The 288,358-nt window shown below is 44.2% G+C and overlaps 1 protein-coding gene and 2 long non-coding RNA genes across 3 annotated transcripts; all 3 read left to right on the top strand.

Annotated features, from left to right (window-relative positions):
- Nucleotides 1–56,731: 56,731 nt before the first annotated feature.
- Nucleotides 56,732–201,143, top strand: GAB3 (GRB2 associated binding protein 3). Its single transcript, XM_069747157.1, has 10 exons — nt 56,732–56,938; nt 137,041–137,344; nt 156,266–156,479; nt 162,822–163,267; nt 165,865–165,920; nt 167,242–167,494; nt 170,501–170,582; nt 175,395–175,497; nt 199,888–200,001; nt 200,895–201,143. The coding sequence occupies exons 1-10, from the start codon at nt 56,864–56,866 to the stop codon at nt 201,009–201,011; spliced, it is 1,764 nt and encodes a 587-aa protein (XP_069603258.1). The 5' UTR covers nt 56,732–56,863; the 3' UTR covers nt 201,012–201,143.
- A 34,013-nt stretch (nt 201,144–235,156) lies between these two features.
- On the top strand, nt 235,157–257,496 carry LOC138667225 (uncharacterized). Its single transcript, XR_011318658.1, has 4 exons — nt 235,157–235,244; nt 239,126–239,249; nt 255,664–255,819; nt 256,392–257,496. It is a non-coding gene; the product is annotated as an uncharacterized lncRNA (long non-coding RNA).
- A 13,454-nt stretch (nt 257,497–270,950) lies between these two features.
- On the top strand, nt 270,951–276,970 carry LOC138667226 (uncharacterized). The gene is made up of 2 exons (XR_011318659.1): nt 270,951–271,064; nt 276,697–276,970. It is a non-coding gene; the product is annotated as an uncharacterized lncRNA (long non-coding RNA).
- The last annotated feature ends 11,388 nt before the right edge of the window (nt 276,971–288,358 follow it).

Below are 288,358 nucleotides of genomic sequence, written 5' to 3'. Positions count from 1 at the left end.
GGAGGCTTCTTAAAGAAAAACTAACAAGTATCAGAGAGCCAGAATTCTTGCTGGTTGGAAGCTGATCAAATACTTATTTCATGCAACAAATGCAATTTAATTATCGTATGTAAAAATCATCTAATGTGATTTTCTGGTTTTTATTTTTAGATTCTGTCTCTCACAGTTGATGTGTACTTACGATAAATATTACAGGACCTCTCCATTCGTTGTAGGTGGGAAAACTTGCAAAATCGGCAAAGTATAAAATACTTATTTTCCCACTGTGTATTATTTATTGCATTATTACTTGGTGTTTTTTCCTTACAGATGTTCGGCCATCCCAAGAAATAGAGAGAGTATCAGATCAGGAGATCTGACAAATGTCTCTTTCATTTGTTCTCAGCTACGTTTCATTAATTGTGTCTGTTATTAATATTTTTAGTTTATTGTACTTTCTAATTAATAAAGTGTTTCTTTCTCAATGTTGTGTGTCAGGTTTATTCTTGGAATATTGCACAACTTAGCTGGAAAGAAAACATTCTGCTTTATGACAATACCTTTTTAGTTCAGCCCAAAAAATAACTGGTATTTAGAGACTCTTTAATAAAGAAGTTCTAATTAAAATCAGCAGAAATTGTTTTAATGCTAACCTTTAATATTTCCTTTTAAAGGGAACCTGTCAGCTGATACACGTTGCCCACAATTTAGGACCATGTATCAGCTGACGGGTTCCCTGTAAACTAGCTCTTATATTAAAATTGCCCTTATTAAAGAAATAGCTATCTAACCTGTAAAGTTTAGGCTGGAGCTATACATAGAGTTTGGCCATGAGGAACAGTCGCCACAAGGAGAGCGCCCATCGGACCGGACCAGCATGGGACCCAATCAACATATAATACAAGCAAAAAAAAAGTCAGAATTTATTTTTTCACCCCCTCCCCTCCTCTCCCCCCCACGTAGAATTAAAGGAATATAAAAAAAATATGACTTATCCTGCAAAAAAAAATAAGCCCTCTTATGGCCGGATCAACAAAGAAACAATAAGGTGATGTCTTCCTGGAATGAAGTGATTTGCTATAATGGTGTAAAAGTAGTAAATGACTATATCCTCTTGCAGGTACGTTGATGGGAAAAAAAGGAAAGTTGAAAAATTATCGCTATTATTCATGAAGCAATTACAAAAAATATCCAGCAGGCTAGATAGTTGAGGGATTAAATTGGTGTCCACTAATTTCCTATCTGTAGGGTAAGTAATCAATACCAGACCAGTGGGGTCCAACACCTGGCAACTTTTTAACCCCTTTATGACCTAGGGGTATAGCTATGTCATAAGTCGCACGCCATGTGTGCTCTGGCGCTGAGTCCGCATGTTTTCCTGCATGTGACAGCTGATCTGATCAGCTATCATGTGCCTCTAACAGCCGCAGGTGGAATCGTGATCCACCCGTGGCTGTTAACATGTTAAATGCCTCTGTCAATCTCCGACAGCGGCATTTAACATGGCTGCGCCAAAATTGCGTCACTAATCCTGCTTATCAGCGCCCATGTCACATGACCGCAGGTCGCCGATGGGTTGGCATGACAACCCAGGTTCTGCAGAAGACCCCTGTAGTTGTCATTGACTGGATGCCATTAGCGCCGACTGGAGGGCTAAAGCCCCACTGAGTGTAGCTCAGACTATTGAATGATCACAGCTTCTAGTCTTCCATAGAGACTATTGTAGCATGTGAAAAGTAAAAAAAAAAATGTTTTTCAAATTTAAAAACATAAAAGTTCAAATCACCGCCCTTTTGTCCCTTTCAAAGTAATACAATAAGGATGACCTTGGAGAAGCAATGGAACAAAACTTTCGTTGGCACACACAGACTTCCATTGGCTTGCAAAGCTTAAGAAAAAAAATTACAAAATCATAACTAGGTGGTATCGTTGCCCAGCAGATCTTCAGAAGATATTTCCCTCTGTCTCCAGTAAATGCTGGAGATGTGAAGATGCTGAAGGCGCTATGCTTCATATCTGGTGGGAATGCCCTCAAATGAGTGGCCTCTGGAGCAAAGTCTTTGATGTTCACAAACACATTACAGGGGAATCATCATCTAGAACTCCCCAGATCGGACTTCTTTCTATGATACCAGGGTCTTTTAAATCTACCAAAAGAGGATTGCTGAGACAGTGTTTATCCACCACTAGAACAGTCATTACCAGACACTGGCATTCTAGAATTACTCCATCTATCAAAGAATGGTCTCTTGAAATGGATTCTCTGTGTAGAATGGAAAGACTCTGCTCATAATAAAATTAGCTCAGACAACTTTTTCCATACTTGGCAGGGATAGATTTTATTCAGAGATCCCCGAAGTACTCCTCAATCCTTCTGTCGTGATGAAGACACCATATCTTCGCGGGCAGGGTCCTCTCTCCTCCTTAAGATTATTGTACTTGTTTTTATTATGTATACCCCTCCTCACATGTAAAGCGCCATGGAATAAATGGTGCTATAACAATAAATAATAATAATATTGCACTTGTACATACCTGAATCTGGGTGGTTGATAACCCTTGCTCATCTCTTCCTCTCCCCTTAGGATCTCTTCTTGACTTTTCTATTTTGTTACAATTTTCTGCTAAAATTTATTTTCTTTCCTTTGTCAGGCTTTGCCCAACTTCATAGCAAGAGGATAATGAACAATTTGCTAATTTGTCATACTTTTCTTTAAAAAAAAAAAAAAAGGGGGGGGGGGGCATTCTGATGTGAGTTAACGTTAACATATTATCTTGATATTTTTGAAAACTTTTGAGAGTATCACTATGGTCTGCACCACTATAATGAAAACTACCTCTTTGGTTCTATTTATAAATGTTGTAACTATATGCTGCTCTCAATTAATAAACTGGCTTAAAAAAAATACAATAATAAAAAAATACACATATTTGTCATTGGCGTGTTCAGCAACGCCCGTTCTATCAATATATAAAGAGAATTAATCCGATTGGTAAAGGACGTCACAAGAAAAAAAATCAAAACACAAGAATTACGTTTTTTTGGTTGCTGCAACATTGCAATAACAGGCGAGAAAAATATCCAAAATGGTATCAATAAAAACGTCAGATCATCGCACAAAAAATAAGCCCTCATCCATCTCCAGATCCTGAAGGATGGAGATGCTATGGATCTCGGAAAATGGCGACTTTTTTTTTCCAAACTTTGGAATTTTTTTCCCATTTAAATAGATGTTTGGTGTCTGCGAACTCATAGTGCCCTGAGGAATCATGATAATTTATCATTTAGTGAACATGGTAAAAAAAAAATTGTGAAATTGAACTTTTTTTGCACTTTTTCCTGTTTCCAGTTCATGATATGGTAAAACCAATGGTTTCATTCAAAAGTACAACTTGTCACACAAAAAAACAATCCTTCACAAGGCCATATTGACAGAAAAATAAAAAAGTTATGGCTTTGATAAGACAGGAAGCAAAAAACGGAAACGCAAAAAAACAGAAAACCTCAATGTCATGAAGGGGTTAAAGATAGTGGTATGTAAACAGGGTTTGCAGTAGAACATCACAGCTCCAGTACATTACATTGTTTTATCACGTGCCAACAATGCTGGAATTGTGCCGGCACCAGGGGTGAGTATAGGCTGATAATATGATGGGGGAGGGGTTGTCCAAGTAGTGGTCAACCCCTTTTAAATAGCTGCTCTTGGCTAAGAACACTAAACTGTTTATGATAGCTGTCCATCACTCTAGCTCAGGGGTGGGCAATTAATTTACCCAAGGGGCCACATGGGAGACCGTGATTGTTGTGGACGGTCGAACCAATAGGCTGAAATTAAGTCTGCTCAATATTAATATTAACATATTAATTATAATTATTTTATATTAATATTAATTGTACAACTTAATATTGAGCAAAATTAAGTATGCTGAAATCCCCCTATATACCGTATGAGCCTACACACAGCCCCTATATACCATAACAGCCTGCACACAGCCCCTCTATATAACTTATGAGTCCCCACATAGCCTCCTATATACAGTATAGGCCCCCACATAGCCTCCAATATACAGTATAGGCCCCCACATAGCCTCCTATATACAGTATGGGCCCCCACATAGCCTCCTATATATAATATGAGCCTCCATTTAGCCTCCTATATACAGTATAGGCCCCCACATAGCCTCCTATATACAGTATAAGCCCCCACATAGCCTCCTATATACAGTATAGGCCCCCACATAGCCTCCTATATATAATATGAGCCTCCTATATACAGTATGGGCCCCCACATAGCCTCCGATATACAGCATGAGCCTCCATATAGCCTCCTATATACAGCATGAGCACCACATAGCCTCCCTGTATACAGCGTGAGCCCCACATAGCCTCCCATATACATTGTGTGGGTGTGTTCAGTTGTGGTGTGGGCGGGGCTAGCTTTCTTAGCTCTGTTTCATGCTACATCTAAAAACTGATTATGTCAGAACCGTTGCACCCAGTAAACTGAGTGATACATCATTGGATTCAGCTTCTCTTTGCCTACATTATGCTGCTTTCAGATGAGGTAGCAAGAACCGTCTGTCAGATTCCTTTTTGGACTCGAGTCTCCATAAACGTTCATCCATATTCTAAAAAAATCACAGAAAAAAAGCTATATTTACCAATACTTGGTGACAATACTGCGTGTGAGTGATTGCTCATCAGTATTTTGCACCTGCACCACCTCCTATAACCATGGGGGTCTGCTGCATCCTGTAGTGCATCAGTAAGGTGACCAGATAATGGTAAATACGGCTGTTTTTTCTGTGATTTTTGGGGAGGATTTATGTTCATTTGCCGTGATTGTCATCTATACCCTAATGTCACCCTTGTAACTTTTTATATAATTGTCTCCTTTATGGTTTTCTTCTCTTTAGAAGTTTATGTAGAAGACGGGCGGAGATTTTTATTTTGATTCATTAACACATTTCTACGTAAATCGGAGTCAGCGTACAAGACCATCGTCCCTTACCTCTGCACAGAGCTGACATTTCAGTGTGGTCAGTGGGATTTTGTAAGCGCTTCCTCTTTTTATTTTTGTAGAAGAAAGTATAAATATACTGTACTGACCTTCGCCCCTTACTTCTGACATTGTTCTGTAACCGCACCGTGCTGCAAGGATCAACTTCAGAAATGATGATGCCCTTACATTTTATGCCTGGCTCACAGTTACATCATGAGGCTATTTGTACAGAGGGAACAGCGTCCATGCGCCATCGTAGTGAAATCAATCTTAGATTTGTACTTTTTTTATAGTATACCATTATAAATAAGACACATGTTACATGAAGATGTGCCATAGAAGGGAGGAGTGAAATAATCATTACCAAATACACTTAGTAAAAAAATGTACCGCTCTGTCCAGATTGATGGAGCCAGGTCTGATTTATTTAGCACAAAATAGATTTATGGGAGTTTTTTTTTTTTTTAATTTTTTTTTTTTTACTATGGGCTGATTCATTAAACTGTCAGAGGCAGCAGAGGGAAGAATGACTCCAAAATGCCCAAATGGAGAAAATGGTGAGATCCATGGTTTAGAATCCCACATAGTATACGCTTTCACAAATTGCTCTCTCCAAGGGCTTGTGCAGACGACCATAGTTTCGGAGCAATGTTATTCAATAAAGCAGTGCACATGTCTGATTTATTCCTCGGTCCCATTGGTCAGATGTAAAAAAAAAAAAAAAAAATTGCCGCATTCATGATTTGCCTCTGATAATTGGATCTCACTCCCCATGACATGAGACATGAGGTCTATGGGTCCATGGAAAACATCTCATGACATTGAATCATTTCCAAGTGCGGTCCGATTTTCACGGCTTTACAGAATAGAGAAGACGGAGAAGCTTTTTTTTTGTTTAATTCTCCACATCCAAGAAAATGTATCCCACTCTGATCAAACTCCAATCAGGGTCTGTTCAGAATAATTGGACCATTTTTCATGGAAGGAGAACATCCTGCCATCTGCATGTTTTTTTTTTAAATAAATTTGCACACACTTCTACAAGTCCAATTTTGCTGTTCTATAATGGTGGGTTGACATGTAGGTAGTAGTCAGTGCATAGGTAGAAATTCATGCAAATCATTTACTTAATATTACATGAATGTTCTTATGTTCTTTTCTTCAAGAGCACACCGCTCCCCTGCCTCCCAGCATCCTGCTTACCGGATCCGGTGCGCTGCGCTCCTGAATATTGACAGTTCGGCCATGACTGTGCCACTGGTCTGAGCTGTGCATTCTCCCACACCGTGATGTGAGACCACCCCTTTAATGGCTGCGTGGTTGCGCAACACACATTTCTCTATTATCTACTAAAAACTGATCCAACAGAATACTACCACATCGAGGCCATAAAACACCAACCGCTACTTATGAATCTACCCTTATGGGAGATTGACCAGATTAATAATGCTACTTGGCCTATTAACCCTTTTAACTAGTTGGTATAACCAGTGATCTCTAGAGCTGATGCAATTATTAGTTACCGTATTTGATCCATACTTTGCATCCAGTTTTATACTACTACAAAATCTAAAACGTTCTCTTATCCCTTTATCTGTTATCTTGTTTCTATATATCATATTACTAGCTTCTTTGTCAAAATGACGTCAAGCATGAGGATAGAACAGTTTCTGAATATTACACATACAATCCCTAATGACAAAGTCTATGTGATTAGTGCACCAGATGTGTTTCACAGGCCTTTCCTAAGAGCTAAAGGGCGTCTCCTCAAATACCATGATTTACAATATGTAAGCAAACAAGAGCTCATTAACATTAGTAATTATCACTCATTAACTCATTCATGCCTCTAATGTCAAGGGCGGATCATTATACATCTAACCTTAGGTAAGAACACTGCCTTTACATACTATCAAATATATCTCTGGTTGTTAAGAACCAGGGCTGCCACCAGGAATTTCAGGGCCCCATACTGTCAAAAATGTTTGGCTCCCTTCGAATGCCACCCATGCACCACTCCAGCTCCGCCTCCACCCCTTTAACAGTCCCAACACCAACTCTTGGAAGAACTCCACTTCTGCCCAACGTCCTCACCAATCACACATTAACAGTTCCCATCGAACACTATATCTCATACATAGCCAGCAGCTTTTGTTTTGGCCAAAAGAGTCTTAAAGCCGCCACCACGACAAGATTGACTCTTTTGGATCTACTCTACTCTAACCTATTAAATATTTGTTAGAATATCATTACTCTTTTTAGGTATTTTTTTATTTATTTTTCTTTAAGGGAATGTGTCACATATGTTTTTTTTAAATGACCGATAATACCGGATTCATGGGACAAATACCATCACACCATGGCCAGACCACATATTACCACCACATAGCGATAGAATAATACCACATACAAGGATCAAATACCATCACACCATGACAAGACCACATATTACCACCACATAGTAACTGAATAATACCATGTACAAGAGAGAAATACCGCATCACCGTGACCAGACTGCATATTACCAACACATAGTGACCGAATACTATGGAACTGATCATTATTAAAAAACTGCAATATTAATAGTGCCATTATACAAAGAAGCTCTGTATGTAGTGTATAGGTAATACAGGGATCACCAGTGACATCATACACAGTAGCTCTGTATATATTGTATAGTATACAGGTAATACTGGGATTACCAGTGACATTATACACAGGAGCTCTATACAGTATATAGTGTCCATGTACAGGTAAAACAGTGATCACCAGTGACATTATATACAGGAGCTCTGTATATAGTGTTAGTGTACAGGTAATACAGTGATCACCAGTGACATTATTCAAAGGAGTTTTGTGTATAGTGTCAATGTACAGGTAAAACAGTGATCACCAGTGAAAGTATACACAGGAGCTCTGTATATAGTGTCAGTGTACAGGTAATACAGTGATCACCAGTGACATTATACACAGGAGCTCTGTATATAGTGTTAGTGTACAGGTGAAACAGTGATCAACAGTGACAGTATACACATGAGCTCTGTATATAGTGTCAGTGTACAGGTAATACAGTGATCATCAGTGATATTAGACACAGGAGCTCTGTATACAGTGTCAGTGTACATGTAATTCAGGGATCACCAGTGACATTATACACAGGAGCTCTGTATACAGTGTCAGTGTACAGGTAATACAGTTAACACCAGTGACATTATACTCAGGAGCTCTGTATATAGTGTCAGTTGTAAGATTGCTCTCACTAAGTGTATTGGGGGACACTCGCTTGGCACGGGATTAATGTAGTCAGGCATGATTTTTTAACACAAAACAGTCCATGCGGTTTATTAAAGTGTCATAAACCGGGTTATGCACAGTCCATATTATACTTTCATCAAACACAATAGGCACCAACTAGTGATATTAACTTGCAGCTTTGACTTAACACTTAATTTACGGCTTTAACTCACGTTTACGGCTTTGTCTCACAGACACTAAACATGCTTGACCTCTCACTTCGCCCAGTTACCATGGGTGTCTGTACGCCGTACTCTTCACCAATGTCCCAAGTCTCATACAGCGCATATGACACTGGGTCGCGGTCTCTAAACACGCCGAACCTCACTCCGTTCAGTCATCATGGGAGACCACACTGTTCATGGAACATCACAAGCACCAACAGTCAATGGTACCTTATGGGAGCTCCTGCTCCACCTGCTGACTCCTCGTCAGTCCACTCCTCCGGGAAAGCTGCCTCACAGGGATCACCAACTTGCCTGGGCGGCATATCTTAGTCAGTCCAGACCCACCAAAGGACAGTAGCTTCCATACATGAACCGCACATGTGACCTGTCCAGGTGCTATTCAGGACCTCGTCCAACACCCCAGGCCACCCGCAAGTCCAAAGCCCCACCATGTGCTCTTCAGAACTCCTACTCCCAGGAAATTCAACACAGGTTGTTCAGTGTGCTATTCAGGACTCCTACTCCCAGGAAATCCAACACACCCGGCTCACCAGGTCCAAAGCCCCACCATGTGCTATTCAGGACTCCTACTCCCAGGAAATCCAACACAGGTGGTTCAGTGTGCTATTCAGGGATCCGGTCCTACTCCCAGGATCTCCCAACACACAGGCTCTCCATGACCCTCCACTAGAACCACACTGGAACCACACGGGAACCACACGGGAAAATGTGACCCACACCCTGGTCACATTATATACCCTTAACCACTCCCCTGGGTGGGAGTGTGGATGTGTGGCTAGTTTGTCCCACCCATCTCACACAACTAGCCTAGTTTTGTCTCCCTTACAGCTACACCATACATATACACACTTGAGGGACTACAGGTCCCAGAACAACAACATTGCATCAGACTTACTACGCAGACTCCCTCTGCGACACATATCGGCCATTCACAACACAGCCAGTCACTGTTTCACCACCATTATCACAATAGATATGCCTCCATGCACATCCCAAAGAGCACTCACAGCGCCCCCTAGCTGTCACAGGGGTCACTGCATCACATACCCCCCCTCTGTTCAAACTTGTGGAGTTGAACACCTGTCATACACCTGGGGTCTCAGGACAGGTCACACACGTCACCTTGCCCTACCAGTCGAGAGAACCGTCTCAGTCGGTTTTGAGCACCACACATAATCAAACCCTTGTTGGGTTTACCCCGCCCCCAGTGGTCAACACGTAGACCTTGAGCTTTGGCCCTTTTGTCACAGTCTGTCTGTGTCACCAAACCTTTAGTCACCACACTTTCCAAGTGCCCCCCATTACCCGGCCTTTCTCTCCATGGCTGCCACCCACGGATGGTGCAGTCATGAGTCCCACTTACAGTCGAGGCTACTGTCTGGTCAGAGTTTGCCCCTTTGGCACCACTTCGGCTACAAGGTTTCCCACCTATGTCACTCAGTCCTGATCTATCTGAGGAGACACTGCATCTTTCACCCAACTGGGTACTCCCACCCCTTTGTTTGTCCACATTTCGGGTGGAAAATGGCCACCATCTTCCATCAAATCGGCGCAGCAGTCCTGTAAGGCGCCGTCCTTCAACCCTTAACTGCTCCATTTCCTTCAGATATACCATGCGATATTCCAGCAGAGTCCGCATTTTGCTAAGACTCTCCACTGTTCCTACAATGAAGAAGGGAACCATACCCTTTTCCCAGGGTAACTGGTCTTCGTGGACACCAGGTATTCTCAACCTCACCACCACTCCAGATTTGTCCACCATCTCTTACATGGCTTGACCACTCCTTCCAATGACCTTCTTCACCATAAAGATGGGTACCTGTATTACCCCTTCCTGCAGATTTCGAGCTTTCCTCATAAGCTCCAGCCGCCTAGCAGCGTCTTCATTCCTACATTGGGCCATCCACTTTGTGCGCACATATCTTAAGTGCATGTCACTGAGGGTGGCTACTCTCTTCTCTGTGACCTCAGTTGTGAACAGTATCACTAACTGACCTGTTTCCGGGGTCCAGTTCACCTTACACGCCCCCACAGCTCTCTTAAACCCTTCAGGCATAGACTCCCTGACACATGCCTCTCTCAGGTCTTCAGGTACATCTATCATGCACTTGAACAAGGAAGTCTGCTTCTTTTCTGCTGTCAGACACCCATCTTGTTCCGCTTCCAGAGCTAACTTCTTCTGAATGTCACCAGCTTTCAGATGTTTGGACAGGATTGAAACCTGCCACTCCATCTTCTCCCAGGCTGCTTTATTCATTGACTGGCTTTCTGCCAGGCGATCTCTGAGCCCCGCCACCTCTTTCTCTAAGGCCCCCACACGGCGCTCAGCAGCCCGTCTCCAAAGCTTCTCTTGCTTCAACCGGGTATCCACTTTAGGCCCCACTCCTTTGTTGGCCTCCTCCAATTCTGTACCCCCAGTCTTTGCACTTTCAGCGTCAGTCCTCTCTTGGGTCTCAGCAGTGACATCTTTAGGATCGCCCCTTTCCCCTGGGACTTTAAAGTGCTCCAGACACTTCAAGTCCTCAGCACCAGATTTTCTGGAGCCTTCACCCTCTTCCGTCACATCTTCACAAGGTGCAACTGGTTCAGCCCCTTTGCCTTTTTTACATCTCCGGCGATGGAAGACTTGCCAGCTGTACCTGAGTGAGCTTTACTACACTCTTTCCCACTGGCGTCATCATCTGAATGGGAGTCACCATCACCGTCTGTCTCACACCCCACAACACGGTGACCCCTCAAGTCACTCTTTAACCGGGTATCAGCTTCATAGGCTTTAGTAACCACGTCACCTAAAATCAAATTGGGGTACCCATCAGGTGACATGTCCATAAGTTGGGCAGATGCACCTTCCCCACTGGTCAACCCGTCGTCTGACCCACCAACTTTGGGAGATATAAATGCTTTAAGGTATGCAACCCCACCAGCTGAGAGCCCTCCATTCTCGTGTTGTAAAGAAGCTCCCTTCTCCCACAAGTCTGTGAACAACCTAGAGTCCTGGCCAATTATCACTGGGCAGGGTAAGGTTCAGACTATGGCCACATCATGGATTGCACTGTCCCTGGCCGTCTCGAGGACCACCCTGGCTACTGGATAGCCCTCAGTGTGCCCATGGATGCAGGTTACACTGACTCTCCTATCAGGCATTTCAAAACACTCGGGTGCAACCCTCACTAGAGACACGGGGCTCCTAGAATCGACCAGTCCGCACATTTCCATCTCATGCATCCGCAGGGCACACCCCCGTAAACTTTCACCAGGTGGATAGTTCACACCACATACCGGACATATATAACTTACTCGCCCTGGGCACCAATTTGTCTGCGGTACCTCTTTGGGACGCTCCGCCCCCTTTTGGGAAATCACCATTTCCCGAGATTCCACCTCTTTTTGGGCTCCTGCCCCTCTTCGGGTTACTGCCCCTTTTTGGGACTCCGCCCCCTTTTGGACAACCATCCCCGTTTGGATCACCGCCCACTTTTATGGGCACCACCCCTTTTAGGGACACCACCCTGTTATGAAAGGTAATTCAGTACCACAATGGACATAGAGGTCAGCGCACATACAGTGACCTGGCAATAACCCAAAAAACAAGAACGAGCTCTGAGACGTGGGAACTCTGTTGACCGCAATCCCTAATCCTCTCCAACCACACTAAAGGCAGCCGTGGATTGCGCCTAACGCTGCCTATGCAACTCGGCACGGCCTGAGAAACTAGCTAGCCTGAAGATAGAAAATAAGCCTACCTTGCCTCAGAGAAATACCCCAAAGGAAAAGGCAGCCCCCACATATAATGACTGTGAGTTAAGATGAAAAGACAAACGTAGAGATGAAATAGATTTAGCAAAGTGAGGCCCAACTTTCTGAACAGAGCGAGGATCGGAAAGGTAACTTTGCGGTCAACACAAAACCCTACAAAAACCACGCAAAGGGGGGAAAAAGACCCTCCGTACCGAACTAACGGCACGGAGGTACACCCTCTGCGTCCCAGAGCTTCCAGCAAGCAGAAAAAAACAAATTGACAAGCTGGACAGAAAAAAACAGCAAACAAATAGCAAAGAGGAACTTAGCTATGCAGAGCAGCAGGCCACAGGAACGATCCAGGAGGAAACAGGTCCAATACTAGAACATTGACTGGAGGCCAGGATCAAAGCACTAGGTGGAGTTAAATAGAGAAGAACCTAACGACTTCACCACATCACCTGAAGAAGGAAACTCAGAAGCCGCAGTACCACGATTTCCTCCACCAACAGAAGCACACAGAGAGAACCAGCCGAAGTACCACTTGTGACCACAGGAGGGAGCTCTGCCACAGAATTCACAACACCACCCCTTTCCTGGGGTACACTCCGTGGACTCCCCCACGGCACTCAGGCCCCAGTTCGCACAGTACACACACAATGTCTCTGGGCTTGTACTGGCCCTTTAAGAGTCTGCACGATCTGGGAGGAAAGAGGAAAAAAAAATATGTGGTACTGCCACAGCTCCCGCTGCAGACACATATAACCGGCACCTCCGGCTGCCAACGACAAGCCACTGCAGCTCCGGCTGCTGCGCAACCTCTTGCTGCAACTGCAGCTACACTCCACAAGGCTCTGAACAGCTCCACCGCAAGCTTCGTGGACCCGCCGATCCACAGCAAGCCACTTGTCACCTTAGTGGACCCGCCGATCCACAGCAAGCCGCTTGTCACCTTCGTAAGCCCGCCGAGTTACAGGCTAGACGCCATCTTCGTGGCCCCGCCGAGCCACAGCAATTAACTCTGAACGTGCCACCTGGAAGGTTGCCTGCATTCGAACGCCATATGTAAGATTGCTCTCACTAAGTGTATTAGGGGACACTCGTTTGGCACGGGATTAACGTAGTCAGGCATGATTTTTAAACACAAAACAGTCCATGCGGTTTATTAAAGTGTCATAAACACAATAGGCACCAACTTGTGATATTAACTTGCAGCTTTGACTTAACACTTAATTTACGGCTTTAACTCACGTTTACGGCTTTGTCTCACAGACACTAAACATGCTGGACCTCTCACTTCGCCCAGTTACCATGGGTGTCTGTACGCCGTACTCTTCACCAATGTCCCAAGTCTCATACAGAGCATATGACACTGGGTCGCGGTCTCTAAACACGCCGAACCTCACTCCGTTGAGTCATCGTGGGAGACCACACTGTTCATGGAAAATCACAAGCACCAACAGTCAATGGTACCTTATGGGAGCTCCTGCTCCACCTGCTGACTCCTCGTCAGTCCACTCCTCCGGGAAAGCTGCCTCACAGGGATCACCAACTTGCCTGGGCGGCATATCTTAGTCAGTCCAGACCCACCGAAGGACGGTAGCTTCCCCACATGAACCGCACATGTGACCTGTCCAGGTGCTATTCAGGACCTCGTCCAACACCCCAGGCCACCCGCAAGTCCAAAGCCCCACCATGTGCTCTTCAGAACTCCTACTCCCAGGAAATTCAACACAGGTTGTTCAGTGTGCTATTCAGGACTCCTACTCCCAGGAAATCCAACACACCTGGCTCACCAGGTCCAAAGCCCCACCATGTGCTATTCAGGACTCCTACTCCCAGGAAATCCAACACAGGTGGTTCAGTGTGCTATTCAGGGATCCGGTCCTACTCCCAGGACCTCCCAACACACAGGTTCTCCAGGACCCTCCACTGGAACCACACAGGAACCACACGGGAAAATGTGACCCACACCCTGGTCACATTATATACCCTTAACCACTCCCCTGGGTGGGAGTGTGGATGTGTGGCTAGTTTGTCCCACCCATCTCACACAACTAGCCTAGTAAGTCTCCCTTACAGCTACACCATACATATACACACTTGAGGGACTACAGGTCCCAGAACAACAACATTGCATCAGACTTACTACGCAGACTCCCTCTGCGACACATATCGGCCATTCGCAACACAGCCAGTCACTGTTTCACCACCATTGTCACAATAGATATGCCTCCATGCACATCCCAAAGAGCACTCACAGCGCCCCCTAGCTGTCACGGGGGTCACTGCATCACACAGTGTACAGGTAATACATGGATCATCAGTTAGATTATGCACAGGAGGTCTGTATATAGCATATAGTGTACATGTTGCCTCTCATTTCTAGCCCCATGTCTCTCATCTTGTCCTTGTGCCTCTCCATTCTGCCCAGGCTTGGACTGGCCCATAGGGGAACAGAGGAATCCCCTGGAGGGCCCCTGTGCAGATCTGGGCTCCCAACCCCACTGTTTTTGCAGTACATAGAATAATTCACTTGATTTTCCCTGTACAGAAAAAAGCAGCATTTAATTATTCAGTTACCAAAGTACCCAGTTTATTATTATAAGGAGATATAAGTAAATTTGTGAGTAAGGGTAGTGTAATATTTGTATAAAGGTGAAAAGTGCCCCCCCAAGTCAATGTTACTGGTGGACCCTTGGCACCCCAGTCCGACACTGATTCTGCCCCATATCTCCATTCTGCCTCATTTCTCCATTCTGCCCCATGTGTCTCCATTCTGCCCCATGTGTCTCCATTCTGCCCCATGTGTCTCCATTCTGCCCACATGTGTCTCCATTCTTTTCCCGAGTATCTCCATTCTGCCGCATATCTTCATTCTGTGCTATGTCTTCATTCTGCCTCATGTCTCTATTCTACCTCATGTCGTCTCCATTCTACCCCCGTGTATCTCCATATTACCCCATATGATCTCCCATCCTGCCTCCATAGTCTGAATTTACAAAACAAAAGTAAAAAAAGAAAAGTTTCTCCTTACCTGGCCATGGTCAAGAAACGTCCTCTCCTTCATCCATCTGAGGTGCGCCAGCACATGTCACTGACATCATATGCCTGCATTGTGCGCCCTGACATCAGCTGCTGGCCTGTGATTGGCTGGCGGCCAATAACTATTGCATGGCAATAGATAATAATAATCTTAATTTTTATATAGCACTAACATATTCCGCAGCACTTTACAGTTTGCACAGATTTTAATTGAATGTGAATGTTAGTCCAAGGGCACACGTTAAGTTACTGAACTGGCAGAATCCTGCCCCTGGGGCCCGGAGAGCAGAAGAGGGGGGCGTACCGGGTCTTCCTCTGCTGACTGGGCCACGTATGCCAGTAGGGGCAGATGTGCCCTGATGGCGTCCCTGTTAAGAACATCATTTTTTTTTTTTAAAGAAGATCCTTTCCCTGAAACTTTTCCCCAGTTCCTGAAGGCTGTCAGTAAATTAATCTTTAGATAAAGTTCTCACAGATTGTATTCACTGCACTAATTGCACACTAGAAAATCCAAGAAAAATTAACAGCGGCAAAATCCATAATGAAAAAAGCTTCAGATTTGCCACACATTTCATTCTTGTCAGCTAACGATCCAATAAAGATCCTGACCTTTATCTGATATCTTTTATATAACATAAAGTTCCTTACACAATGCGGACGCCGCTGCCGCTCTGTATAACACCACAATAGCTGCAGCTCTTCAATCGGTTGCCCCTCTCACACATACCAAAGCTCCCAAAATCAACAGACAACCCTGGCACACCAGCCTGACCAAAGAACTGAGGTGGGCTTCCAGGGTTGCTGAGTGAAGATAGATAAGATCACACTCCAACGAGGACTTCACCGCATTCAAACAGTCCCTCACTAATTTCAAGACCACACTCGCTGTAGCAAAACAAACCGACTTCTCATCTATCATATCTTCCCTGTTTCACAACCCTAAACAGCTATCCAACACTTTCAATTCTCTCCTCTGTCCCCCAGCACCTTCTCCCTCTCCACTCATCTCAGCTGAAGACTTTGCTTCATTCTTCAAACAGAAGATTGATGACATCAGAGAAAGCTTTGGCCTACAACCCCCACAACCCCTATTCCTAACTATTCAGGCCTACTCCACCAAAACCAGCTTCTCCACCATTATAGAAGACCAACTTTCCACCCTACTCTCAAGATCACATCTCACCACCTGTGCACTTGACCCGATTTCATCCCAAACCTCACTACAATCTTCATCCCTACTCTAACCCATCTCTTCAACCTATCAATAACAACTGGTGTTTTTCCCTCATGCTTCAAACATGCCTCAATCACACCTATCCTCAAAAAGTCCTTTCTTGACCCATCCTCTGTATCTAGCTATCGCCCATTATCACTTCTCTGCTTTGCCTCAAAACTACTGGAACAACATGTCCATTTAGAACTCTCCTCCCACCTCTCTTCCTGCTCCCTCTTCGACTGATTACAATCTGGCTTTCGACCCCATCACTCTACTGAAACTCCCCTAACTAAAGTCACCAATGACCTGCTGACTGCCAAAGAAAAGCGACACTACTCTGTCCTCCTTCTCCTGGACCTGTTCTCTGCCTTTGACACAGTGGACCACTCCCTATTACTACAGACCCTCTCATCTCCTGACATCACAGACTTGGCCCTATTCTGGATTGCATCATACCTAAAATACTGGACACTCAGTGTCTCCCATTCACACACCACCTCCTTACCTCACCCCCTATCTGTCAGAGCCCCGCAAGGTTCAGTCCTAGGGCCCCTGCTCTTCTCCATTTACACCTTTGGACTAAGACAGCTCATAGAATCTCGCAGCTTGCAGTATCACCTCTATGCTGATAACGCACGAATCAAACTCTCTGGACCAGAAATCACCTCCCTACTAACCAAAATCCCACAATGTATCTCCGCTATTTCATCCTTCTCTGCTAGATTTCTAAAGGTACCATCACACATAACGATATCATTAACGATATCGTTGCTTTTTGTGACGTAGCAATGACATCATTAATGAAATCATTATGCGTGACAGCGACCAACGATCAGGCCCCTGCTGGGAGATCGTTGGTCGCTGGGGAAAGTCCAGGACTTTATTTAGTCGCTGGATCACCCGCTGACATCGCTGAATCGGCGTGTGTGACGCCGATTCAGCGATGTCTTCACTGGTAACCAGGGTAAACATCGGGTTACTAAGCGCAGGGCCGCACTTAGTAACCCGATGTTTACCCTGGTTACCATTGTAAAAGTAAAAAAAAACACTACATACTTACATTCCTGTCATGTTCCTCAGCGTCAGCTTCTCTGCGTCCCCCAGTGTCAGCACCGGCCGGCCGTAAAGCAAAGCACAGCTTTGACGTCACCGCTCTGCTTTCCGGCCAGCGCTTACACAGTGCAGGGAAGCTGAGGCCGGGGGACGCGACAGGAATGTAAGTATGTAGTGTTTTTTTTTTTACTTTTACAATGGTAACCAGGGTAAACATCGGGTTACTAAGCGCGGTCCCCTGGTTACCTGGGGACTTCAGGATCGTTGGTCGCTGGAGAGCTGTCTGTGTGACAGCTCTCCAGCAACCAAACAGTAACGCTGCAGCGATCGGCATCGTTGTCTAGATCGCTGCAGCGTCGCTTAATGTGACGGTACCTTTAAGCTTAACATGGACAAAACAGAATTCATTTTCTTTCCCCCATCTCACTCGACTCTCCCAACAAACCTATCCATTAAAGTAAATGGCTGCTCACTCTCCCCAGTCCCACAACCTCGCTGCCTCGGTGTAAATCCTTGACTCTAATCTCTCCTTCAAACCGCATATCCATGCCCTTTCCACCTCCTGCTAACTTCAACTCAAAAACATCTCCTGGATCCGTACATTCCTCAACCTAGAATCTGCAAAAACTATAGTGCATGCCCTCATCATCTCCCGTCTTGAGTACTGCAACCTCCTACTGTGTGGCCTCCCCTCTAAAGGTACCGTTACACTAAGCGACGCTCCAGCGATATAGACAACGATCCGACCTAAACTAGATCGCTGGAGCGACGCTGTTAGGTCGCTGTAGAGACGTCAAACACAGCTACTCCAGAACGATGCAGGAGCGATCCAGTGACGTACTTATCGTTCTCGCTGGTTGTTAGCTCCAAGTAAAAACATTGCAGGCATCATTGCTTTTGCTGTCAAACACGACGAATCACGCCGACCTGACGACCAAATAAAGTTCTGACCTTCTAGCTCCGACCAGCGATGTCACAGCAGGATCCTGATCGCTGCTGCGTGTCAAACACAACGAAATTACTATCCAGGACGCTGCAACGTCACGGATCGTTGTCATTCTCGTTGTAAAGTTGCTCAGTGTGAAGGTACCTTAACACTCTCATGCCCCTCCAATCTATCTTAAACTCTGCTGTCGTCCTAATCCACCTATCCCCCCACTATTCCCCGGCTTCTCTTCTCTGTCAATCCCTTCACTGGCTTCCCATTACCCAGAGACTCCAGTTCAAAACCCTAACCATGGCATACAAAGCCATCCACAACCTCTCTCCTCCATACATCTGTGACCTCGTCTCCCGGTACCTACCAGCACGCAACCTCCGATCCTTACAAGATCTCCTTCTCGACTCCCCATCTCTTATTCTCACAATCGCATACAAGATTTCTCCTGCTCATCCCCCCTCCTCTGGAACTTTCTATCCCAACATATCAGACTCCTGCCTACTATGGAAACCTTCAAAAGGAACCTACCTCTTCTGGCAAGCCTACAACCTGCAGTAACCACCGATCCACCAAACCACTATACGACCAGCTCTATCCTCACCTATTGTATCCTCACCCATCCCTTGTAGATTGTGAGCCCTCACAGGCAGGGTCCTCTCTCTTCCTGTACCAGTCATGACTTGTATTGATTAAGATTATTGTACCTGTTTTTTATTATGTATACCCCTCCTCACATGTAAAGCGTCATGGAATAAATGGCGCTATAATAATAAATAATAATAATATCTTATCCATTACAATCCTGGGTAACTCCTTTAAACGTGGGCATAATTAATTCTTCAAATTTTGTAGGGGATTATTCTCTAAAAATATTGTTTTCCCAATTTATGGCTTACTATTAGGGCTCATTCAGACGTCCATGTAAATCGGTCTGATCTCAGACCGCAAAGCATGGACTGGCCGCTGGTCTCCCGACATGAGTGAAGTGTTAATAAATCTTTAGGGTACGTTCCCACATCTTGTATCCACTGCGTAATCTCAAAAACAGAAAATCCACAGTGGCAAAAGCCTATTATGGATTTCATTAGGGAAAAAACTGCAGATTTGTCCTACATTTCATTCTTTGCAACTAACAATGTAATAAAGGTCCTGTTCTAGGGAGACCCGTGGCCAGTCCATGCATTGCGGTGCATGCTATGACTTTTGCTAATACTCCGTAATAATCGAGTTAGCAAATGGAAAACAGGGAGCAAATATTTTGTTATTGCAAAGGGTCTATTGTACATTTTTTCCTAGTTTTGTACTTTTACATACAGTGGAAAAATGGAAATCAATTTATTATGGATCCCAACAAGGTTGCCAAAAATCCAGAAATTCCAGACCAGTCCATAAATATTTTGTACTTTTTTTTTCCCTGTCCGTAAAAAACAATATAAGGCATCTGTGATTTTTTTGAGGCCGATGACGTTTTGTTTTTAATTATCATCATTTTACAGCTTACAGTGAATGCAGCTGATGTCTTCATATCAGAATTATGGGCTGTAGATCACTTATAATCATAATGATTTATTATGGTTTTCCAATGTGTCCATAGAAAAATATTGTCTGGCTGTGATTTTTTTTATAAGTTATCCAGGAAAAATAAAAAGTCAAGTTGGCAACCCTGGATCCCAATGAAGTGTGAAGATGATCCCTAACACTATGTATTTATTCCACTTACTTATATAGTGCCATCATATTCCGCAGCGCTGTACAGACATTATCAGCAAGGTAAAGTTTGAGTTAGGTAGAAGATATAACAACCTAAAGGCCTTTAATTGCTGAGGGTTAAGTAAGGGGTGATCAGGTGGTGTGCCCTATAGAGAAAACTTATCATAATACATTGCATTACGGAAAGTGTAAAACATACTGTATAAATGACAAACTACTTGTCATGGCAGCGTCTCATGGAGAGAAGAACCATAAAACGACCATACTCCAGTCCTACCGCATTATCTAGTCTTTTTCTATAGTAAATAAGGTCCAGCCATGGCTACTACATTTTCGCCCAAGTGCCATGTCACAATATTTATTTATGTCTTATTTTTTCTGTTGATATATTTTACAGTTATATATTATGCTACTTCTGTTTTTTATATATTTCGTAATTATGTATATATCAATTTAGGAATTAATTATAGGGAGGGATTGGTTCACTATGAAGCTAAAGTTATAAACTTATCTTATATCTTAAGCTGGATTTACTTTAGGTGCTCCACATCCAAGACTTTGTCGAAAAATGGATCCAGAAAGAACAATCATTGAGTATAGTGAGACAAACGGAGTAAAAAGTCTGCAACTTTAATCTCATATTGTCCTTTTTTACACGGGTGATTGTTTTTTTTAGCCGGTCACAATATCGTAGACTTCTCCAAGCGCCGCACTCGCTATGTTACACGTTTAGTGCTGTGCAGAGGGTGTTCCTACTCATCGGCGCACAAGTGACTTGCTATTCAGCACAACACCATACGGAAGCAGCTGATCCCATCCTCAAGTAGAAGGATTTACTGAAAGAGAGCAATCGTATGTGCTGGAAGTCCCAGCAAAGCTACAAAAGATGTATCTGTGTACCATAAATGTCCCAGATGACCCTAAGTGTTCTACAATGCACTTAAGAATGCAACCATGATCAGCTGATGGCCGATAACTATCTGCCGTGCCTACTACTACCACCGTGGAAAAGTGTACAGACTTCCAATAATCCAATATATCCAGCTTTGTAAATATTGATAGGCAAATCAAAAAGTACATAGGAGTCGCCTGGGTTTATTGAAAATAGATGATGGCACACTTACCGCAAGTCGTCTTTATGCGATTATTATCACCTAACCATACGTTTCCATTGCTGCAGCCACTGTAGTGTAAATAGTAGTAGATGCCTTCTAATACATAGTTGAGAGTAGGAATCTCTCTTTGTGACCACCTCTCCCCTCCTGCTATCAGAATCCTCTCTATAATGTGTATACAGTTGAAACTAGAAGTTTACATACACTATATAAAAAGACACATCTGCATGTTTCTCTCAATATCTGACATGAAATCAGGATAAACCTTTCACGTTTTAGGTCAATTAGGATTACCAGAATTATTATTAAAGAAAATGAACAAAAAACACACTGGCGCTCACAGGTTAGATTAATGCTGGAGCTGCTGGCAACTTGACAGGCTCCATATGCAAACCTGTCCATGTTACTGAATAAGGCTACTTTCACAAATCAGGTTTTTCGCGCCATGCCGATTCCAGCGTCGCGCCGCAAAGCTGGATCCGGTGTAATTTGCGAAAACCGGATGGAACGGATCCGGTTTACCGCCGAATCCGATACCCGGATCTGGCGGTAAACTGGATCCGTTCCATCCAGTTTGCATCCGTTTCTTCCACTTTTTAATCCAGTTTTTGACGGATCCGGTTTTTAACAACACCCCTGGAAGGCTCCAAAATATGATTGGCCCCCTGAAAACTATATATACAGTGTTCCTACAGCCCATCTGTGACAGGTTGTAGAGGAGCAAGTGTTTTGAGCAAGATGGATGAAGTTATTGCGAATATTCTGAAGATCAATGTGGATTTCACTGTGGAGGTGAATCGCTTGAAAACTATTGTTCTGGAGAAGGAGCGAGAGAGACAGCGAATTCTGCGTCTGCGCCGAAGGCGTTTGTGGATCCACCCCATCACTGCACAGAGAATGATGCGGGGAGTCTTTTCTACTTTATACATGGAGCTACGAGGAGACCCAGAGAAGTATTTCAGCTATGTGTGGATGAAAGCGGAGAATTTCGACGTGTTGGTGGACCGAATTGGACATCTCATCCGAAGGAATGGTACGTATTGCCGATTCTCCATTTCACCGGCGGAGTGTCTGATGGTCACTCTTCGGTAAGCCATTTTCATTGTATCTCATCCTGTAAAGCACACTTTAATGTTGTTGCTGGTATTTTTTTTTTTAATAGTTTTTAGTGATCTTTTTTATCGTATCTCCTACTGTTAAAGCTGACTTATAACTGTAATGTTATTGCTGGTATTTTGTCATAATTTTTGCCTTTCTTTTATTCACAGATTTCTTGCAACTTGAGAATCCCTTTCGTCACTACATTTCCAGTTCAGACTTGGAATTTCCACCATCTCCGGAATTGTCAAGCACACTGCTGTGCATTGTGGGACTCTTTGCACGGCGAATTTATACCACATCCCACAATGGAGAGTTGGTTGGAAGTAGCCGAGAAATTCCAGCAAGTGTGTCAGTTTCCCAATTGCTTGGGTGCAGTGAACGGGAAACATCCGCATCGTGAAACCAGCTGGTTCTGGCTCAGAATATTTCAACTATAAAAAATACTTCTCCATTGTGCTGATGGCCATCGCCGATGCGGAATACAAATATATAGCGGTGGATATTGGGGCGTATGGCCGCTCCAATGATTCCCAAGTTTTCAAATTGTCTGCAATGGGGTGTCATCTGTATGGAAACAGACAGATCCCCCCTTCCCCCCAAGACCACTGCCTCAAACCTCTGGGCCACCAATGCCTTTTGTTTGTGTTGAAGCATTCCAACTATCGGAACACCTACTGAAACCCTACTCCAGTAGTGGATTAACGCAAACTAAAAGAATTTTTAACTACCGCCTCACACGAGCACGGAGAATGGTGGAGTGCGCTTTTGGGATTTTGACCACCAAATGGCGAGTTCTATTGACAGCTATAAACTTGAAGACTGAGACTGTTGACGAGGTGGTGAAAGCGTGTGTTGTCCTGCACAATTATGTGATATGCAAGGAACATATTTCCATTGAAGACCACTCAGAAGAAACCACCGTGGCTGATTATCACAACATTACGTATAGACGTTCTGTGTCAGTTTCCCGAATGAGGGACCAATATGCAGAATAGTTAATTTCACCTGAAGGAAGAATAGACTGGTAGAATGAGAGAGTTTGAACAATTTGATTTGGACCTTGTAACCCTTAGTATTTTACCTTTTTGTACCCAGGTTATGTACCTATTTGTGTTGTCTCAAAGTATTTAACCTTTAACCTTCTTTTACCCAAGTTATGTACCTGTTTGGGTTCTACCCAAAGTATTTAACCTTCTTTTACCCAAGTTATGTACCTGTTTGGGTTGTACCCAAAGTATTTAACCTATAACCACATTATTAAACCTTGTTTTACCCAACGTATTTAACCTTATACCTTATAAATAAAAGACAAATTTTGTAAAAAACTGTTTTATTAAACTAAATTTGGTAACAAATATAACTTTATAAGTTAAAAAATTTCGGGGTGGAGATATTGCTGGAGGGGCTGTCAGATTGGGACACTTCGACAGTGGGAGTGTGGAGAGAGGAATGTGGTGGTGGTGGTGAAGGATCAGTAGGTAGCGGTGAAGGGGTGGAGAAGGAAAGAGAACGGGTGGACATGAAACTGGGAGTCGAATTTGGAAGATTGGAGCGGTGTAGTTGATGGATTGGGAGGCAGAAGACGTGATGGGTGGAGAGGAGGGTTGGGATAGTGACGTGATGGGTGAAGGAGATTGGAGGTAATGGGCAGGGAGAGGAGGAGCAGAAGATGTTGGTGGGAACTAGTAGTATGGGGGTGGGATGTTGGTACGGGTCAGTATGCTGGGATGGGGCATGAGCAGGATGCTGGTACAGGTCAGGATGCTAGGACCGGGCACGGGTAGGATGCTGGTATGGGTCAGGATGCTGGGACTTGGCACGGGCAGGATGCTGGTACGGGGCAGGATGCTGGTAGTGGCTGGAGGGAGGGACAGTGGCTGGAGGGGGGGCAGGTGGAGGGGCAGATGTGCTGGCTTGAGAGGTAACAAGCGCTAGAGTAGACTGGCATGATTGCATTACTTGCATCTGCTGATCAGGAGATCACCGACTGGAAAAAAGTGTGGTTCGGTGATTGACTTGCATCTGAATGCATCTGTAGCAGAAGTGTATGCAACTCGAGAATGCTTTTATTTATCAAATTGAAACCGGCGGCCATTTGCTCCGACAAAGTTTCAGACAGTACTGGAAGGATGCATTCAGGTGCAAGAACTCGGGCGCATAGCTCTGTACCTGAACCCTCTGACGCTGGCGCCCCGAAGCCACAAGTGTACTAGAGGTGGCAGCACCAGAGGGGTGGGGTAAAGGAAAAGCTATATCCTCACCAGCAGATTTACGCAATGCAGCCGGCCAGGATGCTCCAGCGCTGGTGGATGGGACCGAGGGATCAGATGTGAGGGAAGACTGGGAAGGTGCAGAGCGGCTGGGACTGTTGAAGTGTCCCACGGTGGCGGACTCCTGAGGGATCGCCTCAGAAGTGTTCAACTGCTGCAGGCTCCCGAGTGCTGCCGAAGGTGCTGTGGAACAAAGCGAAAAAATATATATAATTAATATATTGATATTGTATGGCCCTGGCTGAAACAGCAAAAGAGGGTTAAACATGTAAACATTGGTTATTAAATGTGGTGGGTAATTTATCTTCGGCTCCCCATCGTTGACCTGAGGAACGACAGGGCTTGGGCATATTTATATCTGCTGCTGCATCCTCCAGATCCACTCGGGGCCTGCATCTCTTTGTTGAACTCCTTCTTGAAGCGATCCCTGATAGACCGCCACCGCTTGACAATCCTCTCACCTGAAAAAAATGAAAGCACAAATTGGTTAATATTAGTGTTGAGCTATACCGTCCGATACTTGAAAGTATCGGTATCGGATAGTATCGGCCGATACCCGAAAAATATCGGATATCGCCGATACCGATATCCGATACCAATACAAGTCAATGGGACATCAAGTATCGGAATGTATCCTCATGGATCCCAGGGTCTGAAGGAGAGGAAACTCTCCTTCAGGCCCTGGGATCCATATTAAAGTGTAAAATAAAGAATTAAAATAAAAAATATTGTTATATTCACCTCTCCGGCGGCCCCTGGACATCAGCGGGAGGATCCGGCGTCCGGCACGGCTTCTTTCTTCAAAATGCGCGCCTTTAGGACCTGTGGAATGACGTCCCGGCTTCTGATTGGTCGCGTGCCGCCCATGTGACCGCCACGCGACCAATCAGAAGCCGCGACGTCATTCCTCAGGTCCTAAAAGGCGCTCATTCTAGGACTTTAGCTGAGGAATGACGTCGCGGCTTCTGATTGGTCGCGTGGCGGTCACATGGGCGGCACGCGACCAATCAGAAGCCGGGACGTCATACCACAGGTCCTAAAGGCGCGCATTTTGAAGAAAGAAGCCGTGCCGGACGCCGGTTCCTCGCGCAGATGTCCAGGGGCCGCCGGAGTGGTGAATATAACAATATTTTTTATTTTAATTCTTTATTTTACACTTCCGATACCGATACCCGATATCACAAAAATATCGGATCTCGGTATCGGAATTCCGATACCGCAAGTATCGGCCGATACCCGATACTTGCGGTATCGGAATGCTCAACACTAGTTAATATACAACACTTTAAATCCAGCAACATAACTGAACTGTGTGTACTTACGTGCTTGATTCTGGGCCAGGACATCAAGGTCCTCGCAGTTGTCTACAAGCTGTTGGCAGACTTGCTCCCAGAGCTGACGGGTCACAATTACATCAGCATGGCGGCGGTCACCCATGTTCCACAGCGGCTCCCTCTCTCGGATCAGATAGATGAGGAGGTTGATATTTAAAATGATGTGCTTTTATGTTGCCTTTTTATGTGTTGTGTGCAGTGTGATGCACTGCAGTGTGATATAATGATCATTTTGTATGTGTTGTATGTTGTGTGATGTCTGTAATGATCATTTTGTATGTGTTGTGTGCAGTGTTCTTTCAGTAATGAACTTTGGTTTTTATGTGTTAGGTGTAGTGTGAGGCTATGGTTCTGCGATGCATGCAAGAAACATACCAATTGCGATCCCACTCCAGGTCTCTCTCCACCCCTTCGGTCTTCTTCTGGAAGCACCTCTTCTGCTGCAGCTTCCCTGTTGTGAATTCTGTGGCAGAGTTCACTCCTGTGGTCACAGGTGGTACTTCGGCTGATTCTCTCTGGGATCTTCCGTTTGTGGAGGAAAGTGGTACTGCAGCTTCTGAGTTTCCTCCCTCAGGTGATCCGGTGAGCTCGTTAGCTTCTTCTCTACTTAACTCCACCTGATGCTTTGATCCATGCTTCCTGTCAATGTTCCAGTGTAGGACTTGTTTTTCCCCTGGATCATTCCTGTGGCCTGCTGCTCTGCAAAGCTAAGTTTTGCTTATGTTATTTTGTTGCTATTTTTCAGTCCAGCTTGCTTTATTGGTTTTTCTCGCCTGCTGGAAGCTCTGAGACGCAGAGGGACCACCTCCGTACCGTTAGTCGGTGCGGAGGGTCTTTTTGTCCCCTCTGTGTGGTTATTTATAGGTTTTTGTGCTGACCGCAAAGTTATCTTCCCTATCCTCGTTCTGTTCAGCTAGTCGGGCCTCACTTTGCTAAATCTGTTTCATCTCTATGTTTGTGTTTTCATCTTACTCACAGTCATTATATGTGGGGGGCTGCCTTTTCCTTTGGGGAATTTCTCTGAGGCAAGGTAGGCTTATTTTTCTATCTTCAGGACTAGCTAGTTTCTCAGGCTGTGACGAGGCACCTAGGTTCTGGTCAGGAGCGCTCCACGGCTACCTTTAGTGTGGTTTGATAGGATTAGGGATTGCGGTCTGCAGAGTTCCCACGTCTCAGAGCTCGTTCTATTATTTTGGGTTATTGTCAGATCACTGTATGTGCTCTGACCTCCATGTCCATTGTGATTCTGAATTGCCTTTCATAACAGTACAGGAAGCCAAAAGTGCTAATGATTCTCAATAGAGGGAAAAAAGACGTTCTGAGACCATTTTTTTTTCTTTGCACTGTGTTTTGTCTTTTTTTTTTCCCCTAGACATTTGGGTGGTTCAGGACACAGGTGTAGCAATGGACATTAAAGGTCTGTCTTCATGTGTGGATCAGCTCACGGCAAGAGTTCAAAATATTCAAGATTTTGTGGTTCAGAATTCTTTGCTAGAACCGAGAATTCCTATTCCAGATTTGTTTTTTGGAGATAGAACTAAATTTCTGAGTTTCAAAAATAATTGTAAACTATTTCTGGCTTTGAAACCTCGCTCTTCTGGTGACCCAATTCAACAGGTTAGGATCGTCATTTCTTTTTTGCGCGGCGACCCTCAGGACTGGGCGTTTTCTCTTGCGTCAGGAGATCCTGCATTGAGTAATATCGATGCTTTTTTCCTGGCGCTTGGGTTGCTGTACGATGAGCCTATTTCAGTGGATCAGGCAGAAAAAAATTTGCTGGCTCTTTGTCAGGCTCAGGATGAGATAGAGGTATATTGTCAGAAATTTAGAAAGTGGTCAGTGCTCACTCAATGGAATGAATCTGCGCTGGCAGCAATATTCAGAAAGGGTCTCTCTGAAGCCCTTAAGGATGTCATGGTGGGATTTCCTATGCCTGCTGGTTTGAATGAGTCTATGTCTTTGGCCATTCAGATCGGTCGACGCTTGCGTGAGCGTAAATCTGTGCACCATTTGGCGGTATTACCTGAGCTTAAACCTGAGCCTATGCAGTGTGATAGGACCTTGACCAGAGTTGAACGGCAAGAACATAGACGTCTGAATGGTCTGTGTTTCTACTGTGGTGATTCCACTCATTTTATCTCTGATTGTCCAAAGCGCACTAAGCGGTTCGCTAGGTCTGCCACCATTGGTACTGTACAGTCAAAATTTCTTCTGTCCGTTACCTTGATCTGCTCTTTGTCATCGTATTCTGTCATGGCATTTGTGGATTCAGGCGCTGCCCTGAATTTGATGGACTTGGAATATGCTAAGCGTTGTGGGTTTTTCTTGGAGCCCTTGCAGTGTCCTATTCCATTGAGAGGAATTGATGCTACGCCTTTGGCCAAGAATAAGCCTCAATACTGGACCCAGCTGACCATGTGCATGGCTCCTGCACATCAGGAGGTTATTCGCTTTCTGGTGTTGCATAATCTGCATGATGTAGTCGTGTTGGGGTTGCCATGGCTACAAGCCCATAATCCAGTATTAGATTGGAAATCCATGTCGGTGTCCAGCTGGGGTTGTCAGGGGGTACATGGTGAGGTTCCATTTCTGTCAATTTCGTCATCCACCCCTTCTGAGGTCCCAGAGTTCTTGTCTGATTACCGGAATGTATTTGATGAGCCCAAGTCCAATACCCTACCTCCGCATAGGGATTGTGATTGTGCTATCAATTTGATTCCTGGTAGTAAATTCCCAAAAGGTCGATTGTTTAAGTTGTCCGTGCCTGAGCACACCGCTATGCGCAGTTATGTGAAGAAATCCCTGGAGAAGGGGCATATTCGCCCGTCATCGTCACCATTAGGAGCAGGGTTCTTTTTTGTAGCCAAGAAGGATGGTTCGCTGAGACCTTGTATAGATTACCGCCTTCTTAATAAGATCACGGTTAAATTTCAGTACCCCTTGCCATTGTTATCTGATCTGTTTGCTCGGATTAAGGGGGCTAGTTGGTTCACAAAGATAGATCTTCGTGGTGCGTATAATCTGGTGCGAATTAAGCAAGGCGATGAATGGAAAACTGCATTTAATATGCCCGAGGGTCATTATGAGTATCTCGTGATGCCATTCGGACTTGCCAATGCTCCATCAGTGTTTCAGTCCTTTATGCATGACATCTTCCGAGAGTACCTGGATAAATTCCTGATTGTGTACTTGGATGACATTTTGATCTTCTCGGATGATTGGGAGTCTCATGTGAAGCAGGTCAGAACGGTTTTTCAGGTCCTGCATGCTAATTCTTTGTTTGTGAAGGGATCAAAGTGTCTCTTTGGTGTGCAGAAGGTTTCATTTTTGGGGTTCATCTTTTCCCCTTCTACTATCGAGATGGATCCTGTTAAGGTCCAAGCCATCCATGATTGGACTCAGCCGACATCTCTGAAAAGTCTGCAAAAGTTCCTGGGCTTTGCTAATTTTTATCGTCGCTTCATCTGCAATTTTTCTAGTATTGCTAAACCATTGACCGATTTGACCAAGAAGGGTGCTGATGTGGTCAATTGGTCTTCTGCTGCTGTGGAAGCTTTTCAAGAGTTGAAGCGTCGTTTTTCTTCTGCCCCTGTGTTGTGTCAACCAGATGTTTCTCTTCCGTTCCAGGTCGAGGTTGATGCTTCTGAGATTGGAGCAGGGGCTGTTTTGTCACAGAGAGGTTCTGGTTGCTCAGTGATGAAACCATGCGCTTTCTTTTCCAGGAAGCTTTCGCCTGCTGAGCGAAATTATGATGTGGGCAACCGAGAGTTGCTGGCCATGAAGTGGGCATTCGAGGAGTGGCGTCATTGGCTTGAAGGAGCTAAGCATCGCGTGGTGGTATTGACTGATCATAAGAACTTGACTTATCTCGAGTCTGCCAAGCGCTTGAATCCTAGACAAGCTCGTTGGTCGTTGTTTTTTGCCCGTTTTGACTTTGTGATTTCGTACCTTCCGGGCTCTAAAAATGTGAAGGCGGATGCTCTGTCTAGGAGTTTTGTAACCGACTCTCCGGGTTTGTCTGAGCCGGCGGGTATCCTCAAGGAGGGAGTAATTGTGTCTGCCATCTCCCCTGATTTGCGGCGGGTGCTGCAAAAATTTCAGGCTAATAAACCTGATCGTTGCCCAGCGGAGAGACTGTTTGTCCCTGATAGGTGGACGAATAGAGTTATCTCTGAACTTCATTGTTCGGTGTTGGCTGGTCATCCTGGAATCTTTGGTACCAGAGAGTTAGTGGCTAGATCCTTTTGGTGGCCCTCTCTATCGCGGGATGTGCGTACTTTTGTGCAGTCCTGTGGGATTTGTGCTCAGGCTAAGCCCTGCTGTTCTCGTGCCAGTGGGTTGCTTTTGCCCTTGCCGGTCCCGAAGAGGCCTTGGACACATATCTCTATGGATTTTATTTCTGACCTTCCCGTTTCTCAAAAGATGTCAGTCATTTGGGTGGTCTGTGATCGCTTTTCTAAGATGGTCCATCTGGTACCCTTGTCTAAATTGCCTTCCTCCTCTGATTTGGTGCCTTTGTTCTTCCAGCATGTGGTTCGTTTGCATGGCATTCCAGAGAATATTGTTTCTGACAGAGGTTCCCAGTTTGTTTCGAGGTTTTAGCGAGCCTTTTGTGGTAGGATGGGCATTGACTTGTCTTTTTCCTCGGCTTTCCATCCTCAGACTAATGGCCAGACCGAGCAAACCAATCAGACCTTGGAAACATATCTGAGGTGCTTTGTTTCTGCTGATCAGGATGACTGGGTGTCCTTTTTGCCTTTGGCTGAGTTCGCCCTTAATAATCGGGCCAGCTCGGCTACCTTGGTTTCACCGTTTTTCTGCAATTCTGGGTTCCATCCTCGTTTCTCTTCTGGACAGGTTGAGTCTTCGGACTGTCCTGGTGTGGATACTGTGGTGGACAGGTTGCAGCAGATTTGGACTCAGGTAGTGGACAATTTGACCTTGTCCCAGGAGAAGGCTCAACTTTTCGCTAATCGCAGACGCCGTGTGGGTCCCCGACTTCGTGTTGGGGATCTGGTTTGGTTATCTTCTCGTCATATTCCTATGAAGGTTTCCTCTCCTAAGTTTAAACCTCGTTTTATTGGTCCGTATAGGATTTCTGAGGTTCTTAATCCTGTGTCTTTTCGTCTGACCCTTCCAGATTCTTTTTCCATACATAACGTATTCCATAGTTCATTGTTGCGGAGATACGTGGCACCTATGGTTCCATTTGTTGAGCCTCCTGCCCCGGTTTTGGTGGAGGGGGAATTGGAGTATATTGTGGAGAAGATTTTGGATTCTCGTGTTTCAAGACGGAAACTCCAGTATCTGGTTAAATGGAAGGGTTATGCTCAGGAAGATAATTCCTGGGTTTTTGCCTCTGATGTCCATGCTCCCGATCTTGTTCGTGCCTTTCATGTGGCTCATCCTGGTCGGCCTGGGGGCTCTGGTGAGGGTTCGGTGACCCCTCCTCAAGGGGGGGTACTGTTGTGAATTCTGTGGCAGAGTTCACTCCTGTGGTCACAGGTGGTACTTCGGCTGATTCTCTCTGGGATCTTCCGTTTGTGGAGGAAAGTGGTACTGCAGCTTCTGAGTTTCCTCCCTCAGGTGATCCGGTGAGCTCGTTAGCTTCTTCTCTACTTAACTCCACCTGATGCTTTGATCCATGCTTCCTGTCAATGTTCCAGTGTAGGACTTGTTTTTCCCCTGGATCATTCCTGTGGCCTGCTGCTCTGCAAAGCTAAGTTTTGCTTATGTTATTTTGTTGCTATTTTTCAGTCCAGCTTGCTTTATTGGTTTTTCTCGCCTGCTGGAAGCTCTGAGACGCAGAGGGACCACCTCCGTACCGTTAGTCGGTGCGGAGGGTCTTTTTGTCCCCTCTGCGTGGTTATTTATAGGTTTTTGTGCTGACCGCAAAGTTATCTTCCCTATCCTCGTTCTGTTCAGCTAGTCGGGCCTCACTTTGCTAAATCTGTTTCATCTCTATGTTTGTGTTTTCATCTTACTCACAGTCATTATATGTGGGGGGCTGCCTTTTCCTTTGGGGAATTTCTCTGAGGCAAGGTAGGCTTATTTTTCTATCTTCAGGACTAGCTAGTTTCTCAGGCTGTGACGAGGCGCCTAGGTTCTGGTCAGGAGCGCTCCACGGCTACCTTTAGTGTGGTTTGATAGGATTAGGGATTGCGGTCTGCAGAGTTCCCACGTCTCAGAGCTCGTTCTATTATTTTGGGTTATTGTCAGATCACTGTATGTGCTCTGACCTCCATGTCCATTGTGATTCTGAATTGCCTTTCATAACACTTCCCGTTATACAAAAATGATAGATTGATAAATCCATTAATTAAGAAAATATCTATATAAATAGATATGGGATAGATAGATTAATATGGGACAGGTAGATTGATATGGGACAGATAGATAGATATGGGACAGAGAGATAGATATGGGACAGATAGATAGATAGATAGATAGATAGATAGATAGATAGATAGATAGATAGATAGATAGATATGGGACAGATAGACATGGAAAAAAAAAGTCAATAAAAACAAAACATATATTTACCTCAATGTGCTTCCGACGCAGGGGAGGGCGCCCTGAAGAAGACATGGATGAGGCTCTCTTGCTGGCAGGCAGGTAGGCTCTCCTTGCTGTCAGGCAGGCTCTTTGCTGGCAGGCAGGCTCTCCTTGCTGTCAGGCAGGCTCTCCTTGCTGTCAGGCAGGCTCTTCTTGCTGGCAGGCAGGCTCTCTTGATGGCAGGCAGGCTCTCTTGATGGCTGGTATGAGTGAGGGCCTCACTGGCATTGTTTATATATGTGTCCTGGAGGCAGGCCAATTGGTTCTGAGCATGCTCACATTAAAAACCGGATCAGGCATCCATAGACATGCATTGTAGCAAAAAGCCGGAAGCGCCGGATCCGGCCTTACTGGCTTTGTGGCCGCAGTCAAAAAACTTTACTGTAGACATTTTTTCCAGACACCGGAATGGAAATTTTCGCCGGATCCGAAAAAAAAAAACGTAAATGGGAAAGGTCTTTTAAGGGAATAAAGTTTGTGTTCGTGACGCCACCTGTGGTATTCGGTCAGTGGGGACCGACGCTGCTTTAAGGGGTCCTCTGGGGTGATGTTATGGCAGCTAGATGGTATAACTTCCCACAGGCAAAGTGTATCCCCAGGGCTCCCGGTGTGTAGATGGAAGATGGTGAGTGGCACAGTAAAGAGTGAGGACACAGGTTTGCAGTCTCTTTACCTGGTTTGCTTAAGACTTCAGCATCCACAGTCCAGAGCACCAGATCACAGGGCAGGCAGGGTCCAGCCGGCTTGGAAGCGAATCCAGAGTCCCCTTTACCAGGTGGAGTTAAACGCCTTCCTCTAGCGCGGTGGTGTTGTAGTCCCTTACTGCCTATGGCTTCAGATAAGGACCTCACAGTTCTTCTCTCTGTCCCCATTATAGGATAGGACAATACCTGCATGACAGGTAACTCGAGCTTTTTTACAGGGACTCTAGCACGCCTCGGGCTCTATGTGTTACTGTGTCTCAGGTGTGTGTGGTGGACAGGTAACTTGCAGTTCAGCTGTCCTGCCTGTCTCTGCTGTAAATCGTAGAGTTCCTTACAACCTCGGTGGTCCGACTACCAGTTATCTGCACCTCAGAGGGAGGCAGCCTGCTCTTTGCTGGTCTCCCCTGATGTTTCTCTCCTGTGCTTCGCTCTCATGCACGCTCACTGAACAATGTTCGGCTTTCTCTATATCTCTTTCCAGGAGCTGTAGTACTTCAGACTACACAGCCCCTTTAGACCTTCTGACACTCTATGTCGGTCTGCTCTCTTCTCTGTCTCTCAGACAGGAACTACCTGGAATTTTCCCTCCAAAACAACAATATATATGCATATGCAGGAGGGTCACCTAGAAATAGGATAAAAAGATCCCCCTTGTGGCCTGGAGTGTGAACATGTTGTGTGTGGTGGTTACCTGAAAAAAGCTATCCTTCATCGCTTCCAAACGTAACATCACTCTCCCCGTGAGGAAAGCAATGCTACTGTGATGACCAGGACCCAGGGGCACCACAAATGCATGTTACTGATTGTGAAGATAATATACGCTCAGTGTACCCAATACGAGGAGGTACAGTGCTGATCAGGGTGGACGAAGCAGTCTATAAGCATCTCAGTCTTCACCTCTCATCTGATTGTAGGCCATGCTTTTTCTCCCTTAAGTTACCCAAGACCATTACTGAATGTTTTCAATGCCGCTACTTCAAAAGTTTGCTGTACAACCCAGATAAACTCCAATGTCCTGCGCAGTCACACACTAAGCCCCCATTATACCAAATCAGAACTGAAATTAGTAAAAGAAATTCTACACATCTCAGTGTTTCTTCTCCTTCTTCAACTAAGAGGAAGTTACATGTGAGCAAATGATATGCATCCTCTACACATAACGCCTTTCTTACTGATTGTAGATACAACCAGTTGCAATATCACATTTTATCCTGATGAGGGCGTAGTGGCTATTAAATAGAGTTGTGATCATCCACCTAGAAGTAAGGACCTAGTGAATGCCACTGGTGTCCTGGCGTATTTAGCGCAAGTGATGATGTCCCAATGTGTAAAACATCTACTGTAGAGTACACAGATGCACAAACTGTGACTGCAATACAAAAACACAATGCGACAGCGCCAGGGATGTCAATGTACTATTCAATTATTTCTAGACAACTGGACCAAAATTCACAAAAAGACCAAAAAATATTTGCAGACATTTGCAAGGCCGCTTAACAATCATCAAACTCCCCCCTGTCACCCAAGTATAGAGGGCAACAAAAGTGGTACAGTGAAGTATATATATACTGTGTATATATATAGAGAGAATACTACAGACAATGAGAATTACACCCAGTATACAGGACAAGAGAAGTGGTACTGTGCAATGTATAAACACGGAACAATACTGATACTGAGAATTACATCCAGTGTACAGGACAGGAGAAGTGGTACTGTGCAGTGTATATATACAGAATAATACAGATACTGAGAATTACATCCAGTATACAGGACAGGAGAAGTGGTACTGTGCAGTGTATATATATATAGAGAGAGAGAGAGCGAGGGAGAGAATACTACAGACAATGAGAATTACACCCAGTATACAGGACAGGAGAAGTGGTACTGTGCAGTGTATATATACAGAATAATACAGATACTGAGAATTACATCCAGTATACAGGACAGGAGAAGTGGTACTGTGCAGTGTATATATATATATAGAGAGAGAGAGAGCGAGGGAGAGAATACTACAGACAATGAGAATTACACCCAGTATACAGGACAGGAGAAGTGGTACTGTGCAGTGTATATATACAGAATAATACAGATACTGATAATTACACCCAGTGTACAGGACAGGAGAAGTGGTACTGTGCAGTGTATATATACATAATAGTACAGATACTGTGAATTATACCCAGTGTACAGGACAGAAGTGCAGTGTAAATATATATAGAGAGAGAGCGAGGGAGAGAATACTACATTGAGAATTACACCCAGTATACAGGACAGGAGAAGTGGTACTGTGCAGTGTATATATACAGAATAGTACAGATACTGCGAATTACACCCAGTGTACAGGACAGGAGAAGTGGTACTGTGCAGTGTATATACAGAATAATAGAGATACTGCGAATTACACCCAGTATACAGGACAGGAGAAGTGGTACTGTGCAATGTATAAACACAGAACAATACTGATACTGAGAATTACATCCAGTGTACAGGACAGGAGAAGTGGTACTGTGCAGTGTATATATACAGAATAATACAGATACTGAGAATTACATCCAGTATACAGGACAGGAGAAGTGGTACTGTGCAGAGTATATATACAGAATAATACAGATACTGAGAATTACATCCAGTATACAGGACAGGAGAAGTGGTACTGTGCAGTGTATATATATAGAGAGAGAGAGAGCGAGGGAGAGAATACTACAGACAATGAGAATTACATCCAGTATACAGGACAGGAGAAGTGGTACTGTGCAATGTATAAACACAGAACAATACTGATACTGAGAATTACATCCAGTGTACAGGACAGGAGAAGTGGTACTGTGCAGAGTATATATACAGAATAATACAGATACTGAGAATTACATCCAGTATACAGGACAGGAGAAGTGGTACTGTGCAGTGTATATATATAGAGAGAGAGAGAGAGCGAGGGAGAGAATACTACAGACAATGAGAATTACACCCAGTATACAGGACAGGAGAAGTGGTACTGTGCAGTGTATATATACAGAATAATACAGATACTGATAATTACACCCAGTGTACAGGACAGGAGAAGTGGTACTGTGCAGTGTATATATACATAATAGTACAGATACTGCGAATTACACCCAGTGTACAGGACAGAAGTGCAGTGTAAATATATATAGAGAGAGAGAGAGAGCGAGGGAGAGAATACTACATTGAGAATTACACCCAGTATACAGGACAGGAGAAGTGGTACTGTGCAGTGTATATATACAGAATAGTACAGATACTGCGAATTACACCCAGTGTACAGGACAGGAGAAGTGGTACTGTGCAGTGTATATACAGAATAATAGAGATACTGAGAATTACACCCAGTATACAGGACGGGAGAAGTGGTACTGTGCAGTGTATATATACAGAATAATAGAGATACTGAGAATTACACCCAGTATACAGGACAGGAGAAGTGGTACTGTGCAGTGTATATACAGAATAATAGAGATACTGAGAATTACACCCAGTATACAGGACGGGAGAAGTGGTACTGTGCAGTGTATATATACAGAATAATAGAGATACTGAGAATTACACCCAGTATACAGGACAGGAGAAGTGGTACTGTTCAGTGTATAAATACAGAATAATAGAGATAATGAGAATTACACCCAATATACAGGACAAGAGAAGTGGTACTGTGCAGTGTATATACAAAATAATAGAGATAATGAGAATTACACCCAGTATACAGGACAGGAGAAGTGGTACTGTGCAGTGTATATATACAGAATAATAGAGATGCTGAGACTTACACCCAGTATACAAGACAGGAGAAGTGGTACTGTGCAGTGTGTATACAGAATAATACAAATACTGAGAATTACACCCAATATACAGGACAGGAGAAGTGGTACTGTTCAGTGTATAAATACAGAATAATAGAGATATTGAGAATTACACCCAATATACAGGACAAGAGAAGTGGTACTGTGCAGTGTATATACAGAATAATAGAGATGCTGAGACTTACAGCCAGTATACAGGACAGGAGAAGTGGTACTGTTCAGTGTGTATACAGCATAATACAAATACTGAGAATTACACCCAGTATACAGGACAGCAGAAGTGGTACTGTGCAGAGTGTATACAGAATAATACAGATACTGAGAATTACACCCAATATACAGGACAGAAGAAGTGGTACTGTGCAGAGTGTATACAGAATAATACAGATACTGAGAATTACACCCAATATACAGGACAGAAGAAGTGGTACTGTGCAGAGTGTATACAGAATAATACAGATACTGAGAATTACACCCAATATACAGGACAGAAGAAGTGGTACTGTGCAGTGTTTATATACAGAATAAAAAAGATACTGATAATTACACCCAGTATACAGGACAGGAGAAGTGGTACTGTGCAGTGTATATATACAGAATAGTACAGATACTGCGAATTACACCCAGTGTACAGGACAGGAGAAGTGGTACTATGCAGTGTATATATACAGAATAATAGATACTGATAATTACACCCAGTGTACAGGACAGGAGAAGTGGTACTGTGCAGTGTATATATACAGAATAATACAGATACTGATAATTACACCCAGTGTACAGGACAGGAGAAGTGGTACTGTGCAGTGTATATATACAGAATAATACAGATACTGATAATTACACCCAGTGTACAGGACAGGAGAAGTGGTACTGTGCAGTGTATATATACAGAATATTACAGATACTGCGATTTACACCCAGTATACAGGACAGGAGAAGTGGTACTGTGCAGTGTTTATATCTACTATATAATTGTCTAAGGGTCACTTCCGTCTTTCTGTCTGTCTTTCTGTCTGTCTGTCACGGATATTCATTGGTTGCGGCCTCTGTCTGTCACGGAAATCCAACTTGCTGATTGGTCGCGGCAAAACAGCCACGACCAATCAGCGACGCGCACAGTCCGGAAGAAAATGGCCGCTCCTTACTCCCCGCAGTCAGTGCCCGACGCCCGCATACTCCACTCCGGTCACCGCTCAAACAGGGTTAATGCCGGCGGTAACGGACCGCGTTATGCCGCGGGTAACTCACTCCGTTACTGCCGCTATTAACCCTGTGTGACCAAGTTTTTACTATTGATGCTGCCTATGCAGCGTCAATAGTAAAAGGATCTAATGTTAAAAATAATAAAAAAAATAAAAAATCATTATATACTCACCTTCCGCTGCCTTTCCTGCTCCTCGCCACGCTCCGGTAACCGCTCTATGCAAGCGGCAGGTTCCGGTGGCAAGGATGGTATGCCACAAGGACCTGCCATGACATCACGGTCATGTGACCGCGACCTCATCACAGGTCCTGCGCGCCTGCGCAAGAAGGACCTGCCATGACGTCACGGTCATGTGACCGCAACATCATTACGGGTCCTGCGTTACCAACCCTGGGACCGGAAGCTGCCGAGTGCACCGCACACAGGCGACATGACTACAAGGGCTCCCTCGGAAGGTGAGTATATGTTTATTTTTTATTTTTTAACCTGTGACATACGTGGATGGGCAATATACTACGTAGCTGGGCAATATACTACGTGACTGGCCAATATACTATGTGGCTGGGCAATATACTACGTGGCTCTGTGCTGTATACTATGCCGCTGTGCAATATACTACGTGGCTCTGTGCTGTATACTATGTCACTGGGCAATATACTACGTAACTGGGCAATATACTACGTGGCTGGGCAATATACTACGTGGCTTGGCAATATTCTACGTGACTGGGCAATATACTACGTGACTGGGCAATATACTACGTGGCTGGGCAATATAGTACGTGGCTGGGCAATATAGTACGTGGCTGGGCAATATACTACGTGGCTGGGCAATATAGTACGTGACTGGGCAATATACTACGCGACTGGGCAATATGCTACGTGACTGGGCAATACACTACGTGGCTGGGCAATATACTACGTGGCTGGGCAATATAGTACGTGACTGGGCAATAAAGTACGTGACTGGGCAATATACTACTTGGCTGGGCAATATACTACGTGGCTGGGCAATATACTTCGTGGCTGGGCAATATACTACGTGACTGGGCAATATACTTCGTGGCTGGGCAATATACTACGTGGCTGGGCAATATACTACGTGACTGGGCAATATACTGCGTGACTGGGCAATATACTACGTGGCTGGGCAATATAGTAGGTGACTGGGCAATATAGTAGGTGACTGGGCAATATACTACGTGACTGGGCGATATACTACGTGGCTGGGCAATATACTACGTGGCTGGGCAATATACTACGTGACTGGGCAATATACTACGTGACTGGGCAATATACTATGTGGCTGGCCAATATACTATGTCACTGGGCAATATAGTACATGGCTGGGCAATATACTACGTGACTGGGCAATATACTATGTGGCTGGGCAATATACTACGTGGCTGGGCAATATACTACATGGACATGCATATTCTAGAATACCTGATGCGTTAGAATCGGGCCACCATCTAGTACAGAATAATACAGATAGTGAGAATTACACCCATTTTACAGAAGAGTTGGTATTGTGTCATGTTAAAATAACACTGAGGCTATGTGCACATGTAGCAGATTTACTGCGGGTACGCACCATTTTTTTCCGCGCAGAAATGCTGCAGATCCGCAAGTGATTTACAGTACAATGTAAACCAATGGGGAAAAAAATCCTGTGCTAATGGTGGGGAAAAATCAGCAGAGAAAATGCAGCAGTTTAAAAAAAGGACCATGTCAATTCTTTTTGCGGATCTGCAGTGTTTCTGTACCAATTGAATTCCATTGTGTCAAGTCAATCCGCAGCAAACCCGCAGATGTAAAAAATATCTGATGAAACAAAGTCCAGCTCACCATAGTCGACATCCTGTGGAACTCGGAGCACGGAACCGCTGTGTCAGGGCGGGGCGTAGAAGAACCAAGGAAATGATGAGGAATCCAGCTCAACGAGGTAGTGAAAAAAAAAAACCCTTCCTTTATTCACTTCAAATCATATTCAGTGGAGGATAAAACATCAGCAATAACATGAATTAAAATGCGATATCAATGCGTTTAATTTCATGGATAGGTCCATTGGGGGGGTCGCGTGAGATGGGGAAAAATGATGAATTCTGGTTTGTCCATGTTAAGTTTTAGAAATCTAGCGGAGAAGAAGGATGAAATAGTGGACAGACATTGAGGGATTCTGGTTAGTAGGGAGGTGATATCTGGTCCAGAGATGTAGATCTGTGTGTCGTCAGCATGGAGGTGATACTGAAAGCCGTGAGACTCTATGAGCTGTCCCAGGCCAATGGTGTAAATGGAGAAGAGCAGTGGCCCTAGGACTGAACCTTGCGGGACTCCAACAGATAGGGGGCGAGGTGAGGAGGTGGTGTGTGAGTGGGAGACGCTGAATTTCCGGTCTGATAGATCCAGGATAGGGCCAAGTCTGTGATGCCAAGGGATGAGAGGGTCTGTAATAATAGGGAATGGTCCACTGTGTCAAAGGCAGAGGACAGGTCCAGGAGGAGGAGGATAGAGTAGTGTCACTTGCTCTTGGTGGTTAATAGGTCATTGGTGACCTTAGTTAGCGCTGTTTCAGTGGAGTTGTGTGACCGGAAGCAAGATTGTAAGCGGTCAAAGAGAGAGCAGGAAGAGAGATGGGAGGACAGTTCAAGATGGACGTGTTGTTCCAGTAGTTTTGAGGCATAAGGGAGAAGTGATATAGGGCGATAGCTAGATACAGAGGATGGGTCAAGAGAGGGCTTTTTGAGGATAGGCGTGATTGAGGCATGCTTAAAGCTTGAGGGGAAAACACCAGTTGTTAGTGATAGGTTGAAGAGATGGGTTAGGGTTGGGATGAAGACCGTGGCGAGGTTTGGAATGAAGTGGGATATGATCGGGTCAAGTACACAGGTGGTGAGATGCGATCTGGAGAGTAGAGTGGAGAGTCGATCTTCTGTAATGGTGGAGAAGTTGGTTTTGGAGATTGAGGGCTGGGCAGTTTGTTTTTTTAAGGGCTCTGGGGCTTGTCGACCAAAACTGTCTCTGATGTTATCATTCTTCTGCTTGAAAAATGAGGCAAAGTCTTCAGCTGAGATGAGTGGAGAGGGAGGAGATGCTGGGGGACGGAGGAGAGCATTGAAGGTGTTGAATAACTGTTTAGTATTGTGAGACAGGGAGGATATGAAAGATGAAAAGTAGGTTTGTTTAGCTGTGGCAAGTGTGGTCTTGAAAGTAGTGAGGGACTGTTTGAATGCGATGAAGTGCTCGTTGGAGTGGGATCTTTTCCATCTCCACTCAGCAGCCCTGGAAGCTCGACTCAGTTCTTTGGTCAGGCTGGTGTGCCAGGGCTGTCTGTTGATTTTGTGAGCTTTGGTATGTGTGAGAGGGGCAACAGATTCCAAAGCTACAGCTATTGTGGTGTTATATAGAGCGGCAGCGGCATCCGCATTGTGTAGGGAACTTATGTCTGTGAGAGGGAGGAGGGATTCAGAGATTGAGTGTAGATCAAGGTGTTTAAGATTTCTGCGAGGGTGTGCAAGTTTGTGGGTTGGGGATTGTAGACAAGGAGTGGAGAGGGAAGACAATGTTATAAGGTTGTGGTTAGAAAGAGGATGAGGTGAGTTAGAGAGGTTAGATAGGGAGCAGAGGCGGGTGAAGATGAGGTCTAGTGTGTGGCCATCTTTGTAGATGGCTGCAGAAGACCATTGAGTGAGGTCGAAGGAGAAAGTGAGGGAGAGAAGTTTAGTGGCAGCTGAGAGCAAAGTGTCAATGGGGATGTTGAAGTCACCCAAGATGATAGTGGGGATGTCAGCGGAGAGGAAGTGAAGTAGCCAGGTGGTGAAGTGGTCAAAGAAGGTGGTGGATGGCCCTGGGGTGCAGTAAATGACAGCCAGTTGAAGGTTGAAGGGGGAGTAGATGCACACAGAGTGCACCTCAAAGGAAGGGAGGGTAACAGAGGGTGGTATTTGGATTGGGGTGAAGGAGCAGTTATCTGACAGGAGAAAACCAACTCCTCCACCATGCTTGCTGCTGGGGCAGCGTGTGTGGGAAAGGTGGAATCCACCATACGAAAGTGCAGCAGAGGAGGCTGTGTCAGAAGGGGTGAGCCAGGTTTAGGTGATGGCGAGGAAGGAAAGTTTGTGAGTAATGAAAAGATCATGGATGTAGAAAAGCTTGTTGCAGACAGAGCGAGAGTTCCACAGAGCTCCTGTTAGTGGGACTGGGGAAGTGGGGGCTGGGCAAACGGGTATAAGGTTAGAGAGGTTACGGAAATTTGTGATAGAGCGTGGATGGGAGGTAGAAATGACTGTGGGGATGTGGTGAGGAGGACCAAGATTTGGAGAGATATCACCAGCAGTGAGAAGGAGCAGAGAAAGTGTTAGCAGGTGGGAGCAGGAGAGGGCTTGAGGTAGCGGTCTGTGTTTGGAGACAGAGGATTGTATGTTGAGGAACAGTTCAGAGGAGGAGGTGAGATGGATGGGGAGGATTGAAGAAGAGATCAACAGTTCCTTACTAGGTGTAGGGATTAGGGGGGTTATTAGAAAGTGAAGTATTATAGGGGGTTAGAGTGAAAACAAACAGAAACATTGTTTACTGTAACTGTATCCAGTTGCTATTAGTTCCCTTCTGGTTCAATTCTGGTTTTAATTCTGATCTTCACACTTATAGGATACACGCTGCAGACTAAAGTTTTGGCAGACTTGTGCTATGCAATATATGTGCTACAAAGTGCATTCAGGTGTGAAGCAGAGAGGAGTGGTCTCTGTTCATCTTGGTCAGATAATTAAGATGCATATAAACAAGCCAAAGTAAACAAGGTCACAAATAACACTGGGGTAATGCAGGGGTTAGTTGAAAGACATACCATGTTAATACTAGGAGCAGAGGTAAGAGTCTGTGTGGAAAGTTGGGTGACCTACCAGGTGGGGATGATATGCACTTCATATAGACAGACAAAGCAGGAAAGCTGGGTGGATAAGCATACCAGGTGGGGATTATATGCACTTCATATAGACAGTCAATTGCAGGAAGCTGGGTGGGTGAGCTGTTATGATCAGGTGACCTTGGAGCAGCATGAAATGACCTTTGCTGGAGCAGTGGTAACTTTACTGACCGCAAACCCTGATCCTATCACCGCAACTAGAAGTAGCCGTGGGGTGTGCCTAACCAGACCTAGACACCTCGACACAGCCGGAGAACTAAATATCCCTAAAGATGGAAATAGGAAAACTCTTGCCTCAGAGTAGACCCACAAAGGATAGGTAGCCCCCCACAAATAATGACTGTGAGTAGGAAAGGAAAAGACACACGCAGACAGAAAACAGGGATAAGCAAAGGAGGCCACTTCTACCTAGATAGGAAAGGATAGTACAGGATACTATGCGGTCAGCATAAAACACTACAAAATATCCACAGCAGGAAAATACAAAAACTCCACCACCTAACTAAAGATGTGGAGAGTATATCTGCGACTCCAGCGAGTCCAACTAGACTGAGAAAAACATCAGGCACAGTCTAGCAGGAACAAAATAGAAACAAGATCAGCACAGAAAATAAACACACAGCAGTGTGTCTAAAAAAATGAAGCAAACACTTATCTTTGCTGACTTGGCAGCAAGCAGGAGGCCAGGCAGAGGACCAACACTTCCAAAGGAACATTGACTACTGGCAAGGACTAATGAGTCCTGCACAGCTAAATACCCCAGTCAGAATTGCAATTAGCAGAAACACCTGTCCAAGACTGCTGCTCAGGAATAACTGCATTACCATCCACAACCACCGGAGGGAGCCCAAGAGCAGAATTCACAACAGTGAGCATACCAGGTGGGGATTAGATGCACTTCCTATAGACAGATGCATCGCCCCAGAGTCCTGGTCATTGCAGTAATGTCATTTTCCTCTAGGGGGAGCGATATTACGTTTGGAGGCAAAGAAGGACAACTGTATCAAGGTATCACAAACATGCAACACATTTCGCACTCCAGGCCACCAGGGGGAGCTCTGCTCCTATTTATTAGGGCACTCCTCACACTTAGGTAAAACTTGTTGTCTGGGGAGGAAGTTAGTTGCTGGCTGAGCTTGGCTCAGGTAGTTGGTCCCTGACAGGGGTGGGTGTTATAACCTGGTGGTTAGGACAAGAATGGATCTGATGGTCAAGAGCACCCGGAAAGACCTGATAGCTACAAAAATACAGGACAAGCTCTGGGAAGTGGAAACTCTGCTGACCACAATCCCTAATCCTATCACACATACTAGAAATAGCCGTGGATTGCTCCTAACGCTCCCTATGCAACTCGTCACAGCCTCAGAACTAGCTAGCCCTAAAGATAGGAAAATAAAGCCTACCTTGCCTCAGAGAAATTCCCCAAAGGAAAAGGCAGCCCCCACATATATTGACTGTGAGTAAGATGAAATCACAAACACAGAGATTAAATAGATTTAGCAAAGAGAGGCCCGACTTACTGAACAGACAGAGGATAGGAAAAGTAACTTTGCGGTCAGCACAAAAACCTACAAAAAGCCACGCAGAGTGAGCAGGGAAAAAAAACCTTCTGCACCGACTCACGGTGCGGAGGCGCCCCTCTGCGTCCCAGAGATTCCAGCAAGCAAGGCAATATTCACAAAAGCAAGCTGGACAGAAAAAATAGCAAACAAGAAAATAGCAAAGAGGAACTTAGCTTCTGCTGGAATAAAAAGGTAACCAGAACGATCCAGGAGCGAACTAGACCAATAGTACAACATTGACAGCTGGCATGGGGCAAAGATCTAGGTGGAGTTAAATAGAGCAGCCCACTAACGACTTAGCCTCGTCACCTGTGGAAGGAAACTCAGAAACACCCACAGCCACCAGAGGAAGTCCATGGACAGAACCAGCCGAAGTACCATTCATGACCACAGGAGGGAGCCCGACAACAGAATTCACAACAGTACCCCTCCCTTGAGGAGGGGTCACCGAACCCTCACCAGAGCCCCCAGGCCAACCATGATGAGCCAAATGAAAGGCACGAACCAGATCGGCAGCATGAACATCAGAGGCAAAAACCCAGGAATTATCTTCCTGACCATAACCCTTCCACTTGACCAGGTACTGGAGTTTCCGTCTCGAAATACGAGAATCCAAAATCTTCTCCACCACATACTCCAACTCCCCCTCAACCAACACCGGGGCAGGAGGATCAACGGATGGAACCACAGGCGCCACGTATCTCCGCAACAACGACCTATGGAACACATTATGGATGGCAAAAGAAGCTGGAAGGGCCAAACGAAATGACACAGGATTGATAACCTCATAAATCTTATACGGACCAATGAAACGAGGCTTAAACTTAGGAGAGGAAACCTTCATAGGAACATAACGAGACGACAACCAAACCAAATCCCCAACACGAAGTCGGGGACCCACACAGCGCCGGCGGTTAGCGAAACGTTGAGCCTTCTCCTGGGACAATGTCATATTGTCCACCACATGAGTCCAAATCTGCTGCAACCTATCCACCACAGTATCTACACCAGGACAGTCCGAAGACTCAACCTGCCCTGAAGAGAAACGAGGATGGAAACCAGAATTGCAGAAAAACGGCGAAACCAAAGTAGCCGAGCTGGCCCGATTATTAAGGGCGAACTCAGCCAACGGCAAAAAGGACACCCAATCATCCTGATCAGCAGAAACAAAGCATCTCAGATATGTTTCCAAAGTCTGATTAGTTCGTTCGGTTTGGCCATTTGTCTGAGGATGGAAAGCCGAGGAAAAAGACAAATCAATGCCCATCCTAGCACAAAAGGATCGCCAAAACCTCGAAACAAACTGGGAACCTCTGTCCGAAACGATGTTCTCCGGGATACCATGTAAACAAACCACATGCTGGAAAAATAATGGCACCAAATCAAAGGAGGAAGGCAATTTAGACAAGGGTACCAAATGGACCATCTTAGAAAAGCGATCACAAACCACCCAAATGACCGACAACTTTTGAGAGACGGGGAGATCCGAAATAAAATCCATAGAAATATGCGTCCAGGGCCTCTTCGGGACCGGCAAGGGCATAAGCAACCCACTGGCACGAGAACAGCAGGGCTTAGCCCGAGCACAAGTCCCACAGGACTGCACAAAAGAACGCACATCCCGTGACAAAGACGGCCACCAAAAGGATCTAGCCACCAAATCTCTGGTACCAAAGATTCCAGGATGCCCAGCCAACACTGAACAATGAATCTCAGAGATAACTCTACTAGTCCATCTATCAGGACAAACAGTTTCTCCGCTGGGCAACGGTCAGGTCTATCAGCCTGAAATTTTTGCAGCACCCGCCACAAATCAGGGGAGATGGCAGACAAAATTACCCCCTCTTTGAGAATACCCGCCGGCTCAGGAACACCCGGAGAGTCAGGCACAAAACTCCTTGACAGGGCATCAGCCTTCACATTCTTAGAGCCCGGAAGGTACGAAACCACAAAATCAAAACGGGAGAAAAATAACGACCATCGAGCCTGTCTCGGATTCAACCGTTTGGCAGACTCAAGATAAGTCAAATTCTTGTGATCTGTCAAGACCACCACGCGATGCTTGGCTCCTTCAAGCCAATGACGCCACTCCTCGAATGCCCACTTCATGGCCAACAACTCACGATTACCAACATCATAATTACGCTCAGCAGGCGAAAACTTTCTAGAAAAGAAAGCACATGGCTTTATCACCGAGCCATCAGAACTTCTTTGCGACAAAACAGCCCCTGCTCCAATCTCAGAAGCATCAACCTCAACTTGAAACGGGAGCGAAACATCTGGCTGGCACAACACAGGGGCAGAAGAAAAACGACGCTTCAACTCCTGAAAAGCCTCTACAGCTGCAGAAGACCAATTGACCACATCAGCACCCTTCTTGGTCAAATCAGTCAACGGTTTAGCAACAGTAGAAAAATTAGCGATGAAGCGCCGATAAAAATTAGCAAAGCCCAGGAACTTTTGCAGGCTCTTCACAGATGTCGGCTGAGTCCAATCGTAAATGGCCTGGACTTTAACAGGGTCCATCTCGATAGTAGAAGGGGAAAAAATGAACCCCAAAAATGAAACCTTCTGAACTCCAAAGAGACACTTTGACCCCTTTACAAACAAGGAATTCGCACGAAGGACCTGGAACACCATTCTGACCTGCTTCACATGAGACTCCCAATCATCCGAAAAGACCAAAATATCATCCAAATACACAATCAGGAATTTATCCAGGTACTCTCGGAAGATGTCATGCATAAAGGACTGAAATACTGATGGAGCATTGGAAAGCCCGAATGGCATAACCAGGTACTCAAAATGGCCCTCAGGCGTATTAAATGCTGTTTTCCATTCATCGCCTTGTTTAATACACACAAGATTATACGCCCCTCGAAGATCTATCTTGGTGAACCAACTAGCCCCTTTAATACGAGCAAACAAATCAGACAGCAACGGCAAAGGATACTGAAATTTGACTGTAATTTTATTAAGAAGGCGGTAATCAATACAAGGTCTCAAAGAACCATCCTTCTTGGCCACAAAAAAGAACCCTGCTCCTAACGGTGATGACGACGGGCGAATATGGCCTTTCTCCAAGGATTCCTTTATATAACTCCGCATAGCGGCGTGTTCTGGCACAGATAAATTGAACAATCAGCCCTTAGGAAACTTACTAACAGGAATCAAATTAATTGCACAATCGCAATCCCTATGAGGAGGTAGGGCACTGGCTTTGGGCTCATCAAATACATCCCGATAATCCGACAAAAACTCTGGAACTTCAGAAGGAGTGGAAGACGAAATAGACAAAAATGGAACATGACCATGTACCCCCTGGCAACCCCAGCTGGACACAGACATAGATTTCCAGTCCAATACTGGATTATGAACCTGTAGCCATGGCAACCCCAAATCGACCACATCATGCAGATTATGCAACACCAGAAAGCGGATATCCTCCTGATGTGCAGGAGCCATGCACATGGTCAATTGGGTCCAGTACTGAGGCTTATTCTTGGCCAAAGGCGTAGCATCAATTCCTCTCAATGGAATAGGATACTGCAAGGGCTCCAAGAAAAAACCACAGCGCCTAGCATACTCCAAGTCCATCAAATTCAGGGCAGCGCCTGAATCCACAAATGCCATAACAGAATAGGATGACAAAGAACAAATCAGAGTAACAGACAATAGAAATTTAGACTATACCGTACCAATGGTGGCAGACCTAGCGAACCGCTTAGTGCGCTTAGGACAATCGGAGATAGCATGAGTGGAATCACCACAGTAAAAACATAGCCCATTCCGACGTCTGTGTTCTTGCCGTTCAGCTCTGGTCAAAGTCCTATCACATTGCATAGGCTCAGGCCCATGCTCAGATAGTACCACCAAATGGTGCACAGCTTTACGCTCACGCAAGCGTCGATCGATCTGAATGGCCAAGGACATAGACTCATTCAGACCAGCAGGCATGGGAAATCCCACCATGACATCCTTAAGGGCTTCAGAGAGACCCTTTCTGAAGATTGCTGCCAGGTCACATTCATTCCACTGAGTGAGCACAGACCACTTTCTAAACTTCTGACAATATATCTCCGCTTCATCCTGACCCTGACACAGAGCCAGCAAGATTTTCTCTGCCTGATCCACTGAATTAGGTTCGTCATAAAGCAATCCAAGCGCCAGGAAAAACGCATCAACATCACGCAATGCCGGATCTCCTGGCGCAAGGGAAAATGCCCAGTCTTGAGGGTCACCACGTAACAAAGAAATAATGATCTTTACTTGTTGAACAGGGCCACCTGAGGAGCGAGGTTTCAAGGCAAGAAACAATTTACAATTATTTTTGAAATTCAAGAACTTAGATCTATTACCAAAAAACAAATCAGGAATTGGAATCCTAGGCTCTGACATCGGATTCTGAACCACAAAATCTTGTATGTTTTGTACCCTTGTAGTGAGATTATCCATCCAAGAGGACAGACCTTGAATGTCCATGTCTACACCTGTGTCCTGAACCACCCAGAGGTAAAGGGGAAAAGAGAGACAAAACACAGTGCAAAGAAAAAAAAATGGTCTCAGAACTTCTCTTATCCCTCTATTGAGATGCATTAGTACTTCGGGCCACCTGTACTGTTATGAACTGGTAGTCAGGACAATAATGGACCTGGTGGTTAAGAGCATACGGAATGACCTGATAGTTACTGATAATAAAGGACGAGCTCTGGGACGTGGGAACTCTGCTTACCGCAATCCCTAATCCTATCAAACACACTAGAAATAGCCGTGGATTGCGCCTAACGCTCCCTATGCAACTCGGCACAGCCTAAGGAACTAGCTAGCCCTGAAGATAGAAAAATAAAGCCTACCTTGCCTCAGAGAAATTCCCCAAAGGAAAAGGCAGCCCCCCACATATAATGACTGTGAGTAAAGATGAAAATACAAACACAGAGATGAAATAGATTTAGCAAAGTGAGGCCCGACTTACTGAACAGACCAAGGATAGGAAAGGTTACTTTGCGGTCAGCACAAAAACCTACAAAAAGACCACGCAGAGGGCGCAAAAAGACCCTCCGCACCGACTCACGGTGCGGAGGCGCTCCCTCTGCGTCCCAGAGCTTCCAGCAAGCAAGAAAACAATAAAAATAGCACGCTGGACAGAAAAATAGCAAACCAAAGAAATACAAGCTGGAACTTAGCTTCTGCTGGGAAGACAGGTCACAAGAACGATCCAGGAGTGAACTAGACCAATACTGGAACATTGACAGGTGGCATGGAGCAAAGATCTAAGTGGAGTTAAATAGAGCAGCAAGCTAACGAATTAACCTTGTCACCTGTGGAAGGAAACTCAGAAACACCCACCAGAGGAAGTCCATGGACAGAACCAGCCGAAGTACCATTCATGACCACAGGAGGGAGCCTGACAACAGAATTCACAACAGCGTGCCCTACGTGCGGCAGCTTCTAGAAAGAGACACTGAAGGAGAACTCGTAGCAAAGGAGTGGATACCAGGAGGAGTTCTGCCCTACACCAGCTGCCTCCTTCTAAGTCGCAGTATCCCAGTAGCCGGAACCCCAAGGGAGCAATGATCCTTTATGCCTAGCTCCAGAGACCGGCAGGACAGCTAATTTCACATTACCTGTCCGCCCCTACACCCAGGAGGCAAGGTGGCACCCCTTAGAGGCTGGGGCATGATAGAGTCCTTGTAAACCGCCTCAAACCACTGGTCATACGGGTTCTCTCAGAGAGAGAGAGACATAACATCTACAACATCTGTGAGGACCTTATGAGAAGCTTAGCAGTAAGGGAATACAACGCCACAGCGCTAGAGGAAGGCTACTGATTTCTACCTGGACAAGGGGACTCTGGATTTGCCTCCAAACCGGCCACACTCTGCCTGCCCTGTGGTCTGGTGCTCTGGACTGTGGATGCTGAAGCCTTCAGTAAAGGTAAAGAGACTGCAACCTTGTGTCTTCGTTCTTCACTGCGCCTCTCACCATTCACCATCTAAACACCGGGAAGCCCTGGGGACATACTTCACCTGTGGGAAGGTATACCATCTAGCTGCTATAACATCACCCCAGCGGACCCCTTAAAGCAGAGTCGGCCGAATACCACAGGTGTCGTCACGAACATTTTCCCGTTAAAGACTTTTCCCTTTTACACGGACGTCCCAAGGGCCACGGACCGGGTCAGCCACCGTGACATCCCCCTGTGATCCGCAGGACCCGGTACCGAGTACTCCATGGGGGCGCTCCACAGACAAAGCAGGAAAGCTGGGTGGATGAGCATACCAGGTGAGGATTAGATGCTCTTCCTATAGACAGACAAAGCAGGAAAGCTGGGTGGGTGAGCATACCAGGTGGGGATTATATGCACTTCATATAGACAGACAAAACAGGAAAGCTGGGTAGATGAGCATACCAGGTGGAGATTATATGCACTTCATATAGACAGACAAAGCAGGAAAGCTGGGTGGATGAGCATACCAGATGGGGATTATATGCACTTCATATAGACAGACAAAGCAGGAAAGCTGGGTGGATGAGCATACCAGGTGGGGATTATATGCACTTCATATAGACAGACAAAGCAGGAAAGCTGGGTGGATGAGCATACCAAGTGGAGATTATATGCACTTTACATAGACAAAGCAGGAAAGCTGGGTAGATGAGCATACCTGTAGGGAGAATAGACATGCTGGTTAGAGTGCGATGGTAGCAGATAGCAGAGCAGTCTGTATACATCCTTCTGGTTTTAATTCTCATCTTCACACTTGTATGATGCACACTTATAGGATACACACTGTAGACGTTTGAGCCGAAACGTTGCCACAGCATGTGGGTTTGAAAAAAAAAATTATTTTTTTTCACCTTTAAGCTATGGAGTGCTGCCTGCATTTTTTGCTATGTCTTCATTGAGGCAAGTCTTGAATGTTTTGTCTGGGAGGCGTGCACCCGCCTGTTGGTAAAAGTGCTGTTCCATTTTTTTGTTTATAGATGTTTCTATTTATCTATCTATCTATCTATCTATAGATCTATGTATCTATCTATCTATCTATTGTAACAACCTGCCGGCATCACTGCATGACCTTCCATCTCCCACCTGCCTGATACATCAACTCACTCACCCTGTGGCATGCTGTGAAATCTGTCTGCTGCTCTTGGCTCTGTCTCCTGCGATTCTGCCTCTTGGTTCCGCCTCCAGCATTTTAGCTCTTGGCTCTGCCTCCAGCATCTCCGCTCTTGGCTCCGCCTCCAGTGTCTCTGCTCTTGGCTCCACCTCCAGCGTCTCTGCTTTTGGCTCTGCCTCCAGCGGCTCCGTCCTAAGCTCCACCTTCCACTTCTCTGCTCTTAGCTGTGTTTCTGTTGTTTGCTCTGCCTCCTGCTCTTGGCTCCGCCTCCTGCGTTTCTGTTCTTGGCTCCACCTCCTGCTCTTAACTCCGCCTCCTGTAGTTCTGCTTTGCATCCGCTCTTGCGGTCTTGCTCTATTCCGGTTCTGTAACTTGCCGCACAGGTCTCTACCTCTTTCTTTATATTCACCAGTCCGAACAGGTCCCTACCTGTTCCCATATACCCTCCAGTCTGAATAGGTTCTTACCTGTTTCCATACACCCGCCTGTGTACCAGTTCCTACAAGAGTATCAGCCCTGTCCGTCGGACCTGCCAGTGTGCCAGCTGTGCCCACCTGCCTACCAGTGTCTCCGTCAAGCCAGTCTGCCCGTCAGGGCCTCTGCCGTACCCGTCCATCAGCCAGTGTCACAGCCATGTCTGCCTACCTGTGTCCTGTCCCCGGTGGGATCAGCATCCACAGTCAGACTCCACCCTGGAGTGGTACCTGGTAGCTTCCTATTGCACAAGTCTGACCTCACCATCAGAGGCTCCAGCAAACACCTAGGAAGCTACTTAGTTACGCCCCTTCTAGGGTTGTCTGGTCAGTGGTCCAGTGGGGCCACCCCCCCAGACGCCTGCGCCAACCAGTCTCGGCGCGAGCGTTACATCTATCTGTCTGTGTGTGTAAACATTATTCTTCAATGGAGTATGTAAATGAAGAGGTTGGACAAGAAATGACATTACAATTCTTTTTTTTTTTCAATAATAGATCTTTATGTAGCTTTCAAAAATGCATACAAATCCACATGAAAAAATTGCATCAAAAACGCACCTGCATTTTCTGACAAGAGAGGGAAGAATCTGCACAGAAAATTCCACAGGCAAATCTGCAACATGTGCACATACCCTGACACCTACTGATGGTGATACACACTGACACTGACACATACTTACAATAATGCTGATACACACAGACAAACGCTGATACAAACTGACGCTGATACACACTGACACTGACACATGACTGTGACAAATATTGAAACTGACATACACAGACACATGCTAACACACTTACACACAGACACTTGGTGACACACACAAACACATGCTACATACACTGACTGTGATACGTGCACCGATATGGACACACCGACTGACACATGCTGACGCTGATATACGCTTGACACAGACACACAGTGATTCTGATGCACACTGACATTGACACATACTAATGCTGACACACGTACACACATTGAAACTGACATACACAGACACATGCTGACACACACTGATGCTGAAATACACAGACTCACTGAACATTGACGGTGATACACAGACACATCCTGGCACACAATGACCATGACACACAAACACTGACACACAATGGCACATACTGATGCTGACACACACTGACGCTTACATGCATACAGACACATGCTGATACATACTGATGCTGACACACATATACACGCTGATGCACACCGATAATGACACACAGTAACGCTGACACAGGCACAGTGTGACACATGCTGACACACAAAGACACATGCATAGACACACTGGTGCGGACAAATATTGACACACTAACCCTGACATACACACAGAGCCAGCATTAGGGTCACACAGACCGGCCAGTTGCCTAGGGCTCCAGCTACTCCAGGGGCCCCCAGCTGAGTCAGTGGTATGACACTAATAGCTGCACTATAGTGTGTGCTGGGGGGTAGCTGAACTGTACTGTGTGGTGTTGGGAGCTGCACTATACTGTGTGCTGGGGGGAGCTGCACTGTACTGTTTGTTGGGGGGAGCTGCACTATACTGTGTGCTGGGGGAGCTGCACTGTACTATGTGTTGGGGGAGCTGCACTATAATGTGTGTGGAGGGGGGATGCATTATACTGTGTGTGTAGCTGCAGTATGCTCTGAGATGGGCTGCAGTATGCTCTGAGGGTGGCTGCAGTATGCTCTGAGGGGAGCTGCAGTATACTCTGAGGGCGGCTGCAGTATACTCTGAGGGGGGCTGTAGTATACTCTGAGGGGGGCCACAGTATACACTGAGGGCAGCTGCAGTATACTCTGAGGGCAGCTGCAGTATACTCTGAGGGCGGCTGCAGTATACTCTGAGGGCGGCTGCAGTATACTCTGAGGGGGGCTGCAGTATACTATGAGGGTGGTTGCAGTATACTCTGAGGGCGACTGTAGTATACTCTGAAGGGGGGCTGCAGTATACTCTGAGGGCAGCTGCAGAATACTCTGAGGGGGTTGCAGTATACTCAGAGGGGGGTTGCAGTATACTCTGAGGGAGGCTACAGTATACTCTGAGTGGGGCTGCAATAGACTCTGAGGGGTGTTGCAGTATACTCTGAGGGGGGCTGCAGTATACTCTGAGGGAGGTGCAGTATGTTCTGAGGGGAGCTGCAGAATACTCTGAGGGGGCTGCAGTATACTCTGAGGGAGGCTGCAGTATACTCTGAGGGGGGCTGCAGTATACTCTGAGGGAGGCTGCAGCATACTCTGAGGGGGGCTGCAGTATACACTGAGGGGGGCTGCAGTATACTCTGAGGGAACTGCAGTATACTGTGTGTATGTGGGGCTGCAGTACAGCCTGAGAGGGGCTGCAGTACACTGTGAGGGGGCTGCATTATACTCTATCAAGGACCATAGGGAGTGCACTATACTGTATGGGAGCTGCATTATACTGTATCAATGACAATCTGTCCCCGTCATTGTTCCTCAGTCAGTGTAAAAAAACTCGGCAACAGGTGTCTAACAACTTCAATGCCGTCGATCACACTTGTTTAATGGCCTGAACTCTGCACCTGTAAATACAGCCGAAATGTTTGTGTGATGTGGAATATGTGAGCATTTGTGGCCCCATGTTAAGCTTTTGCCCAGGGCCCCACTTTCTCTAAAACCGGCCCTTCATACAGAGTCATGTGCTGACACACACAGTCACACGCTGACTCACAAGTTCAGCAATGCTTACACACAGACAAATGCTGACACACACAAACAGACGCTGACATACACTAACAGGCACACACTGACACAGACATGCTGGTTTTCGTGGACTGTCCCTAAATTTACAAATGGATGGCCACAAAGAACAGTCCTCCGACATGCAATGTACCCGATGCCATCTGCTGGTGGATGAGAGCAGGGATATGATGGACAGCTGTCTTCCTTCAGCGTTCTGCAGCAGCTGAGCTGGACCAGGTGTCTGTAAACTTGCTGGGAGAATTATTGCTTTAACTGGTGGAAGGAGTTGGGCGCTATGTAATTACTACTTCGTGCTATAGGAAAGATATATATCTTGGTACCGTGTTAGCCAGCGGATAGGAAAAAAATATTTAGAATTGAGAGTCCTCAGTGGTTCAACCACTTTGTATGGCATTGGCCACTTATATTGTGATCATGCAATGGCAGTCTTGATTTATTTCCTATTTTTTATTAAAAATATTTGCATTAAATTTCTGACATCTTTATAAAGGACATCATGGCTAGGTACAATTATCTACATAAGGCAGACATAGCTTTAAATTGTTACTGCATTTCATTATACTTTTTACAAATTGATATTACTAGATGTAAGAAATTATTTAAAATATTCTTATCAAGGAAATCTGCTTCTTTCTCCACTTTTCAGCCACTTTTTCTATTCCCCGTCACCTCCTGGAGTCATCATCCACTCTGAACCGCAGCTCAAATCCATCATGGGCAAAGCAAGACTGACTGCCATTGCCTGTTCACTGAAATATGAAGTTAGAGTTTTTCTTAAAAAGAGCATTTTCTCTTACCCAAGCGCTGGATTCACATCTACACTGCTCAGTTTTGTTGTATATTCTCCTACATACTGTCGCTGCTTCAGTCTGCGTGCTACTAAGAAAAAAAATCAAGAATCACTCTGTGTGTACTGTGTGTGGGAGACATTACAGTTGCTCGTCTACTCCCACTAGCTCAGAGACAACTAAAAAATTAGAGACAGTACCTGCTGAGGGAAGAACTGCACAATACAAGTCATACAATGGTAAAAAATAATGTTCTTCCTCATGTACACACACGACAGCTTATTCTGTTCTTATTTTGTGCGTTTCGGCACTGGACTGGCACCTTTTTTGAGGTAAAAATATTTTTTACCTTGAAAAAGAAGCTAGTCTGGGACCGAAACGCGTTGATGTAACAAAAGAACCTTCATGTTATACCATCGAGGATTCTTCATTTCCGCGAGCGCAGTTCAGGTACTGTGACATCTCCACTATCTCTGGTATAGAAGGTTATATATTTATCATCATACTATTTCGTCCTGATGAAATGTAAAGTTCTGAGCTCCCACAGCTACTAGCGTTATGACATGCCGAGGAATATGGCGGTCAGGCCGACAGCGAACGCGACGGTTTTAAACAATGCTCCAATTTGTCCGAGTGACAGAATTGACCCATTCTATGGTGGCGGAGTGTTTTAGGAAGTCCTCTGTGATGGGCCTCATTTGTATTCCACCCCCTTGCCTCCTCCACCGCTGGCACTGACAATAGGCCTCATTCTTGGGTTGTAAACAAGCGAGTGTTAATGGTGCACGTGTTTGGTTTGTATTTATGAGGCAGCTCGTCCAGAATGACGTGTGGGGAGGAGGCAGGGAGGGAAGGAGGGAGCTGCCTGTTCTAGTGATGTCTCCTCCACTTCCTTCTTGTGATAGAGCAGCACAGGAGCCCAGCTGAAGGAAGCTGATAGCTCTCAGTTTGAAATTCACAGGAACAGGCAGCCACACACTGGGTCCTGAGTGTCCTGCCAGGGGGGCAACATGAGCGCAGCAGGGGATGTGGTGTGCACTGGCTGGCTCATCAAGTCACCCCCAGAGAAGAAGCTCAAGAGATATGTGAGTCCTCCTCTATATGATAATCTCAATATATAACGCATGCATGCAGTATAATGTGTAGAGAGCGGCGACCGTGCTACGGCAAGACGTCCATCCCATCCATCATCGCTGGCGCCTTCTTCACCATCCAGATCTCTTCTACGGAGGATGCACGCTGGGATGCATTTGTCTGACATTTGGCATCCCTACGTATGACGTCATAACGGTTGGACTATGACTTAAATGATTGCATTATTTTAAGTTGCCCCAATAAGGATTAAATGGCAAATTCCGCGTGGATAAATCTGACGCTTCGTGTTGTCAGGACACATAGTCGTCGTGTCTTGACGTATGTTGTCATCACAAGTATGTATGTACATAGAGTCGTAGAGTAGTGTTCATTGCTGGCCAGGACGTAAATGCGAGTAGAGGATGTGAGCGGACGTGCACTTTGCCCAGATACCCTCATTTTTCTCACTGGATCAGCCTGTCTTTTTGTCTGGGAAAATAACAGGGTGTGTGTCTCACAAAGCATAGGAAACTCTATCAATGCTGGCCTGCCGGCAGACATTCCACGCACAAATAACCCAGGGACTTTCTATTCGGCCAATTAGATGAGAACGATGGACAGTGGCGTTCACTAGTGACACCGCTAACGGATAGAAGGCGCTGAAATGGGACCGCTTTACAAGCTGATTAGTGATCGGAATTGGGATTGTCGCAAATATTTACAAATAAGAATCAATATCTACAAATAACATCACAAATCGTCTTCTGCAGCGACCGGTGCTGATCTTTGACTTTTCCAATAGTGAACAATCAGTTGCATTCTTGCTATTCTGCTTTTTAGCCACAATTTTGTGTCATCTGTAGAAATGGTTACTTCTGGGCTTAGCTTATGTTACACTGTGGTTATTGTGCGTTCGGTGGGAAATGTGTGGGGTGGACGGAGATAAAAGACGAGGCTAAAGAAGAAAATGCAGAGTGCAGCGACATTCACGTCTTCGTGTTTTCTCAGCAAGTTTTCTTTCTGCTTAATAACGACGTGTTTGTTTGCTGATGTTAGTAACTTTTGTCACCAGAATTAGGGAACACGCTGGTGTGTGACATCTTGGGTGACAGCACAGTCGCCCAGTGACTCACAGCCGTTTGTTTGTCCCATAGACGAGCAGTGTCTGTAAACATGTTCCACCCACTAATCTATTTTTATGATATATGTCTATATGATCGCAGTCATAGGAGTCTCATTGTCAGGGATAAATGTCACATTTTTCATCGTGAACTTTAGGGAGGAGGTTATTTTATATCCAAGTCCCTTCGTCTTCACATTTTATTGGACATTTATCACAGATTATAAATAAACTTTTCCATACTTGTATTTGTTGATAAATATAGAGTAAAACATTGTGAATCTTCATCTTCTCATTTAATTTCCATAAGTACTCAGAGTTTATTTTTGGAGGATGTGTATATTTTGTGTAGTATTTCTTCACGTGGCGTGACAGGATGGAAACATTCTGCCATAATTTTTAATCTATTTATGCCAAATAAACAGGAGAAGCTCACTGCGATGGATGTCATTATAAGCAATATTTCACGCTGGTTGTTGTCTGTAGCTACAGAGACAGCAGGGCTGATTTCCTTGGTTGTAGCAGTTTTGTGCTTTGTCAGATGTTGTACATTTGTTTTTTCTCAGATCTAGCTGCTCTGTGTTTGTCAGTGATAGGAGAGCTTTGTTTTTCATAGTCCGTCCTGATGACATTTATGGTCTTTAATAAGGGCTCATTTATTCCACGTATTAGAAAATAATCGATTATTTTGATGAGAGTGAGGTCTGAGTGTCATCCGATTTTCAAAGAAAAGTTTTTCTCCACCTTCTCCAAATTGACAGTCCGTGAAAATCAAACCACACTCAGATGTCAGCTGCGTACGGTCCAACTTTTTCATGAACCCATAGACTTGCATTGCCAAGTTTGATCCGACCCACGGATTAAAATCGGACATGTCTCCACGATTTTCCAGGCAAATCATGGACAAGTGAGTGGCCCCAAAGTACAAGTGCCATCTGTGAAAAACACGGATACCACTCGTACGTGAAAATGGGATGTCTGAATGCGCCCTAAGAAAATAGCTTTGTTTTTTACAGGGCTGTGGAGTCGGTAAGCCAAACCTCTGACTCCGACTCCTCAATTTCCATGACACCGACTCTGACTCCGAATCCACCACAATGGGCTCCAACTCCGACTCCATGACTCTGACTCCACAGCCCTGCCAAGGCTATGGAGACGGTAAGCAAAACCTCTGACTTCTCGATTTCCATGACTCCGACTCTATCAAAATGGGCTCCATCTCGGACTCCACGACTCTGACTCCACAGCCCTGCCAGGGCTATGGAGTCGGTAAGTGAAACCTCTGACTTCTCGATTTCGATGACTCCGACTCTACCAAACTGGGCTCCAACTCCGACTCCACGACTCTGACTCCACAGCCCTGCCAGGGCTATAGAGTCGGTAAGCGAAACCTCTGACTTCTCGACTTCCATGACTCCGACTCTACCAAAATGGGCTCAGACTCTGACTCCACGACTCCGACACCGACTCCACAGCTCTGGGTTTTTTAAGTACAGAAGTTCAGTTTCATCGTTTTCTCATGTATGTCAGAAGTGTCTCCTCTTGGCATATATTTTAAGTTTATTATTTAATATACTATGCATCCCTTTTTTGATCTGTTTTTGGCTGATTTGGAAAGACCAAACTTGTGAGACCGCTCCACTGAACCCTTTGTTACATCGTGATGTCTTATGACTGCTGGTGAACCTAAGACATTACCTAATAAGTTACACTACATCTAGCCGTACACAATAGATGGCTGCTCGCAGAACACTATATACCCCGGCCCTCTATATACTTATACACATGTTTTAACCAAACGTGTACATTTCAATGAGGAGGAGCCTCCTTCAGACTCCTCTAACGAAGGACGAAATCCATCATGCCCGATCCTTGTTTCTCCACTCTTGGGCCGTCCTCACACAGATTAGATTATTAGCCCATCTCTCTGGAATCATTAGATGCGGGGGGCTTCAGTTCGGTAAAAAGGGGTTGTAGGATTAGAAAAATGTCTGAATTCTTCCAGAAACAGATCCCTACCTGTCTGCATTTACTTGGCTGTTTCTCTACTAACCTAACCATGTTTTTCTAATTCTGTACAAGCCCTTTAAAAGGAAACCTGTGATTAGATGCCCGAGCCACAGGCAACGTGAATAAGAGCCTCGCTACGTGATTGCAGTCAGGTATGTTTTACTTTGGAACTCTGCGGCATTTCAGAGAAAACATTGTTTGAAAAGCCGGCTGAGCAGTATAGGAAGAGACCTGACTAGTCCGGTGACTTTCCCGACCACTTCTCCCCTCTTCAGGTCTCTTCTCTATGCATACACATGGGAGAGACCTGTCAATCAACTGGAGCAGGGCGGAAAAACAGCCGGACTAAGACATCGGCAGTGGTCATATTGTGACGTACATTCACACGCATTCTATTCCTGATGGTTCAGTGTAATTGGGCTAATAGTCGACTTATTAATCCTATGGTGCCATTAGTTTGTCCCTGTTAACAGACTCATAGAGCTAATGCAGAAGTCTGTGGGTTGCGGGCAAATCTCGGACCGCAAGGCAAGGACTGACTACAGCTCTTTTGACACTTTAATATATTTCTATGAGGCTGCTACACTCGGGTCGGGAGACTGAAAAACAATAAAAAGAATTATGTCAAAAAAGTATGTTTGGCATACTTCTTATTTTGTTGGTTCTCCTTATACCACTTTTATGCTACAGGTTGACCCCGACATATAGGGAGATGCCCCCTTGGCTTTTTTCTTCACCAGCGTCGGGAGAGCCGCGGACAGTCTGTGAATTACGGGTCCGTGCAGCATGACCCCCTGAGCCTCAAAGTCAGGCTAAAGCTGAGCTTTTAGGACGCATCCCGTTGTTTATCTGCAGTTTTACACAGGACTGCAAGTGTATTAAATGCAAAAGCCTAAGTGCATAGTAATTTGTCATAAGTCATCATTATTTCCCCAATTTGTGATATTACATAGGACTGCAGGTAAACAGATTGCATAATATTTTGGGCATGAGCTGGTGCTTTTCTGTGCACTGGTCAGAGAGAACTGCAGACGCCGTGCGCAGGGTTTGCTGTCCTAATACATGGTGTCCAGCCGCAATTGGAACCACTTATATTGACCAGAACTATGATATCATTCCTGGGAGGTGCGGTGCCAAGCATCATGGCGTGTACAGAAACAAAAGAATGGCCGCACAGCAGGAGTTTTGTGTTCTTCCTAAACTGCTCACATCATTTGGAAAGCACCATGGCAGTGAGGGGCTTTCAGTTCCCTTTACATGTTCTCCTTTACAAATGATATTTTGGAGAAACAAGACCTTCTTTTTATGGAACAACCATGCTTTTCTGTAAAGACGTTCCATGGAAGGAGATGACAGAACGTGTTAATTATTCATCTTTACAGTTGATGAATATTGCTTTCAATGAGGCAGATGCTGTTCCTGTCTTAGATCTGTCTCCTGATTTTTAGATTGAAATTATGACATTAATATTTAAATCTCCGCTGTTATGAAATAGCAGCGATGCTCTAAATAAGGGCTGACCACGGAGGGTTAAATACAGCACTCGCCCTACTGCCCCACCAAACCCAAGGGCAGGGAGTGCTGCTGTCCATCAGATGATGACATGTAGAATTGTCCGTCATGTTAAGGCTGGTAAACACGACCGACCTTGTCCTCCACATCTACAAAGACCGGTTCTTACCAAACGACCCGGCTCCACTCTGTGATCACAGGCGCCCGTGGACTTCACTCTTAGTTTGAATTTCTGCACCTATTCAATAAATGAGGTAACTTACGTATTTGCATTGCATTCAACAATATGTTTTGTTACCGGCATTTTTAATGTGTTTTTGACTCTCCTTTTTTTGCCTCTTGTGTGTCACGTTTTAAATAAAGCTGCTTTGTTGTTCATACTTCCTTGTATTTGGCTTTGAACAAAACTTTATTGATACATATTCCAAGAGTCCTTCTCATCCACCGCTGGCAATTCCGCGTTGTCTCGGTTAGACCCCCCACAAGGTCCAAAGGCGTAGAACATCCAAGAATCTGAGGCACCAGAGAAAATGGGGATAAAACAGAACCTTTGTTACATTAGTCCAGCCTTAAAAATCACGTAGTGAAATACAATTGAGGTAGACGAGCGAAGCAACGTTTTGGCCCAAAAGGGCCTTTTTCAAGCCAGGAATACAATAAAAATTACAGACCATTGCATTTCACCGTGTGATTTTTTTAAGAATGGAATAAAGGTTATGTTTTATCCCCATTTTCTCTGCTGCCTCAGAATTGTGGATTTTCTAAAACTTTATTGATACAGTCAAGTGTGGATTACATGAGCTTTTCATGTGCTTCCGCAACCGAAATTCACTAAAACACATGTGTGTGTTTGTTTGTTTTTTTACCTGCAGATCTTCCCCATCTAACGTAAGTCTATGGAGAAATTTGCACATAAAAGCCAGCGTACCGTATATGTCAGGAGGATTTCCCGATGCATGTCTACAGCAGATGTCACTATATACTGTGGCGTCTATTTCCCGAAATCTCCAGTTGCACTTATAATAAATATATTGCCCAGCATAGGCGTCATTCTCGGTACAGAATAGCACAGCAGTGTTTTCCATCTATGTCTATTAGGTAATCATTTCTCAGAAAAAAAGGAGCACACGATTTTTTAATTTCAACCATGTGATTGGGTTTTCTTAAATATGCATTGCATCATATTTATTGGACCACCGTAGTAATACTAAAGAGCATTTCCAATAAAATCTAAGAAAACTTCAAAATGAGTTTTGTCCTCCTCTAGTGTGAAGAATGGTATTATTCCATCAGGACTGGTGTCCTCTTCGAGGCGGGTGTTATTCAGAGACCCTTACTGACATATGAGGCTAGAGCGACAGTATATGGTCATTTTAGAAGATTGTTCCATGAGGATGCATTTCCTTATCACATCCAATTGTCATGTGGTCACATTTCGTGACATGGCATAACGCACCTCCGACATAAGTCACCGAAAATCCAAAGCTATTAGATTTTTCCATGCAGGTTGCACATGACTTGGCCATAATGTTAATCACGAGCAACTGTGATTTGTTGCAATTTGGTCGTGTAGCATCGCTGAGACTTGATGTTGTGTGACTTGGATCGTCCGAGTATGTTTTTTTTGCCATCGGTATATGAGATAAGGGGATGCCAGATACATGCGGCTCTGCGTATCTCACAAGAACAAATAAGCAAGCAGCATACAATCTAATGCGATGTGTTCCTTGCCAACGTTTCTGCTTGTTTCCTATTCCTGCATGCTTAAAGATGAGAGAAGAGAAATATGAAGGGATGAAAAGACCTGGCCAGAAGCGACATGTTATATTGGCGAAGGTGTAGAATCGGATGGGATTATGCAAAGTGGAAAAAAGCTGCTTTTTAGTAGTAAATACATTTTACATAAAAGGAGGATATATTGCTTTATGAGACAGTTAAGGTCGCCTTTACAAGAAAGAAATAATCATCCAGCATCACAAGCTGGAGTAATTAGTGTACACTGTTTTATAATTATTTTGTTCTGTGTTCTGCCCATAATTTCACATTACGCTTGTGTTGCTCGGCAGCCTATACACAAACCTTTTATGAGAGTGACAGAAGGTTTGTCACAGCCTTTTATCGTCCCATCGAATAATTATAATGTATAAAGCATGGGGCGAAGAGTATTGTTTGGGATTAAAGAGATGTCCCTCCCTGAGGGTTTTATAGGGCTTCCGGTTAATGCTTATGCTGGGTAATATGGCCCTCTAACTCGGCCACTGTGTGTATGTGTGTATATATATATGGTATTATTGTGGTGACCACTGCCTACAGCACAATGGACACCTCTCCCTTCATCAGACTTAGGGCACATACAGACAGCTGTATGAAGAGTCATCCACGTTTCATCCAGGAAACTCAAACGATCTTTTTCTCATTTTCACCAGATGTTCATCCATGTGCCATCCGTGTGTCTGTCTTTTACTTCCTTGTGCCATCCGTGTCCATCTTTTTATTTCATGTGCCATCCGTTTGTCCATCTTTTCCTTCCATGTACCATCCTTGTGTCCATTTTTTGCTTACATTTGCCAGCTGTGTGTCCATCTTTCACTTCCATGTACCATCCGTACGTCCATCTTTTTCTTCCATGTACCATCCGTACATCCATCTTTTTCTTCCATGTAACATCCGTACGTCCATCTTTTTCTTCCATGTAACATCCGTACGTCCATCTTTTTCTTCTATGTACCATCCGTATGTCCATCTTTTTCTTCCATGTACCATCCGTACGTCCATCTTTTTCTTCCATGTACCATCCATACGTCCATCTTTTTCTTCTATGTACCATCCGTACGTCCATATTTTTCTTCCATGTACCATCCATACGTCCATCTTTTTCTTCTATGTACCATCCGTACGTCCATCTTTTTCTTCCATGTACCATCCGTGTGTCCATATTTTTCTTCCATGTACCATCCGTACGTCCATCTTTTTCTTCCATGTACCATCCGTACATCCATCTTTTTCTTCCATGTGCCATCCGTACGTCCATCTTTTTCTTCCATGTACCATCTGTACGTCCATCTTTTTCTTCCATGTACCATCCGTACATCCATCTTTTTCTTCCATGTGCCATCCGTACGTCCATCTTTTTCTTCCATGTACCATCTGTACGTCCATCATTTTCTTCCATGTACCATCTGTACGTCCATATTTTTCTTCCATGTACCATCCGTACGTCCATCTTTTTCTTCCATGTACCATCCGTACATCCATCTTTTTCTTCCATGTGCCATCCGTACGTCCATCTTTTTCTTCCATGTACCATCTGTACGTCCATCATTTTCTTCCATGTACCATCTGTACGTCCATCTTTTTCTTCCATGTACCATTCATGCATCCTTCTTTTTCTTCCATGTACCATTCATGCATCCTTCTTTTTCTTCCATGTGCAGTGGTTTATACTAGAACTATATCCTTAAAAATCTGACGCTGCTCTGAAGGTCTGTGTGGGATCTGATTTCTTTTTCTTGCACCCATAGACTTGAATGTGTGAGTCTCATCCAAGATTCAGTGTTAGGCCACGTTCACATGTTGAATATTTGGTACGTTTTTTTACTTCAGTATTTGTAAGCCAAGTGGGTGATACATACAGAAGTGGTGACGTGTTTCTATTATACTTTTCCTCAGATTGACCCACTCCTCGTTTTGTCTTACAAATATTAGGGTAAAAAACTGACCAAATACTGATCGTGTGCACATGGTGGAATAAGAACACGCACACCACTTCTGTATTTTTCACCCGCCTCCGGTTCATTCTTCTGAACAGCCCTATTGAATAACATGGGTCAGTGTCATTGTCCAATAACATTGGATAGCACATGTCCGATTTCTACGCTCGTCTGCATGAGCCTCAAAGCCTCTGTCAGGAGAGTATTATTTAGACGGTGTGCTGTCCATGTTGGGATCAAACAGCGCACTGACCGATTTTCCGCATGGGTCAAGTGCCGTGAGAAAAAAGTATGAACTAGAGGCTTCTGTATTTCAAATGAGACTCCCCTAATCACGTCTTATGAATATGCAAAAAAATCGGATCACATTCGGATTAACCAGGGGTGGATAAATTAATTGGTGCATCTTGTACAGCCACACAGGGGTCCCAGGGAAAAGCCCACCTCCAAAGCAATGAGCAGTTTCTTTTCACAGACAGAACTATTGGAAAGTAAAGGGCCCATATACTGTTCTTGCACAGGGGCCCTTTTTTGCTGTGTCCGCCACTGGGATCAACTCTATAGCATCCGATTTTTATGGCTACATTGTCATTATTAACAAAGGGGACTGATTATGTCCTTCTAAATCTTATTTACTGCTGATATATAAACACGGATGTAAAAAGAGATATCTACAGATGACAAACCGCTGGTACATAGATGGAATACTGATGACAATATGGACGACAGTCGTCCTATTTTCCTGGATGAAAAATGGATCAAACTTTAAACGCTCATCTGAATCTGATTTTTTAGGTAAATCTGCTCTAAAATCCACATCAAAAACGCCTTCACTACTTTTTAAAGCAAATGTGTTCAAAATCTTTCGCAAAAAACTGTGTGAACTTAGCCTAATGATTTATGGGGTTCATACGAAAGCTAATTGAAATGTCCACTGCATGTGCTCATCAATATACATAATTGTCTAAGGGTCACTTCCGTCTGTCTGTCCTTCTGTCATGGTTATTCGTTCGCTGATTGGTCTCGGCAGCTGCCTGTCATGGCAGCTGCGACCAATCAGTGATGGGCACATTCCAATTAGTCCCTCCCCTACTCCCCTGCACTCACTGCCCGGCGCCCGCTCCATAATCCCCTCCACTCACCGCTCACACAGGGTTAATGGCAGCGGTAACGGCCCACGGTGTAACGCACTCCGTTACCGCTGCTATTAACCCTGTGTGTCCCCAACTATTTACTATTGATGCTGCCTATGCAGCATCAATGGTAAAAATATGTCATGTTAAAAATAATTTTAAAAAAAACTTGCTATACTCACCCTCCGCCGCCTTTCCCGCTCCTCGCCACGCTCCCGGGACCGCTCCATTGCAAGCGGTAGCTTCCGGTCCCGTCCCAGGGCTGGTGTGCGACAAGGAACTGCCGTGACGTCACGGTCATGTGACCGCGACGTCATCATAGGTCCTGCTCACACCAGCCATGGGACGAGACCGGAAGCTGCCGCTTGCAATGGAGCGGTCCCGGGAGCGTGGCGAGGAGTGGGAAAGGCGGCGGACGGTAAGTATAGCAGGACTTCAACGGGCCTTCGGAAGGTGAGAATGTTTTTTTTTTTTTTAAGTCTCTATACTACGTGGCTCTGTGCTCTATACTCCGTCGCCGTGCAATATACTACGTGCCTGGGCAATATACTACGTGACAGGGCAATATACTACGTGGCTGGGCAATATACTACGTGGCTGTGCAATATACTACGTGGCATGCACAATATACTTCGTCGCTGGCCAATATACTGCGTGGCTGGGCAATATACTACATGACTGGGCAATATACTATGTGGCTGGACAATATACCCTGTTGCTGGCCAATATACTACGTGGCTGGGCAATATACTACGTGGCTCTGCTATATACTACGTGACTGGGCAATATACTATGTGGCTGGACAATATACCCTGTTGCTGGCCAATATACTACGTGGCTAGGCAATATACTACGTCGCTGGAGAATATACTACGTGGACATGCATATTCTAGAATACCCGATGCGTTAGAATCGGGCCACCATCTAGTACTTTACATAATCAGGCAGAAGGTCTATTTGTGAAAACTTGGTCCATGGACACTCCGAGCATGTTTTCATGGTGCAGACACTGGGGATTTTACAGGTGGAGAATCTATCTCTATTTGCATTACCTTCAAAGTTGATGACAGTTTCCTAAATCTTACTTCCATGCTGGCTAAAAAAAAATCCAACTGGAATCTAAGTGGAAATTGACGTGCATTGCGGATTTGGGTCCAAAGCGTGTCAGTTTTGTGGAAAATCCACAGGAAAATGTAACTAATGACAATTTTGCTGTGGATTTCAGGTAGATTTGCAGAAAATTCCAGGTGTCTGGAAGCCGATTTTTTTACTGTGATTTTGATCTGTTGGGTTCTTCTGCCTTTATTCCCGTTTTTCCCTTCACACTTGGTATTTTTTTGGCCTGGAATTCCCTTCTCCTGATGACTCCTATCCTCCAGCTTAACAAACTATCTGTCACGGCGCCCGGGTATCAATTCTGCAGGGAAGCTGCACACAGCAGCTCAGCAAGACGCCAAGTTACTAACCTGACCCCACGGGACCTTTGACATGAAACAGAGTTTACAGGTAATGAACAGGACCTTAGACCATGTGACAGAGTGGGAGGAGGAAAGGGGGCGGAGCCAGATGCCGGGGAAACAGAGAAGGGACAAGCACTAAAGAATAATCAAACAAGCAGAAGTCATAGCCAGGAGATTACGAGGTACCAAAACGGAGAGACAGGGGATCGTCAGAAGCAAAGCCAGAGTTCAGTAGCCAGGAACACAAACAGGGTAAAGCACAGAAAGCAAGACAACGCTATTCAAGCCAGGCACACACTCCAGGAGTCACGCATACAGACAGAAACAGAATCTATAGCTGACAGAGAAACCAGGTTAGGAGGGAGTAAAAAATACCCCTCCCATTTTGGAAAAGAGGCTAGCAAAATTAACCCTGACAGGACATTAACCATGTCCTGACCATGACACTATCACTCTCAGTACTCATTTAAAACAGGGAGTGAAGCCGCCGTATACATTAGATGGCTGTTGGCAGAATGATGGTTTGGCTGAATGATGCTTTGGCTGAATGATGGTTTGGCCGCAGCCATCTTGGTCGTACGGTGTTCTCTATTTCTGGGAGAATAAAACTGTTTGTGAGTACGAAATTGGACATACCTGATCCTTAACTCCACCGAAAATCAATTGTATGGGGCCCCCAAAACTAAAGATATCCGTGGGTTCGACTGACATTATGTGTATGGCAGACTTTAGTCTTCTCAACTAGTTGACCCCATTTTTCAGGACAACAATAGACTGTGCATCAGGTATTTAACATGGGAAAACATAAAGTTTCAGTACTGGTGTTAACCCATTGTATCACAGCAGCCACTGTGCTGCTTCATGCATCTGGTGTATTGACGATACTTAGGCTTGGTTTATCTTCTGACTATCTGTATTGTTTGCTTGTTCTTCCTCTAAGCACTTCCCACTGACCAAGAGCGTAACAGCTAATAATTCACTTCCCTCTAAATCTGTATATTAGGGAAATTAGACTGTGAGCTCCACCGAGGCAGGGAGTCACTTGTATAATTACAGTCATCGTACAGTTCTGCTTGTAGTATCCAGTCAGCAAGTTGTTTTTGTTGTCTACTTTGTAAAACTTTGGTCAATATGAGGTGGTTTTTGCAGCTCTCTCAGTGGATCAGTGGCAATGCTAGAAGTTGGACCACCACTGATCTGATTTTGAGTGCCCCCGCCACTTTCTGCACAGCCCATTCATGTGAATAGGACAGGCTGCAGTCCCATGCCCTGTGGGGAGGTCAGGAGAGTCACTGTCCATTGAAAATTTAGCAGAGGACGTAACACCAAACTAGTTGAACATTTCCATTCAGAATTGGTGAAAACAACAGAGGGGGAACTAAATCATGGAAAATATTTGAGATACCATGTTTTTGCAACATGGGACACCCCACTAATACCTAGTGGTTCATGAAGGTAGCCATGTCAGGACGTAAGTCCATTGTGTTAGTGGATCATCTCCTGAGGGAACAGAGGATTACATCACGATATTCGATCTTTCTTTGCCTTGATACCTGCCACCGGGGGAAGGTGGGGAGACGTATGTACGTATTAGATAAAAGGCCAATCCCACCAAAATCATCACGTTTACCAGGCATTTTTTAAGGTCATGGGGCAGAATGTGACACCTTTGGTGATAATAGTATTTCTATAGGGAATGTCAACGATGCCACAAATTGGGGCAACCATTTCTTCATCCGGTTTTTCCTACTCATAGTTTTTAGATGAGATGAAGGTTGTAAACTTCTTACTTTCAAACACTAGTTTGAGGCGATTTGAGAAACAATGTGGCGTCTCGGCACGGCGCAAGGTGTTAACATTGTGACATTAGCGTCTGTATTAGGTTTGATGCTTTGCGGCTCCTTTGCAGTCAGAAGAAGCAGGTGGCTTGTCTTGTTCTGCTGCCTCCAGGGCTTCAGACGTGGTTGAACCTCAGACAATGTAGTGGCTGTAATATATTGCACATACGTTAGGACCAAAATAATAAAGCTGGTAGTTTAACTATTATTTCATACCAGAATACAAACGAAAAAAAAACAATGCTTGAAAAACGTTGCTTTTCTTGGCAAGTCTGGTATCAGTATTCTGAGCACAATCATTTCCCTTTGATGATATAATTTGGGTGGAGTGGGGTTTGGAATGTCAGCCCAGTTAAGTCTAGCTTAATCTTCTGTTCCACGTTCCCCACTGTGTGTTGCTTTTGAAAACAGGAGTTCAGGATTTTCCATTTCTGTAGCATTCCTTAAAGTGAATTTTATATAATAGATAGGCGCAATATTTTCATGTGACAGTTCTAGTGCCGGGCTTGTTTTGTTATCATGGATTACAGAATTGTTGAACAGTGAGTATGGGATGCACCAGTATTTCAGGATGTAAGCTACCGGTATATCTGAAAAGATATAAAGATGGGGCTGATTCATAAAGTCGTTTTCGCCAGAATTGTTGCAAAATTTTGTCGCAACTCAAAGTGTCACAAACATTTTTCTTTTTTTTATCTACATTTTTACATTAATCCCTGCCAGTTCGGCCAGCTTTTTGAAAACTCTGAGATGCACAGGCAGGATGGGGCGTAACTTACAAATTCATCATAGTTTACCCCACAAACTTTGTAAATTACAACAATATGTATGCCAAGCCCTAGCTGGAGAAACATTTCTAGTGATGGCCAAATTGAAAGATGTGCCTCCTCCTACAGAATTCAGCGCTCCTTACTCCCTTCATTATGACTCTGGTAAAAAACACCATTCTTCATAAATCGTGGCCAAGTGCATATTTATACTGAAATGACTTTAGCGTATATATGACCATACTGACTCCATGCCAGAAGTTTGTGATGCTGGTTACTGTCCACATATTCTAGTAAAAGGAAAATTATTGCAAGTGTTGCTTCTAATGTTACATCTAATGGCTATTCACTTCACTTAAAGGGAACCTGTCACCCCAGTTTTTCAGTACGAGATAAAAATACTGTTAAATAGGGCCTGAGCTGTGCGTTACTATAGTGTATTTTGTGTACCCTGATTCCACCCCTAAGCTGCCGAAATAACTTACCAAAGTCGCCGTTTTCGCCTGTCAATCAGGCTGGTCAGGTCAGATGGGCGTGGCGACATCGCTGTATCTTCCCCCAGATCTTGCATATATTTCCGTTGGTGGCGTAGTGGTTTGCGCATGCCCATCTTCTGAATCCACTGGGCAGGAGAAGAAAAAACGCGCGATCGGCGCTATTTCCCTGGTGATCTGTGGGGGCGGCCATCTTCCTGAGGCCGCGCGTGCGCATATGGAGTCCTCTGCTGCCCGGGGCTTCAGGAAAATGGCCGCGGGATGCCGCGCGTCCGCAGATGGAGATCGCGGCGGCCATTTTCCTGAAGTTGAGATGTGCATGACGTCACTGTCATGCGCCCCAGTCACATGCATGCTGACATCAGCTGCTGGCCTCTGATTGGCTGGCAGCGTGTTTTGCAGCACACGGACCCGGTGGGTCCCCTGCAACGCAATACACTTCAGCTGAATGTACATCCAATGATGCACATTCAGTTGAAGTTTGAGCTTGTGTTGGTGGGCCTCTCAACCGCACGGGCCCGGTCACAGTTGCAACCTCTGCGACTGCGATCGTTACACCCCTGGTGACAAATGGTCTTTACAGCCTCGTTCTGCACTGGCTAAATGGATAAGTGTCATAAAATGTCAACTTTCCTATGGGTAACACTTCTCTTCCTTATTAGGGTTCTTCAAATTAGGCTTTCCAAGTTAAACAACCCCTTTAAGCTGGCTATATATATTAGCTTAATTATGCTAATTTGATTTGGCTCAACCAACAATCTGTTCATAAGGACAGAGTTGACCCTGATGTGATTTCAAGGGAAGCAAGGATCAGTCATGTAGATTTTCAACATGCCCATTATTTTATTCCCCAGTCCTGCTAAAGGGTCAGATTTTACGTTAAGAGCTGATTCTCCTATGAATTATCAGTGGTAAAAGTTGTGCAGATCATAGTTCGTGATTGTCCATGTTAAAGGGAACCTGTCACCTGAATTTGGCGGGACTGGTTTTGGGTCATATGGGCGGAGTTTTCGGGTGTTTGATTCACCCTTTCCTTACCCGCTGGCTGCATGCTGGCCGCGATATTGGATTGAAGTTCATGCTGTGTCCTCCGTAGTACACACCTGCGCAAGGCAAGATTGTCTTGCGCAGGCGTGTACTACGGAAAGACACAGCATGGACTTCAACCCAATATTGTGGCCAGCATGCAGCCAGCGGGTAAGGAAAGGGTGAATCAAACACCCGAAAACCCCGCCCATATGACCACAAACCTGTCCCGCCAAATTCAGGTGACAGGTTCCCTTTAAGAAAGATAATAGCTGAGAATTTAAAGGCTCCCACACACATTAGATGAAAGTCTATCGAACCTTCTGATTATGTCACAGGTTTCCCATGACAGAGAGGAGCCAGAAGACCACAGTGTTTGAGTTCTCCTACTCCTGCACTGATTAGAAGCACTTCACCTTCATATTAAATGGTGCAGGTTTCTATTAGCAGTGCAGGGGTTAATCTGCTGACTTGAGAGCTCCTGGAAGCTTTCCTGCATTAAGGCTCTCAGCTGTTCACTGTTATCACTCCCATCTGCTATATAATCTGGGCCATGGTTAACACTCATTGCCAGAGATAGCTTATGCTGCATGGTTAGGAGATGGTGGTTTGTGGTTGTTGTTTGAGAAGGTGTTTGATGGATTTATCTGTGACTGTGGCTAGGTTTTTGGTGTGTGCTAATTCCCCTCCTTCTCCTATTTTGGTGTTACCCCATCCTCCACTCCCCAGTGCATTTCTCTGTTGTTTGTGTGAGTATATTTGTATGACTGGTATTTTCTTTTATCCCTGTTCGTACTACCTTGTTAGCCTGGTTGGTGTATTACAGTACAGTGCACTACTACTCCCCTCATCCCTGGGTGGGGGAAAGGTACAGACTGAGGGAGGATTCTGGAGCTAAGGCAAGGTACATGGCCCCGGCATCTTCATCATCAGAAGTAATCCGGAGAACAAGGCGAGCAAGGACGCCCCGAGCGTTAAGGACAGGGAAGGAGCCCTTGGTCCCGGGACACCTGACAACAGACTTGTGACAGATTATGGCAGGACCGGCCGACCATCTGAAGTGGATCGGGAGCTACCAGCTCTCCCTTAACAGATGATGTTTGTGTGAGAGAAGAATCAACAAGTTGCAATTTCAATGCCTGATCCTTTTGTTTGCAGGGGAGATAAGCTGCTGCAAAAAGAATCTGGTGGTGACTTTCCTCGCTCTCCCCATTGAAAAGACATGAATACTTGGCTGAGAGTTGCGCTAAAGTGTATGAGGGAGTCAGGAGAGATAGAGTTCTGACAAGTGAATGTTCAGCTGACACTTACCTCATGTGTATGGCCTCTGTTACTCTTTTAGCACAGTAAATCCTTTATGGTCTTCTGTCCAGTATGTATTACTGTAAATATCCAGTATACGTTCTATTGGCAGAAGTTGCCAGTAATGCTGTTCTGATGAAACAGGCATCATTTACTTTAAGTGTAATAAGGATACTGTACCTTTAAGAGTAGTTATTATTTTCATTTAACAGACACAAAGGTATCGGTTCCAGCCCTGCAGTGCTAAACAGAAGAGAAGTCGCTCTGTTGGAGTCATTTGCATAGAATACTTTGCATGGAGAACAGCTTCGAGCATGTACTTCAGTCTGTTTACACTTCATAATGTGCTCTATAGTAGTAATACATGCGGCTGATGTTACTACCAACATTGCTGTACTATTTATGTGCTCTATAGTAGTAATACATGCCGCTGATGTTACTACCAACATTGCTGTACTATTTATGTGCTCTGTAGTAGTAATACATGCCGCTGATGTTACTACCAACATTGCTGTATTATTAATATACTACAGTATATACACTGCTCAAAAAAATAAAGGGAACACTTAAACAACAGAATATAACTCCAAGTAAATCAAACTTCTGTGAAATCAAACTGTCCACTTAGGAAGCAACACTGTTTGACAGTGAATTTCACATTATGTCGTGTGAATGGAATAGACAACAGATGGAAATTATTGGCAATTATCAAGACACACTCAATAAAGGAGTGGTTCTGCAGGTGGGGACCACAGACCACATCTCAGTACCAATGCTTTCTGGCTGATGTATTGGTCACTTTTGAATGTTGGTTGTGCTTTCACACTCGTGGTAGCATGAGACGGACTCTACAACCCACACAAGTGGCTCAGGTAGTGCAGCTCATCCAGGATGGCACATCAATGCGAGCTGTGGCAAGAAGGTTTGCTGTGTCTGTCAGCGTAGTAACACATGCACATTTGTGGCCTGCTGGAGGTCATTTTGCAGGGCTCTGGCAGTGCTCCTCCTGTTCCTCCTTGCACAAAGGCTGAGGTGGTCCTGCTGCTGGGTTGTTGCACTCCTACGGCCCCCTCCATGTCTCCTGGTGTACTGGCCTGTCTCCTGGTAGCACCTCCAACCTCTGGACACTACGCTGACAGATGCAGCAAACCTTCTTGCCACAGCTCTCATTGATGTACCATCCTGGATGAGCTGCACTACCTGAGCCACTTGTGTGGGTTGTAGAGTTCGTCTCATGCTACCACGAGTGTGAAAGCACAACCAACATTAAAAAAGTGACCAAAACATCTGTTGTTTAAGTGATCCCTTTATTTTTTTTGAGCAGTGTATATATATATATATATGTATATATATATATATATACTGTGTATATGTAGAAAAAGAGGAACAGTACCAGAAAAAATACCTTAAAGCGTGCACGCTTCCCTGACCAGCATTCCAATGGCCTTCCAGACAGCAAACAAAAGGGGAAACATCACAAAAAGGTGTAAAAAAAGAGGACTTTAATGCCCTGTGGCGTGGCAACGTTTCGGATAAAACAAATCCTTTCTCAAGCTTGAGAAAGGATTTGTTTTATCCGAAACGTTGCCACGGCACAGGGCATTAAAGTCCTCTTTTTTACATCCTTTTTGTGCTGTTTCCCTTTTTGTTTAATATATATATCTTGGCCCCCTGAGGTAACCGACGTGATAGGGGTGCGTGTTACCCCGCATAGAGGTGCGTGTTACATCCACAGCCATAAATATGGGTAAGAGCCAGTAATGTTTATTCTTTTTTTGTAATTGAAAATTATATAATCTTTCAATAAAAATTGAAGTTTGAAGAAAAAATTATCTAAACATAGTGCAGAATAGTTCAACACTTTGGAATGAAAAAGTTTACATTTGCACTTAGGATTGGTAAAGATTTGGTCCCATTTGCTAGTTAAATCCAGTGGAGAATCTCGGCACTATAGATTTTAAATGAATGTTTCTCATATGATAACATCAAGGGTCTGCTTTGTTCTTTTCAGCAAGTCTCCATAAATTCAATGTTAATTAGATAGCCTTTGATGTCCCAGCCAATTTAGTAGTACATGAGAACTGAATTGCATGGACCATTCCCTGAATATTTTGTTTCGTATATATAACCTGTGTACAGTAACCTGCCAGTATAGAGACATGCACTGATGTACTGTGTTATGCATTGTGCGGTCTCTGGGGGGCAGCGCATGGGATAGAGATTGAAAGAACACCAAAGAAAGAATCCCTGTGTCATGAGCAGCCCCTAAAGTACTGAACTAGGCAAAATATTGTATAGTAGATGGTGGCCCGATTCTAACGCATCGGGTATTCTAGAATATGTATAGTAGTATATAGCACAGCCCACACAGTATATAATACAGCCCACGTAGTATATAACACAGCCCACGTAGTATATAGCACAGCTCACGTAGTATATAACAAAGCCCATGTAGTATATAACACAGCCCACGTAGTATATAACACAGCCACGTAGTATATAACACAGCCAACGTAGCATATAGCACAGCCCACGTAGTATATAACACAGCCCACGAAGTATATAACACAGCCACGTAGTATATAGCAAAGCCACATAGTATATTGCACAGCCACATAGTATATAACACAGCCACGTAGTATATAGCACAGAGACATAGTATATAACACAGGCCACGCAGTATCTAACACAGCCCACATAGTATATAGCAATGTGGGCACCATATCCCTGATAAAAAGAGAATTAAAATAAAAAATAGTTATATACTCACCTTCCGGCGGCCCTCGGATCCAGCCTAGGCCTTTAGCGATGCTCCTTGTGACGCTCCGGTCCCAAGAACGCATTGTGGCAATAACACGTGATGATGTAATAGTCTCGCATGACCGCTACATCATCTACGGTCATTGCCGCAATGGATTCTTGGGACCGGAGCGTCGCGAGGAGCGGGAAAGACGTCAGAAGGTGAGAATATAATGATTTTTTATTTTTTTTATTATTTTTAACATTAGATCTTTTTACTATTGATGCTGCATAGGCAGCATCAATAGTAAAAAGTTGGTCACGCAGGGTTAATAGCAGCGTTAATGGACTGTGTTACACCGCGTTATACCATGGTGTAACGCAGTTTGTTTAACGGACTGCTAAACCGCTATGGGGGCACTGACTGGAGGGCAGTAGGGAGGGGGCACTGACTGGAGGGGAGTAGGGAAGGGCGAATTCGCGGTCAGACTGTGTCCGTCGCTGATTGGTCGCGCTGAAATTAGCATGTTATACCCTATCCTATGATTGTGATTTTGAGATTAACCCTTTAATACAGAACATGAAGTTAGAGAATTATTAGTAATTGGATGCATTTACTTTAACTACTGATTTGCCATAAAGGCACTTGTAGTGGGGTGACTGACAGAAAGCCACCACTTTTTCTACACTGCCGGATCTGAGAACCCGTGAAACATCAGTTACCGTAGGCAGAAGGCGTCATCGGACCTGAAGCGAAGCTGAAGATGTAGGATGTGGATTGGTGCTTGGTGCCTTACTTACATGAGCATTGTTTGAGAACACGTGTTTCTATGAATATCGACATGTTAAAGAGCCTTATACTTTTGGACCAAGGATGAGATTAGAAATACTTTTCTCCATTCCAACCCAATAGTTTTGTTGACGCATCTTTAGTGTTAACATGACTCCAACATGTTGTGATTAGAATCTTAGTGCCTTCCAGATGAATTGTACAATCTTATTAGAAAAACTTTCTTGATATTTGTGTACAGAAGCCAATAAAGAGGTATTTTCAACTTTCAATGTTATCCCCTATCCCATGGACCCTCGCTGATTCCTAGAAGTGGGGCTTCTAAATGCCCTGTGTGAATATAGCGGAGGTCAATCATGTTTCCTGCCACTCCATTCATTTTAATGGGACCTCCGGAAATAACATAGTGCTGCCACTCCTATAAGAATAAATGGAGCAGCGGTGCACATGATTGACCATTGCTTCCTTCACACACTGCTCTTCAGAGCCAGGGATCTCGGGATCAGTGGGGGTTCCATTGGTCAAACCCCAGCGATCAGGAAATTATCCCCTATCCTATGTATAGGGGATAACTTCCAAACATGATAATACTTAATTTCTGGGCGCACATAGCTATCCTTTTTCGTATTAGGTACAAATCTCCTAAACAAACAATAAAGATCTCACAATCTATAGTGGCATTACTCATTTCGTACACAGAATGTAAGTCCGCAAGGACAGGATCTTCTCCCCTCTGTACCAGTCTGTCACTGTAAGCTGGTTTACTGTAAACGATATCTATAACCCTGTATGTAACCCCTTTCTCATGTACAGCACCATGGAATTAATGGTGCTATATAAATAAATAATAATAATAATACATCGGTATACATTCTTGAATTCTTCATTAGTGCCAGTTTGGTCTAAAATTACTCTACAGACATCAGAAAGTGCAAGCTCCTTCACATTTTAGGAGCAACCCCTGGCATCCTGTTTCCTTTTCCTGTTCACGAGATCCACTGAAAGAGCGTCTATAGTTAATTATGCAGTCATCTTTCCAATGCGATGAGACAAATGGCAAGATGCAAATCTAAGGACAGTCAGATACATAAGTAGGAAAATGTTCTAGACTGAACGGGATAATTACCACTTAGTTACTTGTCGTCTTGGTTCTCCAACATGACCTAGTAAGTGGACCACAAAATCTAATGCTAAGTGTAGGACGCTTCTCGATGCTAGAGTATGTCTTAGTCTCTCCAGTCTCTTGTGCTACAGCTGCAAAAACAGAATTGTCATTGAAAACTGTAATTTGTACTGACAAGACTGCCATATGCAATGAACACTCCTTCTTTTCTCGTTGGATGCTGAAAATTGCCCATTTAAATTGTAATAAAAGCCAACAGTGCCAAGCGCTTGCTTGTTGCTGCTGCTGTCAGGATAATTTCATATATCCTAACAGATCAATGGATTCATCAAAGTCACCACTTACAAATGTTTGCTGTCTAGAAAATGTAGACATATGGCTGTGTGCATCGATAAGTCTCTCTACTGGCTTCCAAAATGGCCCATTTCCACTGCTCTAATAAGTAGTTCAGAGGGGGTGTCCAGGACTTTATTTTTTACGATGAGCCTAAAAACTAACAGATAGGTAGTTGCAGACACAGGCAACTACCTGCCTGTTATATCCATCATCGGATCAGAGCGGACATCAACTGCCGGTGATTCAGCTTCTCATACTCGACAGAGCAGCTCTTCTTCTTTCAGGCTGCTCTGTCCACAGGACGTGACTGCCAATATCATGCTGATTGTTAGCCGGCACCCTTTTGTTAGGCATTAGGGATCTGGCTGTCAATCAGCATGACGTCGGCAGTCATAACCCGTAAACAGAGTCGAGCAAAAGAGAAGCCGCTGCTCCATCAACATGGCATCAGCAAAAGCCGAAGTCATGGTCTGGAGTGGTCCATGACCATTCTGTGCCGACAGAGGTTGGCGCCAGGTACAACAGCCATATAGTTAGCAACTACTTACCTGTTAGTTATTAGACACATTGTAAAAAACAAAGATAGTCCCGGATAACCCCTGTAAGTTGTACATGGTAATATATGTATAATGCATATATTTCTGGTCTGGTAGGAGCCCGGTATAACCAAATGCCCAGTCCATAGAAGACTGGCCATTATGATGGCTTCGATTGGATTAGGCGTGGAATAAAAATTATGAAAAAATGTGTAGTCTTTTATTTCATTAAAATACTTTTTTTTCTGGCTGTGTCTTTTTTTTAACCCATTTATAACTATAGTATTAATAATGGATAGGTGTCTTATTGACCCCTCTCCATTATTAACCAGGTTTAATGTTGCCTTACAATCAACAGTGACATTAACCCCTTATTATGCCACCGCTACAAGGCAGTGGGAAGAGAGAGGCTAAGTGCCAGAATTGGCGCATCGTACAGATGCACCAATTCTGGGGCAGCTGGGTGCAGGTATTTGTAGCCAGGGGGGCCAATATCCATGGTCCCTCTCTAGGCTGTGAATATCAGCCCGCAGCTATCTGAATAGCCTTTCTGGCTATTAATTATAGAGAGACCCCACGTCATTTTTTTGGGGGGTCCCCCTATTTTAATAGCCAGTAAAGGCTAAATATACAGCTACGGGCTGATATTCATAGCCTGGGAAGCTCCATTTGTATTAACCCCTTCCCAGGCTAAAAATATTGGCCCCCAGAAGTTGGCTTTCCCTCTCTGGCGCTGAAAATTGCTCGGAAGCTCACGCCATTTTTTTTTTTAAAGATATTGCGTGCAGATTTTGTGTGTGTGTCTTTAACTGTTTATGTACCATTTTATCTATTATCGATCTATCTATATCTGTCTATCTCTGTCTATCTGTCTTTCTGTGTGTGTGTAAATACTATTCTTCCATAGAGTATGTAAAATAAGAGGTTGGACAAAGAAATTACATCACAGTTCTTTTTTTTTTTAAATAATAGATCTTTATTTAGGTTACAAAAACGAATACAAATCCGCATGGAAAAAACGCATCAAAAACGCGTGGATTTTTACCTGCGTTTTCTGCCAAGAGGTGCAGATTCTGTGCAGAAAATTCTGCAGGCAAATCTGCAACGTGTGCACATACCCTTAGCCCCTTTAAACGATAGCCCTCCTATACTAAGCCACAAAATCATAACTGTAATTTTTCAAAAAAGCAAAATGTACTTTTTAAAGACGCACTCCTCCTCCGATCAAAGTTTTTATCCTCTTAATATATTGCAGTCATCATATTATATAGCACTGCGCCCCTACAACTGCTCATTTTCCTTTCTACCCAGATTTATTCTGGTTTCCATTAGATCTATGACCTCATGTGATTAAAAACCGACCAGCAGAATCCTTCTAAGCTTTATGTAGGAACAGGAAGTCTCTTTTCCTTGTAGGAGTCATCATTAGTACTACAATTCTACAACAACGAGCAGAGCAGCTGGATCACAAGTTGATAGGGACTTTGCAGTGATGGGGAATTGTAGGTCTAATGATGACTCATGCAGGAAATAGAGTCTTCTTGTTTCTACATAGAGCTTAGAAGGATTCAGCTAGTCAGTTTTTAATCACGTAATATCATAGATCTAATGGAAATGAGAAGAATTATCTGAGTAGAAAAGCAAAATGAGCAATAGTAAGTACACAGTGCTATATAATATGATGACTGCAATATATTAAGAGGATAAAAGCTGTGATGGGAGTGATTCTTGAGAGATCACTTTAAGCCGGGGTTCACATGGGGTTTTGGAGTGCACCCTTAGGAGTGCAATTGGAGAACATCCGAGGTTGAAGATGATGCTCGTATTATAGGCCTGACTCTAGGAAGACACTAAACATATAAAATGCAAGTAAGCATTTCAAGTAAAGAAAAGAAGTCTGTGTTTTTCTCATTAAAAATGTATAATGATTGCACCTGCTCACAGCTGTGCGCTCTCAGCCATTACGGCATGCTTGAAAGATTATTTGGAGGGCAGGCTGACAAGTAGGGTGTGTGCGTTTCTATGTATTGTTGTCCTATTTGATTACTACGTGTCACTCATTTCACCTGAGTTTTAATGAAATAATTGTAGCCTTGGCCATACGGCAGGCCGGGATGGCAATCCTTATCATGACTGGCAAAAAACTGTTTCTTTTTATTTGTGGAGAAGCAGTCTCATTATGTGAGATAAGTGATTGCTCTCAGGATTCCCACCCAGTGTGTGCTGAGTCACTGTGAAAACATGTCCTACCAGTACCACGAACTTGGAGAGGAGCTTTTAGAAACCTGGAATACCTAGAAACAAAAAACTTTTTGATATCAAGTAAATTGTAATAGTATGGAGAACGGTAATGGCAGAGAAGATCCATGCTGTATAGAAGGACTTGTCTTGGGTCCCAATTTTCTAACTTAATTATGTATTTAACAGAATAATTTTAGCTGAAATTCATAGCTGTTGAAGATGTACAATAACAAATTGTATTGTGGTACGGTGTTAGCCAGAAAAATCGATGTGAATATTTTTCTGCCCAATGATGACAGAAGTATTCTAGGAGTGATACCTTTATTGGCTAACCAGTGGCTCCTTCTTCAGGCAAGATTAAGAGTAATCTTGCCTGAAGAAGGAGCCACTGTGCTCTGAAAGCTTGCAAACATATTATTTTCTGGTTAGCCAATAAAGGTATCACTCCTAGAATACTTCTGTCATCATTGGGCAGAAAAATATTCACATAGCTGTTGAAAAAAGACAAAGTCTGCTATTCTCACCTTCCCCCGATGCAGAGCTGATTGTCCACCTCTGGTCCAGCCTCTATTAACAGGAATGTCATACCTATAGCTCAAGTGACTGCTGCAGGCAATCACTGCGCTCAGCAACTTGTGCAATCTGTATTGGCAAAGTGATTGGCTGCAGCCGTCATGTGTACTCTGGTAGTGACATCACTGGTTCAGCAGCACCGATGTAGCGGAAGGGGAGTATAGATGGTTTTGTTATTTTCAACAGCTGGAGTCCTATAAAAAATGATCCTGGGCCACCCTTTTATGCGGATGACGGTGCACTCTTGTACAAGCTGGATCCCTTTAATGAAGGTAATGTATAGTCTGCACTCACAACGAAAGGCCTACTAAAGCTAAGTTCTAATGCAGTGAAGGCCGTGGGCCTGATTGTACTGACAGACACCCCCCACATTTCAGAAATGGAAAGGATTTCAAGTGATCATTTCTAGGAAAATCATTCACATGCAAATTACTGCTGTGTATAAAGTAGAGCTGCTCTCCGCTCCTTTGATAAGTAAATGCAAGGGCTCGTTAATAGTTGGGAATATGTGGATGCTTCCCTCTGGGGTTCACAGCGGACAGCTCACTGATCGGTATTAACGGACGGTTCTTGTAGATAGAAATCACAGCATACATAATCTGGTTCTCTACAGACTTGTAGCAGCAGGCAGTTTGCGGACGTCATGAGCCCAATTCTAACCACGGCCATCTGAACCCATAATGTACCTCCCTACAGCTTGGAGGTTGTACATCACCATGTAAAGCCACAGGCATGAGGCCATAATGCGGACATTGTCACCTTTAGTGTCTTTTTGGACCCCTATTTATCTCTGATTTTACATAGATGCATCCGGGGGAGATTGCCTGAGCTAAATGTTGCAGAATTGGCAGCAAATACCGGTCTTTCCTGACGTTGCACTATATTCATTATGTGTGCTAGGGCAGGTGCAGATGACCGTATTATAGCTCCGCGTGTGATCCGATGATAGTTTATGGCAGTGGTCCCCAACCTTTCTGACCTTGAAAGCCACATTCAGCTCCTGTCCCCCCTCACAGTAGTAACAACCAAAGCCCCCATTACGAGTATAATGATAACCAAAGCTTCTCCACACAAATCATCCTGAAGCAGTATACCAAGATCCAGGTGTTCCCACCAAACCCCATTCAGTATTCTTCCAACACGCACTCCCAACACGGCCACATCCATCTTCAAGCACCTTCTCTGACCGGCAGCATCATCCTGTCTCCAGCGCACCATACTTAAATTATCTCTAAACCCCCAAGACCAGTAGATGAGTAGATGTGTACCCAGATCTGCTCTTCTGTACAGGGCCACTCACAAAGTTCACAGTTCATTTTGAGATGTGCTCTTTATACCAGTTTACTAAATATGGAGCTAATGCACCAAGCTGGCAGACAACCGCGAGACACAGTTCATGGGACCGTGAGCCACATGGGGCTCCTGAGCTACAGGTTGGGGACCACTGGTCTATGGGGTCATGCACATGTCTGATTTTTTTTCCTTGGACACAGTATGTCCAAGGAAAAAATTTCTACATGCCTGAGATCAGTCTGTCCAAGGTAAAAAATGGCTACATACCTGAGATCACATTTAGTCACGAAGGTCAATAAGTCTGTGGAAAACATCGGACTGCCCCTAGATGTCACCTGAGTGTAGTCTGATTTTCGCGCACTGACACAAGACACGTGGAGAAGATGGAGGAATTCCAAAGGAATCGGAGCAGACTCTGATCACACTCTGATTAATGTGTGCAAAAATTTGGTGCTAAAATTTGGCACAAACTATTCAATTATGGGTTATAAATTTAGACTAGAAAGTCAAGAAGAGCCAAGGTTCTCATTCTGCACAATCCACTGTGATAAGTTTAGCATCAGTTAGTATTGATAATTAGGCCTTAAACTCTTTTTTTATCTCGCTCAAATGGCATAATCACGTAATAAATGGCCAATTGCTAGTTAGGGTTACAACTCCACCATGCCAAGTATGTAATGGTGGCCATGGCGTGGCTTACTCATGAGCATCCATAGATTAACACATGTCTGCATTCGGTTGTCACAATTTGGCCATACTCACTACATCTCTGTACTCTAAACTTTCTGAAACATTTACAAAATGTGACTATTTATTAGCATCATCCTTCATTCATCAGGAGAACACGTGCTCCATTACTGCCGTCTACTGACATTAGTGAGGAGATCTGACACAAGGTTTTACAAAACTTGTACTTCTTATTTTTGTAACAAAAAAAAAAAAGAGCATGGTCTCTGTGAAACTAAGATCAAGACATCTGAAATCTGAATGTTGGGACTGTCCCGTCACTGCGTGGTGTCTGATGTCTGATTCTGTGAAATGTGAATACTGTAGCTAGATATCTTGGTCTATCTTGTCAGATTCAGAATTGCCTTGACATTGAATTGAAACTTCATGGAAATTCACAAAAACTGTGAAATATGACGATCCATTTGTTACATACAACTACATCCCACTATGTTAGACATCTTTACTAAATTTCGTCCTATTCAGTTTTGTACTCATCGGTATTATCCTGTTATTCCACGCTTCTCTTAAATGACACAGGCAGACATATAATGATTGTCCATAATATCTTCAAAACAGCTGGGTTCATACAGTATGGAGTATGAGGACCACATCCAGAAATCCCCGCACTTACAGCCTAGGCTGCTGTCAATGAGGTTATTAATTGTTGTCTGGGGAATGTTCTGCAGTGCTGAATCACTGGGGCACGAAAATCATCAAGATCCTCCGCTGGCAGCTCCTTTTAGAAATGCTAACCAATGACATCCCACATGTGCTCGATGGGAGAAAAGTGTAGAGACTCTGCAGGCCATGGTAGCACTTTTAGTCCACACAGGCTGCTCACAGTAACACCAGCAACATGTTGACTGATGTTGTGTTGAAAAACAGCTCAAGGGACAGGGACAATATGGAGAAACAACGGTTTCTATTACCAAATCAATGTAACGCCAATCTGTTGGTGTCCCCAGATTTAAGACTAGATGAGTCCGGCTACCATATATAATGCCACCCCTCATCATAATCCTGAGAGTAGGAACGGTGTAATATTCCGTCATGAAAGGCTTCTTCCTGATGTTGCCCACATGGTCTTCAGATGGAGGCCAGAGGTTGAAATGGAGGGAACGTCCGCGATGAGTCCGGTTGTTGTCTTACTATGATATTGAGAGTCTCAACTAAAAAAAATACAAACGCGCCAAATAGGCCCCTTGGAAAGTTCTCCTTTTATTACAGTAGTTTATTATAACTTTTGTATCTCTACACATGGACACATTGAAGTAGTTCTGTCCTTCTATAAATATCAGTGAATGTTTACACAGCACACAGTTTCTTTATGGTAATCACAGTATTTTAGCACGGATTATCTATGGTTGGATTCATTTGTGGCTTTGTAAGCAAGTGTCCAGAATTAATGAACACTTTGCTTCACTTATGTAGTGTACGTTGGGTGCAGAAAACATCAGCACACACTGGAGAGGATAAGTAGGCATCAGGATAAATCTGGATCCTGGTTGTGTCTTACAGAAGTTTGTTCGGGTCATTAAACATGTGACATTAATCTCAAAATAGATTTCTTTCGCCTTTTGCTTTCTATAAACAAGATGCATTGACCTTGTGCGTAAGTGAATAAGCCCAACTGTAAAATATTACTTTGCTGTATGCTTACAGGGCTGTATATGGTCAGAATGCTTTATTTCAGAGGCAGCACCACTCTTATCCATGGACTGGACTTGGGTTTGCAGCTCAGACATCAGTGAATGGAGCTGGCCTGTAATACCATTCACAACTCCTGAGCTGAGGAGGCGATGTTTCTGTAAGAGAGCAGTCATGGTTATGTAATCCTACACAACCTATTTATTGTCATTAAGAATTACCCTAGGAAATCCAAGACACTACAGGATAGGACAAAGTAAGACATTTCCAAGGACATCTATTCCATCGACATCTGATGCTCCATTGTGCCAATGTTCTTGTTTTTTCCATATATAAATCATTTCTGCGTTTGCACTGGTGGGCATATCGGTGCACTTGCAGTCTTCAGATCCTATTTGTTTCTATCGGGGCTGCCGCCACTTTTTATTTGACAGTGACTCTGTGGCATAGCATCACCTCTGTTCTCCATCTGAACATTGGATGCAAATATGTTTTGAAGTCTCTCCAGACGTCAGATCATAATAAACATATATGCACAAAAATCTCAAAAATTATACAATAGACTTGCCCGGCCTTCACTACTCCCACCGTGCAGCACTGCTCTGGTCCAGTTGTTTTTGGGTTTGTTCTCTGCTGAAGGCTTCCCTTTGGCTTCTTCATCGCCTTCTGTCTTCCGGTATATTTGGTCATTTCTAAAGCCCAGTATCTTCGCCATTTTCTACACTGACTAGGTGCACATTAAGGGATTGCAGCCAAGTCAAGAGGAAAATGCTGAGGATGGCCCGGTTAAGACTGCACCAGCAACAGGACTGAAGAGGACAGGTGTGAGCATGGTAATTATTTTGTAACCCTTTACTGGCCTCTTTTAATTCAGCAAAATGATGACCGGATGCACAAACTTAAGCTAAAAAAATTTAGGGTGAAATTCCAACAGAATTCTAAACCATGGCACCAACTTTTGTCATATACTGCACGGTGCTCCAGGAGATCGAGGTTATTCAGATACAAGTGGTGCTACATGACCTCATCAAACTTCTGTGACACTTATTCAACCAGAAGTATAACAGCAAGAGATGCCACATAGTGCGGGAGTTGGAGGAAGGTGTTTTGTTTCGTGCAAGGTGGCACTTTATCAGGCCTTTGAGCATTTAATTAGCCTCAAAGTGATTCTCTGATCTCAAGTCAGAACTGTTCTGGTGGCATGAGGTGGACCTACACAATATCAGCCCGGTGCTTTGAATGTTCAATGGAAATTATACAATGGTATTCAAAGGAAAACTTTATATAGGGATGGATCAGACGAAGAATCCAAGTGTTTCAAGATAACGGTCTAGTTTGTAGCTTTTTGACAACCAGATTACTTTAGAATACTGTTCCAATCTTTCCAGTAAAAAAAAGAGAACCTTAAGTCAGTAAGCACAATAAGTATCAATTAGGACCAGTCACAGAATGGATTTGTCATAACCGTTATTGTAAGGTGTGACCAGAGCAAAGTACTGCAACAGCAAGGGTTTCCCTAAAGAAGGTCACACCAGACTAAGCAAAGAAGCTTTACTTTGTGCTCAGGAATCACTCCACAGCTGTAGCGGTATTGTAGCTCTGAGTTTGTAGAACCATGATATGACCTGCTATCTTTCATACAGGGTCTAAAGACCATCATAAACTAATGTTGGCTGAACCAGCTAATATCAATGGTGTCCAGACGAGCCTCTAATGTGTAAGGGAGCCCTGGACAAATGATAGTCAAAGGAGATGTCACAACTGTGTGTCGGGTGTCCCGGGACCAGGGGCTCCTTTCCTGTCCCTAACGCTAGAGGCGCCCTACCTTGCCCTGTTCCCTGGATTACTTCTGATGGTGAAGATGCCAGGGCCACATATTTTGCCTTAACTCCTGAACCTGCCCTCAGTCTGTACCTTTCCCCTACCTAGGGAAGAGTGGTGTAATAGTGTACTGTAATACACCAACTAGAATAACAAGGTAATACAAACAGGGATAATAATACCAAACATGCATATATACTTACACATACAACAGGGGAAAACACTGGGGAGTGAAGGATGAAGTTAAACCAAAATAGGAGAAGAAAGGGAATTATCACACACTCAAAACCTAGCAACAGTCGCCGATAAATCCACCAAAAAACTTCTTCTATAACAGCCACCAACAAGAACCTCCAGCCATGCAGCATAAGCTATGTTTGACAATGAGTGCTAGCCAGGGTCCAGATTATATAGCAGATGGGAGTGGGAACAGTGAACAGCTGAGAGCCTTAATGCAGGGAAGATTCCAGGAGCTCTCAACTGGGCAGATTAACTCCTGCACTGCTAAAAGAAACTTACACCATTTTAGTGCTTCTAATCGGTGCAGGAGTAGGAGAAATCAGATGCTGTGATCTTCTGGCTCCTCTCTGTTGCGGTAAACCCATGGCAAGAGATGTTGATCCAACATGTCTGATTTCAGACTACCAATCAATTTGTTTTCAAGGATATAAGCTTCATGACATGTCTAGCGATGGCTTTCTCATAGACAACACAAGAACACTTGGTGGCTGGACAAGCGCTGATGGGTATGGGAGAGCCGCTCAAGGTGGCTGTCAGTTGAACGTTCAACTGAAACTTTATTCAGTCGACAGCCATGTAATGTGTATGACCGGCTTTACTCACCACCTTATCTCAATCAGCACAATGTGTCAAATGTCCCACTAAACTTGAAACTGATATGCCATGTGCCTTAACAGCTCAGCCCCCGTAGCACCAGCAAACAGCACCATCATGGGCACTGTCATCTTCTTGCACTAAAAAAATATAAGACCTTTCGGCCTGTTACACTTTTAGAACCAAAGAAACCATGTCTCATACTTGTCCTTTTATTACCACTTGTTGGGAAGTCATCTCTTGATATATCAATAGCCACACAGTGTTTTTGCAGAACAGCTGAGTCCCTCGTTTATTTGGACCAGTCACCTTTTAGTTCATCACAACAATAAAAGTGTGGAGAACCAACATAGATGTGCATAACTGCAAAGCAACCGATATACAATGTATAAAGAAAGAGAGTTGAGCATAACTATAAAGTCCTGCAATTATATTAATATATTATTATTATTATTAACTAATAGTATATTAATTAACTATATATTATTATTACCTCTGTGAACATAATATTCACACAGGTCGTTCCAATCCTAACATCATGGCTCTGGTTAGTAGCAGTGTCATCTGTCCTAGAACAGTAAAAGAGAATAGATTTGTTTGCCTTTTAATGAAAAGTTGTACATGTAATAAACGTTATACAGATGATAGAAGTTGAAATTGGTACAGCTTTCCTATAATTGCTCCATTTATCTGGCATACGGCTTCATGATTAGATTCCCTCGCACAACTAGTGAAAAAAGAGATCTTCGTGAAGTTATCAGTTTTTGGTGATCATCAGTGAAGAATAGGCGGGAGCACGTATTCTTAGTAAGTGTTTTTTTTTTCTTTCTAAGAAAACAAGATCAGAGGATTTCTTTGTGCCAACAGATCAAGGTCACCAATTTTCTGCCTCTAAGTTATTGCCTCTAATTGAAAACAGAGAATCTTCAAATTGTACAAAACAACTTCTATTACTGTTAATGGGACGATCAGAGCAGCTTTAGGAGCAGTTCTGTTTGTTTTTTAACTATAATTTCCTTCAAAGTAATATGACCCTGAATAAAGCGGTGGTCCACTGCCTGGATAACCCCTTATTAAATTAAGTATTCTGCATGTAATATAAAAAAAAAGATATATATATATATATATATATATATACTCACCTCCGCATCAACACCGTTCACTTGTTCCTCTCGTCAAAGAGAATTAAGAGCAAAGCAGCCCGATAGCGGACGCTAATTAGATGCAGGGCTCGGGTGGCATAACAATGCCACGGGAACCTTAATCAGGAGTCACCATCGCAGGGAAGGTGCCGATAGGGAAAGTGAGTATATAGATTTGTTTTTTATTTTTATGAGGGGGACTATTTCTTTTACAAAAAGGGTCTTTCTCCTTTATATCCCAATCAAAACTGTGATCATACTCAGCATAATTAATTATTGTAACTGCAGATATTTCCTAGCTGGTAGGTCGATTGGCTACAAGGTCTGCTTGCAGATATACTCTTATTTATATGTTAAAGGGGCTGTCCATCCCTAGGCTGCAATTCTATTGTCACTCCATGTGACTGCAGACTTATGATTACTCACGTTGCAGGTGCTGTGCACAGTGAAGATTCTTTGGTGCCGAAGCTGGGATTAGCAGGCACATGTCCACAATTATGTGATTTGCATAATTTTGTTTTTAAAGGCAGCATGTTGATTACAAAGCATTCAGTTTTTCTTGGCCTAAGCGATCAGCAGTGTGAATGCTGGCACCAACTGTCATGCTGTGACGGTCTTTGGTAAGGAAGGGGAGCCTCAACTGACCCTGGAACAGGGACCCTAACTATCCCTGTCCCAGGGGTACTCTTGAAGATAGAGAGGACTGAGTCTCCAACCTTACTATGCTCCTGTTAAGGTACCTTCACACATAACGATATTGTTAACGATATCGTTGCTATTTGTGACGTAGCAACGATATCGTTAATGAAATCGTTATGTGTGACAGCGACCAACGATCAGGCCCCTGCTGGGAGATCGTTGGTCGCTGAATAAAGTCCAGAACTTTATTTCGTCGCTGGACTCCCTGCAGACATCGCTGGATCGGCGTGTGTGACACCGATCCAGCGATGTCTTCACTGGTAACCAGGGTAAACATCGGGTAACTAAGCGCAGGGCCGCGCTTAGTAACCTGATGTTTACCCTGGTTACCATGCTAAAAGTTAAAAAAAACAAACACTAGATACTTACCTACCGCTGTCTGTCCTCCAGCGCTGTGCTCTGCACTCCTCCTGTACTGTCTGTGAGCCGGAAAGCAGAGCGGTGACGTCACCGCTCTGCTTTCCGGCTCACAGCCAGTACAGGAGGAGAGCAGAGAAGCAGAGCGCAGCGCTGGAGGACAGACAGCTGTAGGTAAGTATCTAGTGTTTGTTTTTTTTTACTTTTAGCATGGTAACCAGGGTAAACATCGGGTTACTAAGCGCGGCCCTGCGCTTAGTTACCCGATGTTTACCCTGGTTACCGGCATCGTTGGTCGCTGGAGAGCGGTCTGTGTGACAGCTCTCCAGCGACCAAACAGCGACGCTGCAGCGATCCGGATCGTTGTCGGTATCGCTGCAGCGTCGCTTAATGTGAAGGGGCCTTTAAAGTCCTAAGCTGTCCCCTCCCTCTATCTCCAGGAGGTCTGGCACCGATTTGTTAGTATATAGACACATAAAACAATAGGGATAACAAAAAGCAACTTAAATGCAAAAACACTCACCATGGGTAGAGAGGAATAAAGGGAAGGACAGGAAGGTACTAACCAAATGGGAATAGGATAATGGAGAAAGCATACTCCCAAAAAGCATACAACAATCTCCAGCAGCAACTACAAACTCCAACTTCAGCACACCAACTCCAGCAAGCGAGTCTTTAACCTCTTCAACACCAAAGGAAACAAAGTCCATTTAATATGAGGAACAAAACACACAGGCTAAATGGAAGATCTGCGATTCACAGTACATAAAGATCGCCCAACCCCAGATCTCCCAGGAGGACGTGACACACTTGTGACACCAGCACAGGGAAAATATAGCACGACGTGTTGGCCATTCAGATAAAGGCCATCAATATAATCCATGGACGCACCTAATGTGCCACAGGATTGATCTGGATCAAAGGACCTTACCCACAGGACCCCACCACTGACCTCACCCACGGGACCTCACCACTGACCTCACCCACAGGACCCCACCACTGACCTCAGCCACGGGACACCACCTTTGACCTCACTCACAGGCCCCCACCTCTAACCTCACACACTGGACTCCACCCACAGGACTCCACTTTTTGATATAACAATAATTTTCAGCACACTTTTCTTAAAATGTAAATGATTTAGTCTAAGCCCATAAAATGGTTCTTCCCTGATGTCTCATTAAGATATGATTTTACATGCCAATACACATGGTAAGCCCGAGCCAAAGAAATGTAGATTATTGAGCGCCTGCTAGGGCCGCGGGGTACTTGGGCCGAGTCCGATGGTTCTCCGGGGGTATTGTCATGGCAGCAGTGACCCGGTCCATGGCCCTGGTCATCCAATGAAAGTTGAAATGAAGGGAAATAAAGTTTATAGGGGATAAGTTTGTGACGCCAACCGTGGTATTCTGCAATAAGGAAAATGGCCGATGCTGCTGTTTAGGTCCACGGGGGCGGTTGGTGACGCAGCTGAGATGTTACAGCTCTCCACGGATAGAGCTAGGCCCCAGGGCAGTTAAAGTCAATGATGGCCTGATGTAGTGCAGGGCAGGTGACGCAGTAGATAATTGTGAGGACCCAGCAGGGTGTAGTTTCTACACTTTACTCACAGTTCTTAGATGCAATTCCCAGCCGGGTACTGTGTCCTCAGGGTCTGTGGTCCAGTCAGCTGTCAGGTAATTTAGGGTACACTTTGCCAGAACCCCCTTCTTATGTTCCTTCTCTGGCCCTCTCACTGCACTGGCTCCCGCCTTTCCAGCCCTGCACCTCACACAGTGTCCCAAGCCAGCAGCCTCAGGTCCTGTCGGGTGATGTCCTCTTAATCCCCTTGATCCTATATGGCAGCCTTTTCAGTGAATGTGTGTGGATGTGGCTGTGACACCTACAGCTACCACAGCCTCCGGCTTGCTAGCTGAGTCTTGTAGTGCCTCCACTAGCCTGGGGGTCGGTTTCCCCACTGCAACCTAATCCTTCCACCTGACAACGGTCGGCATGGATTTGGGCGCCCAGGGTGGATTCTTCACTTCTCTGGCCCCTACGACCCCTTCTTTCCTTCTCTCAGGAGCTTCTCTCTCCACATCTGCTCTCATTTACTTCTCCCAAGTGTCTCCCTAACCAACTCCTAACTCCTCCCTCCTGTCTCCATGACAACTCCTCACTACTGACACTCTCTCCACCCCACACCATCTACCTAGTCCCTCCCTGGCCTGGAGAGCTCTAGTGTTGGGTGGTAGTGTGCGGGTACTGGGTAGTGTCCCCTCTTTACCCGAGAGCGGAGTACCATACCTCTGGCTGAGGTGCAGTACCTCTGTGGCGACTGGACCCTCAGGGGCACCACAATTACATCAAGCCCTGAATTTGTGGTGCTATGTAGGGTGCTGTAGTACCACTACCGGAGTGTAGTTGCTCTCCTGCCTGTAGGCATAGTAGGTGGCTCATGACGTCCCTGTATTACAGAATGACTATATTGTAGACAGTGCTACCGATATGCATGCTGTGGAAGATGACTAATATATTAAACTCTCAACAGTTATTTTAGAAAATTGCAACGTTCTTTTGTTAAATCAGGAAGTACAGCTTTATACCACAACTACACTTTAAAAAGGACCTGGCAGCTTTCTGGGCCTCTGTCTGTGTGTTATTCCTCTTGAAACTTTATGAATAAATTGACAACTAAAATGTGACTATTCCTTTTGTCATTGGTGTATGGTCCCAAACTGTCCAATCACAATTGACCAGGAAAACGGTAAATAGTAAAATATTTTTTACCGTTAGAGCAGTCAGACTGTGGAGTACTGGCAGAAACTATAACATTTACAGCATTTACAAAAGAGCTGGATACTTTTCTCACAACAAATAGCATTATGGATTATAAATAATCTAGTGATAATGTATGACTGGTGGAGAAAGGTCGAGCTTGATGGACCTTTTTCTTTTTTAAAACTATATATCTATGTAACTATGTTGTAATTTCATCCATTTACAGATGGATTGTAGGTTAGAGCAAGAAAATTATATCGAACCCAGGAAAGGAAATGATTCCAATATAAGATAAAGTAAAAGGTCCAGAAGGCCTAACGCATAGTTAAAATTTACGAGCCCGTAACAAAAATCTGTCTGTAGCTACCTGCTATGCAACCCAACTCTAGGTTAAGAGAAATAACAGAATGGCAAAATGGCAAAATTTAAGGTTCTTTGAAAATATGCTTCAAATGGAAATGCTTGGATCAGCGCTCCACCCATTTGGCCTAGGTGTTTTTAAATGAGCAGAAGACTGCAAGTGCGATTCCGCCTATTTTTGTTATCAGCTCATAGTCTGAGAATATATGGAAGGTGAGCTGTTTTTTTAGATCTATTCACTTGTTGTTGGTGCTGTATGGCGGCCGTTGCTGTAGTGATGCTGTACCTGTGGGATGTGTTTGCTTGGAGTCATGGGTGCTTTGCCTTGCAGCATGGTTGCTGTGGGGCACCGAGGTGCTCCCCTTACTGGTGTGCAGTCTCTTCAGTGGTGGTCAACACATGGCACTGCACCTTTTGAGTTAGGGACCCACGGAGAGGTTCGCCTTGACATGGCAGTGGGCTTCATATAGTCTGATCAGAATGTTAAACAAAGAACCTCATATTCACTTGCAAATTTTTGTAAATTTTTGCTTAGCGGCATTAGATCAGTGCATGATATTGAATGTACAGTTGTGCGGTCCATGTTCATTTTCTACAGTTCTAGTGTAAAAGAAATAACAGAATCTCAAAAATAAAAGTTCTATGAAAATATGCTTCAAATGAAAGAACTTGATTCATAAGGGAGTTTTTCAGAATTCTAGACTTTTCTAAGTTTTACACAATTTCTGGCTAGCTTCCCCAACTTTTTGTAAAGTGGGTGGATCTGGGGTGGAACAGGGCATAGGAAAAGCCCACCCTATAAATTTATCAGAATGTATCCCACAAAAGTGGCAGAAATTCCGAAAGAAATGTATGCCAGCCTTTTCGGTAGCACTTCTGGCAGAAGCATGCAGCAGTTGTAAGAAGCTCCAGTTCATTAAAAGATGTACGCCTTTCAGTGAATTTGGCACATCTTACTCCAGCGTTCCCTTCGTTAAGACTGGCATACAAAACAAAGGTTTTAACAAATCTGGGCTCAAATGTTTAGTAAGAGAAATATGTTAGAAGAAATGCCCAGTTCTGTTCAATTTCAAAACTTAATCCAAAAATATTTATAGCCAGGTTTTTAGATACATAGGCCCTGATTTATCAACATTTTTATGCAACTATTTAAAAATCTATGGAAAGCTGCAATATTTTTGCATAACGCAAGACTGTGCAAAAAAATTTGTGAATTTTGGTCTTTCCACGCCATTTTTGCCCAGCTTTAACAAAGTAGGCAGAGCTAGGGCGGGACATGATGTAGCGACCCCCGTCCGTCAAATTCATGTCAAGCCTTGGTGTTCCTTATGCCACAAATCTTACTCCAGTCTTTCACTGGAGTAAAATTTGTAGCAAGGTGTACACAGAGGTCACTTCAGGCCTCGCCTGACTCACTCCACCCCATTCTCATAAAGACTGGCTTAAAAATATTGATATTGACAAATCAGGGCCAGTGTCATTGTATACAGACCATCAATAGATACTTTTGTATTGACACGTGTGCATACGTAAGGGTGTTGCCCTACAAGTACAGTTTGTAAGATCTTAGATTTGGGATTAATTACTATTAAGTAATGTTACCGCTCAGCTATCTAAATAAAAGCTTAATTATAAGTGCCAGCATGAGAACATAAGAGTACATTGACTTAATAAGCAAAGGCTTCATATCCCTAATGAGTAGCTACTCAATTCAGAACAAGAAACCATGTCCAAAATATTAACACCCACATGTTGACCTTTTCTATTGCTAGCTGCCCTGCCCCGCCATACAAAGATTCCAGAGAACACTCAAAACCAACACCTTTGTTACTTTAGTTTTATCCCTTTAAAACCCATCATATTTTGGTTTATCAGTCCCACGTCTGTCTCCTAAAACCTTTTCTCTCCACTTTCCTTACATCACTTGTCCAAGAAGATCTTCTTTTGTGACATAATGAAGAAGCCCTGGAACATTTCAAGTCAGGAAATTTTAAGATACTGTTCCAACAAATCCCAATATCCAATCTCTAATATCTCTGACCCACCATAGACATTAGATGGTTTGCAGATCCCACTAAAAATATCATGTATCTCATGTCTGTGGACAGTTATGAAGACAAGTCACTTCATATAAATATGTCATTTGTTTTTCCTTTTGTAAAGGTCACTGTTCTCCCCAATCGGGCCAAGTTTTTTCTTTTTTTTTCCTGTTCCTCTCCATTCCTGTCACAGGCCAATCTTTTTAGCTAAAAGAGCCATATCTCAGGAACGAAGAGATGCAGGGACATAAGAAAAATAACATCAGATTCAGGAAAATAGCGCATATATAACAGGTAAAAGAAATTACAAATTCATGGCAAGTGACAGGTTCTGTTTAAGAGACTGCTGTTAACCAGCTCTAGATATAAAGACTTCTATGAGCTTAAAGAAGCCCTTCTATGAAGATATCTGTGTGTATGCAGTGTGTGTACAATATACTCACCGCCGCCTCCTCCGGGATCCAGTGCCATTCTGCTCCTCTTCTCAGTAACATCACCATTCTTCAGACTCTCTGGCTCACTTTATGTATGACCCAGAAGTTTCTTTTACAGTGTAAGTCTGTAGATCCTGGCTGGTGCTCCATAGACTTTTACTGTAAAAGCCTCTTCGGGGTCACACAGAGCGCAGTGTGATCTGGAGAGTCTGAAGAGTGGTGACGTCACTGAGAAGAGGAGCAGAATGGCTCTGGATCCTGGAGAAGGCAAAGGTAGGTGAGAATATTAATACACTCATACTACACATCATACACATAGACACAGATTAATTTAAAAAAATCTTTATGCAAGGACTTTAACTACTTCCGGTCGCCCATATATGATAAAGGTACAGGCGGTCTACATTCTAAAACATCACTCCATAGTAGAGCAGCTGCGGGAGCGGGGAACCAGCTGTCAAACACAGCTGAGCCCCCTATAGAGAAGGCATAGATGGTTTATTACCATCTCTACCTTCTCAATCACTGGATACAAAGTGCTGAACAATCACTATGTATACAGTAAAAGAAAGGGTTAACAGTGTTTCCTCCTTCTGGCACAGAAGTCATCTGATCTCTGGGTGTAGGAAGCAGGAGTTGCTGAAATTCCCCTGAAACTGGGGCTAATATACCAGTCACAGTTACAGGGGAAACCAGATTTTTCAAAAAGTATTTAAATGTTGACACTTGCCCCTAAAATGTCTTTTATGACCTTATAGAGGGCACAGTATATAAAATAGATACCTACAAAGTAAGTAAATACAGTGGGGCAAAAAAGTATTTAGTCAGTCAGCAATAGTGCAAGTTCCACCACTTAAAAAGATGAGAGGCGTCTGTAATTTACATCATAGGTAGACCTCAACTATGGGAGACAAACTGAGAAAGAAAAATCCAGAAAATCACATTGTCTGTTTTTTAACATTTTATTTGCATATTATGGTGGAAAATAAGTATTTGGTCAGAAACAAAATTTCATCTCAACACTTTGTAATATATCCTTTGTTGGCAATGACAGAGGTCAAACGTTTTCTGTAAGTCTTCACAAGGTTGCCACACACTGTTGTTGGTATGTTGGCCCATTCCTCCATGCAGATCTCCTCTAGAGCAGTGATGTTTTTGGCTTTTCGCTTGGCAACACGGACTTTCAACTCCCTCCAAAGGTTTTCTATAGGGTTGAGATCTGGAGACTGGCTAGGCCACTCCAGGACCTTGAAATGCTTCTTACGAAGCCACTCCTTCGTTGCCCTGGCTGTGTGCTTTGGATCATTGTCATGTTGAAAGACCCAGCCACGTTTCATCTTCAATGCCCTTGCTGATGGAAGGAGGCTTGCACTCAAAATCTCACGATACATGGCCCCATTCATTCTTTCATGTACCCGGATCAGTCGTCCTGGCCCCTTTGCAGAGAAACAGCCCCAAAGCATGATGTTTCCACCACCATGCTTTACAGTAGGTATGGTGTTTGATGGATGCAACTCAGTATTCTTTTTCCTCCAAACACGACAAGTTGTGTTTCTACCAAACAGTTCCAGTTTGGTTTCATCAGACCATAGGATATTCTCCCAAAACTCCCCTGGATCATCCAAATGCTCTCTAGCAAACTTCAGACGGGCCCGGACATGTACTGGCTTAAGCAGTGGGACACGTCTGGCACTGCAGGATCTGAGTCCATGGTGGCGTAGTGTGTTACTTATGGTAGGCCTTGTTACATTGGTCCCAGCTCTCTGCAGTTCATTCACTAGGTCCCCCCGCGTGGTTCTGGGATTTTTGCTCACCGTTCTTGTGATCATTCTGACCCCACGGGGTGGGATTTTGCGTGGAGCCCCAGATAGAGGGAGATTATCAGTGGTCTTGTATGTCTTCCATTTTCTAATTATTGCTCCCACTGTTGATTTCTTCACTCCAAGCTGGTTGGCTATTGCAGATTCAGTCTTCCCAGCCTGGTGCAGGGCTACAATTTTGTTTCTGGTGTCCTTTGACAGCTCTTTGGTCTTCACCATAGTGGAGTTTGGAGTCAGACTGTTTGAGGGTGTGCACAGGTGTCTTTTTATACTGATAACAAGTTTAAACAGGTGCCATTACTACAGGTAATGAGTGGAGGAAAGAGGAGACTCTTAAAGAAGAAGTTACAGGTCTGTGGGAGCCAGAAATCTTGATTGTTTGTTTCTGACCAAATACTTATTTTCCACGATAATATGCAAATAAAATGTTAAAAAAACAGACAATGTGATTTTCTGGATTTTTTTTTCTCAGTTTGTCTCCCATAGTTGAGGTCTACCTATGATGTAAATTACAGACGCCTCTCATCTTTTTAAGTGGTGGAACTTGCACTATTGCTGACTGACTAAATACTTTTTTGCCCCACTGTATATAAATAGAAAAAGCCACTACCGTTACAAATTATTACCAGCCTTGTCCCCATTGGAAAACAAAAAAAAGTGCCCGATATATATACAAAAAAGAACACATTTAAAAATATGTTTTAGTGGTGCCTTGTAGTTATATAAAAAATCTGAGAAGTAGACACATCTTTACTTTATTTTCCTACTGATATCGTTAAAAAAAAAATTAACAAAGTGAAGAATATAAAAGAAAAATGAACAAAAAAATGAAAAAAAATATTTGAATATCTGAATGTTAAAAAAATTATAGTTCTTTAAACTGCATGTATGGGAAAAAAATATACCTGGTCAGGAATAAAGGATAATGGTTTGGTCCTGAAATGGTGAAACTAGATTCCCCATTGTATCGGATTGCTGGTTAGATATATGTAGTGGTGTTTTCTAAGCAGCAGGCGTGTTTGCGTAGTCGGTGCCAACATCTGAAGCTTTTTAGGGGAAACCTTTAGTAGGACAGCCGTGTGCACGATGTATGGAGCAATGAGGACGCTCGTCTCTTTTATCACTGGTAGGAACAGGTAGAGTTTTCTTCCATAGAGTGCATGCAAAATAGATGTTAAAGGTTAGTGATTCCCATGATGCTTGGTGTGATCCACCTGGAGAAACTGCTTTCGTTTGCATATATTATTTGTCTTGGAAAATATGTAAACGTTTGTTTAACCCAGCCAACGTTCTCCATGTTTTTTCATTTGAATTTTAACATCCTGCTTTCATTGTGACTTTACTTTCTGCATTGCTTAGGCTGCAGGTATAACAATGTTTCTCCAAAAGGCCTTCATGTACGAAAATGATAGAAAACAATGGACAGTAAGCCTGGGAACAGTGGCCTGAAATTTGACCATGGAAATTGGGTTACAAAGTAGTTATCTTCTAGGTTACAATAATACCGTGTGTGTCTGAAAAGTTTAGACAAAAAAAAAAAAAAAAAGGTTGCACTCTATCGTGCCAAAGCATGTCGAATATGAAACACATGAAATATGAATAGCAAAATGACTTTTTGAACATTAGGAAAAATATTTATGAGATGCTTTGCACAGAATTTGGCCAAATAGTGTGAGCCCAACAACCATCGTCAAGGTGGCCTCATTAATTTCATGGGTCTCTGACCTCCCTGTCCAAATGTGAACACTTACCGAAGGCTGATGTCTGTATGCCTGGGTAAATGTGGACACCTCTCTCAGTAAAGCCTACATATGGGTTGGCCAGAACTATTTGGCCAAATTCTGTGCAAAGTGTCTTATAAATATTTTTCCTAATGTTCAAAAGTCATTTTGCTATTCATATTTCATGTATTTCATATTAGACATGCTTTGGCACTATAGAGTGCAACCTTTTTTTGTATATTGTATATGGAGGTAGCTGCTCCTGGTATGCACCTATTCACACTAGTTTGGATGTGCCAGTTGTTTTTCTGTCATTTCTATGTTAGCTTACTGACTGAGCACTCCTCCCGTCACCATGTAGTTTTTAATTACATCTATTCACACTTGGTTCCGGCCAACCCATATGTAGGCTTTACTGAGAGAGGTGTCCACATTCACCCAGGCATACAGACATTATCATTAGGTAAGTGTTCACATTTGGACAGGGAGGTCAGGGACCCATCAGATTAATGAGACCACCTTGACGATGGTTGATGGGCTCACACTATTTGGCCAAATTCTGTGCAAAGCATCTCATAAATATTTTTCCTAATGTTCAAAAAGCCATTTTGCTATTCATATATTTTATGTATTTCATATACGACATGCTTTGGCGCGATAGAGTGCAACCTTTGTTGTATATTGTATTTGGAGGTAGCGGCTCCTGGTATGCACCCATTCACACTAGTTTGGATGTGCCAGTCATTTTTCTGTCAAGTCTGAAGAGTTTAGACAGCCTGTTATCCTTCTGTGTGCCATACTGAAGACAGGGCAGCTGCAATGGGAATATTCCCATCCATTTTCTTACTTGTTAGGACCACTAATGTGGTCTAGATTTAACCCTGGTACCTTTTTTTTGGGGGGGGTATATTTGTTTTTGTTTGTGTTATGTTGGTGCATGGGATTTTATAAAACCACCACAGGTAACTCATATATGACTTTCATTGGAGGTATCATGACAGTAACAGTTTGCTATCATTCCATGTCATGGAGCAATGGGAAAATAGCAAGCGATTCTGCATAGTCATTGTGATGCGATTGTTACTGTCACAACTGCTGTGCACTATACTAAAAAGGAGGTGTAAAAACAATGGAGGTAAAAGAAAAAAACCCATAACAGTGGTCTTTATTGAAATGTATCATAAACAATCAGATAAAACAAGATAAAAAAAGGTGGAATATGGAAGAAAGAACACCCCGGATGAAGCTAATGCGAAACGTGTTTGAATCTATTTCCCAACTCCTTTTCTATTACTGGTACGTATCTCATGCTCCTCTCTGGAAGAGCTTTGTACCTTTGGTCATTATCTGGCTTTTGTCCTTTACATTGTGTTATAACCCTGTTATATTTCATGTTCAGCTGCTTTTAAAGCATTTTTTCCTTAGTATTGCTGTCGCTTTCTGGCATTAGTTTATACAGCTGTATTTGGTGACCTCAGCACATTTGTTTCTATATGAGTGGGGCTCTTTTTTCCATATTTCCCCTTTTTATCTTGTTTTATCGGATTATGATCCATTTCAAGTCTACTATTATGATTCCTTGGTTTTTTTTTGTTGCTTCCATTGTTTTTTTTTTTTTTTTTTTTTTTTTTGAGTACTTGTTGGAAGTACCCTTCATAGTATTAGACCATTTATAGGTATTTAAATAGGAAGGTAGTATGTAGTATGAGCCAGTGAAAAATGTGGTCATGAAGGTATTTAATGAAGAATATGATGTACTAATGTAAGGATTTTTGTATGATAAGATATATATATACAGTATATATACATATATTATAATACAAAAATCCTGACGACGTTACAAAAAACTGCAACGTTACATTGTCATAAGAATGGTGACAGTCATCTGCCCTGGAGGAGTTAGATGGCAAACCTCAAAGGGTTAGGACACAATGCCAGCATACCATGCTATACTACGTGCAGGTCACGCTCCTTCTATACATACCATTATGTCAGGACACTGTTGTGCTCACACTGTCTTGCCGAAACAGTGGCCTAATTGTATAATTGTTTGTGTCTGAGGTCTCTACCATAGAATATTACTGAGTGGGGAGGGAGTAGAAATTAGAAAAAAATAATGGTCTGACATTGCTTCATATTTCTGTTATCTCAAGTCCACGTTTCTTACCCATAATGTCACATAGAGCTCTGAGGCTTGTTATGGGATCACCCCGGCTCTTATGTGTCAGTCATACACATAAAACTATGAATACTTTGCCTTTGGGGATTACAGTTGGCAGGACATTTGCCATTGTTCACATGGTATATAATAGTATATGCTTGGCTTAGGCCTGCTGCATCCCAACATATACCAGGCAACCATATGGGCGCTTTCCCAAAAGATTAGAGCTTCCGAACAGATTTACAGGATTCACTACGGGCAGAACCCTTATTTCTCTACTTTATCTCTCTTCATAGATCAATAATGAATAATTACAATGGGAAATCTTTTACCACTTTCTACTCGAATTTCCTAAGAACTCAAATGATCTGTAGCCTTAGGAGAACCACCTAAAGTTACTCAATAATTGCTCAATAATGACTCAATAATGATCATATAAATCAAGATAGACATTTTCAGTTTTTATAGGTAAAGATATTGAGAAAATAGTTTATCAGCCGCCATATAGTAAAACTGCCCTTAAAATGCATCCAGCATTAGTCCCGATTGCAGAATTATGGCAAGTTTCCTTACCCCATGAATGGTACGTATGCCATATAATCACTTATTTGGCTTGCTGTGATGGGTAATGACCTTTTGTAGCCAGTAAACACTTTCACTGTCAGTTCTAGCCACTAATGTTTCTTTCAGTGAAGATATGAAATTACATTTTAGTTTTTAAAATGCATCACGGGATTTATTTTTGGGCGTCTAAGATGTTAGTATTTCATGGGTGTGGTTGTAACTTCATAGAAATTAGAAATGCATTTTGTTATCATCAGTTCAGTTGACAATTACAAGTAAAGGGCTTCTTCAATATGCTCTCTGGTCTTGTGTCCTGTGCCCATGTATATCATAGAATCATAGAATGTTAGAGTTGGAAGGGACCTCCTGAGTCATCCGGTCCAACCCCCTGCTCAATGCAGGAGTCTGTAAACCATCTCAGACAGATGTCTGTCCAGAAGACTTCCATTGAATTGGAACTTATCACCTCTTATGGCAGCCTGTTCCACTCATTGATCACCCTCACTGTCAAAAAGTTTTTTTTAATATATAATCTGTACCTTCTCCTTTTCAATATATATACTGTGTGTATATATATATATATATATATATATATATATATATATATATATACAGTTAGGGCCAGAAATATTTGGACAGTGACACAATTTTCGCGAGTTGGGCTCTGCATGCCATCACATTGGATTTGAAATGAAACCTCTACAACAGAATTCAAGTGCAGATTGTAACGTTTAATTTGAAGGGTTGAACAAAAATATCTGATAGAAAATGTAGGAATTGTACACATTTCTTTACAAATACTCCACATTTTAGGAGGTCAAAAGTAATTGGACAAATAAACATAACCCAAACAAAATATTTTTATTTTCAATATTTTGTTGCAAATCCTTTGGAGGCAATCACTGCCTTAAGTCTGGAACCCATGGACATCACCAAACGCTGGGTTTCCTCCTTCTTAATGCTTTGCCAGGCCTTTACAGCCGCAGCCTTCAGGTCTTGCTTGTTTGTGGGTCTTTCCGTCTTAAGTCTGGATTTGAGCAAGTGAAATGCATGCTCAATTGGGTTTAGATCTGGAGATTGACTTGGCCATTGCAGAATGTTCCACTTTTTGGCACTCATGAACTCCTGGGTAGCTTTGGCTGTATGCTTGGGGTCATTGTCCATCTGTACTATGAAGCGCCGTCCAATCAACTTTGCAGCATTTGGCTGAATCTGGGCTGAAAGTATATCCCGGTACACTTCAGAATTCATCCAGCTACTCTTGTATGCTCTTATGTCATCAATAAACACAAGTGACCCAGTGCCATTGAAAGCCATGAATGCCCATGCCATCACGTTGCCTCCACCATGTTTTACAGAGGATGTGGTGTGCCTTGGATCATGTGCCGTTCCCTTTCTTCTCCAAACTTTTTTCTTCCCATCATTCTGGTACAGGTTGATCTTTGTCTCATCTGTCCATAGAATACTTTTCCAGAACTGAGCTGGCTTCTTGAGGTGTTTTTCTGCAAATTTAACTCTGGCCTGTCTATTTTTGTTATTGATGAATGGTTTGCAACTAGATGTGAACCCTTTGTATTTACTGTCATGGAGTCTTCTCTTTACTGTTGACTTAGAGACAGATACACCTACTTCACTGAGAGTGTTCTGGACTTCAGTTGATGTTGTGAACGGGTTCTTCTTCACCAAATTAAGTATGCGGCGATCATCCACCACTGTTGTCATCCGTGGACGCCCAGGCCTTTTTGAGTTCCCAAGCTCACCAGTCAATTCCTTTTTTCTCAGAATGTACCCAACTGTTGATTTTGCTACTCCAAGCATGTCTGCTATCTCTCTGATGGATTTTTTCTTTTTTTTCAGCCTCAGGATGTTCTGCTTCACCTCAATTGAGAGTTCCTTTGACCGCATGTTGTCTGCTCACAGCAACAGCTTCCAAATGCAAAACCACACACCTGGAATCCACCCCTGACCTTTTAACTACTTCATTGATTACAGGTTAACGAGGGAGACGCCTTCAGAGTTAATTGCAGCCCTTAGAGTCCATTGTCCAATTACTTTTGGTCCCTTGAAAAAGAGGACGCTATGCATTACAGAGCTATGATTCCTAAACCCTGTCTCCGATTTGGATGTGGAAACTATCATATTGCAGCTGGGAGTGTGCACTTTCAGCCCATATTATATATAAATTGTATTTCTGAACATGTTTTTGTAAACAGCTAAAATAACAAAACTTGTGTCACTGTCCAAATATTTCTGGCCCTAACTGTATATATATATATATATATATATATATATATATATATATATATATAATTGTCTAAGGGTCACTTCCGCCTGTCTGTCTTTCTGTCTGTCTGTTACGGATATTCATTGGTCGCGGCCTCTGTCTGTCATGGAAATCCAAGTCGCTGATTGGTCGTGGCAAAACGCCCACGACCATTGCCACGACCAATCAGCAACGGGCATAGTCTGCCGGTAAAATAGCCGCTCCTTCCTCCCCGCAGTCAGTGCCCGCTCCATACTCCCCTCCAGTCAGCCCTCACACAGGGTTAATGCCAGCGTTAATGGACCGCGGTTTAACTCACTCCGTTACCGCTGCTATTAACCCTGTGTGACCAACTTTTTACTATTCATGCTGCCTATGCAGCATCAATAGTAAAACGATCTAATGTTAAAAATAATAATAATAAAAAAAGGTTATTCTCACCCTCCGACGTGCGCCCTGTCCTCGGCAGTGCAAGCGGCAGGTTCCGGTTCCAAAGATGCTATGTGAGAAGGACCTTCCATGATGTCACCATACCAACCCTGGGACCGGAAGCTGACGCGTGCACCGCACACAGGTGCCAGGACTTCAATTGGCCTTCGGAGGGTGAGTATATGTTTATTTTTTATTTTAAGTCTTTTTTAACCTGTTACATACATGGCTGGGCAATATACTACGTGGCTGGGCAATATATTACGTGACTGGACAGTATACTACGTGTCTGTGCTGTATACTACGTGGCTCTGTGCTGTATACTACATCACTGTCGGATATACTACGTCACTGGGCAATATACTATGTGGTTGGGCAATATACTACGTCACTGGGCAATATACTACGTAGCTGGGCAATATAGTACGTGACTGGGAAATATACTACGTGACTGGGCAATATACTACGTGGCTGGGCAATATACTATGTGGTTGGGCAATATACTACATGGCTGGGCAATATACTACATGGCTGGGCAGTATACCACGTGTCTGTGCTGTATACTACATGGCTCTGTGCTGTATACTACGTTGCTGTGCAATATACTACGTGGCTGGGCAATATACTAGGTGACTGGGCAGTATACTACGTGTCTGTGCTGTATACTACGTCGCTGTGGGATATACTACGTCGCTGGGCAATATACTATGTCACTGGGCAATATACTATGTGGTTGGGCAATATACTACGTCACTGGGCAATATACTACGTCGCTGGGCAATATAGTACGTGACTGGGCAATATACTACGTGACTGGGCAATATACTACGTGGCTGGGCAAAATACTACGTGGTTGGGCAATATACTACATGGCTGGGCAATATACTACATGGCTGGGCAATATACTACGTGGCTGGGCAATATACTACGTGGCTGGGCAATATACTACGTGGCTGGGCAATATACTATGTCACTGGGCAATATACTACGTAGCTGGGCAATATAGTATGTGACTGGGCAATATACTACGTGGCTGGGCAATATACTACGTGGCTGGGCAATATACTATGTCACTGGGCAATATACTACGTGGCTGGGCAATATACTATGTCACTGGGCAATATACTACGTAGCTGGGCAATATAGTATGTGACTGGGCAATATACTACATGGCTGGGCAATATACTACGTAGCTGGGCAATATACTATGTCACTGGGCAATATACTACGTGGCTGGGCAATATACTATGTGGCTGGGCAATATACTACGTGGCTGGACAATATACTACGTGGTTGGGCAATATACTACATGGCTGGGCAATATACTACATGGCTGGGTAGTATACTACGTGTCTGTGCTGTATACTACATGGCTCTGTGCTGTATACTACGTAGCTGGGCAATATAGTATGTGACTGGGCAATATACTACATGGCTGGGCAATATACTATGTGGCTGGGCAATATACTATGTCACTGGGCAAAATACTACGTGGCTGGGCAATATACTATGTGGCTGGGCAATATACTACGTGGCTGGGCAATATACTACGTGGTTGGGCAATATACTACATGGCTGGGCAATATACTATGTGGCTGGGCAATATACTAGGTGACTGGGCAGTATTCTACGTGTCTGTGCTGTATACTACGTCGCTGTGGGATATACTACGTCGCTGGGCAATATACTACGTCACTGGGCAATATACTATGTGGTTGGGCAATATACTATGTCACTGGGCAATATACTACGTCGCTGGGCAATATACTACGTGACTGGGCAATATACTACGTGACTGGGCAATATACTACGTGGCTGGGCAATATACTACGTGGTTGGGCAATATACTACATGGCTGGGCAATATACTACATGGCTCGGCAATATACTACGTGGCTGGGCAATATACTACGTGGCTGGGCAATATACTACGTGACTGGTCAATATACTATGTGGCTGGGCAATATACTACGTGGTTGGGCAATATACTACGTGGCTGGGCAATATACTATGTCACTGGGCAATATACTACGTGGCTGGGCAATATACTATGTCACTGGGCAATATACTACGTAGCTGGGCAATATAGTATGTGACTGGGCAATATACTACGTGGCTGGGCAATATACTACGTGGGCTGTGCAATATACTACGTGGACATGCATATTCTAGAATACCCGATGCGTTATATATTCATTTTTATGTCTATAATCTAGCTAAAAAATAGACACTACTGATTACTGGAAAGTCAATTGGAGTCCAAAGTTGCATGTTTTTTACTCTGTTTGCCAAATTAAAGTAGAGGGGTTCGTTGGAGATTCCATCTGAATTTTGTTTTTGGAGGATTAATACAGAACTTTGTACAGTCGTGAACGTGGAGGCCTAATGCAATGTGAACCTTCCTACTGTGTGTGTTAAGTGTAATCCAAGCATTCTCAGCCTGACACTAACCATTGTGGATATTACAGCATTATTGTGTAAGTGAAGGAACATCTATTCATGATGACTGCACCGTCCAGTTCTGGAATGTCTACCTGCCTGCATACCGCATGTTACAGCGCTATTTACTAATATTTTCCTTGGTGTTTTCCAGTAATGCATGCCGTCATGTCGTTATACATGCCATGTTCCCTTATAGGTGGCCAGAGGAGACTTCCTTGTGTACCGCATGCATTGTAACAGCCCCAACCTGTTCTTTTCTGTTAACCTGAATTCCTGCAGTTTCCTTCTATCTACATTCTTTCAGCTCGGAGACATTGCTTTTAGCGGCACAAAAGACTGACTGCAGCAGATTGTCACACCTACACGTCAGCTGCTTCCTTGCCCTTCTCACCCCCTCCTCCCATCGTTGTTTCTAATAGCAACCTTGCATCTACAATAATTGGGGAGGACAGACGGCAGGAGAGAGAGTCGGCTTATCTTATTATTTATCATCACGTAAAGCTTATGGAGTTAAACATAATGTTGGATTTTTTCTTACAATTGTACTCGAATTTTCGATATAAAAACTTTGGCCGCTGACAACTGGCACAGTAATTGGTTGTCTAGCACGCCATATGTCTCCAGCAGCAAGATGATGAATTGGTGAGAAGAAGTGGGCAGCACAGTGGCTCAGTGGTTAGCACTGTTTGTTCTGCAGCGCTGCGGTCTTGGGTTTAGATCCCACCAAGGACAACATCTGCAATGAGTTTGTATGTTCTCCCCATGTTTGTGTGAGTTTCCTCCAGGTTCTCCGGTTTCCTCCCTCGCTCCAAACACATACTGATAAGGGATCTAGATTGTGAGCCCCATCGGGGACAGTGATGATGGCACCATAATAAATAGTGTGCACTCCATCCATGTTTTCTCCTCCAGTGTCTGTTCACCTAAACCATTACTCATCCCTGAGAAAGGCCATGAAATCTGTTTACCTTAAAGGGATTGGTCATTTTATCTTTTTTTAAACAAATATGCTGGAGACATGATTTTGTGGCACAGACTAATATATAAGTATTCCAGGTTTTTCTCCTGCACTTATTAATAAATCTTCCTCAGACTGCACAGAGCTCCTGTTCACAAATTATGGCTAATGAGGAGCATGTGACCACACCTGTCCATCAGCCTCCTCCAATCAAAACTCAGTTTTCTCATGTCCTGTGTTTTCTAATTGGAGGCTGCCGAAAGACAGCTCTGGTCACATGCTCCTCCACTAACTACCATTATTCCAGACAGAAGGGCAGTCTATGGGAAAGGGTGCACTAACAACCTGGTAACAGTTCATTTATATTATTATATTACATACAATATTACTGGTGCCAAGATGCGACCATCCAGGCTGGGAACCACTGGTGAATGAACAGCTGCGAGCGCAGCCTCAGTGACTAGCAGTGATGTCACTGAGGCTCTGTTCCCACTCAGGATGAACTGCAGTGACCTCGGTTAGATCCCCGCTACCACTGTGAGAAAAATTCTCACGGTGCAAGCGGGGATGTCACAGAGGTCACCACAGTTCATTCAGGCTAGGAATGGAGCCTCAGTGACATCACTGCTAGTCACTGAGGCTGCCCTCGCAGCTGTTCATTCACCAGTGGTTCCCAGCCTGGATGGTCGCATCTTGACACCATCCAGGTTGAAAACTAATTATCCCCTAGACATGGATTATGGCGTGGGACAGAACGACGGACAGGTATGGTATATTGTTGTTGTTTTTTTCATTTTTGGTTTCTTACAGGAGAGTGGAATTAGGCAAGGTTGTAAGTATGGTTTAATTGAGATTATTAAAGGAGTCTGTGTCATTCTTTCAATTAAAGGACTTTATTCTAGGTGTCTGTGTTTTCTTACAATGTGACTATGGGGTTGGTAAGGGGGGCCTTTTATTGACGCCTCTTCATTACTAACCTCGGGGCTTGATGTCACCGGACAATACAAAGGTGACATCAACCCCCCCAACTATCACCCCACTCACCACCACTACAGGGCAAGTGGGAAGAGCTGGGCAAAGCGCCAGATTTTGCGCATCTGATAGATTTGCCTTTTCTGAGCAGCTGTGGGCTCCTATTTTTAGGCTGGGGGGCCAATATCCATGGCCCCTTATCAGCCTGAGAATACCAGCCCCCAGCTGTCTGCTTTAGCAAGGCTGGTTGTCAAAAATGGAGGGACCCGACACAGTTTTTTTTTTATTATTTATTTAAATAATTAAAAAATACGGTTAGAGGACACCTCTATTCTTGATAACTAGCCTTGCTGAAGCTGACAGCTGAGGGTTGGTGTTCTCAGGCTGATAAGGGGCCATGGGTACAAAAATGCAGGGAAACCCACGCCATTTAAAAAAAAAAAAGATTTACCGTGCAGGATTGGCTGATGAATACTCCCATCTGCCGCTCCTGCTCTCGCTGTTGTTAGCGGCAGAAGGTTTCGGATAATGGAAGCAGTTGTCCCATCCGTTGATACCAGTGACTGGAGGTAAACTTTATACCTCCGATCACAACTGAAGGTTCAGGCTGTCTTTTGACAGCGTGGGAACCGCGGATCTCTGACCAGCGGGGATGATTTCACCACCGATCAGAAGTGGTGTTTGCCGCGCTGTCATGTTTGCCGCGCTGTTCGGCTGCCCGACAAGCACCCAGTGTTCGGGCAGCCGAACACGAAAAGTAACTCAGACTTCCTGGTGAAGTCCGTGTTCGGTGTCTGTGCTCGAACATCACGCTAGCAGTTCAAAGCGGCAATACACTTGGGCTGAGGCGATGCCATGTGCCAGCAGAGAGGGCTCTGCATGCCCTCTCTGGCACGCGTGCCACTAGGTTCGCCATCACTATCCTAGACTAGAGAATAATATTGTGCCTCTGCAGTATAGCATGGAATTAATTTCTGGATCTGATATTCCAGATCCATACAATAGAGAGTGGTGATCTGGTACATGAGCCATTATATTTCGAGATTTTCTTTTTATTTAAAAGTTGTAAAGCTGCTTTCATAGCATTGTAGCAATAAATGTGAAGGCCATCAAGTCGATATTTTAGTTGATTTCGATGTCTAGTAAGAGATCCACATCTATCACTGCTACATTAGCAAAAAAAATTCTTGTAGGTTTTTATACATTTGGTTTGCGCTCTGGTTTATGGGATTTGCAGCTGCGGAAGAGCAGGGTTCCCATACAAATATATAGGCCTTTATACAGTTAGGTCCATATATATTTGGACAGCGACAACATTTTTCTAATTTTGGTTATAGACATTACCACAATGAGTTTTAAGCAAAACAATTCAGATGCAGTTGAAGTTCAGACTTTCAGCTTTCATTTGAGGGTATCCACATTAAAATTGGATGAAGGGTTTAGGAGTTTCAGCTCCTTAACATGTGCCACCCTGTTTTTAAAGGGACCAAAAGTAATTGGACAATTGACTCCAAGGCTATTTCATGGACAGGTGTGGGCAATCCCTTTGTTATGTTATTCTCAATTAAGCAGATAAAAGGCCTGGAGTTGATTTGAGGTGTGGTGCTTGGATTTGGAAGGTTTTGCTGTGAAGTAAACATGCGGTCAAAGGAGCTCTCCATACAGGTGAAACAAGCCATCCTTAAGCTGCGAAAACAGAAAAAAAACCATCTGAGAAATTGCTACAATATTAGGAGTGGCAAAATCTACAGTTTGGTACATCCTGAGAAAGAAAGAAAGCACTGGTGAACTCATCAATGCAAAAAGACCTGGGCGCCCACGGAAGACAACAGTGGTGGATGATCACAAGAATAATCTCCATGGTGAAGAGAAACCCCTTCACAACAGCCAACCAAGTGAACAACACTCTCCAGGAGGTCGGCGTATCAATATCCAAATCTACCATAAAGAGAAGACTGCATGAAAGTAAATACAGAGGGTTCACTGCACGGTGCAAGCCACTCATAAGCATCAAGAATAAAAAGGCTAGACTGGACTTTGCTAAAAACCATCTACAAAAGCCAGCACAGTTCTGGAAGAACATTCTTTGGACAGATGAAACCAAGATCAACCTCTACCAGAATGATGGAAAGAGAAAAGTATGGCGAAGGCGAGGTACAGCTCATGATCCAAAGCATACCACATCATCTGTAAAACACGGCGGAGGCAGTGTGATGGCTTGGGCATGCATGGCTGCCAGTTGCACTGGGTCACTAGTGTTTATTGATGATGTGACACAGAACAGAAGCAGCCGAATGAATTCTGAGGTATTCAGAGCCATACTGTGTGCTCAGATCCAGCCAAATGCAGCAAAACTGATTGGTCGTTGTTTCATACTACAGATGGACAATGACCCAAAACATAAAGCCAAAGCAACCCAGGAGTTTATTAAAGCAAAGAAGTGGAATATTCTTGAATGGCCAAGTCAGTTACCTGATCTCAACCCAATTGAGCAGCATTTCACTTGTTAAAGACTAAACTTCAGGCAGAAAGGCCCACAAACAAACAGCAACTGAAAACCACCGCAGTGAAGGCCTGGCAGAGCATCAAAAAGGAGGAAACACGGCGTCTGGTGATGTCCATGAGTTCAAGATTTCAGGCAGTCATTGCCAACAAAGGGTTTTTAACCAAGTGCTAAAAATGAACATTTTATTTAAAATTATTGAATCTGTCCAATTACTTTTGGTCCTTTTAAAAACAGGGTGGCACATGTTAAGGATCTGAAACTCCTAAACCCTTCATCCAATTTTAATGTGGATACCCTCAAATGAAAGCTGAAAGTCTGAACTTCAACTGCATCTGAATTGTTTTGTTTAAAATTCATTGTGGTAATGTCTATAACCAAAATTAGAAAAATGTTGTCTCTGTCCAAATATATATGGACCTAACTGTATGTACAATTAACAAAAGGATTGTTCTACAGCTGAAATCTAAAAAGTATAGATATCTCACCCCAACATTTCAGATACGCAAAAACTGCATATATGTGACTTACATTAAAGTGGGAAGGGAAACAATTATGACCAAACATTTGAATTAGTGAAGACTACACCTTCGGATGGATACAAGGCTAAGACGTCAGTCAGGGAGTAGACGGAGTGATCTTTTAACCTCCTCTTGGCATTGGGCGTTATGTTTCTATTGAGGTCCCAAGGAAGAGGAGTCAAAAAACTGGACAGCCTGCTGGCTGACTCATAACAGGAAGAATGCCTGCATACATGACTCACTGTAATCATCTGCCTTCTAATAGGATTCAGCAACTTTAGGGCTTCCATAATACACCCTGTCCTCCACCCAGAGTAAGATAAAGTGCTGCTAAAACACAAGTGCAAACACAGGAAGCCTGAACATTTTCTTACAAGGTCAGCTGCTCAAAAATCTAAAATTCAAACAATCAAAATGTAACTACTATACTTATGTAAAAAACAGAACGGGACGACCATGTAGCTACTACTTCATGCAAGTTCCCCAGTAGTCTGGTGTCTCAGTGGTTAAGCACTTTAGCCTTGCAGCATCGGGGTCCTAGGTTCAAATCAAACTAAAGGACAACATCGGCAAGGAGTTTGTATGTTCTCCCTTGTTTGAGTCCATTTCCTCTCACAATCCAGCGACATGTTGATAGGGAATTTAAATTGCGACCCCAATGGGTACAGTGATGATAACATTTTTAAAATGGCGCTATATAAGCTAACATAATGATAAATAGCATAGAGGGATGATGTCCGAAGAGTTGTAGTGTTGCTGTCTACTGATGCTGTAGCCTATTTCAGTCCATGTAATCCCTCAGCTAAAGATGATATTTAAAGAATTCCTTAGATTCAGAAATATTTCATTTCACCCGAAAGACCCAGACACATTGCTTAAAAAATTAAGATTTAATATCGAGGCTCTTTTTCAAAGACTTTACATAAATAGCATTCCCAGTTCATGTCTAGGCCTATTTATTGTTACTCATTTCCTGAGAAGCCATGAGGTGAAATTTTTCCAGTTTTGCCTTGTTGTCAGGAAATGACCTGACTATTTCATAGTTTTTGATGAAATATTAAAGTAGTTTGTTTGGCACATGGGTTTGAGGAACATGGAAACTTTATCTGAAGGCTAGAAGGCAGGATTCTTAGTAAGAGGGCATCATGTGTCAGCAGAATCGTAGCTAGAGTCTGATGGACCTCGATGCAAAATTTGAACCTGGGCCCCCACTTGCATGCTGGTCGGATGTAGTAACCCTGTAGCATTCTAAATACAATAAAACATGTTGCTACCCTCACATAACGTAATGTTACCCTTCCAGGGTCCCTTCCTGGTATAATATCCCACATCCTGGGCCCCTTCCAGAATTAATGTCCCCTCATCCTGTTCCCCTTCCAGTAATAATGTTACCCATGTTGATCCCCTTCCTGCTGTAATGCCCCCCATCCTGGACCCCTTCCAGTAATATATGTCCCCCATCCTTAGCCTCTTTAGTAATAATGACCCCCATCCTTGGGTAATGTCCCCATCCTGCCGCTTCCAGTAATAATATCTCCCATCCTGGTGTAATGCCCCCATCTTGGTCACCTTCCAGTAATAATGTCCCCCCTCCCATCCTGGAGTAATGCCCCGCCATCCTGGTGTAATGTCCCCATCCTGGAATCCTTCCAATAACATATCCCCCATTCTGGTCCCCTTACAGTATTAATGTCCCTCATCCTGGTGTAATGCCCCCCATCCTGGTCCTTTCCAGTAATATATATTCCCCTTCTTGGGCCACTGCCTGGTATAATATTCCAGCTCCTCAGCTCATTCTGTAATAACGTTCCCCATTCTGCATCTGTTCTGTAACACATTTAAAAAATATCACTGTTATGTGCTGCCCGTGACTGACACGCAGACGTCAGCTGCTGATCTCTGATTGGCTTGCGGCGTGTATTGTGGTGCAAAGATCCGGTGGGTCTCTGCACCGCAATACATTTCAATTGAATGTGTGTCATCAGAAACACATCCAGCTAACATGTGTTTTCCTCATACATGCCCCAATTCCCCCATACTGTTTCCTCATACATGCCCCCCATTCCCAATACTGTTTCCTCGTACATGCCCTCATTCCCCAATACTGTTTCCTCATATATGCCCCCCATCCCCCCATACTGTTTCCTCATACATGCCCCCATTCCCCTATAGTGTTTCCTCATACATGCCCCCCATTCCCCCATACTGTTTCCTCATACATGCCCCCCATTCCCCTATAGTGTTTCCTCATACATGCCCCCCATTCCCCGTACTGTTTTCTCATACATGCCCCCAATTCCCCCATACTGTTTCCTCATACTTGCCCCCATTCCCCAAAACTGTTTCCTCGTACATGCCCTCATTCCCCAATACTGTTTCCTCATACATGCCCCCAATTCCCCCATATTGTTTTCTCATACATGCCCCCCATTCCCCTGTACTGTTTCCTCATATATGCCCCCCATCTCCCCTTTTGCTCTTCATTTTGTGTCCTCAAATCTCCCCCACACATTAAATCCCCCTTCCTCACTCCAAATCTCACCCCACACATAATAAATTTCCCCATCCCCAAATTCTCCCCACACATAATAAATCCGCCTATCCCCACTCAAATTGTCCACACACATATTATTGTCCTCTACCCCACCCCATCATTGCTCTCTTCACCAACTGCATCATTGCCTTCTCCGTCACACCCATCATTGCCCATTTCACCACCTCCAGCATTTCCTCCCCCAATCCCATCATTGCCCTTTCCACCACATTCATCATTTCCTCCTCCCCCACAATGCCCAAGGATGGGCATCACACCCTTTCCACCACTTCCATCATTTCCTCCTCCCCCACCATCCCCATCCTTGCCCATTCCACCACTTCCATCATTTCCTCCTTCCCCCACCATCCCCATCCTTGCCCATTCCACCACTTCCATCATTTCCTCCTCCCCCACCATCCCCATCCTTGCCCATTCCACCACTTCCATCATTTCCTCCTCCCCACCATCCCCATCCTTTCCCATTCCACCACTTCCATCATTTCCTCCACCACCATCCCCATCATTGCTCTCTCCCCGTCAGCCCCATCATTGCCCTCTCCTCCCCCACCATCCCCATCATTATCCTCTCCCGTCAGCCCCATCATTGCCTTCTCCCCGTCAGCCCCATCATTGCCCTCTTCTCCCCCTACACACACACCATTTACTTCTCTGCACATTCCCCTGCAGCGCGCCACACACACACACGCACACACACACGCACACACCCCTCTCACCTCTCCTCGCAGTCTGCCGCAGCATCTCCACCTCCTTCCTCTGACACAGCCAGCTGCTGAATGATGATGTCATCCAGCGGCGCGTCTGTGTGAGAGGAAGCGCGGGCAGGAAGACAGATTGCTGCAGCTCCGCTGCTATTTTCTCTTGTAGGCAGGGGAGCTGCAGAGATTTCTCCCTGCCCGCCGCAGCCACCCTGCAGGGGACCCCTCCACCTCCGCACATGTTAGGAGCCGGCGCTCTGCAGCTTCTCTGTGCTGGCTGTCAGCCTGACAGTCGGCCCAGAGAACTGACTCCCAGACCGGGGGTGGCAGAATGCCGCCGCCGGGGGAGACACTGCGGACCGCCACATTAGGCAGCCCGACTGCGCCCTCCTACCAGCTGCGCCCGGGGCACATGCCCCGGCTGCTTCCCTAGATACGCTACTGCCTACATCTATGGCACGGTTGTGATGCTAGTCACTACTCACGTACATCATAGATAAAGGGATGAGACAAAAGAAAAGTCAGGTCACCGTCCAGAGGTCAGAAGCCAGGAGGGTACGTCATAGACAGAGGGATGAGATAAAGAAAGTCAGGTCACGGTCCAGGGGTCAAAAGCAAGGAGGGTACGTCATAGACAGAGGGATGAGACAAAAGAATTGTCAGGTCACAGTCCAGGGGTCAAAAGTCAGGAGGGTACGTCATAGACAGAGGGATGAGATAAAAGAATAGTCAGGTCACGGTCCAGGGGTCAGAAGTCAGGAGGGTGCATCATAGACAGAGGGATGAGACAAAAGAATAGTCAGGTCACAGTCCAGGGGTCAAAAGCAAGGAAGACAGCAGATTAAGCAATGGGCTGAGGCAAACTGAGGGTCAGAGCACGGGCCTATGTCAGGCAGCAGTAGATCAGAGCACTGAGCACAGTGAAACAAGGCAAACATACACCAGTGACCAAGAAGCTACAATTGGCACTAGTCTGAGGTAGAGAACTGTCTAAATAGACAGGTAATTATCCGATCAGGAGATGCCTGGATAAAGTTCAGGCAACACTCGACTCCGATTGGACAACTAAACTGTCATTCAAAACACTGACAGCTCAACACGCCCCCAGCATCCGATTGGGCAGCTAACCTGTCCATCAAATACTGACATCTCGGCACACCGCTGCTCTAGATTGGATGGCAGACAGTAATTCACTGCATTCCGACACCCTTAAAAGGTGACAACAGGATTGCTAATCCCAGTGTCATTACTGCAGGGTCAGGTGGGCAGGGTGGTGGGGATTTAACAGATGAGTCATAGTTTGTTTGTTTTTTGTCTTTGATAACTTTCTTAGAGCCCCCTTACTACATTTGCCATTTAGAGGGGTTTTCCAAGATTTCCTCTTCCCTTGCCAGAATCTACCTTTAATATATTTATAATAGAAATGAACAATTTTCATGATATTGTACGACTAACAATTGTTTCAATATGATCGGTGAGACCCATTAACGCGTCACTTGGCCACCAATAAGTTGGCTTGTTGGCTTTTCCTTGCAGTAGTTTCTGCATTGCTACTTACAATATAGCACAGCTAGTAAAGTATTTCATGACACCGCGGTGTGAGAACTCTTAGTAGCCAGTGGAATTTGACATGAATTGTAAAATCGAGACACTTCAGCAGTCAGCGACCGGTCTTTAGCATTCTTTTAATATTTTCTCTTTCCCTGAACCGATGTTTGTGGGCGGACAACAGGGAAATATGTAAAAGTGGAATGTCCTCTATGCAAACACAAGTCTACACTGTAACTGGGTTCATGTGTGATGTTGGGGCATATACCACATTGTCATATACTGTGACTTATAATACTCAGATTCATGTGCAACCATACATCATCCCCTGACTGTACAAAGCCGGTTTATCCATTCACGTTAATTATTATTTACAATGTATCTAGGTATGTAATTATCTGTATCACATCATCTTTTTATATGTCCATTATTTCAACAGTCTGAATGTGTAATGTTCGGTGATTTCAATGAGGATTAAAAAGGTTTGTCCACGTTTGGGGATATTATATTATTTTTTTACTTATATGCGTGCATTTGGGGATAAAAATAATTTTTGCAGTTACACTTCATTAAAAATGTTGCACCTTTTTTATAGGCTTTTTGTTTCTGTGTATATTCCGCTTTGATGTGGTCTGTGGTCATAGATCAATAATAATAATTTTATTTCTATAGCACCAACATATTACACAGCACTTTATGATTAAGCGGGGACATTTACAGACAATGAAGACATCACAAAGTAACACATAGTTCATCAGTTACAGGAGGAGTGAGGGTCCTGCTCACAAGCTACAATCTATAAGATGGGGGACACAATAGGTAGAACATACGTGCTGTAATAGTGATCTGTAGTGGATGGGTAACCAGTGCAATAGCTGGCACAGGGTGGAGGCATCAGTGAAGGAGGTTTGGTTAGAGGAGCCCGATCTATAGACATTTTTTTTCTCTAGCGGCGTCTGTGCAGTAGCATCTATCGGATCACGACAGACGCGACCGGCGCCATTTTAAGAGAGAATATTTCTTTTTCTGAATAAATTTATATCAGCTAATAAAATAATTAAATGCATATTATACATGTGATAATTCTGCAGCGCCGACACCTGCTGAATGTGATTTTTTTCAATGATTATCATATTCAGCATGTAAGTGAGGGATCAGTGACCTGTCAGAAGCCATACTGATGAATATGTAAGCAGAGCCCCACATTGCTATGATTGCCCCATATATGCAGGAATATAGACTGATGTCTTAGTTGCATTAGTATATAAAGGTAAGGTATGAAGTTTATGGTGGATTCACTGAATACCAGAAGTGGCTGAGCCGCATGTCATAAATGATGCCAGAAATACATACAGCAGAATGCAGACACAGATATTATTCTACCAAATTACATACAGGATGGTTTTTCTCATTTTTTGTGCCTTTTCTGTAATACTCAGTGAAGTTCAATATTCGTCGCTGTGATATTTCCATATCTTATGACTTGGATTGGCCGGTGTCCAAATGCGTCATTTATTCATCACATTATTTTATCTTCACTATACCTTGATGCAGGGTGTGCAGCCGGCGGCTCAGGGCCCAGATGTGGCCCACCATGCCATTTTGTGTGGTCCCCCAACCTTCTATATATAATAGTTTCCATGTCAGAGGGAAATACAGCATTGTGTAACCATATTCATAACCATTTTCCCCATACATCAAGAGATTTGAGTTCCTTGTCCCTCATTTTGCTCTCCAGAAGGGCAAATTGGAGTTATTCTGAGGCTTCTTCTACATGCAGCTGGTGCCATTCCGGTTTATGGGAATTATGAAATGTAACCGGCTACTACAACATCCATGGTCTTCAATGGAGAGAGTTACACTCGTGCGGAGTCTCTTCATCTCTAAAGTAATTATTGGGAAGTAGACCCCAAATTTTCCAGATAAGTGGGATTCTTGGTAATGAAACCCGTGACAAGGTGCACATTGCGTCTCTGCATCTAGCCTACAGAGCATGACCGGAGCATTGTTTAGCCTATATTGTAATGTTGCCGTAGTCGACCATTCATCAGATGGAGGCCAAAAGTGTACTGTTTCAGCCTACGTCTAGTAGGTATGGGACCATATACCATTTCTTTAAAGGGAACCTGACAGGTGATACAAGCTGCCAAAACCATAGGCAGCATGTATCAGGCACTAGCTGGACGATCAAAGCCAGGTATGTCTATCTCTGAAGCACTTTCAGAAAAAACATACTTTTAATAGCCGCCCGTTGACCAAGCTGCGTGCGTGACTAGTGACAGGCTGTATAGGAAAGTGTTGCAGACTATACAGATGGCCACTGCAAAGAAATGTCTACAACGCAATATATATTTGTTTATAGTTGACAGATACCTCGGCCTCCATTCTGACTGTGCAGACTGTTAGGCGCATACCTCCTGAGAATATATGTAGGCACAGACGCAGGACGTTTATAACATATACTCTCTGATATGCCATAAACCTATCACAAGGTAATACACTATTAGATTTTATTGTGGCCCATGTAAGGAGTTCAATGTGATAATGTGGCCTTAAGACCAAAAAAGGATGTGCACCCATGTCTTAATGGGATTATCCACTTTGAGTAAACCCTATGCATAGAACATATTTGAGGTATACAAGGAAATGCCTAGCTGGGGCAAAAATTGGCTTTCTCTCTGGAGGCTCTATAGTGTCCAGGGATTTGATTCGTTATCCTGAAATTCTTGACTTTTTCTGCAGTTTTGACTCATTTTGTGGGAAAGCCTCTCCACTGATGAATGTGTCAATACCCCATGTGTGGCTGTACAGTACTGCTTAGCCACAAGGCGAGACTCGGGAGGGACAGAGCGCTATTTGCCTCTTGGTGTGCAGATTTTTCTAGAATAGTTTGCGGACTCCATATACAGTGCCCCTAAGTGCTAGAAGAGCAGAATCCCTCCCTCAAGTGAACCCATTTTGGAAATTACACCCCTCTTAGAATTTTTCTACAGATGCAGTGACGATTTTAATTTCATGGGTGTTTTCCAGAAACATGCAGCAATGAATGTTGCCGAGTGAAAATTGCAATTCTGCCATTGTAGTGACCAGACGTTGTAGTACCCATACATTGTGCCCAGCTCGTGCTTTTGGAGACATGCATCCAAAATTAAGAGGGCTCTCATTGCTACAGAAATGCCAAACGTGTACAATAAATGTGGTTTAGGCACCCTGGGGCTCAGAATTTGCTGGATTTTATTTGGGGGAAGAGGAGCCATAGCCCTTTTCCAGAGCCTTTGTACTACCAGTTATGTGCAAGCTCCATATATTTCCATTGACAGATGACGGAGCTGAGTGGGGACTTGCTTTTTTGTGTATTGATTTGAAGCTTTTATTGGAAACATTTTAGAACACATTTATCATGTTCTCCGGATGACTCAGATGAAACCCCTGAGGGATCCATTCACTATAATGAGGCAGCAGAGTTACTATGGACTGTGTCTGGCCTCTGTTCAGTGGTGTTCATCTTTTTAGAGAAAACTACGGACACCGCCAGATCATAAGGCAGATGACGTCCACAGTGTCACCATCTGCCTCATAGTGATCCTTCCGCCAGGGATTCCGTCTGAATCACGTATTTCAGAGATCTACATGGAAACCCCGATGCAAACGTTCAGCGCACAGCGCAGGATAAATGTGCGCCGAGCCTTACTTAGATCTTTGGGAGGCAGAATGAACAAATCAACAGTAGGTGAAGAATTAATTTTATTTTTTATGCAGTTACTCATGCGGTATAAGTGATTAGGCGACTTTATTCTTTAGGTCAGTCTGATTACAGCGATACCAGATTTATATTGGGTTATTATGTTTGGCTGCTGTCACACACTAATTTATTTTTTTATAATTTTTTTGTTAAACAAAGTTTTTGCATCACCATTTAGTATTCTGAGAGCTATAATCTTTCTATTTTTCTGCCAACAGAGTCATGTTATGGCTTGTATTTTGCTGGATGAGTTCACGTTTTTATTGGTACCATTTTTAGGCACATACCATTTTTTGATTGTGTTCTATTCCGATTTTTGGGAGGCAGAAGGAACAAAAATCAGCAATTCAATAATTTTTGGGGGAGTTTTATATATGCCGTTCACCATGTAGTAGAAGTAATAAGGCAGCTTTATTCTTCTGGTCAATATGATTGCCACATTTATATCACGTTTTGCCGCATTTACACAAAGCAATTTTTTCGAAAAAAGAATTGTTTTTGCATCGCTATATTTTGAGAGCTAAAACTTTTATATTTTTCCTCTGACAGAGCTGTATGGCGGCTATTTTATTGTGGGACAAGATGTCATGTTAAGATATACCAATTTTTTTATTGTGTTTTATTCCACTTTTTGTTCGGTGGTATGATGAAAAGAAATAGTTTTTTTTACCACACTTTTTATTTATTTGTTTTTACTGTGTTCAATGAAGGGGTCAACTGGCATGACAGTTTTATAGGTTGGGTTGTTCCAAATGCGGCAATACCAAGTATGTGTCCTTTTTTGTGTATGGTATTTTTGTTTTTACATAAATATACATATTTATGGGTATAATATTTTTTCTGTTTTATTTTGTGATATTTTTTTAGAATTTTGTAAAACTTTTTTTCGCTTTTTTTATTTAGTCACTCTATGGGACTTTAACTTGTTTTACTCTGATCACTGATGTAATGCAATGCCCCAGCACAACAATGCTGGTATAATGATACCTGTCAGTGCTGCATTGACAGATCGCTGTTGGCATGGTCTAAACAGGCCACCGTAGCTGGCATACTCAGAGGTCATCACTTGCCATAACAATGATCGGGTCCTTGTGACGACGACATGAGGGAGCCTCCTCCTTCTCCCTGCCTTCTACTGTATATGCTGCGATTGTTATTGATTGCAGCATTTAGGGGGTTAAACAACGTTGGGGCGGTGCAGGCACTGCTCATGACAGTGACAGCCGGGTCTCGGCTATTATTTAAGCCAATTTCCCGGTGGTGATCATCCGGGCATCTCTACTTTGGCCACACATTTGCCAGGACAAATCGGTACGTCCATTTGCGGGAACACACTGCGAAATAGGACGTACCAGTACACCCATTGTCTGAAAGGGGTTAAAAAACAAAAGTAGAAATTGCATGATGTATCCATGTAGTAGTGCAAACTGTAAAGCGCTGCGGAATATGTTAGCGCTATATAAAAATAAAGATTATTATTAGTAGTAGTAGTATAGGCGTTACTACTTCTCAAAGAAAAGAAATATGTTTGTGGCCAGATGTTAGTAAGTTGCAGAGACCTATTTCCTCACCGTAGGCCGCCCAGTTGTGGGTATCATCTTTGTAGCTTCATTTTGCCCAATTTCCTGTTTTTGCTCTCCTTTTCTCTATTTTTTTCTCCACTTTGTGCCATCATGTGAGGTCTGACGGTTAGATATGCAGTTTGACTGTTAGTGACCTTTTGGGTTTTGTGGTATTTCCAAAGTGAAACAAATTTAGTTTCATGGAATTGTGAAGTGCTTTTTGTCTTGGCTCTTAAAAGATAACACATTTACCAGAACTTGGTAGTTTAGACCAGTTCTGAGACTATGGACGAGGGTACGCTACTTAAAGAAGCATTCCCATTATATATATTTTTTTTAATTTTCTAAACTTATGCAAATGTTAGTGTAGTGTCAGTGTGTTAATATACTCACCGATCACCGGTATCCAGTGGCGTTCTGCTCCTCTTCATAGTCACATGACGGCGATTCAGACTCTCTGGGTCACGTCGCGCTCTGTGTGTGACCCAGAAGTGGCTTTTGTAATGTAAGCCTATGGAGAGTTAGAACAAGGCTTCATAGTCTTATATTGGAAAAGAAACTTATGGCTCGCGCATAGAACCCACTGCGATTCGGAGAGTCGAAATCGCCATCATGTGACTCAGAAAGAGAACAGCGCTGGGTACCAGTGAAGATGGTGATCGATGAGTATATTAACACACTGATGCTACAATAAAAATAAAGGATGAGTGCACCTTTAAATTGGCAATTTTCTCAAAAATATATAATTTGGAAGGGACTGATCCTTAACAGATTATGCATCTCTTGGTAATTTACACAATACAACGACCAATGATGGTTAATCATATCCAAATTACAGAGGACAATCTATGAAGGGCTCTGCTAGAATTTCACATACATCCAAGCAGAAGTCTGTGCAAGTTAAAGGGAATCTGTCATCAGGTTTTTCCTATCTCATCTCAGAGCAGCGTAATGTAGGAAAAGAGATCTGGATTCCAACGATGTGTCACTTAGTTTATTGGCTGCAGCATTTGTGACGCAATCAGAGATTTTAGATTTAGCACAAAGCAGAGCTGAGAAGGCTAACCCCGCCCACAGCACAGCTAACCCCACCCACAGCACAGCTAACCCCGCCCACAGCACAGCTCTCTATATGCATTGTTTATTGATAGTAGGCTGCTAATCAGTGCTGCCATATGGTTGGACCAGGGCTCACGTGAGCTGTAGTCTAGGCAGAGATAATCTCCTGCTGTTAAAACATTCATTGTACTGAAATCAGATCACATAGCCTAATAAGTGACACATCCCTGAAATCAGCGTCTCAGCCCCTACATTATGCTGTCATCAGATTACTTAACAAAAAATTTCTGACGGATTCCTATAAATAACTGATAGATTCCAATTTCTGACACATGAACTGCTCTAGATGTGCACCGTATGATAAATATGGCACATTTAATTTCATTGCTCCCTGAATAGTTTTTTTTTAAATTCAGGCAATAAAATCGCAGTTTGCATGTTCCATTTACATGGCGGATTTAGCAAGCTGTGGATTTTCTTTCAATCCTTTCTAGGAAGGTCAGATGGAAAATAATACTCCTCTTCTACATGAATAGATTCCACATCATTTACACTATATAAGGATATGATTTTCACACAAATACGTAATCTTCAGCCGTAAATTATTTTATCTGTTTTTGGTTGCGTGTAAAGAAATCTTATGTGAATAGAGACCTAAATAAACAAATAACGTTCTATAACTTCCCTTTATTCTTTGTATTTTCAGTCTGCACAGTTTCCAAGATCTTTTCTTTCTGGCAGTGAGGAGAAAACCTTTTTCTTACGTTCTGGCAGCCATAATATGTGTGTATAAAAAGTCGTCCGAATTTAATCCAGAAAATTTGGACGATTTTTTTTTTCTTATTTCTCACCTGTTTGCAATATGTTGTTGAGTATTTTCAAACATAGATAAATTAATCAAAATAATAGATAAATAATAATAGTAATACTAATAATCTAATATAAATAACTAAATAATAAATAAAATAATAATAAAATAAAATAATAATCTAATAATCTAATAATAATCAAAATAAATCGATAAATTATATAGATGCTCTTGTGCATATCAAATTAATAAGTATTTGGTATATTACTGAGTAGGATTGAACCCCGAAAGGAATAGATAACAGGATCGTAGCCTAAATAAATGGGCAGGAAACTAGCCCAATTTAGCAATAAGTGATCAATATTTCCTAACTATGGTGACAAGCGTGATTGCTAAATATTAATGATGTATAATGTTTTGTATCAGATCTAATCTGTTCCCCTAAATCTTATAAGATCCTGTTACAAGTGTAACTTCCACTTTAATTAAACGCTCTTCAAATTGAGACACTATTTTTTTTTCCTGAGAGGTCAATAGAAGGGGATGCTTTCTCCTATCCTGAGAGCCACCTGCCTGTCTCCAGAAGGGGGGCTGTAATGGGCGCAGCTGGATGAAAGCCCCCACATGACTGCGTTGCCAAGAAGGGAGTTTTAGAGTTTTGAATAAAAAAAGGGATCTTATAGGTGATTGGTGGAAATTTTTGAATAAGGGGTGGACCTAGTGGGGAAAGGAGGCAGGGGCTGGAGAAGTGCGGGAAGGATCACTTGTGAGGTGAATCATCAGGAGAGAAGAAGTGTGCAGCTACTCACCATGGCCTCCATAGACAGCCTCGTGGAGCAGCTGCGCAGGGAATCCAGGTCCAGGAGCGATGGATGGCTGGAAGAGCAGCTCACCAGGCTGCTGGGCGACTGCGGGAGCCGGGGCAGCAGGACCAGGAGAACCCGGCCCCCAGAAAGATTGTCCCCCGACATGTCACCGCGCGGCAGGCGCAGGCCGCGGAGCCCCTCCGGGGACCCTGCGGGGGCTGCGGGACGCGGCGCGACCATCCTGCCCGTCCCCCCCTCCGGCAGGAATCCACCCGGCGGCTCTGCCGGCGCGAGGCGGCGACGTGGAGCGGCGACCAGCCAGGCACGGCCCGATGCCAGGGCCGCAGCGGAAGCCAGGGCCGCAACGGAAGTGCGGCCTAGTCCGGGAGCGAGCGGCGGTGCGGCGCCCTCTAGCGGTGCCAGAAGCAGCCGGAGCACAGCGCGGGCAGCGGCGGCAGAGTCAGGAGGAGAAGGGAGCACAGCGACGTCAGCGGTGAGGGCCGCACAGGTAGTGCGGCCTAGTCCGGGATCGAGGGGAAGTGCGGCGCCCCCCAGCGGCGCCAGGAACAGCAGACTTACAGCACAGTTAGCGGCGGCGACAACAGGAGGAGCCAGGAGTCCAGCGACGGCAGCAGTGAGGGGGAGCTATGGAGCAGCGGTGACAGCGGCGGGCTCACCTCCCCTAGGTGGGCCTGGCAGCGGCACGAGACGACAGAGTAGGGTGACGGGCAGGCTGGCATCGGTGGTTCAGCTGGGCCCGGGACGCGTTGGTCGTGGGGCAGGTGCCGGTCGGGCAAGTAGGCCAGGAGGCCGAGGTGGATTGCAAACAGCCGTCAGGTCAAGATCCGCCAGGAGGTCCAGCGACAGGAGTGTATCGCCAGTCTCGGTCCCCCCTGGTGACGTGGAGGCCAGGGGCGCGGGCCTGGGGCAATTCAGCGGCAGCGACGACCCCGGATCTGAGAGCGAACATCCAGAAGATGGCGAACAGCGGGATTCCGGAGACACGGCTGGTGGGGACACAGCACCTGCGCAGCCTCGTGAGTACATGTCTATTCCTATTTCGGTGCCGGGTACGGTGGGGTTAGTGGAGGGGGTAGGGGACGCTGGTTCTGGGCTTCCTGGCGTTAGAGAGCTTTTGGCAGGTATGTCGCATATTTTGAGGCGATTGGACGCGGGGCCAGCAAGTAATATGGGAGGGTCACCTGCTGGGGCTTGGTTGGTGGATCCTGTTAGTACAGCCGGGGGAGGGGGCTCCGGTGAATTAGTGAGGTCTGGGGCGGCCGCGTCGGCCCAGGCAGCTGGGGTGTCAGTGTCGGTTCAAACGGAGACGGGTAAGAAGGATGAGATAAAGTTGGATGATCGGGCAAAAGGGGAGGTCTTTGTGTGCTTTGAGGGTCCCCTCGGTGCCCATTTAAAGAAGGAGGTGAAGGAGAAGATCTGGAAGGATGAATTTGTCGAGATTTTCTCCCTCCTCCCTTTGGAAAAATTTAATCTGGACAAAGGGAAAAAAGATGATAGCAAAAAGGAAGAGGAGGAAAAAAGGCGTTGGCGCCTGATTCCGCAAACGTTTGTTAATTGGCAACAGGCTTTTGCTATCTTGGCCAGTGTGATAGGAGAAAAATTCCCGGAAAATTGCTCGGGTCTTTTCTGTTACTTTGATTCTATTGGTGAGGCACATCGTACGTATGGGGGCCAGGCTTGGCAGCGTTACGATGAACAATTCAGGCAGCGGAAGGCGGTTAGGCCTGAGATAAAATGGGAGCATAAGGACATTGGATTGTGGCTGAAGGTGATGGCCCCTGTGAGGTACGGGCAGTCCTTTCAAGGGGGCGCGGGGAGTAGTAGTCAGCAATCAGGACAAGGGGGAGGAGGAGGACAGGGGTATCAAGGGGCGAAGGAAAAAACGGGAACGTGCTGGCAGTTCAACGACGGCCAGTGCAAGTATGGCAATACCTGCAGGTTTAAGCACGTGTGTTCCCATTGTAGCGGAGCTTCACACGGGGCTTCAAAATGTTTCAGAAAAGCAAGGGGCAAGCCAGCAGGGGGTAGCGGTCATGGGGGTGACGCCGGTGAGGCTTCAAAAGATGGCCCCTTATCTAAGTAGATATCCGGACCGGTTGAAGGCGGTGGTGATTAGGGACGGTTTTGCTGAAGGTTTTAGGATTCCTCACCCGAATCATACGGTCCCCTTTTCTACAAAAAATCTGAGGTCAGCAAGTTTACATGCGGATGTTGTTTCGAGTAAGTTAGCAAAAGAGGTGGAGTTAGGAAGAATGGCGGGCCCGTTTAGTTCGCTGCCTATGGAAGGGGTGATCGTTTCTCCATTGGGGGTGGTGCCCAAGAAGGAGCCAAATAAGTTTCGTTTAATCCAGCACCTATCGTACCCAAAAGGTTGTTCTGTTAACGATGGCATTGCGGAGGAATTATGCTCGGTTGTATACACGTCGTTCGATGCGGCAGTGCAATGGGTTCGTATGTACGGAGCGGGGGCCTTGATGGCGAAGACAGACATCGAGTCTGCCTTTCGGCTTCTGCCGGTACATCCGGAGAGCATTCCGTTACTAGGTTGTTTTTGGAATGGAGAATTTTATTTAGACAGGTGTTTGCCGATGGGCTGTTCCATTTCTTGCTCGTTGTTTGAAACTTTCAGTACTTTTTTGGAATGGGTTGTTAGAGACGTTTCTGATGTTGCTTCGGTCATTCATTATTTGGATGACTTCATGTTTGTGGGCCCCCCGGACTCTGCGGTTTGCGGTAATTTATTGGCCACCATGGAATGGGTGTCCGGGCATTTCGGGGTCCCTTTGGCGCAGGAGAAAACAGAGGGTCCCTGTACGGTCTTAAGTTTTCTCGGGATTCTTATCGATTCTAGAAAGATGGAATGCAGGTTGCCCGACGACAAATTGTTGTTGCTGAAGCAGGAGGTGTCCAGAATCGGAAAATTGAGGAAAGTGACGTTGAAGGAGTTACAGTCGTTGCTAGGGCGCTTAAATTTTGCGTGCCGGATCATGCCTATGGGCCGGATTTTTTGCCGAAGGTTGTCCAGAGCTACGGCGGGAGTCCGTGCAGCTCATCATTTCATACGTTTGAGCCGGGAGCACAAGGACGATCTGTTGGTTTGGCAGCGTTTCTTGGAAAATTATAATGGCAGATCATTGATTCAGCAGGAGGATTTGAACGCCTTTGATTGTGAAATTTATACGGACGCAGCAGGGGGAGCCGGTTATGGCGCCTACTGTGCAGGCAAATGGAGTGTCGGAGTGTGGCCGGAAGAATGGCGGCAAAACGGGCTAACCAAAAATTTGGCATTGTTGGAGTTGTTCCCAATTGTAGTGGCAGCGTTTATTTGGGGCGAGAATTTTAAGGATCGTCGGGTACGATTCCATTGTGATAACTTGAGTGTCGTGTCAGTTATCAACAGTTTATCTTCCTCTTCTCCCCCCGTGATTAGGTTGGTTAGGGAATTGGTGTTGAGGTGTTTGGAATTGAATTCGTGGATTTCGGCGGTGCATGTACCAGGTGTCCAAAACAATATAGCTGATGCTTTATCTCGTTTTCAGTGGGACCGATTCCGGGAACTGGCGCCAGATTCGGAACCTACAGGAGCGGGATGTCCTTCGCATCTGTGGCAGATTGTTGCGGAAGGGGAGGTCGCTTGATACAGGCCTCACTGTCGAGCAGGACATGGTCGGATTATGCAGCGGCGTGGGAGATGTGGGAAGGTTGGTTGGTCCAATGCGGCCCAGTGGAATCCGACGGCGATAAGATTATGGCTCTGCTGGCTTTGATGGGTAAGGCGGCCGAATGGGGATGGTCCGTTTCGAGGTTAAACAAAGTTGTTGCGGGTCTGGCCTTTGGTTTTCGGTTGCAAGGTTCAGCTGATCTGACAAAAGATTTTTTGATAAGGCAGGCTTTGAAGGGTTTTCGGAAGGGCAATGTGTCTTTTGATAAGCGTAGGCCGATTTCTTTTGGTATGCTGGAACGGCTTGGGGAGGCTTTGGGCGGTATTTGTAGTTCGCAGTTTGAGGTTGTATTGTTTAGGTTAGCCTTCTCTTTAGCGTTCTTTGGCGCTTTGCGCCTGGGGGAGCTGGTGTCCCCAAATAAAAATAAGGTGGGTGGTCTGTTAGCGGAAGATGTTGACTTTTGGGCAGGAGGTATTGTATTTTGGATCAGGCGTTCTAAGACTGATCAGCTTGGTAGGGGTAGGCGAGTGGTGCTGGGGAGAGTTGACGGTAGCGGGATGTGCCCGCAGCACTGTTTGGAATCTTATTGGCGTCTGTCGGCACTGAGGGCAGGCCCTTTGTTACGACATCAGAACGGGGAATTTTTGTCGCGCTACCAATTTACGGCGCTGTTGAAGAGGGGTTTGGGATCGTTGGGTGTTGACCCGAAGAATTTCGGGTCGCATTCATTTCGAATTGGTGCTGCGTCCGAGGCGGATGGTCTGGGCCTAGGCGTTGATGTTATCAAAAGAATAGGCAGATGGAGTTCGGATCGATATCTGTCTTATATTAGGAATTAGGTCTGTGGGGGAGAGAGCCTTGTTATGGTGTTAATCATTGTTGTGTTTTTTCAGGTCGAACCTCCCTCCTGGCATGGATTATCGGACATTCATTTGTTCATTGGGGTGCGCTTCGTGCGGATGTCAGGCGAAATGGTAGGCAATTAGGCTTTGTAAGGGATTCGGTGGTTATTAGATGGTTGGGATTTCGGGGTATGTTATGGCGGAGTTTGTTGCCGGCAGTTGCCAACGCCGCTAGATTGGATCGACCCCCGGACATTTTGGTGGTTCACCTTGGAGGAAATGATTTGGGAGTTAGGCCAGTGAGGGAGTTGATCAGAGACATTCGTTTTGATTTTTTACGGTTGTGGGTATCTTTCCCGGGTGTTGTGACGGTGTGGTCGGACATTGTACCAAGGCGGAAGTGGCGTGATGTACGGTCCCATAGAGGGATCAATAGAGCCCGGGTGAAGCTGAATAGGGCGGTGGCAGGATTTGTGTCTCGGAACGGGGGTATTGCCGTTAGACATTTGGAGCTGGAGGATGGGATTGGCAATTATTGGAGGGATGATGGAGTGCATCTTAATGATGTTGGTATGGATTTATGGGCACTCGGGCTACAGGAAGGAGTCGAGAGAGCTTTGGTGGCGGTGGGGCACTCACGAGCCTGAGGTGGTCAGGGCTGTTCGTGTGTGGCGGGGGGTGGGGTTCTTGGAGGTGGTGATGACGTTTTTACGGGGTTGATCTGGCTTTTGTTTACGGGCTCTGGACGGGGAATTTACCTCGGGAGCTTTGGGGTTTTGGTTTGCCCGAAATGGGTTACATGGTGCCCTTGAGCTGGTGGTCACGGCTGAGGGTAAAGAAGTGTTTGGTTTTAAAGTTGGTGGTGGCTTTATGCCTATTTTTGAGCCAGATTTCTTACCCCCAAGAACCCTCCCCTCCAGGTTTTTACATATGGTATATATGTTGTTATTTATGTTATTGTTTGTTTAATAAAATGGCCGCTGTGGCCAAAATTATCCAAAGAAATTTACGTGTTGGTGTTTAATTTAAATTTACAGGAGAAGGGGAGAATGGCCCCCTGGGGATGGGGTGGGGGTCAGGAAGATTGAGTACGGGAAAGACCCTGTTTTGGCGATACGCGGTCAAGAAGGGGGGCTGTAATGGGCGCAGCTGGATGAAAGCCCCCACATGACTGCGTTGCCAAGAAGGGAGTTTTAGAGTTTTGAATAAAAAAAGGGATCTTATAGGTGATTGGTGGAAATTTTTGAATAAGGGGTGGACCTAGTGGGGAAAGGAGGCAGGGGCTGGAGAAGTGCGGGAAGGATCACTTGTGAGGTGAATCATCAGGAGAGAAGCCCACCCTCCCTCCCTTTATTGTGGATTAGTTTAAGTGAACAGTTTGATGGAGGGGTAGCCGGGGAGTTGGGTTTTTTCTCATCTCGGTTTTTTAATCAGTTATTGCCAGAGGGGAGTTTTCGTTATCATTGTCACAGTGGCAGTTTTGGCGGGGGGTGGGGTTCTTGGAGGTGGTGATGACGTTTTTACGGGGTTGATCTGGCTTTTGTTTACGGGCTCTGGACGGGGAATTTACCTCGGGAGCTTTGGGGTTTTGGTTTGCCCGAAATGGGTTACATGGTGCCCTTGAGCTGGTGGTCACGGCTGAGGGTAAAGAAGTGTTTGGTTTTAAAGTTGGTGGTGGCTTTATGCCTATTTTTGAGCCAGATTTCTTACCCCCAAGAACCCTCCCCTCCAGGTTTTTACATATGGTATATATGTTGTTATTTATGTTATTGTTTGTTTAATAAAATGGCCGCTGTGGCCAAAATTATCCAAAGAAATTTACGTGTTGGTGTTTAATTTAAATTTACAGGAGAAGGGGAGAATGGCCCCCTGGGGATGGGGTGGGGGTCAGGAAGATTGAGTACGGGAAAGACCCTGTTTTGGCGATACGCGGTCATGACCACTTCCTCTACAATCAGCTGCATTTTCAACAAGACCCTTAAGCCGAGGGCAACAATACTGCTTTTTTTTTGTATTTTAGAAAAGCTTCAAAGCTTACACATGTATGTTGGACCCTTTCCATGAATGCTATTAGTTCTGAAAGCTTATTTAATTTTGTCGAAGGGTGAATTTGAATTTCCTGAGAACATCTGTGCAGATTGTGTATTCACTCTAGAGATATATCAGAAAAATGATGGCTCCCCTGACCTTATCTGAACCAGAAATCACACACATGACTGTGTACGGAACCATCAAAGGATCACAGTTGTATACTTGATTATCATCCAAGCAGACTGAGCAGAAGTTTAATAAATAAAATACAACTGCACCCTTTGATTTTCCCATCCACAAATTTAGGGATTGTTAGGCAGCTCATCTACGCCGAAGATTGTCAGAAGATCCTGATTAAACCAGCCAGATTCTCCATCGGTTGTGTTTGCATATGAAAAATTATGAGTTTCTGTGGCCAAAAAGGCCTATTTTTCTAGGATACATGAGACCCAGATTGTTTAATAGAAGTGGGTCACTGCTGCAAACTGCTTTTCCCAGGTGTCTGCAGGTAGCACTGGATTATCGGTCACAATCGGTGGAAAGCCGGTTGCTATAGAAGTGATGGATCTTTTAGTGTGGCTCATTACCGCTCCATCCAGTTTCCTTTTTTTATTTTGTCAGTAAGTCACAAACGTTTCACATGAGCCAAATGCATTAAAGTATCTTCTGGGCTTTCCTTTTTTGCCTAAAATGAAGAACATAAATGTGTACGGAATAATGGCCTGATGTGAACAATGCCGAAAGTTTCTCCTGCACATCGGTTCTGAAGTACGGCAGGAAAGAACCAACGGCGGCTGATTATATTATGACAACATTAAAAAGGAGCAAATAAGATTGTACAATTTCCTTTTTATTCTTTGGAATGAACCACCGTAAAAAAAAAACTTAAAAACCCCAGTAAAAATATTTAGGTGGGTCAGTCCATATGCATTTTTATTGAATATGGACACATTAGAGGGAGCCACAATCGAGAACCTCCTATTTGCCACCCGTTCTAACAATTGAATCTCAGACTGCCCTACCGTAGATGTTGACAAGTTACCACCATAGAAACATGTACCATAAATATCTTTGATTGCATCTATAACTTGATAAACATGCCCGTCTTTCTTGATCTCGACCATACAGCTGTGATATGGGGTTTATCTAGAGATTCCTTTTAAGAGGACCTTTCAATGGATTTTATAATTCAAAACTAACATATTTAAAATTTAATTAAACTATCACTTTCATTAAAATTTTCATCCTCTTAATATGTTTCAGTCATCGTATTATATAGCACAGTGTACTTACAATTGCACATTTTGGCTTTCTACCCAGCTGCGGTAATTGTTCTCTTTGCCCTATGTAGAAACAGGAAGGGTCTTTTCCTTGCATGAGTCATTCCCCTCTCAACTCCTGACCCAGCTGCTCCACTCCTCCTTCCTGCCAGTTCCACTAATTCTGAAAGTTTTTCTTTCTTTTCTGTGCCCCTCCATTCTAAAGTTATGCCCCCTGGTAGTAAAGATGCCAATTTTCCTTTCAACCTACTGGGCGTCAACCACAGTACTTCTCTGTAGGCGTTTGCTTTTTCGACTCTATGACTGGTACACAGCCAGTTGCTTGAAGGGGAAATTTGCATCTTTACTACCAGGGGGTATAACTTTGGAACAGAGGGGCAGAGAGAGAAAATAAAAATGTAATCTGTATAAGGCTTGGCTTAAAAAAAAAAATCGGTTCAATTTTCATCCAGAAAAGTGGGAGGATTATTTTTCTCACACATCATCCGTGTGCAATCCGCTTTTTCATTCATCAGTTATTAATCGTTTACAGAACTATTTTCCTAGTTACGGAATTGCAATGTAGCCATAAAACTAAGATGTCACTTCTGTATGGTAATTTTTTTCATGCACGCATAAAATTTCAGAGTGAATTCTAATCATGCTGTGATTTTAACCTCACAGCTGAGAAAAAAACGCAGATCTGCACGGCCCCATCGAATAACATTAGTGCAAGGGCAATTCCTTTATCAGCTAAGTTTTATATTCTTGTGTGAATGAGCGCTTATAATTGCAATTGCGGTAGGTGTTTCAGGGAAATCTCCTCTTTAGACTATGAACCAAAGACCATGGTATGTGCAGTGCCCCAGAGTCCTGGTCGTTGCAGTAATGTCGCTCTGCCGCTAAGGGGAGTGATGTTATGTCTGATTGCACTAAAGGAGTTCACCTGACCAGGTATTACAAGCACACATTACACTTGACACTCCGGCCACCAGGGGGAGCAAAAGGCACTATGTATTAGGCCACTCCTCACACTGGTAAAACTGGGGGTCGGATAGGAAGTTAGAACAGAACGCAGCCTGGGAGAGCTCCAGGGAGGACCTGTCAGGGGTGGGTTCCTGACAGGGGCCTAGCAGAAAGGATAGAGAGTGACGGAACCGCACCTGCACTACCTTGCGGCAGTATCCCAAGAAAGGACACGAAGAGAAGGATATTGTGGAAAAGTGAGAAACGAGATCAAAGCACAAAGGAGAGCCAGTAGGAGTCGTGCCCTGAGAACGGCAACATCCTACTGAGGCACGTAGCCGGTGACTGGAACACCGAGGGAGTAAATGACTTCAAGCATTCCTTCAAATACCGCAGGACAGTTGATTATAGGTTGGCTGTTTACCATACATCACCTAAGAAGACATAGGGGCAAGCATAGAGAGGGGCGTCTCTAGGGTCCCAGAATAGCTCCGAGCGTTTCCGTCAAACGGGTGCGTCCTATCCAGGTAAATTTGGGGGACGGAGAGAAAGAGAAAGAACGAACACGAGAGTTGTGAGGACTATCCCGAATGCTCAGCAGGGAAGAACTACAACACACAGGCGCTAGTGGTAGGCTCTGATTTCCACCTGCAAAGGGAACTCTGGATGTGCCTTCGGACCGGCCGGTCTCAGACAGCCCTGTTAACAGTGCTCTGGATTGAGGATCCCGAAGTCTTCAGTAAAAGGTAAAGAGACTGGAACCCTGTGTCCTCGTTATTAACTGCGCCTCACATCATTGCCACCTACACTACTGGGAAGCGCTGGGGACATACTTCACCTGTGGGAAGGTATACCATCTAGCTGCCATTCCATCACCCCAGCGGACCCCTAAGCAGCGTCGGTCACCCTGACCGAATACCACAGGTGGCGTCACGAACCCTTGACAAACTTTCATCACCCCTTTCATTGGACGCCCCTTAGCAGGGTCACGGACCGGGTCCAGCCACCGTGACAACCCTAGAACTGAGACAGAGAGGACCGGTACCGAGTAACCCGCGGCCCTGCGTCTGGGTGCGCTCCATATGTACCTAGGGTATTAATTACTTTGGTTGTCCCTCTTGTATTACATCCGCATTAAATAGGTTTTTGATACAAGGAGGAATCATTAGCTGCTCCGTAGGCCAGCACTTGAGTAAATCATCTCTAGTGGATGAAGTCGTCATAAATATCTTTACATGAAATATACAGTATAAACATTGGAGCCTCTTTATTGTCTAGGTCTTCAGAAGGCGAGCTGCGTGATCCTGTACAGATGCCATAATGGGTGACATGTCTATCCTCTCTCAGAGGGTCTGCTTCATGTTTGCCTGCTCATAATGAAGTTTATCCCCGTCCTATCAGACATTGCATTTCAGCCGGAGTACTCATGGTCTTTGCTGATTTACCTGGTTACTTATTAATTTCCACTTCTCTTTTTTTCACACAATATTTCTGGGAAATCTTTTTTTGTTCCTCTTAGCGTTTTACGGATTGATTTCTATTTTGGGCACGGTCTTTTACTGTCCTTTTATTGTCGTTTATTTCTATTCGTTCGTGGGAATTGTTCGTGTTAACAAGTTCCCCATGTAAATCTGTTTCCAATTGGTCAGTAACAGTGTTTGTGTGAATTTGCTTCCAATGGATTTGGAGGTTTCTGGTTTAGATCAGCCAATGTTAAAATATTCATCCAAGATCTAAGGCTTCAATTTACTGTCGCTTTTTTTTCTGAGTAGAAGCTACAGCTCCAGTTTATGTGATTGACTTGACTGTCTAGCAAGTACTGTATATTGAGAAATCATTTCTAGAGAAATGTTTGTTTTTTTTTTCATTTTCTTTTTGCTTTATTTTAACGAGAGTAGAGCAAAAAGATATGCCTGAGCCTAATCAGCATCCTACCATGTTGGTAATCCATGGCTGTTGGATCAGAGCACTGCAAATCTACTTCTATCTGCCAGTCTTCCCGACATCGCTTCTAAATAGTAGGCCGTGAGAGATGTTATCATTGTGGCATGACACACGAATGGCATTGCAGCATGCCTTCTGCTCAGAAAAGGCACCGAAGATGCCATCAGGTAGGAGGAGGTTTGGAGAAGAAAATTAATAATTTCAGCTCACCGTTTCCTTCTTCAGGAGAAGGTTTGCACAGCTCTAGTCCAGTATCAACAGGCTACTGACATGGCCACCGGATCAGAGCTCTGCTAACTTCCTTCTACCTGCTGGCAACTGTGACATCTTTTCTCATTAGTAGATCTAGACTAACGTCATCGTTGCGGCATGACACACACATGCACGTTGTGCCAAGCCTGCTAATCCAAAGAGGTGCTGTGGATGGTGCCAGGCAGGATGAGGTTCACAAAGCTCTGGTCCAGCAGCCACAAACTACCAACGTGGCCACCGGACCAGAGCTCTGTGAACCTTCTACCGGCTGGAAACTGTGACATCTTTTCTGATTAGTAGATCTAGACTGACGTCATCGTTGCGGCATGACACACACATGCATGTTGTGCCAAGCCTCCTAATTCAAAGAGGTGCTGTGGATGATGCCAGGCAGGATGAGGTTCACAAAGCTCTGGTCCAGCAGCCACAAACTACCAACGTGGCCACCGGACCAGAGCTCTGTGAACCTCCTACCTGCTGGCTTCCTGGGCATATCATCTGATTTTTGCTTTACCCCACAATATTGTTTTGGGGTGACACACACGTGATGCCGTGACTACTAATGAGAAAAGGTGCTGGGGATGGCAGCAAGTAGGAGAAGGTTCACAAAGCTCTGGCCTGGCACCCATGGACTAAAAACATGGCCATTTGACCATGGACCGGTAATTCTTTTTGCTCTCTTTGAGTTTTAATCTTTGTTTTTTCAAAAAAAATTTCAATAAAAAAAAAACAAATACATTTTCACACAAACTACCTACCCCTTGGACACACAAAAGAGAAAAACATTACATTATATCTCAAAGAAGGAAAAGAACAAGGAAGAATTTTTTTTTGCGACTATTCCAGTTTTAAGCCCCTCATTAAGAGACCCCAGATTTTAATAATACTTGTTTTTACTGAAGAGAATAAAAAATATATATACGGTATTTTTTAAAAATATGTGGTGATTTGCAATGGCACAACTGGCAAACATAATTTACATTGATTTGTATTTGAGTGACGTGATGCATAAGAGTTGGAACACGCTAAAGCCACAGTTAATGCATGGTGAAGGGATGAAAAGTCCCAGAAAACGATTTGTGAGCCCAATAATTATAATGTTGACGTATAGACCGTTCTTATCTGTATTGAGATAATTATGATTTACCGCAGTTGTAGTCTAACGTTCTTGCTTTCTTCAGGTATGGCGAAAACGGTGGTTTGTACTACGACGGGGGAGGATGAGCGGAAACCCAGATGTATTAGAATATTACAAGAATAATCACTCCAAAAAGCCCATCAGGGTAATAGACCTGAATGAATGTGAAGTGCAGAAATACATTGGAGTTAACCTGATAAAGAAGGAATTCCAGAACAGTTTCGTGTTCATCGTGAAAACCGCTTTCAGGACATTCTACCTTGTGGCCAGGACAGAGGAAGAAATGCAGAGCTGGATGCATAATATCAGCCAGATATGTAACTTCGGACAGCTGGAGGATGGCACAGGTAAGGTTGAAGGTGAAAGGGGTGGCCTGGACATCCTTTACGATGTGAAGGAATAAAGTCACCTGTCGCCATAGAAATTTCTATGTAAAATGAATAAAGTTCTTTGGCACTTATTTATGAATGGCCTTGCCTTAGGATAGCCCATCAATCTTTGGTCAGTGGGAATTTTGCATATGTTGTGCCCCTTTATTGCCCATGAGTCTACTTTCCAGTTCTGTGACATGGTCCTAAAGGTCAGACTAAAGACAGGTCAATAATGTTTAAGCTCTGTTGAAGCCCTTTACAGCTCCAATGTGACATTATTCAGTGTGTTAAGCAATATTGATGGATTAATATGAATACAATCTGACCATAAGAGTTAGCGTATACTGATATAGAGGGTTTTTTCCAACACAAGCAAATATACTTATGCGGCAATAGCTTAGGTCCATCATGCGGCCTCATATTGTTTTTCCTTCTAGAGCAGTGGGCAGTAGCATACTGTCTCACAGTTTTCCCATATGGTATGTCACCCCTTATTAAAGTTCTCTAGCTTATCCCTCGTCTCATCTATGCCAGCTTCCTACTCCGCAGGACCAGGCCAGCAGGCACTCTACCCAGTTGGCCATAGACTAACGTATGCAATTGTGCAGAAAACAATGTACTGATGATTACAAATGGAGCCGAGTCTAAATGCACAGCACGGGATCAGAATACAAGATTAAGGCTGTGCCATTTGGTTTGCAGGTTGCAATATTTTAACTCAAAGTGTAATGACGTTTGAAGCTCTTCGCTATATGATGGCTCTGCCTACACAAGGGTTATAGGGCCAAACTGTACCTCCAAATGCCTCTAATCTCATACAGAGCTTTTATTGGATGCTCCAATAAAAGCATGTTCTGTAATATGGTGCACTATAATGGCGCCATGCAGTACAGACTCTGGGGTATATATTATGCCAAGAATCATACAGTAAGTAGAAGATTAGAGCTTTTCCATCACTATAGTATAGAATATTTCCCAGAAAACTGCAGCCATTTTCAGCCAACCGCTTATGAGACGTGGCCACCAAGTGAGCAACTGATCAGAAGCATAAACCATACAATAAAGCCACTGCTTTCTCCAGTGTACTGGAGAATTACATCAATGTCTCATTATTAATTATTAGTCATAATCCTATGAGGACAGCCTCACTGCCAGATATGTTAGGAAGTGGAGGTGCTGCCCACACCACCTTGAAGATATGTGTTGTGATATAATGCATTTTTTTAAGGTGATTTTGTCTGTTTGGTAATTTCTTAATTACATTTTGAACTTAGGAAAGGGCAACTTGAAAACGCTGTGCTATCTGCTTATAGCCTTCTGCTGCTTTGTGAGCCTCCACCATTTTCATTTTCAGAGTGTTAGGCAGCTGCTCAGAAGAACCCATGGCTGCAGTTTTTTTGGCACAAGGTTAGAGGAGGCTGAGTTTTTATAAAGCTGGGAAATTTGTTTCACCTGGCCTTTCCTAACGGTGATAGTGAACAAGCCATAACTTACAGGCTAAGTGAGGTCTGAAACATTGGTCAAAGTTATCGCTGAGCATACAAATCTCCAAGGGTGCCCAAACATTTGCATAAGCCCAATTTCCTTTTGGTAATTTTTAAAATGTAAAAAATGAGAAAATATATATATTTTTTTCCTAAAATACAAAGGAAACGTGTCCTCTTTATCTTTAGACCTTTTGGAGATGATTTCATCTTCAACTTCCTTAACTGTTCACAATAACAGTAATTTTGACCAGGGGTACCCAAACTTTTACATGCCACTGTATATGGCTCTTATCAAGTTCATGGTCAGTAAAAATAAGTTTAATGTTGGACTTTGGTCTCCCTCAATTCGTTCCCTAACATCTGGTCCTGGCCTGCCCTATCTAGCAGCACCATGCCATCTGCAGAGGTGTATCACCCAGGTAATAACAGCACACACAACCAGGACTCCCAATTTTCATGTAACGTGTCGGGGCATGACAAACGAGTACCTGGCCCATGGCTACTGCCCGCACCACATTACTGATACAGCCTGCTCGTGTCCACCGCTCATCATCACTAATCGGCCATTAGTCCACACAATGTACGTTAATAGCAATTACTGGGGGTTTACAGCTGTCTTGTTTTAATGAGACCACTCGCACCAGTACTTACTGTTCTTGGTGGATTTCTAGTGGGGACCCTTGTTTCACAAGTGACATCATTGGAATGCTTGTTAATAATCCACTTTTGTAGAAGCCTGGTGCTCATGTGCTTCACTTGGCGACAGTAAGGACAGACCAGTTTAACCACAAAAATTCCAAGCACTAGAACGTCTGATGTACAGAGCAGCCTGGTAGTGTAGGTGGTAGTGCGAGAATCTCATCATAAAGGTTAGTTACATTTTAGAACTGCCATGATAGCTGATGTGGAAGTATGGCTCCGGTTCATCAAGCAGTTTTTGCTTTTTTATGGTATAAAACTGCTTAAAAATTCCCAAAATTTGAAGTTGTGCAAAGATTTAGCAACTTTTTTCTACATCAGTCCTGGCCAGCTACACCGACTTTTTTAACCCGTTTCTGACATCGGGCGTAAATGTAAATGGCGTAAACTGTGGGACTCCCTCCTTTGATGTGGGCTCTGTTGCTGAGCCCACATCTTTCCGGCACATGTCAGCTGTTATCAGCTCTCTGACACATTCGTACGGGCACTACTCCCACACTGTCTCCTGGTAAGATAATTTCTCCCTTTTAAGGGATCTATACCAGCATGTTCTCCTGAAGAACCAACCAATGGGGAAACGCGTTGAGAAATGTGCATACTGGCCCTTTCTTCATATGGTGTTTATGGGGTGATGAAATCCCCTGAATGATTGGGTTTTGGGTTTTGGCCTATGAGCAGAGTGTGCAACCTGATTATTAAATCTCTCTGTTGATTGCTTCTTAACCACCTTTATTATCTGGGATTTCTATACCCCACTCTTATACTGTGGGATTCTATTTGTTATATATAACCCTGGATTTTTGGGAGCAATGTGCAATATGGATGTATCATTTAAAACTGCACAGTGATGGTATATGGTGCATGTATCAAGGTGCCACCCAATTCTGCATCTATTTTTTTGCCTCAATCTATACAGTATATCCTATACATTATATCTGGGAATATGTGCAATTTTAATATCTGCCTATACTTTGTAATTTTTTTGTTATATGATTTTGGTGTCTGTTTTTGGGCCTCAATATACTACACCTCCCTCTCTGATATACTGCACGTACCATATGGCATATCTTAAGCAGGGTGCCACATTTAACTGATTACATATGGTACAATACTGCTATTTTTGTGCACCCTATCTTTATAGGGTCTTTCAGGGAATGGGAGGGAGAGCCGTCTTTGAGCTGGGGGCACCACTGCTCTGGATTGAAGGGTGCCAACCTCCGCTGGTAGGAAGGGAATCCATAGTAATTTACTAGCGTGATCTTCCTTCTCTTTATTTGCCCATATATTTGCAGACCCATATCATATGGGGTGGTGATAATATAGTGTGAAAAATATTTTTTGCTATATATTATATTATATTTTAGCTATTTACATTAAAGGTTATGTTTTATATGACTAAGAAATTAAGCGCTATTCGGTGAATGTATTTTTGGTGAACACTAGTGTTGAGCGATACCTTCCGATATCCAGAAGTATCGGTATCGGATTGGATCGGCCGATATCCAAAAAATATCGGATATCGCCGATACCGATACCCGATACCAATGCAAGTCAATGGGACACAAATATCAGAATGTAAATAAACCCTTTCTGTCCTTCTACATCCTATTCCGGAGGGGGGAAGAGTGTGGGCGGTGCGTGGGCGGACACTGTGCGTGTCTGTGTGTGCGGGCGGGGTCTGTGCGGGCCTGCCGGGGATCTGTAAGGGCCTCTCGGGGCTCTGTGCGGGCTGCCGGGGGTCTGTACGGGCCTGCTGGGGCTCTGTGCGGGCTACCGGGGCTCTGTGCGGGCTGCCAGGGCTCTGTGCGGGCTACCGGGGCTCTGTGCGGCCTGCCGGGGCTCTGTTCTGGCCTGCTGGGGCTCTGTACGGGCCTGCTGGGGCTCTGTGCGGCCTGCCAGGGCTCTATGCGGCCTGCCGGGGGTCTGATCGGGCCTGCCGGGAGAAATTTTCCCACGCAGCAATTGCCATAAAGTGAGACTTTGAACTATAGTAACCTCAGAGATGCACAGCAGGAGCCATTGTCGCCTGTCAGTGTGTCAGTGAGGGTCCTATAGAGCAGTGATATCACCCGATGTCACTGTTCTATAGGGGAGATCGTCGTGGGACACTCGTTATTAATTGGACTACGGCGTACAGGTAGTATACGGTTTATTATTTTACGTTTTTTGCAGACGCTGAAGTATGGTAAGTATGCTTAAATGAAGAATATTAAAATACTTTTTCCTAATGTGTGCGTGTTTTATTAACCCTTTATTACTATTGGATTAATAATGGATAGGCGTCTTATTGACGCCTCTCCGTTATTAACCCAGCTTAATGTCACCTTACAATAGCAAGGTGACATTAACCCCTTATTTCCCCATATCCCAGCGCTACACGGGAGTGGGAAGAGAGGGGCTAAGTGCCGGACTTGGCACATCTTACAGATGTGCCGTTTCTGGGGCGGCTGCGGACTGGTATTTGTAGCCGGGGGGGGGGGGGCAATATCCATGATGGCCCCTCTCTAGGCTATGAATATCAGCCCGCAGCTTTTCTGTGTAGCCTTTCTGGCTATAAAATATAGGGGGACGCCACGTCATTTTTTTTTGGTCCCCCTATTTTAATAGCCAGTAAAGGCTACGCAAACAGCTGCGGGCTGATATTCATAGCAGGCTACAAATATTGGCCCCCGGCCATCGGCTTTCCCCCTCTAATGCAGAAAATTGCGCGGGAGGCGACGCCTTTTTTCCCCATTTTTTTTAAAATTCAACGCGCATTAAGGCTTCTTTCACACTTGCGTTGTTACAGGTCCGTCGCTATGCGTCGGGCCGACGTACCGACACACGTTGTGAAATTTGTGCACAACGTGGGCAGCGGATGCAGTTTTTCAACGCATCCGCTGCCCATTCTGAAGTTTGGGGAGGATGGGGCGGAGTTTCGGCAGCGCATGCGCTGTAGAAAATGGTGGACGCGACGGATAAAAAAAGTTCACTTGATTGTTTTTTCGTGCCGACGGTCCGCCAAAACACGACGGATCCGTTGCACGATGGACGCGACGTGTGGCCATCCATCGCGATCCGTCGGTAATACAAGTCTATGGGTATGTAGTATGTATGTAGTATGTAGTATGTATGTATGTATGTAGTATGTATGTAGTATGCAGTATGCATGTATGTAGTATTTATTTATTTATTTATTTATTTTTACATTCAACACATTAGCCGATGATGGGACTACTACTGTCCCATCATTGGCTAATATGTCAATCACTGTCATTAATTTAATATTTTTTACAGATGACACTGGCTTCGGGGAACAAAGTGACAAGTGATGGTGAGTATGTAATCTATGTTTAATGTACTGTATGTCTGTATGTATGTATTGTATGTAATGTATGAATGTATTGTATGTAGTATGTATGTAGTATGTATGTAGCATGTATGTATGTATGTATGTAGTATGTATGTAGTGTGCATGTATGTATGTAGTATGTATGTAGTATGTATGTATGTAGTATGCATGTAGCATGTAGTATGTATGTAGTATGCATGTAGCATGTAGTATGTATGTAGTATGTATGTAGTATGTATGTAGTATGTATGCATGTAGTATGTATGTAGTATGTAGTATGTATGCATGTAGTATGTATGTTGTATGTAGTATGTATGTAGTATGTATGTAGTATTTATTTATTTATTTTTACATTCAACACATTAGCCGGATGATGAGACTACTACTGTCCCATCATTGGCTAATGTGTCAATCACTGTCACTGTAGCAGGCATCGTCTGATGGGACTTGTAGTCCCATCGGACGATGCCTGCACACACGCACAGACTCCCGGCAGCCCGCACAGAGCCCCGGCAGCCCGCACAGAACCCCGGGAGCCCGCACAGAGCCCCGGCAGGCCCGCACAGAGCCCAGGCAGGCCCGCACAGAGTCCCAGCAGGCCCGCACGGAGCCCCGGCAGCCCGCACAGAGCCCCAGCAGGCCCGCATAGAGCCCCGGCAGGCCCGTACAGACCCCCGGCAGCCCACACTGAGCCCCAGCAGCCCACACAGAGCCCCGGTAGGCCCGCACAGAGCCCTGGCAGGCCCGTACAGACCCCCGGCAGCCCACACAGAGCCCCGGCAGCCCGCACAGAGCCCCGGCAGCCCGCACAGAGCCCCGGCAGGCCCGTACAGACCCCCGGCAGCCCGCACAGAGCTCCGGCAGCCCGCACAGAGCCCCGGCAGGCCCGTACAGACCCCCGGCAGCCCGCACAGACCCCTAGCAGGCACGCACAGACCCCGGCAGACACGCACAGACCCCCGGCAGGCCCGCACAGACCCCGCACACACACACGCAGTCTCCGCCCACGCACCACCCACACCCCATTATAGTGCATCATTGCACTATGGGAACTTCCGATTCCGGTATCCGATATCGCAAAAGTATCGGAACTCGGTATTGGAAATCTGATACAGCGAATATCGGCCGATACCCGATATTTGCAGTATCGGAATGCTCGACACTAGTGAACACTTAAAGAAGTACTCCCATCAAAGTTTTTATTTTCTTAATATATTGCAGTCATCATATTATTGTTATAATAGTGTAGCAACTCACTTAAGACACTAAAATCTGCAATTGACCCTGTCGGTGTTTGTACAGACTAGAGATCCTGACCTCACAGTCCCTAGTGGTTCCTGCCTGAGCTGAGATAGCCCTAACCACAGACTCAGACCTATGCTGCCTGAAAGGTCATCAAGCACTTCTTGTTCCTCCTAAAGAACTGGAGGGCAGAGCAGAATGCAAATTACCTACAGAAGTGAAGGTATGCTGACATAGAAAGAGGTCCCAGAGTGAGTAAAACAATCCACGAAATACAAAATAAAGGATTAAGTACATACTGTTAGATTATATGCCACCTGTTAGGGCATGTTAGGTTAGGCTATGGGTTGAACTAGATGGACTTAAAGTCTTCATTCAACCTTAATAACTATGTTACTATGTTACCTACTTCCTAAACAAGAAACAGAAGATAGGTTTAGGGTAAAGAACATTAAACAGCAGAGAGATATACCCTAGCTGGTCTTTCACTGACTGGCTTAAACTACAGCAGTATGGCAGGATACCCAAATGAGACTATCACCAGCAGAAAATACCAGCAGGGGAAAAGTATATAAAAGGAAAAAAGAAACTAGCCAGATCACCAACAATCTTTGTAGGTGCATGGAAATCTGTCCTGTCCGGAAGTGATTATGGATAAACTTGCAATATTCCAGCTCCTTAAATAAAACTCAAAATTTATGTGAATTGATTAAAACATTTTTTTAGCTCCTGAATCGCACTTATGACAGATGTGATAAAGATTGATCCACGATCAAAACGCATTGCTGTATCTTCCCTGGCATAAGTGCAGTTCAGGAGCTTTAAAAATGTTAACCAAGACGAATAGGTTTTGAATTTTATTGAAGAAGCTGGAATATTGAAAGTATATAAAGCTGCACTGAAAGGTGATAGGGCAGACAAATTAGTACATGAAAACACCTGTTACCCTAAAAAGACTGAAGCTATGATAACAGAAACTAAACCCCTGTAGAAAAGGTGTATCTGCTGTGGCTCATCAGGCGGAGAAGCTGACCACTAAGCACAGGCTCCAGGGTTTGGACCCAGACGCATGACAGTTATATAGCACTGTGTACTTACAATTGCTCATTTTGCCTTTCTCCCAAGTTAATTCTTCTCTTTTATCTGCTCTATGTAGAAACAAGAAATATCTTCTCCCTGCATGAATAATTGCCCTCTTCAACTCCTGACCCAGCTGCTCCATCCTCCACCTGACAGGGACATTTGCAGTGACTGATAAGTCATACAGGGAAAATAGACCTCCTGTTTCTACATGGAGCTTAGAAGGAGTCAGCTAGTCAGTTTTCAAATCACCCCTGATGTCATAGACATAATGGATAAAAGAATTAACTGGGTAGAAAGGAAAATGAGCAGTTGTAAGTACACAGTGCTGTATAATATGAGGACTGCAATATATTAAGAGGATACAAATTTTGATGGGAGGAGGAGGAGGAGTGCTTCTTTAAGCACATAAATTTTCTCTGCCATTTCTATTCTGCATATGGAGCTACACTAGCTGATTAGGTCTTGCTGGAAAAAAGAAACCTTTTTCTCTTCATTCTCTGGTTAGAAAATACTTATACATAATTTATTCAGCCAGCTGCTGCAATATAACATTAATGCACACTGATACTATTACCAGACTCCAGAAGAGAGTGCTGGGGCTGTTTTGCACCCAGGGGAGGCTCTGGCAGATCTGATGAGACTGAAGGTTAGGTAAAGGGTAGTGAGCACTAGCTATAAGCGGTGGGCAATCAGACTGCAAATAATGGAAGGAGCTGGAGTCTGGGAAGTTTGGGCTAAAAGAAATGTTTCAGTTGATAGCAGCTGGTGAAGCAAGAGCAGAAGCAGAAATGTGCAGTGTGGTTTGCCATGAGTGTCCTCATATCATCTCTGCTTCAGCTTGGTGGTAGATAAGATAAGAGCTTCTTGTTTCCTAGCACAGTTGTGTGGAGAACACGCAGGAGATTCATGGGTTAAGGCCGATCTACCAGAACAGTTATAAATTCAGTGCAAATTACAGACAGTGAGCAAAATGACATTCAGTCCACACAAAAATAAAAAAAAGCGATGACCGTGACAGTTATAGTTAGGTAAGGTGACACTTTTGTACATACCCATACTAATAGCTCTAAATAGATGAATAGCACTTACCGTATTTTGCGGTTTATAAGACGCACCGGATTATAAGACGCACCCCAAATTTTGAGGAGAAAAATAGGAGAACATTTTTTTTTAAATAAAATGGTGCTGTCTCTTACAATCCATGTGTCTTATTGTTTACCGGGGGGTGGTGGCTGCGGTGAAGCAGGGTCCCAGGTCGCTGCTGGTGGAGAAAGGAGTGGGGTGATGCTGCGGACCCCAGACTGGGAGAAAGGGGTGTTTGGAGGTGTGACGCTGCGGGTGTTCGGTGGTGCGGAGGCTCCACCGACATCTTGTGAAAGCCCGGAGCTCCCGTACTTCCATGGTTTACTTTGCAGTGGACTTTGGAAAAATGACTGCCGGAGGCGTCACATATGCAGATGGAGATGTTGGCGCTGAGATCTCATCTCCAAAGAACTTGGTGCCGAGAGCTCCATCTGTGCATGCTTTGCCCCTGGCAGCCATTTTCCCAGAGTCCACTACAATGGAAACCATGGAAATGTCGTAGGGGCCCTCACACCACCGAACACCCGCAGTGTCGCACCTCCAAACACCCCCTCATCCCAATCTGCGGCCTGCAGCTACACGCTAGTCTTGCCTCCTCCAGTAGCTACCCTGGGACCCTGCTTCACCACGGCCAGTAAGGTATATTCGAATTATAAGACGCACACCCATTTTCCTCCAAAATTTTGGGGAAAAAAGTCCATCTTATAATCCGAAAAACACGGTATCACTAGTTCACTGTCAGCTGTGTAGTGCCAATTGTCTTCTGTAAATGGGACTAACAGCAGATGCACACAAGTGTAATTGCTGTCCCAGTGCGATCCGACAAAACATCGGATCACATGGATGGCGCCGTGCACATGTCTGATTGTTTCCTCGGACAGAGACGATCCAAGGAAAAAATCACTACATACCCGAGTTTGATCTGATATTTTGATCAAGCACAATCATTCAACTCAATGAGTCTGTGGAAAACATTGGACTGCGTTCGGATGACATCTTAGTGTAGTCTGATTTCCTTGGACTGATAGACTGGAGAAGATGGAGACATTTTTTTCTCTATCTACTCCACATCCAAGAAAATCGGATCACACTCTGATCAGAGTCTGATTAGCATAACTGATCCAATTTTCTCAGATGACGTGTTTCTCATTTGCACATGGAAACACGAGAAACAATGTGATAAAACTGAAACTTCTTGACAGTGAGGGTGATCAATGAGTGGAACAAGCTGCCACGAGAGGTGGTGAGTTCTCCGTCAATGGAAGTCTTCAAACAGAGGCTGGACAGACATCTGTCTGGGATGGTTTAGTGAATCCTGCATTGAGCAGGGGGTTGGACATGATGACCCTGGAGGTCCCTTCCAACTCTAACATTCTAGGATTCTAGGAAATATACTGGTCTGCAACTAGCCTTAGACTTATTATCACAGATGGCTAAGCCTTGAACACGACAACCGCTCCTTTCTCTATGCTGGAACCTCTCTCAGCAGGATAACTGCATTGTACTGCATGGTGGCTATTCCAAGAGATTAAGAAAGGGAATGAGTCTGATAGAGAGAGACCACCTTCTCAGGTACTTATTATAGGGGTTGTCCATGCTATACCCTATCCACAGGATAGGTAGTAACTTGCTGATTGGTGGTTGTTCCACTGCTGAGATCTGTACAAATTAGTAGACTGGGGAATTTTTATCCCCAACAGGGAACTTTTATCCCTGTTATAAAATGGCACATCTGACACCCAATTACCGCTCCATTGATTCTCTATGGCAGGGGTCCCCAACTCCAGTCCTCAAGGCCCACCAACATGTCATGTTTTCAGGATTTCCTTAGTCTTGTCCAGGTAATAATTGCATCACCTGTGCAATGCAAAGGAAATCCTGAAAACATGACCTGTTGGTGGGCCTTGAGGACTGGAGTTGGGGACCCCTGCTCTATGGGACTGCAAGGAAAAGCTGTGTGCAGTGCAGTCCCATAGAGAATGAATGGAGCAGCGGTCGAGCAGGCACTCTAACGGTGATGGTTCCCCATTCTACTGATTGGTGCAGGTCCCAGCTGTCGGACCCCCACCTTTTAACAAGTTATCACTTACCCTGGTGATAGGTGGTACCTTGTTTTAACCAGACAACCCCTTTATGGGAGGCAAAAACACTAACAGTGAACTACAGGCTAAACATCTTACAATAAGAGGATTTTATTAGCCTAGAAATGTAAGTATTGTTCTTCTTTGTAAGTATAATGTTCTGTTCAATATGAATACTGTATATTATTGGTATTATTGGTGAAAAAAAGTAAGTTACATATTTGCAGTAAATATCTGGATGAGAGTCATAGAGCAAGTGACTTGAGTCAACAACTGTAAGATAGCAACACGTTACGTCACTGTTACTGGTGGGGAATCCGCAATACTTTTTCTTCCCCAAAATACCTTTTACACCATCTTCATGCAATTGGTAACAATAGACTAGTAATGTGCACAAAGAGTCAATGTATACAAAATTAAAGGGATTTGTCTTTGTATCAACCCGTGTTTGATCCTGACCCTGACCCCTGTGTGCTATGATGATGATTCTTATAAATTATTATTAATTATTATTATTATTTATTTATATAGCGCCATTGATTCCATGGTGCTGTACATGAGGATGTGTGTGGAGTCTTTTTGATGCACAAAAGTCACCAAGAATCACTTTCAGTAATTGAAGACATGACACACACTTTGGTAACGGGGACAGATTAGCAGCCAGCCCATAGGGAGCGTACAGAACGGCGCTGCTAGTACAGTAACTGCTAGGAGAATATTGTGAGGACATCTGCAGCTAGACACTTCCTGACAGGACACAACTGTTCCTGCCATGTGGTCCATCTGGTGTAAAAACACAGCAAGAAGCAAATTGTTGTGCTCGCATTGTCATTTCTTACTGCAGCTCATTTACGCTCTTCATTTATTGTGCACAGACCTGTAGGTATTTCATAGTGAACATTATATACAGGGCAAAAAATAATTGTACCTGTGTTATATCATAGAATCCTAGAATGTTAGAGTTTGGAAGGACCTCCAGGGTCATCGTGTTCAGCCCCCTGCTCAAAGCAGGATCCACTAAATCATCTCAGACAGATGTCTGTCCAACCTCTGTTTCAAGACTTCCATTGAAGGAGAACTCACCACCTCTCGTGATGGCCTGTTCCACTCATTGATATCTTGTAGGGAAAGCTATAGTGATGCAAACAAATGTCACTTATCTGGATAAAGCAAATAAGGCTACTTTCACACTAGCGTCGGTACGGAGCCGTCGCGCTGCGTCGGCCTGACGTACCTATGCATACTGTGCAAGTGTCACACAACGGGGGCAGCAGATGCATTTTTCCAGCGCATCCGCTGCCCCATTGTGAGTTGCGGGGTGGTGGGGGCGCAGTTCCGGCCGCGCATGCGCGGTCGGAAATGGCAGACACAACGCTGCAAAAAACGTTGCATGTAACGTTTTTTGCTGCCGATGGTCCGCCAGAACACGGCGCAACCGTCACACGACGGTTGCGACGTGTGGCAAAGCATCGCAATGCGTCGCTAATGTTAGTCAATGGAGAAAAAACGCATCCTGCAAGCAATTTTGCAGGATTCGTTTTTTTTTCTCCTAAACGACGCATTGCGACGTGCAGTGCACGACGCTAGTGTGAAAGTAGCCTAAAGCAGCTATATCCTCTGCATATATTGTCCTGCATAGCCAGTTATTACGTTCAGGTTTGTTCTGATATGACATCCGTTTTGTGCGGTTTGGCTCATAGGAGTGATGAAATAGTACAGCGGAATCATGGATATAAGCTCTCCTCGTGTATTAGGGAGATGTCGCCCTACTTCTCCCTACTCTCAGGGGTGATTAGCAGCCTACTGTGCATACTATGTGGAAGGAGGTGCATGGATGCTCCCCGAAATGCCCCATGATATGATGAGGTGGGGTGAAAGGACAGACATTAGCCTTCCTGTGGACTATATTTCTATTTGCCTGTAATTAGAAAATAACATCCTAATATATTATCTGGTTCATTATGTTATTGAGGCTATTCCCATTTGGACGTAACATACAACATGTGACTGATTTGGGGGGTGTTTCTGCATTTTGAGTTTTTTTGTGGTGCTCACAATTGCATAGTTGCCACCATTTCTGGAGAAGTTTAGATCCCACCCCAGCACTGCTCCAAGCCCACCGGGGCTTTGCATAAAACTTGCACCCTCTCGGCCCAGGACAGTTGTCAAATAGGCGGCCAGCCTCAGGTGGGGACAAGAGGAACAGCTTGAGGTTTCTATTCTATGAGCCTGAGTCTGCAATATGCTGCCTGTACACCGAAAGGCATGATATCACCGTCCTCTATCACAACATCCAAATCATCAAGTACCTTGCTATAAATTAGTGGGGGTCTGTTGGGAGACAATGGGGTCCATCATTTTTCACATCCAATAGATTATACGCACCAATACAAATATGAGCATAGTCTAGGACTGTAAGCAAGGACTTTAAGGAAGGTCAGCCTCTACACCGAGGCCCTGCAAATCCATCATCAATGGGTGCAAGCAAGCTGACAATGTCTGGGGGAAAACTGGGGAATGATCAATTTGCCTCAGCTCTGTCCCCTCAGAGAGGAGTGACTATTACACATGATGCCCATCTTGTAGCAGTGGACCCCGTCTCCCCTGCTGTGCAGCTATCAAGGTAGAATTACGGTACATGGTTGTGGCAAATGGGGCATTAGTATCTATTAACCCCGGCATAGCCATGATGCAGAGACACACAGGCATACATTAAACCAAAAAAAGGCGCTGGTAGGGCTAGTACATTTCGGGGTATGAATAAATACCACTAATATAAGTGCAGATGACTGGCAGACGATGAAGAGGATGAGTGAAAAATCCTTCGCTTGACTTTGCCAATAAATGATTTTTCACTTCATGGTCAATTGGTCATCTGCGCCTATATTTGTATCTACTGTGTGTGGATACATTCATACTTCCCACAAGACGCACATAGGCAGGTGTCAAACATTGAGACCCCCGGAGATAGCTGAGTGCTGCACTTGGCTGGTCTTTAGCACTCCCATAAAAATGAATGGAGTGGCGGTGGGCACGATCGACTACCTCTCCATTCACTCGTGGCTGTTCAGAGTCCTAATTCTGAGGATTGGACCCTAAACGATAGGACAATCAGTGATTGGGCAGTTTTCTCCTATCCAAAGGGGATAATTTCCAAACTTGGTACAGCCCCTTTAAAGGGAAGCAAATAATATGAAATAAAACATAGAGGGAATTTAACAAGGATTTTGTGCCAGTTTCATATATTATTTACACATCATTTTCGCACAAAAATTTGCTACTTTTTTGTGATTTTACATACTTTTGAATGTGGTTTTGAAAGTTGGCATGGTTTGGTATGGAAATAAGTCTAAGTCAAATTTATGTATTGCGACTTTATAAAATGTCTCACGTCCGTAAAGAGATGGAGTAAAAACTGGAGATATATCTCTAGACATATAAAGACGCACCAAATGTGTAAAAAAAAAATGGGTAGAATTTGCACCTAAATTCTGGCTCAATTTGCAACAAAAAACCTGTCATTCCTGACTTGCACCATACTTATTATGTGTTGTATATACTTTCTGCACCTTGGTATGACAAGGGAACTTGGCCTAGCTGAAAGGGACATGCTCAGGTATTTCCTAGTACCATAGACAATGAATGGAGCAACGTTGAGTGTGGAATTCTCCGCTCCATTGAAGACTGAGCTTTGCAGAGCCAGGTTGGGGAATCCATTCTGTGGATCACTGAGGGTTGCAGCCTTCGGATCCCCAGCAGTCAGTAAGTTACCGTATCTCCTATCCTATAGATTGGGTATAACTTACTATTTTGAGGCTAACCCTTTACATTTGCGGCCAGATAGTGCTCTCTGGCTATGCTGCCAGGTTAGTCAGTTCAGCAGGACTGATGAAGTAACTTCTGGCACCTCCAATAGGTGCACTTAATGCTATCTTATAGAGAATTTACTATTGTATTATTCCATGTGTACTGGGCATGGAGACGTTTAGCTTTAGGTTCCCCTATAATCAGTGCTGCCTTACTGCACCAGCTACAGCTGCTCTTTTCCATGGTGTTGTGTAATACTACAGTGTCCCTGCAAAGCAAAAATATGCTGGTGCCAGCAGCTTTACCAACCTGGAGGTTATTAGGAGCAGGACCTCTGAAATCAGCATTTTACCAGGAGGGATTGTTTGCAAAGTACAACTTGTCCCCAATATAATGCCTCTTCCGCCCTTTCCAGCATTTACAGTCTATGGAGTTAGAGTGCTTGTAACACCAATAAATAAATGATCATTTTAATTAAAACTGAACGTATTACATTTATGCTTATTAAACACATCAGACTTTATCAGATTTCTTCGTTAAGTGTATAGCGGTAATTCCAGGGAAGTCAAAGTTGATGAGTTGTGTAACTCACTGCACAAAAAGGGGACGGAGGTTATTTAGTGTGTTGACTTTGAGTACATTAAACACATACTGTTTCTTGTTCTCAGCATAATTCTGTTTTCTTTAGGCACCCAATATGATTGTATGTCTTATAGCCTATACAAAGTAAAAAAAAAAAAATGGGTCCTGATTTATTGGCGTGTAAAAGCATAGGAATGCTCGTCTCAGTATGAGCCAGAAATCTGTGTTCTTCCCCACTTGTGGACCTTTACTTGTGGGCAGTGTAGTTCAAAGGAAAGAAATAGCTTACGAAAGCGTTACCCATGATGAGTGCGATCCCCCAGCTGTGCAGATACTGTCATCACTAACAATAACTGCACCTCTCCCCTGGTGCTGGGATTGTTCACATTTTATGTACGGATTTCTAAAGTGAAATGCACAACGTTTCTGCATCTAAAGTCCACATATACTTTCCACACTTATTATACATTTTTCATATAATTTTTTTTGTTGTAGAAATTTGCCAAAAGATACAATCCAACAATGCCCTCCAAGCAATTTAATTTGCGGATTTAGTGTCCTCGTTGAAATAAATGGGTACAATCCTCCCCGATAAGGTGCATTTCCGCAACAGGAGTTGACATTGCTACAAAAGACAATTTCCACTCTGATTCCACTCCTAAAAAAAGCAGCATGTGATAGAAATTAAATTAAAATCTGCATGTAAAATCCTCCATATCACATATGCAACATGTGAAATAGCAAATGTATGGGATTCAGAAGGAGTAGTGTGGATTAGAGAATGTTCTCCTTTCATGTAACAATAGGCAATATAACATCTATTCTGTACTTTCTGCTTCTGATTATCATTCTGGAACTACCAGGCTGGTAGGTTGTGGGTTAACTCCTCACATTCTCGCTGGTTACTTTTCTGCTCTGAGCATTTGATGCTACCCTACACTACGTAATCCCCTACCTCTCTGCTTCAAGTGCCAGTTATAGGTTTGACTTAGCTGTGGTTCAGTCCTAATATCTCTGCTTCCTCGAGCCTGTGGTACTACTGACCTCAGCTCGTATTTTGACTATTCTGCTGCCTACTGACAACTTTGTAACTATACCGACCTGGCTTTCTGACCATCTGCTGCCAGCCTGCTGCACAGGCCAGCATTTACTCCATGGACTCAACCCAGGTGCCCCTGCATAAGTCCAGATCACAGTATAGGTGTTTAAAGTGAGAAGGCAATGACCCCACTGGGACCTGCTATATGGAGGGACTGGCGTAAAGCCTGTCTATACATGGAAGCCTTTTAAGTGCTGCCAGCCTTCCACTGACAGTGGAACGTTATCGTTAATATGCTATTTATTATATTTTCGTAAATGGCAACACTCAAGGAAAGGAAGGGTGCGACTGGCAGATATCAGTACAGCAAAAATATTGAAGTTGGTCATTCATTCCCATTGGGGTGAATATACATTCAATTTTAAGAGACATTCATTTAATATCCATGGACAGCTTTAGACCATCTGTGAACAACATTTAGTTAATGCAGTTCCCATTAGTATGGACGGTGGCTATCCTAAACCACCATTTATGGAAACCCAATGCTAATCCATTAGACCGAGGCCTAATTTCTTCTCTTGGTATGTCAGCTTACAAAGCACCCTGGGAATTGTGAGTCCATAGATATCAATTTGACTGCGCTAAGCAGTAAAGTACGAAAATAAGGTCCCTGCAGTCTAGATCACCCTCAGGAGATCTCACCTGCTTTCAATAGATTTTTCTAAGTGCTTCATATAGAAATAATCCATAGGTTTACAATTATCTCTGCGTGAAGAGGCAGTGATAAGAACCGTGACGTGTCCACTGAGGATCGTATGCACTGTGTACACCATCAGCAAAGTAGTGATGGAGCTAGCCTTACACTTTCCCATACACAAGCCCCATTCCATTAGGATATGCTATTTGTACATAAACTAAGGCTGCTAATATTAGGAATTTTCCATATTCCAGGAGGATATCTGGGCCATATCTTTATTTATTTTGCCTTTTTTTTTGCATCAAATTATGTTCACTGTCAATAATTGTTCATCACAAGAAACAAAACAGGATGTTGTGATCTTATGAGATGTCCACCCTGTGGTTTAGAAGATTGTGTGTTGCTATCAGGCTACCCAATCATGTTGTTGCCTCCTTCGGCAGATGTGAAAACCTAGACTGAAGCTATCTACAGACGCTGGGCAAGCAACCCTAGGGAAAGCTGGGAGGAAGGCCGGCTCTCCATAAGCTTCAACGGGCAGGGGCGTCTGTCCTAAACCCTTGCAGTGGCCGCCTAGAAAAGGCTTGTGGTAAACCACAAGTTGGTGCACTTTTTTGTGGCAATCTTTATTTTGCACTTGCAGAATTATTTTACAATATGTTAAAACATAAAAAAATGTCAGGACAAAGGCATTAGATATATATTTGCAGAGCATAACTAAATGACCATGTACTGTGTATGGTGGGCTTCCAGAAGACACAGATCATGCAGTTGGATGCAACGGAGAGTCAAGAAGCTCCCATATACGTTAGATGTTGAAATCAACAGGTTTGGACAATACACAGTTAATGTGCTTGGCCAGCTTGAAGGGGTTGTCCAGGACTTTAACATTGATGGCATATCTTTAGGATAGGTCATCAATGTCTGATTGATGGGGGTGCAACACCTGGCACCCCTGCCAATCAGATGTTCCTGGTGTCGGTGGTGGCCGGAAGTGCTCCGTTACGGAGCTGCACAGCACAGGTCCGACAACAGAATAGAGGCTGTGGCTGAGTACTGCACATCCACACCCTATTGATTTGAATAGAGGGCGCATGTGCTGGGCAGCTCTTAAACTGAGCATTTCAGGACGCCTACGGATAGACCATCAAAGTTTAAGTCCCGGACAACCCTTTTCTTTCCACCAATAGTACCACAGTTGTTCTTACGCTATGTCTGGTATTGCAGCAGCTCAATCGAAGACGCTTTGGGTGTAGATTGCTGTACCAGACACAGGCCATGTAAGCGAGTGGCACTCCTGACAAAGGAAAGGCTTCTTGCTATGTCAAACAACCCTTCCATAATCTTCTTCACGGAATCCAAATGTTGGAGATCTTTATACAAGTAAATTCCCGTCCCTTTGCTGCATACTGATTGCCCCGTACTGAGTCGTCGGCTGCTACTGTAGACAACGCTAAGCCCCGGCTTCATTCTATCATGGGAATCTAATGGAATCTGGAGAGATCCGAGTACAAACTGCTGCAGATTTTCATCCCATGAAGCAGATATTATGTAAACAGGCTTGTTCTGAGAATCATTTTTTAGCTCATTTGTTGGCCCCACTCCCTGCACTCTGTTTATCGGCCAGGGAAACAGTGTTCTTAGGAAATATAAACACCTGGTACAATTTGGACTTTGCTGCGTCCTGCCTCGATACTTAATAAATGGCATGTGTACAGTCTCCAGACATGTAAATATGCTAACACTGGGATTACTCTTTTAAACAGATTCCGTGGAGAGCCTTTCTCATACCAACTCCTCCGTGCAAGCTTCCCCAGCAGTCTCCACTCACACGTCAAGAATCACAGACCCGTCGTTCTCCGTGGACAGCTCGGCGGCTGATACCTCAACAGAAGAGAACAGAAGCGAATCAGAATCAATATTCATACCTGACTATCTTTTTTTATCCAATTGTGAAAGTGGGAAATTGAATATGACCAGGTACGTGAGCCAGGCCATGGACATCACCAATGACATGATGACTTCATCTCATCCCAGCATCACCTTTTTTTCATTCCCATAAATAACAGTCAAATATATTATTCATACATCTTCCAAAAAAAAAACGAAAAATGTAATAAATTCTACACACACACATTGCACACGTCAGTGAGCGTTCCGTTGGGCTCAGCAAGTGTTCAGACGTACGACGGTTTCTCAAGTTTAGTGGTTTCTCAAGTTTCAATATTAACTGGTTATGGAACGACCATTGTAAGTTGAAACCATTGTAACGTGAGATTATAACTCTATGGAAAACTAGTAATTGGCTCTGAAGTTCCCGAAATGTCATCCCGAATTAGGAAAAATGAACTTTAAAAGTAAAAATAATCAGATAACTGATACAGATATTGCAAATTCTGACATATGGCCGTCCGGATCCTCTGCTGGAAGCCACTGTCGTTGATGAGGACAGGAGCTTCTTCAGGGTCCACCGCTCACAGAATAGGAGATTCATTATCTTATATCCAAGAGAAATCTTGTGTAGTTTATGCTAAAAAGTTGTATTTTGTGACCTGCATCAAATTTATTATGCGACTTGTCCTGGAAGGAGTTGTAGCTTTAATAAAAACGGTGTGAATTCTCAGAAATAGCGTGGCCCAAAGTATAACACTAGGCACCAAAAATTGTCCAAATTTCTTTTACAAAGTACATAAGCCAACTAATTTTTTGTGTAAACTTAGACCAGTCTAAAGATTTAACAGGAAAATCACTCTGTTACCTAGCAGTGTCTCTAGACTCTCCAATCTCTGCCCTGTGCTCTGATTGACAGCTCTAATATCCATCCGGGGAGCATTAAATGGGTTGTCCAGGCTCTATGTGACTGCAGACCGCCGAATCCTGACAGCATGCAGTGTACACGCTCTCACGATTCTCCGGTATTGATGTATGTATGTGATTTGCATACTTGCAATCATGTGCCAAGTAGACATGTCTGACTTCTCTTAATTCACTTCTATGGAGAGAAGCTGAACGTATCTAGCTGGCACGTAACCGCAGGTGTGCGAATCATATACAAGTGACGAAGTGACACACACCGGCAATACTGGAGAATCGTGACAGTGAGCTCACCGCACACTCTCATAATTCGGCAGTCTGCAGTTACATGGAGTGACTTTTGTCCCAATCCTGGACAATATATTTAAATGTGTGACGTGGATATTTCTTTTGACGGAAATGCCGACAAGACACTTGTGATTGGAGGGAAAGGGAGGGTTAAACTTTGTTCTCCTTGGTCACGCAAGTTGTGTGACTATATATGTCGGTATCTTTATACTGCTTTATCCCTCACTTATCTATAGCCGTCATCAATTTTAAGGGGTCAAATTTGCTGTTTGATATAATATTTACTAAACCTCTACATCATCTCTCAAGGGAAGATTGTGCAGTGATGCAGTTTTAATGCACTAAAAAACAGCATGCTTAGCGATTTTTCACGGCATGACTTGTTATTTAATAAGATCCTTTTCACCGATTTTTTGAGGTTGAACTGGACACACAGTGTAATAGGCGCTGCAGAGCAGAATAAAACATTAGTATTGTTTTTGTTTATTTTTTTATTTAGCATTTTTGTTGTGGAGATATTAAAATAGTGTTTGGCACTTAGATGGTTAATTTTTTTTTAAGTCCAAGTGGGTGTTACCAGAGAGATTTCACTAGAGAACACTTTCAACCGAACTCGGGAATATAAAAGTTGTCTTTCAAAGCTACAATTATTATTGCGTTTTTTTCTGCACGCCACGTTCAGATGAATGAATCAGTTACAGAATCTTCTGCTTCGAATGGACCCTTTCTGTATTGTATGCTGGATTCTGCATCAGAATTGTTGAGAAGGATCTCCTTTATGCTCTTAAAAAAAAGTATAATAAAAAAGAAAGAAAAAAGTAACCGCTCTGGGTCTTTCCCTGTTCACTGTATGAACAAGGCTTAAAATTGAAAGTTTTTTTCCCCTCTTGTCATGAAAACCAATTTGCTATAATATATCCTTCTCATCATTTACATCCATGACTGTCATATGGAGCACATTCTACATTCTGCATAGAGTGAACTCGTGGTTTCCTTCTGAAGCCTGAGAAAATGTGGGCACTAACCTAGCTATGGGAAACGGTCATAAACCATTTCGAAGTAGATTAAATTTAATTGGACTTTACATTGTGATATATTTTATTACACCATAAACAGATGTAAGAGCAAATGCAGTGTACAGTTGTGTAGTAGAGATTCCTGTTTTTGGTCAGTACAAGTTAACAGAAGTTCACAGAATTTACATAATTACATATATACATTTATTGAAAATCTACTATGAGGAACATAAATTACAATAAAACTTTTATCCAATAGCAAATTTTCTTTTTTTTTTTAAACACGCAAAAGAGTGTAGACTTAAAAGGAGCCTGACAGCTTCATTGTGCATTCCAAGTAAATCGGAATGGCGCGCATGCTCAAGATCGCAAGGAGCCAGCGGTGACGTTGCTTTTGCAAGATAATGTCACTCATGCCAATAGAGGCGCGCTTGCACAATAAGGTTAGGTATAGACGAACTTTATCTCTCCATCCAGGAAAATGGGTTTGATTATGCTAATCAGACCCTGATCAGAGTTTGACCAAATATCAAAAGACTGACCGACACTTCCAAACAAAAAGACTAATTTGAACTGGTGCAACCTCTGCGAGACACGCTATATGTAACTAACAAATTAAAGTTGCGCTCTGTAACGCTATGGTATGTAAACATTAAAAACATGAAATTGGAATTTCTTTACTGCTGTAGAAAATTAAAAAAATGAAGGGACTCAGCGCATAAATTGGCCAATGCATGTAAGCCCAAAAGCCAGCGTCAAGGCGTACTCCTATGTTGGGACCCTGACCTAACATGATACCTCTCTGATAGTTTGTTTAGAGTTTGATCAGAGTGGGATCTGATTTTCTCGTCAAAGGAGGGGTGTGAAAAAAAATTTCTCCACCTTCTCCATTACGTTGGTTAACAATAGACTTCAATGGGCGAGTGCCATCTGATTCTTCGAGGCAAATCATGCATGCTACGATTTACAAAGGGTTTGAGGAAAAAAGATCGGACATATGCCACAGCCCCATAGAATAACATGGCTACAAGTGGTATCCGTCAAAACTACAGATGGTACTCATCCGATTTAATCAGTCGCCTGGACAAGACCTAAGAGGGAGGATTAGTCCGGGGAAATCAGCAATGCCCTGACTGGTGGCAGGTCTCCTGACCTGAACTCAAAAGCCTCACAGGCATATATGTATATGAGGCACTTGAGTTTGGGTCAGGAGACCCACAGCCGCTCCAGATATTGTGGTCCATACATGGATTGTGAAACAGGTCTTAGCTAGAGCAGTGGCTTGAAAAACTGTGAATAATGACTTACTTAAGAGGACTCGGCACTGGTCATTGTAAAGGGTCCCTTATAATAAAGATGGATTGTCCAAACCAGAGAAACCCTAATTTTTCACCAAAACCATAAAGTAATAATGTCATTTTTCAGTCTTGATTGTTAAAGAGTCAACGGGACATGCAGCCATACTGGTTGTCACTTTAGAATTATTTACTATTACTGGCTCATGTGTCATCGGTGACCACCGCTCTTCTTCTCAGATTTTGGCTGCTTCCCTTAATTTTGATGGACGTTCAATCTTCCTGACCTGTCAATCAATTGTATGGCATAACTAATGCGATAGATGTTTGGTTAGAGGAACTGATTTACATTTTGACATTTTCCTACACTCGTCCATAATCACCGAAGAATGTTTTACCGTCTTTAAGGGTAGATAACCTTTTCAATGTTTTCTGAAACATAAGCAAGTCGGATAACTTACTAACAAAAGTATGTTTTGTACCTGGTATTATGCCTAAAAGTCTGCATTAACCGTCAGCTAATTCAATATTATTCACACACCACCCCAAAATATCCCAGGAGGCCAATTACTTAAATGTAAACCCGGGTCTATGTAAGCAAAGGAGTTGTAGAGGAGTGATGAACCAACACATCCACCCCGCTCTTAAGGGGGTTTCTTCAGAGATTCCCACTGGGTGAAAATAAGAACTGGAGCTTTACTTACCATTCCTTGCGTCTACATTGCTGCCTCCCCTCTGTTGACAGGCTGCAGTGGTAACATCACATCAATAGCACTGCAGCCAATCACTGGGCTCAGCAGCTCTGCTGAAGTAGGGACAGAACTGCTGAGTCTTATAGGGGTTTATGACCCTTTTATTCTGAGTTAAATTGACACAACTGGAAAAGTTCATTGGTACAAACAGAAATTGATATAAAATTTTACTTTTTTTTTTCATTTTGGATGACTAGATGCTATTTCAGTAAAATTAAGTAACAAAAAAAAAAACAAGCGAGATAAATGTGCATTTTGTTTGGTGAAGACATTTAAACTTTGATCCAAGCAGAACAGAACTGAGTGTTCTTAGTTAATGACACTTAGAGATCACGCAGTCCCTCCCACTCGGTATCATCTGTGAGAATCAGATGTAGGACGGAAAACTCTGACTTCAGTTTAAAAATAGCCAAATGCATCTTAAACAGATGAAGCGTGCATTCATATTATAAACCAGAGCTTTGCCATCTTGTGAGCTGACAAGTATGGGAAGACTCGGCCTTTTACATGGATATTGACACAAAAAGCAGTATTCTACTCAGTGCCAAATATTATCAAATTCCATGAAAAGGAATAATTTTATTTTTACATTGGCTATTTACAGCTAATATTCTGCTAGATAAGAAACCTTCTTTATTCTTCGCTTTTACCTTTTCTTTTAAAGCAAAAAGTCGAATGCTCCTCTAAAATGTTGCAAAATTTTCACAAAATTCCAAGTGTACATAAAATCAATCCAAGGGGAAGTGGAGTACCTTTGAACAAAAAAAAGGAGTGACTTTTTAAAAAGCTCGAAGTTTTAGGCTGCCGTCACACTATCAGTATTTGGTCAGTATTTTACATCAGTATTTGTAAGCCAAAACCAGGAGTGGGTGATAAATACAGAAGTGGTGCATATGTTTCTATTATACTTTTCCTCTAATTGTTCCACTCCTGGTTTTGGCTTACAGATACTGATGAAAAATACTGACCAAATACTGCTAGTGTGACGGCAGCCTTAAAATCTGGCACAAACCATAAATGCCTTTTTTAACCTAAAATTTGGAGGTCTAGGAATAGTGCTGTGATAGACTGCAATACCTACCCGAGCCCATGGACAGGAGAGGCACTGTTTCTGGTGAAAAGCTGATCTTTTTTCTAATCCTGAACAACTTCTTTAAAGAGTATCTGGCACCAAGTGTCTAGTTTTTGCACTTATTTTATTCCTGCTGCTCCCCTGAGTATTCTGATTTTTGTCTGTTCCTTTTTTTTTAATCCGCCGAATGGTTGCGAAGATATGGGTCTATTTATTTAGTGCCTTTTATTTAAATGTTGGCTCAAAATGTAGTAAATTTTTGTTGTGGTTTTGGCAAAAAAAGTCATGTCTTAGGCTGGTTTCAGACTTGCGCACGGGAGTTCTGGGGATGGCAGAGTACTTCCTCCATTCTTTCTCCCTGAAACCACACCTATGCTCTGCCTACACTCCGCCTACGCCTCCTTGCATCCTGCAGTGCCCTGCTTACCTATCTTTAACATTGGGGACGTACGCTGTATGCAAATGCCTCCGCACGCGCCGTTTTGGTGCTGCGCTGAACGCAACATGTTGCATTTTGTTGCGTTTATCAATCAATCGGCAGGTTTTTTCTGTGAACTCTGAGCGCAGCATGATGTAGGGTAGAGACCGTGATTCCATCGATGTGTCACTTACTGGGCTGCTTTGTGCAGTTTTTATGGAAGCCCTGTTTTCTCTGCTGTAGATCTAGCAGTGCTCAGAATCCTGAGCTGTGTATAACCCCACATCCACCACTGATTGTCAGTTTCCTGTGTATACTGTATATTGTCAGCAAGCTGCAAATCAGTGGTGGGGGCGGGGCTACACAGAATGGTCTGACTGGACTGCACTTGAGACCTAGTCCTCTAGTGATAATCTCCTGCGGATAAAACACTGATTATATTGAAACTAAAACAAGCAATCCAGTAAGTGACACATCCCTGGAATCTACGTATCTGCCCCTACATTAAATAGCAAAAACCTGTTGACAGATTCCCTTTAATCACAGATTAGAAACAGTTTTGTGGACACATGTTGGTGCCATCCTACCTATAAGCCCAACTTTCATGTTTATTATTTCCAAGTAGCATTTTCCACATTTTAATAGCCTGTTTTGTGTTTTACTCCAGGTGTGACACTTGCTCAAACTCAGATAAGTCCCTGGAGCAGACGTCTTCTGATGATGTGTTTCTTGACTGCCTACCACTGTCTCAGCACTCCGCAAGCCAGACTATCTACAGCGTGAACTTCCTCCACAATCACCTGCCGCCGGCCAACTTTATTGTTGTCAAAGACCTAGAATCAAATGGTTCATCCAGTGACTTTTCCTCCTCTTCTCCACTGCTGGGACCCTCTCCAGCACAGACATTTTCCGTTGAGAAAAACCACAGTGGAGTCAGTGACAATGAAATATTACCCATCACCCCACCACCGAGACCGCCTAAACCAAACCATTTTCCTGAAGCAAGGCCTGAGGTGATTTCCAGTGGAATTCTCCAGAATGGACATTGTTTATCTGGAATGGTGCCCAGAAGAATTTCACTATCCAGTCTGGACAATGTTAGGAACTGGAAAGGTAAACATAGTGTTTTATGTGAAAAAATGGATGATCTAAAAATCCGTGTGTACAGGAAGGTGATGACTACACTGTTGCGTCACCATGGACAGCGGATTACTCCACCATTTTTATTACTGTATTATGACCATTCCAGGGTCAACTGCATTTGCAACGAATTTCTATTAAAGGAATACGCCTTTTTCATTCTGTAGGATCCAGCGGAGATAACATTGTTACAAGTGTGACATTCATGGTCCAAGTATGGACCGCCATGTCTGGACCGGATGCAGATCTCTTGACCCGAATGTAAACAGCCTGATACATGCCTATGAGATTGTTGAGTTCTTGAGTTCAGGTCAAGAGACCCGTGGCCAATCTCCATTCCTTGCAGTAGGTCTTCTGACGGTTAGGCATGTCCAAAAGGGTCTCCTGATCGCAGGCCACCTTGGCTTGCTGTTGCCATGATGCGTCATTTCTGTAGCCAGTGATTGGCTGTGATAGTCACATGTCAGTGCAGCCTGTGTCAAAGAGGACATGGATATGATGTACTAACTTACTGGAGAAGGCTAACACAGAAGAAATTGAAAAATTTAAGTAAAATAATAATAATAATACCATAATGAAAAATATTAATATTTGAGAGTCCGCATTGGTTGATACCTTTTAATGGCTAACTGAAAAGATCATAATACTTATTTGTTACCATCTTTCCAGTTAGCCATTAAAAGGTATCAACCACTGAGGACTCTCAAATTTTAATATTTTTCCACCTAGCACGCTACAAAGATATATATTTTTCCTCTAATACCATAATGGAAACATTTTAAATTTAAAAAAGTCAGCAAAAAATATAAAAAAGAAATAGTTTAGTTTCAAATATTTTTTTCAACTATGCATACATAACCTAACATACAAAAAAAACACAGATTAGATATTTATACGACTCTAATAACGTGAAGAGTTAATTTAACAGGTTACTAAGTGAGAAAACGATATAAAAAACTAAAGTCAACAATTCTAAAAAAAATGACTGTGTTCTACATTCGCCCCACAAGAAAAAAGAAAACAGTAATTTAAATGTACTCACAAGTAGCAAAAAAAAATATTTATATTTCTACTGCATATAAGCATTCACAAGGCTATGTCAATTAAAAAAACAAACAAAAACGGAATTTGAAAGGCCGAGAAGTAAAACCAAAAAAAATAACTGGTCATTAAAAGTCATTCAGGGGTTAAATATAATTGAACAGATCTGATCACATCTAGTGTTGTGGTTCAGCACTAACAGATCGTTAGACCCTTGGTTGGACCCGGATTTGTAAAATGTCGGGAAAATTGCTCCTGTATCAAAACTTTATAGAACTTATGTGTCCAAAATAATGGATCCCCCCTTTTAGGGTGCAGTCAGCCGTCCATATTACTTGCGACAGTCGCATCACAATCCTCGGACTGGCCGTCTGCTCTCCTCACCTGAGCGTGACAGCATGCATTTGTGCAGCCTAGTGAAGATCAGGTCAGGAGAGCCGACGGCCAGTCCGAGGATTGCGATGCCACTCTCACGCGAGTAATTCGTCCGTCTGACTGCACCCTTGCTGTGAGAATAACCCTGAAAAATTAATTTCACTCCTAGGAATAAACTTCTCACATTCATGCCTCAAAGACGTTTGGTGCAGAGGGGATTTTTTTACTTTTCTGGAGGAGACCTTTTTTTTCTACCATCTTTCCATGATTTTAGGGGGCGTTTTATTATTTTTTTTGCTCCTCATCTCTGATGGTTGTTTCAACTCCAATAAATAATGAAGAAAACACTAGGCAGCAAATATATGCTCATAAAGATAACTGGGCATCTTCCGGGCATTTTCTAAGACTTCTCATTGCATTATGAGGTATAGAGCAACTTCAGAGCGGAAACCCTGAAGAATGAACAAGACACTTGTCATGTTGGAAACCTGCAGAGGTTAAAAGACGCCCGAAAGTCTTAATATATGAACAAGTTGTTTTTTATATAAAAATGTGTATGTTCATTCTTTTCAGCATTTTCCTTTTCAGGCGAGTTTCGGAGTGGAATCCACCTGAAAAAGATGTCATGTGCTTTGGCATCCGATTTTTTTTTTCTCACACCCATAGATTTGAATGGGCGTGTCTCACCTGATACATGAATTTCTTTTCACACGCAGATTCGGTCAGTGATAAAAAAAATCACTCATTCAATAAGATCAGTCCGTGTACTCTCTGTTTTTTCATTGACAGCATTCGGACTGAAAAAACACTCGTGTGACCCTAACCTTAGAGTAAGGCCGGGGTCACACTTGCGCGTGTAATGCGAGAAACTCACACGAGTCTCTCGCATCAATACCCGGCACTGCCGCTGGCACTCGGGAGCGGAGTGTGCGGCTACATAGAAATACATGGAGCTGCACGCTCCGCTCCCAAGTGCTGGCGGCAGTGCCGGGTATTGATGCACGAGTTTCTTGCATTACACGCACAAGTGTGACCCCAGCCTAACATTAAAAGTAGAACAGATCCTTAATGAGCCTTCCCTGCGGATTTGTTGGAACGCACTAGTAGTTTTTTGATGAACATAAAAATTAATAAAATAAACTTCTGCCTTTCAGGTGACTTGGAAGAAAGCTCATTAAGGAGTAGAGATAAGAGACTCAGTTTAAATCTGGTTAGTACTCAACAATCATTATATTACTTTAATTTCATGTAGCCTTCAATATTTACATAACTTATAATATTGTTACTGTAAAGATAAATGCTTCATTACCGTTGTGTTCAGATGGGGTTCACATGCATCTTATGTATAATATCTTTATTTGAGAACGCCCTTTAAAAAAAATGGCTAAAATCATGTTCTTTTAATTAGAATATCCTGAGAATATCCATTCCATGATGAGAATATCCATTCCATGATGAGAATGTCCATTTCATGATGATGAGAACATACAGGCTGCTGCCTCCACATTCAACAAATGCTCAGTAATTCAACTCTTGAATGTGTAGAAAGCTCGTATATTCTCATAATTACAGAAGACTCCATATATTTGGCATCATACCGTAAAATTCACATCCTGGAAGACTTTATAAGAGAACCAGAATGCCGACATCGGGGACCATTCGAGACTGGATGGAGGCTCCCTGTGGTGAACTGTGGAATTACACGTATGACCAATCTTCCCATTCTGAGCATATTACACCCTGGGCTCAAGCTTGCCTTATTACACCATTATAATGCCCATCATGCTATGACCTTGTAAGATCCACACCCATAAAACTGATATTTTTGTATGTTCTTATCTCCCCTTGCTTCACTTGCAGTTATAGGCTTATATTTGCCTATTTTGTTTATTGCTTCAAAATTCGAAATATGCTGTAATATAGATTGACTTCCTATTTTCAGTGCAGCTGAATCAAATTATGCAATCAGTTTATCAGTTCTATGACAAAATATGAGAGCTGAAAATAACGTACATGATTAAAGGCATTAGCCGGTGAAAATAAGTTATTACCTATCCAGAGGATAGGTGATAACTTGTTGATTGTGGGGTGTGACCACCGGGACCTCCACCGATCAGCAGAATGGGGAACATTTATACCTGTTAGAATGGAGCAACAGTGCGTATGCTCGAGCGCTGCTCCATTAATTCGCTATGAGGCTGCCGTGCACTACGCTTGGCTTTATCCGGCAACCGCATAGAAAATGAATGGAGCGACAGTTGGGCATCCGACCTGCTCCATTAAAGTGCCCTTTCCTGCCAATCACTGTAGGTCCCAACGGTCAGACGCCCACCGATCAGTAAGTCATCACTTAACCAACAGGTAGGTGATAACTTGTTTCTGTTTTCCCTGGACAACCCCTCTAAGTCACTGCCGTTATGGAAGTCTTAATGGATGGCATTCTGGGCATCTGGTCACTTGTTGCGTCATATATATATCATGGTATAATAGTTGCAAAAAATGTTTACTTCTTGTTCCCTTATGTCTTTTAGCCAAGGTTTACACCACTTTACTCCTTTACATCAGACTGTTCAGAAGATAGCTATGTCCCCATGAACCCAAATGCCTCCCCATCAGTTTCTGAGTCAGAGAGTAGCACAGATGGATATATACCGATGAGTCCAGTAACTGCGGCTTTCACCTTTCCGGCTTCAGTAAACTCAAAGGTTACAAGTCCTTTGCCAGAACTCCCAGTGGACCTAGAACCTCCTCCTGTAAATCGGGACCTGAAGCCTCGTCGAAAAAGTAAGTCAAAAGATCTAATTGTGCTTTTGTTATATCAGTGTCGGACTGGGGTGCCAAGGGCCCACCAGTAACAACTCCAGGACCCCACTTTTCAGCAACATGCAAATGGCCAGTATCCTCAATCACACATTTATATAATAATGAACTGGGCAGATTGATAAATGAGTAAGATTTTGCCTTTATCTGTACATAGTGATTCAATTATTTTGAGCCAAGTACTGCTCATATAAGAAAATGGTGGCCCAGTCTTGCACAGTGGCCCACCGGAGGATTCTCCTGTTCTCCGGAGGGCCAGTCCAAGCCTGGTTATAATAATGTTTCAGCGTAGTTCCATGAAACATTTTATTCACTTATCAGTCAATTAGCGGTAAGAACATTTATACTGTAGAACAGACCATCAAGTAGGCGCATCACAAAATCCTCCTACTAAATATTTGTTTTAATAAGCCTCAGCACATTCATGTTCTCAAGAACCTAAGGATATATGCACATGAAATGTATTCTAGGCGGTCAAAAACAACAAGTTTTCTGATGGCAACTGCTTCAGGAAATGCTTTGTCATTGGGGTATGTGCACACAATGTCTTTTTTTCAGGCAGTTTTTGCCTGCAAAAACACTGCAAGATCACTGCAAAAAAATGAACATAGTGCACAGCAATGTCAAAACGTCATTGCTGTGTACATGCTTCTGTCTTTCGTTACTTCTTTTAACCACTTCAGGGTTCAGAAATCATTGCTCACTGCTATAGTGTACAGCAAAAGAAAAGACACCGGTGGCAGAGTTGGCGCAAAAGGCAGTGGCAGAACATTTCCCCGAAGCAGCTTCACCCGGAAAAACTCAGCGGCTCCACTGAAGGAGAGAAAGCATGTACATATACCCTTGGGGAGTTTTTAGAGCATATTTTGCAGCCTTTAGATTGGACAATACCTATTTAGTAGCCTTTTGGAGATGCTTCAAAGAAGGGACATGCACTTATTTCCCCACCAGACATTTTTCCAAAACCTGAAGCAACAGAAAGCTTCTCAAGAGATGGAACATTTGACCAGCAATTCATTTTACAACAGAAATGATTAGGAAGACTCTTTCAAGTGTTTTGGGGGTGATTTTTAAGGTGTCTTTTAGGTTGCCGTCACACTAGCAGTATTTGGTCAGTATTTTACATCAGTATTTCTCAGCCAAAACCAGGAGTGGGTGATAAATGCAGAAGTGGTGACGTGTTTCTGTTATACTTTTCCTCTAATTGTTCCACTCCTGGTTTTGGCTTAGGCTGGTTTCACACGTCAGTGGCTCCGGTACGTGAGGTGACCGTTTCCTCACGTACCGGAGCCACTGACACACGTAGACACATTAAAATCAACGCATCTGTGCAGATGTCATTGATTTTTTGCGGACTGTGTCTCCGTGTGCCAAACACGGAGACATGTCAGTGCTCGTGGGAGCGCACGGATTACACGGACCCATTAAAATCAATGGGTCCGTGTAAAACACGTACCGCACACGGACGTTGTCCGTGTGCAGTCCGTGTGCTGTGCAGGAGACAGCGCTACTGTAAGCGCTGTCCCCCCCACTGGTGCTGAAGCCGCCATTGATATCTTCTCTGCAGCAGCGTTTGCTGTAGAGGAAATATGAATATTCCTTTTTTTTTTTATTTTCTTGTGTTTAAAATAAAGCTCCATGCCCCCAACCCCCTCCCACCCCCTGTGCGACCCTAACCCCCCCCCCCCCCCCCCGCTGTCACCCGGCTCGCTCCCTCGCTGGCGCTGCTTCCTGTCCTGGGTGCACCTTCTACTGTATGCGGTTACGTGGGGCCGCCGATTACAGTCATGAATATGCGGCTCCACCTCCCATAGGGGTGGAGCCGCATATTCATTACTGTAAATGAGCGGCCCCACATGACCGCATACAGTGGAAGGTGCGGCCCGGACAGGAAGCAGCATCAGCCAGCGAGGGAGTGAGCCAGGTGAGTATTTTAAGAACAGCAGGGCTTTATTTTAAACACGAGAAACTTAAAAAAAAAAGGAATATTCATATCTTCTCTACAGCAAACGCTGCTGCAGGGAAGATATGAATGGCGGCTTTAGCACCAGATGCTGGTGCGTGTGGTACCCAGCACGGTGCGTGTGGTACCCAGTGGGCACACGGGCGGCACACGTGTGCCACACTGATGTGCCACAGAAACGCACGGGCACACGGACACGGATAATTCCGGTACCGATTTTTCCGGTACCGGAATTATCTGGACATGTGAGACTGCCCTTACAAATACTGACCAAATACTGCTAGTGTGACGGCAGCCATAGAGTGAACCTGCTCCGAAAGACTCAAAAGCATTGTACATATACCCTCCGGACTTCATTCACACTTTTTTAGCTGTTGTTTTTGCAGCTCGGAAAAAAAATGGCATCAATTGTTTTGCTTTTATTTACAATTATAATTTTTCTGCTCTGGCACTTTCAATGCGGTTTTTCCTGTATTTTTTTTCTTGTATCTGAGCTATTATGAAGAGATAGAAACAAAATGCTATTCATGGAGAAAAACACAAAAATGTAAGGAAAAAACACCCAACACTAAAACCACGGAGCGTTTCAGCTAAAATCACGCCACAGTATATTATTGACAAAAAAAATGTACAGAAAGCTCTCCCCAAAAAGTGGAATTTTTCCCCCAGAAAATGCTGTGTGTAAATCAACCCTACAAGAGTTGTCCGGGAATATTTTTTGTAACCACTTTATGTCCTAATATTATGTCGTTTGTAATATACCTTATTAATCATATCTTCACGGATGCAATGTTTTCTTGTCCCATGATGCACATCATGCTTATGAATTTACCATGCTAGTTCTGATGAAAGTTTTGATCATTATTATAATGTCCAATTTACCAAACGGCATTATAATGGCTCAAGAGAGTTCATCAGTAGTAGAAAATGTATTTTTCGTTTTGATGTACTTGTCATAAGTCACTTTTATATTATTATAAATGAACCAAAATTCTTTGTGTCCATAGTGCGTCCACCACCCCTGGACCTGCGTAATCTTTCTACAATTCGAGAGCATACTACGGTGACCAGAACATGGACAGTGCCTTAGTGAGTAGTCACAGGTTTTTATTGGGGTTACGCAAATTGTTAAAGCTTTGCCCAAATATTCCATATGACAAAAACATTTATGCTGATGCATATCGGTCCAATGTATGCCAACACCGTTTTTGCCATAAACCAGGTCAGTGGGGACCAATAGGTATCAGGTTCATCATTGCATTTTCACCATTTTTTTTTCACCACTTCTCAATTAGTATGCAGTATGGTGAACGATTACAGCCGCCACTCGCAGTATAGTGAACGCTTACAGCCGCCACTCGCAGTATAGTGAACGCTTACAGCCACCGTTCGCAGTATAGTGAATGCTTACAGCCACCGCCAGCAGTATAGTGAGCGCTTACAGCCGCCTCTCGCAGTATAGTGAATGCTTACAGCCACCGCTCGCAGTATAGTGAATGCTTACAGCCACCGCTCGCAGTATAGTGAATGCTTACAGCCACCGCTCGCAGTATACTGTAGTGAGCGCTTACAGCCACCGCTCGCAGTATAGTGAGCGCTTACAGCCACCACTCGCAGCATGAGTGCTTACAGCCACCGCTCACAGTATAGTGAGCGCTTACAGCCACCGCTCGCAGTATAGTGAGTGCTTACAACCGCCTCTCGCAGTATAGTGAACGCTTACAGCTGCCGCAAGCAGTATAGTGAGCACTTACAGCCGCCTCTCACAGTACTGTGAGTGCTTACAGCCACCACTCGCAGTGTAGTGAGTGCTTACAGCCGCCTCTCGCAGTATAGTGAGCACTTACAGCCACCGCTCGCAGTATAGTAAACGCTTACAGCCGCCTCTCGCAGTGTAGTGAACGCTTACAGCCACCACTCGCAGTGTAGTGAGCGCTTACAGCCGCCTCTCGCAGTATTGTGAGCGCTTACAGCCGCCTCTCGCAGTATAGTGAACGCTTACAGCCACCGCTAGCAGTATAGTGGGTGTTTACAGCCACCGCTCGCAGCATAGTGAGTGCTTACAGCCGCCTCTCGTAGTATTGTGAGCGCTTACAGCCGCCTCTTGCAGTATAGTGAACGCTTACAGCCACCGCTCGCAGTGTAGTGAGCACTTACAGCCGCCTCTCGCAGTATAGTGAACGCCTACAGCCGCCGCTAGCAGTATAGTGAGTGTTTACAGCCGCCTCTCGCAGTATAGTGAACGTTTACAGCCGCCGCTAGCAGTATTGTGAGCGCGTACAGCCGCCTCTCGCAGTATAGTGAGCACTTACAGCCACTGCTCGCAGTATAGTGAACGCTTACAGCCGCCTCTCGCAGTATTGTGAGCGCTTACAGCCGCCTCTTGCAGTATAGTAAATGCTTGCAGCCGCCTCTCGCAGTATTGTGAGTGCTTACAGCCGCCTCTCGCAGTATAGTAAATGCTTACAGCCGCCTCTCGCAGTATTGTGAGTGCTTACAGCCGCCTCTCGCAGTATTGTGAGTGCTTACAGCCGCCTCTCGCAGTATAGTGAGCACTTACAGCCACCGCTCGCAGTATAGTAAACGCTTACAGCCGCTTCTCGCAGTATTGTGAGCGCTTACAGCCGCCTCTCGCAGTGTAGTGAACGCTTACAGCCACCACTCGCAGTGTATTGAGCGCTTACAGCCGCCTCTCGCAGTGTAGTGAGCACTTACAGCCACCGCTCGCAGTATAGTAAACGCTTACAGCCGCCTCTCGCAGTATTGTGAGCGCTTACAGCCGCCTCTCGCAGTATTGTGAGCGCTTACAGCCGCCTCTCGCAGTGTAGTGAACGCTTACAGCCACCACTCGCAGTGTATTGAGCGCTTACAGCCGCCTCTCGCAGTGTAGTGAGCACTTACAGCCACCGCTCGCAGTATAGTAAACGCTTACAGCCGCCTCTCGCAGTATTGTGAGCGCTTACAGCCGCCTCTCGCAGTATTGTGAGCGCTTACAGCCGCCTCTCGCAGTGTAGTGAACGCTTACAGCCACCACTCGCAGTGTATTGAGCGCTTACAGCCACCGCTCGCAGTATAGTAAACGCTTACAGCCGCCTCTCGCAGTATTGTGAGCGCTTACAGCCGCCTCTCGCAGTATTGTGAGCGCTTACAGCCGCCTCTCGCAGTATTGTGAGCGCTTACAGCCGCCTCTCGCAGTGTAGTGAACGCTTACAGCCACCACTCGCAGTGTATTGAGCGCTTACAGCCGCCTCTCGCAGTATAGTGAGCACTTACAGCCACCGCTCGCAGTATAGTAAACGCTTACAGCCGCCTCTCGCAGTATAGTGAACGCTTACAGCCGCCTCTCGCAGTATAGTGAGCACTTACAGCCGCCTCTCGCAGTATAGTGAGCACTTACAGCCGCCTCTCGCAGTATAGTGAGCACTTACAGCCGCCTCTCGCAGTATAGTGAGCACTTACAGCCGCCTCTCGCAGTATTGTGAGCGCTTACAGCCGCCTCTCGCAGTGTAGTGAGCACTTACAGCCGCCTCTCGCAGTATAGTGAACGCTTACAGCCGCCTCTCGCAGTATAGTGAGCACTTACAGCCACCGCTCGCAGTATAGTGAGCACTTACAGCTGCCTCTCGCAGTATTGTGAGCGCTTACAGCCGCCTCTCGCAGTATTGTGAGCGCTTACAGCCGCCTCTCGCAGTGTAGTGAACGCTTACAGCCACCACTCGCAGTGTATTGAGCGCTTACAGCCGCCTCTCGCAGTGTAGTGAGCACTTACAGCCACCGCTCGCAGTATAGTAAACGCTTACAGCCGCCTCTCGCAGTATTGTGAGCGCTTACAGCCGCCTCTCGCAGTATTGTGAGCGCTTACAGCCGCCTCTCGCAGTGTAGTGAACGCTTACAGCCACCACTCGCAGTGTATTGAGCGCTTACAGCCACCGCTCGCAGTATAGTAAACGCTTACAGCCGCCTCTCGCAGTATTGTGAGCGCTTACAGCCGCCTCTCGCAGTATTGTGAGCGCTTACAGCCGCCTCTCGCAGTATTGTGAGCGCTTACAGCCGCCTCTCGCAGTGTAGTGAACGCTTACAGCCACCACTCGCAGTGTATTGAGCGCTTACAGCCGCCTCTCGCAGTATAGTGAGCACTTACAGCCACCGCTCGCAGTATAGTAAACGCTTACAGCCGCCTCTCGCAGTATAGTGAACGCTTACAGCCGCCTCTCGCAGTATAGTGAGCACTTACAGCCGCCTCTCGCAGTATAGTGAGCACTTACAGCCGCCTCTCGCAGTATAGTGAACGCTTACAGCCGCCTCTCGCAGTATAGTGAACGCTTACAGCCGCCTCTCGCAGTATAGTGAACGCTTACAGCCGCCTCTCGCAGTATAGTGAGCACTTACAGCCGCCTCTCGCAGTATAGTGAGCACTTACAGCCGCCTCTCGCAGTATTGTGAGCGCTTACAGCCGCCTCTCGCAGTGTAGTGAGCACTTACAGCCGCCTCTCGCAGTATAGTGAGCACTTACAGCCACCGCTCGCAGTATAGTGAGCACTTACAGCCGCCTCTCGCAGTATAGTGAACACTTACAGCCACTGCTCGCAGTGTAGTGAGCGCTTAGAGCCACCGCTATCAGTACAGTGAGCCGTGACTGTAGTCCCTCCATGGATTCCTCCATGACTGAAAGTCGGCAGCTTTTGGGAGTTAATTTTCTCCCGATAGCTGCACTGCAGATTATAGAAGCCCTCCCATCTGAAGATGTTTTTATTAAATGTGTGCTACTTTCTCACCTGCTCCCCAGTGTCCTGTGTCGTTCTGCACCGCTTCTTCATGGCATCACCACTTTGCCGAGACTCTCTGGGTCACACTGCGCACTGCGCTCTGTGTGACCCAGAAGGAGCTTTTACATTGTATGTATCTGGAGCGTCAGAACAAGGTACCTTAGACTTCTGTAGTAAAAGAGACTTCCAGCTCTCGCATAGAGTGAGCCGGATAGCCGGAATATCAGTGACGTCACTGAGAAACGGTGCTGGACACCTGAGGACATTGCATACACATATACACACATTTAATAAAACATCTAGATTGGAGGGCTTCTGGAACCTTTTATCTGCAGGTAAACAGCATTTTCTGACTTGACCGGTTGTGTTTAAAGGCAGAACTGGGATGAGATCCATAATCTAGCTTTAGGTATGGAGACACATTCACACAGTTTCAAGCCTCCTATTAGCTATTGATCGGCAGTTCACTTGTGGTGGGTAATTGTTGTGGATCTAACCCCGTCATTATGAAAGAAGTATAATATTTAGTAAGCCACCAAAGACCAATTAAAGCCGCACCCATCCCAGTGACAATGTGGCCGATTGGGCTCCTGTTCTCGCTCCGATCCTAATAGGCGACACTATTATTTATGGCGATTTAATGCTTTGCAAACATCATTTCGTACAATCTCTTGCGTCAGTTTTCAGCACAGCTGCAAACCTAAACATTGGCAGGAAAATGATCGGCTCAGTAAAACAGCCCCCAGTGTCTCGTAAAGCAAATATGACAAAGAGAAGAGGAATAGGCTAAGGTATGAATCAGACCCGGCCCTTGGATGAGAAGCAAATAAATATTACATGAGGACACAGCTGCTCGCACGCTCCAGACAGACATTTCACGTCCGCGTGTTCTGCAGCGGGTGGAAATAAAACTCATGAAGTCACGTGTCTCGGTGGATGGGCACCGGCTGCCATGTACGTGGATGGAGACTTCGCCCTTCTTGCCACAGCTGACCTCACCTCCATACTGGTGTTCTTAGAAGCAGCGAAAGTAGTAGGCCATGTTTATGGGCCATATGTGCAGTGTCAGGAGTTGGCTGTGATTCAGAGCATCTGTAACATGCTTGTCTGACCTCTTCCATGTTTTCTTTCCTAGCAATCGGACCAGCTTTATCTCCCCAGAAAGTGACGGCATTAGCTCAGCAAATATGTTTTCCAGTTCTCTCTCAGGAGAAGAGGAGGAAAGCTATATTCCAATGGTAAATGTCTTACGTCTTGCACCGGCTTTGTTATATGCAGTGCAGACTTCCATAGCTATTTTACTGTGGGTAACACATACAGGTGCATCTCACAAAATTAGAATATCATCGAAAAGTTACCGTAATTTATTTCAGTTCTTCAATACAAAAAGTGGAACCCATATATTATAGAGAGTCGTTACAGAGTGATCTATTTCAAGTGTTTATTTCTGTTAATGTTGATGATTATGACTTACAGCAAATGAAATCCCAAAAGTCATTATCTCAGTAAATTAGAATACTTTATAACACCAGTTTGAAAAAATGATTTTTAAAATCCGAAATGTTGACTTACAGAAATGTATTTTCAATAAATAACCTCAATACTTGGTTTGGGCTCCTTTGGCATCAATTACTGCATCAGTGTGGCATGGCATGGGGGCGACCACCTCCAATAAGCTTGTTGGCAGATGGAAGCATGAAGTGCTCAAAAATTTCCTGGTAGACGTTTGCGCTGACTTTGGTCTTGATAAAACACAGTGGACCTACACCAGCAGATAACATGGCTCCCGACAAGCTTTATGGAGATGGAAATTTCATTCTCTAGCAGGACTTGGCACCTGTCCACACTGCCAAAAGTACCAATACCTGGTTTAAAAATAACAGTATCACTGTGCTTGATTGGCCAGCAAACTCACCTGACCTTAATCCCATAGAGAATCTAAGGGATATTGTCAAGAGGAATAATAATAATCTTTATGTTTATATAGCGCTAACATATTCTGCAGCACTTTACAGTTTTGCACACATTATCATCGGTGTCCCCAATGGGGCTCACCATCTAAATTCCCTATCAGTATGTCTTTGTAATGTGAGAGGAAACCGGAGAACCCGGAGGAAACCCACACAAACATGGTGAGAACATACAAACTCCTTGCAGATGTTGTTCTTCGTGGGATTTGAACCTAGGACTCCAGCGCTGCAAGGAGACACTGTGCTGCGGAAGAGGAAGATGAGACATTAGACTAAGCAATGCAGATGTTCTGAAGGCTGCTATCAAAGCAACCTGGGCTTCCATAACACCTCAGCAGTGCCACAGGCTGATCGCCTCTATGCCACGCCGCATTGATGCAGTAATTGATGACAAATTAGCCTGGACCATGTATTGAGTGCATTTACTGAATATACCTTTGAGTAGGCCAAAATTTCGGATTTTAAAATCATTTTTTCATCAACATTAAGTTTTTGTATTGAAGAATTGAAATAAATTAACTTTTTGATATTTTAATCTTGTGAGATGCACCTGTAGATATATATATATATATATATATATATATATATACTAGCTGAAGAGCCCGGCGTTGCCTGGGCATAGTAAATATCTGTGGTTAGTTATAGCACCTCACGTCTCTTATTTTCCCATCACGCCTCTCATTTTCCCAATCACATCTTTCATTTTCCCCCTCACATCTCTCATTTTCTCCCTCACACCTCTCATTTTCTCCCTCACTCCTCTCATTCCCCCCTAACACTTGTCATTTCAACATCACATCTGTCATTTTCTGATCACTCCACTATTTTTCCTCACTCCTCTCATTTTGCACTCACACCTTTTCATTTTCACCTCACACCTCTCATTTTCACCTCATCACCTCAGTATATACATGTTTGTTATCTCCCTTATATATAGTATACATCTGTATGTCATCTCCTGTATATAGTATATACCTGTATGTCATCTCCCCTGTATATAGTATATACCTGCTGTGTGTCATCTCCCCTATATATAGTATATACCTGAATGTCATCTCCTTCTATATATAGTATATACCTGTATGTCATCTCCTCCTGTATATAGTATATACCTGTGTGTCATCTTCCCTGTATATAGTATATATCTGTGTGTCATCTCCTCCTGTATATAGTATATACCTGCATGTCATCTTCTATATATAGCATATACCTGTATGTCATCTCCTCCTGTATATAGTATATACCTGTAGGTCATCTGCTCCTGTATATAGTATATACCTGTGTGTCATCTCCTCCTGTATATAGTATATACCTGCATGTCATCTTCTATATATAGCATATACCTGTATGTCATCTCCTCCTGTATATAGTATATACCTGTAGGTCATCTGCTCCTGTATATAGTATATACCTGTGTGTCATCTCCTCCTGTATATAGTATATACCTGTATGTCATCTCCTCCTGTATATATGTACCTGTATGTCATCTCCTCCTCTATATAGTATATACCTGTGTGTCATCTCCCCTGTATATAGTATATACCTGTGTGTCATCTCCTCCTGTATTAGACCTTGTTCACACGTTATTTGCTTAGTATTTTTACCTCAGTATTTGTAAACTAAATTGTCAGCCTGATAAATCCCCAGCCAACAGGAAGCCCTCCCCCTGGCAGTATATATTAGCTCACACATACACATAATAGACAGGTCATGTGACTGACAGCTGCCGTAATTCCTATATGGTACATTTGTTGCTCTTGTAGTTTGTCTGCTTATTAATCAGATTTTTATTTTTGAAGGATAATACCAGACTATTGTGTGTTTTAGGGCGAGTTTCATATGTCAAGTTGTGTGTTGAGTTGCGTGTGGTGACATGCATGTAGCGACTTTTGTGAGATGAGTTTTGTGTGGCGACATGCGTGTAGCAACTTTTTGTGTGTCGAGTTGCATGTGACAGGTTAGTGTAGCAAGTTGTGTGCAGCAAGTTTTGCACATGGCGAGTTTTGCGCATGGCGAGTTTTGTGCATGGCGAGTTTTATGTGTGGTGCCTTTTGAGTATGTGCAAGTTTTGTGTGAGGCAACTTTTGCATGTGTTGCAACTTTTGTGCATGTGGCAATTTTTCCGCGTGTGCAAGTTTTGCGTGTGGCGAGTTTTCCATGAGGTGAGTTTTGCACTTGTGGCGAGTTTTGCGTGAGCCTAGTTTTTGCATGTGGCGAGTTTTGTTGTGGCGAGTTCTGAGCAGCGACTTTTGTGTTTCGACTTTTATGTGGCGAGGTTGGTGTATGTGTGGTGAAATGTGTGCTGAGGGTAATATGTGTTCAAGCACGTGGTAGTGTGTGGCGCATTTTGTGTGTGTTCATATCCCCGTGTGTGGTGAGTATCCCATGTCGGGGCCCCACCTCGCTCTCACTCTTTAAGTCTCCCTTGTTCACATCTGGCAGCTGTCAATTTGCCTCCAACACTTTTCCTTTCACTTTTCCCCATTATGTAGATAGGGGCAAAATTGTTTGGTGAATTGGAAAGCGCGGGGTTAAAATTTCACCTCACAACATAGCCTATGACGCTCTCGGGGTCCAGACGTGTGACTGTGCAAAATTTTGTTGCTGTAGCTGCGACGCCTCCAACACTTTTCCTTTCACTTTTCCCCATTATGTAGATAGGGGCAAAATTGTTTGGTGAATTGGAAAGCGCGGGGTTAAAATTTCACCTCACAACATAGCCTATGACGCTCTCGGGGTCCAGACGTGTGACTGTGCAAAATTTTGTTGCTGTAGCTGCGACGCCTCCAACACTTTTCCTTTCACTTTTTCCCCATTATGTAGATAGGGGCAAAATTGTTTGGTGAATTGGAATGGGCGGGGTTAAAATTTCACCTCACAACATAGCCTATGACGTTCTCGGGTTCCAGACGTGTGACTGTGCAAAATTTTGTGGCTGTAGCTGCGACGGTGCAGATGCCAATCCCGGACATACATACACACATACACACACAAATACACACATTCAGCTTTATATATTATATATATATATATATATATGCATATATAGTTGTGTGAAAAAGTGTTTGCCCCCTTCCTGATTTCCTATTATTTTGCATGCTTGTTGCACTTAAATATTTAAGATCACCAAAGAAATTTAAATATTAGACAAAGATAACATAAGTAAACATAAAATGGGAAAAAGAAATCCAAACCTACAGGGCACTGTGTAAAAAGTGATAGACTTTGAGGGCAGAGTAAAGTACTGAAGTACCCTGGCAGGGCCTCTCTGACCTTTCCCAGCACCTGCGCACTGCAGTACTTTACTCTGCCCTTAACAGGGCAGAGAAGTTTGCCTGCACAGGAGCGCCGATGCCAGCGAACGATGAAGAAGCAGGAGTGCGTTGTCGCAAGAAGATGGGAGGCGCTGGACCCAGACCTGCGACACCCATCAGACCGGACCGCACAGGAACCGACCTCCCAGGTGAGTAAAGTATAACCTATTTTTCTTCACTTGCAGGTCAGACCGAGGGCTTATCTACAGCATTATAGAATGCTGTAGATAAGCCCTGAAAAGCAGTGGCCGCATCTTATAGCCGCAAAATCTGCTGATAGTTTCCCTTTAATGTCAGTGTTCATGACTCCACCATAAGAAAGAGACTGGGCAAAAATGGCCTGCTTGGCAGAGTTCCAAGATGAAAACCACTGCTGAGCAATAAGAACATAAAGACTTTTCCTAGTTTTGCCAGAAAACATCTTGATGATCACCAAGACTTTTGGGAAAATACTCTGTGGACTGATGAGTAGTGTTGAGCGATACCTTCCGATATCGGAAAGTATCGGTATCGGTTGGGATCGGCCGATATTCAAAAGATATCGGATATCGCCGATACCGATACCCGATCCCAATGCAAGTCAATGGGACCAAAATATCGGAATTAAAATAAACCCTTTCTTTCCTTGTAGGTTCATTCTACATCAAGGAAAACAACTAAGAATAATGTAGGATGTATTGTGGGAGGTGGCGGAGACATTAAAGGCAATGAGGTTTAGCCCAATCAAATAGAATAGCATGTTTTGTTTTTTTTTAAAGACGTTCGGAGTGAAAAAGATATTGAGTATGTAAATTTTTTTTTATTTTGTCAGATATTGATGTTTCACTATTCCACGCCCTTCCCCTCCTTTTTTTTCTTTTTTTTTTTTACTTTTCCCACACTTTCATCTTCATCATCATCAGCATCTTTGACATCAACTTCTTCTTCACCTTATTCATCTTCTTCTTCATCTTCTACCTATTTTTTTTTTTATTACATTCTTCATATTCATTTTATTCAACTATTATTATTCTTCCTATTCTACATATTCTTTTTATTCCACTGTTATTCTTCCTATTCTACTTCTTCATCATATTCTCATTTGTGACAGGCATTCCCGTAGTTATCTATAAAAGTTGGAAGATTACACCTTCCGTTCTGCCAGTCACAAAAGTTACATTTGTCCGCGTTCAGTTTGGCCTGCAGCATCAGGCTTTATCCAGGGGCACCACGAGGAGGAACGGACTCACCCCCATACACTGCTTAGTCTTCTTCTGCATATAATTTAGATAATATCTTTTGCTCTGATATTAAGTCTTATGCTTAATGTTCTTCTGCTCTTTGTTCTGCAGCCTCTTGTTCTTCTGCTTCTCGGTCTTCCATGTCGTCGTCTCCAGGGTCGTCGTCTCCAGTGTCGTCATCTCCGCCGTCGTCGTCTCAGCCGTCGTCGTCTCCGCCGTCGTCATCGGGGTGGTCTTCCGGGTCGTCGTCGTCATCGGGGTGGTCTTCCGGGTCGTCGTCATCGGGGTGGTCTTCCGGGTCGTCGACTTTAGGGTCTTAAACTTGGAAATGTAGCAGAAGGTACAAGAAGGCTGAGAAAATGCCAAGAACCAGCTGATGGAACTGGAACTCGGATGGCTACCCGAAGGTTCAAGAGCCTATGGAACTACCGAGGACCAGCTGACGTTACTGGAACCCGGTTACTAAGCAGGAGGTACCCATGCTAAAAAGCACTACCAAGGACCGCCTGGCGTTGGCGGAACTCGGATACCCAGAAGGAGGCACCTAAGCCAAAGGCTCTGCCCGGAACCAGCTGACGTTACTGGAACCAGGATGGGGAGCAGAAGGTACAAGAGCAAAAGACACTGCCGAGAACCAGCTGACGGTACTGGAACCCGGATGGGTAGCCGAAGGTCCAAGAGCCAATGGAACTACCGAGGACCAGCTGACGTTACTGGAACCCGGTTACTAAGCAGGAGGTACCCGTGCCTGAAAGCACTACCAAGGACCACCTGACGTTGGTGGAACTTGGATACCCAGAAGGAGGCACCTAAGCCAAAGGCTCTGCCCGGAACCAGCTGACGGTACTGGAACCAGGATGGGGAGCAGAAGGTACAAGAGCAAAAGACACTGCCGAGAACCAGCTGACGGTGCTGGAACCAGGTGGTGGACCCGAAGGCCCACAGGAGAGGAGAGAACAGCTAGGCCGCGAGGCAGCCGCAGTTACCGAACCCCAACAGTCCTACAGGGGGAGCTGGGCCTACTGGCACTACAGAACCAGCCTTGACTACCAGTTCACGCAGCCCACATAGGAAGCTCCTAAACTGGAGGCACCCTGGAGTTGGCTAACCCGACTGCAACACGACGGGGCAAACATAGGCGTCTCAGCGAGTTTGACACACCCCGGAAACAGCTGACGGTGCTGAAACCAGGTTTGGCACGAGGGAGTACCTGTGACAAGAACACTGCCGAGAACCAGCTGGCGGTGCTGGAACCCAGATGCGTTGCCCCAGTGTGCAAGAGCCAATGGCACGACCGAGGACCAGCTGGCGGTGCTGGAACCCGGTTACTAAGCTGTAGGTGCCCGCGCTTAAAAGCACTACCAAGGACCGCCTGACGTTGGCGGAACTCGGATACCCAGGAGGAGGCACCTAAGCCAAAGGCTCGGCCTGGAACCAGCTGACGGTGCTGGAACCAGGTGGTGGACCCCAAGGCCCACAGGAGAGGAGAGAACAGCTAGGCCGCGAGGCAGCCGCAGTTACCGAACCCCAACAGTCCTACAGGGGGAGCTGGGCCTACTGGCACTACAGAACCAGCCTTGACTACCAGTTCACACAGCCCACATAGGAAGCTCCTAAACTGGAGGCACCCTGGAGTTGGCTAACCCGACCGCACCACAACGGGGCAAGCATAGGCGTCTCAGTGAGCTTGACACAACCCGGAAACAGCTGACGGTGCTGAAACCAGGCTTGGCACGAGGGAGTACCTGTGACAAGAACACTGCCGAGAACCAGCTGGCGGTGCTGGAACCCAGATGCGTTGCCCCAGTGTGCAAGAGCCAATGGCACGACCGAGAACCAGCTGGCGGTGCTGGAACCCGGTTACTAAGCTGTAGGTGCCCGCGCTTAAAAGCACTACCAAGGACCGCCTGACGTTGGCAGAACTCGGATACCCAGGAGGAGGCACCTAAGCCAAAGGCTCGGCCTGGAACCAGCTGACGGTGCTGGAACCAGGTGGTGGACCCCAAGGCCCACAGGAGAGGAGAGAACAGCTAGGCCGCGAGGCAGCCGCAGTTACCGAACCCCAACAGTCCTACAGGGGGAGCTGGGCCTACTGGCACTACAGAACCAGCCTTGACTACCAGTTCACGCAGCCCACATAGGAAGCTCCTAAACTGGAGGCACCCTGGAGTTGGCTAACCCGACCGCACCACGACGGGGCAAGCATAGGCGTCTCAGTGAGCTTGACACAACCCGGAAACAGCTGACGGTGCTGAAACCAGGCTTGGCACGAGGGAGTACCTGTGACAAGAACACTGCCGAGAACCAGCTGGCGGTGCTGGAACCCAGATGCGTTGCCCCAGTGTGCAAGAGCCAATGGCACGACCGAGGACCAGCTGGCGGTGCTGGAACCCGGTTACTAAGCTGTAGGTGCCCGCGCTTAAAAGCACTACCAAGGACCGCCTGACGTTGGCGGAACTCGGATACCCAGGAGGAGGCACCTAAGCCAAAGGCTCGGCCTGGAACCAGCTGACGGTGCTGGAACCAGGTGGTGGACCCCAAGGCCCACAGGAGAGGAGAGAACAGCTAGGCCGCGAGGCAGCCGCAGTTACCGAACCCCAACAGTCCTACAGGGGGAGCTGGGCCTACTGGCACTACAGAACCAGCCTTGACTACCAGTTCACGCAGCCCACATAGGAAGCTCCTAAACTGGAGGCACCCTGGAGTTGGCTAACCCGACCGCACCACGACGGGGCAAGCATAGGCGTCTCAGTGAGCTTGACACAACCCGGAAACAGCTGACGGTGCTGAAACCAGGCTTGGCACGAGGGAGTACCTGTGACAAGAACACTGCCGAGAACCAGCTGGCGGTGCTGGAACCCAGATGCGTTGCCCCAGTGTGCAAGAGCCAATGGCACGACCGAGGACCAGCTGGCGGTGCTGGAACCCGGTTACTAAGCTGTAGGTGCCCGCGCTTAAAAGCACTACCAAGGACCGCCTGACGTTGGCGGAACTCGGATACCCAGGAGGAGGCACCTAAACCAAAGGCTCGGCCCGGAACCAGCTGACGGTGCTGGAACCAGGTGGTGGACCCCAAGGCCCACAGGAGAGGAGAGAACAGCTAGGCCGCGAGGCAGCCGCAGTTACCGAACCCCAACAGTCCTACAGGGGGAGCTGGGCCTACTGGCACTACAGAACCAGCCTTGACTACCAGTTCACGCAGCCCACATAGGAAGCTCCTAAACTGGAGGCACCCTGGAGTTGGCTAACCCGACCGCACCACGACGGGGCAAGCATAGGCGTCTCAGTGAGCTTGACACAACCCGGAAACAGCTGACGGTGCTGAAACCAGGCTTGGCACGAGGGAGTACCTGTGACAAGAACACTGCCGAGAACCAGCTGGCGGTGCTGGAACCCAGATGCGTTGCCTATTAAAGATTGTCTTCCTAGAGCCCCAACTAGCGGTGTTGGAGCTAAGGGTAAGCAGGGGGAGCAGAGTGTAGGCCGAAGCCTGCACTGGAGGCAGCTTTGTGTCTGCGTTGCGTTTGCAGGACACTTTGCCGGCTACACAGTGGGGGAACAGCTGGCGTTGCTGAACCCCACTAACACAATGGCGTGTGTTTTTCTCTGTGCAGCTAGCACTTGCGGTCAAAAACTAGCGATGTTAGAGCCCGTGTTGAAGCAGGAGGAGGAGGAGAGGAGCAGAGTGTAGGCCGAAGCCTATTTGAACCAATTTCAAAGGAAACCTTTAACCCCCCCTCAGGTGTTACAAAGTACAAGAGACACACCTTGTGCAGTATTAATGCTGCACAAGTGAAAGGTTGCTCTATTAATTTGTCTACTTGCACACGCTGAATGAAAGACGTACACAATTTAGCCCATTCTACAGTCAAACTGTAGTGGATGCGTGACTTGGCTTTTTAAGGAGACGCAGCACTGGTGTCCCAAATAACGCCTTGGTGCTTGGCGCAGCTTCCTGAGCGTTGTTATTTGCTGTACAGGAGTCTGCGCTCTTGTGTTATCCCTTGGCAATGCCCTGTTAGAGCTGCCCGTCTTATGACCTCATTTCATGTTGGCCGGTGCGGTTAACGATGGCCATAAATCCCAGACCCACAGTGCCTTTTCATAAAGTCACACTGCGGTGCTGTGATTCGTGGCCTTGAGCAGTAAATATTTTGGCCGCTCACACACGTCCTTACACCTGCTTCAGACTGGGCGGCCTCTGCTGATCCCTTCTCGCATGCCGCGGCCATGAGGCTGCACAGTCTGAAGAAGGCGGAAGGAGATGAGTTAAGACAGGTGAAGATATGCACTGCTCGTGCCCATCAATCACACCCTCGCAGTCAAAATAAGACAACGAGGAGCATTGTTTCAGGCAGGGCGGACGCACAGGCGCAACAAGCCAACCAATGATGTCAGAAGACGGGAAGCGCTACCAAGGGGGGTGCTGCGTATCATTAGAAAGGAAAGTCACACCTCAGGGACAGTGGAATGGTCTCAATGAGACACATTTTGTACGTTTTGAGTTCCACGTGGGCAAGGACAAAAAATCAGCCACCTTGTACAAATGCAGCAGTACTGCTGTACAAGGTGGCTGTTATACATAGAAACACCTGGGGGTGAGGGGCAGGCTCCCTTCAATTTCAGTTCATGTGCCTGCGTGGCGTTTGCAGGACACGTTGCCAGCTACACAGCAGGGGAACAGCTGGCGGTGCTGAACCCCACTAACACATTGGCTGGTGTTTTTCTCTGTGCAGCTAGCATGTCCGGGCAGAAACTGGCGTTGTTTGAGCCCAGGGTCAGCAGGAGGAGGAGAGGAGCAAAGTGTAGGCCGAAGCCTGCACTGGTGGCAGCTTTTGTTCTGTTGTGCCAGCGTGGCTTGTCCTGGACACGTTGCCGACTACACAGCAGGGGAACAGCTGGCGTTGCTGAACCCCACTAACACTTTGACTGGTGTTTTTCTCTGTGCAGCTAGCAGTTCCGGGCAAAAACTAGCGGTGTTTGAGCCCAGGGTCAGCAGGAGGAGTAGAGGAGCAGAGTGTAGGCCGAAGCCTAGTTGAACCAATTTCAAAGGTTACCTTTAACCCCCCCCTCAGGTGTTGCAAGGTACAAGAGCCACACCTTGAACAGCATTAATGATGCACAAGTCAAAGGTTGCTCTATTTAATTTTGCTCCTTGCACACGCTGAATTAAACACGTACACTATTTAGCCCATTATACTGTAAAACAGTAGTGGAGGCGTGACTACTAGTCTTTTTAAGGAGACGCAGCACAGGTGTACAAATTTACACCTAGGTGCTGTGCGCAGATTCCTTACCGTTGTTATTTGCAGTACAGGAAACTGCGCTCTTGTGTTATCCCTTGGCAATACCCTGTTAGTGCAGGCCGTCTCATGACCTCATTTCATGTTGGCCGGTGCGGTTAACGATGGCCATAAATCCCAGACCCACAGTGGCTTTTCCTAAAGTCACACTGCGGTGCTGGGATTCGTGGCCTTGTGCAGTAAATATGTTCGCCGCTCACACATGTCCTTACACCTGCTTCAGACTGGGCGGCCTCAGCTGATCCCTTATCGCATGCCGCGGCCATGAGGCCGCACAGTCAGAAGAAGGCGGAAGGAGGGGAGTGAAGACAGGGGAACATATGCACTGCTCGTGCCCATCAATCACACCCTCGCAGTCAAAATATATGAGACAACGGGGGGCGTTGTGTCGGGCAGGGGGGACGCACAGGCACAGCCAGCCAACCAATGATGTCAGGAGACGGGCAGCGCTAACAATGGGGGTGCTGCGTGTCATTAAAAAGGAAAGTCACACCTCAGGGACATTGTAATGGTCTGTAATGAGACACATTTTGTACTTGTTGAGTTCCACGTGTGCAAGGAGAAAAAGTCAGCCACCTTGTACAAATGCAGCAGTACTGCTGTACAAGGTGGCTGTTATACATAGAAACACCTGGGGGGGGTGGGGGGCAGGCTCCCTTCAATTTCAGTTCATGTGCCTGCGTGGCATTTGCAGGACACGTTGCCAGCTACACAGCAGGGGAACAGCTGGCGGTGCTGAACCCCACTAACACATTGGCTGGTGTTTTTCTCTGTGCAGCTAGCATGTCCGGGCAGAAACTGGCGTTGTTTGAGCCCAGGGTCAGCAGGAGGAGGAGAGGAGCAAAGTGTAGGCCGAAGCCTGCACTGGTGGCAGCTTTTGTTCTGTTGTGCCAGCGTGGCTTGTCCTGGACACGTTGCCGACTACACAGCAGGGGAACAGCTGGCGTTGCTGAACCCCACTAACACTTTGACTGGTGTTTTTCTCTGTGCAGCTAGCAGTTCCGGGCAAAAACTAGCGGTGTTTGAGCCCAGGGTCAGCAGGAGGAGTAGAGGAGCAGAGTGTAGGCCGAAGCCTAGTTGAACCAATTTCAAAGGTTACCTTTAACCCCCCCCTCAGGTGTTGCAAGGTACAAGAGCCACACCTTGAACAGCATTAATGATGCACAAGTCAAAGGTTGCTCTATTTAATTTTGCTCCTTGCACACGCTGAATTAAACACGTACACTATTTAGCCCATTATACTGTAAAACAGTAGTGGAGGCGTGACTACTAGTCTTTTTAAGGAGACGCAGCACAGGTGTACAAATTTACACCTAGGTGCTGTGCGCAGATTCCTTACCGTTGTTATTTGCAGTACAGGAAACTGCGCTCTTGTGTTATCCCTTGGCAATACCCTGTTAGTGCAGGCCGTCTCATGACCTCATTTCATGTTGGCCGGTGCGGTTAACGATGGCCATAAATCCCAGACCCACAGTGGCTTTTCCTAAAGTCACACTGCGGTGCTGGGATTCGTGGCCTTGTGCAGTAAATATGTTCGCCGCTCACACATGTCCTTACACCTGCTTCAGACTGGGCGGCCTCAGCTGATCCCTTATCGCATGCCGCGGCCATGAGGCCGCACAGTCAGAAGAAGGCGGAAGGAGGGGAGTGAAGACAGGGGAACATATGCACTGCTCGTGCCCATCAATCACACCCTCGCAGTCAAAATATATGAGACAACGGGGGGCGTTGTGTCGGGCAGGGGGGACGCACAGGCACAGCCAGCCAACCAATGATGTCAGGAGACGGGCAGCGCTAACAATGGGGGTGCTGCGTGTCATTAAAAAGGAAAGTCACACCTCAGGGACATTGTAATGGTCTGTAATGAGACACATTTTGTACTTGTTGAGTTCCACGTGTGCAAGGAGAAAAAGTCAGCCACCTTGTACAAATGCAGCAGTACTGCTGTACAAGGTGGCTGTTATACATAGAAACACCTGGGGGGGGTGGGGGGCAGGCTCCCTTCAATTTCAGTTCATGTGCCTGCGTGGCATTTGCAGGACACGTTGCCAGCTACACAGCAGGGGAACAGCTGGCGGTGCTGAACCCCACTAACACATTGGCTGGTGTTTTTCTCTGTGCAGCTAGCATGTCCGGGCAGAAACTGGCGTTGTTTGAGCCCAGGGTCAGCAGGAGGAGGAGAGGAGCAAAGTGTAGGCCGAAGCCTGCACTGGTGGCAGCTTTTGGTCAGTTGTGCCAGCGTGGCTTGTGCTGGACACGATGCCGACTACACAGCAGGGGAACAGCTGGCGGTGCTGAACCCCACTAACACATTGGCTGGTGTTTTTCTCTGTGCAGCTAGCATGTCCGGGCAGAAACTGGCGTTGTTTGAGCCCAGGGTCAGCAGGAGGAGGAGAGGAGCAAAGTGTAGGCCGAAGCCTGCACTGGTGGCAGCTTTTGGTCAGTTGTGCCAGCGTGGCTTGTGCTGGACACGATGCCGACTACACAGCAGGGGAACAGCTGGCGTTGCTGAACCCCACTAACACATTGGCTGGTGTTTTTCTCTGTGCAGCTAGCACTTCCGGGCAAAAACTAGCGGTGTTTGAGCCCAGGGTCAGCAGGAGGAGGAGAGGAGCAGAGTGTAGGCCGAAGCCTGCACTGGTGGCAGCTTTTGTTCTGTTGTGCCAGCGTGGCTTGTGCTGGACACGTTGCCGACTACACAGCAGGGGAACAGCTGGCGGTGCTGAACCCCACTGACACATCACCTAGTGTTTTTTCTGTGTAGACAACACTTCCAGGTGGCAACTGACAGTGTTGAAACCCAGGGAATCAAAGAGGAGCAGAGTGTAGGCCGAAGCCTGCAGTGGAGCAAGTTGAAAGGGAACCTTTAACCCCCCCCCCCCCCCAGGCATTTGTTGCTGAAAGAGCCATCTTGTACAGCAGTAATACTGCACATGGAAAATGGTGGCTCCGAAAATTATGCTCCTTGCAAACGCTGAAGTACACACTCATATAATGTGTCCCCTCACACCGTCAAACCATCCCAGAAGTGGGACTTTCCTTTGTAATGTGACACAGCACAGCCGTCATTCCAACCCCCTTGGTGCCGGGCGCCACCTCCTCAACGTTGTTTGGTTCTGTCACGGAGCCCGCGCTGTAATGTTATCCCTTGGCCATGCACAGTTAGCGGTGCCCGTCTTCTGACATCATGTAGGTGTCAGGCTGGCAGTGCCTGTGCGTCCAAGCTGCCCGAGATCCAACCTTGCAGTGTCATCTAATGTAGTCCCACTGCGGGCCAGGGATCCATGGGCATGCGCAGTGCATATCATCGCCTCTCACTCACCTCCTTCCTGCTTCTTCAGACTGTGCGGCGTCACGGCCGTGGCATGCTATTAGGGATCAGCTGACGCCGCCTAGTCTGAAGAAGCGTGAAGAAGGGGAGTGAGAGGCTAGTATATGCACTGCGCATGGCCATGGATACCAGGCCCACTGTGGGATCACATTAGACGACACTGCGAGGTGTGATTTCGGGCAGCGTGGACGCACAGGCGCAGCCAGGACGACAACAAATGATGTCAGAGGACGGGCAGCGCAAACTGTGCATGGCCAAGGGATAACATAACAGCGCAGGGTCCATGACGGAATCAAACAACGCTAAGGAGGCAGCGCACGGTGCCAAGGGGGTAGCAATGACGGCTGTGCTGCGTCACATTACAAAGGAAAGTCCCACCTCCGGGACGGTTGGACGGTGTGAGGGGACACATTACATGAGTGTGTAGTTCAGCGTTTGCAAGGAGCATAATTTCAAGAGCGACCTTTCCCTTGTGCAGTATTAGTGCTGCACATGGTGGCTCTTTCAGTAACAAATGCCTAGGGGGGGGGGGGGGGGACAGGTCCCCTTACATTTTAGTTGTGCCAGCGTGGCGGTCGCATGACACGTTACCGGATACACAGCTGGGGATCAGCTGACGATACTGAACCCCAATAACAGAGGAGCGACTGTTGACTGTGCACACAGCACTTCCAGGCACCAACTGGCGGTGTTAGAGCCCAGGGACAGCAGGAGGAGCAGATTGGAGGTATTGCCGCACACACAGCTGGGGATCAGCTGACGTTACTGAACCCCAATAACAGAGGAGCGACTGTTGACTGTGCACACAGCACTTCCAGGCACCAACTGGCGGTGTTAGAGCCCAGGGACAGCAGGAGGAGCAGAGGAACAGAGTGTAGGCCGAAGCCTGATTGGAGCAAGTTGAAAGGAAACCTTTAACCCCCCCCCCCAAGACGTTTGTAGCTGAAAGAGCCATCTTGTGCAGCACTAAGGATGCAAAAGGAAAAGGTTGCTCTTTTAATTATGCTCCTTGCAAACACCGAAGTAAACACTAAAAATGTGTCCCTTTATACCGTTAAACCGTTCCGGAGGTGCGAATTTCCTTCGTAATGGGACACAGCACAGCTGTCATTCCTATCCCCTTGATGCCGTGCGCTGCCTCCTCAGCGTTGTTTTAAGCTGTCACGGAGCCTGCGCTGTTCTGTTAGCCCTTGGCCATGCCCAATTAGCGCTGCCTGTCTTCTGACATAATTTGGTGTCAGGCTGTCAGTGCCTGTGCGTCCACGCTGCTCCAGATCCCACCTCGCAGTCTCGTCTAATGTAATCCCACTGCGGGCCTTGGAACCATGGGCATGCACAGTGCATAACCTCGACTCTCACTCCCCTCCTTCCCTCTTCTTCAGACTGTGCGGTGTCACGGCCGTGGCATGCTAGGGATCAGCTGACGGCGCACAGTCTAAAGAAGGCGGAGGGAAATGAGCGAGAGCCCGAGGGGAAGATATGCACTGCGCATGCCCATGGATCCCAGGCCCGCAGTGTGACTCAATCAGAAGACACTGCGAGGCGGGATCTCGGGCAGCGCGGCCGCACAGGCGCAGCCAGCCTGACACCAAATTATGTCAGAAGACAGGCAGCGCAAATAGGGCATGCCCAAGGGATAACAGAACAGCGCAGGCTCCGTGACAGCTTAAAACAACGCTGAGGAGGCAGCGCATGGCACCAAGGGGGTAGGAATGACGGCTGTGCTGCGTCACATTACGAAGGAAAGTCCCAGCTCCGGGACGGTATAACGGTATCAGTGAACACATTTTATAAGTGTTAAGTTCTGCGTGTGCAAAGAGCTAAAAAAAAAGAGCTACCTTTTCCTTGTGCAGCATTACTGCTGCACAAGATGGCTCTTTCAGTAACAAACGATGGGGGGGGGGGGGGGACAGGTTCCCTTACATTTAGGTTGTTGTGCCAGCGTGGCGGTCGCAGGACAAATTGCCGGCTACACAGCTGGGGATCAGCTGACGTTACTGAAACCCAATAACACTGGGTCGTATGTTTTTACTGTGCAGCCTGCACTTCTGAGCCGCAACTGGCGGTGTTGGAGCCCAGGAATAGCAGTTCAGGTGGTAGAAAGATGAACACAGCAGGAGACCTGGATGACACCCAATTACTTAATCAGGCAGAGGAGTGGCAAATTCCTGCGAGATCCAGGCCTGGTTCATTTTCAGGAAAGTAAGCCGGTCAACGTTATCGGAGGATAGTCGCATGCGACGGTCTGTTAGTACACCACCTGCGGCACTAAAGACACGTTCCGATAAGACACTAGCCGCAGGGCAAGCCAGCACCTCCAATGCATACTGGCTTAGCTCTGGCCATGTATCCAGCTTAGAGACCCAAAACTTGAACGGGGAAGAGCCGTCTGGGAGTACAGTAAGAGGGCAAGCCATGTAATCTGTCACCATCTGACGGAACCGTTGCCTCCTGCTGACTGGAGCTGCCGGTGATGGTGTAGACATTTGGGGCGGGCACACAAAAGTGTGCCAGAGTTGTGCCATACTGGGCTTGCCTTGGGCAGAGGCACTGCTTCTGCTCCCTCTTTGGGCAGAGCCTCCCCCACTGCCTCGACGCACTGAGCTGCTTTGTAAAGCACTAGCAGCACTCCTCTCAGTTGGACAGGAGAAAATGATGGAATTCACCAGTGTGTCGTGGTACTCCCGCAATTTACGCTCCCGGGTCAACGCAGGGATGAGGTTTTGGACGTTGTCCCGGTAGCGAGGATCGAGGAGGGTGAACACCCAATAATCAGGCATGTTGAGAATGTGGCCGATGCGGCGGTCGTTTCTCAGGCACTGCAGCATGAAATCCACCATGTGCTGCAGAGTGCCAACTGGCCCAGAAACGCTGTCCCCTGCTTGAGACATGATCTCTGCCCGCTCGTCATCACCCCACCCTCGCTGTACACACTGACCACTGGACAATTGTGTCGCTCCCTCCTCTGGACGGAGCTCTTCCTCCTCCATTGACTCCTCCTCATCCTCCTCACAAATTGGCCCCTGCGTACCCCTTTGTGAGGAACCACGTGGCGCTGACTCTCCAGAAGCTGATGGAAAAGGTGACTCCTCATCCTCCACCTCTTCCACCACATCATCCCTTAACCCTTGCAAAGTTTGCTGAAGCAGGCAGATAAGGGGGACAGTCATGCTGACTAGTGCATCATCTGCACTTGCCATCCGCGTGGAATAATCAAAAGGACGCAAAACCTGGCAGACGTCCTTCATAGTGGCCCACTCTGTGGTTGTGAAGTCTGATCGGCGCTGACTGCGACTTCTTTGCGCCTGATGCAGCTGGTACTCCATAACTGCTTGCTGCTGCTCACACAACCGCTCCAACATATGTAACGTGGAATTCCACCGGGTAGGTAGGTCACATATGATGCGGTGTTCCGGAAGGCGGAATCGGCGCTGCAGAGCAGCAATGCGGGATCTGGCCAAGCTGGAACGCCGCAAGTGAGCACACTCTAGGCGGACCTTGTGCAGCAGGGCATCAAGATCCGGATAGTCCCTCAGAAAACTCTGCACAACCAAATTGAGCACATGTGCCAGACATGGGATGTGAGTGAGGTTGCCAAGGGCCAAAGCTGCCACCAGATTTCGGCCATTGTCACACACTACCATGCCTGGCTGGAGATTCGCTGGCAGTAACCACACATCGCTCTCCTGCTTGATGGCATTCCAGAGCTCCTGCGCTGTGTGGCTTCGATGCCCCAATGAAACTAGTTTCAAGACGGCCTGCTGACGTTTGGCCACGGCTGTGCTCATGTCGGTCATAGGTAAACATTCACGGGTCCATGTGGAGGTGGACTGTGACGGATCCTGCAGAGAGGAATCAGAGGAACTGGTGTAAGAGGAGGAGTCGATGCGTACAGACTGGATTCCTGCAATCCTTGGAGTGGGCAGGACACGTCCTGCGCCACTCGCACGATCTGTACCTGGCTCAACAACATTAACCCAATGGGCAGTGAGGGAAACATATCGCCCCTGTCCATGCTGACTGGTCCACGCATCGGTGGTGAGGTGGACCTTGCTACTGACGGCGTTCAGTAGCGCATGTTTTATGTTTGCCTCAACATGCCTGTGCAGGGCAGGGACAGCCTGCCTGCTGAAGTAAAAGCGGCTGGGCACCTTGTACTGTGGGACTGCCAATGCCATCAAGTCACGGAAGCTGTCAGTCTCCACCAGCCTGAATGAGAGCATTTCCAGGGACAACAGTTTGGCAATGCCTGCATTCAGAGCCTGTGCTCGGGGGTGGTTGGCCGAGAATGCCCGCCTTTTCTCCCATGCCTGGACTACCGATGGCTGTAGAGTAGACTGGGAGTGTGAGGATGACTGGGAAGGTGGTGCTGTGGGTGGAATTACACTAGGTCTCTGGACAACAGTGGAGGAAGAGGCAACACGAGATGAAGAGGTGGTAGCTGCCGCTGTTGGTTGGCCTACGTCTTCACTGTGTTTCTGTAACTCCACCGCGTGCCTGTTCCGCACATGTTTCCACATATTTGTGGTATTGAGGTTGCTGACACTTTTACCTCTTTTTACTTTCTGATGACACAGCTTGCATTTGACAAAACAAATTTCATCTGCAACTGTGTCAAAAAAGGACCAGGCACTGCAAGTCTTGGGAGCGCCCTTTTTGGCTTTGGAAAGAGACAGACTCCTAACGGGTGCCAAAGTGGAGGCTACAGGCTCCGCAGTCTTCCCCCTCCCTCTCCCTCTTTGGCCCGTAAGGGGAAGCTCTTCCTCAGAGCTGCTCCCACCACCTTCCTGTTCCTCACGCCACGATGGGTCAAGGACCTCATCATCTCCACTACCCTCTGCCACCAACTGCTCCTCCTGGGTAGTCTCGGCAGCACAGTACGCATCAGAAAGCGGCACCTGAGTTTCATCATCAGATGCGTACTGCGCTGTGGTCACCGGAGGCACTGGCCCACCTGCCTCTTCAGAGTCAGAGAGATAAAGCTTTTGGGCATCACTGCACACTGCCTCTTCTTCCATTTCTCCAATGCTGCTTGGCTGGCCCCCTGTTTCCAAGCCAAGAGATTCAGAGAACAGAAGTAGAGACGGCTCCTGTCCTGGGCTCTCTGACTGCCTGGCCAATTTGGCAGGTGGTGAAGAGACAGATGGCTGCTCTCCAGTGCTCTGTGCCTGAGAGGATGTGGCACTAACTGAAGTCGATGCCGAGGCGTTAGCTGCCATCCACCCGACAACGGCTTCAATTTGGTCTTCACGTAGCAGCGGTGCACGGCGCTCTCCGACAAAGCTGCGCATGAAGGACTGTTCCCTGCTGAAACTGAGTGACGACGAGTCACCGGCGCCCGCAGCAGGCACAGAATCACCACGTCCTCTCCCTGCTCCTCTCCCTGCTCCGCGCCCACGCCCACGTGCCTTACTCCCTGCCCTCTTCATCTTGGTTGACAGATAAAGATAAGCAGAAAAGTACTAAGGCCTTAGTGTGCTTATTCCTGAAATGCTCCTCCTAACAGGTGTAAGAAACACTAATGTTGTAAATTGTGGACTAAACTTTATTATTTTTCAAATGTGGCCTACACAAGTGTTAAGTTGTGTTTGGTGAACTTAACTTTTTTTTTGGTGCAGATCGGGCTACAGAGCTAGTTTAAATCACACGGAGACCGTGCAGACAGCCGTAAACGGCGCTGCAAGGCCAAAAAACCCTCCTCTCGGTTATCCTATATAGTGTTTTTCCACTATTTAGCTGGATACGAGTGGAAAGACACTAATAGGAATTTTTTTTTTCAAATTTTAAACTGGCTGCACTATTTGAAAAAAAGGAAATTGTTTTTCAAGGTATGAGGCAGTAACGCACCCTGAGCTGAATCCAACCGGCTATGGCTGCACACAGACTACAGGGCGAGCTGGGCTCACACAGAGACCGTGCAGACAGCCGTAAACGGCGCTGCAAGGCCAAAAAACCCTCCTCTAGGTTATCCTATATAGTGTTTTTCCACTATTTAGCTGGATACGAGTGGAAAGACACTAATAGGAATTTTTTTTTTCAAATTTTAAACAGGCTGCACTATTTGAAAAAAAGTAAAATTTTTCTCTAGGTATGAGCCAGTAACGAACCCTGAGCTGAATCCAACCGGCTATGGCTGCACACAGACTACAGGGCGAGCTGGGCTCACACGGAGACCGTGCAGACAGCCGTAAACGGCGCTGCAAGGCCCAAAAACCCCCCTCTAGGTTATCCTATGTAGTGTTTTTCCACAATAGAGCTGGAGACTGGTGGAAAAACACTAATAGGAAATTTGAGAAAAAATGTGCAGCAGGCTGCACTAAGAGCAAAAAAGGACAACTGTGTGAGGCAGTGTGAACCCCCCCTGAGCTGAATACAACCGGGTATATGGCTGCACACAGACTACAGAGTGAGCTGCACACACACACACACACAGAGACCTTGCAGAACGCTGTTAAAACAGCGCTGCAAGGCAAGAGCAAGGTGAACAGTGAAGAACACACAGCGTTTTGCTAAATTAGCCTTTGGAAAGGAAAATAAAGCAATTAGCTAGCTCGACTGGCCCTCAGTTAGAACACAGCGTCCTGTCCCTAACTGAAATCACAACAGAGTGAAAATGGCGGCAGCGTTTTTTATAGTGCAGAGTGACATCATTTCAGCAGCCAATCCAAGCCTTGCCAGTACTTACATGCCCACCATGCTAAACAGGATGTGCCCACACTTCCAATCATTCCTCATTGGCTGCTGCGTTCAGTTTGAATTCTGGGAACTTCCGATTCCGGTATCCGATACGCGGGAAGTATCGGAATTCGGTATCGGAATTCCGATACCGCAAATATCGGCCGATACCCGATACTTGCGGTATCGGAATGCTCAACACTACTGATGAGTCAAACGTTGAACTTTTTGGAAGGTGTAAGTCTCATTACATCTGGCATACAAGTTACACAGCATTTCAGAAAAGGAACATCATACACACAGTAAAATATGGTGGGGGTAATGTGATGGTCTGGGGCTGTTTTCCTGCTTCAGGACCTGGAAGACTTGCTGTGGTAAATGGAAACATGAATTCTGTTGTCTACCAAAAAAACCTAAAGGAGAATGTCTGGCCATCTGTTCGTAACCTCAAGCTGAAACACACTTGGGTTATGCAGCAGAGCAGTGATCCAAAAAACACAGCAAGCCCACCTCTGAATGGCTTAAGAAGAAAAAATTAAGAATTTGGAGTGGCCAAGTCAAAATACTGACATTAATCTAAATGAGATGCGGAGGCATGACCTTAAAAAGGACGATTCATGCTCGGAAACCCACCAATGTGGCTGAATTACAAAAATTCTGCAAAGTGGGATGAGTGGGCCAAAATTCCTTCAGAGCGTTTGTAGAAGGCTCATTGCCAGTTATTGCAAATGCTTGAATTCAGTTATTGCTGCTAAGGGTGGCCCAACTAGTTATTAGGTTTAGGGGGCAATAACTTTTTCACACAGGGCCCTGTAGGTTTGGATTTCTTTTTCCCTTAATAATAAAGACCTTCAATTAAAAACTGCATTTTGTGTTTACTTGGGTTATCTTTGTCTAATATTTACATTTGTTTAGTGATCTGAAATAATTAAGTGTGACAAATGTGCAAAGGAAGGAGTGGTGCAAACACTTTTTCACACAACTGTACATAATACAGTACACAGTTTATTCATATTGGCTAGTTTTGTTTGGGCCTTAAAGAGAATCTGTCACCATGTTTTTGCTATTGCTATGTAACCATGATCTAGGGGCAGAGACCCCGATTCCTGCGATGTATCACTTACTGGGCTGCTGTCAATCATTTTGATGCAATACCGGTTTTCTTTGCTGCAGATCTAGCAGTTCTCTAAATGCTGAGCTCTGTATAATCCCGCCCACATCACTGATCGGCAGCTTTCTGTGTGCACTGTGCATAAGCAGAAAACTGCCAATCACTGGTGAGGGTGGAGTTATTCAGAGCAGGAGGACTACATGGACATAAGAATTGGCAATATTGCACTGAAAGTCGTTAAAGGAAGAACCAAACAGTATCCAGTATGAGTTACTGTAATCTGGCGCAGTCTTATTCTAAGATGTCTACATTTAAGACCGTACCCCAATATGTCTAGATTAGGGGATTTGCTGGCATCTAGTGTGGCCTTATGAATGCACCGCACCTAATGTGGCACTTTCATTTACCTTGTAAATCGCACAGCTGACGGCCATTTGCATGTGCATTTGGTTTTCCCTGGATATGCATAGCATATAAATTAAAGATTTTTGTTATTTTTTTCTGCACTGGCCTAATTAAAATCCTGCTGCCTATTCACCATCTGTCTGCCATAATTATAGCTTGGAGCTAAAAATAGTATGTTGTGTCAGAAAAGCATTAACATAGAGATATACATTCTGATCAAACGAGCAACGCTGATATTACTAAATATAGTTAGTTACCAATGTATGGAAATGAAAAGTATGAAAAAAGGACAAAATGGACTGAAAGTCAAACTTTATCAAAGTATTAGGCCGGCGTCACACTCAGCGTATAAAAATACGGTTCGTAATTTACGGCCGTAATACGCAGAAAAGTCCCCAATATAGTGGTCCGTATCTCCTCCGTAGGCAGGGTGTGTCAGCGTATTTTGCGCATGGCATCCTCCGTATGTAATCCGTATGGCATCCGTACTGCGAGATTTTCTCGCAGGCTTGCAAAACCGACATACGGATATACAAGGGATCCATGTGCTCAAAAAATAATAAAAACATATGTACTGTCTATGTATATATATATTTTAGTGAGACACACATATATATATATATATATACATATATGTATATATATTAATATTTCATCCAGCGCTAGATAGCTTAAAAGCCGGTAATTCAATTGCCGGCTTTTGCTATCTCCTTCGAAAACCCGACATGATATGAGACATGGTTACATATAGTAAACCATCTCATATCCCCATATTTTTTTTGCATATTCCACACTACTAATGTTAGTAGTGTGTATGTGCAAAATTTGGGCGTTCTAGCTATTAAATTAATGGGTTAAATGGCGGAAAAAATTGGCGTGGGCTCCCGCACAATTTTCTCCGCCAGAGTAGTAAAGCCAGTGACTGAGGGCAGATATTAATAACTTGCTTTTTTCTTTGCGATTTTGAACTTGTTTTTATTGTGATTTTGACGCTGCCTTTTATTGTCTCTTGTGGGTTCGGCATGTTTTACATGAAGCTGTTTTGCTTGTGATACTTGATGCTGTTTGACTTTAACACAAGTACTTCATTAATACAGTTGTGTGCAGATATCATGCGTTTTTAGTGCGTTTCTACATCAAAAACATGCGTAGAATGAATATGCGTTTTTTTTCCACATCTATGGAATTTTTCACATTCTCATTGACATGTGGATTTTGCAGCGCAGGCCAGTTTACGCTGCATAAAGAAGAAGCACAGTGGGCACGAGATTTCTATAAATCTCATTCATTTTCCTGTGAATGTAATTTTGTGCGGCCAAAATACATAACGTCAAAAACTCACCAAAAGCTCAGTATGGGAACTTAGCGTCAGAGGGGAAGTGACCCGGAGACTGGAAGAACCCCACCGAGCCCCTGTATTAGCTCCAGCACCAGAGACGTTACATTACAAATTCCATACCAGTGGCCACCACTTATTACCTACCGTACTTCTTGCCTTCATTAGGCAGCGTATTGTAGGACATGTACGGTATTTTAATCCGTCCGTCCCACCAGTCGACCTCTGAATTTTAGGGCAATTTCAGAGGAAGTCGATTGACCTCAGCAGGATTATCTTTAATAATGACAGTAGACTACAGTTCAAGTAAAAAAGCCGCAGCAATGCTTCCTACCAAAATACATAAATGGCAGGATTTGTCTTTAGTTTGCCATGTTTCTTAACATGCCTGAAAAAGACAACTGCTGCCAACATGGAAACCAATGTCCACAGTGACTGTCGGCTCCATCACAATAGTTATTTGGGGATTCCAACAGAACCATGACGTAATGCTCGACAGACAGGGCTATATTACTATGAACCTGGCCTTAATATGGTTTATCAAAATGACTACTTCTTATAACATAACCTCCCATGGATTATTTATTTCTATGTGTATATTGAAGTGGTGCTACATGCAGCCCAACCATATAGGCTGTCAATCAATATACCATATTACAATATTACAATGCCCTGTATACAGTAATGAGCGGTGACTGTAGCTGCCCCCTGCATCTCCCCAATGACTGGAGATGAGCAGCTACAGGGGGAAAAAAACTTTATGTTCTCCCTGTAGCCGCTGCTTCAGCTAACTAAACAGGCATTATTTAGACGCTATTCACCTGCAGATTACCTCTGTGTTTGCCAATAAATAGCTTTTTTGGATGTGACATGTTTCCTTATAGTCAGAATTCCCCATTAGGTTGTATGAAAATGAGTTTGTAGATTGGACAACCCCATTAACTATGTTTTCATTTCCTAAAGGAGCAGAGACAAGGGATATCCCCCAGCAGTGGCAGTTTCCCGTGGCCTAGGAAGTTTAATCTTGATTATCTGGCATTAGATTTTAATTCTGCATCTCCATCTCCTGTACAAAAGGTGAGATCTCTAGAGTAATTGTCATGTGTACATTTACCATGGAAATATTCCAGTTAAAGGAGTTGTCTGGGACTTTAACATTGATCGGCCCCTCCACCGATCAGCTGTTCCCGGTGTCGGCGGTGGCCGCAACAGATCAGTTACAGACTGCACAGCTCCATTGACAGAATAGTGGCCGTGCTGGGTACTGCATATCTGCACCCTATTGAAATCAGTAGATGGCGGATGTGCAGTACCCGGCTGTGGACACGATTCTCATTTTTTGGTCGCTACCATTAACTTGTATTTGCGAGTCTCGTCCGATATATACAGCCACTCGCAGCATGCTGCAATTTTTTCTCATTCAGACTCCACCTGAGAAAAAAATCGCAGATCAGCATTGAATAACATATTTTATATGAGATTGCACTCGTCCGATTTATACACAGATGTTAGCGAGGTCTAAGTGAGAGAATGGCTGCAGTGGTCAGGTGCATTGTATTAATGATGTGACCGCTGCAGCCTGTCAACAAAGACAAGTAGCAACAGCAGAAAGGTGACAGTGGAGCTTCACTCTCCCTGACAAAACTGACATCCGGCCCTGCTGCTGCTCTCTCACTTCCTCAGTTTCATCTGAAGGAAGCAAGAGTGAAGCGTGCCATGTATAGCTTCTGATTGGCTGCAGGCCTACGGAGATTGTCACATGCCGGGCAACCTGTAATGCACGACATGGAGATCAACAGATGGCAGCAGACTGAGGGGAGCAGAGCCCAGAATGGGGACAGGTGTGGAACATAAAGTTTACAATAAAGTTTATATACATTATCCCTACACTGACCTTTTTGTTTGTTGTGTATTATAAATCTTACATGCCTTCCCTATTATAGCCTGACGATATTTCTTACTGACCACAGAAACCTTTCTTGTCTGAGGAGCAGCGAGTAGACTACGTACAAGTGGATGAGAAGAAGACCCAAGCGCTGCAGAACACTAAACAGGAGTGGTCTGACGAGAGACAATCTAAAGTGTAAAGCCGCGTTCATGGTCGTTCTTACGTTTTGCACTAGATTGACACATTTATATTGCAGCTAAATGGACATTTTTTATCACTTCCCTTCCAAGCTGCAGGGGGAAATAAGGAAAAACCAAGGGACAAACTGTATTTAATTTAATGCAGGCGCGACTGTATAAATGGGAGTACGCTCCAGGTACAGAATGTATGAAGGATCATTTCTTGATAAGCCATATGAAACGCAGCACATCATGTAATGACGTTCTTCCTCCTGAGAGACGGATGATGCTCCCATCGCACGGAGTGGTCTCCCTCCCTCAGTTTTTATAGTTCACATTAGACCTCTCGGTTTTAGAATAGGTGCAATGAATTCCACAGTTTTGATATATTTATATTAGCGGCACTGTAGTTTATGCACTGCACTCTCTTTTTTATTATTGTGATCTATTTTTATGTTCTCTATGAAACTTAATGTCAAACTTAGGGGCAGAATAATTGCACCACTATGTTTAGCTATAGCACTGAGACTCGAAAAATGGCCGAGTTCGAGTTGTGTTCCTGAACGTCACAACTGTGATAAGCCTGAGCTGTGTCTGGGAAAGGGGAGGATTTGGGCTTTGTAGGGGAGACTTTGGGGTAATAATTATCACTATTATTAACAATGTATCCATTCCAATGCATAGAATATTGTCCAATGTGCTAAAAAAGTAGGAGAATGCAAACTTTCGAAATATGCAAAAATCAGATTACAGATACGCTGTACACTGATTGCTAATGATTTAAAGGGAATGTGTCAGCTCCTTGGCCTTGTCTGTTTTAGCAAATACTTACATTCTCCAACAAAATAACAATTATGGATCATTCTTTCTCATAACCCTACATAGTGCTATTCCTCTGTTATTCACCCTGGGAACGGATTCATACATTAATACCTGATTTTTACCATGATAAATGGGGGTGTCCCTACACTGTCAGGCACAATCAGCACGGATATAAATAAATATATATATATTTTTATAATATATATATATATATATAATTGTTATTTTATGGAGATTATTTCAAGGTAAACAGACAAGTCGGAGGAGCTAGCACGTCCATGTTAAGGGCAGGTGCAGACGACCGTTTTTTTTTATCCCCATTTGAGTGTGATCTCCAATTTTTTTCACGGACCCATAGACATGAATGGGCCAGTGCCATCCGATTCTTGGTGGTAAATCGTGCATGCTGCGAGTGGTCCAAGGAAAAAAATCGCACATGTGCACAGCTCCATAGAATAACATGGGGATGAACACCATGGATTTGCCTTATCTGAGTTATACGGTCGTCTCCACAATCCCTAAGGCCACCTGCACATGTTAATTTTTTTACCTCAGTATTTGTAAGCCAAAACCAGGAGTGGGTGATAAATGCAGAAGTGGTGCATATGTTTCTATTATACTTTTCCACTGACTGTTCAACTCCTGGTTTTGGCTTACAAATACTGAGGTAAAAAAACTCACCAAATACTCAACATGTACATGTGCCCTAAGGAGACTACTTTGAAAAATGGGAATTCCAAGTATTTGTGTGTCCTTCACAAGAAGAGCCGATACTGAACAGAGATGACAGATTTACCTCAGAACAGAGCAGATCCTACAAGTGTCACAGCTTCTGTTTTTATTGCAGACATGACAATAATGACAGATCTGTCGTGTTACAGATCCTGACCTGGTGGAATAAACGCCATCACTAGGTCACACAAAGCCCACGTGACCCTGATCCTGCCCATGACTATTATTTCTCCCCAGCAGTACACATACGTTTCCATAATGTATCTGTGATCTTTATTATTTGTGTGATTTAAACGTAGGAAGCGTGTGACTAGAATGATGTATTCACAGTGTACAGATACGTGGCGGTATACCGCAGCGTTCAGTGTCCACACCAGTGGTGGCGCTATCCTCTATTGGACTAGACTACTTGGACAGCCCCTTCTGAATCCCCGTGTTCCCCCCCAGTAAAATAATAACCCTGAGGCCGTAGCTTCTCTCATGTGAGAGAATGGGGGTGATTGTGCTAATGTCACTGTGTCAGAGTTTTATCTGAGTGTCATCTTAGTGTGATCCGCTTCTCTCGTCTAAGAGAATCCCTTCACAGGTGCGGAGAAGATGGAGAACTTAATTTCTCCTTCTTCTCCGTTGTCTCTGTGTCCGGGGTAATCGGACTGCACTCTGATGACATCTGAGTGCAGGCCAATGTTTTACACACACCCATAGACTTGTATGAGTGAGTGCGATCCAAATATCGGAGCCACTCACAGCATGCGGCAATCGATTCAGCTTGAGGACAAAAATTACAGATCTGCACTGCCCCTTAGAATAACATTGGGCCGAGTACTATCCAATAAAACATCAGATAGCACTTGGTCGTGGTATACGCTCGTGTGACTGACCCCTTACACTCGCCTCCAGTGCCGGCACCGTTCCACTGGTGTTGGCACTGGCTCTCCTTGGACTCTCGTGACATAACAATGGGGGGGAACATAGTGATTCAGAAAAGGTTGTCCGAGTAGTGGACGACCCCTTTAAGTAATATCACCTATATGTATTCGTTACATTGAAAATATCCATATCTGACATCATTAAGTCAATGGAAACAGGAACACATGGGCTACCTGCACAGTGAACAAGTCTGTATGATCATGTTCACACACCACCAAGAAACCTGAAGACACAAAAGAGAATAGTAAAACCAAAAACACTCAGTTTGAAAAAATGTTTGCAGTAATCCGCAAGTGCTAGTAAAAGATGTAAATAACAGGGTATTTGGTTGATACGTTTTTTGCAAAAAATGTATACTAAGCTGCTCTACCTTACCTACCTACCTTACTGAGTGTTTTTGGTTTTACCATTCTCTTTTGTGTCTTCATCATTAAGTCAATGAAGTACTCGACACTCAAAAATCAAGAAGAATATTTATTGATAAGGCAATCCCACAAGTAGTAACGCTTCGGCCCTACAATAGGGGCCTTTTTCAGACTCTCATTGTAGAGAATATCGTGAACTCTTTTCGGCAATAGCGCTACGTTGAGGCAGAAATCGTGTGGTGCTATGTGCCTTGTGCTATGTTGATCACCCGATAAATGAGCAAATGCTTGTTTGTCAGGTGAAATGATCTTCCTCGGCAGCGCATCGTCCTATGTAAACAGCACCTGTGCTGCTGAGGACAATGGTAACCTATGTGCGCTTAATGATCTATTATAGCTTGCTCACTGCACATCTGAAGCACAGTCTGCCTGCGGAAACATGTCGCTGGTCAGCGGTCGCACATCGCATGGTGTGAATGTGGCTTTAGAATGGAGTTACAGGTTAGCTACCTTCAGGTGGCACTAGAGAGTCACTTTGCAGTAAAGCTCCTTATCTGCTCCAATGTCATAAATCCATGTCCATGCTGCAGACTTGTTACTTCTATGAAGGGCTGGACCTCTGGACCCCCAGGTCTTAGTGTGTAGATCCCACCATCTTTATTGTCTTAGCTTGCACAATATAGGTGAGCCGCGGCGTACCCCTGGTAGAACCTGTTTTGTGTGTCGCGCACCGCCTGTCACTCGTACAGAACAATCTCGAATTTGGTTCCAAAAATAGCTGTAGTACAAAAGCCAAAAACCGTCAGAAATGCAAACGTCATGCCCCCAGGCTGTCATTCTCTTTGTTTTCTTGCAGGATTTGGACTCCTTCGGGGTCATTTTTTTTTCCTTTAAATTATTATATATATTTTTTTGTCTGAAAATCATCTTTGCAATTGGGTTTCATTACAACTGTTGCGCCATCTGCCAATGATGGCGGTATGTGCCGATGGGTTTAGGGTAGTGAACAGCGGACAATTAAATCCCACATCTATAGTCTTTATGCCGGTGAAATCGCTCATGAAGATCAGTGGGAATGTCAGGGCTGTAAGTGGTTAAGTTGTCACTTTACAATCTGAAGATTCCTGATCTCGCTCATTTGCTTTCTTCAAGACACATGGCCACTTTTTCCATGGGACTGCAGCTCCGTACCACAGGAATGGGTCTGAACTGCAATACTAGACACAGCCTGCAGACAGAAGTGGCGCTGTTTCACAGTTTGATTGTTTGTTTTTTGAGGAAAGCAGAGAAGTTTTTCCTAACCTGAGACGGCCTATTTGTAGTACTACAGAGCCCCCTGCGCTGCTTACATGTCATGAGACAGTACAGAAGATTCTGGAAGGCTGAGCACTACCAGCTCCTGCCCTTTGTGCTGCTTGTTTCCTGGCCAGATGTAGAGATCCATGTCTTATTACACTTTAATAATGGCGCTGTATTGTTACCTTCATGTTCCCCATGGCCCGCTGCCGTCTTCTGACCATGGACGACACTTGGGAGATTCCGGACAATCTCCAGTTGGTCGCTGTCACTGTGGTGAGGAATGCTGGAAATGTGTGTGAACGTTCCAGAATTTATTGACGGAATTTGCACAGAAGTCTGAATTCTGGAATATGTTGTGACCTCCTACGCATTGTCCATAAATCATTGATATTCCTTCCATTCATTAATATTTTGTCCTCCGTACGTGCTCTGATAGCATGGATGTATTATTCTTAAATGATCAGAGTTTTAAAAAAAAGTCTCCTTTTTTTTTTTTTTTCTACCAGCAACAGCGCCCCCCATTTATCTGTCTGTGTCTGGTATTGCAGATTATCTAAATACACCAATTTCACCCCCAAAAAATATAAAATAGAATTTTAAAAAGGTGCAAATTGAAGTATAAGGCACAGATACACCAAAAATAAGACAAAAAAAGTCACATAAGCAATAGTGAATCGGGCCCTGACTGTACTGTGTAGAGTCTTGTACGTACAGTATGTTTGTATTGTGTAAAGTCGTATTTCTTCTTAGAAACATTTCAGGCCATTATTGGAGAATTGTGAAACCTTTGTTTTCTTTCATCTGTTAGGAAATGTGATGATACAAGTGTCTGGTTCTGGCAGTTAACGGCAGATACGAGCGGCCATGTGTGATCCTGCAATATAGTCGTGTAATCCGTGATGGTGTAACGGCCGTGGTCTGTGGCCATAGGCAGTACCGCCATGTCGGTGTATAGCGGAGCTTTACACCCCAGATGTTACCATGCACAGCCGCATTCATTGTGCCGTGGCTGTGCACCCGTACTGCGGACCTGCTCCTATTCTGACCAGTAGCTGATCTGCAGTATTTGGGAGTGACCGCTACACAATGAATGGAGCCATGCAATGCCGCTCCCATTTATAGTTTACATCCGGCCAGAGCATGGAACCGCTCACTAATGGTTGAGACCCCTACCATTATCATATGCCCTGATAACCCCTTTAAGATTAAAGATGCATTTGGGGTTCTCAACCATTGGTGCCGAATCAATGGACTCTATATTATTCATTTAACAATACATGCGTTCCTTAAAAAAAAATCTGTCACCAGGTTTTTACTATCCAATCTGAGCGCAACACAGTGTAGGGGAAGAGAGCATGATTCCAGCGATGTTCCACTTACTGGACTTCATTTGGTCAAATCCCTCTTTTCTCTGCTGAAGATCTAGCAGTTCTCTGAATGCTGAACTCTTTATAATCCCTCCCCCACCACTGACTGGCAGCTTTTTATGTGCACTGTGCATGGGCAGGAAGGTGCCAATCAGTGGCAGGGGCGGGGTTACACAGAGCTCATGAATACGGAGGACTACATTTTAGTAGGTTTACTAGTTCTCTAGTGATAAAACTGTGATTTTATCAATATTTCACTAAGCAGCCCAGTAAGTGACACATTGCTGGAATCAGGGTCTCTGTCTCTATCGTATGCTGATCTCAGATTAGGTGGCAAAAACCTGGTGATAAATCCCCTATATAGGAACTTGACCTAAGTGCTTTCCACAATGTAAAGGCGTATCTCTGGAAATCGCTGTTTAGACCCCTATTAGATGAGGTTATCCTCCATCGTCTTCTTACTGCTGTGAGATCTCCTTGCCGTGACCTCTCCTATCTATATCCAGCCGGCTCTATAAAGTATCACCGCTTATACTTCCCCCCTGATAATGTATTTGTGCCTAAGGCTGTAGCATCGGGCTGCTGGGACACGTGGAAGACTCCTAGCGCCATTCTTAGCATGTTCTGCATAACCGAATGCTCTGTTGACAATCAGCGGCTATTAATAACAATCAGAAGAGCTAATAATACCTAGCATGTGATATACCGCAGCGCTGGTATTCCTGATGAAGGCATGGCCGCCCTGCCATCTGCCGAGTGACAAGAAGGGCTAGATTATCTCAGCGGCGGCGGCGGCCTCCATTCTCCATGATATTACGTATGTACCTTCTGTACAGGTGAATGTACACACCTATTCCTCAGAGGTGTCCTACGTAGGACTCCCAGGCTTTAACAAGGACTCTTCAGCTCTGCGGACATATAAAAACGAGTATTTTCCACCAAATCTAAAAAAAAAAAATTCATAAAACTTGTTCCGTTATTCCTCCAGAAAATGCCTGAGCAATTTCCAACCAGAGTAAATGTATCATTTCTCTTGTCCTGGCTTTATCCATACACACTGGAAGGCAGGGAAAATAATAATACCCAGATATCAGTGTATTCTGCATTTCCGGGACGAAACGGCACAATGCAGAATATAGGAGATTTAGCAATAAAAAGCCACGCTGACTTTCATTTGTTCCCAATCCCTTCACTAGCGCAGGACTGGAGTAACACAAGGCGTTCTCAGCCCCATCGCATGGTGGAAGCTTTTTACGACTACAGACGAGAAGTATTCCATTCTGTTGTAATTATGCAGTAAATATTGTGTAAGCGTGGAATACGGTCTGACTTTTGCATCGTGTATATAGCATAGACGTGTTCTTTGTCGGACTTTTAGGCCGTGTTCCTACCGCTGTTTGATCACGTGATTCCATGACGCCATTAATAAGAGGCAGTTCTGCCAGTAGGGGGCAGTAGACAGTCAGGGGCCTCGGTATAATCCTATATCTGGCCTTTTAAGACTAACCCTACCAGGCTTTGCAGTTTAATATTGTATTTTTTTTGCATTATTTTCACTCAATATTAAATTTAAAGAAAACCTTGGATCCAGAAGCCGCACTACATTTGGCCATAGACAATATATGTTGTTACGTAGTTACATAGTTACATGGTTTCCTAGGTTGAATAAAGACCTAGGTTTATCAAGTTCAACCTTTCGAGTATAAATTTCTTCATATGGGATCCAATGGGTGCGGGCATAGATGAGCAAGCTACATAAAAAGTGTTACATGTTGAAGCCCCAGCGTCACCTCTGTGCGCTGCCTCCCAGTCTTGATTTATTGGGAGGATGACCGCTGCAGCCAATCACAGACCTCATGGCTTATGCCAAGGTACACAGCACGTGATTGACCGCAGCGGTAACGTGATGTAGTCACCAAGCTGGTCAGAGTCCTACAGTATACACACATGGGCCTTGCAGCTGCAATAAAAGCTTCAGTCAGGCTATCTAGAGGTAACAAGTCATTTTCCAAAAATGCATATTGTCTACTGCCTCCTGACACACGTGTTACAAGCCTCTGGGCAGCTAAGTTGTCAGGAATTTTATTTATTGGGGTGTTTTTTTTTAATATGTATATAGAATTTTAATGATAAAGTGATAATGACCATGATATGTTACTTAAACTGTGATTTACAAAACATTGCTGTATGGTGCATATGATGAGAACAATAACAAAATGTAACAATAACCCAAAAAATCAACCAAATAAGGGCTCAAGCATAAAAGCACAGTACATATAAGTGCTCCGTAGCTGGATTGGGCCACAAGTTGGTGCCTATAAGTTTCCATGGCTCCACTGTACCTCTGTACGCCGGGGACGTCATGCTGAGCCCGGTGTCATGGAGTGCTGTGCTAGTCATGGATTCTTCATGATGTGGCGCCATATAGTGGCACGCCGTGTGTCTGCAGCTCCATGCTGCAAGCAGAAATCCTTACATTGCGGACAGATCTGTGTTTTCAGTTCTTAGTTTTAGTTAGTGAAGTGAATAAAGGCAAAAAAAAAAAGGTCAAGCAAAAGAAGTGGATGATTATTGCATTTTGAAATGTCCCGAACATTCTTGAGCATAAGTTGTTCTAACCTTACGGGAAAACATGACTTCTGCTTCGAATATCTGTCTTATTGGCTTTGATTAATATTGTCCTGATTTTTTTTTTTACTGTTTTCTTTTTTCAAACACTAGAAATCAAATCAAATGATTCTTTCCTATTACAATAAATAGTACAAAACAAATAGAATGTATGGGATTATGGGTTCAGTCAAACGACTGTAGGAATCTGACCGAGAACGGACTGGCTGGCGGGTCTCCCGACCCGAGCGCAACCGCTTTATATATTTCAGAGCCGCCGGCCAGTCCGGTCCCGGGGTTTGGCTCTGTCCTATCACTGAGGGACTAGCCCATGATCGGGTGTTTGCATTCAGGCTGACTGCCCTATCAGTGAGGGACTAGCCCATAATCAGGTGTTTGCATTCAGGCTGACTGCCCTATCTGTGAGGGACTAGCCCATAATCGGGTGTTTGCATTATATCTGACTGCGCCAAATCAGTGAGGGACTAGCCCATAATCAGGTGCTTGCATTCAGTCTGACTGCCTTATGGAGGTGCATGAAGGATCACAGCAGGACTCCTGCCGTGTCCTCTCCAGATATCAGCAGATGACATCTGCTTGTCTCCAGTGGGTCTGAAGTATCTTTGCAGGTTGTAACTTCTCTGCAGACTTTCTCAGGGTATATCATGAAGGTAAAGCAATGTAATAAAGGGCAAGCAATGGCAATTTACACAGTATGTCTTAAATGTTATTGTATGTAATTTCTAAAGTTACAAGTATACAAGCATATATTCCAAATACTAATTTAAGCATTACACTTTGTACATAATTCTATCTATATCAATCACTGGAACAGCATTAATTTTCATCTCTCGAGGATATTTGTAAGAAAGAGCATAATATAAATTTCCATTTTGTTTAAATTGTTATCTTTGTATATATTTGCATGTACATTGTACATTTTTTTTTTAAATAAAAGATTGATAACATCGTTTTATTGAACCTGTGTCGGCCTTTTTCTGAACTAGATAGTTATCGCTCACGCTGGTGGCGCACGTCATTCGTGGACCCACTGTACCACAGGGCCGGGCCTGCCTTGGAAGGGACATAGCTAAGCGGCTACCAGGTGTTCACTGGAGATCCTGATGGTGGAGTCAGGCTTGGCTGCAGGTTGCCGCCAGGTACGACTCCTAGGCAGTCCCCGATATTGCGGCTGCTGACCCCAGGGGTCAGGTACGCAGACACAGGTATGGACTCAGACTCCATTCAGATAATTAGGTTCAGGACCCTCAGGCAGAACTGTTACTGACATGGACGGTCAGGACTGATTCAGGTAACGCCGATGCTGCTTCAGGATACAGGTGCGGCCGATGCTTCAGTGTTCAAAGACTGGTTGTAGCAGTCTAAAAAGAAAGCGCCGGATCATAGGCGGCCATATGGCGTCCACAGTGCCTCCATCTGCCTCATTATAGGTAATTTTCCGCAGGGAGTTCCATCTGAATCACGAGATTTACACAGGAAACCCACGTGTAAGCGCTCAGCATAGAGCGCAGGTTAAATATAAGCCGAGCCTTACTGCAATTTTTGGGAGGTAGAATAAACAAATAAACAGCAGGAGAATAATTACTTTTATTTATTTTTTATACCATTCCTCTTGCGGTACAAGTGATTTATTTTACTTTACTTTATATTACTTTACTTTATTTTATTTTTCATGTCGGTGGGATTACAGCAATACCAAATTTATAACATTTGTTTATGTTTGTTTAATGTCACACACTAGGTATATATTTGACACAACAATAGCTGTAATGTCACACACTAAAAGACTTTAAAAAAAAAACAACTAGTTTTTGCATCGCATATTTCGAGAGCTATAATTTTTCCATATTTCTGCACATAGAACAATGTGAGGGTTTGCTTTTTGCGTAACGAGTTGATATTTTTATTGGTGCCATTTTTGGGTACATGACATTTTTTAATCGATTTCTATTCCAATTTTTGGGAGACAGAATGAACAAAAAACAGCAATTCAGCAATTCAGGAATAGTTTTTTGGGGGTCGAGAAAGTTTATGCCATTCCCCGTGTGATAAAATTGATAAGGCAGCTTATTCTTCGGGTCAGTACAATTATAGCAATACCACATTTATATATTTTTGTGTGTTTTGCCGCTTTTACACAATAAAAACTATTTTACAGGAAAAATTATTATTTTTGCATCGCTTCATTCTCAGAGATATATCTTTGTTTTATTTTTCTGCTGATAGCGCTGTGTCATAGCTTGTTTTTTGCAGGACAAGATGACATTTACAGGAATACCATTTGTGTTTACGTTCACGTTTTATTCCACTTTATGTTTAACAGTATGATGAAAAAAAACTAATTTTTTGTTTCTTTTTTTCCACTGTTTATTGAAGGGGTTAACTTGTAGGACAGTTTTATAGGTCGGGTAATTCTGGACGCAATGATCCAAATATGTGTACTTTAAAAAAAAAATTTAAATTATTTATGGGTAAAATGTATTTTTTATTTTTTATAAAAACATTTTTACGATTTATTAATTTTTTTTTTTTTTTTTACACTTTTTACTTATTCCCACTATGGGACTTCTCTTTCTGCAGTCTGATCGCAGTTCTAATGCATTGCAATGTACCAGCATTGCAATGCATTAGAACTGACAGTCTGCTGTCACACAAAATTCTTAGATGACGCACTGAGCATGATCTAACAAGTTTGCTAGAGCCTGGTCACCCGGATGTGATTATGATGACATCTGGTCACCATGGCAATGTTCGGGCCGTCTCGATGATATCACAGTTAGGGAGCTCCCTCTCCCTGCCTTCTAAATGCAGCATTTAGGGGGTTATAAACTGCTGGGAGCGGTGCTGCACCGCTCCTGGCCACGAGAGGCGAGTGTCAGATGTCAGAATCAGCTGACATCTGGAGGCAATCATGTGCGCATTTTAACATGTTGCTTACTAGAAAAGACAGTTCATGTCATAAAGGGGTTGAATGGAACAGCGTCTCGATGATATCACAGTTAGGGAGCTCCCTCTCCCTGCCTTCTAAATGCAGCATTTAGGGGGTTAAACTGTTGGGAGCGGTGCTGCACCGCTCCTGGCCACGAGAGGCGAGTGTCAGATGTCAGAATCAGCTGACATCTGGAGGCAATCATGTGCGCATTTTAACATGTTGCTCACTAGAAAAGACAGTTCATGTCATAAAGGGGTTGAATGGAACAGCGGTTGGAGTCATCAGATCTGCAAGTTCGGTAAAACCGGATGGTTTGTGAAAGCGAAGACGTGACCTCATCCAATTCTCTTTAATATTCAGTCAGAAGACAATTTAATTTCTGTACGCTGTCTCATCACTGAATAGGCGGAATGGCAGCGCAGCAGAAGATAGAAGTGCACTACTGAGCCTTCCGCGGGGAGACCGATGTAGACAAGGTCACGTGACACCATAAGTAGGCGTCTCGCCACAGTAAACATCGCCACGTGACCTTCTCTACACCGGTCTACAGTGCCGCTGCTCCTGTGAGGGGTGATGTGACCAGGACTGCTGACGCCTCCAACATTTCAATGTAGAGCTCATAACAGGAAGCACAAGTGCACGAGTTTGCAGATAACTTAGAAGAGAGACGTACTGCAGGGTGTGCCTGTATACAGGGGCTTAGAGAAGTGATGTGCTGCAGGATACAGCTGTAGATAAGGCAGGTGAGGGGAGTGATATACTGCAGGAGACGGCTATGTATGGAGCATCTAACAAGTGATATACTGCAGGATGTGGCTGTAAATAGAGGGGCTGAGAGGAGTGATGTACTTCAGGATGGGACTGTAAATAGAGGGGCTGAGAGGAGTGATGTAGTTCAGGATAGGACTGTAAATAGAGGGGCTGAGAGGAGTGATGTACTTCAGGATGGGACTGTAAATAGAGGGGCTGAGAGGAGTGATGTACTGCAGAAGGCTGCTGTATATAGACCACCTGAGAGTAGCAATATACTGTAGGATGGGGCTATGTACTGGAGGGCTAACAGGAGTGATGTACTACAAGAGGAGGCTTAATCCATTAGAGAAGTAATATACTGCAGAATGGGGCTGTATATTGTAGGGCTGAGAGTAGTGATATACTTCAGGATCGGGTTGTATATTGGGGCTGATGTGAAGGATTTTTTGCAAGAGGGACTGTATACAGGTGGCTAAGAGGAGCAATGTAATGCAGGATGGGGCTATATATAGCAGAGCTGAGGGGAGTGATGTACAGCAGAAGACTGTGTATACAGTGGTTAAAACGAAACCAGACCACATATTAGGTAGAGAGGAAAAGCTGGGCTGTTAGCACTAAATAGTGGTAAAAAGCCCCAAGCCTGAGAGCAAGGCAACCCACTCCATACTATAGCAGAAATCAAGGAGAAAAAGGAGTATCACGGGTATATAATATTTATTATGGTATCAAAAGAGAGTCATACATAATATCAAACAATGACGCTACACATATAAATAACCATAAGGTGCACAAGGATGATTAAAGAAGAAACAGGTATCCACCGGTGTGCAGTATGCCCCAAATAGTATAATCAGTCTGCCATAGTTAGTGTATCAGCCATAGCGGAGCAGTAAGTCACCGCCGTGTTGAATAATTAAATGTCTCTATATCTATATAGCGCAGAACTTACCACTGAAGTGCAGGGCAATAAGGCACACCGGGCTGGAACCGAGGTAAAATTGGAAACCCCCGACGCGCGTTTTGCTGGGAAGTAGCTGCTTTCTCAAGGGGAAGTGGTATGGTGGTGCCGAGAAGGACCTTAAATGGGGCGGTATTAGGACATGTGACGTGTCACATGTTGCATCACAGCCAATAGAATGCGGCAATCGCAGACCAACGTAAATTAGTGGGCACCCACATGTGGCGTAATAGATGACATTTTTGGTGCCACACGATATATGCTGTCTGATGGAAAATGTCCTGGATCCGTCAGATGACGAAAAGGAGGTACACCGTAAAATATTGGCACAAGCCACACAATGACCGCATTGGAAACATCCGAGCACGGGACCTCTGGAGCCGAAGGGGTTAGTAGCAGGAGGAACATAATGGCTACGTACAAGCATATTACTCAGATTAGGAGATCTGCGAGCTGTCATAGAGGGAAAGTCGCCCAGAGCAGGACACAAGGATGGCTCAGTTGACAAAATTGGCCAGTGTCTGGAAAGGATTTCTCGCATATGAGACCACTCATGATTATATGTTGTTATAAACCTAATCGTCTCATCCTTGCGCCTATCTCTGGGTTTACCTCCTGTTGTATAAAGGAGATCCCTACGCGGAGTCCTTCTGGCTCTGTCGTAGCCATGCCTAATACTCCTGCGGCTATAGCCACGTTCTTCAAAACGTGTCTTGAGAGCCAGAGATTGGGCCTGAAATCTATCTTCAGTAGAGCAGATTCGCCTCATCCTCAAGAACTGTCCGACTGGGACTGCCCTCACTGTTGCTGGATTATGTGCTGAGTCAGCATGAAGAAGAGAATTTACAGCCGTTGGTTTTCTGAAGACATCTGTCTATACCCGACGTGGTACAGAAAGTATTCAGACCCCTTTACATTTTTCACTCTCTGTTTCATTGCAGCCATTTGGTAAATTCAAAAAGTTCACTTTTTTTCACATTAATCTACACTCAGCACACCATCTTGACTGAAAAAAACAGAAATGTAGAAATTTTTGCAAATTTAATAAAAAAGAAAAACTGAAATATCACATGGTCGTAAGTATACAGACCCTTTGCTCAGACTCTCATATTTAAGTCACATGCTGTCCATTTCCTTGTCATCCTCCTTGAGATGGTTCTACTCCTTCATTGGGGTTCAGCTGTGTTTAATTAAACTGATAGGACTTGATTTGGAATGGCACACACCTGTCTATATAAGACCTCACAGCTCACAGTGCATGTCAGACCAAATGAGAATCATGAGGTCAAATGAGCTGGCCAAGGAGCTCAGAGACAGAATTGTGGCAAGGCACAGATCTGGCCAAGGTTATAACAGAATTTCTGCAGTACTCAAGGTTCCTAAGAGCACAGGGGCCTCCATAATCCTTAAATGGAAGAAGTTTGGGACCACCAGAAGTCTTCACAGACCTGGCCGTCCAGCCAAACTGAGCAATCGTGGGATAAGAGCCTTGGTGACAGAGGTAAGGAAGAACCCCAAAATCACTGTGGCTGAGCAGTCCAGAATCCAGAGATGCAGTAGGGAGATGGGAGAAAGTTCCACAAAGTCAACTATCATTGCATCCCTCCACCAGTCGGACCTTTATGGCAGAGTGGCCCGACGGAAGCCTCTCCTCGGTCCAAGACATATGAAAACCCACATAGAGTTTGCTAAAAAACACATGAAGGACTCCCAGATTATGAGAAAGAAGATTCTCTGGTCTGATGAGATGAAGATAGACCTTTTTGGTGATAATTCTAAGCAGTATGTGTGGAGAAAACCAGGCACTGCTCATCACCTGCCCAACACAATCCCAACAGTGAAACATGATGGTGGCAGCATCATGCTATGGGGTGTTTTTCAGCTGCAGGGACAGGACGACTGGTTGTCATTGAAGGAAACATGAACGCGGCCAAGTACAGAGATATCCTGGATGAAAATCTCTTCCAGAGTGCTCTGGACCTCAGACTTGGCCGAAGGTTCACCTTCCAACAAGACAATGACCCTAAGCACGCAGCTAAAATAACAAAGGAGTGGCTTCAGAACAACTCTGTGATCATTGTTGACTGGCCCAGCCAGAGCCATGACCTAAACCCAATTGAGCATCTCTGGAGAGATCTGAAAATGGCTGTCCACCAACGTTCACCATCCAACCTGACAGAACTGGAGAGGATCTGCAAAGAAGAATGGCAGAGGATCCCCAAATCCAGGTGTTAAAAACTTGTTGCATCATTCCCAAGAAGACTCATGGCTGTACTAGCTCAAAAGGGTGCTTCTACTCAATACTGAGCAAAGGGTCTGAATACTTATAACTATGTGATATTTCAGTTTTTCTTTTTTTTTAAATTTGCAAAAAATTCTACATTTGTTTTTTTCAATCAAGATGAGGTGCAGAGTGTACATTAATGAGAAAAAATGAACTTTTTTGAATTTACCAAATGGCTGCAATGAAACAAAGAGTGAAAATTTTAAAGGGGTCTGAATACTTTCCGTACCCACTGTAGATTGCCCGAGATGAGCTTTGTATTTCAAAATGGGGGTGTATACAGGGGGCTGAAGAGAGTGATGTACTATAAGATGGGGCTTTATATAGCGAGGGTGAGGGGAGTGATATACTACAGGATGGGGCAATATATAAATATATGTACGTATGTATGTATTGTGACAAAGTCAATGGTAAAGTGCTGGAGGGAAGATATGTTTCACTATGCTTAATGGCGTCATTGATATAAAACCCAGAGTTTTTCCCTCCAGCACACTAAGTGCCGTGAGGGGTTAAGCTAGTTTATATAATGGGCTGGCTTTTATGTGGACATTCCTTGAGCGGATGGGAGGATGTCCACCTTATCTCCACCCCAGGGTGTGGTCTGGGGCTTAAATAGTTGGACTCCAGAGGCAGTCTTGGTTCAGCAGGGCTGGAGAGAGGATCTCCAGAGGTTTGTGTCCTGAGGAGGAAAAAAGTGAACCTGTGTTGCTCCAGAGCAGGCAGTGCCCCACAAATGTAGGGACTGTGTTACAGGATTTTGTTGTGTTGTTTTCCTGTTTTGCCTGAAGGGCTTTTACTTCTCCCTCCATGTTGGTTTCTGCTGCTATATTTAAAAAAAACAAAAAACAGAGAAGATTTATAGAGACAGTGTTCCTATTTTCTACCTCCGTGTATCGCTGAGTGAGTTGAACTGCCACAGCATTTGTATGTTTAGTCCTATCATGCAGTACATCACATCTCTATATACAGTGCCAAACTGCATAACATCATTCTCTTCCTCCCCACTATGTACAAGCCCATCATATATCATCATATATATGACAGGAGTAATGCTGGGGTGAGAGTTGGATGATTTGACCCGAGTTAGCCACAGGATCCGATCCAGTTTCCCCTGACTGGGTTCAGTTGTGAAGATATGTGCAGGCCGCTCTACTAATCACCTGATGTAGCAGCATGATGAAGTCATGTCATTATGTTGGTGGAATCACACTGCAGGGGCCTGAAGCACAGAGGCAGCGAGGACAGCAGCAAAGGTGAGCAGAAGATACTAGTAGTTCCATTTTTGCTGCTATTTAGTTTTCTGTGTGAAGAGGGGGCAGATTGGAGGGGGTTGCATTTGGGGGACAGTGAGGAGAGGGGATAGAGTGAAGGTGGGAAACTTTGCAAAGGCAACATGGGGGGCAGAGTTGAAAGGAGATAGTGTCCCTACTCCTTGTTGTCAGCTAACTCTATTGAGGACATATTCATGAGAGGCAGCATTGAAGCCATAGTTCTTAAGGGATAACAGTGTAATGGTCATCATAGTTCATAACAGTGGACTGTTTATGTCATAGTTCATAAAAATCTGATGATCATATTCTATAAAGGAGAGCATTGTGGCAGTCATAGTTCATAAGGGAGGACAGTGTAGAGGCAATATATCATAGCAGGGGGAGAGTATGTGGCTCATAGTTTGTGCAGAAAACAGTGAGAAGATATAATTTATTCAGGGGCACAGCGTGGGCAGCTATTTTTATTTCGCGGGCATTATAATGATCATAATTATTAAGGTCACTGTGTCAGAATGTACTGCAGAAGGTTGTAAAAGTGGGAAGTCTGCAGAGGCATACTGTGGATGTGAAAAGTCATCATGGCATCTGGATTAAATGGAGAATAATAGAAAGAGAAGGAATACAATCAGGTACATCCCACCTATAATGTACATGAATGTAAATATTTATTTGTGACGCTGACTGCGTCTACTCAAGACTGTGGTTACTGTACGGTCCACAGTCTGATGATGGCGGGCAACAATTTCCAGCTTCTTTTTATTACTGTTAAGAACATACTGGGACCTGTAAGTTTATGTGAAACAAGTGTATATAGAGGGGGCTGACCTGACACTGCTGTTGATCGCAATACCGAGCATGGAGCAGTATTCATGTGCTGATGATGAGTTTGGTGCTACATTCATTTACTGATGGTGCTTCCGCTGCTGTATTCATGTACTGATGTTGGTTTTAGTGCAGCATTTATGTACAGATAGTTCCCGTGCTGTATTTTTTTTTTTTACCAATGATGGTTCTGGTGCTGTATTCATGTACAAAAGGTGGCTCATGTACTGATTATGGTTCTACTGCTGTATTCATGTACTGATGGTGTTGGTGCTATACTGATGATGGCTCTGAAGATGCCCACATGTACTGATGGTGGTTCTCATATTGTATTCATGTACTCATAGTGGTTCTGGTGCTATAATCAGGTACTGATGATGGTTCTGGTGGTGGTTCACTGAGTGATGTTCACAAAAACAGAGCATGCTCTCTGGCTGGCTCAGATCAGCAGTAATGAATGAGCAACAGAGCGCGTTGTCAGAATACCTGGCGTGCAGAGACCAGCGCCAGCTCTGCAAGTGACATCACTGGTCTCTGCACTCTGGGTATTCTGACAATGTGCTCTGTTTCCAGCTCATTACTGCTCATCTCAGTCAGTCACAAAACACGCACTGCCACTGTGCACATCACACAGTGTACATCATGCTGAGACTAGCCCAGCCCCTGAAATTAGTGTCACTGATGACACTTTGTTTCAGGAAGGGGCAGGATCTGCAGCAGTGACCTCAGCCTCTGCCCCCGATGACACTTCATTTGAGCATCCTAACATGCACAATCGGTATGTCTAATCTAGTTTCCCTATCGGTATGTCTTTTGCATGTGGGAGGAAACCGGTGTAACCGGAGGAAACCCACACAAACACTGGGAAAACCTCCTTGCAGATGTTGTCCTTGGTAGGACCCCAGCCCTCCAAGGTTGCCATGCTAACTACTGATCCATCGTGCTGCCCTCAAGTATGTTAGAAAATAGTTTAGATTATGGCATTAATTAGATAGGGATTTAGGATGCAAATTAATTTTGACTTCAGACTACCCCTTTCAGAGCATTAAACTTTTGCATTTGGTTTGGAGCAGAAATATGGGATTTCGACGTCAGAGTGCTGTGTAACCTGAGCATCTTGTGTAATGAATATTTGTATAACACCTACTACATGCAGAGAACAGCTGTTATGTTGCCTGCAGACGAATGTGCCTTTAAATTACCATTACATTTGTTATGAATGACAAAGAGACACATAATTGCAGGGGTGCGGTGTGAAAAGGGAGTGTTTACCTCACGCAAACAAGGAACCTGTTGTTAAAAATTTGAATTGCACGCCTGGAACGAACACAACATATTGATCTATCTGCAGAATAGGTCATTATTGTCAGATCAGTGGGGGTCTGACAACTAGCACCCCCACTGATCAGCGTTTACAAGCTCTGTCAGAAGCCGGATGTAATCACTTTGAATGGTGTCGCAAAATTCAGCTGCATTCAATGTGTAGCAGCCTCTGCTGGGTACTGCAGAACAGCTCCTACTCAGAAGAATAACAACGGTTCTGCAATACCTCTTAGTGGCGTAGTCAAAGATTAGACGCTGGTCTGCAGTACTCGGTAGCGGCCCATTCAAATGATTAGGAGCTGTTCTGCAGTACTTGGCAGCAGCCACTACACATTGAATAGAGCTGAGCTTTGCAGCTCCATTCACAGTTTCTGCATCTAGCTGCTGCGGGATTTGTGGATATATGGATAGGACATCAATATTTTATGACATCTCTTTTAACCTGTTTGTTACCAAGCCAGTTGAGTCCAGTGGATTGACTTACTCAATAACTGGCAGATATGGCTCAAAGGTGACTGTTTAGGATGGCGGATTGGACTTTTTCCTAAAGCGTGAGCAGTGACTTACATAAAATACACATTTTTCTGAATCTTTTACTATATTATTTTGCATGAAAATCAGATTTTAACTTCAGATTACAGGTTAATTTTAAAGTATTTATTCACCTTTCCATATTTTGGCATGACCCTTTCCACATTTTGGCATGACTGTATGAAAAGTTGATTTTGTGCGAGAAAGTACAGTTTTCAGTAACCCATCCTGGGGTACATATGCATTACTTTGCAATTTATACTGGGTTTTTTGAAAGTGGCTCTGGAAAAAAAAAATTTGGAGAAAAAACTACATAAAGCATTTGCAGCGCCCCAGAGACCTGGTCGTTGCAGTATGACGCTCTGCCACTAAGGGGAGTGATGGTACGTCTGATGGCACTGAAGGAGTTCTCCTGAACAGGTATCACCAGAACACTTTACACTTCACACTCCGGCCACTAGGGGGAGCAAAAGGCTTTATTTATTGGGCCACTCCTCACACTGGTAAAACTAGGGGTCGGGGAGGAAGTTAGTTAGAAGCTGACTGGGTTGGATTCAGGCAACATCCCGTGGCAGGGGGTGTTGCAGGGAGAAGACACAGGGGGGTCCCTGTCAGGCGTGGGAACCTGGCAGGTGCCTAGCGAACAGAGCAGAACGTAACGGAACCTCGCCTGCACACCCCGCGGCGGTATCCAAGAGAGAGACACGAAGGGAAGGATATTGTGGAACAGTGTAAACGAGATCAAGCACAAAGGAGTACCAGTAGGAGTGGTGCCGTGAGACCGAGGCAACATCCTACTGAGGCGCCAAAAACAATCAAACATGAAGATATTTTATCAAATATCCCAACCATGCTCAACCCCACCATGGGGGAGCGGCCCAAAGAGATATTTAATTATTTTTAGTCACAACGGACACTCCTAAGAATAGCATTTAACAAAAGAAAAAATGGAGTTCATGTCCATAAATAAATATTTTATTTTACAAATGACAATCATAATACTACACATACATGAATAAAGATGTTTTCAAATAATACCTTAATATAAATCATAACAAAGAGGATAATTGGTAGCAAAAGATGGAAAAATAAACACCTGAAAGGGTTAAACTAGTGCCCGGTAGTTATTATTTAAAGTGCATAGTGCTGTAAACGTCTAGGGGCAAGGACCTACAATAATAAAGTTCTCATACGTAAATCTACCCGGCTAATATGAAGTCATGTAATTTGTATCAGCCCTGCGCACAGACCGAGTGACCACAATAGAGTCCGTAATAGGCCAGTCAGATCTAAGAAATCGCTATAAGTCCATCAAACTAAATCCTTACCCAGATAGGAGGCAACTAGGATTACCCGCAAGGGGCCACCTGGCGGGTTATCCTAGTTGCCTCCTATCTGGGTAAGGATTTAGTTTGATGGACTTATAGCGATTTCTTAGATCTGACTGGCCTATTACGGCCTCTATTGTGGTCACTCGGTCTGTGCGCAGGGCTGATACAAATTACATGACTTCATATTAGCCGGGTAGATTTACGTATGAGAACTTTATTATTGTAGGTCCTTGCCCCTAGACGTTTACAGCACTATGCACTTTAAATAATAACTACCGGGCACTAGTTTAACCCTTTCAGGTGTTTATTTTTCCATCTTTTGCTACCAATTATCCTCTTTGTTATGATTTATATTAAGGTATTATTTGAAAACATGTTTATTCATGTATGTGTAGTATTATGATTGTCATTTGTAAAATAAAATATTTATTTATGGACATGAACTCCATTTTTTCTTTTGTTAAATCCTACTGAGGCGCGTAGCCGGTGGCCGGAACACCGCGGGAGTAACTGACTCTAGGCCTTACTTCGAACTCCACAGGACAGTTAATCATAGGTTGGCTATCTACCTTACTACACCTACGAAGACATAGGGGGCAACGCATGGAGAGGGGCGTCTCTAGGGTCCCGGAAGAGCTCCGAGCCTTCCCGTCATACGGGTGCGTCCTAGCCATAACATACCTGGGGGACGTTGAACTAGAAAGATCTGGAACCAAAGAGAGAGAGCTGTAGAGAACGAGCGAACGAGAACAGCAGTTGTGAGGACTATTCCGAATGCTCAGCAAGGTAGGACTACAACACACAGGCGCTAGTGGTAGGCAACGATTTCCATCTGCGAAGGAAACTCTGGATGTGTCCATCGGACCGGCCGGTCTCAGATAGCCCTGTTAAGCGTGCTCTGGATTGAGGATCTTGAAGTCTTCAGTAAAGAGGTAAAGAGACTGCAACCCTGTGTCCTCGTTATTGACTGCACCCTACACCATTACCATCTACTTTACTGGGAAGCCCTGGGGACATACTTCACCTGTGGGAAGGTATACCATCCAGCTGCCATTCAATCACCCCAGCGGACCCCACAGCAGCGTCGGTCACCCTGACCGAACACCACAGGTGGCGTCACGAATCCCTGACAGACTGTACCACCTTTATTGGACGCCCCTTAGCAGGGTCGCGGACCGGGTCTAGCCACCGTGACAGCCTCAGAACCGAACCAGAGAGGCCCGGTACCGAGAACTCGTGGCCCTGTGTCTGGGGGTGCTCCACATTCCTAAATGATCTTCAGTGAAACACTACAGCACCAACCATACCCAAATTCCACCTTAATGTTTGTACAGACTTGTGGTTTCAAGTTATGCAATGTAGCACACTCAGTCCAAGAGATAAGTGAGCTAAGATAAGTTCTTTACTTGGATTTATTTTTGTAAGGGTTATTTTAGACATGTGCTCTGCAGTATGTTAATTAAAGGGGTTTTCCAGGATGTAATATTGATAAGTTATTCTTAGGATGGGCTATCAATGCGTGATCTGAAGGGTCCTGAGTATAGACGGTTAATTTTCTCTCTAGGAAATCCCCTTTCACATCATGCCTTATTTACAGATTCTGCGTAAGGTTATACTGGCATAAAGCATCAATCAGTGTCAGCACAAAAACTGCAATATCAGCATTTCTGACTTTTTCCTGGCTCCACTGAACTCATTATTCCCAAACCTCTCTTTGCAGAAATTATTTAAAAGTTGTTTTTTTAAATTTTGCAATCACAAAAACAATCTCGTGTCCTTATAATGTAACTATATAATTATAAACAATATAGGAAAGATAAAAAATATTACTAGACTATCTATAGAATACTGTTTGATGAAGTGCAGCTTGTGTTAAAGGGGTTGTCCGAAACCTAATGCCCAACCCAATACTTAATGTCTGTCTAATTTTAAAAGCTAAGCACTCATGTAAATTACGCGAATTAAGTTTTCTACTATTCCAATGTAGTTCTTGTTTTTACACTTCCAATGATGTTGTGTTTGAGTCACTCAGCATGTACTGTGAAACATCAAGCAGAACATCATCAAGGGGCTTGGGCTGCACTCACCCGATTCCTACCCTGCCCTGACACGGGATATTATGAGGGGCTGGCACTGCGATCACTCCCCACAGATAGTTTTTTGGCTCTGAAATGGCAAGTCTTCATTGGCATCTGTTTCAGTATGTTCTCCATGCTCATTGTGCTCTGACCGCTTCAATGTGCTGAAGCAGTACGCTCCCTCGCTGGCTCATCACTTCTGACCATGTTCACACTATCAGTATTTGGTCAGTATTTTACATCAGTATTTAGAAGCCAAAATCCGGAGCGGAACAATCAGATAGAAAGTACAGTGGGGGAAATAAGTATTTGATCCCTTGCTGACACTGTAATTTTGCCCACTGACAAAGACATGAACAGCGTATAATTTTAAGGATAGGTTAATTTTAACATTGAGAGATAGAATATCAAAAATAAAATCCAGAAAATCACATTGTATAAGTTATATAAATTTATTTGCATTTTGCAGTGAGAAATAAGTATTTGATCCTTCTGGCAAACAAGACTTAATTCTTGGTGGCAAAACCCTTGCTGTCAAGCACAGCAGTCAGACATTTTTTGTAGTTGATGATGAGGTTTGCACTCATGTCAGGAGGAATTTTGCTCCAGTCCTCTTTGCAGATCATCTCTAAATCATTAAGATTTGAGGCTGTTGCTTGGCAACTCGGAGCTTCAACTCCCTCCATACGTTTTATATGGGATTAAGGTCTGGAGACTGGCTAGGCTACTTCATGACCTTAACGTGCTTCTTTTTGAGCCACTCATTTGTTGCCTTGACTGTGTGTTTTGGGTCATTATCTTGCTGGAAGACCCAGCCACAACCCATTTTTAATGTCCTGGTGAAGGGAAGGAGGTTGTCATTCAGGATTTTACAGTTCATGGCTCCATCCATTCTCCCATTGATGCAGTGAAATAGTCCTGTGCCCTTAGCAGAGAAACACCCCCAAAACATAATGTTTCCACCTCCATGCTTGACAGTGGGGATGGTGTTCTTTGGGTCATAGGCAGCCTTTTTCTTACTCCAAACATGGCGAGTTGAGTTAATGCCAAAGAGATCAATTTGTGACTCATCAGATCACAGCACCTTCTCCCAATCACTCACAAAATCATCCAGGTGTTCATTGGCAAACTTCAGATGGGCCTGCACATGTGCCTTCTTGAGTAGGGAGACCTTGCGGGCACTGCAGGATTTTAAACCTTTACGGCGTAATGTGTTACCAATGGTTTTCTTGGTGATTGTGGTCCCAGCTGCCTTGAGATCATTAACAAGTTCCCCCCTTGTAGTTTTAGGCTGATCTCTCACCTTCCTCATGATCAAGGATACCCCATGAGGTGAGATTTTGCATGGTGCCCCAAATCGATGACGATTGACAGTCATTTTGTATTTCTTCCATTTTCTTACTATTACACCAACAGTTGTCTCCTTCTCACCCAGCGTCTAGTGATGAGCGAGTGTACTCGTTGCTCGAGTTTTCCCGAGCACACTCGGGTGGTCTCCGAGTATTTGTTAGTGTTCGAAGATTACGTTTTCATTGCCGCAGCTGAATGATTTACAGCTACTAGACAGCTAGATTACATGTGAGGATTCCCTAGCAACCAGGCAACCCCCACATGTACTCAGCCTGGATAATAGCTGTAAATCATTCAGCTGAGGCGATAAAAACTAAATCTCCAAACACTAACAAATACTCGGAGGTCACCCGAGTGTGCTCGGGAAAATCCGAGCAACGAGTACACTCTCTTATCAGTACCAGCGTCTTACTTATGGTTTTGTAGCCCATTCCAGCTTTGTGCAGGTTTATGATCTTGTCCCTGACATCCTTATAAAGCTCTTTGGTCTTGCCCATGTTGTAGAGGTTAGAGTCTGACTGATTAATTGAGTCTGTGGACAGGAGTCTTTTATAAAGGTGGCTATGTAGGACAGCTGTCTTTAATTCAGGCAACGAGTTGAATAGGAGCGCCGAACTGTTCTGTAGGAGCCAGAACTCTTAATGGTTGGTAGGGAATCAAATACTTATTTCTCACTGCAAAATGCAAATAAATTTATATAATTTATACAATGTGATTTTCTGGATTTTATTTTTGATATTCTATCTCTCAATGTTAAAATTAACCTACCCTTAAAATAATAGACTGTTCATGTCTTTCTCAGTGGGCAAACTTACAAAATCAGCAAGGGATCAAATATTTATTTCCCCCACTGTATAATAGAAACACGTCACCACTTTTGTGTTTATCACCCACTCCTGGTTTTGTCTTACAAATATTGATGTGAAATAATGAACGTGTGAACATGGTCTTAGAGTAAGTCATAAAACTGGTTAATTTTTAGAATTAGATATTAAGGCCTTGATTCATCATTACTGGCATTGTAAACAAGAGTCTTTGTCAGAGGGTGTGGTAAAGTCAGAGACACAAGTCTCTTAATGGATCAGACATGTCTTAAAAGTGACATGCGCCTCAAATCATATTCCAGTCATTGACTGGAGTAAGATTTGTTGAGTGAGAAACGCCACAACTCGTACTGAAATAATGAATTAGACAAGCGGGCATCACCACGCCCCATCCTGCCTCTGTCCCATCTCTGCCCATTTTGGTAGAGCTAGCTGAAACTAAGAACAACCTCACTTTGCGTAAATATATTGCTACCAGGCTCGGACTGGCCCATAGGGGAATAGGGGAATCTCCCGGTGGGCCCCTGTGCAGATATGGGCCTCCAATCTTACTGTATGGGCAGTACTTGTCATAATTCACTGGAATCACTCTGTGCAGAAAAAAAAGCAGCATCTCATCATTCACTAAACAAACTACTCAGTTTATTATTGTATAGAGATACATTTGTGAACCAGAGTTGTGTAATATTTGTATGCAGGTGAAAAGTGGGCCCCCAGAGTCAATGTTACTGGTGGGCACTTGGCACCCCAGTCTGACACAGATTGTGAATTTTCAAAGTAATAGTATTAGTTTTTTGACTGCTCCTTTATTCTGAAAGAAAGTACGATTTTTGTTCAATCAGGTTAGTATAGTGAAACAGAGTACATGCACATAGGGCAATTCTGCTGTGGACCTCCTGCAGCTTACATGATGTAATCCACAGTAACAGCTCAGGCACAAGTTGGCACACTATACAGTTCAAACTGCAGAACCACTGATCTGCTCTACTGTAGATTGTGACAAACCCAGTTCTGCTACATCATTCAGTAACTCTTCTATACCACTTTGCTATACAGTTCTGCCACACATTTTGTGACTTTCAAAGCTGCTTATGCTAGAATTCTAGGGCAATAGCTTTGATGACTCGGGATCTGTCACTCTCTACCTGTCCTCCATGTGTAGTGTGGGGTCTGTCACTCTCTACCTCCCTTCCATGTGTAGTGTGGGATCTGTCACTCTCTACCTCCCTTCCATGTGTAGTGTGGGGTCTGTCACTCTCTACCTTCCTTCCATGTGTAGTGTGGGGTCTGTCACTCTCTACCTCCCTTCCATGTGTAGTGTGGGGTCTGTCACTCTCTACCTTCCTTCCATGTGTAGTGTGGGGTCTGTCACTCTCTACCTCCCTTCCATGTGTAGTGTGGGCTCTGTCACTCTCTACCTCCTTTCCACGTGTAGTGTGGGGCCTGTCACTCTCTACCTGCCCTCCCTGTGTAGTGCGGGGTCTGTCACTCTCTACCTGCCCTCCCTGTGTAGTGCGGGGTCTTTCACTCATGTAGTGTGGGGTCTGTCACTCTCTACCTGCTATCTGCCCTCAATGTGTAGTGCGGGGTCACTCTCTACCTGTCCTCCATGTGTAGTGCGTGGTCTGTCACGCTCTACCTGCCCTCCATGTGTAGTGTGGGGTCTGTCACTCTCTACCTGCCCTCCATGTGTAGTGTGGGGTCTGTCACTCTCTACCTGCCTTCCATGTGTAGTGCGGGGTCTGTCACTCTCTAACTTCCTTCCATGTGTATTGTGGGCTCTGTCACTCTCTACCTCCCTTCCACGTGTAGTGTGGGGCCTGTCACTCTCTACCTGCCCTCCCTGTGTAGTGCGGGGTCTTTCACTCATGTAGTGTGGGGTCTGTCACTCTCTACCTGCTATCTGCCCTCAATGTGTAGTGCGCGGTCACTCTCTACCTGCCCTCCATGTGTAGTGTGGGGTCTGTCACGCTCTACCTGCCCTCCATGTGTAGTGTGGGGTCTGTCACGCTCTACCTGCCCTCCATGTGTAGTGGGGGTCTGTCACTCTCTACCTGCCTTCCATGTGTAGTGCGGGGTCTGTCACTCTCTACCTGTCCTCCATGTGTAGTGTGGGGTCTGTCACTCTCTACCTGCCCTCCATGTGTAGTGTGGGGTCTGTCACTCTCTACCTGCCTTCCATGTGTAGTGCGGGGTCTGTCACTCTCTACCTGTCCTCCATGTGTAGTGCGTGGTCTGTCACTCTCTACCTGCCCTCCATGTGTAGTGTGGGGTCTGTCACTTTCTATCTGCCCTCCCTGTGTAGTGTGGGGTCTGTCACTCATGTAGTGTGGGGTCTGTCACTCTCTACCTGCTGCCCTGCCCTTTTCAGTTCACTCGTTGTGTATGTCCTATTCTAATGTATAATGTTCTTCTGTCAACTCCACTGTCATGTCAACTATGTAATTCCTTTATGATTTTTATGATTTAAGTTGTGCTGCTGTGATACCATAATTTCCCACGGGATCAATAAAGAGTATCGTATCGTATCGTATCGTATGTGTAGTGTGGGGTCTGTCACTCTCTACCTGTCCTCTGTGTGTAGTGTGGGGTCTGTCACTCTCTACCTGCCCTCCGTGTGTAGTGCGGGGTCTGTCACTCTCTACCTGTCCTTCGTGTGTAGTGTGGGGTCTGTCACTCTCTACCTGTCCTCCATGTGTAGTGCGGGTTCTGTCACTCTCTACCTGTCCTCCATGTGTAGTGTGGGGTCTGTCACTCTCTACCTGCCTTCCATGTGTAGTGCGGGGTCTGTCACTCTCTACCTGTCCTCCATTTGTAGTGCGTGGTCTGTCACTCTCTACCTGCCCTCCATGTGTAGTGTGGGGTCTGTCACGCTCTACCTGTCCTCCATGTGTAGTGTGGGGTCTGTCACTCTCTACCTGCCTTCCATGTGTAGTGTGGGGTCTGTCACTCTCTACCTGTCCTCCATGTGTAGTGCGTGGTCTGTCACTCTCTACCTGCCCTCCATGTGTAGTGTGGGGTCTGTCATGCTCTACCTGTCCTCCATGTGTAGTGTGGGGTCTGTCACTCTCTATCTGCCCTCCCTGTGTAGTGTGGGGTCTGTCACTCATGTAGTGTGGGGTCTGTCACTCTCTACCTGCTACCTGCCCTCAATGTGTTGTGCGGGGTCACTCTCTACCTTCCCTCCATGTGTAGTTTGGGGTCCATCACTGTCTTCCCACCTTCCATATGTAGTGCGGGGTCTTTAGTTGTGCACTCATTTTCTTTTTAGAAAGAAGAGGCTTTCTACCGGCAACCCTTCCAAACAAGCCAGACTTGCTCAGTCTTGTTCTAGTTGTAATGTAATGCACTTGAACATGTAACATGCTGAGGCCTCTAAAGTCTGAGCTGAGGCCTCTTGTTGTTTTTTTTTTTTTTTGCAATTACTGTGTGTTGCATGGTCTGACCATGGAGTGAATTTGCTGGTCGAACGCTATTTACTACTCATAGACAAGCTGTGTGGCTGGGTAGTCAAAGGACTCGGGGTCAGATACAAAGAGGGCTCATCATAAACGGGTAAATAAACCTGTCCCCTCCATATATCTCTGAACTAATCTCCCAATATCTTCCTTCACGTAATCTCCAGTCCTCCCAAGACCTCCTACTCTCCTCCACACTTATTCGTTCCTCACACAACCGCCTCCAACATTTCTCCCGAATATCCCCCATCCTCTGGAATTCCACGCCTCAACACGTCCGACTATCGACAACCCTCAGCTCCTTCAGACGGAACCTGAAAACCCATCTCTTCAAGAAAGCTTACAGCCTGCAATAACCATTCTGCCGCCTCGCCATCGCCAGAGCCGCCGCCTTGCCATCGCCAGAGCCGCCGCCTCACCGCCGCCAGAGCCACCGCCTCACCCCTACCTTCTGTCTCTTCCCCACTATCCCATAGAATGTAAGTCCGCAAGGATAGGGTCCTCTCCCCTCTGTACCAGTCTGTCACTGTAAACCTGTTCACTGTAAATGATATCTATAACCCTGTATGTAACCCCTTTCTCATGTACAGCACCATGGAATTAATGGTGCTATATAAATAAATAATAATAATAATAAATAAAGGTGCAGTCAGGTCACAGTCGAGGTTAGAATTCCGAGAGGTTGTGGATCAAGACAAAAGGGCAAACGGATAGTCAAGACAAGGTGCTAAGCGGGAGCAAAGATTAAATAAAGGAACATAGAGAGAGCAAATGCACATCATTTGAGCTACGCTACAACTGGCACTAATTGGAGGCAGATAGCCAGCTAAGCACTCAAATATAGTAGACACATGGAGGAAGCCCGAGCATGTCCCGAGCCTGATTGAACAGCTGAACTGTCACTCAACACACTGATAGCTCAGCACACTCCTGCCTCTGATTGGATCGCTGAGCTGTCCATCACTATACTGACAGCTCAGCACGCACTCCTGGAAAAATTGTAATTTGAACATTATCCACTTGTGAAAAAACTTTCTCACTTTTGAATGATGGACTCTAAACTGTTTGGAAAGGTCTTTATAATTCTTCCCAGATTGATGGGCAACAACAATGGCTTCTCTAAAATAATTTCTGATGTCTTTCCTTCTTGGCATTGTGTAAACACATGTTTGAATACTCCACACCAGCAAACTGTCAACATTTTTGCTTTTATTGTATTGATTACACTTTGTAATGAATAATTAATCAAGGCCATTTGATTAGCAGCACTTTGCTGACATTTACCTTTGACATACGTATGGCAGCAGTAAGCGTATGTAATTCTTCACATACAGCTTCTGCATTTTGACCTAGTTTTTTGTTAAATAAATAATGACCCAATGTAATTTGTCACATGTTGTTGTTAGTTACGGAATTGTTCAACTGTTAAGTGACATGTCTGACAGCAGAATGAAGATGTACTGCTGTCTGTTTCCAATGGCAACCGGCTACATTTTGAAATCAGCTTTGTTTATTAGGGTATGTGCACACATTGCAGATTTGCCTGTGGAATTTTCTGTGCAGATTCTTCCCTCTCTTGCCAGAAAACTAATGTGCGGATTTGCTGCTTTTTTTATGCGTTTTTTATGCGTTTTTTCCATGTGGATTTGTATGCGTTTTTGAACGCTAAATAAAGATCTATTATTGAAAAAGAAAAAAAAAAAGATTTGTGATGTAATTTCTTGTCCAACCTCCTTTTTTACATTTATCTAAGTATCTATATATATATGTATATATATCTGTCTATCTATAAATATATCTGTAGATAGATAGATCTATAGATACAGTGCCGGCAAAAAAAATCTTTACACTTGCGCAGCAAAAAAAAACTTTACATATAAAATCCACATCATAATTTCACTTTTTAAAAGTGTACACAATGGGGGAGATAATAAAAAACTGTCTAATATTAAAGCTGGCTTTGTTGCAAATATCAACCAATCTACACTCAGTTTTCACTTCATTGGTAAAGAGAAAGCTGCACTCTGATTGGTTGCTATGTGCAGCTCAGCCAGTTTTGCTGTTAAGGCCCCTTCACATTAAGCGATGCTGCAGCGATACCGACAACGATCCGGATCGCTGCAGCGTCGCTGTTTGGTCGCTGGAGAGCTGTCACACAGACAGCTCTCCAGCGACCAACGATGCCGGTAACCAGGGTAAACATCGGGTAACTAAGCGCAGGGCCGCGCTTAGTAACCCGATGTTTACCCAGGTTACCAACGTAAAAGTAAAAAAAAAAAAACACGACATACTTACCTACCGCTGTCTGTCCCCGGCGCTCAGCTTCTCTGCACTCCTCCTGCACTGGCTGTGAGCACAGCGGCCGGAAAGCAGAGCGGTAACATAGTAACATAGTAACATAGTTAGTAAGGCCGAAAAAAGACATTTGTCCATCCAGTTCAGCCTATATTCCATCATAATAAATACCCAGATCTACGTCCTTCTACAGAACCTAATAATTGTATGATACAATATTGTTCTGCTCCAGGAAGACATCCAGGCCTCTCTTGAACCCCTCGACTGAGTTCGCCATCACCACCTCCTCAGGCAAGCAATTCCAGATTCTCACTGCCCTAACAGTAAAGAATCCTCTTCTATGTTGGTGGAAAAACCTTCTCTCCTCCAGACGCAAAGAATGCCCCCTTGTGCCCGTCACCTTCCTTGGTATAAACAGATCCTCAGCGAGATATTTGTATTGTCCCCTTATATACTTATACATGGTTATTAGATCGCCCCTCAGTCGTCTTTTTTCTAGACTAAATAATCCTAATTTCGCTAATCTATCTGGGTATTGTAGTTCTCCCATCCCCTTTATTAATTTTGTTGCCCTCCTTTGTACTCTCTCTAGTTCCATTATATCCTTCCTGAGCACCGGTGCCCAAAACTGGACACAGTACTCCATGTGCGGTCTAACTAGGGATTTGTACAGAGGCAGTATAATGCTCTCATCATGTGTATCCAGACCTCTTTTAATGCACCCCATGATCCTGTTTGCCTTGGCAGCTGCTGCCTGGCACTGGCTGCTCCAGGTAAGTTTATCATTAACTAGGATCCCCAAGTCCTTCTCCCTGTCAGATTTACCCAGTGGTTTCCCGCTCTGCTTTCCGGCTGACCGACGCTCACAGCCAGTACAGGAGAAGTGCAGAGCAGAGCGCCGGGGACAGACAGCGGTAGGTAAGTATGTAGTGTTTTTTTTTTTTTACTTTTACGCTGGTAACCAGGGTAAACATTGGGTTACTAAGCGCGGCCCTGCGCTTAGTAACCCGATGTTTACCCTGGTTACCAGTGAAGACATCGCTGGATCGGTGTCACACACGCCGATCCAGCGATGTCCACGGGAGATCCAGCGACGAAATAAAGTTCTGGACTTTGTTCAGCGACCAACGATCTCCCAGCAGGGGCCTGATCGTTGGTCGCTGTCACACATAACGATTTCCTTAACGATATCGTTGCTACGTCACAAAAAGCAACAATATCGTTAACGATATCGTTATGTGTGAAGGTACCTTTAGGCAGTCTTTTATTATCTCCCTCAGTTTTTGATTATCTCCCACAATGGGTCGAAAGAAGCTTAAAATGGAAGAGAAATCCCGTGCCTTGACTCTGCTCGAGAAGGGGGATTCGGTGATTGCTGTAGCTAGAGATCTAGGAGTGTCAAGAGAAGCAATTTATCAACTGTTAATTAACAACTTATCAACAAATTATCAACTTAGTTGATCCGAAACGTTGCCACGCCGTTCAGGCAATAAAGTCCACTTTTTTTCATTTTGTTGTGCTGTTTTCCTTTTTCTTTTTTATATTTTTACCACCTACAACAGTGGTTTGGAAAGCTTTGCACGTTTTTTCAAGGTAATATTTTGATGCTGTTCCTTTTTTCATTCTATATCTATTGATAGATATTTCCATATCTATGTTTATAGATATATTCATAGATATATAATAGCAAGGCCGATGTTTATTAATGAAAAAAACAGGAAAAAAAATGGCATGGGCTACCGCGCAATTTTCTGAGCCAGAGGGGCAAATCCGATGGCCGGGGGCATTATATTTGTAGCCTGGGAATGGGGTAATAGCCATGGCCCCTTCCCAGGCTATGAAGATCAGCCCGCAGCTGTCTGTGTAGCCTTTACTGGCTATTAAAATAGGGGGACGCCCCCCAAAAAATGACGTGGCTTCCCCCTATATTTTTTAGCCAGAAAGGCTACACAGACAGCTGCGGCTGATATTCATAGCCTAGAGAGGGACCATGGTTATTTGCCCCCCCCCCCCCCGGCTACAAATACCAGCAACCAGCCACCTCAGAAATGGCGTATCTGTAAGATGCGCCAATTCTGGCACTTAGCCCCTCTCTTCCCACTCCCCTGAAGCGGTGGGATATGGGGTAATAAGGGGTTAATGTCACCTTTGTATTGTAAGGTGACATTAAGCCAGGTTAATAATGGAGAAATGTCAATAAGACGCCTATCCATTATTAATCCTTTTGTAGTGAAAGAGTTAAAAAAAAGACACAGCCAGAAAAAAGTATTTTAATATTCATAATTTCACCATACTTACTATATTCGATTGCCTGCAAAAATTAAAAATAATAAACCAACCGTATACTCACTTTCTGCCGTAGTCCAATTAATAACGAGTGTCCCACGATGATCTCCCCTATAGAACAGTGACATCAGGTGATGTCACCGCTCTATAGGGCCTCCGGTGACACACTGACAGGGGACAATGGTTCCTGCAGTGCATCACTGAAGAGGTTACCTGAGTTCAGGGTCTCACTTTATGGCAAAGTTGTGTGGGAATTTTCACACAGAGCAGTGCCACAAGTGAGACTAGAGACTATTTCTCACAGGGGTGGAGGAATACAGTGCGAAAGGATACCTTCCGTCATTGTACTCCGGAGCCCCTGGAGAGCGGTTGCATCAGCTGATGTGGCAGGTCTCCACGGGAGATCGGCGTGGGACACTCATTTTAATTGGATTTCTGTGGATCAGGGAGTATATTGTTTGTTTATTATTTTAATATTTTTTACAGGAGAGCAATGGCTTTGGGGATTAAGGTGATGGCGAGTATGTACTCTATGTTGTATGTACTGTATGTCTATATGTATGTACTGTATGTCTATATGTATGTACTGTATATGTGTATGTCTATATGTATGTTGTATGTACTATATGTATGTACTGTATGTCTATGTATAGTATGTACTGTATGTTGTATGTACTGTATGTTGTATGTTCTGCATGTTGTATGCACTATGTTTGTACTATATGTACTGTATGTTGTATGTACTGTGTTGTATGCACTGTATGTTGTATGTATGTACTGTATGTTGTATGTATGTACTGTATGTTGTATGTATGTTCTGTATGTTGTATGTACTGTATCTATGTACTGTATGTTGTATGTACTGTATGTATGTACTGTATGTTGTATGTTGCATGTACTGTATGTTGTATGTACTGTATGTATGTACTGTATGTAGTATGTACTGTATGTACTGCATGTTGTATGTACTGCATGTTGTATGTACTGCATGTTGTATGTACTGTATGTAGTACAGTATGTACTGTATTTTGTATGTACTGTATGTTGTATGTTGTATGTACTGTATGTTGTATGTACTGTATGTTGTATGTACTGTATGTAGTATGTGCTGTATGTACTGTATGTTGTTGTGAGGATAATGTATAATATAAGTGTGAGGATAATGTATGTCACGATAATGTAAAAATCATAGCTGAGGGATTTTTGCACTTCTGACCATGGTCCTGAAAGTACATGGCAGCTAAAAAACCCCTCTCTTGCTCCCCCCTGAATACAAAAAAAAACAGTCCTATGGCAGACACTGGGTAACTTGAAGCTAGTGTGTGAGCAGGGTGTGGCTTTAAACTGCAGGTGACCAATCCTGCAAAGCCACCTGTTGTCCCTCCCTTCTCTCAGGAATTTCTTTTGTCTCCAGTGTCTGAGAATGTAAATATCTCTGACCTCAGTGAATATAATTAACCAGCCCTTTAGTGATGTCACGAGGCTGTAGTTTATAAGTCTCTACACTTAACCCAGCCTTTAGTCTTAGTTTTTTGCCTGAGAAGCTGTACGATGCACTGGGACATCTGGGCTCTGCCTGCCAGCATGGTTTTGCCTGACATGATCTGAGAACATGTGAGTTTTACCTTTCTTCTTTAATCCATGTTATTTTTATAATTGCTGGTGGCAGCATACCTTGTTCTGGGTAGTTGGGAGTCGTTGTAGCGATGGCGGCGTTGATAATTATTGTTCCTGCCTGAGTGGGAGTAGTTATATCGCCTCGCTGCAGCGTGCCCAATAGCCAGTACATAGCTGGCGACTAATTACCCTAGGTGCAGTACCTAATCTGACCTGAGGGTAAGGGGGGGGGGGGCGCCAGAGAGCTGCAAGTTTTCAAGTGGAACTGTAAAGCGGGATATACATAAATCCCTGCAGTTCGTGTTATATTGAAGAGCAGTGGGATACCTAGAATAAGCCCCTGCTGTAAACTGAAAGGCCAATAGCCTTGTGTGTTTTTGTCACAGTGTAGCAGTGGAGGGATATCTAAGATAAGTCCCCTGCACATGTGTTAGCCATCTGTTGGCCTAAAGTCACCCCGATCCGTGACGTAGGGGTGATGGTCATGGTGTGAATCGTGACAGCTGGATCTACTGTATTTTGTATGTACTGCATGTAGTATGTACTGTATATTGTATGTAATGTATGTTGTGTGTTCCGTATGTACAGTACAGACCAAACATTTGGACACACCTCATTTAAACATTTTTCTCTATTTTCATGACTATGAAAATTTTACATTCACACTGAAGGCATCAAAACTATGAATTGACACATGTGGAATTATATACTTAACAACAAAGTGTGAAACAACTGAAATTATGTCTTATATTCTAGGTTCTTCAAAGTAGCCACCATTTGCTTTGATGACTGCTTTGCACACTCTTGGCATTCTCTTGATGAGCTTCAAGAGGTAGTCACCGGGAATGGTTTTCACTTCACAGGTGTGCCCTGTCAGGTTTAATAAGTGGGATTTCTTGCCTTATAAATGGGGTTGGGACCATCAGTTGTGTTGTGCAGAAGTCTGGTGGATACACAGCTGATAGTCCTACTGAATAGACTGTTAGAATTTGTATTATGGCAAGAAAAAAGCAGCTTAGTAAAGAAAAATGAGTGGCCATCATTACTTTAAGAAATGAAGGTCAGTCAGTCCGAAAAATTGGGAAAACTTAGAAAGTGTCCCCAAGTGCAGTGGCAAAAACCACCAAGCGCTACAAAGAAACTGGCTCACGAGGACTGCCCCAGGAAAGGAAGACCAAGAGTCACCTCTGCTTCTGAGGATAAGTTTATCTGAGTCACCAGCCTCAGAAATCGCAGGTTAACAGCAGCTCAGATTAGAGGCCAGGTCAATGCCACACAGAGTTCTAGCAGCAGGCACATCTCTACAACAACTGTTAAGAGGAGACTTTGTGCAGCAGGCCTTCATGGTAAAATAGCTGCTAGGAAACCACTGCTAAGGACAGGCAACAAGCAGAAGAGACTTGTTTGGGCTAAAGAACACAAGGAATGAACATTAGACCAGAGGAAATCTGTGCTTTGGTCTGAGGAGTCCAAATTTGACATCTTTGGTTCCGACCACCTTGTCTTTGTGCGATGCAGAAAAGGTGAACGGATGGACTCTACATCCCTGGTTCCCACCTTGAAGCATGGAGGAGGAGGTGTGATGGTGTGGCGGTGCTTTGCTGGTGACACTGTTGGGGATTTATTCAAAATTGAAGGCATACTGAACCAGCATGGCTACCACAGCATCTTGCAGCGGCATGCTATTCCATCCGGTTTGTATTTAGTTGGACCATCATTTATTTTTCAACAGGACAATGACCCCAAACACACATCGAGGCTGTGTAAGAGCTATTTGACCAAGAAGGAGCGTGATGGGGTGCTACGCCAGATGACCTGGCCTCCACAGTCACCAGACCTGAACCCAATCGAGATGGTTTGAGGTGAGCTGGACCGCAGAGTGAAGGCAAAAGGGCCAACAAGTGCTAAGCGTCTCTGGGAACTCCTTCAAGATTGTTGGAAGACCATTCCCGGTGACTACCTCTTGAAGCTCATCAAGAGAATGCCAAGAGTGTGCAAAGCAGTCATGAAAGCAAAAGGTGGCTACTTTAACCCCTTCATGACCTTGGGATTTTTCGTTTTTCCGTGTTCGTTTTTCACTCCCCTCCTTCCCAGAGCCATAACTTTTTTATTTTTCCGTCAATTTGGCCATGTGAGGGCTTATTTTTTGCGGGACGAGTTGTACTTTTGAACGACATCATTGGTTTTAGCATGTCGTGTATTAGAAAACGGGAAAAAAATTCCAAGTGCGGTGAAATTGCAAAAAAAGTGCAATCCCACACTTGTTTTTTGTTTGGCTTTTTTGCTAGGTTCACTAAATGCTAAAACTAACATGCTATTATGATTCTCTAGGTCATTACGAGTTCATAGACACCTAACATGACTAGGTTATTTTTTATTATTATTAATGACTAGGTTTTATTTTTTAAGTGGTGAAAAAAAATTCCAAACTTTGCTAAAAAAAAAAAAAAAATTGTGCCATTTTCCGATACTCGTAGCGTCTCCATTTTTCGTGATCTGGGGTCGGTTGAGGGCTTATTTTTTGCGTGCCGAGCTGGCGTTTTTAATGATAGCATTTTGGTGCAGATACGTTCTTTTGATCGCCCATTATTGCATTTTAATGCAATGTCGCGGCGACCTAAAAAACATAATTCTGGCGTTTCGAATTTTTTTCTCGCTACGCCGTTTAGCGATCAGGTTAATGCTTTTTTTTAATTGATAGATCGGGCGATTCTGAGCGCGGCGATACCAAATATGTGTAGATTTGATTTTTTTTTATTGATTTATTTTGATTGGGGCGAAAGGGGGGTGATTTAAACTTTTATATTTTTTTATTTTTTTCACATTTTTTTTAACTTTTTTTTTTTACTTTTGCCATGCTTCAATAGCCTCCATGGGAGGCTAGAAGCAGGCACAACTCGATCGCCTCTGCTACATAGCAGCGATCTGCTGATCGCTGCTATGTAGCAGAAATGGAGGTGTGCTGTGAGCGCCGACCACAGGGTGGCGCTCACAGCCACCGGTGATCAGTAACCATAGAGGTCTCTAGGACCTCTATGATTACCATCCTGACGCATCGCCGACCCCCGATCATGTGACGGGGGTCGGCGATGACGTCATTTCCGGCCGCCCGGCCGGAAGCGGTAGTTAAATGCCGCTGTCTGCGTTTGACAGCAGCATTAAACTAGTTAATAGGTGCGGGCAGATCGCGATTCTGCCCGCGCCTATTACGGGCACATGTCAGCTGTTCAAAACAGCTGACATGTCCCGGCTTTGGTGCGGGCTCACAGCCGGAGCCCGCATCAAAGCAGGGGATCTGACCTCGGACGTACTATCCCGTCCGAGGTCAGATAGGGGTTAAAGAACCTAGAACATAAGACATAATTTCAGTTGTTTCACACTTTTTTGTTAAGTATATAATTCCACATGTTTTAATTCATAGTTTTGATGCCTTCAGTGTGAATGTACAATTTTCATAGTGATGAAAATAGAGAAAAATCTTTAAATGAGAAGGTGTGTCCAAACTTTTGGTCTGTACTGTATGTACCGTATGTTGTATGTTCTGTATGTTGTATTTTCTGTATATTGTATGTACTGTATGTAATATGTACTGTATGTAATATGTACTGTATGTAGTATGTACTGTATGTAGTATGTGCTGTATGTACAGTATGTACTGTATGTTGTATGTACTGCATGTAATATATACTGTATGTTGTATGTACTGTATGTATGTACTGTATGTTGTATGTTCTGTATGTATGTACTGTATGTTGTATGTTGCATGTTCTGTATGTTGTATGTACTGTATGTTGTATGCACTGTATGTTGCATGTACTGTATGTTTTATGTACTTTATGTTAATGGCACCAAAATATGTCCTCAAATATCATAACTAGGTATGGCACTTCACCCCCGGAAGAAGCTAAGGCGAAATGCGCTTTGGGGTGAGGAGGGTCCCTTGGTCGGCGTTGATTTTTGCTCTGGCTCCAGACATAGGCATCGGAACAAATCTGTTATCAGGTAACAGAAACTCTTTTGTGGTTATGGCTTATGTATTGCCTGGACGGGTCTTTATTTAGTGACTAGATATTTACTTATCTTGCTTATACATAGTGCCTTAGTTTGACTTTACTTAGCTCTTGGTTCTCACATGTTACATCATAGCATATTATATATTTTTCGGGGCTATTAATATCCATTGACCTGTCACTAACCAGTTTGGAGTTGTATTACATGTTACAGAGTTATTATATGCCGTACTGAGGGCCCCTCCTTCTGGACTCTCCTGTTTATATTCTTTAGTTCTTTGCTGTATTATCTTCAATATTCAATAAAGATGTTGGTTTTATATTTATGGTTCGCTTCTTCTTGGACCACTATGGTGTATGCACTGTATTTTATGTATGTTGTATGTACTGTATGTTGTATGCACTGTATGTTGTATGTAGTGTATGTTGTATGTACTGTATGTTGTATGTACTGTATGTTGTATGTACTGTATGTAGTGTATGTTGTATGTTCTGTATGTACTGTATGTTATGTGTTGCATTTACTGTATTGTAGTATGTATTCTATGTAGTATGTACTGTATGTATGTATGTACTGTATGTTGTATGTACTGTTTGTTGTATGTGTATTTGCTTTTTTTGTACACTTGAACACAGTAGCCGGATGAAGGGACTATACTGTCCCATCATCCGGCTACCTGTCACTGTAGCAGGTATAGCCGGATGGGACTAGTAGTCCCATCGGATGATGCCTGCCTACATACAGACCCGCACACACCCACCCACGCACAGACACACACAGCCCCGAGATCCCCGCAGACCCCCGCGATCGCCACACACAAACACACACAACCCCGCAGACACACACACAAACACCCGCACACAGACACGCAGATCTTCCCTGCACACACACAGTCTCCGCCCACGCACACAGTCTCCGCCCACACACTCTTTCCCCTCCCGATCTGCAGCGTTTCTTGCACCCAACTCCACAGCAAAACCGCAGATCTTTTTAAACCTGTGGTTTTGGTGGGGATTGGCCTGACACAATGGAAGTCAATAGGTGCAGAAACGCTGCAGATCCGCAAAAAGAATTGACATGGTCCTTTTCTGTATCTGCTGCGTTTTCAGTGCGGAATTTTCCACACCATTAGCACAGCATTTTTTTTCCCAATTGATTTACACTGTACTGTAAATCACTTTGCGAATCTCCAGCGTTTCCGCTCGGAAAAAAACACTGCAGATCCGCAGGAAATCCGCAACGTGTGCACATAGCCTAAACAGAGAAAACAGAATGAAATCATTTGAAACGTATACACAAAGAGGCGAGAACACAGACGTATTTGCAAAGAGCCTCAATCTTCATGTGGATCTAAACAATATAAGTGTGTTATGAAATTACCAAGATTATTGTTACCTGCTGCTAAAATCTTGGTATTTACAGAGGTTTTTTGTGAAATCTAGAATAAGTCATGCCTGATAAAATATCCATACAATATTGTGTTGTGTTTGCGTTTTTGTATAATCAGTAGTAGCAAACCTTAGCTGAACCTGCTTGCATGAATTGTATGATTTTGATTTAGACTTCTCCTAAATCTGACTCATTTCCTCCTGTAGATTGTTTGTGCCTCATTTTTTTGCATAAATCTGCAGAAAAAATTGCATAGCCTTTTCCTGCTTAAGGATAAAAAGTCACATATCCATAAACAGGAGGCTGAACATGAGATTATTTGACCATATAACTCATTCTAAAACTTTTTAGACACATGAATCTGTTTCAGATAAAAGGATAGTTACTGTCAACTACAACCAGTCGTTGTCTGAAAGCTGGGATATTACAAATTCCGTGCATTTACATACAAATAAAATGAAATATATTTATCTCCTTTTCCCTCTAGTAGCTAACAGTATTTGTTCAATGAATTATAGAGTTAATTTGTAGTGATGAGCGAATATACTCGTTATTCGAGATTTCTCGAGCACGCTCGGGTATCCTCTGAGTATTTTTTAGTGCTCGGAAATTTAGTTTTCTTTGCCGCAGCTGAATGATTTACATCTGTTAGCCAGCATAAGTGCATGTGGGGGTTGCCTGGGTGCTAGGGAATCCCCACATGTACTTATGCTGGCTAACAGATGTAAATCATTCAGCTGCGGCGAAGAAAACTACCGTAAATCTCTGAGCACTAAAAAATACTCAGAGGTCACCCGAGCATGCTCGGGAAATCTCGAGCCACGAGTATATTCGCTCATCACTAGTAATTTGTTGTAACATCTAGCAATTAGGGCTTGGGCAGCATTTAAGGGCATGTGCGCATGGTGTATTTTAGATTCTGACCTACCTGCATTATTGAAGCAGAAGATACTTCAGGATAAAGCCAGCAGTGTTTGCACTGAAGCTTTGTTTTCTAGAGACTTTATAATCTGGCGAATTTATTTTTTCTTTCCCCAATTGTATTAAATAGTAGCAACTCAGAAGAATAGTAAGGTGACTTCTTGCTGCTTCACATTTGAAGCCTGAGATTGTTAGCGCACATGTACAGCATCAGTTTTGACATTGTCGTGCATATGTTCATTCTTTTTGGCCTTTTTTGCAGGCGGGTTCCAGGCGGAATCTGCTTGAAAGACATGTCATTCGTACACATACCACTAGAAGCAAAGAACTGAAATATTGATTTGATAGGTTAAGGCCGGCTTCACACTCAGCGTATGAAAATACGGTCCGTTTTTTACGGCCGTAATACGCTGAAAAGTCCCCAAAATAGTGGTCCGTAGCTCCTCCGTAGGCAGGGTGTTTCAGCGTTTTTTGCGCATGGCATCCTCCATATGTAATCCGTATGTCATCCGTACTGCGTGTTTTTATCGCAGGCTTGCAAAACCGACATACGGCTATACAAGGGATCCATGTGTAAAAAAAAAACATATATACTATATATATATATATATATGTCAGTAGACACATATATGTATATATATTTATATTTCATCCAGCGCGATATAGCAGAAAGCCGGTAATTCAATTACCGGCTTTTGCTTTCTCCTTCCTAAACCCGACATGATATGAGGCCTGGTTTATATACAGTAAACCATCTCATATCACCTTTTTTTTTTGCATATTCCACACTACTAATGTCAGTAGTGTATCTATGCAAAATTTGGCTGTTCTAGCTAGTAAATTAAAGGGTTAAATGGCGGAAAAAATTGGCGTGGGCTCCCGCACAATTTTCTCCGCCAGAGTAGTAAAGCCAGTGACTGAGGGCAGATATTAATAGCCTGGAGAGGGTCCATGGTTATTGCCCCCCCCCCTGGCTAAAAACATCTGCCCCCAGCCACCCCAGAAAAGGCACATCTGGAAGATGCGCCTATTCTGGCACTTGGCCACTCTCTTCCCATTCCCGTGTAGCGGTGGGATATGGGGTAATGAAGGGTTAATGTCACCTTGCTATTGTAAGGTGACATTAAGCTAAATTAATAATGGAGAGGCGTCAATTCTGACACCTATCCATTATTAATCCAATACTAGTAAAGGGTTAAAAAAAAACCACACACACATTATTAAAAAATAATTTAATGAAAAAATCACAAAGGTTGTTGTATTAATTTATTCTACTCTCAATCCACTCACTGAAGATCCTCGATCTGTAAATAAAAAAAAAAAATAAACCAACAATATACATACCTTCCGAGGATCTGTCACGTCCAACGATGTAAATCCATCTGAAGGGGTTAAAATATTTTGCAGCCACGAGCTTTGCTAATGCAACGTTGCTCATGTCTGCAAAACTCCGGAGAATGTAGGTAAAGTAGGTCATTGACCTATATTTACCTGCATTCGCGGTGAGGCGCCCTCTGCTGGCTGTTCCTAGATCGTGGGAACTTTCCTAGAAAGCTCCCTGGCTCGAGATCATAAGAGGGCGCCCTCTGCTGGTTGTCCTGAAATAGATTTAGCAAAGTGAGGCCCGACTTACCGAACAGACCGAGGACAGGAAAGATAGCCCCGCGGTCAACACAAAAACCTACAAACAACCACGCAGAGGGGCAAAAAGACCCTCCGCACCGACCAACGGCACGGAGGTGCTCCCTCTGCGTCCCAGAGCCTCCAGCAAGCAAGAAAAACCAATAAAGCAAGCCGGACAGAAAATATAGCAACAAAAGTAACACAAGCAGAACTTAGCTTATGCTGAGCAGACAGGCCACAGGAACGATCCAGGAGGAAGCAAGACCAATACTAGAACATTGACTGGAGGCCAGGATCAAAGCACTAGGTGGAGTTAAATAGAGCAGCACCTAACGACTTAACCTCATCACCTGAGGAAGGAAACTCAGAAGCCGCAGTACCACTCACATCCACCAACGGAAGCCCATAGACAGAATCAGCCGAAGTACCATTTGTGACCACAGGAGGGAGCTCGACCACAGAATTCACAACAGCGAATATTACCATAGGGGCTAATTAAGGGATATTATTATTGCAGTGACGCATTTATTTTATTTTTTGAGTATACTGTTTTAAATGGGGGGGCGGTCCTGTTACTGTGTAGAGTGATACTGTGTTGCCTTCTTCATGTGGTGTAATGTAAAGGCTGGGAAAATTAAGTAATGTGTTCTACAAGCAGAACTCGAGATAACTGTTATTTCCTGCAGAGACGAGTCCTGGCTGGATGAAGTGATGGCGGTCTGTGCTGGATGAAAGATGAAGGACTTCACCTAGAGACGTCACTGGTGAGTCAGTGTTACCTATACGCTGACACTATACACTGTATACTATATACAGAGGTCCTGTGTATAATGTCACCAGTGATCACTGTATTACCTATACATTATATACAGAGCTCCTGTGTACAATGTCACCGGTGATCACTGTATTACCTCTACACAGACACTGCATACTAAGTACAGATCTCCTGTGTATAATGGCACTGATGGTGATAGTATTGTGTTTTTTTTTTTATTACTGATCAGTATTGTAGTATTCAGTCATTGGTGGTAATATGCGGTCTGGTCATGGTGTAGCAGTATTTGTTCCTTGTATTGTATATTATTCGATCACTGTGGTGGTAATATGTGGTCTGGTCATAGTGCTGTGGTATTTGTTCCTTGTATGTAGTATTATAGGTCATTTTAAAAATTGAAAAATAAATAAAAATATACCTAAATTGTATTGCATATTTTAACAAATATTTAATAGGTTACAGCAGAGTAGGACCCGGCCAATAGTGTCTACCGTGTTATGGTGGCGGCTTAAAAAAATCTTTTGGCCAAAACAAAAGCTGCCGGCTATGTGTGATCTGGTGATGGGAACTGTCAATGTGTGATAGGTGAGAAGTGGAGATTTTCCAATAGAGAGCGGTGGGACTGTGGACAGTTCGAGGGGTGGAGCCTGGAGGCGGGGCTGGGGTGGAGCCTGGGCGGAGTTTCAAGGGGGCCCCGAAAATTTTGCCAGTATGGGGCCCCGAAATTTCTAGTGGCAGCCCTGACTGTATGTAAACCAGGTCTCATATCATGTCGGGTTTAGGACGGAGAAAGCAAAAGCCGGTAATTGAATTACCAGCTTTCTGCTATATCGCGCTGGATGAAGTAATAATATATATACATATATGTGTCTCAATGACATATATATATATATATATATATATATATATATATATATACAGTGGGGCAAAAAAGTATTTAGTCAGTCAGCAATAGTGCAAGTTCCACCACTTAAAAAGATGAGAGGCGTCTGTAATTTACATCATAGGTAGACCTCAACTATGGGAGACAAACTGAGAAAAAAAAATCCAGAAAATCACATTGTCTGTTTTTTTAACATTTTATTTGCATATTATGGTGGAAAATAAGTATTTGGTCAGAAACAAAATTTCATCTCAATACTTTGTAATATATCCTTTGTTGGCAATGACAGAGGTCAAACGTTTTCTGTAAGTCTTCACAAGGTTGCCACACACTGTTGTTGGTATGTTGGCCCATTCCTCCATGCAGATCTCCTCTAGAGCAGTGATGTTTTTGGCTTTTCGCTTGGCAACACGGACTTTCAACTCCCTCCAAAGGTTTTCTATAGGGTTGAGATCTGGAGACTGGCTAGGCCACTCCAGGACCTTGAAATGCTTCTTACTAAGCCACTCCTTCGTTGCCCTGGCGGTGTGCTTTGGATCATTGTCATGTTGAAAGACCCAGCCACGTTTCATCTTCAATGCCCTTGCTGATGGAAGGAGGTTTGCACTCAAAATCTCACGATACATGGCCCCATTCATTCTTTCATGTACCCGGATCAGTCGTCCTGGCCTCTTTGCAGAGAAACAGCCCCAAAGCATGATGTTTCCACCACCATGCTTTACAGTAGGTATGGTGTTTGATGGATGCAACTCAGTATTCTTTTTCCTCCAAACACGACAAGTTGTGTTTCTACCAAACAGTTCCAGTTTGGTTTCATCAGACCATAGGACATTCTCCCAAAACTCCTCTGGATCATCCAAATGCTCTCTAGCAAACTTCAGACGGGCCCGGACATGTACTGGCTTAAGCAGTGGGACATGTCTGGCACTGCAGGATCTGAGTCCATGGTGGTGTAGTGTGTTACTTATAGTAGGCCTTGTTACATTGGTCCCAGCTCTCTGCAGTTCATTCACTAGGTCCCCCCGCGTGGTTCTGGGATTTTTGCTCACCGTTCTTGTGATCATTCTGACCCCACGGGGTGGGATTTTGCGTGGAGCCCCAGATCGAGGGAGATTATCAGTGGTCTTGTATGTCTTCCATTTTCTAATTATTGCTCCCACTGTTGATTTCTTCACTCCAAGCTGGTTGGCTATTGCAGATTCAGTCTTCCCAGCCTGGTGCAGGGCTACAATTTTGTTTCTGGTGTCCTTTGACAGCTCTTTGGTCTTCACCATAGTGGAGTTTGGAGTCAGATTGTTTGAGGGTGTGCACAGGTGTCTTTTTATACTGATAACAAGTTTAAACAGGTGCCATTACTACAGGTAATGAGTGGAGGAAAGAGGAGACTCTTAACCCCTTTACCCCCAAGGGTGGTTTGCACGTTAATGACCGGGCCAATTTTTACAATTCTGACCACTGTCCCTTTATGAGGTTATAACTCTGGAACGCTTCAATGGATCCTGGTGATTCTGACATTGTTTTCTCGTGACATATTGTACTTCATGACAATGGTAAAAATTATTTGATAGTACCTGCGTTTATTTGTGAAAAAAACGGAAATTTGGCGAAAATTATGAAAATTTCGCAATTTTCCAACTTTGAATTTTTATGCAATTAAATCACAGAGATATGTCACACAAAATACTTAATAAGTAACATTTCCCACATGTCTACTTTACATCAGCACAATTTTGGAACCAAAATTTTTTTTTGTTAGGGAGTTATAAGGGTTAAAAGTTGACCAGCAATTTCTCATTTCTACAACACCATTTTATTTTAGGGACCACATCTCATTTGAAGTCATTTTGAGGGGTCTATATGATAGAAAATACCCAAGTGTGACACCATTCTAAAAACTACACCCCTCAAGGTGCTCAAAACCATATTCAAGAAGTTTATTAACCCTTCTGGTGCTTCACAGGAATTTTTTGAATGTTTAAATAAAAATGAACATTTAACTTTTTTTCACAAAAAATGTAATTCAGCTCTAATTTGTTTTATTTTACCAAGGGTAACAGGAGAAAATGGACCCCAAACATTGTTGTACAATTTGTCCTGAGTATGCCAATACCCCACATGTGGGGGTAAACCACTGCTTGGGCGCATGGCAGAGCTCGGAAGCGAAGGAGTGCCATTTGACTTTTCAATGCAAAATTGACTGGAATTGAGATGGGACGCCATGTTTCGTTTGGAGAGCCCCTGATGTGGCTAAACATTGAAACCCCCCACAAGTGACACCATTTTGGAAAGTAGACCCCCTAAGGAACTTATCTAGAGGTGTGGTGAGCACTTTGACCCAACAAGTGCTTCACAGAAGTTTATAATGTAGAACCGTAAAAATAAAAAATCATATTTTTTCACAAAAATTATCTTTTCGCCCCCAATTTTTTTTTTTCCCAAGGGTAAGAGAAGAAATTGGACCCCAAAAGTTGTTGTACAATTTGTCCTGAGTACGCTGATAGCCCATATGTGGGGGTAAACCACTGTTTGGGCGGATGGGAGAGCTCGGAAGGGAAGGAGCGCCGTTTGACTTTTCAATGCAAAATTGACAGGAATTGAGATGGGACGTCATGTTGCGTTTGAAGAGCCACTGATGTGCCTAAACATTGAAACCCCCCACAAGTGACACCATTTTGGAAAGTAGACCCCCTAAGGAACTTATCTAGAGGTGTGGTGAGCACTTTGACCCACCAAGTGCTTCACAGAAGTTTATAATGTAGAACCGTAAAAATAAAAAATCATATTTTTTCACAAAAATTATCTTTTTGCCCCCAATTTTTTATTTTCCCAAGAGTAAGAGAAGAAATTGGACCCCAAAAGTTGTTGTACAATTTGTCCTGAGTACGCGGATACCCCATATGTGGGGGTAAACCACTGTTTGGGTGGATGGGAGAGCTCGGAAGGGAAGGAGCGCCGTTTGACTTTTCAAAGCAAAATTGACAGGAATTGAGATGGGACGCCATGTTGCGTTTGAAGAGCCACTGATGTGCCTAAACATTGAAACCCCCCACAAATGACACCATTTTGGAAAGTAGACCCCCTAAGGAACTTATCTAGAGGTGTGGTGAGCACTTTGACCCACCAAGTGCTTCACAGAAGTTTATAATGCAGAGCCGTAAAAATAAAACAAAATTTTTTTCCCACAAAAATTATTTTTTTAGCCCCCAGTTTTGTATTTTCCTGAGGGTAACAGGAGAAATTGGACCCCAAAATTTGTTGCCAAATTTGTCCTGAGTGCGATGATACACCATATGTGGGGGGAACCACTGTTTGGGCACATGGGAGGGCTCAGAAGGGAAGGAGTGCCATTTGAATGCAGACTTAGATGGAATGGTCTGCAGGTGTCACATTGCGTTTGCAGAGCCCCTAATGTACCTAAACAGTAGAAACCCCCCACAAGTGACACCATTTTGGAAAGTAGACCCCCTTAGGAACTTATCTAGATGTGTGCTGAGCGCTTTGACCCACCAAGGGCTTCACAGAAGTTTATAATGGAGAGCCGTAAAAATAAAACAAAAATTTTTTCCCACAAAAATTATTTTTTAGCCCCCAGTTTTGTATTTTCCCGAGGGTAAAAGGAGAAATTCGACCCCACAATTTGTTGTCCAATTTGTCCTGAGTGCGCTGATACCCCATATGTGGGGGGGAACCACTGTTTGGGCGCATGGGAGGGCTCGGAAGGGAAGGAGCTCCATTTGGAATGAGGACTTAGATGGAATGGTCTGCAGGTGTCACATTGCATTTGCAGAGCCCCTAATGTACCTAAACAGTAGAAACCTCCCACAAGTGACACCATTTTGGAAACTAGACCCCCTAAGGAACTCATCTAGATGTGTTGTGATAGCTTTGAACCCCCAAGTGTTTCACTACAGTTTGTAACGCAGAGCCGTGAAAATTAAAAAAAAAAATCTTTCCCCCCAAAATTATTTTTTAGCCCCCAGTTTTGTATTTTCCCGAGGGTAAGAGGAGAAATTCGACCCCAAAAGTTGTTGTACAATTTGTCCTGAGTACGCTGATACCCCGTATGTTGGGGGAAACCAACGTTTGAGCGCATGGCAGAGCTCGGAAGGGAAGGAGCGCCATTTGGAATGCAGACTTAGATGGAATGGTCTGCAGACGTCACATTGCGTTTGCAGAACCCCTAATGTACCTAAACAGTAGAAACCCCCCACAAGTGACCCCATATTGGAAACTAGACCCCCCAGGGAACTAATCTAGATGTGTTGTGAGAACTTTGAACCCCCAAGTGTTTCACTACAGTTTATAACGCAGAGCCGTGAAAATAAAAAATCTTTTTTTTCCCACAAAAAATATGTTTTAGCCCCGAGTTTTGTATTTTCCCAAGGGTAGCAGGAGAAATTGGACCCCAAAAGTTGTTGTCCTATTTGTCCTGAGTACGCTGATACCCCATATGTTGGGGTAAACCCCTGTTTGGGCACACGGGAGAGCTCGGAAGGGAAGAAGCACTGTTTTACTTTTTCAACGCAGAATTGGCTGGAATTGAGATCGGACGCCATGTCGCGTTTGGAGAGCCCCTGATGTGCCTAAACAGTGGAAACCCCCCAATTATAACTGAAACCCTAATCCAAACACATCCCTAACCCTAATCCCAACAGTAACCCTAACCACACCTCTAACCCTGACACACCCCTAACCCTAATCCCAACCCTATTCCCAACCGTAAATGTAATCTAAACCCTAACTGTAACTTTAGCCCCAACCCAAACTGTAGCCCTAGCCCTAACCCTAGCCCTAACCCTAGCCCTAACCCTAGCCCTAACCCTAGCCCTAACTCTAACCCTAATGGGAAAATGGAAATAAATACATTTTTTTAATTTTTCCCTAACTAAGGGGGTGATGAAGGGGGGTTTGATTTACTTTTATAGCGGGTTTTTTAGCGGATTTTTATGATTGGCAGCCGTCACACACTGAAAAACGCTTTTTATTGCAAAAAATATTTTTTGCGTTACCACATTTTGAGAGCTATAATTTTTCTATATTCTGGTCCACAGAGTCATGTGAGGTCTTGGTTTTTGCGGGACGAGTTGATGTTTTATTGGTAACATTTTCGGGCACGTGACATTTTTTGATCGCTTTTTATTCCGATTTTTGTGAGGCAGAATGACCAAAAACCAGCTATTCATGAATTTCTTTTGGGGGAGGCGTTTATACCGTTCCGCGTTTGGTAAAATTGATGAAGCAGTTTTATTCTTCGGGTCAGTACGATTACAGCGACACCTCATTTATATCATTTTTTTATGTTTTGGCGCTTTTATACGATAAAAACTATTTTATAGAAAAAATAATTATTTTTGCATCGCTTTATTCTCAGGACTATAACTATATATTTTTATTTTTTTGCTGATGATGCTGTATGGCGGCTCGTTTTTTGCGGGACAAGATGACGCTTTCAGCGGTACCATGGTTAGTTATATCTGTCTTTTTGATCGCGTGTTATTCCACTTTTTGTTCGGCGGTATGATTATCAAGCGTTGTTTTTTGCCTCGTTTTTTTTTTTTTTTTTTCTTACGGTGTTTACTGAAGGGGTTAACTAGTGGGCCAGTTTTATAGGTTGGGCCGTTACGGACGCGGCGATACTAAATATGTGTACTTTTATTGTTTTTTTTTTTTTATTTAGATAAAGAAATGTATTTATGGGAATAATATTTTTATTTTTTTTTTCATTATTTTGGAATATTTTTTTTTATTTTTTTTTACACATTTGAAATTTTTTTTTTTTACTTTTTTACTTTGTCCCAGGGGGGGACATCACAGATCAGTGATCTGACAGTTTGCACAGCACTCTGTCAGATCACTGATCTGATAGGAGTGCAGGCTGCTTCACAGTGCCTGCTCTAAGCAGGCTCTGTGAAGCCACCTCCCTCCCTGCAGGACCCGGATCCGCGGCCATCTTGGATCCGGGGCTGGAGGGAGCAGGGAGGGAGGTGAGACCCTCGCAGCAACGCGATCACATCGCGTTGCTGCGGGGGGCTCAGGGAAGCCCGCAGGGAGCCCCCTCCCTGCGCGGTGCTTCCCTGTACCGCCGGCACATCGCGATCATCTTTGATCGCGGTGTGCCGGGGGTTAATGTGCCGGGGGCGGTCCGTGACCACTCCTGGCACATAGTGCCGGATGTCAGCTGCGATAAACAGCTGACACCCGGCCGCGATCGGCGGCGCTCCCCCCGTGAGCGCTGCCGATCGCATATGACGTACTATTGCGTCCTTGGGAAGTAAAGCCCACCCCACATGGACGCAATAGTACGTCTAATGGCAGAAAGGGGTTAAAGAAGAAGTTACAGGTCTGTGAGAGCCAGAAATCTTGATTGTTTGTTTCTGACCAAATACTTATTTTCCACCATAATATGCAAATAAAATGTTAAAAAAACAGACAATGTGATTTTCTGGATTTTTTTTTCTCAGTTTGTCTCCCATAGTTGAGGTCTACCTATGATGTAAATCACAGACGCCTCTCATCTTTTTAAGTGGTGGAACTTGCACTATTGCTGACTGACTAAATACTTTTTTGCCCCACTGTATATATACCTATTCTATGTGTACACATTTATTCTACCTATTCTACTGTAAGCTGTCAGTGTGATTTTACTGTACACCGCACTGAATTACCGGCTTTTCTCTCTAACACCGCTGCGTATTCCTCGCAAGTCACACTGCTGGTCCGTGTGTGATCCGTATTTTTGGGGCTTCCTTAGACTTTCATTGACGTTTTATTTGCGCAATACGGTGACAAACGCAGCATGCTGCGATTTTCTACGGCCATAGAAAGCCGTATAATACTGATCAGGAATATACGACAGATAGGAGCAGGGGCATAGAGAATAATTGTGCCGTATTTTATGCGAGTTTTACGGACGTAGTTTCTGCGCTCTTACGTCCGTAAAACTCGCAAGTGTGAAGCCGGCCTAAGATTAAGTAAAATTAATTTAAATATAAGGGTTATATATCCATAGTTAAGTTGTTAATTTGGTGAAATATGCAAAAATGTCTACATTTCTGTTTTTTTTTTTATCAGTCAGGATGAGGTGCAGAGTGTACATCAACCCCTTCATGACCCCAGCTTTTTTTCGGTTTTGCGTTTTTCGCTCCCCTCCTTCCCAGAGCCATAACTTTTTTATTTTTCCGTCATTATGGCCATGTGAGGGCTTATTTTTTGCGGGACGAGTTGTACTTTTGAACGACACCATTGGTTTCACCATGCGGTGAAATTGCAAAAAAAGTGCAAATTCACACTTCTTTTTTGCTAGGTTCATTATATGCTAAAACTATCTGCCATTATGATTCTCCAGGTCATTACAAGTTCATAGACACCAAACATGTCTAGGTTATTTTTATCTAAGTGGTAAAAAAAATTTCCAAACTTTGCTAAAGAAAAAAAAATTGCGCCATTTTCCAATACCCGTAGCGTCTTTATTTTTTGTGATCTGGGTTTGGGTAAGGACTTATTTTTTGTGCACCGAGCTGACGTTTTTAATGATACCATTTGAGTGCAGATACGTTTTTTTGATCGCCCATTATTGCATTTTAATGCAATGTCGCGGTGACCAAAAAACGTAATTCTGGCGTTTTGAATATTTTTCTCACTACGCCGTTTAGCAATCAGGTTAATCCTTTTTTTATTGATAGATCAGGCGATTCTGAACGCGGCGAAACCAAATATGTGTAGGTTTGATTTTTTTTATTGTTTTATTTTGAATGGCGTGAAAGGGGAGTGATTAAATTAACTTTTATATTTTTTAAATTTTTTCATATTTTTTAAAACATTTTTTTTTTACTTTTAGCATGCTTCAATAACCTCCATGGGAGGCTAGAAGCTCGCATAGCCTGATCGACTCAGCTACATAGGAGCGATGCTCAGATCGCTCCTATGCAGTAGATTTACTGCATTGCTAAGAGCGCCGACCACAGGGTGGCGCTCACAGCAATTCGGCATCAACAACCATAGAGGCCTTCAATAGACCTCTGGTTGTCGTGCCGACACATCACTGACCCCCGATCATGATGCGCGCATTTCTGGCCTGATGGCCGGAAGCACTAGTTAAATGCTGCTGTCAGAGTTTGACAGTGGCATTTAATTAGTTAATAGCGGCAGGTGGATCGTGATTCCATCCACCGCAATTGAGGGCACATGTCAGCTGTACAAAACACCGTAGCCCGCATCAAAGCAGGGGATCTGACCTCGGACGTACTATCCCATCCGAGGTCAGAAAGGGGTTAATGAGAATAAAAATTAACTTTTTTGAATTTACCAAACGGCTGCAATGAAACAAAGAGTTAAAAATTGAAAAGGGTCTGAATACTTTCCATACCCACTGCATGGTACAAGAACTCTCTGCCTTGGAATCTCCAAGCATGTAATGTCTATATGTGTATGTACATATGGGCAGCATAGTGGATCAGTGGTGAAAATCCTATCTGCAAGGAGTTTGTATGTCTTCCCCGTGTTTGCGTGGATTTCCTCCCACTCTGCAAAGACACACTGATAGAGAATCTAGATTGTCAATCTCAGTGGGGACAGTGATGATAATGTCTCTAAGGGCAGTCCCACACGTCCAGATAATTCCGGTACCGGAAAAAATCGGTACCGGAAGTATCCATGTCCGTGTGCCCCTGCATTTCTGTGGCACATCAGTGTGGCACATGTGCGGCACACGTGTGCCGCCCGTGTGCCCACTGGGTACCACACGCACCGTGCAGGAGACAACGCTAAAGTTTTGCGCTGTCCCCTGCATCGTGCTGAAGCCGCGATTCATATCTTCTGTGCAGCAGCATTTGCTGTAAAGAAGATATGAATAATCCATTTTTTGTGTGGTTTTTTTCGTGTATAAAATAAAGGTCCATGTCCCCACACCCTCCCACCCCCTGTGCGCCCTCCCGCTGTTCTGAAAATACTCACCCAGCTCCCTCATTGGCTGTCGCTGCTTCCTGCCCTGGCCGCACCTTCTACTGTATGCGGTCACGTGGGGCCGCTCATTTACAGTAATGAATATGTGGCTCTGCCCCTATGGGAGGTGGAGCCGCATATTCATGACTTTAATCGGCGGCCCCACGTGACCGCATACAGTAGAAGGTGCGGCCAGGACAGGAAGCAGCGACAGCCAACGGGGGAGCTGGGTGAGTATTTTCAGAACAGCGGGGGGGGGGGGGAGGGGGAAGGTCGCACAGGGGGTGGGGACATGGACCTTTATTTTATACACGAAAAACCACAAAAAAAATGGATTATTCATATCTTTACAGCAAACGCTGCTGCACAGAAGATATGAATCGCGGCTTCAGCACCAGTGGGGGGGGGGCAGCGCTTATTGTAGCGCTGTCTCCTGCACGGCACACAGACTGCACACGGACAACGTCCGTGTGCGGTACATGTTTTACATGGACCCATTGACTTTAATGGGTCCGTGTAATCCGTGCGCTCCCATGAACACTGACATGTCTCCGTGTTTGGCACACGGAGACACGGTCCGCAAAAAATCAACGACATCTGCACAGATGCATTGATTTTAATGTGTCTATGTGTGTCAGTGGCTCCGGTACGTGAGGAAACTGTCACCTCACGTACCGGAGCCACTGACGTGTGAAACCGGCCTAAAGCGCTGTGAAATTAATGGTGCAGTATGAGTGAGTAAAATGAATAATACAATGTTTAAAACTACATTTCTAATTGGTTTTAAAAGTAAAAAAAAAATAACTTCAAATCAAGCAAATTAATTTCATTTTATATGTCAGTATAATGGCCCTAGATATCAATCTACTTTTTAAGCTATCGTTGTGCTTCAATGTTAGGCCGGTGTCACACTAGCTAGTTTTACGGACGTATGAGAGGTGCAGAAAATACGGATTGCACATGGTACAATGATTCTCTATGGCCCAGCCCCTATCTGCCGTATTTTACTGAGCCGTATTATACGGTCTTATTATACGGCCGTAGAAAATCGCAGCATGCTGCATTTGTCACCGTATTGCGCAAAAAAATCGCCAATGAAAGTCTATGGGTGCGCAAAATATACAGATTACACACGGACCAGCAGTGTGACTTACGAGAAATACGCCAGACATCTCCAGGTGCCAGGAATTGTGCCAAGCCCCTCAATCAGGAAGCTCAGACATGCTAATTAGCTGAAAAAGCCACACAGACATCCCGGAAGTCTTGCGCTCGCCTCCACGGAGTTCCAAGCAGCATGGCAAGCATCATTAACGTGGATATGCTTCTCATCCTGGTCCAAGAAAGGCCTGAGATCTGGGACCAGCGTGATCCAAACTATGCCAACCGGGCCAGGAAAGAGGCAGCTTGGAGGACCATCTGTGGGATCCTATTCCCAGATTATGCCCAACGGCCTCGTGCGGAGCAGACACAACTTTGTAAGTACACTCATGTTTCGACATTAATTAACCTTGAAAAATCTTTTACCTACATGATTGCAGGAAGAATATTTTTGGTCTTAGTATGGTATTTTTTGCCATTTTTCGGCAAAAACAAAGATGATTAACATGAGAAAGGGTTTACGTACATAGCTAATATAGATGTTGCGTTGGGTACTATTTTTGTTTACGCAAAACTGGTACAGAGGGGTGTGGACCCTGTCCTTGTGTTGTTTCTTTTTCTTGTGTATATTGTTTTTTTTTAAGCAATTGTAACTTTATGCAAATCATTTAAGAAGGCATTTTATTATAATCGTTCAAATATGATCTATCAATGCCAACTGTTTTAAGCAATGTGCAGAATGATGATAAAAAATATTTGTTACCATGTCATTGCAGTGGATGATGAAACGATGGTGCAGCATCAGGGACCAGTACCGGCGGGAAAGGCAGCAGCGTGCAAGAAGTGGGTCAGCAGCACCAACCAAAAAAAGGAAATACATATATTACGATCGACTTTCCTTTTTGGATGCCGGTATGGATCTAAGACAGTAGGTAAAAACACCACAACACAATTTTTTTTATTTTAATATTAGTATTAGTCTTATTTTTTCTTGTTCTAGCGCCATTTATTCCATGGCGCTTTACATGTAAGGAGGGGTAAACATATTAAAAAAAAATATTTCTTAAAATACAAAAAAAACATAACTGGTACAGGAGGAGAAAGGACAATGCCCGCAAAGCCTCACAAGCTACAACAAGGGATGGGTGAGAATACAGTAGGCGAGGGTAGAGCTGTTCATGCAGTGGTTTGGTCGATCGGTGGTTACTGCAGGTTATATGCTTGTCGGAAGAGGTGGGTCTTCATGCTCTTTTTGAAGCTTTCAATGGTAGGCGAGAATCTGATGTGGTAGTGATTTACACAGTAGGGGTGATACACGAGATAAATCTTGTATACGATTGTGGGAATAGGAGATAAGAGGGTAGTACAGAAGGAGATCTTGTGAGGATCTGAGGTTGCGTGTATGTAATTACCGAGAGACGAGGTCACACATGTATAATAAACATATGTTTGAAAATGGCTCAAATATTTATTTTGTGCATTATTTTAATTTTTTTCATAACAGAACTCAATCCAACCTCACTGAGAGGGCGACCGGGTTGGACTCGGAGGTTGTGATAGATCCAGTTGCTGTTGACGAAGAGGTGGCACGCCCATCTTTCACTTCCACATCCTCCATCCTTCCTGAAACATCTGCTTCTGCATCACAAGAGACTGCACCAAGTTTACAAGATGCAGCACCATCAACATCAGCAGCACCTCCTGATCCTGTAAGCCAGGAAGAGCATGGACACAGCAGCAGCCCTACTCTCCCACTGGTGTCCTCCCCATAGGCATCTGGGGCTTTACGCAGAAGCCGCAGAAGGAGAGAGCTGCAAGCCACTAGGAGGGATGTTGACGCTGGGGTCCTCAATTATTTGGCCTTTGCTCGAAGCCTGGCCCGGTACCTTTGTCCCCTTCCCCGTGAGGTGAGGCTACGCGTGAGAGGGTGTATTCAAATCCTGATTGATTTAAGCACACCTCCAAATAACCCCTATGATGTTTTTGAATTTCTTGAGAGAAGGCAGTTTTCACAAACTAACCTCTTGCGCCTTCAAATAACTCAACAGGTGCATGGTCAATCAGGATTTGATGCACCTCCTCCTCGTATGCCTACACCTCAACCCCTCCCAACCCAAAATGAACAAAGGCCAGCACCGTACCAAATGGCAGCCTACAACCCACCTTCCCAATATGGGCACTTGTCCAGACCGAGTGCTGTAGGCTGGTCACAACCTGGGTTTGGACAACATGGCCATTTTGGGGGTGGGTATGAGTCCAGCCAATATGTCCGTCATCATGAGGGCCAGAGACAAATACCTTATGGCCAATATCCAACTGGCCAATATGAACAAGGCCTGTATTTGGGGCAGCAACCCACAGCATCCACACAGGGTGAAGGACAATTGGCTCAACAAAGGCCCCCTGAACAGGACCCAGAGCTGCCGCCATCACAACCACCAACTTACAGGAATCTGTAAGCCAAAGTGTTTTTTACTTTGTTACGCACAACCATGCTTTTGGTTATTTTGTGCTGCATTTGCACTTTGTTCTGTTTTGTTTAAAAAAAAAATACAAAACCAAAAAAAATATTATAACCATATGAAAAAAATATGGTTAAAAGTTTACAAGAAAAGGCTTTTGCTCTAAGTAAAAAATGTTGTCAAAAGCCAATTGATGTTTGTGGACCAATCATTATTACATCACACACAAATGCTCTGTTCATAATCATCTGGTAATTAAGGAAATACAACACAGAGTACTGTTTGTGTAGACACAAATATTTTATGTTGATAATATATTTTGAAAATAAGAAAATCACAACTGAGAAACAGCATAATCTTGCCAGGGAGTAGCACCCTGAGGAGAGACAAAATAATTTGTGAAAATATCTCTCACTTTGATTCCAGAAAGGGGACAGCGCGGAGGAGGACCATGTGGTGTAGGGCTACTCACATTGGGCAACATTTCTTCACCAAGAACAGCTGACGGGCAATCATGAAGTCTAGTAAAATTGTGCAAAACAACACAAGCCTTAATCACTTCATTAATAGTAGCCTCACTCAGCTGAATGGCAGACTGGAGGAGACGCCATTTGGCACACAGAATCCCAAAGGCACACTCCACCAGTCTACGCGCCCTGGAAAGCCTCAAATTAAAAACACGCCGACGGTGATCCAAGTTGCGCCTGGGATAAAGCCTCATGACATTCCTTGTCAATTGGAAGGCCTCATTTCCCACAAGAACATATGGCACTGTTTCAGCATTGGAGCCTGGGAGTTGTTGTGGTGGTGGGAGGTCTAACTGGTTTTCACGTAGCCGCCGACCCATAATGGACGAATTAAAGACCCTTGAGTCTCCTGTTTGCCCATAGGCCCCAATGTCTGCAATTATAAACCTGTAGTTACTGTCAACTACAGCTAACAGAACTACAGAGAAAAACTGCTTATAATTGTAGAATTGGGAGCCCGAGTTCGGCGGCTTACGCACCCTGATATGTGTGAGAAGTCACAGATGCCATTGAACCCACGGGCTATTTTTAGGCAATCAGCCATTTTTGGCTCAGGCATAACAAGTTCATGGAGTTAGTCCCATATTTCAATACATGTGGAACGCACAATGCCAGAAATGGTGGAGTGACCAATGAGAAACTCCAGCTGTAGTCCCGCATAAGACAAGCCAGTTGACAGGAAGCTGAAAGGACACAAAAAAACATTAGTTCGGTAACAATAGTTTAGCCAACACATGATAAAGCGCAAGTATGTTGGTTAATAAAAAAAACAGGAATATCAATGAAAAACATCTATTTGTACCTAGTGTACATAAGTATAACATTAAAAATAGATATTTTTAGTGTGGTTTTATCCTAAGGAAAACATATATTTAGAAATAGCTGATAGCAAACAACCCTGAAAAATAAAACATCATCAACATACATTATGTGAGGATGTTGAATACATACCGTAAGGTAAGGAGAAGATGCTCCTCTGCGGATATGCTTTTTCACATCCTGGTGTCCTGATACGAGAGGCCTGGACGTACTGTCTCCAACAAGATATCAAATGTTGTTATTGTCATTCGACAGTATAGGTAGAACTTATCAGGATGTGCCCGCAGAGCTGTATAGAATCTCTGAAAATGGCCTTTAGTGAGGCGTTGAGTCAAAAGAGGATGCACCAACATTCTTCTCCTCCTTCGCAGATCTACAATCACAGGGTATGGCTGGCCAAACCAACGCAACAAGACCCAGTTAAACAAAACCCGCTGAGTTGGGGTGAAATGCAGTAGGTCTGACATGGTGCAAACGTTACCACAACACACCAACAGATGCACAACCACAAAATGGCCATATGAGAGTGTGCCACCTGTTGTAGAGGCCTTAAATAGGGTTGATGAGGCTTATTTAAATTAATTACAGCCTCCAAAACCGTTAATTGGCCATTTTGTAAGGTTGCGTGAAAAAAACAATACGGATGTCATACGGATTACATACACAACATTACATGCACAAAATACACGACCACACCTTGCCTATTGATTACATAAGCATCAACATTTCGGGAATTTTTCTGCGTATTACAGCCGTAAAATATGCACCGTATTTACCTACACTGAGTGTGACGCCGGCCTTACTATTAAGGTCAAATGGACAATGGCAGCCTCGATTAGCCATCTGCTTTAACCCATTAGGCCGGTGTCACACTCGGCGTATGAAAATACGGTGTTTTTTACGGCCGTAATACGCAGTAATTGTCCCAAAACACTGTTCCGTATTCTATGCGAGGATGCGATTTTTACGCTCAAATTTAACCGTGTGTCATCTGTATGGCTTCCGTACGGCGATTTTTTTCTCGCAGGCTTGCAAAATGGACATATCATGGATCCATCGGCTCAAATATTATTAAAAACATATACAGTCTATATATATATATATGTCAGTGAGACACATATATATATATTTATATTTCATACAGCGCTAGATAGCAGAAAAGCCGGTAATTCAATTGCCGGCTTTTCCTATCTCCTTCACAAACCCGACAGGATATGAGACATGGTTTACATACAGTAAACCATCTCATATCCCTTCTTTTATTACATATTCCTCTTTACTAATGTAACAAGTGTCTCTGTGTAAAATTTGGTGGGTCTAGCTATTAAATTAAAGGGTTAAATCCCGGAAAAAATTGGCGTGGGCTCCAGCGCAATTTTCTCTGCCAGGGTGGGAAAGCCAGTGACTGAGGGCAGACATTAATAGCCTAGAGAGGGACCATGGTTATTGCCCCCCCCCCCCCCCGGCTAAAAACACAACTGCCCCCAGCCACCCCAGAAAAGGCACATCTGGAAGATGCACCTATTCTGGCACTTGGCCTCTTTCTTCCCACTCCAGTGTAGCTGTGGGATATGGGGTAATGAAGGGTTAATGTCACCTTGCTACTGTAAGGTTACATTAAGCCAGGTTAATAATGGAGAGGCGTCAATTATGACACCTATCCATTATTAACCCCTTAATGACCCAGCCTATTTTGACCTTAATGACCTGGCCGTTTTTTGCAATTCTGACCAGTGTCCCTTTATGAGGTAATAACTCGGGAACGCTTCAACGGATCCTCGCGGTTCTGAGACTGTTTTTTCATGACATATTGGGCTTCATGTTAGTGGTAAATTTAGGTCGATAATTTTTGCGTTTATTTGTGAAAAAAATGGAAATTTGGCAAAAATGTTGAAAATTTCGCAATTTTCAAATTTTGAATTTTTATTCTGTTAAACGAGAGAGTTATGTGACACAAAATAGTTAATAAATATCATTACCCACATGTCTACTTTACATCAGCACAATTTTGGAAGCAAATTTTTTTTTTGCTAGGAAGTTATAAGGGTTAAAATTTGACCAGCGATTTCTCATTTTTACAACAAAATTTACAAAACCAATTTTTTTAGGCACCACCTCACATTTGAAGTCAGTTTGAGGGGTCTATATGGCTGAAAATACCCCAAAGTGACACCATTCTAAAAACTTCACCCCTCAAGTTGTACAAAACCACATTCAAAAAGTTTATTAACACTTCAGGTGCTTCACAGCAGCAGAAGCAACATGGAAGGAAAAAATGAACATTTAACTTTTTAGTCACAAAAGTGATCTTTTAGCAACAAATTTTTTATTTTCCCAAGGGTAAAAAGAGAAACTGGACCCCAAAAGTTATTGTACAATTTGTCCTGAGTACGCCGATACCACATATGTGGGGGGAAACCACTGTTTGGGCGCACGACAGGGCTCGGAAGGGAAGGAGCGCCATTTGACTTTTTCAATGAAAAATTGGCTCCAATCTTTAGCGGACACCATGTCGCATTTGGAGAGCCCCTGTGTGCTTAAACATTGGAGCAACCCACATGTGACCCCATTTTGGAAACTAGACACCCCACGGAACTTATCTAGATGCATAGTGAGCACTTTGAACCCCCAGGTGCTTCACAAATTGATCCGTAAAAATGAAAAAGTACTTTCTTTTCACAAAAAATTTCTTTTAGCCTCAATTTGTTCATTTCCACATGGGCAACAGGATAACATGGATCCTAAAATGTGTTGGACAAGTTCTCCTGAGTACACTGATACCTCATATGTGGTCACAAAACACTTTGTGCACACGGCAAGGCTCGGAAGGAAACGAGCGCCATTTGACTTTTGAATGAAAAATTTGCTCCAATCATTAGCGGACACCATGTCTCGTTTGGAGAGCCCCTGTGTGCCTAAACATTTGAGCTCCCCCACATGTGACCCCATTTTGGAAACTAGACCTCCCATGAAGCTAATCTAGATGTACGGTGACCACTTTAAACCCCCAAGTGCTTCACAGAATTTTATAACGCAGAGCCGTGAAAATAAAAAATCATTTTTCTTTCCTCAAAAATTATTTTTAGCCCGCAATTTTTTATTTTCACAAGGGTAAAAGTAGAAATTGGACCCCAATGGTTGTTGCCCAGTTTGTCCCGAGTATGCTGGAACCCCATATGTGGGGGCAAACCACTGTTTGGGCACACGTCGGGGCTCGGAAGGAAAGTAGTGACGTTTTGAAATGCAGACTTTGATGAAATGGTCTGCGGGCGTCACGTTGCATTTGCAGAGCCCCTGATGTGCCTAAACATTAGAAACCCCACACAAGTGACCATATTTTGGAAACTAGACCCCCAAAGGAACTTATCTAGATATGTGGTGAGCACTTTGAACCCCCAAGTGCTTCACAGAAGTTTACAACGCAGAGCCGTGAAAATAAAAAAAAATTTCTTTCCTCAAAAATGATGTTTTAGCAAGCAGTTTATTTTCACAAGAGTAGCAGGAGAAATTGGACCCCAATAGTTGTTGCCCAGTTTGTCCCGAGTATGCTGGTACCCCATATGTGGGGTAAATCACTGTTTGGGCGCACGTCGGAGCTTGGAAGGGAGGGAGCACCATTTGACTTTTTGAACGCAAGACTGGCTGGAAACAATGGTGGTGCCATTTTGCATTTGGAGACCCCTGATGTGCCTAAACAGTGGAAACCCCTCAATTCTAACTCCAACACTAACCCCAACACACCCCTAACCCTAATCACAACTCTAGCCATAACCCTAATCACGACCCTAACCCCAACACACCCCTAACCCCAACACACTCCTAACCCTAATCCCAACCCTAACCACAAGTCTAATCTTAACCCTATTTCCAACCCTAGCCCTAATTCCAACCCTAACTCTAATTCCAACCCTAAGGCTATGTGCCCACGTTGCGGATTCGTGTGAGATTTTTCCGCACCATTTTTGAAAAATCCGCAGGTAAAAGGCACTGCGTTGGAAAATACAACGCAGCGTTTCCGCGTGGTATTTTCCGCACCATGGGCACAGCGGATTTGGTTTTCCTTAGGTTTACATGGAACTGTAAACCTGATGGAAAACTGCTACGAATCCGCAGCAGCCAATCCGCTGCGGATCTGCAGCCAAATCCGCACCGTGTGCACATAGCCTAATTCTAAGCGTATGTGCACACGCTGCGGATCCACAGCATTTCCGCAGCTGCGAGTCCGCAGCAGTTTCCCATGAGTTTACAGTTCAATGTAAACCTATGGGAGACAAAAACCACTGCACACATGCTGCGGAAAAAGTGCGCGGAAACGCAGCGGTTTACATTCTGCAGCATGTCACTTATTTCTGCGGATTCCGCAGCGGTTTTACAACTGCTCCAATAGAAAACTGCAGTTGTAAAACCGCAGTGAAATCCGCAGAAAAACCACTGTAAATCTGCGATAAATCCGCAGCGGTTTTGCACTGCGGATTTATCAAATCCGCAGCGGAAAAATCCGCAGAGGACCAGAATACGTGTGCACATAGCCTTACCCTAACCCTAGCTCTAACCCTAACCCTAGTGGAAAAAATATATATATATTTTCTTTATTTTATTATTGTCCCTACCTATGGGGGTGATAAAGGGGGGGGGGGTTAATTTACTATTTTTTTTTATTTTGATCACTGTGATAGGTTTTATCACAGTGATCAAAATGTACCTGGAATGAATCTGCCGGCGGGCACACTGCGCATGCGCCCGCCATTTTGGAAGATGGCGGCGCCCATGGAGAAGATGGACGGACACCGGGAGGCTCGGTAAGTATGAGGGGGTGGGGGGAGCACGGGGGTGGGGGAGAGCAAGGGGGGGTGGATCGGAGCACGGGGGGAGGTGGATCGGAGCACGGAGGGTGGATCGGAGCACAGGGGGTGGATCGGAGCACAGGGGGTGGATCGGAGCACGGCGTGGGATCGGAGCACGGGGGTGGATCGGAGCACGGGGGGTTGGATTGGAGCACAGGGGGGTTGGATCAGAGCACGGGGGCGGATCGGAGCATGGGGGAGCGGACAGGAGGACGGGGGAGCGGACAGCACAGAGGGGAGCGGTCCACAGAATGGAGGACTGGGGAGATCAGTGGCGGTGGGGGGGCAGATCAGTGTTTCCAGCCATGGCCGATGATATTGCAGCATCGGTCATGGCTGGATTGTAATATTTCACCACTTTTCATAGGTGAAATATTACAAATTGCTCTGATTGGCTGTTGCACTTTCAACATCCAATCAGAACAATCATAGCCACGGGGGGGTGAAGCCACCCCTCCCGGACTGAAGTACCACTCCCCCTGTCCCTGCAGATCGGGTGAAATTGGAGTTAACCCTTTCACCCGATCTGCAGGGACGTGATCCCTCCATGACGCCACATAGGCATCACAGGTCGGATTGGCACCGACTTTCATGACGCCTACGTGACATCAAAGGTCGTGAAGGGGTTAATCCAATAGTACGAAATGGTTAATAAAATACAAACACATTATTAAAAAGTATTTTAATGAAATAAAGACACATGGTGTTTTAATATTTTATTATACTCTTAATCCACCTGAAGACCCTTGTCACCAGAAACAAAGTTAAAAAAACAAACAACAATATTCCATACCTTCCGTCCGTCCCATGCTGTAAATCCATCTGAAGGGGTAAATCATTTTACACCCAGGAGCTCTGCTAATGCAGCTGTGCTCCTGTCTGTAAAACTTGGTGAATGAATGGAATGCAGGGGAATGTACTGTAGTTACCTCGAGTCGCGGTGATACGCCCTCTGCTGGATGAACTCATATGAACTCGAGCGTGGGAAAATATTCTGAAAACAACTTCTGGGGTCCAATTTCTCTTGTTACCCTTGTGAAAATAAAAACTTGGGCGCTAAAAAATCTTTTTTGTGGAAAAAAAAATCTTTTTTATTTTCACGACTCTGCATTATAAACTTCTGTGAAGCACTTGGGCATTCAAAGTTCTCACCACACATCTAGATAAGTTCCTTGGGGGGTCTAGTTTCCAAAATGGGGTCACTTGTGGGGGGTTTCTACTGTTTAGGTACATCAGGGGCTCTGCAAACTCAACATAACGCCCGCAGACCATTCTATCAAAGTCTGCATTCCAAAACGGCGCTCCTTCCCTTCCAGTCTCCACACTGCTCACAGGAGCTCATTGTTCACTCTCCCGGCCATGATGTTTTTATGAGCATTCAATAAAGTCAAGTCAAGCTTCAGATCGGTGAGTGCCCTCTATAAGGAGAAACGATACCCCTTAGACCCCAGTCCAGAGCCTCTCACCTAGCCAAATTAGTTCTCATGCTTCGCACTGACGAGGGCCAACAGCCCGAAACACCGTGTCTGCGAATTGAGATACTAATTTGGCTTTTATCCTAAGTCATATTGCATGACTCATTAAAGAGTTGATTGATATATATTTGGCTTTTTTGTGAAGGTTTTCTGTTCGGTTTTCATTGAGATAAAGTATCAAAAATAAAATCCAAAAAAATCACATTATATAAATGCTATAAATTTATTTGCATTTTGTAGTGAGAAATAAGTATTTGATCCCTCTAGCAAACAAGGCTTAATACTTGGTGGCAAAACCCTTGTTGGCAAGCACAGCAGTCAGACTTTTTTTGTAGTTGATGATGAGGTTTGCGCATGTCAGGAGGAATTTTAGTTCACTCCTCTATGCAGATCATCTCTAAGTCATTAAGATTTTGAGGCTGTCGCTTGGCAGCTCGGAGCTTCAACTCCCTCCATAAGTTTTCTATGGGATTAAGGTCTGGAGACTGGCTAGGCCACACCATGGTCTTAATGTGCTTCTTTTTGACCCACTCCTTTGTTGCCTTGGCTGTATGTTTTGGATCATTGTCTTGCTGGAAGACCCAGCCACAATCCATTTTTAATGTCCTGGTGGAGGGAAGGAGGTTGTCGCTCAGGATTTAATGGTAAATGGCTCCATCCATTCTCCCTTTGATGTGGTGAAGTAGTCATGTGCCCTTAGCAAACACCCCAAAACATGTTTCCACCTCCATGCTTGACAGTGGTGATGGTGCTCTTTGGAGCATAGGCAGCATTTCTCTTCCTCCAAACACGGTGAGTTGAGTTAATGCCAAAGACCTCAATTTTTGTCTCATCTGACCACAGCACCTTCTCAAAGTCACACAGAATCATCCAGGTGTTCATTGGCAAATTTCAGACGGGCCTGCACATGTACCTTCTTGAGGAGGGAGACCTTGTGGGCACTGAAGGATTTTAAACCTTTACAGCGCAATGTGTTACCAATGGTCTTCTTGGTGACTGGGGTCCCAGCTGCCTTGAAATCATTAACAAGTTTCCCCCATGTAGTTTTAGGCTGATCTCTCCCCTTCCTCATGATGAGGGATACCCCAGGAGGTGAGATTTTGCATGGTGCCCCAGATCAATGTCTATTGAGTAATTTTGTATTTCTTCCATTTTCTTACTATTGCACCAACAGTTGTCTCCTTCTAACACACGGTCTTTCTTATGGTTTTGTAGCCCATTCCAGCTTTGTGCAGGTTTATGATCTTGTCCCTGATATCCTTAGAAAGCTCTTTGGTCTTGCCCATGTTGTAGAGGTTAGAGACTGACTGACTAATGGAGTCTGTGGACAGGAGTCTTTTATAAAAGGTGACAATGTAAGACAGCTGTCTTTAATCCAGGTAACAAGTTAATTAGGAGCATCTAACTGGTCTGTAGGAGCCAGAACTCTTAATGGTTGGAAGGGGATCAAATACTTATTTCTCACTGCAAAATGCAAATAAATTTATATAATTTATACAATGTGGTTTTCTGGATTTTATTTTGATATTCTATTTCTCAGTGTTAAAATTAACCTACCCTTAAAATTATAGACTGTTCATGTCTTTGTCAGTGGACAAACTTACAAAATCAGCAAGGGACCAAATGCTTATTTCCCCCACTGTAGTTGCCACCTAGGGACACACACTTCTCCCAGCTTTTAAAGCAACTGTAAACACCTCGCTTGTAGAAGTCGACAGGTTGCTCCAAAAGCCATGTTGTGACTTCGGAAATCAGAGTCTCATCACCTGGAAAATGCTTGCCCTTCAAAAATAACTTCATTGTTGGAAAGAGGTGGAAGTCTGAAGGTATGAGGTTGGGTGAATAAGGGGGATGTGGTAGAATTTCAAAGCCACAGGACCATGCTTCCATTTGGGCAACATGTGAGTTGTGAACTGGTGCATTGTCTTGTAGGAGAAAACCTTTGGTGAGCATACCACGTCTCTTGGTTTTGATGGTCTCCCTCAATTTCCGCAACAGAGCATAGTATGCCCCAGTGATCATGGTACCCTTAACCAGGAAATCAATCAATACTACTCCGTGCTGGTCCCAAAATACTGAGAACATAACCTTGCCTGCCGAGTTTTGGGCATGTGCCTTTTTTGGAGGAGGTGAATCATGATGCTTCTATTGCATCAACAGGACTTTAGTCTCAGGATCATAGTGATGGACGCAGCTTTCATCCTGAGTGATCAGTCTGTTGAAAAAGTCCTTCTGGTTTCCATGGCACATCGCTAATAGAGCCTGAGAGTATTTGACTCATTCCTGCTTATGGAAAGGTGTGAGAGGCTGGGAACCCAGCAAGGGGATACTTTATGCATGTGAAGATGGTCTTGGATGATTTTTTTTTTCACAGATCCTACACTAATCTTGACATTTTGGGCTAGGTGGCAAATGGTTACGCGCAGATGTTCCAAAATGGCGACCACCATTTGCTGCATGGTGTTTTCATCAATAGCAGAGGGGTTGCCCTGGAATTACAGCTGTTTGCACTGAAGTCCCACCACATTTGAATTGACTATGCCAGTTTTTGACTACATCATATGATGTAATAATTATTATTATTATTTATTGTTATAGCGCCATTTATTCCATGGCGCTTTACAATTACATGTGAGGAGGAGTATACATAATAAAAACAAGTACAATAATCTTAACCCTCCGTCACATACAACTGATCTGACAGGCGCTTCTCTTTTACTTTCATTTCTCCTTCCTCACCAGATTGTGAGGAAACCCCCTCCCTGAATATCTGATATCACAGTTGGATTTCAGAGCTTCAGGGGAGAGGATATAGCTGCACAGATCTCTCAGGCTCATTGTATGTGAATACGTCACATTCAGTAAGGTTGGTATTTTATGTTTTTATTCATCACAATAGTTTATTTAGCTTGTTTTATGAATGTATAGCACAAAATGTGAGGATATTTCATAGAAATAAGGGAGATTTTATAAAAGAAAGTGTGCTGCTCAGGCATATACAGTAGTTCCCTAACATATTCCTTCTCTTGCTTCAGATTATCTGCTGAAATGGAGAGGAAAATGTACAATTTATCCAAACAACTTGATGTTGAGGAAGTAACAAACATGCTGTTAGATGATAGAGACCTCACACTGAATGAGGATTTAGGAGAGGAAAGTGAGATTGATTCTCATGATGAGGTGGAAGAATGTGTCCTGGATTCTGAAACAGAGCAAGATGGTGACAGTGGTGAGGATGAAGAAGTTGGATCATATTATATTGGAAAAGATAAAAATACTAAATGGAACAAGAAGCCATTCCAGAAAAAAACGTAGGGAACCTTTAAACATTATTACTCACCTTCCTGCAGTAATAGGAACTGCACGTAATGCAAAAACTGCAGTTGAATGCTGGAACAGTATATTTACAGATGACATTCTGGACTCTATTGTCACATATACCAACCAATATATAGACATTATAAAGGACAAGTACATCTGCAACAGAACCATCAAGCCCACAGATGAAATAGAACTGCGTGCTTTTTTTGGATTACTGTACCTTGCAGGAGCTTATAGGGCAAATAGACAAAGTTTGGAGGAACTTTGGGGTAAAGATGGGGATGGAGTTGAAAAATTTAGCCTTGTTATGTCCATAAACAGATTCAAGATTCTAATTCGTTGCCTTCGGTTTGACGACAGAACTACCCGAACCGAACGCAAAACACATGACCGACTTGCTCCAATTCGTGATATATTTCAAAGATTTGTTGTAAACTGTAAACAAAATTATTACCCTGGAGAGAATCTCACTATTGACAAAATGCTCCCTGGTTTTCGTGGTAGATGTGCCTTTCGTCAATATATTCCATCAAAGCCAAACAAATATGGAATAAAAATTTATGCCCTTGTTGATGCCAGTAAGACCTACACTTACAACCTGGAAGTTTATGCAGGAAAACAACCAGAAGGTCCTTACTGTGTGAGCAACAAACCCATTGATGTTGTAAAAAGACTGGCTGAACCCTTATTTGGATCGGGTCGCAATATTACAGCTGGCAATTGGTTTACAAGTTGTGATCTGATTGATTATCTGAAAATTCAGAAGCTGTCATATGTGGGAACTGTAAGAAAAAACAAAAGGGAATTGCCGCCACAGTTTGTAAGTGTGAAAGAGAGACAACAGTACAGCAGTATGTTTGCATTCCATAATGGAAAGGCTTTAGTTTCCTATGTACCACATGCCAAAAAAATCGTACTTCTTCTATCAACACTTCATGATGATGCTGCCATCGATCCTGGGACTGGGGCAGAAAAAAACCCGGAGATAATTACATTTTACAATGCCACCAAAGGGGGTGTGGATACAGCAGATCAGATGTGCTCCACTTTCAACGTCAGCAGAAACATCAAACGCTGGCCAATGGTCATATTTTTTGCTATGTTGAATTTGGGTGGTATAAATTCACAAGTAATTTATCTTGAAAACAAGCTTGAACCACTCCGTAGACGATTGTATCTGAAAAAATTGGCCCATGAACTAGTACTTGGAGAGCTACGCAGGAGAAGCGTGAAAACAATCGGTATCCCCTCTCGCCTTCAAGTTCAGCTCAAAAGGTTCCGCCCAGAAGATGATGGTGAAAAGTCACCATCTGCACCACCTCACAAAAGAAGGCGATGCACCACCTGCCAAACGGAAAGCGGAACCAGAAGGCTTTCAAATTATGAATGTCTCAAATGTCATAAAGCAATTTGCCTGACACATGCAAAAATGGTGTGTAATTCTTGCTATTTGCTCTGCAAGTGTGACTTTTCTGGGGAAACCTCAGCATCTACTTCTGATTGAATATGTTTTTAATAGTACTTAAGGTACCTTAAAATTAAGTTTGTGTTAAAAAATTTTCTTTGTACATTTTTTTGAGAGAGTCGAACTGGGGACTATTTGGCGGGAGTTTTGAAAAGTTTGCATTTCATAGTTATTAGTTTTATGTTAAGTAAATGTTTTTTTTTGCAACTGATTATGTGTAGTCTCTTTTATTACATCCCTATGAAGGTCACTGATTACTTTTAGAGCACTGAAATTGCAAACATTAGATATTATAGGTATTTTTCCAGCTGGCGCCTGACAGGCACATTGTATGTGAACTCGTTAGTCCGAATATTGTATGTGACGAAGGGTTAAACAATACAAGTCATAACTGGTACAGGAGGAGTGAGGACACTGCCCGCGAAGGCTCACAATCTACAAGGGATGGGTGAGGATACAGTAGGCGAGGATAGAGCTGGTCATGCAGCGGTTTGGTCGATCGGTGGTTACTGCAGGTTGTAGGCTTGTCGGAAGAGGTGGGTCTTCAGGTTCTTTTTGAAGGTTTCGATGGTAGGCGAGAGACTGATGTGTTGTGGTAGAGGGTTCCAGAGTAGGGGTGATACGCGAGAGAAATCTTGTATACGATTGTGGGAAGAGGAGATAAGAGGGGAGTAGAGTAGGAGATCTTGTGAGGATGGGAGGTTGCGTGTAGGTAAGTACCATAAACCTTTTTCATTTCATCGTACGTCTCCTTTGGTGTGTGGCCTTTCAAGTAAAGGAACTTGATGACTGCTCTGTATTACACTTGGTCCATTATCAAACCTTACACCACTTCCACACCTGTAAAATCAAGACCGTTAACAGTTGAGTTGCAAATTGACACGTAACCTATAGACATATCATTACACATGTGCAGTTTCAACATCCTGTGATAAATAGAAGTGTGTCAGTGGAAATCTTTAATGAACGCCACTCGTAATAGGTTTGTGGCAGAAATTTGTGAATGTGCTTGTTAACAAAACAATCCCTTCGATTCTAAAGAACTATGTTAAAGCCTCTGAAATTTCTTCCAGAAATATGGCACATGTGAACATATTCGTATTGCTGTTGTGTTTCATATCCACTCCTCCCTTTTGTAGATGAGAAAAATCTCTTAATACTCAGATTACTAGATCTACCGTAAACCAAAAAGAGGGCATACAATAAACAAGCTCTATCATACGAGGTTAAGAGAAAACCGAAGGAAAATGGACAACTGAGCTGGGTAAAAATATTCAAAATTTTATTACAAAATCATAAGTAATAAATATATGCAATAAAGACAATAATAATAATAATAATAATCTATATTTATATAGCGCCAACATATTCCGCAGCGCTTTACAGTTTAACAGTTTCAAACACAACAGTCATAGGTAACAATGTTAACAATACAGTAATAAAGCAAAATAAGACAAAATAAGACAACCCTGCTCGTGAGAGCTTACAATCTACAATGAGGTGGGGGAGATACAAAGTACAGGTGTGTATTTACAATTATGTATTTAAAATGATGGTCCAGCCATCTTCATGGAGTGGGGGGTAGATGGAGATACACACACACAAACATAAAATGACTGATTAGGGAACGCGATAGGCCGCTCTGAACAAATGTGTTTTGAGCGAGCGCCTAAAACTATGCAAGTTGTGGATGGTCCTAATATCTTGGGGTAGAGCATTCCAGAGGATTGGCGCAGCACGGGAGAAGTCTTGGAGTCGGGAGTGGGAGGTACGGATTAGTGCAGAGGTTAGTCGAAAGTCGTTTGCAGAGCGCAGTGGTCGGCTAGGCCGATAGACAGAAATGAGGGAGGAGATGTAAGGGGGTGCCGCACTGTGGAGAGCTTTGTGGGTGAGAACAAGTACTTAGAATTGTATCCTGTAATGAATGGACAGCCAGTGTAACGACTGGCAAAGAGCGGACACGTCCGAGTAACGATTAGCCAGATGGACGACCCTGGCTGCTGCATTAAGGATAGACTGGAGAGGGGAAAGTCGAGTGAGGGGGAGGCCAATTAATAGAGCGTTACAGTAGTCCAGGCGGGAGTGGATTAGGGCTACAGTGAGAGTTTTTGTTGTCTCCATGGTGAGAAAAGGGCGGATTCTAGAGATGTTCTTTAGGTGTAAGCGGCACGAGCAGGCAAGAGATTGTATGTGGGAGGTGAAGGAGAGATCAGAGTCAAACATAACACCCAGACAGCGTGCCTGCTGCCGGGGTGTTATTATGGTGCCACCCACGGAGAGGGAAATGTCAGATTTAGGGAGGTTAGTAGAAGGCGGGAGCAGAAGAAGTTCAGTTTTGGAGAGGTTGAGTTTCAGATAGAGAGCGGACATGATGTCAGAGACTGCGGACAGACAGTCAGTAGTGTTCTGTAGTACAGCAGGAGTAAGGTCAGGGGATGACGTGTATAGTTGTGTGTCATCAGCGTAAAGATGGTACTGAAAGCCAAATCTGCTGATGGTCTGTCCAATTGGGGCTGTGTAGAGGGAGAAGAGAAGGGGGCCAAGGACTGAGCCCTGAGGTACCCCAACAGCGAGAGGAAGAGGAGATGAAGTGGAGCCAGAGAACAGAACACTGAAGGAGTGGTCAGAAAGATAGGAGGAGAACCAGGAGAGAGCAGTGTCCTTAATGCCTAGTGACTGGAGCCTAGAGAGAAGGAGAGGGTGGTCAACAGTGTCGAAAGCTGCAGAAAGATCGAGAAGAATGAGCAGAGAGTGGTCACCATTATGTTTTGCTGTCAGAAGGTCATTGGTCACCTTGATGAGTGCAGTTTCTGTCGAATGTAGGGGGCGGAAACCGGACTGTGAAGGGTCTAGGAGGGAATGAGTGGAGAGGTAACGGGTAAGGCGGGAGTAGACTAGGCGCTCCAGGAGTTTTGAGATGAAGGGGAGATTGGAGACCGGTCTGTAGTTGTTTGTGCAGGATGGGTCAAGGGTGGGTTTTTTTAGTAATGGAGTAATGATAGAGTGTTTGAAGGAGGAGGGAAAAATACCAGAGGAAAGGGAGAGATTAAAAATTGTAGTTAGGTGAGTTGTGACGGCTGGAGAGAGAGCCTGGAGGAGGTGTGAGGGAATGGGGTCGGTGGTGCATATAGTCAGGCGAGAAGAGGAGAGGAGCCTGGAGACTTCTTCTTCTGTGATGGGATCGAATGTGGAGAGTGAGCCAGGGGAGATGCAGGGAGGACTGGGAGTCATTGCACTTGGTGTCTGGGAGCGGATTTCCTGACAAATATTGTCTATTTTCTCTATAAAGACAAAAACAGGAGACGACACCATAGTGCCACGTCCATACAGGTAATGAACAATAAATAAATAGGTCTATCTGGGAAGCTCAGCCATTCAGAATTGATATATATATATATAATAATTTACAATGGTACAGCGAACGATTCAATCACACAAATTATATATCTACTAGGCACATCCTCTGCTTCTCCCTTCACCCTGTCTCCTAAGAAGTGTTTTTATGTTATAGTCACGACACATTTTTCCTTCAGATAGCAATATCTATCTATGACATTATCTACATAACCATATACGCCCTTTGCCTAACTGCAGTGTATCAAATACTATATTGGAGACATGTCACTTTTCCCGCACATTGACAGATAATGGGTGTGTGTGTAATGTTGGAGTTTCCACCCAAATCTCCCCAAAAATGTAATTCAGACGAAACCCTGAAGGATCTATTCACTATAAGGACACAGATGGAGTCACTCTGGCCTCTGTTGCTCAGGCGTCCTCTCTCTTTAGGCATACACACAACTGTGGTTGACCACACTTTTGTACACTATAAAAACCACTTAAAATGAACATTGCTGGAACAGAGGCCAGATGCTACCCTAAGTGACTCCATCTGCCTCATTACAGTGATGGTTATATCAAGGGTTTCAACTGTATTAGATTTTTTGCGGGGAATTTACATGGAAATCCATGACGTAAGAGCTAAGCATAGAGCACAGGATAAATAAATAACCGAGAATTGTTTCAATTTTTGGGAGGCAGAATGAGCAAATAAGCAGTTTCTAGTGGCAAAACAGCTTTCCATTTTTTTTTTCTTTTTTACATTTTATACACTTTTTTTTTATTTCTTTTTAGACTTTTTACTCATTCCCACAGTGAAACAAAGATTTTTCAGTTTGAATTTTGGTCGCATGAGTCCTATCAGTCTTTCACTGCCATGGTCTGTTAAATCCTGCTCATTACAAGACCTCAGGTTACAGTAGCAAATATTGTCACCCACGATAGATACCACATCCACGATTGTCAGAAGCATCTAAGGGGTAATCGGTCCAATCAGTTCCAGAGAGGTGCAGAGTGTCGGTCGACAACTCCGTTGGGTGGCGCTGTACACCTATTCCTCAGCACTGTGAAAAAGTAGCACTGAGGAATAAAGATGCTTAATGACCACTGTGAAAAAGGTTTATTGGCTTCATCAAGAGGTAAATTTTTTACTTCCAAGGTATAAAACAATGCATACGGTCAAAGCTCTGTCTTGTAATAGTGATGAGCGAATAGCATAGTTGCTCGGGTGATCTCCGAGTATTTGTTAGTGCTCGGAGATTTAGTTTTCCTCACCTCAGCTGCATGATTTACGGCTACTAGACAGGCTGAACACGTGAGGAATGCCTGTTTGTTAGGGAATTCCCACATGTATTCAGGCTGTCCAGCAGCCGTAAATTATGCAGCTGAAAAGACAAAAACTAAGTCTCCGAGCACTAACAAATACTCAGAGATCACCCGAGCAACAATGCTATTCGCTCATCACTAGTAATAAACGAAATGGCAGTGTATGCCCATGTCCTTGATAAATTTTTATTATTCCTAATAAATGGCTACAAGCAGAGATCTTGAAATTGTGAAGAATTGATACAGAACGTAAATTGTAAAATAGCTTAACTTATACAATAAATACCATATCTGCTGACAGTGATACACACCTTATCACACCAGAACCATAGGCAGCATGAAGCAGACCTTGGCTAGTTATTCAAGCAGCATTTATGTTTCCCTTGAACACCTCAGAGTAAAACATACCTGGCTGAAATGATAGAGCCAGTGTGATACATTCTCTCCATGGTTAATCCATAGGCATTAACATGTAGTTGGTCTACCCGTTCCACATCAGAGGTATGGTATTTAGCCACAATTCTTCAATGGACATCTGGCCAAACAGGAAACGGGTGAAGTTGAGACCCACTGGTTGCTGCCAATTCTGCACTATTGTACTTCCTCCAATTTTGAAGGGAAGCATGGCATGTTGTTTATCTGCTACACTACTTCCATGGCTGACCACTTTGTCTATGGTTCTCAACGTTACCCATTTCTTAGTATTCTCAGTTCTGGGAAATACAAACAGATGCTCATGAAATACCATTAGGGAGGGGTTTGACTGGCTCCAAATTTATTCTGCAGCAGGACAAGGACCCCAAACATAAAATCAATGTCATTAAACTCTCTTTAGCATAAGGAAGAACAAGGAGTCCTGGAAGTGATATGTGATTATACCTCATTAAAGGTACCGTTACACTAAACGATTTACCAACGATCACGACCAGCGATACGACCTGGCCGTGATCGTTGGTAAGTCGTTGTGTGGTCGCTGGGGAGCTGTCACACAGACAGCTCTCCAGCGACCAACGATGCCGAAGTCCCCGGGTAACTAGGGTAAACATCGGTTTACTAAGCGCAGGGCCACGCTTAGTAACCCGATGTTTACCCTGGTTACCATTGTAAATGTAAAAAAAAAAAAAAACACTACATACTTACATTCCGGTGTCTGTCGCGTCCCCCGGCATCAGCTTCCCTGCACTGTGTAAGCGCCGGCCGTAAAGCAGAGCGGTGACGTCACCGCTGTGCTCTGCTTGCCGGCCGGCGCTGACACAGTGCAGGGAAGCTGACGCCGGGGGACGCGACAGACACCGGAATGTAAGTATGTAGTTTTTTTTGTTTTTTTTTTACATTAACCATGGTAACCAGGGTAAACATCGGGTTACTAAGCGCGGCCCTGCACTTAGTAACCCGATATTTACCCTGGTTACCAGTGAACACATCGCTGGATCGGCATCACACACGCCGATCTAGCGATGACAGCGGGTGATCAGCGATCAAATAAAGGTCCTGATCATTCGCAGTGACCAACGATCACCCAGCAGGGGCCTGATCGTTGGTCGCTGTCACGCATAACGATTTCGTTAACGATATCGTTGCTACATCACAAAAAGCAACGATATCGTTAACGAAATCGTTATGTGGGACGGTACCTTGAGGCTACGTTCACATTAGCGTTTTGCAGGGCTGCGTCGGGCGGAGCCACGGCGACGCATGCGCCCCTATATTTAACATGGGGGGCGCATGGACATGCGTTGTCTCGCGTTTTGTGACGGATGCATTTTTTGGCGCAACAGAAAACGCTGCATGATGCAGTTTTTTCTGCGCCAAAAATCATGAAAAAATGAACGCATGCGTCACAAAAAGCTGCGTTTTGCATGCATTGTGGGTTCCGTCGCCGACGCAGCACCGCAAAACGCTAATGTGAACGTAGCCTAATCTAACTATTCCCTACTCTCCCTTCCTTGCACTCGTACATGTACAGATGCAGGCAGGTCTATGCAGGGTTATTTGAATGTTCCTGTTAATGATAGAGATGACTAACAAGCATTTTCTGCTTACCATTTGAGTCCTTATTTCCTCATAGGAGAACACTTGTGAGCACCACACTCACTCATTTAGGTATGTATTGAACTATGCATTATTTTGTAATGTCTTATGTTGTTTGTACATGTATCCTTTGAATTGTAAAGTGCTGTGGAATATGTTGGTGTTATAGAAATAAAATTATTATTATGTTGCCCCCACAGAGCCCAGATCGCAATATCAATGAGTCTGTCTGTGCTTACTTGAAGAGACAGAAGCATTTGTACAAGTGACATCCACAGATCTGGGGTTAGTGCTCCAAGATGTCTGGAACAACCTCCCTGCAGACTTCTTTCAAAAACTATGTACAAGTGTTTCTAGAAGAAGTGATGCTGCTTTGAAGGAAAAAAAATAGGTCACACCAAATATTGATTTAAATTTCTCTCTTGTTCATTTTGCATTTTGAAAATTGATTAAAAAAATAAACCATTAACACTTCTATTTTTCAAAGCATTCGTTAGCTTTTATTATTTTTTTTTATTTTTTACATACATGCCTAAAACCTTTATACCACCATACTGACAGATAACCAAAAATACTGTACTACGACTGATACTACCACCATACAGTGAGGCTATGTGCACACGTTCAGTTTTTTTTGCGCTAAAAATGCTATAAAAACTCATTAAAAACGCATACATTATGCATTCTATGATTTAGAATGCATTCTGCATGTTTTGTGCACATGGATGCGTTTTTATCAACAACAAAAAACGCATCGCGGTAAAAAAATGAGCATGTTCATTATTTTTGCGGATTTTCTGCGTTTTCCCCGCAATTCTATGCATATGGGAAAAACGCACAAAAAACGCATCAAAAACGCGGTAAAATCGCTGTAAAAACGCATGCGGATTTCTGGCAGAAATGTCCGGTTTTTGCCAGGAAAATTTCTGCAAGAAATCCTGACGTGTGCACATACCCTCACCATGTAAAGGTTAAACAGTGAGGCACTGGGGACTTTCTTGCTAATCTTAAGGTACCGTCACACTGAACGATATCGCTAGCGATCCGTGACATTGCAGCGTCCTGGCTAGCGATATCGTTCAGTTTGACACGCAGCAGCGATCAGGATCCTGCTGTGATGTCGTTGGACGGAGCAGAAAGTCCAGAACTTTATTTCGTCGCTGGACTCCCTGCAGACATCGCTGAATCGGCGTATGTGACGCCGATTCAGCAATGTCTTCACTGGTAACCAGGGTAAACATCGGGTTACTAAGCGCAGGGCCGCGCTTAGTAACCCGATGTTTACCCTGGTTACCAGCGTAAAAGTAAAAAAAAAACAAACAGTACATACTTACCTTCCGCTGTCTGTCCCCGGCGCTGTACTTCTCTGCACTGGCTGTGAGCGCCGGCCAGCCGGAAAGCAGAGCGGTGACGTCACCGCTCTGCTTTCCGGCCGCTGTGCTCACAGTCAGTGCAGGAAAGCACAGCGCCGGGGACAGACAGTGGAAGGTAAATATGTAGTGTTTGTTTTTTTAACTTTTACGATGGTAACCAGGGTAAACATCGTGTTACTAAGCGCGGCCCTGCGCTTAGTAACCCGATGTTTACCCTGGTTACCGGCATCGTTGGTCGCTGGAGAGCTGTCTGTGTGACAGCTCTCCAGCGACCAAACAGCGACGCTGCAGCGATCGACATCGTTGTCGGTATCGCTGCAGCGTCGCTTAGTGTGACGGTACTTTTAGCCATTCACTTTATCTTTTCCAATCACTCTAGAAAGCAATGACCACTCCTTCCATCCATGACTCATCTCTGCAGAATGTAACATACAGACATCTATTATTGCTTTTCCAGCACCTCCTCACATTCCCCAACCTCTACACAAACCTTATAGCGCTAGAAATAACCAATTTCTTGCACAGCAATAGTATCCTCCTTGTGCCTGTGTCCCTACATAGTAATAATGCCGCCTTATAAAAATGATGCCTCCTTATAATGAACCCACATGGTCCCTCATTGTATTAATGACTCCCAGTTGCATCTCATTATAATGACCCCCATTATTCCACCTTATATTAATGACCATCCATTATGTCTTATTATAATGACCTCCCAACTCCTCATTGTTCCTCTTATCATACAGATTCTCCATTGTGCCTCTTAAAAAAAATCACCATCATTGTGCAAATTTCAATACTCTTCACCCACTGTGCCTCCTTTTACTACTGCCCCCACATTGGATTTCCTTTAAAAAAAAATCACCCCCTGTTATACAAACCATGTGCCTGCCAAAGGATAAAAATAAACTAGTATTCACTGCAATTTGATCAAATGCCACGCGCTCCTCTACTGCACACTCCAGATTGAGGCAGTGTGATGAATTGATGCTTTATGTCCCTGCCTAATGCTAGACTGCGCAGGTCAGAAACATATGACGGCCTGCGTGCAAACGAGGGAGCGAATGTCTCTCTACGGATGTTAACAGTCGCCGATGCAGTTAAAAGTGTTCCGGACCATCCTGTCTTGCATTTACCAGAATTGCCAGTTCCGGCTCTGCCATTTAGTCACCAAAACCCTACTTTCATTTGGTGACTGTACCATGAGGGCAGCTGCAGGGACTTAGGATTTTGTTCATCTTTCCAAATCCATCAGCCAATTTTAGGTTGTAGTTATGACATCTGTATACTATTTACTGTCTGAATTTGAAAATGGTTTGCCAGTGATCTATGTAAGGAAAAAAATCCATGGATTCACGAGTCAGAGTTGGGGGGCAATAGTTGTACTATTGTACTATAGGCATCAAGTGGTCTGCACAATATTAGATAAGCATTCTATATCCTAAAACATGCCCCTATAGCCTAACATCTTGGAAAATTGGGATTTTCGTTAGGTATACTGCGTATACAGAAGAATGATTGTTGAAGAGCAGCAGCAATGTTATACTATGAAATCAGCTTAAAATGATAACCAGTGAAATCATAATCAGCTGCTGTCATCGTATCGATGCTCTTAGCACAGAACTTATTATGAAGCAACCTCTCTATTTGTTTGGCTGCCTTGTACTCTGCACCATATCCAGCTTACAAAACGTTACCGAGAATTTACGTTTGTTTCCCACTAGTGCGACTGATAACATTTAAGGTGGAATAGGGAATGCAAGGAATGCATCAGCTTATCTGTCATTCTAGTCGGCATTTAATATATGGGAGCACTTGTAGGGTTTATACCGATATATGTATACAGGCGCTTCTCACAAAATTAGATCAAAAAGTTAATTTATTTCAGTTCTTCAATACAAAAAGTGAAACTCATTATATAGAGTCATTAATACAGAGTGATCTATTTCAAGTGTTTATTTCTGTTAATGTTGACGATTATGACTTTCAGCCAATGACAACCAAAAAGTCATTATCTCAGTACATTATAATAATTAACAAAAAACACTTGCAAAGGCTTCCTAAGCATTTAAAAAGGTCCCTTAGTCTGTTTCAGTAGGCTCCACAATCATGGGGAAGACTGCTGACTTGACAGATGTCCAGAAGGCAGTCATTGACACACTCCACAAGGAGAGTAAGCCACAAGAAGTCATTGCTAAAGAAGCTGGCTTTTCACAGAGTGATGTATCCAAGCATATTAATGGAAAGTTGAGTGGAAGGAAAAAGTATGGTAGAAAAAAAGTGCACAAGCAACTGGGATAACCACAGCCTTGAAAGGATTAAGAAAAGGCCATTCAAAGATTTTTTTTTTTTTTTTTTTTGGGGGGGGGGGGGGGGAGATTCACAAAGAGTGGACTGCTGCTGGAGTCATTGCTTCAAGAGCCACCACACACAGACGTATCCAGGACATGGGCTACAAGTGTCACATTCCTTGTGTCAAGCCACTCATGACCAATAGACAACACCAGAAGCGTCTTAACTGGGCCAAGGAGAAAAAGAACTGGACTGTTGCTCAGTGGTCCAAGGTGGTGTTTTCAGATTAAAGTAAATTTTGCATTTAGTTTGGAAATCAAGGTCCCAGAGTGTGCAGGAAGAGAGGAGAGGCAAACCAAGCTGCTTGAGGTCTAGTGTGAAGTTTCCACAATCAGTGATGGTTTGGGGAGACATGTCATCTGCTGGTGTAGGTCCACTGTGTTTTATCAAGACCAAAGTCAATGCAGCCGTCTACCTGGACATTTTAGAGACCTTCATGCTTCCCTCTGCCGACAAGCTTTTTGGAGATGGAAATTTCATTCTCCAGCAGAACCTTGCACCTGTCCAGACTGCCAAAAGTACCAATACCTGGTTTAAAAACAACAGTATCAACTGTGCTTGATTGGCCAGCAAACTCGCCTGACCTTAACCCCATAGAGAATCTATAGGGTAATGTCAAGAGGAAGCTAAGAGACCCAACATTGCAGACGGGCTGACGGCTGCGATCAAAGCAACCTGGGCTTCCTAACAGCTCAGCAGTGCCACAGACTGATCGTCTCCATGCCACACACGCAATGATGCAGTAATTGATGTAAAAGGAGCCCCGACAAGTATTGAGTGCATTTACTGAACATACATTTCAGTAGGCCAACATTTCGGATTTTAAAATAATTTTTCTAGCTGGTGTTATAAAGTATTCTAATTTACTGAGACAATGACTTTTGGGTTTTCGTTGGCTGTAAGCCATAATCATCAACATTAACAGAGATAAACAACTGAAATAGATCACTCTGTTTGTAATGACTATATAATATATGAGTTTCATTTTTTGAATTGAAGAGCTTAAAAAAATTAACTTTTTTATGATATTATAATTTTGTAAGAAGCTCTGTATATTACAAAAAAAAAAAAAAAAAAATTCAGAAAATGGTGCCACAATTCCTAATAAAATTAATTGACAACCACTAGTTACATGGCAGGGTAAACTTGCATGTGCGAGACACTAGATTATAAGCAGAACTCCAGTATATGTTGTGCCCAAAAAGTGATGAAGGTCAGATGTAAGTCTGGCAGCTATAAGGACAGGCATAGAAAGACCTTCAAACTGTAGGTGCTGTGTTGAGGGGTGGTAATATTTTTTATTGGATACCTCCTCAATCTCTTCATGACATCCACCATATATGTACGGCACTGCGGGAGGTGCTTTCCTGTAAACTGCCGTACATGTACGGAGTGATGATCAAGCGGGCTCACTCCGAGCGACGGCATGATCAAATGCGGGTGTCAGCGCTTTATGAGATCTGACACCCTGAAGAAACATCCATGATCGGTGCTAGTGTCGATCATGGGCGTTTATAATCATAATAATAATTTTTATTTATATAGCACCAACATATTCTGCAGCACTTTACATTATAGAGGGGACTTGTACAGACAATAGACATTACAGCAAAACAATAAACACAGATCATAACAGATACCAGGAGGAATGAGGGCCCTGCTCGCAAGCTTACAATCTATGAGGAAAAAGGGGAGACACGAGAGGTGGATGGTAATTGCTTTCGTTGTTCGGACCAGCCCTAGTGTAAGAATCGGGTGTTCATGAAAAGCTGCATGAGCCAGTTAACAGCCTACATATGTAACAGTACAGACACAGAGGGCTATTAACTGCATAAAGTGTATGAGAATATGATGCGAGGAACCAGATTATGGTTTAAAGGGAACCTGTCACCTGAATTTGGTGGGACAGGTTTGTGGTCATATGGGCGGGGTTTTCGGGTGTTTTATTCACCCTTTCCTTACCCGCTGGCTGCATTATTGGGTTGAAGTTCATGCTGTTTCCTCCGTAGTACATGCCTGCACAAGGCAAGATTGGCTTGCGCAGGCGTGTACTACGGAGGACACAGCATGAACTTCAACCCAATATTGCGGCCAGCATGCAGCCAGCGGGTAAGGAAAGGGTGAATCAAACACCCGAAAACCCCGCCCATATGACCACAAACCTGTCCCGTCAAATTTAGGTGACAGGTTCCCTTTAAGTTTTTTGAGTGGGCCACACATGGATAGTTAGGTTAATGCGTTAAGGTGGTAGGCCAGTCTGAACAAATGCATTTTTAGGGCATACTTAAAACTGTGGGGATTGGGGATTAATCGTATTAACCTGGGTAGTACATTGCAAAGAATTGGCGCAGCACGTGAAAAGTCTTGGACACGGGAGTAGGAGGTTCTGATTATTGATGATGCTAACCTCAGGTCATTAGCAGAACGGAGAGCACGGGTAGGGTGGTAGACTGAGACCAGGGAGGAGATGTAGGGTGCTGCTGAGCCATGGAGAGCTTTGTGGATGAGGGTAATGTTTGCACTGGATTCTGGAATGGATGGGTAACCAGTGTAATGACTGGCACAAGGTAGAGGCATTGGTATAACGATTGGTGAGGAATATGATCCCTCTGATTGCAACTGTCAATAGTGATATCGATCAGGTTGCACAGAGAGGTCGCTCCATCTCTGCTCCAATCGACCAAAGCCGATTGTGTTGTGCAGATGGTCTCCATGGTGACCACGGGACGAAAAATGTCTGCGGGGTCACCTAGATACGGAGGCCTATAAGCTTACATGCCTCTTCTTGTCCTGTGAGAGATGCTGATCTAATGGACTGCAAAGTAAAAGCACTGAAAAGTATTAGATTAGAGACCAGTCAATGGAAATTTGAAGTCCCATACTGGGACAAGGTAAAAAGAAAAAAAAAGTTTTTTAAAAATTGTAAAAATATATATTTAAAAAAAAAAAAAAAAAAAATCACAACAAAGAACAAATAAAATCCAATAAATACATATATTTATGTAAAATAAAGTATACATATTTGGTATTGCTACATCAGGAACGACCTGGCCTATAAACCTGCTAACCTCCTCAATAAACAGTGTAAAAAAAAAAAAAAAAAAAAAAGTGGAAAAAGACTATGCTTTAGCATCATATCGCCGAACAAATAGTGAATAAAAACGCGAACAAAAAGTTGAATGTAAATAAAAATGGTATGGCTGAAAACATCTTGTCCGGCAAAATACAAGCCGCCATACAGCTCCATCAATAGAAAAAAATAAAGTTATAGCTCTATGAACAGAACGATGTAAAAAGTCTTACTTACCGGTAATGGTATTTTTCGGAGCCCATGACAGCACCATGAGAGGGGGGGGGGGGGGAATCAGTCCTTCAGGGACAGGAAACCTACAGACATAAAAGGGCGGCATCTCTCCCACACATCAGTTGGATTACAGAGCCAGAGATGACCTCCATGGTTAATGGTAGAAATACATATACAATACCCTAATACCCCATCATTTCACACTTATGAATACTTACAAGAGGAAGAAGTGCACATCCACACGTGAAGGGAAGGAATCTAAGGGTGCTGTCATGGGCTACAAGAAATATTGTTACTGGTAAGTAACTAAGACTTTATTCGATCCCCATGACAGCACCACAAGAGAATTACAGAGAGGTGCTGGGAGGCACCACAGCTTGCAGCACCCTTAAACCAAAGGTGAGATCTGAGGAGGCACCCATATCCAACCAATAATGTTTATAAAATGTAGAAGGAGAAGACTATGTGGCTGCCTTACATATCTGATCGATTGAGACCTCCAACCTCTCCACCCATGAGGTTGCCATGGCTCGAGTGGAATGCGCCCTTAGACTCTCTGGTGCCATCTTGCCACTCGATATACAACCCCTGGCAAAAATTATGAAATCACCGGCCTTGGAGAATGTTCATTCAGTTGTTTATTTTTTTAGAAAAAAAAAGCAGATGACAGACATGGCACAAAACTAAAGTCATTTCAATTGGCAACTTTCTAGCTTTAAGAAACACTAAAAGAAATCAAGAACAAAAAATGTGGTAGTCAGTAATGGTTACTTTTCTTAACCAAGCATAGGGGAAAAATTATGGAATCACTCAATTCTGAGGAAAAAATTATGGAATCACCCTGTAAATTTTCATACCCAAAAATAACACCTGCATCAAATTAGATCTGCTCAATAGTCTGCATCTAAAAAGGAGTGATCACACCTTGGAGAGCTGTTGCACCAAGTGGACTGACATGAATCATGGCTCCAACATGAGAGATGTCAATTGAAACAAAGGAGAAGATTATAAAACTCTTAAAAGAGGGTAAATAATCACGCAATGTTGCAAAAGATGTTGGTTGTTCACAGTCAGGTGTGTCTAAAATCTGGAAATAGCAAAAAAGGAAAAAAGCCAGCTCACCGAGTAGCCACTGCAGGAGCACGGAACCCAACGCTGATCCACGCGGTCATCATATGGAGGAGAAAAAAAAAAAATCGTTCCAGCTCCAAATAGTAAAATCCAAATTCCAAACTTTATTTAGCCAATGTAAAAACAACGGTGGACATATGCTCTACATGTGCATATCAGGACACGAGCGACGCGTTTCGATCCTACACGGATCTTTATCAAAGCTACATGTGAAATGGTCATCAATCGATATATAGACCCTATACACCAATAGCATTCAAATGAACGGTCACATGACCGTATAGGAGGTCCTTCACATATACACATAATAGTGGTAAAAAATAATGAAAACACACTGTGATAAAACAAATCTGTGATAACAACAACATTGTGTCTAAAATCTGGACCAACTACAAACATGGGAAGGTTGTTAAAGGCAAACATACTGGTAGACCAAGGAAGACATGAAAGCGTCAAGACCAGAAACTTAAAGCAATATGTCTCCAAAACAGGAAATGCACAACAAAACAAATGAGGAACGAATGGGTGGAAACTGGAGTCAACGAACTGTAAGAAGCCGCCTAAAGGAAATGGGATTTACATACAGAAAAGCTAAACGAAAGCAATCGTTAACACCTAAACAGAAAAAAACAAGGTTACAATGGGCTAAGGAAAAGCATTCGTGGACTGTGGATGACTGGATGAAAGTCATATTCAGTGATGAATCACGAATCTGCATTGGGCAAGGTGATGATGCTGGAACTATAAAGATGACTGCCTGAAGAGAACATGCAAATTTCCACAGTCATTGATGATATGGGGCTGCATGTCAGGTAAAGGCACTGGGGAGATGGCTGTCATTACATCTTCAATAAATGCTCAAGTTTATGTTGATATTTTGGACACTTTTCTTCTCCCATCAATTGAACGGATGTTTGGGGATGATGAAATCATTTTTCAAGATGATAATGCATCCTGCCATAGAGCAAAAGCTGTGAATACATTCCTTGAAAAAAGACACAAGGTCAATGTCATGGCCTGCAAATAGTCCGGATCTCAATCCAATTGAAAATCTTTGGTGGAAGTTGAAGAAAATGGTCCATGACAAGGCACCAACCTGCAAAGCTGATCTGGCAACAGCACTCAGAGAAAGTTGGAGCCAGATTGATGAAGAGTACTTTTTGACACTCACTAAGTCCATGCCTCAGAGACTGCAAGCTGTTATAAAAGCCAGAGGTGGTGCAACAAAATACTAGTGATGTTTTGGAGTATTTTTTTGTTTTTCATGATTCCATAATTTTTTCCTCAGAATTGAGTGATTCCATAATTTTTCCCCTATGCTTGGTTAAAAAAGTAACCATTACTGACTACCACATGGTTTGCTCTTGATTTCTTTTAATGTTTCTTAAAGGGACACTGTCACCTGAATTTGGAGGGAACAATCTTCAGCCATGGAGGCGGGGTTTTTGGGTGTTTGATTCACCCTTTCCTTACCCGCTGGCTGCATGCTGGCTGCAATATTGGATTGAAGTTCATTCTCTGTCCTCCGTAGTACATGCCTGCACAAGGCAATCTTGCACAGCGCAGGTGTGTACTATGGAGGACAGAGAATGAACTTCAATCCAATATTGCATCCAGCATGCAGCCAGAGGGTAAGGAAAGGGTGAATCAAACACCCAAAAACCCCACCTCCGTGGCTGAAGATTGTTCCCTCCAAATCCAGGTGACAGTGTCCCTTTAAAGCCAGAAAGTTGCCATTTGAAATGACTTTAGTTTTGTGCCATGTCTGTGATCTGCTTTTTTTTCTACAAAATTAAACAACTGAATGAACATCCTCCAAGACCGGTGATTCCATAATTTTTGCCAGGGGTTGTATACGCTAATTAAATAGCCTCCCTAATTCAACTAGGTAAAGTACTTTTTGACACCACAAGACCCTTCCTGGCCCCCTTGCAGGACACGAACAAGGAATTATCTTTCATCCAAAGACTAGTGACCAATAAATACTCTAACAGGCACCTTCTAGCATCTAGAGTATGAAGCTTTGCTTCTTTTTGGTTTCTAGGATTGGGGAGGAAGGAAGGGAGAACTATTTCCTGCGACCTATGGAATTTGGAGGCTACTTTGGGCAAGTAAGATGGATCTGGCTTAAGTACCACCCTGTCTTCCAGGAACTGGGTATATGGAGGGAGTTTAGAAAGAGCTTAGATATCACTCACTCTCCGATGTTAACGCAACCAAGAGAGCTACCTTAAGGGAGAGCACCTTTATAGAAGCTGAGACAATGGGCTCAAATGGGGGATCTCTCACAGCTGTGAGAACCAAGTTCAAGTCCCACTGCATAATTCTTTAAGAATGGGCCTAGATCTACTTGACACTTTGATAAATCTGGCGACCCAGTAATTACCCATGATATAACAGCAAAATAAGGCCCCCACGGCTGAAACTTGGACCTTAAGGGTACTTGTGGAAAGAGCCATCTCCAATCCTTTTTGAAGGAATTCCAGAATCTAACGTATTGGGAACCCTTCCCCTGACTAAATTCTGAGGTAGCTAGAAACTTCTTCCAGGTTCTGGTGTAGATCTTGGTTGTGACTACCTTCCTACTCTTTAGGAGAGTGGCTACCAAATTGGGGGAAAATCCCTTATCCCTCAGTAACGACCTCTCAAATTCCACATTGTCAGGTGAAGCCCCACCACTTGTGGATGGCAGACAGGTCCCTGGGAGAGGAGATCTGGTAGCACCCACAGTTCGGAGACCGACATGGTTCTTAGCCACAAGAACAACGCCCTCCTGGGCCAAATAGGGGACAATCATGATAATTCTTCCCCTGTCCTCCCTGATCTTCCTCACCACTAGAGGTAAAAGGGCTAAGACAGGACTCAGGTTGAAGTCTCATCTGATTAAGAAAGCATCTACCACCAGTGTTTTTTCTCTGGGGTTGAGAAAACAGAACCGCCTAACTTTTCTGTTCTTCCTGGTGGTGAAGAGGTCTTTGTCTGGATGGACCCAACAACCGCACAATCTGGTCAAAGATGGCACTTTTCAGCGTCCATTCTCCCTGCCTGAGTAGGTTGCGGCTTAAAAAGTGTGCTCTGATGTTGTCCTTTTCTCTTATGTGCAGAGCCGTTAGAGACAGAAAATGTTCCACTGCCACTTGGAATAGCCGCTCTGCACCTCCATTGGGGGTGTGGACCGAGTTCCCAGCAGCTGCATGCCTCGTGGCTGTTCAACTGCCGCAACACATGCAGGGATTGCCTGTTTGCTAGGGTTTTTTTTTTTAGTGTCAGATATAGTGTTTTTTTTTTTTTAATCAAATGTTTTTATTAAACAGTGAGAAAAATATATGCAGATTACATTACTGCAAACAGTACACATCTATGTTTTGCATTTTCAATAAACTTTCAGCCCCAAACCAACCTCCCTCCCCCCCCTCACCCCCACCCCTGGAGACCTAACAAGAACCACTCCGATCTACCCGAATGTCCATTATTAACCAGGAACAAGAAGGCGTCGTATCAATACTGCTCCCACGGGGATATATGTTCCAAAAGCACGAGCAAGGTCTCCAGATCACGTCGACTCGATCCAGGGATTCCATAACCTGTTGAAAAGGTCCATCTTGTTTCTTTTAGAATAGATGCTCCTCTCCAATGCAACAATATGGTCTACTTGCATCATGAAATCTCTTCTCGTTGGTGGCTCAACCCTAATCCAGAACT

Source organism: Ranitomeya imitator, chromosome 2 (genome assembly GCF_032444005.1).
Source record: "Ranitomeya imitator isolate aRanImi1 chromosome 2, aRanImi1.pri, whole genome shotgun sequence".
Lineage (NCBI taxonomy): Eukaryota > Metazoa > Chordata > Amphibia > Anura > Dendrobatidae > Ranitomeya > Ranitomeya imitator.
This window is presented reverse-complemented; position numbering and strand designations above follow the sequence as displayed.

Bases quoted from the DNA above. Each gene is read 5' to 3' on its own strand.
- GAB3 (XM_069747157.1), top strand. From the start codon at position 56,864: ATGAGCGCAGCAGGGGATGTGGTGTGCACTGGCTGGCTCATCAAGTCA. The intron at 156,480-162,821 runs GTACGTGAGCCA...GTTTTACTCCAG, and splicing joins GGGAAATTGAATATGACCAG to GTGTGACACTTGCTCAAACT. The intron at 170,583-175,394 runs GTGAGTAGTCAC...TTTCTTTCCTAG, and splicing joins AGAACATGGACAGTGCCTTA to CAATCGGACCAGCTTTATCT.